Raw genomic sequence first — 239,722 nt, 5'->3', positions numbered from 1 at the left:
TGAAACAGCCTCCTTGACCCCAACCCTTGCTGAAACTGAAGAGTATGCTCCTGCTTCAGTGTCTTGAGAATAAGTGAGCTATAAAAGGTCAGTCCTTCCTTCCTTCCTTCCTTCCTTCCTTCCTTCCTTCCTTCCTTCCTTCCTTCCTTCCTTCCTTCCTTCCTTCCTTCCTTCCTTCCTTTTTTCTCCCCTGTTCCTTCCTCCCTCCCTTCCACCCTTCTTCCCTTCCTCCCTTCCTTCCTGTAATGCTTTGTTCTATTCCAGCAGAAGCTGTAGGAAACTCTAGCTGGTTTCAGTATAAATTTGACGTAAAAAGTTTGCAGACTCAGTCTCTTAAGAGAGTGGAACAAGGTATGGAGAGTTGAGAAGTTTGAGGATAGACTGCTCAGAAGTAATGTTTTGGGTCAGATTGCTACAGGATCTGATCTCGATTATATTTTTTAAGGTTCAGAGTTGGTTTGCTAAAATGCATTTTAAGTTGACTGAAGTTGCTTTGAATTCATGCATTTTGCTGATTTGTCTTCATAGATGGACACAGAGAAAAGAGAGGGATTTAGAATGCTAAAATGTTTAAAATTTCCTAAGTGAAATGTATTGATTTCTGATTTTGGATCTTTATTTCCATGTTGAAACAATCTGAGTCAAAATAATTAATTCAACCCCCCTTCATTATTTTCAAGTTATCGTTTCAGGGAAAATACTGGAGGAAAAAAATCATTTTGAATTGACCACCCATTTTATTCTTAAATCAAAGGTGAGTTATTTGGACAACTGGGCTCATATGTGGCTAGGTCTGAAATATCTGAAAGCTACCATTATGAAGAGAATCAATAGTGTTTTTTTTGTATGCTGCTTGTGAGACACCCATGACACTACATTTATGCTTACGCATAAAATCGTCTGTTGCTGTGGTCAGTGACTTGTTGGTCAGGGCCTCCCTTGCTATCGCCTCATCCCTGAGAGCTGGGTAAAGGAGGACCTAACAAGAGCCAGTGATGGTGGCATGGTGGAGCTTCCAGTCTTCTGCTTCTGTCACTGTAGCCTAGGCATGCAGGCGCATGAAAGAATTAGCCCGTGAGAGACCCTTGTAGCAGCTCTATTTCTACCTCACTTGGTGAAACAAGACATTGCAGATGTCTTGGTGCATCAGCACATCCTAAAAAGGGCAGTGCAGTGTGCTGGCTTCCCCTCCACACCTCGGGTAACAGCAAACAAATCCTATTACTGAGTTCCTGGAGGAAGAAAGGAAAGATGCAAGTGTGTGTGAGAGAAAGAGTAAGCCTTTTAAGTAGAAGGTAATGAAGCTATCAGGTCACTTTCCAGGCAAGTGAAAATTAGTTCATGGTGTAGACAAATACTGAGCACTGCCTGGGGACTTTATCACCATCCATCATTATAATCTCTGTAATTTCTACAGCCTGGGTTTTGGGAAAGATAAGACTAATGGAAACCCAAGGCAAAATACTCCTGAAAATGGCTTTGTACAGCAAACCAGAAAGGCAGCCTCGCACAGTGAGGCTGTTCCCCGAGGATGACAGCTGTTCCCATGACAACGCCAAAAACCTCTCACCAGCGGGCACCAGCAGGAGAACATCTCCCATGGCAAGTACACGAAGCCAGGAGCTCAGTCTTCATCTCTCAAATCATCCTGCTGGACACCGTGGGTTAGGAACTGCCAGTTGTGCATGTGCAGCCCACCTTCCTGGCTCCAGCCTGGCTTCAGATAAAAGGAAGAGCAAACAAATTCCAAGCACCAGTGAGCTGCATTTCTGTAAAAGGAAAATTAACCTCTGCTAATGTTGCTAGAGGCCCCTCTGCTCTCCAGCTGAGGGATTTCAATTTTAACGATGAAAAACCAAGCAAAAAATCACGGACATTTTACAAATTGTTTAAGAAGACCATTGAAAAAGCCACCTGATTTGACTCGTTTGCAGGGAAATCTCTCATTGTCTTGGGGTGGAGATAGAGGGACGCCCTGGGAGAATTCTGCTTTTCTTCACCCTAATCCTGTAGTGTCCAGCTTCTGACTCAACCAGTTTTCTTCTGCATTTGAAGCAGAAGATGGTAAAAAAAACATTTTTCACCATGTCATGTTCAGCGGGCTTGTCGGCTCCCTGAGTGTCGTGATATGTGGGGCCCAGAATCTGCAGTTATCTGAATGTATGAGGATCTGCTTCATTTTTAAGGAAAATGCCCTTGGGCTTTTGGAAAAAAAGATATAAAATGTGCCCAGAAAGTTCAGGAGTCCAAGGTAAAGAGTGCCACCAGCAATAAAAATATTAATTTTATTAAAATATCCTTTTTGCTCTAAAGATAAAGTTGTTTTTTTAATTTTGCTCAGTGGCCAGAGTAGTGGAGCATGTTCTGCTTGAATGGTAGCAGTTAGCAATGCTTTTCCATAAATGAGTCTGTTAGCTTTAGCTTTTCAGAGCCTTTTTCTTTTTGTCCTTCATTTGGAATATTTTGAGTAGTTAAATCACGGACTTCTCTGTTTTACTTATTTATTTTTGTTCTTCTTTTTAATTGTTTTGGAGGAAACTTCCCCAGAGTCCTCTCCAGATACATTAATTACTTGGTGACTGTGTGATACTGCAAGCGGAGGAGGAGAGGTGAGAAAGGAGAGCAGGTTCTGAACCAGCGGAGGTGATTCTGTTCTGTAAATATGCTTGCTGCAGCTTCAAACCACGAAAATGAAGTACTAGCAAGAGGGTGCTTTCTGGGTTGTTTTTGTCATTTTAAACACCGGTTCTCCCATTTCAGGCTGGGTGAAAAACATTCACTTATACAGGCTGTTCTGTAGGTCCCCACCTTTTTAAATCCAGAAGGATTTGGAGGGCCTCCAGCTGCCAGTCTGTGGTACCCGTTTTGTTGTCCTGTGAAGGCCGTACTCAGTCACTGTGGCATTAGTTGGGACCAAGACATGTTCAGGGAGGGATGGGCATGGCCTCATCTTGTAAACGTGTCAGGTGGATATTGAAAAGAGAGAAAGCTGGAACCATGGTGCAATTTGTGCACATCTGGTAGTAAATATCACAGTATTGCTCTTTTTTTGTAAGCTCACACACAGCATCTGACCCCATGCTCTCCCTAAGCCATGACTTCCACACCTCGGCCCATGCTGGAAATGGGGCACGAGGTTTCTCTTTATCCCCCTTCCCTCATCCTCAGGCTGACGAGCTGCCCCTGAACACGGCCCTGTTTCTGTGTGTTGTTTTCTTGCTGTTCCTGGACGTGCTCTGAGCTCGCTCTACGTGAGGCCTGTCCTAGCCCCTCTGTGCCAACAGCCGTGTGCTCCTGAATTGCTGGAAGGATGTAGGGAGGTGCCACTGCTATGGGCTTCAACATTCCTCTGCTTCATACCAGTCCCCAAACTAATGAACCAACTCCTGGGTTATTCCTTGTGCTTGCTTCACCCATTAACCCTTTACAGACAGAGCAGAACCTGTCTGAAAAACAGGAATTGCTCAGCCCCTCCTTCTGGCAGGGAAAGCTGATGCTTCTCCGGCTCCTCTAATCCTCTGCTTTTCTGCTTATTTGTGAGCTGAGGCTGTTCTGTGAGCATTAGAGCTTGTGTCGGAGAGCACAGAGCACATCTGGACGTCCTCCCCTCAGGGTGCACGTGTGTCTGCAGCTGTCATGGGCCCTCCTGAAACAGAGCCTGTTACCCATGTCTGCATTGTGGGTGCTGGGATGAGCGGTCTGGTGGGAGAGCATTTCCAGGAACAATCGCTGATTGTGTTAGAAGGATGCTAGCCGGAGAAACACTGGGTTTCTCTGGGGTGTCAACAGGATGCTGTTATTGTTTGTGATTTTTTTTGCCTCTCTGTTTTAACACTGCCTAGCAGCTGGATGTAATACAGAAACAGATCTCTGAAGTGCTTTAACAAGAAGGGTAGCTTAAGGCTCAGTTGCAATTCAAGGGGATAAATGAGTGAGTAGTTTCACAAATGGTGCTCAGGCACAGTTCTGAGGCCCGTGAGTTACTTCTCCCACTCAGCTCCCCGCTGCGGGCATTGACAGGGCTCATTTGGGCACAGCAGTGTGAAAACTCAGCCTGTAAGCACAGGTGGAAGAGCTGGTCACGTGGAGTTGTAAAAGCCATGGAGCTTGTGTCCTGCCTGCCTTTTCCTGCTCTGTTTATCTGTCTGAGAGTGAATCCTGACAGGTACGTGGCTCTGTGTGCTCTCTGCATGCTGCCCTCCCAAAATTAATAATATCTGCTCAATATAGGAACCAAGTCATGAGGCATTCATTTTCCAAAACCAGAAAAAAAGCCTAAGTATTTCCAAGAAAAGCACCACTGTTTATTATGCTGGGTAGAAGGGAAAGTTTTAGCTACACAGTGTCCTGAGGACTGACAGACAACCCAAAAGGACGTAAGCACATGGACGTGAGCCCACGGAGCACTGCCACCACCCGTGGTGACATACTTGTATGGCAGGGGACAAGTGCAGCACAAAAGCTGCCTCTTCTTACCTTTAACAAGAGAACAAACCTTGTTGTGAGAAAGGGAGAGCTTCCTGGGTACTGGGGGGAATATCAGGGCTTGACGCAGGAATAGGTTCCCCTGGAAATGAAGTTGTAACTGTCTGGGAGGTTGCCAAAATGAGCTGCAGATTTCCATGCTGCTTCAGTGTCGCTTGGACTGCTGGCACAGAATGACCCCTTACAGCCGCACGGCTGCTGCCAGCAAGGGGCTGTGAAATAATCATGCTGCTGGTGTCTATCAGTCACCGTTACTTGTTGTGTTCGGAGGTGCCAGGCTGCTGGGAGGATGCGTGAAACCGCCCCTGTGCCCTGCCAGAGGTGCGGAGCTGCTGGCTAGCCAGAGCAAACCTCCCCAGCAAGCCCCTGCTGTGTGAGGCATGGTTCAAAGAGAAAAAGGCAGAAAACAAATGGCATGGAAAAGAATCTGCAAAATTTCCACCTTCTGCCATGGAAGAGTGGAGTGGGAGCTGCAGGACTCGGTGAACGTAAACATCCCGGCTTCCAAAAACTGGTTAATCTTTTGCCATCAAGCAGAGAACGTCAAAGCAGGGAAGTAAGTGTATATGGTAGCACAGGCAGCTCTCGCAGTGCCCCTGCGTGCGTCACTGCGTCTTTGTTACCTACTTACACTCTTTCCTTATATGATCATTTTCTTTGAAAATACAATGTACTTGGAGAACAAGCAGGAGATCAGCTCTGTGTCCTATAATACAATGCTTGCCCTTGTGTCGCTGCTCCACTCCTCGCTTTAACAATGCTGTAGCTCTTTCCCCATTTTTCATTTTTGAAGGTCTCAGTGCAAATGAGTAGGGCCTCAAAACTGTAAGGAATTTCTAGCTACTCTGAAAAGTAGTCCTCTTGCCCATGTTGGTAAAGCTGACTGTGTATCAAGCTAGCAGCAGCAGGGACAGGAGGTGGATGTGTTTGAAGGTCAGGTTGGGCAGTCTCTAATGACCATCAGTTATTCAATATTTATATTACCCTAAATCCACAGTGTATGGGTAGAACTTGCTGTGTGCTTCTCATCTCACAGGTAGCCTGCAAGGCAGTGGCAGACTTGAAAGATGGATCCAGGAGATATGTCTCCTGGTTGAGATGCTGCACATGGCAGAGGAAAGGCTGCGTGTGAGCCCTGGGGGAGCTCATGTAGGTGAGCTTTTTTTTTTTTTTTTTCTCCTTAAAATGCATTTTCTTCAAATGGTTTGATACTATTCCTCATGAACAACGGTCCTACCTCTGTAAAATCATAACCAGGCCTTCGGTGCAGGTTCACAGGGCAGGTGTGGGTATTTCTCCAGCATGCCAGCTGTGTGGCTCTGTTTGCTTTATGACACAGCAACTGACTGGTGGCAGATGGGAACTTTGGGGCTGAGGATTCAGTCAGCTCCATTAAGTTTGTTGGTTTTTTTTTTTTTTTACATTCAGACCTGTATTATTAATGGTGGATCATGACGTTTCCTGGAAACAGAGATGACAATTAAACATCACAGTACAATAAAATTGATATGGTTGTGGGTGTCAGAGGAAGGGGAGTGTTTACCATAACTGGAGTCAGTCATTGATGGTCCTCACATAAAAACGACAATGATTGACATGTTGTAGTGTACTGCATCTGCCCTCAGCTGGAGTTTGCAAAAAGCAGTGTAGTGCCAGCAGACCTGAATGCCACCTGCATGTCATCTGCATGTTACCTGCATGTCACCTGCCTCCTCAGAAGAGAAGGGAGCACAACGAGGGGAGAAGCAGGGTTCAGGGTTCTTCACCATGGAACAGCCACATGAGCCCTGAGCTCAGCAGGGCACTGTAGTGCCCCAGGAGATTTGGGCACTGTCCTGTTGGGTGGCCGGGCAGGGAGGATACCTGGTGGAACAGGCAGGCAGGGAAGGGCAGGGCAGGAAGTGTCCTGCTAATAGGGACAATGAGAACTGCACTTGAATATGGTGTATTTCCAAATGCATTTCCATCCGGGATTTCCAACAGCCAGAAATGGCTTCCAAAGCAACAATGCAGGTTGGTTGCTACATTTATGTGTTTGGAATGGTTTATTAAACAGCTGTAATTGTGCAAATGCAATGGCAAATATGTTTGCTTTATGGTAGCACATTGCAGTAAAAATGGCTTAGTGAGTGTATTGGAGTCCTTCACTGGGAAATGTGGAAGCCATGCAATTAAGCAAATGCATTTTCCAGGATTATGATCTTTTTTTTTTTTTTCTGTATACTCAGTATGCCTACAATGGATTCATTCACTCCTGTGTACCTTTGCTAAGAAGTGAATAGATGCAGCATAAATACAGCATTCTCCTTCTAGCTCATGGATATGCAAAAGCAGTTCTCCCTGTCTTCAGCCCAGAAAGTAACTTCACTTATAAGCAAAGATGTGTGAGAGGTTTAGGTTTCTTTAAAACCACCCAAATTTTTTAACCCTCTCCACAAATGCACATCCTGGGGCCAAACTGCAGGGCAGTTGCATGGGCTCAGCAGCTTCTGTGGTGCTGGAAGGGAAAACATGGGTGAGACAGACTGCTGCAGAAGAGGCACCTCGTTTGTTTGTCTCTTGGGCTCTTCTCATTTGCTGTCTTCAGGATTTGATGAAAAAGCTTCAGTGTGTTTAGGGGCTCTGAGGGAAGCTTGAGGGGAGATGATTAGGAGAAGCAGTTTTTACCTAAGATAAGGGAGGAAAAATGTCTTGTGTGGAATTGACAAGTAATGTTCAAATTCCTTATTAGCTGCAGAGGTCTCTAGAATGGAGCAGTTTCTTCTTTCATGCTCTGTGTTCTGCTGTGGATTTCCATTTTAGACCAAATCCCACCACTCTCAGAAGAATCCAAATTGCTTGGAGCAAATTGCTTGGGAGTGGATTTTCCAAAGGTGCCTAAAGGCTTTGAGGCAGATCAGGCTAAGCTGAGCATTTTGGTGTGTTCAGTGCTTTGAGCAGCCCAGTGCTGTGCAGACAGGACCCCAGAGAGAGGCACTGCTCTCCCCGGGGGCTGTGGCTGGCCATGGGCTGAATTGCAAAGGTTGTCGCCTCCTGGACATGGAGGCAGCTGCACAGTGGGGTCAGCTCTGTCCACCCTGGATTCACAAGGGGTCTGGAGGGATATAACACGGCTAGATCCACAACAAAGCTGTATGTGCCTAGGATTAGAGAGAAATGTGACTTAGGGAATGGTTTTGTTGATGTGACTTTATTGCCTGTTGATCAGAAGTGAATGAGAAGGGGCTCAGAGGTGATTTAGGATTCCCAAACTGCAATGACATGTGCTTGCACCACTTGAGAACAAAGGGATGGGAATCCAAAACAGTTCTCCAAGCAACTCACGTTCAGTCTCCATCTTGCCCTCTGGCATGAGATGGTAAAGGTTAATAAGCAAATTACTTTTAGACAAGATCCTGGGCCTGTAGATAGCTGCGTTATAATTGACTCTGTTAATCTCTGTGCCTATTTTGCTCCTTTTTTTAATCTTTGAGTCTATTAATTATTGTGGAGCAGTTCTTACTGATAACTCCCCAGCAGTTTTGCACTGTTGTTCTAAAATTATGAAACGATATAGTTGGCAGAATGGGTGCAGACATGCACAGTTAATTGGGTTTTTGCAGGAGGAAATTACACAGTATAATAACGTGCCCGGGGTGCCATGGGAAGTACAATTTCTTATTGCTGTAGTAAATAAGATTGGGAAAATAGGATGTCTGGATCGTAAAGTGCCTTGGGATTTATCCTAAAGGTGCAGAGGGTTTGAAAGCCCCATCGTTGAGCTGCTCCTGTCCCTGTCACCACAAACCCGTTGCTTCCCCACTGCTGCTAGGCCCCTGCTGTTTTTTCTCCAGTTCACCAGCTCAGGCAGTGGTTTCGCTGTGGAGTCCCTGGGCAGCAGTTTTGGTTGGGTGCTCACTGCCTGAAGTCACAGGAATCACAAAAAACAAGTCATGGTCCTAATGAGAAGTGGGCTATGAAAACCCAGGGCTTTGTGGGGCGAAGCTGAGAGTTTGTTTCTCACCTCTTTTTTAGGAAGTGGGACTGGATAGAAGCAGTTGAGGACACATTTCTAAGTGAGAATGGTTGGTGAGAATTAATGTTTTTCATTTCCTGCTAAATGCAATTCTCAAAACCAAGGCTTTGTTGTTTGTTTGTTTCTTTTTGCTTTTTCTTCAACCTGAATACACAAATTTGGGTCAACTTGAAAGGTATTGCACAAACTGGGTAGCTTTGGTTTCTGCAAAGTCTTTATTAAAAGTGTGAACAATTTGAAGACTAAATAGAGATTTAAAGCTTATTTCTAGCAAAAAGCCATTTTCATTGAAAAGAAACTGCCCCTCCCAAATTTTGAGTAGCAAATCTTGATTACCTTTGCTGGAAATAGCAATAATTTGAGAGCTGCCTCAGCACTTGGATGTCTCATGAATGTTCCCAGCTATGGCAGGGCTGGGAGCTGGACCCCAAGTTCAGCTCCTGGCTCCTGCTGCAGCTCTGCTCCTCCCTGCTTCAGCTTTTCAGCCAGGGGGTATATGAAGGGTTACAATCTTTGCCATTTTTGTGAAGGGGTTCCTCAGCAAGGTGCCCTGGATGCAGGCAGCACACTCATTTCACCCTGTGTATACAACGTGCAATCCCTTCCAGCCGTCTCCACTAATCTCATTAAAGCTCTGTTTTTATGAGTTGGAGATTTGTAATTTTATTGTTGTTGTTGTTTCTGCTACCACCGGTGCCTTGCATCAGTGCTCATTCTTATAATTAAAGTGACAGCTCTTGAACTAGGACGTCAAAACAGCACGACTGAGGCAGAGAAATGCTGGGAGCTGGGAGGACCGTCTTTAATCAGACAACAGTGATTCACGTTGAGTGGGGTAAATAGTAAGTCCTGTGGCTGGCTAGCTCACAGTGAAGTTTCCCCAAGGACAGGGGGGTGTTAGAAGTTTTGCACAACTGCCAAGGCCCCACCACTTGGGCTTTTTGATGGAAACTCTTTAATATGTAGTTTCTGTCAGCATGTCAGCTCCATAGCTGGGGAGCTGTGAACCCTAGCAAATCTTTTCAGACTTATTTTCTAGAAGCTGTATGGGAAAAAGAAATGTAAAGGAGGTGATCTTGGTTTGAAGCTCCCAGTGCCAAGCCATGCCAATCAGTTGGAAATTCATTGTTTTTTAGAAGTACCAGCTCCTTGATCCCCAGAGTCTCTGTGTCCCACAGCCAGGTATGCGCATCCAGAGCATCCCAATGAAGTCCAAAAAGCTGACGATGTTTATGGCCGCAGCGACCCTGCCTCTTCCACAAGAACTGTGCTGTCAATTCCCATGCTTGGTGCCTGCTCTCATTCTCTTCCCACTTTCTCTGCTGTGTGCTCCCCTAGCACTAGCCCATAGGCTGTAGATACTATGATATACATATTTATGTGTACCAGGTTTACCCCTGTTCCCTGCCCCAGTCTTGTCCTCCTTTGCAAGTCCCACTGCTCAGTGTGGCTGCTTTCCTACAAGGGTTTCTCTTTCCTCCATGCCTGGATGTGGGGCTGCAACCAGACAGCTGCAGTCCTTAATACTGCATTATATTCCAGCTCCAAAGCAGCTGGTAGCATCCAGCTGAGAAGTATTTGCCTTCACCTTTGTACTCTAGGGGGGGAGAAGTCCTGTCCCCACCACTAGGGAGCTGCTGTAAGATCCTGGGGCAGCTGGGGACAAGTCATGGTGCTGCTAAGACACCACAAGGGCTTGCTGAGCCTTTGGAGACCCTAGGTCTAGGGTCTCCAAAGGGGTTTAGCCTTGGGCCTGACACAGGGAAGACCATAGTCAGTTCTTGCTCTTTGAGGTTCTTATGTCTCTCAAGGTTACTAATGGATTTGCACCTGAAACTCTCCCCCTCCTTTGAATTTCTCTATCTTTCTGCAAAGGCTTTGTGAATGGACATATGGAAAATACACACATCCCTGTGTGTTCAGCTGGGCCTGAGTAACTGATCTTTAACACAGGCCCATGGGAACTGGGAGTATTTTCATTGGACATTTAAGATGCCTTCTGACTCTGCACAGAGCTAGCGCATACAGGCAGCCAGTATTTGGGGAAGCTTTTAAGTTTATCCATCTAGTAATGGCTGCTCTCCAGATTTCTGTTTTTTAGGGTACCAGAACCCTAGATTAATGGTAATATTTTTATATTGCCATAAATAAACTTTTATTCTTGACCAGAGCCCTGTACTTCATTGCATTGGTATGTTAAACGCAGTATTTATTGGCTGCACTATTCAGCCTTACAATAATATCTGATGCTGCTTAAGATTGAGGATATCAGGTTTCAAGAGCTGAAAGGATTCCTATCTGGCAGGAATTGACCTGCCAGTGCTTAGACACCAGAGCACCAACCTGAGCTAAGGGTGCCCACATAATGCTAACGCTGGAGCTGCTGACCTTCATAAGAGAATCGGGGTGTTTAGCCTGGCATTGGGCTGCCACAGCACCTTCTGTGTTCCTTCCAAGACCATGTTCTTCCTCTCTCACTCTCTACATATGAATGAAATCTTTGATTTCAAAAGCCCCCAAATACTCCTGTTTGGTAAATCTGTATGGTTTAAGTGAAAAAGAGGTGTGTGTAGGTGGGCTGCTGCTCTTCCTTACGCTTGTGCTGCCCTCTGAAGGTGACTGGAGCGGAGTTTGGTCCTCAAGTGCAGCAGCTGGAGCAGTGCAGTGGGTGCACGGGAAAGCTTTGGGCAATTTGAGCACTGCTCGGATTGCTGCCAGAAGAGAGGCGAACATACGTGCCACACTTGTGAATTGCTCGAGGAAATTAGTGGGTGGGAGGGGAAAGAGAAGCAGGGAGGTGGAGCGGCCTTTTTCTACTGCACTCATACAGTGGAAGCTGATGACTGGGAGCTATTAAATGCTTATAATTGTCTCATTATGGACAGAAAATGTAATTAAAAGGGACAGCAATCTTTCTCCAAATTCAAAACACTGCAGTCTATCTTTGAAAGCAATTTCAGCCATTAGCACAGGTGGTAATGGCTCAGCAATTGAACCCAATCTAATTTCAGTGTCAAATCGCTAAGGGGAAAAAACGAGTTCTCTTCCTGATGCCACCCAGCACTGCCACCGGGTCTGGAGGGAGGAATGGGAGAAGAGGCAGGGCGCAGAGCCAGGCTGGGAGTGGGGTGGGCAAGACCCCAAGACAAGACAAGCCCCCAGCACGGGGTGGGCACCCACCAACGAGCAGAGCACCTCATCTCTGCCGGGTCTGTTCCCCTGCCCTGGTGCTGCCTGGCCACAAGATGAGGCTGCCACAGCGGGCACACCAAGCAGCACACGCTGCTGTCTGCAGATGGCATCCATTGTACTGTTTTCGCTAGGGATGAGCCACGTGCTCTCCAGCACAATGAGCTAAAATCACTCGGGTCTTTCTTTGTCTTGCTTTTCATAGATGTTAAAGCAACTCCGTGTCCTGGGAGAAAGACTGTTCCCTGAATTGGCCAGCAAAGCTGAGATGCTCGTGGGAGAGGCAGCTGGGTGGGAGCATACGCTCTGTGCTGTTTTAATGCGGTGGTTTCCCTCTCCTGCTAGGAGAAGGCTGGCTTCAGCTTTGTCCGTTCCATGCAGAAACAACATACATTTCTGCCAAACCCCTTTCTGTGGGCAGCCACTGAGACGTGGGGAGCACACCTCTGGAAGCCAGAGGCCACTGCTGCAGTTTACCTTCTGCTCCTCAGTTAGGTAGGGACTGGCATTTCAAGAAATGTCAGAAAAAATGCCCATACAGGCGGAAAGTATTGCTATGGGAACTAGTGGAAGGTACCAGCTGATGGTACCTGGCCAAAACTCCTCTGAAATGTGTCTCCGAGGACTCTCAGATGTCGTGTCATGACTTTGCAACCTGAAAAAAGGATGGGGGTGGTGCTTGAGAAGGCAGTGACTGAAAGGGAGAAAACAACAAGAAAATTAAAATAGCTAATTTTTTTTTTGTTTGTTTCGTCTCCCAAGACATGAAGGAAGATTTTTGCAGCTAATGAATTATTTCTGAAAACACTAGTAATAGCTGCAGGCAACATTAACTTCACGATTCCCAATGAGCAAGCATCATTTATGAACAGATTTAAAATTCTAATGTATTTTCATTTGCAGTAGCTCAACTCCAACATGGCTGGGGTTCTGGATGGAGGCCAGAAGAAGTAGCCACATTGCTGACAATTTGGTAATCTCCTTAGATGCAGCAGTGGCCAGATCCTCTTGAAGCCTGGGGCAACCAATTACCTCAGCAGAGAGGTTCCTGAGCCCTTCGTTAGCACTGGGGACATGGGAAGTTGCTGCAAGCACAATGATGTTTTTGAGCTATGCAAAATAGAATAAAAATAAAAAGAAATCAGTTGTGTCATAGGCTAAACAGCTCTGCTGCTGTTAAAAACCCAGGGTGGAACCCCAGTCCTGCTGAGAGTAGTGGAGGTTTTGCTCATGACTTCAGAGACACGAGGTTCCTGCCTTGTCTTCAATAAAGCCCCACTGCTGATTGTGAATTAAAACCCAGCCAGGACCATGGACTGGAATACATCAGGCCATCGGTGTCTGATTCCCTCGCTGTCCCCAGATGGGGCTGTGTTGGTTTGAAATCTCACCTCACACCTGGAGCTGAGCTGGAGGTGATCAGGGGCATGGGGAAGAGAGAAGGAGCTGCTCCGGCTAGTTCTCCAGGGTTTGGTTGGCATCTCAGTGGCACTGCTCAGTGACTGAGGGATGTGTCATCCAAGAGAAAATGGGAAACAGATGGTAGAGGGAGTTACAGTGGGAGGAAAACCCAATTAGAAGTCCCAGCATGGTTTGTGGTAGGGATATGGATCTTATACCTTGAGTAACAGCCAGGAAAAGAGTGGCACCCAGCTTTTTCACCCATGGCGGAGAAAATTCTTGTTCCAAGCAGAGGTTGATACTGAAGAAAAGAAACATTTGCAGAGCTTTTTGAGGTATTCTTCTCCACAGAGAGAGAATACAGGCAATACAATACAGAAGATGACAGACTTAGGTCCGGAATGCAGGTTCAGGATTCCAACACAGTTTGGTTTTATCCCCCTTTTTTTCCACCCTGGAAGGATGCTTAATATTTGAGACAGCAGCCTGGGAGCTGGAAGTCTGTATTCCCAAACCCTTCTGACACAAACACCCTGTATCTCTGGAGTCCTTTGCTCTAGTTTGGCCACTAGGCCGTTCGTTTTAAGAAGCAGTGAGCATTGGCCTGAGCTGGAGGTGGGCAGCCAGCACCTCTGGGCCTCAGTTTATGTAAAATACCCCATCTGTGACAGTTTTTGCAGTGGCCAGGTGCCAGGCACAAGCTGGGAGGTTGTCACAGTGCGGTTCACAGCCTCCAGTGTGGGTTGTGACCAAGCGAGCCCCACAGGCTGCCCATGGTGGGAAGCCCACAGGGTGCTGCTGGTATAAAGGCAACGCTCCTCCCAGGAGAGGTGGCACAGCAAATGCTCAGCCTCTCAGAGTGCATGGGCTGTGAAGAGGCTAAAGAAAGCACAATTCGTGCTCTCAGCACACACTGGGGGAAGCTGGACTCAAAAACCAGCTGGGACAGTGGCTGTGTAAGGAAAACTGTTGTGAACAGGGGCTCCTGAGGAGGTATGTGTACTGGGAGGAGAAACAAAACCCCAGCCCTAGCCAGTTGTGCATCTCAGTGTTATTTAAACTGCAAAATTCAAACCTGGCATTTCAAAAAATACCCACCCTGTGTCCTCCTGTGCAGTTCTTGCCTTGTCATCGCCTTGCTTACACGTTAGGATGGAGCAGGGCTGCTGCTCCCTGCCTCCAGCCATGCCGAGTGGCCGAGCAGGGGGAGGTACAGCTGCTGGAGGGAAGAGTGTCTGTCTGAGGGTAAATGGTTCTGTCTAAGGATAAATGGTAAAGGGTAAATGTTCTGTGAGCAGGCTGCGAATGAGAGACTGGGTGAGGAAGAGAGAAACTCTGCCAAAAGGGCTAGGGAATAAAGTCAGAAAAATAATTCCCCAAAAGCATGAAATACAGCAGAAGTCTCATACTTTTGTTTATCACTGTGATAATTGCTTTTTTCCCGTGAAACTATATTCCTTCTTGGTATTGCACTCTTAATTATCTTGCTGAATACATTTTGCATTTTTTCTTATCAGATCAATAACTAATGTTAGCAAATAACTCCTCACAATACTCTAATGAAATAGATATGGGTTTCCTTCCTACTGAAGAGGGCTCAGGAACAAAGGGTCAGAGTTAAATATAGGACTGGAGGTCAGGCTTCATCATTATGCTTAGGCCATTAAGTCATCCTAGATGCTCATAACAGCAGCAATAGTGGAAATGCATGTCCACACACAAAGCTTTTTTGCTTTACATAAAGTCCAAGAAATGCTGTTTTGCAAGTTTATTCTGGAACTCTGTGAGAGTACCAATGGCACAGATTACTCATTGATATAGGCATATATTAAGAAAAGTGCGATACAGGATGGGATACTTGCTGTCCTGGAAGTCCTCTTTAGGTGCCCAGTATGTCTGTAAAATCTTCTTACAGCTCTGGGTATGATCCAGTCTAGCTCAGCTTCCATTCATCTACCCTGGCACCAGAATGCTGAAATCATTTAGTGAGGAAACAGGCACTTGCAATATCCTTCTGTCACTTTCTTAATTTTTGTTATATAAATTCTATATATCCTGGAACAGAGGCTCTGAACTGCTGAACTCAGTCTGAAGTCAACCCAGCTAATGAGCTCATTTATGATAATAGGAAATCAACTGTTCCTTTCTGCTGGATTCCCAGGGGAACAGCTGGTGATCTGCTTTTTTTCGTGCTGGTCTTCCTACTCCGTGCTGAAGTGCCTCAAAAATATTTGTTTGCTAGAAAATTTTAGTGGAAACCAATATCGCTGATGTGAAAAACAAGCACATGGAGAAAACCACAGATTCTTCTGGTCAATTAGACCTTTGGAAAATGGTCTAATCTTTTGTATACAATTAGACAGCTCTTAATAGCTATCTTCCAACAAACAGCCTCATGGCTTTTGATGACTAATCATTAAAAAAAAAAAAGAGAGAGAGAGAGTTAGAGCTATGGTCACATTATTTGGCATGAGCTTGTTTTTAGGAGCTTGGGTGTAGCTGCTGAAGCATATCAGTCCAAGTTTTCTTCTTCTTATCTTGCCCAGCTGGTCAACACTGGGTCTTTGGGGATGGTGTATAAGAAAGGCTACACTGGAGAACTTACAGACTAATTTATTCTTGGGAATTAATCATTTTTGCCTTATAGCAAAGGGTTTATATACTTTCTAGTTTATTGTCCTGTGCTGTGATTCACTTCTCCATTTAGTTGCCTTTTTAAGCCCTTCCTAGCTGGGGGACACCCAGACCTGCCAGTGAGTGGGGGCCCACCCAGACCCTCGTTACTGTTGTACAATGCTGGAAATCAGCCACGAAGGTTGGGGAACAGGCCATAGAGTGGCTTGGGTTGGAAGGAACCTTAAAGATCATCTAACTCATCTTCCTAAGCCTTGAGCAGGAGGCGCTCTCTTGGGCCTTGTTTCCTGCATGCCCAAGGCACTGTGCTGTTAGGGAGTCCCCAGGCTACCAGGTGGGGTGGCAAACTCAGTGACCCACTCTTCTCCTTGCCTCAGCTGTGATCACCTTCCTCGATGGCTCAGCTGAATGCCTGGCGTCACCCACATCATGTTGGCTGCACAGGGGCTGGAGCAATGCAAGGCAGCTGTTTCTATGTAGCCACATGAACACTGAGTGTTTCCAAAGGTTTGGAAGGTAAGTGCGCTTTTCTGTAGCATTGTAAGTGTTTTGACAAGCTCTGCCTCACACTCGTGCACTTTGGGGACTTTGTTTTTTTTGGCCTTGTCAGTCTCTCATGAATCAGAAAATAATGTCTCCAATTTATTGTATCATCTGGCTATTAAATATCCCTGTAAAGAGGAATAAAACTAGACCATGAACATCTATGGGAATTCATTTTTGTTAAATAATTTAAACTTTTACACTTTCTCATCTCATCTGAACATCCCCTCACGTTTGCCTCTCTGCCATTCCAGCGAATGCTAGAAGCTACCTCATTACTGAGGAGGTTGTTTTTAGACTAATTATTATCAAGGCATGAAAGCAGCATTTTACACCACATATTTTTTTTCTGTTCAGCACATAGACCAATTCATTTTAGTTTCTATTATTGTTAACTACTTATCTGCCAACACTACAAAATGCCACTGGGTATAGCAAAGTGTAAGCCTACATTTAGATTAGAGATGCAGGTTCTCTGTTCAATTATAAAGGAATTAAATTGCATGATGCTATGTTGTGCAAATTTGCTCTTCTTTTCCACAGCTAAGGTTAATGCTCGGTGCTTGTGTTTCTAACCAGAAACCACAAACTTTCATTGCTGTGACACATTAGTCTCAACTTCTGCTTGGATGGTTGCAGATGATACTCGAGGGCAAAGTTACCGCTAAATGCTCTTGCTTGCTGAATAATAATGATGTTGCATTTCTTAGTAACTCAATTTCTGTATGGAAGGTAGGAAGGAAGGTAAGTAAGCAGAACGAGACAGTATGGAAGAATCTACTCCATATTTTATAAGCAGAGATTTTCCTACAAAAAACCTTGTAAATTATTAAAATAATTACTGACTTTTCTGTAATGACCGAAATACTGAAAACCCGAACCTTTCCTTGTGTTCATCCATGCTGAAATGCCTGAGTGTCCTCCTAGGTTTCAGTGATACAAGGTGGAGGTACATGGGAACAGAAGTTTCCCCAGAGAAGGCAGTGACATCTGCTTAGGGACATGGTTTAGTGGGTGATGGTTGGACCGGATGATCATGGAGCTCTTTTCCAGCCTTAATGAGTCTGTGACTCTGTGATCCCTAGGAGAGAGGTCCATGCTGTTTCAGCTGTATTTTCAGCAGCACAGCTTCCAGCACCGCTGGCCAAGTTAAACTCTGGAAAAACTCCACTGGCTTTATTAAGGAGAGAATTAAAAATAACACACAAAAGAGCCTGTGGCCAAAGCTTCGCATGTACTTACTAGAACTTTCCATAGTATACATTTAGTACTTGTGCCAGTGGTTGATGTAGAGCACCCCACAGCCCATGATACAGGCCTTGGGGACCGCTGGTGTATGCAGCAAGGTGCCACAAGGAGGGTGCCAGCAGCACGGGGTCCCCAGCAGCTGGGCTGTCCTTCTGCACCCCTCTGCCCTCGGTGGAAAGAGCTGGATGAGCCCCACAGGTGTTCGGGAGGCTGCTGGGGCCCTGGGACCCTGACTCGGGGTGTGTGCTCCTTCGCCAGATGGTTTTGTTTGATTAACCTTCAGGTTTATTGGCTGACTCAGTGCAGGAGGATGCAGGCTTGCTCTGGGTGTTTAGAGAAGTAGCCTTCGTTAAACAGATACAATGTTGTCGTTTTTTTTAATAGGATCAGAGGTTGGTGTGTAACATGGAAAGAAACAAAAACCCTGCTTTGTTTAACATATATAAGAAAAATCACAGGAAAATCTGCAGGTGGGGAGAGAGAGTGAGGTTAATGCCAGTGCAGCCAGGGATGAAGTGGGCTGGAGGCGATGGAGGACAGTTGAAATGTGACAAAGCTGCTGCATTTCATTAATCTGTGTAAAGTGGCACACTCTCTGTTGTTGGTAGACCAGTAAATCTGCTGCTGTTAGCCATGGTAACTTCGGGTTGCTGGTGCCTGAAGGCTGAGGGCAGTGCTGAGCAGGCAGCAACTGCTGAACTGCCACAGGTCACCTCGCAGGGAGGGACCCTGCTTTCCTTGTGGTGCTTCTGTCTTGGGGTTTGGTTCGAGCTGCCAGCGCATTGCTGGGGCATGAAATATGTGCAAGTAATGGCTGGGAGTGATGTGGGCTGGGGGTCTAGGCAAAGCAAAGAATAATTTCTGTAGTATACTTTAACTAGGACAAAAATATTTAATATCTGAATGGCATACAATAATGAAGCAGCACGCCTGAGGAGATAGATAGGCATTATTTTAATTTACTTGATAAAGTAATTCACTTCATAGAGAAAACCTCCTTGGACAGGATAATTACAGATACTGGATTATAATTCAGGAGCTTGCATGCTCAGTCTGGCAGGCAAATAACAAAAATCTCATTAGTAGAAAGTGGAAGAGGAAGACATATGTTGTAGGAATTTCTCCACTTTCTAGTTCTTCATTTGTAAACTTCCCTTCAAGTTCAGTGCCTTAATCTTATTAGATGTCATTGTCACTGCTTGTTATGAAACACTCAGGTGATCATTTAGATTTTCTGAAAAAGATCTTACTAAACTGAAAATGAACACAAGTAAATGCAGAAACATGCTCTGAAGAGGCTGTGCGTGTATTTCTGTGAGGTTTGCCCACTTGTGCACTTAACTTTCCAGTCTCCATTTGCAACCACAGTGGCTATATAAAATAAGATGTATAACTGCATTTCTTAGTCGTTTCCATTTGCTTTGTATATGCAGTTACTCTGCGAGGTTGTGCGGCTTGCAGAACCATGCAAAAAAAATGGCCAGTCCATGTAGAAACATGTGCTTGCTTGTTCTTTCTACATTTTTAAATTAAAGCGTTTGAGTTAACTCCGAATGTCTCCATAAATCAGGGGGTTCAGATTAAAGCTTTGAGGACTCTTACATAAACTGAATTCCAGTATTAAAAATAAAAAATAAAAAATTATGTAATCAACTCAAAGAAAATATTCCTGAGCAGTTCAAATTACTTTTGCTCTGATGACTTTCATAATTTAACTAGCCCGCTACTTAATCTAATAGAGAAGAAAACTGCAGTGGCTCTATCAGAAACTCCAAGTTTTTGCCTCAAGCAGCAGCAAAAGCAGCCTGTTTATCTACTTTTCACACCCAAAGCTCTTTGTCTCCAAACCTCGGCTGTTCTCCCATATGTGTCTGGTTCTGCATCTGCACGCTCTCATGCCTGAGATGCCAAGGCAAAGGCGCCGTGGAGGTGATGGGCACCTCGCCGCGGCTGCACGGCACAGGGCAGCATAGGGCTGGCAAATTCCCCTGTCCCCGAGCCTGGCTGCAGCCATGGTAGGTGAGGGTGGATCTCGTCCATGCAGGGTGAGGGCTGAAGCACACAGGTTTGTGCACTGAATCCGTCAGACTTAAAACAGGAGGTGTCTAGCTCGGCACTGCTTTCCTGAATCACAGCTTTATCCGTGAGCAAATAACATATGTCTATACCTGCTGTCAGCTGCAATGAGCTAAAGCAGAAGCTCGGTGCCAGCTGATGGTGGTTATATTTTTGGCCAGCAAATATGACCATGAAACAGAGCAAATAAAGGCTTTGGTTTTATCCATACCTTTTATTTATTTCTGTAGTCTGTAGTAAGGGACCATTGCTTTAAAATCCTCAGACATTTGGACATATTTTACAAGACAGTACAGTTTCTGAATGTCACACATTGATCACAGTTTCATACTACTACATGCATATAAAGACATTGATTTTTTTTTTTTTAATAATTTGTTTACGGAAACAACTGGAGAGGTCAATAAACTTCAACAAAGAATGACTAAATCAAAGTTACAAAAAATGTAAGACTCTAGGTACACTAGTATATGGCTAATGTTGCTGTAATCACCCCAAAATGCCAGGGGATTGGAAAATTGCTTAAATGAGGAGAAAACATCTGCCGATGCATTGCCCCTTGGGTTGATCCAATATAACCCAAAGATGAGATTGTGCAAGATGTGCAGGATCTGCTGGGCTGTAGGCAGAGGCAGGAGGCTCTGCCCATCATTATATACAAGCTGAACTGGGTTCCCCATTGCTTCCCCATTGTGCAGGGTAAAACATAAGTGAAGTGCGAGGCAATGGAGAAAGCTGTCATGTATTCTGCCCTTTCTCAAGCTGGGTCACAGTTGGTTTCAGCTTCCAGATACAAAAGCAATTTGATCCACACGTACTAGGAGAGTCACAGGAAACCTGCATTTTCCAGTTTTCTATTTGTTGCTGAATATCACATTTCTCTTTGAAAGGAACCCCACGGCTTTCTTACCCTTTAGCAACTATGGGCGCTCAGCCCTTTGGAGCTTTCACTGGAAGCACTGGCTGGGGTTTGAGGGCTGGCGGGGCAACGCACGTCAAACAGCCGTCCTGTGCTTTTGGAGAAGGAAGAGCTGAGGCTGCTCCCCAGCGCTGTGAAACGCCGGGCAGCTGTGATGTGCAGCACGCAGACAGCCCGCCTGGCACCTGTCTGCAGGCACAGAGGTGTCCTGGAGCAGCATGCGCAGCGCTGCCTCGGGTGGTGTTTTCTCCCCACTTAAGAGCTGTTTCACTGGCCTGATGAAAAAGCAGACTTTTTCTGCATTAGTCGGGGCTTTTTTTTTTTTTTTTTAATGCTAATCTAGTAGAAAAGCGAGGTTGGTTGGTAGCTGTGGCTGGCCTTTCTGAGTGCAGTATCATGGCTTCAGAGTTCAAAGGAAGATGGAGATGCTGCCTCCCACCCCCCAAACTCACCAGTGGGGAATGTTTCAATGCAAAAACAATTTTGTGTGCCCACCACCAAAGAGCCAGAAAGAAAGGGAAAAAAAAAAGTCCTCTGTCTTGCTCACAAGCCAACAAAATTGGTACAAACAAATCCCGGTGATAGCATGAGCCAAAGTGTGGCTAATGGTACTTGGGAGTAGTGAAAAATAAAAGGATGAAGAGGCAAAATGGGCAGAGATCCTAAATGAAATGCAGTGAGTAGAGGAGAACCGATGGATCCTAAAATGGCCTTAACTGCAGATTGCCAGTAAGACCAGAGGTTGTGACACAGTTGAAGGATGGCCCCTCGGCCAGTATTATCCTCCCAGCATCAGCAAGTCCCTGGACTGAGGGCTGCCAGGGTTGAACTGTGGCTGAGCTTGTGGTGCTGCTGTAGGGAAAGTCATCTGTGAACCTGGGGCACTGCTTGCTTATTCAAGCCCACAAAGAGTGAGCTGACACAGAAGGCTGCTCAGTCAAGGCCGGGATGATGAGGATGGTTATTGTCCTCCTGCATGAAGGATTTCCTCCTTTCCCAGGCTTTCACTGACCTGTCTCTGTTCCCCATTCCCTCACCCCACCATTTTCCTCTTTAGGTGCTGTGGACAGACACCTCCATCCTTGAGGTCCTGCAGATCCTGTGGTTTTCCATTAGCTTTTAAAGATAAGGGTCCAAATTCTTTACTTGGCTAAATTGGGCACAGCTCCATTGACCTCAATGGGCATTTATTTATAGCAGCAAAGAATTTGGCATTTTTTTGCAAATTTGGCTCCCTGGCTTCTCTCAAGGCTCTAGTTTGGGCAGATCTTTGTATTGAGCCCAGGTGGATAATTATTTTTTGAAGGTAGCATCACTACAGTCTTGAAAAGACCCCTTTAAAAATGTTAAAGGTTAATACTTGCTCAGTCCTACTGAATAACAATAGCATTATTTCTGTTTAAAAAGAAAAATGAAGCTTTATTTTCTAAGTCTCTAGACTGAAGACTTCTTGTGCGATGAAACCAGAATCAAGCAAAGCAAAATTCTGAGTAGTATTTACAGATATGAACACTTGTGGCACCCTACCATTGGTGTCAAAGGACACTTATTTGTGGCTCGGGTAACACCAGCAACTAAGGGAATACACATCCTGAATGCAAACGTTCAGTTTCCCTAAGGTTTCCTTTGTCTGGCCAAGACAAAGTTTCAGTGCAAGAGCCTACCTCTGATCAGCATGGGGTGCAAAACATTCTGAAAAATGATCATCTCTTCTTTGATGGGCTGGTTTGTATTTGGGGCATTTCTGTTGTGGTAGGAGGGCTACCTACGGGGGCAAATTTAAGACTAACATGATCAGAAGGTTTCTGTGGTATTGTTGAATATGCTCAGACAAACTTACTGATATGGAAGGTGCCTTTTGAAGAGACTTATGGGATCCTTGCTAATAAATATCATGAGCTATTGCAGTAGTTGTGTTAAAAATAAAGAAAATAAAAAAACAAAAAAATCCCACCCAGTTAATAACCTTGTGTAAATGGCTATTGCTGACACGTAATCACATGCATACCAGTGTCTGCTGCTTACACTGCTCATTTGGGTGGTATCCAGACTTTCTGAAATACGTGTTCCCAAATTAATTCCATTTCAGATTTACTGGCTGGTGTTGTGAGCATGTAAGAAAATCACATAAGGAGATTGCTTTGAGCTAAGAAAAGGAAGTGGGACCAAAATTCCATCTTTGGGAAAAAAACAAACAAACAAACAAAAAAAAACCACCTTGTCACTGACCAGACTGCTGGGCTGAATCAAGCTGCAAATCTGATGTGGAGTTTCAGGAGAGTCTGAATCTTTTTGTCATGCTAGACTTCAACAGGCCATGAGATAGCTTCAGGATGCACGTTTGTCTCATGGATGTTTTATTCAATTTATGTGACAGCTCAGCTATGAAGGAACAAGAGAGATTACTAACAAGGTACACGGGTAGTATTTACCTTAGCCAAATTCAGATCCAGTCCCTTTCTGAATCTTTTGTTTTGTTTTTAATATTATTTTATTCCCCTATACTTTTTTTTATCATTTCCTGATTTTATCTGGGACTGAAAGTAGAAATAGAAGTCTCGACCCTTCTGTTTTAACTCAGGGAAACCTCCCCTGGATGTGAGAGCTTTGGATGGACCTTTGCTAGGTCACTGCCCTTAAAATAAGAGTCCATCTTTTCAGTTTTGATGTTTATCCCAACTCCAAATAATTATTAGGACAGTCAGATTCAAATCCCGTCTCTTTATACTCTCAGCTTAATTGATGTAAATCTGGAAAAACTCCACTGAAGTCCAGACTATGATTAATGCTGGAGCCAGTGGCACTGGCTGGCATTTATGCTGCCATAACCAAGGTCAGAGTGTGGCCCACTTTTTTGTTTCTCAGAAGGAACATCTTAATTTCCATAACCAATCCCTGGTTATTTTTAAGTACCACAAACAGGAAAATACAAAAACACGACAACATCAGACAAACTCAGTGACCTTTCGCAGACACACTTCCAGGAGGGATGTTGCGGGTGTTTTCAGAATGAAGGAAAATAATGACAACAAAAAAGTCAGGGGATCAGCTATGTAAATGAATAACAAGAAAGCATCTAATATATTATTCTGTAATACAAAAAGAAGAAATCTGACTTGATTGCCCTATTATAAATTTGCTAAAAATACAGATATATATTTATATTTATATATATATATAATTTTTTTTATCTGAACAGAAAAATAGACTACTCTGGATTGCATGAAAGTCACATGACTTTTCCATACATCAGATACTTATAAAGCCAACACAATGGCAAACAGAAGGTACAGAGGTAACTAAAACATCTGTACTTTATTCAAGAACTATTTAAAGCCATATTCTCCCCAAGTGGGTGATCCTAAAACAATCTAAGGTAACACCTGTTCAGTTCGATTGCCGTAAGCAGAAGTGACTGGCCAAACACGAGCGCTTTGCTGAAGAAGTTGGAGCTAATTTGGAGTTGCCCCAGAAGCCCACCTCCCCATCTCGCTCCTTACTGAGCTGCACTGAAGGGCGCCAGGGCCACACAGTCTCCATCGCTCTGCTGCTTTACTCAGTAATTCTACTATTTGCTTTAAAATGAGGTGTTAAAAACTATTGGAGATCATGTTACGTGGAGCTTACCAACAGAGAGAGAACTTGGCTTTAGAAACCTTGTCTTTGTAATGAGTTTTAAATACCCTTGTTATTTACTATAAACTGTACCAGTCATAATTCTGTCAAGACATAAATATACAATAGGTACAAATATTAACAATACATTACAATTTTACAGAATTGTTTTCCTTAGAAATGTGTATCTTATTAGCTGCAAGGGAAGAAAAGGCTACAGTTTATCACAGCCATAGTTGCCAAAGAAACCAACCGCCTTGGATTCGTTCCTGCATGCCTTGCACAGACATATATTCCCTGGCATTTGACACACGGCATGTTCAGAAAGGGAATGTGCGTTCCACGGGTTTTCTTTTCCTCGTTTTTCTTCTTTTACCTTTAAAGACTCTCAAACCTTTCAGTAAATGTGGATTTCACAGGAGACTGTTTTGTTTTGTTTCATTTTTCCGTAAGTGTGCTTAGGTGAAGTTTCTAAGAAAAGGCACTGAGAAATCTACTGCATTAAGTGACTGCTGTTTTCCTTTGTTCAAGGCTAAAACTCAAAGTATCTTTGCCTCCTGGTTAAGAAAACTGCACCCATTCCTTCCGCAAATATATATATTCTATATATATATTTATATATATATATTTAAAATGGTGTTGATGGCGTAAGATACAAGCAAGAGCAGACATCACATGTACATAGTCCTTTCAGATACGATGTCTTCTGCAGCAGCAGGTGGAACTGTCAGCTTGCTCGATACACGATACACAGTAAGTTCACAGACCTGAATGCCAAATATCAGTGATTAAACTGCATACTTTAGCTTGATGCAAGAGATATTGCATATTTTCCCCTACTTTTATGTGTTTTGGGAAACATGTACCAAACGAACTATAAAATGAAATTGTCTTCTAGTATCTATAGGATTTGGTGAGCATTATGTTTTCAAAGCACTGCCTTTCCTTTTGTAATGAGTACAGATTTAGTCTACCATAGCTTTATTTTTAGAGTAGATTTCCCAGTGCTTACATTATATATATGTGTATTATGTACACACACACATATATAGATACGTACTTCATATTCAGACTTTATTTCATTAAAATAAATTAAACATCCTTTTTAACTGGGCACAAAATGAGAGCTACATCTTCATACACAAATAAGAAAGAAATGCTCTTCAAGCATATTATATGCTTAATTTTAAGTTATTTGCTTTCTATAAGAAATCTATAGGACTTTGGCTATTCAGACTTAAAAGGTAGATTTTTAATGATACTTTTGAATTTGGCTTTCAAAAGTGACTCAATAAAATGCTACTTTAAAGGTAGGACTAAATAGATGATATAAGATGTGTGTCGTAAGTGATCACACAAGGCAGACAGAGGACCTTTGGTTACAAGGAGAGTTGCACCAGTTGATTATCAGTTAAAAAATGATAGAATTGTCGATCTATACATTTTTGTCAGTGCCATCTATAAACCAAATACATCAATTTGGATGAAAAAGTGTGGTAAGTACTACACTATATGGCTATATTTAAATATGCTCACTTTTGTGATATGTAAAATATGACTTTTCTCCACATGAAAGCATCAGCTTTAAAAATATTTAACTTGGAAATCACTATTACTTACTTTATCAAAAAAAAATTTCCCTGATTTTTTTTTCTTTTTACATTTGTGCTGATGGCAGACATGAATGATCACCGAAACATAGAGATTATGTTAAGACTGTTCTCTTTAAAATTTCTCATTGCCGCTCTATGGCCTTGGGAAGCCATAGAATAAATCAGTATTTAAAGCTTATCTGCTGGAAAGTCACTTTACTTCTTCTTAATGACTCAATCTTAACTAGCATCTCAGCAATATGTCAGTTCCTCTAAGTACACTTGTATTTACTATGGCCAAATCCTTAAGTCCTTCGCCAGGCAAAGAGCTCATTCGGACGAACGGTGGTTTTGGCTGAGTGAAGACAGAGTAAAAGCTGAGGAACCTCAGGAATTGGCCCTGCGTAAATACTCTGGAGAGTACAGTTTGCTCGCACAGATACCTCTAACTGATTTTGAGTATCTTCTGCATAGCTCTCTGCATGACACGAGGTCTCTTCTGCTGCCAGCGGGCAAATTCGTGAGGTGGTGGCTCAGGTCTCACTCGCGCCTTCCCCAGGGCCTGGCCTTGCAGGAGGCAAGGAGGACTTCTGAGCAGGTGCCTTGGGCTGTGTCCCACTGCCAGGGGACCAGCGGGGACCACTGCTTCAGCGTGTGTGCAGGTTTGTGCCAAGGAGAGACCTAACAAAGCTATCATCATAACCCATAACAGTTCCTAAAACAGATATGTGCTTATTGCTTTTGTCCGTACATGCTGCATTCACTATTACGGATTACAGACAGAAGTACTGTACAGCGTGGACGGAGAGACAGTTACATTCAGGACTAACCAACGGCTTTTTCACAGGGGGAAGGAACAAAACGCAGTGGACTCGCGTGGTTACGGTCTTCCTCCAGCGTGCGCCTCCGCTCCTGAGTCCCGTGCCTCTGCACACCCCAAGACCTGTTGCATGCAGGTAGCTACACGCCCCGGCAGGTACTCCGAAATAGGTCAGGAAACGCTTATTGACAGAGTTATTTACAACTGAGTTTTACAGTAGAAACAGATAACAACAAAAAATATTACCATCACAGTTATCACAGGACAGGTTGTGACTTGCTACCAGTGTGTAACAAATCACAGTCACGACAGGAGGCACAAATTAAAATAGTGCTTTGTTAAAGTGCTTGATTGTTACACTCTGCTATCCTACTCCAGCATCGCAACAACAACAACGAAAAGTCAACGTAAAGTGCTTTTCCCCCCCAATATTAAAAACCAAAGACAAATTATTTCCTACACAATTTGACATAACTTTATTGAAACAATAATATTTTAAAAACCTAGGCTGGTGGCTGCTAGTTCTGTTCACTTAAAATGGTCAAATCTCTTTTTTTTTTTTTTTTTTTTTTTTTTTTTCCTCATTTCGCTTAAAAATGAGTGGATGCTATTAAAACATCAGGCCTGATCCTGCTGTCTCTGGCAGCCGCCCTGTCCTGCCACCACGTGCCAGCGTGGCAGGAGCTGCTCCCGCCCGACCTCCTCGCAAGAGAGAGCACGACCAGGCCCGGGACGGGTAGCTAAAGAATCCCTCTTTTTGCATATTTATGTAACGCTTGCATATCTTTCACCACGCCGTGTGGGCGCGAAAAGCTTCAGACCGACTGGTTCCTCTCCTACGCCAAGGGCGAGACTTCAGCCGAGGCCTGAAGTCGGGGCGCGGGCAGGAAGGGGAGGCCCGAGGAGCAGGCCCATGCCTCAGGGCTGGCCGCTGTGCCGGGCTGTCCCCGTGGGACAGGGAGCCGCCACGGTGCAGACGGGGGCACGGAGAGGAGCCGAGCTCCCCTTTCAGCCCCGTGCTCCCCTGCTGCGGGAAGGGGCCTGCGATGCCGCCGGAGATCCCTGCTTCTGCATGGCTCCTTCACACCTTCCCAGCGTGGGCTGTGGGTGCCCCCAGGGCCACGCACTGGCCCAGGGGCAGGTTTCAATTTTAGCAGAGGGTAAGTGCGAGTTTCACTACATCCTAGGGGGTGTTTGGAATTAGATACAAGTGGTGCAACTCACCCTGCTGATGTTTCAAAAGAAAAGGTCAGGTCCTACAGGATATTGTATTGTTAAACACACACAGAGCATTTTAATAATTGGTTTCTCTAGACTGCTATTTGTTTTAAATGGTTTTCACTTGGATTTTCCAATAATGCAAGTGTTCCCTGTTACCTTTAGACATAATATCCATCAGAGAAAGCTGTAGATGGGGAACAGCTGCCCTGAAGCAGAGAGCATTGTGTTTTTGATAGCTTTATACCAACCCCAGCAATTTATTCCAGAGTTCAAATCTGGCTGCCTCGGCATCCTTTATGGAACTAATGCAAATCAGGTGTTAGTATTTCCAAAAGGAGCTCTAGCGTTCAAGGGGAATGGATGGATATTTGGTCACATTGGCTTCACTGGACAACATGAAAGGAGATCAATGTGTGATCATGATCTGCAATCCTTATTTTTGACTGATGTGGGCAATGTCTTTAAAGTTGTTTCAGAGAAGGACATTTTCACAAACCCACACTGGACCTCCCCTCAGACTTTTAGAAACATGTGGCTTGTTTCAGCCAAGTTCATGCCATGCAGAAGCTCTTTTTTTTTTTTTTTTTTTTTTTTTTTTTTGTGTTGACTGTAAAAGACATTCCTTTAAACTTTCAATAAGTTCTCTGGAGCCTGTCTCAGATGCTTTGATCATGTGTGTTAGCATGTCCTCCGCTGCCTGGTAACACATGGACTTCTGGAGAAATGTGATTTTCTAGTCTGACAGTCTCCTGATGGCCCTGGGTTCTTCCAGTGATACCTTCCATAGAGTAAATGCAGTTTTGCCCTATCAGCTTAGGGGAGGTGGGTAAAGCAGCAGCTTCTAAATGGTTCTTCTCTGTTCTATAAACATTGTCCTTTTGCTTTAGATAACCACTGTTTGTAACATTGTACTTGGGACTCACATTTCCGGGAGGACTCGAATCGTAAAGCAGCTGACCTTCATCGTCAGTGTCAGCATCTATGTATTTGTGAATACCAGCATCGTGGAAGTTGAAAGCTATGGCTGTCTGTGTCTCTGGTGACTTTGGGGGTGTTCTCGCACTCGCCGTTGTGTAGATCGAGGTTTCTGGGCTCATGAGAGATCTGTCAGAGAGTAAGGAAGTATCTGTGGCAGCAGCAGCAGCTCCCCTGCCCTTGAGAGTGTCTGGATATATTCTTAGGACATTTGATGCTGGTACCAATGTGCTGGTGTCCTCTTCCATGAAGTTGACTTTCAGGGATCTTAGTTTTAAAGGGTTACTGGCCTTTATGGAGCTTTTGGGACTTTCTATGAAAAAAGCAGAACGGTGGCTGCCTTCAGAGCTTGGGTTTATTTCCACAAATCGGGCACCACTTCCCTCCCCTCTGCTCTGCTCCTGAATCACATTAATGCCACCTTTGCAGGGAAGGGTAGCGAGTGGGCTGTGGGAAAATCTCCCAGAGTCGGGGAACTCGGCAGCACAACTTATGAAGCTGTCGATGCTGGACATGCTCCTCATGTCAATGATCCCATCAGCACGAGTTGTCAGCAAGGGCACCATAGGGCCAGGAAGGGTCTCCATTTCTAGCTCTTCCTTTTGCTTTCCAGGCTGATTAGACTCTTTAGTGTTCAGGTTTGGCTGCGACTGAGTCTTTGCCATTTTGTTATACATGTCCTCTAGCTGTTGGACATTCAGGTGCTGGGGACTTGACGATGACCTGGCTTTTTCTGGAGATCCTTGTTCCTTGGTTTCAAAAGATTTACTAGAGCTAGTTTCAGAGAGCGTTCTCTTGGTCCATTTCCATTTGCTGGGAGATAAATGATTGTCCTGAACCTTATCCTTTTTGGCTATGCTTTCTCCATTCTTTTCAACCACAATGTCCATGAGTTCTATACTTCGGGCAAATGCATCCTTCATGTTCATGGAGACAATACTACCATTCCTTTTTGCTCTTTCAAGAGCTTCTCTGCGCTTAATGGCTTTCTCCTGCCTCTTCTGCTCTTTGTAGAACTCAGAAAAGTTGTTGACAATAATTGGGATAGGAAGAGCAATCACCAGCACTCCAGCAATACAGCACAGTCCTCCTACTATTTTACCTAAAAGTGTTTTGGGGTAGATGTCTCCATAGCCTACTGTTGTCATGGTGATTGTTGCCCACCAGAAAGAAGCTGGGATGCTCTTGAATTTTGTATCGTCCTCATCCTTTTCTGCAAAAAATACTAAACTGGAAAAGATCATAATGCCCATGGCCAAAAACAAGATGAGTAAGCCAAGCTCATTGTAACTCCTCCTCAGTGTAAACCCCAAGGACTGTAAACCTGTTGAGTGCCGGGCGAGCTTTAGAATCCGGAGTATCCTCATAATCCGAAATATTTGGACCACTCGTCGTACATTTTGGAACTGAAGTACACTTTTATTGGATTCTGTGAGGAAGATAGTGACATAATATGGTAAAATAGCTAGCAAATCAATAGCATTCAGTGGGCCTTTGAAAAACTTCCATTTCTTAGGCGAGGATAGGAACCGCAAGAGGTATTCCATTGTAAACCATGCAATGCACACTGCTTCCACATGGGCAAGTTGGGGATTATCTGTTGTCTGCCCAAATTCATCCATGCCTTGTAGTTCAGGAAGTGTGTTAAGGGACAAGGCAATTGTAGATAGTACAATAAACATGATGGAAATGATTGCCAAAATCTGGAAAGGAAAGAGAAGACAGTGAGTTCGGCTCAGAATATATTACACTATCTACTGTCATCATTAACACATGGCTTTATTTCCATTTACACATTTCAAGAGTTATTCTGCTCTTAGTACCTGGAAATCAGATGACCAATGCATCCTGAAGTGATTTTATTTTGGAATCTACTCTTAGTTGTATCAGATGTATAGAGCAGATAAAACAATTACTTCAGCTCCTGTCCGTTCCTCTCAGTGTATTCAAAGAACATGTACCAAGCAGCTAGGATGCCAGGGAGGACTGTGAAGCAGTTCACAGCAGGAGCTTCTGATTAGCTGCTAATTAGGTGCCCAACAAAGCCCATCTGGACAACAAGCTCTAAAATCTCAGCAAGAAGGAGAGCAATTGCAAATGCAAGATTCAATCACAGCAATGTCGACCATTTAATGTATGGCTATATCTATAAAATGGGGTGCCTTTGGCTAATTATAGACAGACGTGTACAATTCTACTACATATAAGCATACAAGTAATACACTCTTTCTGAATGACTCATCTCTAATTTGAAACTTGACAGCTATGAAAGACGTGAAAACTTTCCTAGACTTTCTAAAACATCTTGAACTCTGAGCTATTCTGCATGTGACCAGCTGGCCATCCCAGCTCCTCAACACAGCCAGGAGAAAAAACAAACTGAAACCAAATTGCACAGTAGTGAGACAGTCAAGGCAGGGCAGGTCCAGCCACTTAAGAGCTCAGACACCATTAGAAACCAGGTCTTCCGATCCAGAGTGCAATGAGACAAGAAGGGTCTGCAGTGAGAAATTTAAACACGTAAATCTGATCCTGGGCCACTGACCTTATGCAGAGCTGGAAAGCATAAAGTGCTGGATTAGTGTATTTGCAGTGTTAGATGCTGTAGGCAGGCTGTCCTTCCATACCTGTTTTATATAGAAATTAATTCTATACTTTCCAGCTTCCCTAATTACATTTTCTTTTAAAGTCATTTGAGGGAGGTTTTGGAGCTGACAGACACTTTGATGATTTTTTTTTCCTACTGGTGTATTCTTTCTCGAGCTTGTTAATTGGGTAGGAATATATCTAGTTTCTTAGGTTACTGCCAAAATACAGGAATGATTTCAAAATACACGTATATGTGACTAATGTATTATGTATTCATTGCAGTGTAAGCTGGTCCCTTATGCTTGCTTTTCTTCTGCTTGATTGAAAAGAAGCATAAAATCAATTGCAACATGTGTGCGAGATGACTAAATACACAATATGCAGCAATGGATTATAAAATGTATGATGAGTTCTGCATTGTGAATTGCAAATCTGACATGCTCTGAGTCCATGTCCTTCCTTGCCCATGTAACTAGATTTTAGCTTTCCTCACTGTGATGTTTCTCGGCCAGTCTCACAATACCACAATATTCACTGTTACCACCTGGGGCACTGCAGAAAGAAATTCTCATAGGACTTCTTTTCAGCCAAGCCCAGCACTCGTATCCTAACAGACCTCTGAAGGGACAGTCCCTACAGTGGAACAAGCCTTGCTTCCTGCAAGAGAAGCACAAATATCCAATATGGTTTGGAAACAGCCTGGTCTTCTCTGGAAGAGTCTCAGCTCTGGAAAAGCTGAAAGGCAGAAGTATTCTGCAAAGGTTGGAAGCTTCACTTGAATTCATATAGTAAGCCTAAGCTATGGTTTTAGGAGAGAAGCATGCTCATACACCTTCAAAAAATCCAAATGTAATATAAGAGTTTCAACATTGATATTTTTATTTCCAAAAGTGTTTTAAAATCTACTTGCAGTTTAAAACAACCTTGCAAATCAATGTAATAAAAACATTTACCTTCTAACTCACTAAAAATGTACTATATAACTTTGATTTATACATGACACTGCAGACATAGTAATTTAATCTGAAGAATGAAATCTGACTAGAAACAAACATTACCTCCATTAACAGTCTGGTTTCATTGCTTAAATTGGATTAAATAGAAAAAGTGAATGGTGTAAATGGCCTCCTGTGCAATTCTCTAATACTAGGATTTTTAGAATATCATCACTTTCAGTTACTTAATTCTTACTAGGAGAAATGCTGAGAAGATTCCCTTTCGTTTTTAAATAGATTACTTAAAAGAAAGTTTATTGTTAGCAGTATAAAGAAGCATTCACAGAAGACAATCCACTGATAGGAAACAAACAACCTCAAAATGAAGCTCTACGTTTAAGTGAATTGAGTGTTAGAAAGAGGTCATCAGAAATACAATCTGACTCATGAGCAATCAGAAGAAACAACCATTTAAGCTTATTCATGGATTCTGTATTTATTTGGCTGAAGGGAAAGGTGAAAAATGAGGCAAAACTCACAGAGATATTTTGATATGGGACCTAACCCTGTTGGCTTGCAAAGTGATCAGGAAATGAACCCCTACTGATAGAGAAGCTGTTACTTTTCCCTGTCATCCCCTGCATGAACTAATGGTTTCAAAACCAAGAGAATAAAATGAAAGTAAAGTGTCTCATGCTGAAGTGGTGGCAGAAATTTAGCTGTTAACTATTTCAGCACAGTTGGTTGTTTTAGAAGATCATCTGAAAACTAGAAAATATTCCCCAAAGCAGGGAGTCCGATTTGCTTTCCTAGAAGGCTCTTTCAGTGTTTTTTGCTGTGATTTTGTTTACAACCCAAGATGTCTGAAGGCGTTTGGGATGTTTTCAATAGTGATTTCCAATTTCTTGGTGGTTTTTATCTCTGCCTGCTATACACAGAAGGGCTTATTTGTAGACTTAGATGCACCTAGTGTGTTTTATCTCCTTCAATTTCAGTGTAAATATTAACACTCCATTGTTATTCAGTGGATGTCATCCAGCAGCAGTAATTGGTGTCAAACCTTCTGTTTCCTTTGATATACTTTCCTGCTTTGAAGATCAAGGCAATGCCAGATGAACATAAATTTGAAAACTAGTAGATCTGAGTGTAAGATTTGTTTTTTGGTTTAGCAGATCTAGCCATGAAGCTAAGCAATAAACAGAGAGAAACGTTTATCATTTCTCCTGCAAGTTGCAGCAAGATGTCACCTGTGCACCTGAGGTACAGATTTTCCCCCGTATTGATCTACTGCAATCATACATCTTTAGAAACTTGTCAGGTTAAGAAAAACTTCTAAATGTGGGTTGACTGCCCTCAAGTACTCAAATCACTTTTCAGTTGGAAAGTACCGAGATGATGGAGGTAAAAACATCCCCACAGGGTGTTTAGAGGGTCCTTCTTTAAGGTATGTCTCATCCTGGTAGCATCCACCACCCAAAAAAGCCACTCGAGGAGCAGTTCTTTGCAGCAAACTGCACCCAGCTGCTGTTGTTGCTGGGCACTAGCGGTGCATTCAGTGGCACGGGGCTCTACTCCGATGTATTTACAGTCTTGTGTTTCAGATTACAGAAATCACCGTCTGTCCTTCTAATAGGGTTTCCTATCAGAGCCATACTGATTCTCTGCCTTGGCAGCTTTTGTGTTTTCCACTGGCAGTAATGAGGGATAGGAAGCTGCAGGAACGACTCAGACTACCAAGAGCACCTCCAGAGATGCTGGGTGCAGGGGGCAATCTTTCCATTCGATTCCCAGCCCTTCCTCCTTCCTTTGCTCTTCCAGGCTCACTTGTGACCTGTGTGCTTCTGGTTCAATGGTCCTGAGAGCCGATCCCCTCTGTCCTCAGCAGGGATCCATCAGAGCTACTGACAGGAGCCCTGGCAGGCCATGCCTTACTGGGCAGCTATCCACAGCAGAGCACCACACATGCTCTCTAAACCACCATAAAGCTCATAAAGTTTAAGACCGGTTATCCCCTGCCCAACTTCCAGACCATTTCTTCTAACAGATTGTGTGAAAGTAGCTGGGTAAGTTCTCTTTCTCTGTTTCTGCATTTGCTCTCATGTTTCGCCTGCAGCAACACACCATAAATTGTGAAATTCCCCCTCAGGTGCTTTTCCAGGTGCCTTGCAGAGGGTATTGGATTGGCTCCGAATGACAGCCCTGGCTTAGAGCGCACACCTCAGTATGGATAGGCAGGATTCCAGAAAAAACTTCTCATCCACCAAATCGACTGATTCGCAAAGATTTGTATTGAGTGAATCTGGGTTGCTGGTATGGTTCCTTTGTGGAAGCCAACTAATCCAAGGGCAGGCAGGGCAAGGTTTTGAATGAATATAAAGCATTGCCTCGAAGCGATTAGCATGATTGTACATACAGCCTGGTTATTACACATGCAAATGAGACAAGCAAGCTGATTATGTGAGTAAGTGTAGCCAGTTTGTGTGCAACTGCTGCTTCCTGAGGCAGGATGGATGTGCCAGGCTTGCAAGACACTAACTCCCACCTCCTCCAAAACCCCCCTCAGATTAGGTAGGTAACAACCACCTTGCAGCAGGAGCTATGCTCCTGCGCTGGGCCTGATCCTGCTTGGGGGATGACAGTGGCCCTGCGAGTCATTCTTGGTGTCAGCAAGGTCTTTGCTTGCCCGTGGACAGGAGAGGGCTCCACAAAGGAGCCAGCATGCTCAGGAATCTCCTGCCTCTCTTCAGAGTGTGACAGCAGAATTCTGTGGGCAGCAAAACTGCACATGCTACCTCCCAGACAGCTCAGAGTGGGGTAAGTTTAAGGCAGCATTCAGGGCTGGTAATAAACTTTACTTGATTTTCTGTTCTTTGCACCGCTAAAGACTCTAACTGAGGTCAAGGCATAAGACTGGAAATTTTCAAAGCCATTAAAACTAATAAGAGTAGGCCGTCCAAATCCCATAGATGGCTCTAAAATCCCAGTGTAAGCATCTGAGATCTCTCTGCTGATGGCAACATGCCCTATACTTTTTCTGTCTTCATGCTCAGTAACGAAGCTGATATAGCAAGGAGAAGGGGTGGTGTGTGGGAGAGAGTGGGAGGGTGTTTGAATATAGATTCAATATTCTTGGAAATACGATGAGGAAATTGTTATGTAATCAAGAAGTTCAATAATGGTTTTGTCTAATGCACTTTTTTAGCTCCATCAGGGCCTGCAGAATAAACTTGTCATCAGGACCAGGCTTCATTCATATGCTCCATTTACCGAGGGATTTTTCCTGCAGCCTTCCTATTTCCCTGAGTGAGCAGTATGCTTTGAGTCAGGCTGTCCAGCTCCCTCCTGCCATGCCTGAGCCATCTCATGTCTCCCCAGGCCCCGAGGAACAGAGCACAGTTTATTTTGAGCACTATCCCACGTGCTGTGCGGTGCAGAAACAGATGGAGGGTTCCTTAATCTCCTCCCCGCTTCCCTGCACGCGGGTAATGGCTCCCACTCATGGCAGGTATTTATTGACAGGGACTGGCTTTAGGAAACACCTCCTCACTAGAGAATGCCTATCTATTCATAAACTGAAGCAGTCTGCAGAAAGTGGTCACTTCTGATGCTGCAATTATGACCATTTGACTTGTTTGTTGTTTTTTTCTAGAGGCCGTAGTGAAAGGTAGCACTTCTTGGATCATGACAAGCAGATGAGACCTAACTTGGGGATAAAGAGGCACAGGATGCACACAGAACCTTTAGTCTGCTTTTTTTATGGGGAAGGATGCTAACACGCAGCCAAAGACCTTGAATCTCCACAGCCCCAAACCAAACACCAAGTTCCCCTAATTTCTGTGGAAGGTAAGGCTATGCACAAGAGTTCCCCTGATCAGGCACTTTCCGTGCCACTTCTGCACCTTGCCTCGAGGAACCCCTTGAGACCAGCTTGCACCAGATGATCTGCTCTGTGGAGGGGCAGGACCCTGCACATACCAGCTCACTCACATCCCTGCAGTGCCCCAGGTAGCTGCATCCTCAGGCTGGGAGAGTTCAGACTCCTGTTCTCCTCTGTAAGCATCACTGCATAGCAGGAAATCCATAAAACCAAAACCATGTCTATTTTGCTTTGTAATGCCTGAGATCTCAATTTTGTCATTGCCTGGCAGGGCCCTGATTGAATATTGGTTAATTATTTGATTTTAGTTATAGCTGTAATAATTTTATCTGCTGGGATAGTAAGTCTATTTGGTCTAAAAGGGAGTACAATACTTCTGCTGATCATATGCCAGTGCTTTGTTTAGCTGAAGGCACCCAGAAAGCTGCTGCTGCAATGGCTGCTGACTAAGCTAAAGTGGGCAGAAAAGTAGCCTTCAGGCATGGCTGCCTGTAAATTCCTTGGTGCTGTAAAGAACATGCTCAGTTGTCAGAGAGCTATCAAGCCCCGTTAAATGATAAATGGTGTCAGTCTTCCTTCTGAGCAAAGCCCAGATGCAAATGGTGCACAGGAGAAGAAAATGATAAATGAATTAAAACACTGAAAAGGCAAACTTCAAAGACATACACTGCCTTGAGACATCAGCACAGTGATAGTGCTCAAGAACGGATGAGAGGGGAGCATCTGTCCTATTTCTGCTGCTGGGGAAAGTTAAATAAGAAAACAAACACATGCAAGCTCAGTGTTCCCATTTTTTTCCTGGCCTTGCCTTTTGTCCGGAAAGTCTGCAACTCAGCAAGCAACGCTTGTGCAAGATGCCCAGCCCCAGATAGCATCGGACAGACCCAAACTGTTTGCACATCCAGACCTCCTCCCCAGACACAACCATCCCTGCAGCTTCATGCTCCCCTTTCAGGTACCTCTCCCATCCCTTCTTTCTATCTTGTATTCAGTTGCCATGGGTTTGAATTTGGAATAAATAAATAAATAAATAAATAAATAAATCAGTGCCTTAACTCTGAGCAGCAGTGAACACCTGGGAACTGCTCCTCGAGGTGCTTTTGTGCTTTAACCCTGCACTATTGAAAAAAATGCTCATGAACGACTCCCAGTGTCCCAAGCAGTGTGCTCAGCCTCAGGCACTATTTACAGAGTGTGCTGAGCTTAAATTGTTGGTGTTCACTAGTGTACTTGTGGGAGGTGCTTTTTATTTCATTTTAATGGCTGAATTCAATCAGGAATGTGCCAAGATAGCACAAAATCAACTGAATGTAATTAAGCAAAAACTATTAGCTTGATTGCTAAACTAGTCTTCCTCTCATGAATATGCATGAGCATAATTGATATTAATTCTTTTCAAATCTCTGACACCTACCAGAGTGTGGAATTTTTTTGGAAGACCAAACCACCGCCACTTCCTCACCGAAAGGTGTAATTAGTTGTGCTGCAGGACGATACACCTCGTCACTGATACCACACTGGGTTATCACCTAGTGAGGAAATTGGAACAGTGCTCAAGTGATATTTTAGCTGCAAAAACTTAACAATTTTTCCAGAAATGCATTAGGAGAAGCAGCAAATCTGTTTTTCAGCATCAGCCATGCTAATAACATGAATAAACAGAGTACCCTTCAATGAACAGCAAATCCCTGCAGATAGAAAGCCGGTGGAAATATCCTCTGCAACGGTCAGCAGGTGGTGAGCAGCTGTAATCTGCATCACTTGCTTTGTTTATTCTTTTATTTATTTTTTAACTCATTTTCTTTCCATTTTCTTTCCTCCCCTTTGGTATTAAACTGCCCTTATCTCAACCCATGAGCTCTTGTTCTTTTCAATTTTCTCCCCCATCCCACTTTGGGGAGGGGACAAAGTGAGCAAACGGCCATGCGGTGTTTCACCATCTGCTGGGTTAAACCCAGCTGGGCTCCTCCTGCAGCACATGGGAGACTTCTCCATCAGGTTTCAGAGCCTTTTCCCATTCAGTCTTGGGACAAGGACACAACATTTGGGCTGAGGCATTTCTGCTGCCTTACAAGCTGAGGAAGATGATAGACTTCAGTGAGACAAAGCCTCTTGTACGAGGTCTGCAGCCCTAGCCCAGGCTGCCCAGAGCTGCCCACACGCTTACAGCCTGATGTAAGAGGAGCTTTAGTTGCATCTCCTGCCTCGATGAGTAAGCTTTGTGCTCACACAAGGGATTACAGATGATAAGCATTTATTCCTTGCCAGTAGCCTGCAAATAAGTTGAATACTAGTGCCCTTCTTTTTGCAAGAGGGGCATACGAAGGCCCCAGGTGATAGAAAATATCACTGCAAGGGTTCCTCCAGGCTCGCAGCACCTTCCCCATTCTCAGTCCTTTATTCTCTTGTTTTCCTGATCAGGTTCTCTGCTCTGCCTCATGCCAACCCCCACTTTGTGTTTGCAGAGAATAGGGCTTTGCTGTGGACACACATCCACGTGGGGGTTCATCCCTCCCAAGCCAGGGCTCCCAAGGCTTCCCTTGGGCAGCAGCAGAGCACACAGCCCTTTCAAACACTTCATTCAAGTTGTGTTTGCAGTCTCCAGCACAGATGGTTCTTCCCTTTGCAAGCACTAAACACTGGATTAGATATCACATATTTAATAAATAGCAACAACTGTATACAAATCAAAGCAGCTAAAAACTAATCCTTGGCAATTATTCATTCACATCAATCTAAGATTAAGTAGTAAATAGAGACAGTAGATACAGAATCTGTTTGAATGCAAGAGAAAAGACAAGGCAGCTGCACATCAGCATCTCAGCAAGAGAGTTTGATCTCAGCTCAGTGAGACAGTTTTGATGCATTCAAGTTATAAATATAGGAAATGGATCCGAGGTGCGGAGATGTATATATATATTTAAAATTCTCTTTTGAGCTCAAGAAAAAGCTCGAGCTCTTTGAAGTGTCAGCTGGCAGTCTGGAGGCTCTCATTATTTCTGTGCTCACTGACTTCTGGGAGCACCGGGCATGACACTTACACAACAGTAAGCCTTTCCAAACCAGACGAAATAAACATCTTCCAGTTTGGATAGCCCTAGGCTTCCTGATAGTTTCAAAATCTCTATTCATAGCCTTCCTGTGCTGCTGCATCATGACATACCCCCAGCAGAGGCTGCAGAGGCAGTCCAGCAGCACAGAGCACTGTGTCCTTTTTGGATAAGGAGCACAGCTGTTTTTCATACTGTTCCTTAGGGATTTATTTTTTTTAATGTCTGTTTTATTGATATTTTGCCCTTCACATTAATAAAAGTCACCTGAAACTGTTTGAAAAATGCAAGTGTGCTGCCTCTTAGTGAATGTCTATTGGAGAGGGGTAGGTGGGAAGAAAAGGCAAGGTTTGCTGTAAATGGCAGCAGAATGGTGCCAGGTGGTCCATCGTGTGTTAATCCACTTGCAGAATAGCAAAGACCGACACTGAAGATTAAGGGGAATGATGCACTTCACTGTTTTTTAGCATGTTTTCAGTTGCCTGTTCTTGTTCAGGGTTTCTATATTAATATTGGATGATACCACACTACATACTGGCTGGCAGGAATTAATCTTGTCATGAGTGTACTTCTTTGAGTGGCTGAGCCTTCCTGAGCTCTTAATTTGAGCTGATTTGACTGTCTCATTATCATAGCAGCAGATTTTGGAATAGCAAAGTTGAACCTTACTTGAACTTGTTGGCTACATGAGCAGTTTTCCCTTCTCCTCCCCACCTCCAGCCATGAATAATAATACCAGTATCACTTTTTTTTTTTTTTTTTTAATGCTACTGAGGCCTCCTAGTAACTGTTTGCTAAACAAATGCAAGCTAAGATGGTGTGCTGGGGGAGCGGTGTACTCAGGGGGAGCCTGACTTCTGTTCACCAAAGATAGAACTTGGCATTCCAGGGAAATGCTCGCTTTTGATGTCCTGGGAAACTTGGGCTTTTCTGTCAGGCATGCGGTGCCTTTATCTCACACATCGACTGGACTGTGAGCATGACAGCTCTGGGGTTTGCAAAACACATACCACGTGTGGATGAGGGCCAGGTCACTTTGTGGTGTTTTTTTTTTTTTTTTTTTTTTTTTTTTTCCCTGTTCTGAAATTTGGTTGCAGCTGAGCTGAGCCGTCCCTGCCTCAGCCTGCTGTTTTCATCTCCCTGCTTGCCTCAGCTGTGCCAGCTCCCCGCTCACTGCCGGGCTGCAGCCCTGGGATTGTTTGGATGTTTCCATTAGGACTGCACTTGGCCAGCAGAAAACAAGCTGTCCCTGTACACACATGGCCCGTGACTTGTCTAACCGTGCTGGTTCCTGCAGCAGGGGCATCCGTCCTGCCTCTCTCTGATAACGTTCCTTGGCTAGAGTGCGAGCGGCGCGAGCGGCCGAGAGCTGCTGTGCAGAGCCATGCCTCTGAGGGACACCCTGCGATCCAGTGCAAGGTCAGATGAAAGCCACCCTGTGGGCTCATTTAGCCACTGGATAAAGCTCTGTTTCCGATCAGGCTGCATTATCCCTAACGAGCTCTGGCAGACACTTCAGCACTCTGCTCTTCCAGGGAGACAGAGCGGTAAGACCCACCTTCCCCAGGGCAGCACTTAACTCTTTCCATGTACGCTTGCTGGCCCATGGGGAAGCCCAGATGGTAGCTGGGTCCTGAACAAAGCACCCATGTGGCTCATGCCAAAATGCCAGAGCAACACAACTGACTGCTGAACTAGGGATTTACCCCATGGACAAGTGTGAGCCATGGTCTGGTTGCTGCAAGAGGCATTCCTGGGGTCAGCGAGAGCTCAGCATGTCTGCAGAAATGGGCACCTCCTCTTCTGCTTGGCCTCTTGATGGCTGCAGCACAAAGTGACAACAATCCCCAACAGAGCAAGGTTTGACAGACATCCCAGCTTGCTCCTAAGTGAATTCAGCATGTTTAGAAATGATATGTGAAAGAAGCCCAGCCCAAGGAGACACACAGTGCAAAGTGGGAAAAACAAACCCAATCTACACTGAGAAACATTTACAAAGGGCAAAATACTGAGGAAAAAAACTCCTCAGTATGCCAGGTACATATGTTTACAAGAACAACCAAGGAGATCTAGGAATAACCTTTAAATGGTTGAAATCAGGCACAGAACAGCTGTGAATGAAAGTCCCCAGCAGCTGAGCCTCTCCATGGAGTGAGCTGGCAATTCCCAAGGCAGTCCCGGCCAGCCAGCCTCATCGGGGAAGCTAACATTGCCTTATTGTTTTCCTTTTCCTCTTAGAGAGGAAAAAACATCCCAACAGTAGCTGTACTGGAGCCGTGTGTCCCAATTAACCTGCTGCAGGTAAGGTCAATCTGCTCTCTCCTGCGTCCCCTTCAGAGGGCATGGAGCGTGTCTGTTCCCATGGCCACTGTCCCCTGGGAAGGAGAGGGAGGAAGGAAGGAAGGTGCTGCTCTATTTATGAGATAGTTCTGCTTTGTGGCGCTGCCCTTCCTGCCGCCTGGCTGAACGGCCTTTCTATTCTTTTTTTTTTTTTTACCCTTCTCTCTCATTTCTCTGTCAGTTGATTGCTTGCTGCCAGAGGGTATTATTGGCTTCAAAAGGTTCATTTTCTGTTTCCTGAACTGCTCATCTTCTCCTGGCTCATTGCTGCTGTTGGAGGTGAGATCCAAGTCCCAGAGTCATTAGGCTGTTTGGGTTTGACCTTGAGAGCTTCCTAAGCTCGCCCCATCACACGAAGAACACCTTTGACAAGCCACTTTGATCACTTCAGACACACAAAATATTCTGATGACCAGAGACTACTTGATTATTTCAGTGGTAGGTAGAAATAAGCTGGAAGCACACCACTGCAAGGCAGGTTTCAGAAATGCCAATGTCTGGGGAGCATTTGTGCACAGCACACAGCTCAGCTTGCTGTAGAGCTGGGAGGCTCTGAGACCACCCCGGCGTCCCAGCACATGTGGAAAATGTGATTCAGCACTTACGATCCAGTCCCAGCTTTTGCTATGGGTTAATTCATTGGTTGCAAGGTGCAGCCCTGCAGTTTGCATGGAAACCACAGCCTGTCCTGATACAGGCCTCTGGGGATGGATTTCCACCTGGGCTGCAAATTCCCAAATTCCCAAACTGCAGCATTCAGTGAGCTTCTATTGAAAACACAGAGGAAAAACAAAAAAAAAAACAAATTCTCCATCGGATAGCAACCTTGCTGGCTATGCAGAGCTACATCAGAATGAGGGAGATGACAAGCGGGTACGAAACATTGACAGAGCCTCAAAGAAAAGTAAGAGAAAAGAGAAGGGAATCACCAAGTGGTGACAGGTTACCTCGGCAAGGATGGGTCCATTGCAAGATGGATGGGGAAGAGGAGGGCCCTGCCCCTCACTGCGGGGGGAATAAAGTGGCTGCAGAACTGCTACCACTGCAGCTACGCTTGGCCGAAGATGCGTGGTTTGGGTTTGTCACTGTTATCTCATTTCCTCTAATGCTGTGTACCTCTGTAGAAAGAATAAATAATGCTCTGCTCTGGATGGTCTCATCCTGTGCCACCGCAGATGTGCCAGGCAGTATCCCAGCTGGAGGCTGTTAAAAGGAGCCCCAGACGGGTCGGGTTGGGTGTGTGCTCCCACTGAAGACAGAGGTGTGATATGCACTCTGTGAACAATGGGGTTTCAACATCCCCCTCCCCACAGGCTGCAGATGTCAGCTCAAGAAGGATACTGAAGAACTAAAGCTACGAGAGAGACTGTTCTCCTAGGAAGCCTTTTATTTTCTAACAAAGCAGATTTAAACACTGGATCCTGCCTTTGCCACTGCCCTGCCCCACCACCCTGCCCCACAAGACCAGGGAAAACTTTCTGTTTGAATTCTGTTTTTGGACAAGTTGGATGCCAAACCAGACAGAATTAGGACATCCTGGCTGAAAACCTGCTCCTTAAAGCACAAAGAGCAGCTCAGGCTGTGTTAAAGCTGCACGTAAGATATGATGCTATTGAAAACCAAATAAAAAATCACAAGTACTTGGTAAGCAGCAGCTGCTTGCTTTTACCCCGGGCAGTTTGGGAAGGGAAGGAATGGCTATTTAAAGATGCCTTAATCAAATCCCATCCTGTCTACACCTCTAGATTTTGTTTCAAAATCCACTTAAACCACTCAGCTAACAAAGACCCCAGTTAGCAAAGAGAGAAGAAAATGAGCCAGCAACCCCATGCCTCTGGATTATTTCACTGGTCTGCGGAGGAGCACTGAAATGCTGACAGTTTACCTTTCAAATCCCCCGAATAAAACAACTCTTGAAAATTCCTAAAATACTATCAACAGCACCAGCAGCATGTCAGCAGGGTCGCTTTGTCAAAGTGACAGCAGGGGCTGTGTCCCTGCTCGCTGCCAGCAGTGGCATCTGACGGCCGCGCCGGGAGGGTTTTGCTGGGGGCATGGGGCAGAGCCCCCCCCCGTGCCACTGCACCCCTGTGGGTGGGGGATGGTCAGCCTGGCTCCCACACTGAACATGCCACAGCCTGAGCAAAACTGGGTTAAACACAGGATTTTTCAAAGATTGTTGTATGTGGTGCAGCAGATCTCCACCTCTCAGTTCGGTCTTTCCACCAAAATTGCACGAAAAAATAATTCTGAAAGCTTAACAAGCTTAAAACTGGTGTGGGAGCATGATCCCTCTGAAAGACAGCATGGAAAAAGGGGTCTGGAGGGCCTGTCGTAGGGTTCACCCATCTCTTCCAGCACTTCTCCCTGCAGGTTTGGATGCCCAGAGGAAGACACGTCGGACCCAGTATCCTTCCAAAATTGCCGTTCACAGAAAGTCAATTTGGCAGCCAATTTATTTTTATGTGAAGGTGGTGCAAAAATGTAGAAGAAATGGGGAATTCAGAAGGAACTATACTCAAAGAGAAATGACAAGTATAATTGCTAAAAAAGAATCTTTTGAAGAAAAAAAATAACAATCCCCAGCTCCCTGTGTTTGCAGCACATTATCTGCTGGTTCAAAATCAGGCTCTAGCTGATGTTATTTTGGGGGATTTAAGCCAGACTCTTGCTGTCACCATCTCAACGTTCTTGGCCTTGTTGCTGTTTCTCTGTTTTATTATTCTGAAGAAAATAAGTCTTTTAGGGCGTTCTTTTTTTGGCAGATGAGTGGCTGCATGAGCACCGAGTGGACAGACTCCAGGTGGCACAGTGGCTCAACGCATCGGTTGCTTCCCACTGCTCCAGTCAGGTGCAATGTCATGGGGATTTCCCTCCCGCAGCATGGGGCTTTATGGGCTCTCAGGGTATATCCCCGCATTAAGCACCTGCACTGAGCTCCAGTCCTGTGGCCAAATCCTGCCAGCAGCTTGTGCAGCCTGGATGTGGCCCCAGGGAGAGGGGAGGTGCACAGGAGCAAGTGCCTGGGTGCACGTTCCAGCCAGCCCTCTACCCATCGTGGCTGGCCAGCCTTCATGAGACCTAGATTTCCCCCCAAAACAGACCCTGTGTCCCATCTCAGGGTCACTCCGTGTACATGCACAGGGCTGCTGAGCCTCTCCCTCGCCTCCCACCTGCACAGGGCACTGCAGCTGCTTGTGGGAGCAGAAACTGTGGCTCTGCACGGTGCGAGCACATCCCTGCAGCAGATGGGACTATCCAGAGAACAGGCTGCAAACTGACCTGGCTCCAGCAAGCTGCTTGTGGCATCACCTGTAAGAGCCTGACGGGGAGCCATGCATGTCTCCTCCCTTGCAGTTTCTCTCCTTTAAGCCCTTATTAGCTGCCCACTGCTGCAGCATAGACCAGCGGTGTTCATGCGCCTGCCTCCGAGCATGCCTTAATTGCTCCCTGAAAGCCCCAGGCCCCACAGGTACCCGGATAATTTACAGGCCAGGTTTCCATGTCTATATTAAAAAAAAGTGACCCTAGTTTGAGAAAGCATTTTTTTGGGGGGGAGGCAATCTGTAATTTGAAAAGGTTTAAACATGTTTTTAAGCAACCCTGCAAAATAATGTGCTGCCAGGCAAGAGCTTTGGGTTAAATTATACCTCCACGAAAATCACAGCATGTAAAGCCAGCTGCTGGAAGTTGACAGGGCCTTAATTATGGCAGCCCCGGTGGGTGATCCAGCAGCAGAACAATCAGCTGGAAGACCTCTGCTGGGAGGCCACTGGTTAACCCTGTGTGCCTTGCACACCTCTGCCTTGCAGCCATGCTGCTGGGGCTGGTCGCCGGGCTCCCACCTCATCTTTGAGGGAAACAGCTTCAGAGAAGCCTAAGGTGCCCGTCTGCTTGCTTGGGTAGGCTTCTGTGTTGTTTTTTTTTTTTTTTTTTTCCTTATCCTAGTTCAGGCTGCTCCAAAAAATAAACACAGAAACTGCTCTGCTCAATGTTTCTTGACACAGAGCCACCGCTCTGCTGTTTTGCTTTGCGACAGCAGCCCCGTGAAATGCATGCTCCGTGCGCTGTTCTGTGCTGACATGCCCAGCTTGTGACTTAAAAGTTGACATATTCCCCCTCCCCAGCCGTCTTCCACACCATCTCCTCCGGAGCCAGGACTGTACTGAGGCTCATTGCTAATGGCCCAGGCAAACGATTTAATCACAGTGATGTAAAAGGAGTGAGGAACATGTAGGATGGAAAAAATGCTGGGTAGACAGTAAGACTAATGAGGTAATGTGTAAACCCTAGCGCTTTCTAACAGACAGAACGTGGTAGAGCTGACATGTATATTGAAAGGGACATAAAAATGTAGACAAAACAATAGCCGTGGTTGGCCGCAGCCTGCTTTACGCAGTGGAAATATTTTTTCCTCTGAAGGCAAAAGGGAGAAGCACTGAAGGCTCCTCGAAAGCTCCATTCTTGGTAGTACAGCCACGGCATCGCCATGGGAGATGCAAAATGCTGGTGCACAGGCAGAGCAGCTCCAGGGGCTGTGCCGTGTGCCTGTCTCACAGCCCCTGGTGTAACAAGTGTGCCAGGACTCGGCAGGTTGGTCGGCATCTGTCCTCGTTGAGCAAGGAGACCACATATGTCCCCTTTTGCTGTGGGCTGGGTGAAGAGAAAAGCCAGGAGTTTTGCCTGCTTGCTTTTACTGGAGAAACCCCTTGGAAATTCCTGGGGGTGTCTGCAAAAAAAACCACCAAGCAAAAACTGGAGTCACCTGGTTCAAACTGCCACAGCAACTCCCCCTGCCAGCCTGCCTGAGCCACTGGGCTCTCACGCCTTTTCTCCATTTTCGAGTAGCCACGAAAAATAAAAACAATAATTCCAGATGATTGTTTATGGCAGATACTCAAACTGCAATTATTTGGTCAAATTCTCCTATGGCTGCAGCACAACTTGGGCTTTACATCATCCAGGCAGTAACATCAGCTACAACCAGGCAGCATGCTCTGCCCACACTGCCATGCACCCTGAGCGCAATTACACAGCTCAGTGCTCTGCAGTAGCTTAGCCAGGGCTAAAAACATAAGAATTTAGTTATTAATGTCATTTCACATTGAGATAGCATGTGAAATCAATCTATCATGCTAAATCTACAAACTCCAAACTGTATACATAGGGTATATTAAGGGATTTGGAAAGCTTAAGAATAGCTCCTAAGTGTCTGCATGTGTGTATAAGCACTGCTTGTTCTATCTGTGAGTTACCTGCTGCTCTGCAGAAACAGCACAGATAAGAAAACCACCCCGCATCGGCCCGGCTGGGAGCAGCATTAGTGGGATGATTTGCTTGTCCCTGAGCTCTGTCCTTGTGCTTTGGGGCAATGTGAAAGCCTTGCACAGCATGGTGCTGCTCTGCAGAGCCAGGGAGCCCCAGAAACCCCCCTGTCTCTCCACCCGCTGGCATTTCTCCATGCCCCTGCCCCGAGGCACTGTGTTGAGCCTGGCTGATACCCAGAGGATCAAGGCACCCCCCACATTTCTGCCATCTGCTCTTAGCCTCCTCTTCTAAGAGCTCACTGAAGCACCAATCAACCTGACATTAAAGAAAGATGCTAAGGAGCGGGCTGAATGTTTTGGTGAGCAGAGCCAGTGGGAAGAGGTCTCCTGCTTTCCATGGGTGCTATAGATGCCTTCTGGCCCCTCTCCACCAGTTTGGTGCTGCATCCTGATCTGCTAGGGTGTTTTGGTGTAGGCTTTTCAAGCTGGCAGCTCTTTTAAGAACCACAAGGACAGCCCAAGTGAGAGGTCAGCACTTGGTGCTTTTAAAAACATGTCTTGTATTAAGTGCAGCGTGCCCCTTTGTGCTCTGGGGGCACCTCCTGCAACTTCCCCCAGGAATGCAGCCATCGCCTCCTCCATCCATGGAGCTCCAGCCCCAGGATCAGCAGCAGGTGAGGTGACTAAAAGGAAAGACCATGCCACAGGGCAGCAAGCACAACTAGCACCCTCAGTGGGTTTTGTGAAGCCCGTGCTGTTGCAGAGCGTTCACCTGGGCTGGTACTGGCAGACCGACGTACAGAAGGATGTCTTTCCCCCAAACACTCATAGCATGCGTAACTGTACAGTTTATAAAAAGCATCCTCTGAAAAGATTTTCCTACAAGGTAAAGGCCCATTATGAGGACTTCCTGGCTTATGTGGCTGTATATAGCAGCAGCAATCCTATTATGCTTATCCTAAACCGTCCTCCACCAAACAGTGAAATGAACTTTACAGAACACTAGAAGCTTAATTAAGCCTCCAAGCCTGCTGTGAGAAGCACAATGCCAGTAAAAACTAGCTGGGTCGCAGCAGCCCTGGTGCTCCCGTGGACCACTTGTGTTGAACATCAGTGCAAGCCTTGTGAGCGCCCACGCGCACCGAGAGCTGAGCAGCTGTGTCCGGCTGTACGGGGGATGTCAGGGCGGATCTGAATTTCCCAGCCACTTTGTTTCAGCTGCGTACAGCTAGGTGACAAAATCCATGTTTCTCACCTTTCCCTTTCCACACACGTAAGCCTTGACAGCCTTTGAATTGCTCTCCCAAAAGCCAAACGCCAGTGGAGCTCCTGGGCAGGAGCCAAGGGTTGTGCAGGAGCGCACAGGCTGCGGGGCTGATTGTCCTGCAGTCGCACAAGAGTCTTGCTGTTGCTACTAACAGCATAAATACTGCTGTAACAAACCACAACACAGCTCACAGGGCTCGGTCCTGCAAGCAGCTCACCTCTGAGTGCCACAGCAGTCTGTGCGATGCACGCCCAGCCCCACACAGGATGAGCCCTGACCTGGTTACATTGCAGTATGTTCAGAGCGCACCAAGGGGTGCTGTACCAGCCGGTGCATGGCTTAGCCACTGACCCTCACTGAATGTGGATTTTTGTGACCTTTTCAGGCCTTTTCCCTGCCTTTTCCTAATGGAGGGTGCCTCTGAGGTTTAGCTGTACAAATTAATATCTCCAGATGCTTGCTTTTTGGTGTAACAGACAGAGACAAGTGAAATATTTTGTGTTCTTGCCTCGCCTGCCTGGTAACCCAGATACTATTAGCGAAGCACAACTGGGTCATGCGAATTAATATTAGCATCTGCGTTAGCTGCTTTATTTACATCACTGTAGTTGTCAAAAGCTGTAGGTAGCTTAAAGGGGATATGGTTTATTTATGTTGACACGAGTAGGAAAATAGCTAGATCAACGAGGCTGGCTCCTCAGGACCACGGGGCCGGGCAGAGCCCACAGGAGCACAAGGCCAAGGGGGACAAATGCCCAGGGAATGGTCCGGGCAGTGCAGGGGGAGGGCAGAAGCCCATCCCAGCTCACATGGGCCAGTAGCGCAACCTAATGACATCCGCTGGTATTCTGTATTGTCCCAAACCAAAGTGTTTTAGAAATAACAGGATGGGGGGAGCCTGATGTTCCAGAGACCCGAGCTCCAGGTGAGCCCCATGAGCACCATCTGGGTGCTGCTGTGTGCAAGACATGAACTGCCTGCGTCCTTTGGGCTGAGCAGGGGGGATAGAGGTGGATACTGATTTCTAAAAGGGAACTCTCATGCTTCCTAATCTACTTTCATGTGTTCTGGGTGGAGATTTAAGTTGCACCAAGACATGGACCTGGCAGGTCTGCATCAAAGTTCAAGCTGAAACTTTGCTTGATGGCTTTTCCATGGCTCTGGGTGCTGCTGCACACCAGGGGTAAGGACCCCAGGCCTCCTAGCTCCTGCTGCAGTCCATGGGGAAGGAGGAGGCTGCCCTGCAGCCCCCAGGGCACCCACCAGCACTGGTGCCCTGCCCTGGGAGCTCAGATCCTCTCCCAGAATCTCTCTGCACTTCACCAGAGCTGTGCCAGGGCAGGGGCTGCACTGGAGGCATCAGGTAGAAGAGGTTAGTTTTTAAACCTCTGATCACTGTTTTAATGTAATTAAGGAATTTAGGAACATTGCAGCTCAGTAATTATGGAAGTTTCAGCCATATGAAGCAGTGCCTCTTTCCACAGGTCCCTGTGGCTCTCACAGAGGTCAGTGTCTGGTCCCATTATAGCAGACAGCGATGGGCTGCGGTGTCGGTGCTCAAAGGGATGGCACATGGCGTTTGGGAAGAATAACATCTCTGCATCCAAGATGAGTGCTGAAGAAGCTGTCTGTGATGTGTCCTGGTGCCCACCTAGCTGAGTAATCACTACCAGGGCACATGCAGCAGCACGTAAGCAGCATTCAGCTGGGCAGTCCTGGTAAAGGTGCCAGGGCAGGCTCAAGCGGAGCTTCCTACATCTCTGCAGGAGCTGCAGCCTCACTCTCCAGGTCTCCTCCTGCAGATGTGCCAGGCCTCTGCCTCCACCTTAGAGCCTGCTGCTGTGAGGAGCTGGGGCTGTCAGCTGCTACACCTCCTGGTGGCTTTGTGCCTGAGGCCACTAACACCATGAGCGGGTGCCCTGCCGTGTTCTGTCCCCTTTCCAAAACCTCCTGTGGTCAGGAGCCAACCGTCCTGGAAAAAAAAAAACAACCCTGGACTTTCATTTTATAGGAATTGAGGCAATAAGAATTTCTGAGTAACAGAAATCTCAGCAAGGTGTTATGTAAGTAACTTCTGGTAGGGTGCTTTTTATCAACAGAATTCTTAGAAATTCTTTTTCATATCTGTAGAAATTGTATCACTTTATTTTTTTCCAGTCCGCTCAAAAAACTAAAAGTTTTTCACAGACAGACTTTACTGGGCAACAACCCCGTTAATGCCCAGGGTGCTGAAACTCATTTTAAAACAGCAGAACAAACTTTGAGGGCACCACAAAAGCTTCTCCAAACAGGCAAGGAGGTCAGATTCTGGTGTTGCCAAATGGAGCTGCCTTTGCAGGCAAGGGTCTGTAGGGTGGCGAGAGCTCAGGAGTTCCCATTGCAGTGCCACCCTGCAGTGAACATCGCCTGGACCCCCCCAGTCACCACAACCAGATACTTTATCCTTTCACTGCCTTGATCAGAGAGATCCCCCCCGTTCCAAAGACCCGCACCAGAGAGACGCAGTTGCTTGCTGGCTGAAGAGCCCAGTTATCAGTGAACTGACCAAAGCAGAAATGGCATCCTCCCACACAAGCCAAAGAAAACATTATTATAATCCTCTTACATTCCTGTCTCAGTTGTTACATGGATAAATTCTCAAGCAACTCTATCACAACAAAGGCAACTGCTATTTCTTTAAAGCGACCTAACAAAAGCAGATCTCCAGGAATCAGGCTGTCCTGGAGCCAGAGGTACAGTTCTCTGCTGGATTTGGATACCAACTGTATTGGGTTTCCCTCTGCCTTCAGGAAGCACGAGTAGCTGTCTGGAAGCTTCAGCAACACACAAAAATTGCAGCTATAGTTGTGCTCGTTCAACAAAAGTCAAAATCTGTCCCCAAAAAAGCAAAGCTCTCCCTAGGACTGAGGATGTGGATGCTCCCCAGGCCTGTCAGCAGCCAGCAGTACTGGTGGGAAAAGAAATTGTGGCTGCATGAGAAGCAGAGGGGAAAGCCCCCCTCTACCCAGCTTTGCTGTGTGCTGTCCAGCCTGTGTACTGACCTTATTCCTCTGGCAGCCTGGGCTGGTTTCTGTATAAAGATTCCCCGGCTACAAAATCACACAGCGAGAGGCCACGGCTGTCTCTGAGTGCATTTGTTGTTGATGAGGTGCTGCCAGGCCGTGGCCCACCTAAGGCTGTGCAGAGAAGAGGCAGATGCAGGCAGCTCCCCCCCTGCTGCCTCACCCCGTGCCTCTGTGCTCCAGGAGCAGTGCGGGGACACCTGACCCATCAGTGGGATTGCTCTGAAAGTGACCAGGCCAGAAATATTACAGCAACATTTGTCACAATGTGCTCATTTATCAAAGGAGGAATATTCTGGGAACAAGAGCTGGCTTCTCAAGGTCTGGTTTAAAAACACATACATATTTTTGAATGTCCAGAGCTCTCCCTTTCAACAGTGTTTAATGAAAAGTTCCCCTTTGAGCTCAAAATACCTTCTTTTCCTAGTTTTATTAATTAATTTTAAATAAATCAGGATTTTTATTTTTTTTATTTTTATTTTTTTTTTTTTTTTGAGATAGAGTGGTCTGAAAATACTGAAATAAAATGTCTTGAATACTCAGACTCAAAACATAGGGTCTGTGGGGGAAAATCGCCCAATTTGGGAAAGAATAATTTTCAAATCCTTCTATAAATTATTTCAGACAAGAAAAGCATTTCCTGCACCTCCTCACTCTTAACAGCTATGCCATAAGGATATTGCTCCATTGCCCCCACAGACTCCTCTGCCTTTGGGTGGCTTGGTGCCCTTCCCAACTGGACAAGACCTGATCATGCATGTACCTAGAAATGTAGCTCCTGGGTGACACATGGTGCGTATCGTCTTTTCTTACTGTGTTTGAAAAGCTACGTTTTAAATGATGAAAATTTTAATGCAACATGAAAAAAACATTTTACATTTTCGGGAACTTAAATTTCTATGGGCAGCTTTCAAGAAGACTCAGGAATTACACGGAAATTTCCAAGTTTCACCCCAATTAGCATCTCTCCCAGCAGCCTCTTCAGCCAACCTGTGCCATCGCGCTGTGGGAGCTGCTGGGACCGCGCTGGAGCATTGCACTGCTCCCTGCTGCAGCATTCCCATGAAAGCCTACTGCTTCCAGACTGTGTCTCCTTTTTACTTCACTAATAGCAAAAGGCAAGGCTTTTTTATCCTTAATCAGCTCCTGGCTCCATAGGTGTTCCCCCATCAGTCATTTCCAGCAGTAATTGTAGTGTTAGCCTCTTCTTGCCTCACACTAAATCTAGACAATTCCCTACCAGCCCCATGTCAGCTTTGCTCTTTGATCTCCAAGGGAAGCCTGAAATAATTAAGACATTTGTGCTTTCTTTGCTGGCAGGTTTAATAACTCTCTGACTGCCTCTTTGGATGCCGTCCTGCCAGCTGTCACTCATACTTGGTAGAGGCAAGTCTGTAAATATTGCCTCACCTTGTCTAAAACCCCATGGAGGACTTTTTAGTGGATGATTTGTTGGTGTTGGTTGCAGAGCCCTTTCCAGCAGAGCCCTTTGAGCTGACTCCTTAAGCGACGACTGGAAAAGCAGCTTCTGAGTTCCTGGCTTCATCTTGTCTGGTAGCACTGCCCAGGAAAGGAGAGGGCACTGGTTCTGGAGCTAGTCTGATTTATCTTGCTTGTATACATACCTCAGTGTAAGACACCAGCTATAGAGTTTGTTCCTTGTTGTCTTTCCAGAAATCCCACCCCACGTGGCCCCGATTGTCCTCACAGGACGCTGAATGTATGTGAAGAAGAAAGTCCAGCAGATACCAAATCGCTGTGCTGCATCACCTCCCAAAGGCACCTGCAAATCCCACCCAGCAATTACACAAACCTCCCTCCCAGCGCTAACAACTCCCAGGAGTGCAAAGTAGATGAAATTGGTAGGCTTGGGACTACCAGCAAATGCTGCTCCTTATCTGGGGAAGGAGTTGGAGCTGTTTTGCTGCTCTCTGCATTGCTGTTGGGGAGCCAGGCAGTTGGTTTGGGGGCTGCTCTCCTTGTCCTGAGATCCATGGGAAAGAAAACGCAGGGAGAACAGGAAATGTATGAAGAACTGGTGGAAAAAAGAGTCAGCTCTGGCTGGTTATTTTTGACCGAGAGCTCTGAGCATCTGCTGGCTTTAGTTTTGCTAGCTGTACTTTTTAATTTTGGCAAGGACACACGGAGCCCAGGAGAGGAATGCTCTGAGTATATAATTATAAATCAAAATATAATGCAATAAGTAAAATGAGCACTGAAAAACACCACTCACTAACTGTATATGCCATCTACCTAATAGTTCCAGGCCGTGAGTCACCACTTGAATTAAAGAGGTACAGCGAGTCCGAGGGCCAGCTCCACACAGGTAGTCAGGCTCTACACCTGCCCTTACTCCTACCGCTTGGTGAAGTCAGCTGCTCCTAGATCCTAACCCCCTGGGGCCCTGTGCTCATATGTGGGTGTCATACCTGGCTGCCCCGTCATGCCAAGCTGTGCCTTCCAATTTCCTGTGTTATACAGGCACAGGGTTAAATGCCTGAGAAATGGGGTTATGGGCTTGACTAGGCATCAGCAAAATAAGCAAAAGAAATCCTGGTCTAGGTTAGGGCTAACCAACACTGTAAAAGGCAGCTGGAACTATCAGGAGATGGACACCTACACCATGGCAGTCCTTTCCTACAGAAAAAAAAAAAAAAAAAAAAAAAAAAAAAAAAAAAAAAAAAGAAGGAAGAAAGAGGCTGCAGCACATGTTTGGGACCAGAAGAGCCAGCCCAAGCTCTAATCCCTGCCCCGCCAGGCTGGGGCAAGCCTTGCAGCAAGAGAGATGATGACTGCTGTTGGGCTGCAGTTCTGGGGTGCGGGAGGCTGCAGGAGCAGGGTGGCTCTTCAGAAAAGGTGCCTGCAGCTGCATTTTGGAAATGTCCACTCGGTGCATTAGTGAATGAAATGTGAGGGTGAGAGGAGCAAGAATGCAGATGGGAGCGATTTCTACTGCTTGCCTTAACACCCTGAATGCAAGGTTAAGTTTCCATGAAGATAAAGAGCAGGAAAGTGGTGTAAGGGTTTTTCACATGCACATGAGCACTGATTATCCCTGGTGTAACAAAGCACCCACCTACCTAGCTGTAACTCCCAGGCAAAGCCACAGACCAGGGCTAGACCTTCTCTCTGCAACCTGCACTTGTGCAACAGGAACTGACAAAAAAGAGCACTGCAAAATAATTCAGGACTGCTTCGCTGTGAGCTGTCAGGGTCCTGTAGTAATATCTCATGGTGATTTCATAGCAGCTCCAAGCCAGGCGGTTTCCATACTGCTGGCAAGGCCATGTGTCCTTGCCTTTGGGCTGCTCTCCTCCCCACTGGAATTCAGCCACCTGCGCACTGGGACACTCTGGGATTTTAATCCTGTAAATGAGGGCACCAACCCTGACCTCAAGGCTTCCCTGGGAGTGAGGGACTTGCTGCAGCATCCTTTGGTTTAGTTTCCAGATGCTCAAGTATTCCTGGGAGTTGTTAATGCTTAAGAAATGAGCTGGCTTTGGTCATTATTACTTAAGTGGAGTGGCTGGCAGAAGGTAGGTACCTGAAACCTTAAGCCAAAAGGTGGGAATATCTCATTCCTCTACCTGTGGTCTGTGGCAAATGCACCAATGGCACAGTCTCTTGCTGTTCTGACTGGCAAGAAAGATAAAAGAAAGCCGTTTTGTGACACGTTTTCCTTTACAGACTTCCAGAGAAGCTCTAGGTCTTTTTGAAACATTAGCAACAACTTGAGAAGGCTTCAAGTATTTTCATCCCTGTGATATTTGTTCCTTAAGTGCTTTACATTTCTTATGTTTGGTAAGGGCAATAATAACCATTAAACCTCATAAATCTGGGAGCGAGTCTCCTACCCACCTTGTGTGTAGCTTAAACGAAGCAGATTTGTTTACGGCGTATTAAGGGCACTGGGAGGTTGGAACATTTTTTGCCAGCTGCTCCTTGTGATATTTTGGCAGCTCTTGGGACGTCATTGTCATTCCCAACATATCTCAAGATGGCTCTCAGAAGACCAAGGAAAGGCAGCCAAGCACATCTGCACACTCCTGTGAGGCTCAGAGGGCCTTGCACACCCCTTTGTGTCTGCTAAAGGAAACATGGCTTTGCTGTGCCTTGGGGCATGGAAGGTCTCCAGGTCACAAAGCTCCTCTCCCTGAATGCAAGCTGCAAAGCCAGGGAGAAATAGTACTTTTCTGTTTTTTCTTTTTCTTTTCCTTCTTCTTCTTTAACATTTAATCATCCTAAAGTCTCTTATTGGAAGCTTGTGAATTTCTAGGAAATGGTGTCAACTGAGATGCTGGAAATACAGCTCTTTGCTTCCAGGCTGAGCACGCATGCGGGCTCTGGAAGGTCTCACTGCACACCTGGTTCATGCTGATTGCCCTCTAGTTACTGCATCTGGCAAAATTATACCCTATGCCTGTGATCTTTTTATTTACATACATTTTCTTTTGCAGGAAGTTAACTTCTAACCCTGGTGATTGCTCCTTCATCTGATAGACCTTTCTGCTTTTCCTAAGACCTTCACCACATCCAGGATTTCATTTGGCTGCTCCCTGTCTTGCACATTAAATTCACTTCTGATTTGATTCTGCAAAAATAATGCCAAAATGTTTTAAAAGTTTGATAATGTATTTTCTTTCCCGACTGACAATGCCTCACAGAAATGTGGCACATTCACCTGCAGACTTTGGCAGTACACCGTGTGTTGTGTCCTGTGAAAAGCCTCACCCTGATAAAGCACCAAGGAGTTAGAATTGACCAAGATACCGCTGATGATCATTTGGATGTATTATCTGCTCTTGACGCTTTCACACTTGATTACAGGCAAAAGGGCCCCTGGCAGGGCCACCAGGACAACCTGAGTTATCTCCCACTTCACCCAGGCGGCTGGAAGTGGACAGGACTGAAAGACTTGAGTGTGGCCATAGACTGAGCTTATCTCTCTGGCAATTTGGGCTGATGAAACAATCAGTTCCACCACTTTACAGAACAAGCTCTTAAAGCCCTGTCGTTATTAAAGGTTAAAAAAAGCTGTAGTCTCTCAGGTAGCTTTTACCAAAGCCAAGTAGAGCACAAATTAGTATAAATTGGCACCTCAACACAAGTGTGTAATTTGCATTTAGACTACTAAGAGTCAAATGCAAATCTTACTTTGCCAGACACAATGCTACGAAGCTGACTGGTTCGGTGTGTACCGGAGCACTGCTGAGTCAGGAAGGCAGAAGTGGGATGGGTATGAAATGAGAAAGGGTCCAGAGAGGGGTGCAAGTGGATGACGGCATGCCCGAGGGAGAGAAAGTCACAGCCAGGAGGAAAAATAGCACTTGCTGCTAAATCACAGGAAGGAGAATCAGGCATTCTGGGTCTTTTTCCAAATTATGGCATTTTGGATTTGTTCTGTGACCTTGGGTAAATAATTTATTCTCTTTGTGCACAGTTTCCCCATCTGTAAAATAAGGTTAATAGCTGCTGCTCAAATAGGTTGGCTTTTCTTGGCTTGGGCAAAGGAATGAGTCAGGGCAGACTTTGGCACACAGCAAGCCTGTGACGTGCTAAGAGACCACAGAAGTGAGAAGAGCAGATAGTTATTGCCTCTTTTACCTGAAGTAGCTGCAAGCCCCCGCTGGACCAGAAGGGCTGCAGCCAGGAGCTGCCAGGGGGCTCCAGGTCGCACCGGAGTGCACTTGGACCAGCCTCTGCTGTGGCTTTTGCATTTTTCTTTACTAGAGAAGCAACATAGAATGAAGCAAAGTGGGCTCTGACAGCTTTAGAAGCACCATGAGAGGAATAGCTATTTCTCGCATTGTGCTGCAGCTTCCTCTACCTTCATTTCCACCCTTCATCTTGAAACCCATACTGCTATTTTTGAAAGTGAAGATTAATGCAATATTGTACTTCTCTGATTTTTTTTTTTTTTTTTTTTTTCAGCCAACTATAGGGCACAGTAGATGTATTCTCCTTGGAAACTTGTTAGCTGGCTGCGAGCGATGTGAAAACACACCAAATGCAGCAGCTTGGGTCTGTCCGTACTCTCAGTCCCTTTTCTGCTGAAGCTGCCATACAACACACCTCCCCAGTATGGGCAACACAACTCCTTATAGAACTTTCTTTGTGTTTTAGAGCCTTGCAAAACTGGTGGCTTAAATGGATTTGTAGGTTTAATGAATAACCATCCACACCACAGCCCAGAGCATCTACTCATCTCGGTAACGTGTGAATCACGCAGTGAGATGTGGAATATTCATATCAAATCCAATGACTTGATTAACACCGTGGTTGATGAAGCTGATAGTATGGTTTGATCAAATCACTGAATTTCTGTGAATACTCAACATTTGCACCAACATACCCTAGAAGAGAATTTAATCTAAAAATTATAAGAAACCCTTTTATGACAAGCTATAAATGCTCACATTCTGTGTAACTTTATATTCCCTTCTTGGTTTCTATAATATTGGTAAAGTACAGAGTCTCTTCGAGGTAGGTCCCAGTAGAACATCAACTACAAATTAGTTTTACTACGCACCCAACTATTTCTTAGTGGTTTTAAAATGCAGCGCCCAACTCATTCATACTATATTAGTGCTGGCCTGAATACCTGTGAAACTGCTTATTTTAATTTCAGTGCACAATCAAAAGAAAATTCAAGAGTTGCACAATTCAGGAAAATGCAGCAAGGTGCCAACCTCCAGCGTGTTCCGTTCCACCAGCAGAAGCAGAACCACACGCGAGGCAGCTGGGCTGGCTGGGGGCCAGCGGCAGCAGGGACCTGGCTCCGGTGGCACGGTGCAGCATTGCTCCCTGCTCTGTTTGCTCAGACAATAAAATAACTGCTCTGTTCCCCCGCAGGGCACAGTTTTATGCACTGCTAAGGTGAACAATAAACCAGCCTGGACAGCAGATCGGTTCTCCTGGCCATATAACAATGAACAGCATCTATATATTTTTAGTGAATTGCCTGGATTTCTCTATCTTTTATAAAAAAGAAGTGATGTGCACATATAAGGCAGCTCACATTTTAGGAGTTTCCTATTATAGATGTCATTCCCAATGGTTAATAACTCATCCGAGTATGACTTGAGTAGCCCACATCATCAATATTAAATGTGACATTTACTATCAAGAACAAAGTTTTGGGGCTGCTGCCAGCCCCACTCATAGAGCTGTAAATATTTTGATCATTGAACAGGAAGAAAGAGGAGATGATCAGCCTGTGCTCACGCCTGATCCAGCGGGGAGTAAATGGGTGTTTGCACAGAGCCCCGAGTGGCTCAGCACCTGCAGCCTTGGCAGGAGCATCCCAGCAGTGAGTGGAGCTCCTGTGCCCCCCTGCCCAGGCTGGTACCTGTGCTACGGAGACTGGGCTGCTGCTGAGGCTGCAAAGGGGTGCACAGGGGGAGAGGAAGAAACCCCTCCAGGGTTTTAACAGCACTGCAATTGGGAACACAAATGTTCACGTAAACTGAACACTGCAAAGGCTGGGAACTGAGGAACCCTGCTGCCCTGGGGAAGACCTCCTGGCCCCACAGCCACCACTTTCCAACAGGTCCCACGAATGGGATCAGTAGCACATCACCTTTCCTACTGGAAACCAGCAGGTAGGACATCTGGCAAGTAATTCATGCAATAATTTCACCCTTTTGTAATATTTTGCAGATATAGTTTGCTCATGGCTGTATTCAGCCTGGAGCTCCAGTTGCCCAGGATGCCTAAAAATCAATTAAATCACATGTATCCATTTCTGCCCATAAACATTTTGGTGCCTACATGTTTACTATACATTGCTGTTGCTATAGCTACTTCATGGTTGGATTTGTTTGTTGCAGGGCCATCACTGCTGAATGTTACACACAGGTACAGACCCAAGAAACTGCTGTAGTTTGAAATGCCTTATCACTCTGTCACTATACTTGGCACACAGCTAAGACACCACAGAGCTTACAAGAAGAAAAACCCTTGGGAGGGTCCCCCACGTTAGAGTTTCTTCCTTGCATTTCACCCTTCCCAACTGAAAAGGCAGCAAGGGAGGCTGAGCCTTCGCTCCAGCTGGGAGGTGGGGATGACAGGAGCAGTGCTGCTGAATAATGGACTCTTCAGCTCAATGAATGTACTGAAAAACAGAACTTTGGCTTGACCCAAAATATTTTGCTTTGCCTAAAGAAAAAATTTTGTTTTGTTCTGGATTACTGAAATTAGGCTTTTATTATTGTTGTTGTTGTTGTTGTTGTTACTGTTGTTACTATTGTTACTATTGTTGCTATTATTATTATTTATTTTCTTAACAAGAAAAGTTACCTTAGTACTATTTCCAAAAGAGGGAGGAACCATTTCATTCAGAAAATATCAGAATGAACCACTTCCTTTCGCAACTGTCCAGAGAAAATGTGTAGACACCCCTGAATCACACATCTCATTGCTGCAACATGAACAACTCCCTGTGGCTGCAAGCTGGGCAATGCCCCCAGCTCCTCCTGAACTGGAGTGTTTTGGCAAATACACAATTTGCTAAAAAATGTCACTCAGCTACAGCAGTAAGAGAACATCAAACAAATACCAGTGAATTGTTACTTTGATTTTTTATTTTATTTTTCTAGAGACTATTCTATTAAGGGGAAGGATTTCTGGAAGAGCACCAAGCATGTTTTCATGACTCCGACCCTCTAACCATAAATGACAAGTAAGTATGGAAGGTCTCATTACTGTGGAATGGCACTGTATAATACAGACTGCAAATAGCAAACAGCCTCATTACGCCCATTATCATCTTTTATCATTGTTTAATTGTGTGCATCAATTTTTAATAAAGAAACTTCATGTGCCTATGAATTAGACCATACTGAGAGGGGCCTTTATTGATTGCAGAAACATCACCAGGCTAGCTGGGTCATCTGGATTCAGAAGCTAGGTGGAGCAGAAGAAAGCATCTTCGTTATTCTGGGCTGCATGATGAACAGAAACACTTGTTAAACTTTACTCAGTGTCACTTAACGATATTAGCCCTCCTGGACCAGAGTGATTTTACTGCTCCTCCAAATAATGACAAATGGTGCAGCTGGACAGAGCTGAGCTATTCACTCCAGTGATAATTGCTGCACAATGATATTAAAGAAGCATTCACCAAAAACTTCCCGGTTAATGATGTTTAATTCATTATTAAATGCAGCTCATTACTGTTGGAAAGAAGGCCATTTAGCAGCCATCAGCTTTGCTAATATTGCTGAGTGTCTTGCAGTGGCCAGACAGCAGGGGGAATGGCATGTTTTAAAAATGTATTTTCACTTTGGAGTAAAAATGGAAAAATTTCTGGCGGTGTTTGGAGAAGAAATAATGTCGGCCACCATCAGAACCGCGTTTCCCTGTACAACCAGAGCAGACAGTCGTTTGCTCTGGGAACTAAAATCTCCTTTACTCGAGGTATGAAAGGTGTAATTGCACTGCAGGAAAATCTCCCTGTGGTGGATCTGTGGCCCTCTTGGTGCCCAGCAGCTTCCCTGCACTGCAGGCTCAGGCACTATCACCACGGCCCGGCTGCACGGCCCTCCTCTCTCCAGCCCACGTTTGGCACTGAATTACTGTGTTTCTCTGGGGATTGCTCCCCCAGCTGCTCTCCCCAAAGCAGAAGCCACTCAGGACAAGGCTCAAAGCGCAAAGGGCTGAGCCGTGCGGAGGGCCAGGACACTTACTCGAGGAAGGCCGCCCCCCCCACCCCGGTGCACCTGAGCACTGCAGGGTGCTGACATAACCCAGGCTGAAGGTGAGGCCAGATGGTGCTCCACTTTCAAAGCTCATTAGGGGAAGGTGTTTGGTGACTCATGTCTAATTCCATGCTAATGTTCCTGCAGGTTTGGATCCCAGCCCCTCTCGCCGGCTGGAGATCCAATTCAGCCCCCAATTGTTGTTGCCCTGAGAGTACTTCAGGTAAAGAACAAGGCTGCAAGATAAGCCCTAAGCCTGGAGAATAAAAACAGCCAGGCTGTAAACTCTCCCAGTAATGTGTCCTTGAGACTCCATTATCACAATGGAGCAGCCATCCTGCCACCATAAAATGTCACTGCTCCTTACGGGGAAGAATGAAGGAGGGGCTGGGATGCAAACCCCCTTCTTGGGGTGGCTGCAGGGGCTCTCTGGGGCTGGGTAAATTCAATGATTTTTGTGAAAAATGGATGTGCTGATGCTGCTCCCTCCCTTCTCCCATAACTCATCCTGAAGCAGGTGGAGCGCACCATGCGGTCCGTTGCTGTTGTGCAAAGCAAATAGCAGCTGCCCCACTGATGCAGCTTGGGGCTGTTCGCCATATGTTTGCAGCAGGGCCTTCCTAGATACTGCACAAACACTGCTTAATTAAACAGCAGGTAATTCTCCTGGAAGAACCGAATAGTGCTATTATCATCAACAGGTGCAGACACGGAGCTGGGAGGTAAAGGCTATCCCGTATCTGCTCAGGGCTGTCTGCAAACACGGGTGTGTGTCTGTGGGGATGGTGGGGACAGCTCCTGAGTCCAACACCCCCTCCAGGTCGCAGCCGGCCCCATGTGCTCCTCTTCTCATTTCCCCATTCTGAAATCTGAAGCTTTATCCAAGGACTTTCTCCGTGACAAGCTGAGATAAGTAAGTGATCCAAACGCTCTTATCCTTAGTGGTATAAAAAAAGACCATATAACATTGTCTCTTTGAAATCTTTTCTCCTTTTTTTCCCCTTCTCATTCTCCCAGAAGCCAGATTCTAGAAAGCACTTGAGCAGGGTACAAGCTGTTCCCAGGCATTGTCCAAAACCACTCCAAAGGCCAGAGGACGCAGTGTGGGCAGCCTGCTGCACCCCCTGCTGCTCCCCAGGGATAGTCCCAGCTCCCTCACCCCATGCCTAGGTGCTGAGGTTCACTGCCAGGTGGCAGCTTAGGATGCAGAAATGTGGTTAAAGCTAACAAAACAACCATTAACCCACTGTGCTGTGAGCAGGTTAGGAGATAGATCTGGTAGTTTGCAATACAGTTACCCAAATCAGCCATACAGCAGCACCAGAGACACTGGGAAGGAACTGGGCTGTGGTGGAGAAGACAGGTTTTGCCTCATGTGATGGGCATGCCTGCGTGCTCTGCTGGTTTTGGAGCTCAGCCCTCCTCAGACAACCACATTACCAAGAGTTGGAACCAAGGTGCAAGCTTTCTCCAAGGAGGTATATCAACACTAATTCACATCTTTGGAGCTCAGAAATTGTACAGGGCAATGTCAGGTTATGGAACAGGCCGCTGATCTGTCCTGGTTTAATTAAGATAATGAGAAGTGTAGGATGATGAGCTATGGTTCTAGACAGCAGGAAAAAAAGGAAGAAAAGGATGAAGAGCAATTACATTTGGAACAAAGAAGCGTCTACAGAGTTAGGGGCTGGGGAACAGGCTGTGACAGAGGTGATGTCTGTGGGAGATTTATGGGGACCCAAAATAGACCAGGGCAGGACGGGGCGAATGGATCAGTTTGGTAAAGCAGAGCCTTCTGCATCCAGAATGCAGGTAGCAATGCAGCCTGCCGGGCCTCTCTGAGAGCGTTCGATGTGTGGAGGAAAAACAAGCAGGCAAAGCTCAGCACATTTTCTAGCAGAGACGATCAGAAGCTCAACCGTCCTATGAGCCTGGGGAGGTCCCTGCTGAGGGACTCCTTGCCTTGCTAGCACCACCACACTGCCACCTGCTCATAAACCTTGCCCAGTGTCAATGTATGGTTTCCAGAGGTGAGGCTGCCAGCTGTAAGAAACCCCAGAGTACATGCCACATGTTGAGCAGACCCATGGGTCTCTGACAAACAGCTCAAGAATGTGTTTAAGTCTCACAGATTTCAACAGGACTTGTGTGGACCCAGCCTGAAGCATCTGTTCAAGTGCTTTGCTGAACTGGGTTTATCCACCTCCAGTACCTGGACACAAAATGGAAAATTTCCTCTTTAATGCAAAATGCTGGGAAACACTGGATAAAATCAGTCTTACCATGAGGTGTTATTAACTCTTCTCTCTTTGGACCGAACCAGCAGAGGTCCAGTACCTTCTAGGTTAAACACAGTCAGTCTTTTCCTAAGCCTCATTTCTGTCCCAGCCAGGAGCCCACTGTGATACAATTCTGATGAATACGTCTGCTAGAGAGAGCCCTGAGCATGTTATTGGTATTTCCTTAAAAGCAGTAGTGACAACAACAATAATGATACCACCACACTGGCACCACAAGTGGCATGCCTGCACGTCCCATTTTGTAGCAAACACTGCTTGCTCTTCCTTTGCCTTCCTTTCAAAACTTTGCTTTGAAAAGAGCCCCCCCCCCCCCCCCCCCCCCCCCCCAGACACAGCCTTTCCCTGCAGCATCCCTTTGAGGGCAGCTGAAAGGTAGATTCCAGGAAATTCAGATCACATGCTGCAATGGGAAAGAGAGTAAACTCTGAATGGGTCTCTGTGTGCAGGCTACATAATTCACCAGCACCATAATTAATTCAGATCACTTAGTTTTACAAGAAGTCCTTCAGCAGTGTAATTAAGCTTATCAGTGATCAAATTGGGTCTGACTTCAGCATTAGAAGAGCAGCCAGAGAGAGAATCAGTAACAACAGGAGCAAAGAGGAGGGAGAGTTTAGACTAGAGACAGTTGGTCAATATCTGGGTGACGTGAGACTCATTTTATACCTCCTTAATAAACATGCATTTAATTTCTGTTCCACTGTGTCTAATTCACTTCTCTGATGTTGTATTGTCCCGTATTTCTATGCAGTTTTTATAGGTTGAGTCCCAAGAGCCATAATTTATTGACATTAATTCATAAATCTTTAAAAGGGCAAGAGAGACTGACTTAATCAGAACGAATCATTTCCCCCTTTGTTTGGACTTGTTTAAAATCAGTTGCTTTCTACTTGATGCAATTTAAGTGACTAATTATGACTTGATTTTCTCCCCTCCCTATCCTTTTGATTCATAATCAGCACTTTCAGCTAATGAATTTCCCATTCTCAAAGAGCCATTAAAGACTTGGTCTTTTCCATGAATACTCTTATTTCTGCAAGTACCCTATCGGCTTCAGAGAGCATGAGAGTGATTAATTCACAAATAAGTTATACAATAAATGTTGGTTCTCCTCCTCCCCCTCCCCACCCTTGCAAACAGCCTGTGGGTGAATCTGAAATTTCTCAATTGTTCATTATTCAGAGCTACTCATGAATTTTTGTCAGTAAATAACTTCTGGCCCCAAAATTGACTGGACCAATTCACCTATGTGAACACATTTTTTGTTCTGTTGGTCAGCTTCAGGAGCCACATGGCCTCACTTCAGCTCACAAACTGGTGTTTCAATACCTAACCGCCACAGAAACAATGGAGAACTTTTATTTTCTGACATCCAAAATGACAGCTAATTCTGTATTATCTTTAATTATTTATCTGTGAGCCCACTTTGAAGTATTTTAGGCAAGAGTTACGTAAGAGTGAAGTATTGTTATTCCTTCACGTGCCCTGCTTTTCCCCGGGACAGTGCTCCTCGCCCCCGGGTGTGCAGCGCTGCAGTCGTAGGCAGATCATACAATCATCAGGGTTGGAAAATACCTCTAAGTTCATCTCATCCAACCATGCCCCTACAACCAATATTACCCACTAAGCCGTGTCCCTAAGTGCCAGGTCCAACCTTTCCTTGAACACCCTCAGGGATGGTGACTCCACCACTTCCCTGGGCAACCCATCCCACTGCCTGACTGTTCTTTCTGAGAAGAAACGTCTCCTCATTTCCAGCCTGAACCTCCCCTGGCAAAAATATTTTGACTTCTGCTCACCAGAGCTTGGGGAGGGGATGGGAGTGCACTGCAGGAATGGCCTCAGGCATTGACATGGGAAGAATTAACTTGATTTCAGAGAGCTGTTCTCCCCCAACCCCTTCCTTCCCCACTTCTTGCCATGATGCCCAGGACACTGCACGCCTGTAGTGCTGGGCACACAGAGACTCCCAGAGCCACTCTTCGCATCTTGGGTACTTGAGCCCTGGCAAAGCGAAGATTTTATTAAAGGCAGGCTGTTGTGAGCATCTGCAAGGCCAAGTTAAGTGGAGTGCATGAGCTGTAAAGAGAAGCTTTTTATTTGTTGGGAGATTGGATCATTATCTGACAATGAATTCCAGGCAGCCACTTACTCTCATCTTTCTGTGGAGGGCTTTTCTGCTCTTTGGACTCAATACCATATGTAAATAGAATTGATTTAGCTCCCGAGAAGACACTCCTCCAGTGAAGGAAGATTTGCTAGGACACATGCCACATCTGTTCTCGAGCAAGGGGCCCTTTTCATGCAAAAATCCTTCACATGCAAGGCTTTCCGGTGGCTAATGGAGCCCCATTTAATGTAACAGAGATGACTTCCTCACTTTGTCTCTCTGACCTTGCTGGTTGCCATAGAAAATGGGCAGATCACAGAATCACAGAATCACAGAATTCACAGATGAAACACAGAAAGAATTTAAAGGAGAACTTACTTAGCTAAATTGAAATTTTAGCTATAGAACCTGTTTGTCAGCCTGGGTTTGACACTACGGATGCTGAGTTTTCTTTGCTGGCCTCACTATTAATAATTGAACAGTGGTATTGATAAAGCATACATTACTAATTGATTTAAGTAAACGGTCAGATGAATGAAGGCAGCTTGGCAAATGTCACTTTGGTTAGTTACAGGCTCTGGTCTGCATGGAGATGAGTGTAACTCAGCCTGCATTTAAAGGGATGCTGGCATCTCCTGGGTGTATTTCCACTGCCCTTCTGCTGTCACTTGTCCCTGACAGATGTAGGGCTGCTCTAAGGGCAGTCATGGGGACTTGAACCAGCTCAGCCTAGTAGCAGAGAAGAGAAAAGAGGTCTCAAAGACTTATTAACATGTGTATGGGTCTGGGGGTTTCCCATTCCATTTTATGGCCCCTCTGGCCCTTTCTCCACTTAAAAACATTGAAAAAAAAAAGTACATATCTATTATGCATCAATAACCTTGTTGCCATAACAACAGCAGTATCTGCAAGCACTAGGAGTATTGTGAGCTTTTAGGTAAATGAGAAGTGACACCCTGCTCACAAAACGGATCTCCTGGGTTAAGCAGTTGAAGAAGAGCTCATGTCAGCCGCCAAAGGGCAAGGGGCTGGACAGATGTGTTTTCTTTCTTGGAAAAAAAAATCCTAATCACAATAGATATTTTATCATCATGCCTTTGGAAAGAAACCAGCCTCTGAGGTGTCAGCTCCATGGGAGAGCATGCAAGACATGCGCCAGTGACAGAGCAGAGGCAGCACTGTGCCATCCATCACAGCTCTTCAACTATCTGCAGCCCACTGCAGTGCATGCCGTATGTCTGTCCTGTCCTCATGTCTGCTGCAAAACCAGTCAGTAGTCCAGGGCCTCATTTTCCTAAAAGATTTGGAAAGTTCCCAAGTGCCATTTTTGACTTTCATGAATGAACGGTGAACAATGACTCATCTACCGCAGCGAGAGCCAGCGCGTAAGCATGGACATGGGCACAGACATTCCCTTTCCCAAGGGGTCAGCTGTGGTCCATGCCAGCATGGATCAGTTACACAATGGATCATCCGAGAGGCTGCGTTTGTCATCATCTCCTGGAACAATCAGGAAAAAACAAGATCATCTGAGGCCTGTACACTTCTGCCTTTCATTTGCAGTTAGCTGCCTTTTGCTTTTCAGCATTCCGTGGAAAGGCAGAAAGGGAGTGCTGCAAGAAGTCAGGGGGCTGCTGAGACTTTGTGCTGGGAGAACTGGCCTCTAGTATCCTTGGTTGTTCATCCTTCATCCATTGTGTGTGTGTGTTTGTGTTTGTGTGTGTGTGTACGTGTGTGTTTATCAAACCCTACACCTTCCAAAAGCAAACCAGAACATGAACACTCAGAAATATTGCTCTGTCTGGTGCACAGCACAGCTGTATCCTGAAGCCTGGATGCTGTTTTTGCCTTGGTAATCCTGTTTTTGAAGTCCAAGGAGCAACAATTTGGGATTTAGTTTGACAAGCTCTTCCCAGCAAGTGGAGGTCTTCTTCCAGCTCAGGTAGCAGCCGAATGCACGTACCACTGGGACTGGGTTTCCCTTGCCTTCCATACACAGCCCCTGTCTCCAGACACACACCTAATGAGCTTAATGACCCTGATTACATGTGCTGATCTGCTATTCAGTGCTGGCAGCAATAGCTGCCGTAGTGTTATCAACCAGCACCAGGGAGAAATCTCCCCTTTATACTGCATGTAAGCAAGCAAGGAAGAAAACACACCAGAGGCTCCCCTTCATCTTTGAAGCTTTGTTTCGGGGATTTTTTCTTCAAAACATTTTTTGAATAGGAGCTGCAAGTACTCAGTGCAACCAAGATTAATGGCCTTGGTTTTATCCCAAATATGCATTGCTCAGTCTCAGTTTTGTGCTTCTGGAAAAGGATTTCTGCATTAATGGGAACTCTGCAATGTTCCCTCCCTCCATCGCCACTCTCCATTCCTGTGGCTGTTTCCATGACCATCGTGTCGAGCACTGGCAAACTTGGCCAGTGACTGCTTACAAATTTATTTTTAAAAACCATTTTGCACTGCATGGTCAGTGCTGCCAATGTAAATCTCTGTTGGTGCCAGCTGGGGGACAGAGGCCATGAGGTCATTCCTGTCCTCGGTGTGGGATGAAGAAAAGCCCCAACCCTTCCTTCACTTGCTTCGCTGGCACTGCTGTTCCTGTGAAAGGCTTTGCTGGTGGGGAGTGTACACGTATGCTGAACCCTGAACGTGACCCCTCTCATGTGAACTAATGATTCCCATTTTTCCCTGCAGAGTACTGTAAAAAAAAAATAAAAAAATCCCTCGCTGACCACTTCTGCCCTCCAAGGAGCAACTCCAAAAATGTTCCACTGAGCAGAGACCCTCAGAAAATCCCTCTCTGGGAATTACTGAAGTAACTAGGAGATATTCTCCCCAGGGAAAAAACAGAGGCTTTTTTTGCTGAACCATTTTTAATCCTAACAGAAAAATGCTCCACAACTTGAGTCTCAAAGACAGGGTGTAAATCTTTCTTTCATGCCATCAACTGCTCCATGGCTCTTCTTACTTTTCCAACAGTTTCTTAACAACCCAGCCACTGTAAGTAAGGGAACCCTTGGTTCACACCATCTGGATTCGGAGTTGCTCTCACGGCATGCCTTGAGAGCCATAGCTGGATGTGGCTCCCCCTGCTCAGCCTAAGAGCCCAGCACAGCCACCAGGGGACCAGGGAGATGTGCAAGAAGGAGCCTTGGCAAGGAGCACTTATAGCAGGAGCATGCTGAGGCCTTTGCTGGCCTTTTTGGCCAGTTCTGGAAAGGAAGGGAGATGTGGGTGCAATGTCAGCCTGTAGTTCCCAGCTTGGACATTTGCACTTCATTTTACTGAAAATCGGTGATTGCAGTTACTTTAACTCTGAGACATTTGCGACACACACCTCTGTGCTGAGCAGCATGATCCTTAGTGCTACTGTGAGCAATTGGTTTTACAAGACTTGCTTGGGGAAGACAGAGAGAACAGTATCACCTGACTGCACAAAGCACAGACCAGTATGTCCATGGGGATGTCCTACTCATTCCTTTGCCTTTCTGGAGCATGAACCACTCCTGAACCAATGAAGAAATGTACTTTCCCTTATTTAAGACAGAAATAATTACACCGACTTAAACACGAAATCTCCAGGATGCCTTTTACAACATTAATATCTCCTTGTATAGGAGATATAACCTTATTATAGCCAGAGATAAGTGACCCCACCACAGCGCTGGCCTTGTTCAGGTTTGTCAGCGAGTATAAGAAGATTACCATATACATCTTATTTCTGTTGCGATAAGTGGCTTAGACAATATGACTAAGGGTCACTCCATACAATAGCACTATGTAAGTATATATAATTTTCTGGTGTGCAGTGAAGTGAGCTGAAGGTTTCCAGTACGCCACTTCAGGTCTTTGCCATTAACCAAGCAGCTCCACGCTAACACTAGAGCGTTTCGAGAGGCAGGTTTTTTCATTTCCCACAGGAAATAAGGACATTTTGACATTTACTACCTAATAACATTGCTGAAAATATAATATGTTTCAGATAAATAAAAGCATTTTGAGAATAAAATTTGTTCCAACCATAACCTTAAGAAATGTTGTGTTACCATGGGTGACAGAAAATATGATGCATCTTGGAAAGAAAAGCCATTTGAAAGGTGAATCAAAGTTGTATTACCTCAACTTCATCAAGAACAGTATCTCCCTTCCTGCTTTCTTCTGAAAACACATCCCCACTGACATTCCCCCTCCAGAAGAGGCGAATACCTCCTCTTAGCCCTGGTGCTTGCACAGGGAGCAGACCCCAGCGTGGGCTGCCCTCTAACACAGACCCACATCCCCCAGCAGAGCTAACCAAACTTAACCAGGGTAGTATCCAAGTATTTTAACAAAATGTTTAATATTTTAATCCAGGTATTTTAACAAAACATGAGCTTCTAGAGGCAAAGCACTTTACTGGAAACTACCTGGGCAACTCCGAGACATTACATACCGCTGTGGAGCTGTTAATTTCCTGGCGGGGAGCAGTCAGCATGGCTAAACCCACCTTTCCCTGTGCGATCCCTCTGCAGGGGTCCCAGGGAGCTGCTGTACAGGGTGTGATGTGTGGCAGCCCGAGCACTGGGAGGCAGTGAGAGCAAAGCCACAGCAGCATGGGCTCAGTTTCGACACAGACCCTATACCTGCTTCTTCATGAGATAGAGCAGCCTGAACTGATCCCCACACGGGGAACCACAGGACTTCAGAAAAGCAGTGCAAAGCTTGCCTTTAACATGAACTCAACAGGACTGAGCAGAGGTTTCCAGAGCTCTGTAACTCCTTCACCCAAACCCAAGGAGCAGCCAACAGCCCCTACGTTTCAGCTCCGTCTCTGAAGTGTGTTATCACACCACCAGCTTAGGAGTTTTTCAGAGCTGTGCTTTTATTGTCCAGGAACATTTGTGGTCCGCAGTGAGATGCATTAGCAAACAGGTCAAAACGCCATTTACTGAATCTGCCAATGGAAAGACAGTATGACATTAAAGAATTCAATAGATAATGCATCTCAGGACTCAACTGAAAGTTAAGTGACCCATGCTCTGATTTTGTGAACGCTTGCAAATGTCAAGTTATAGGTTGCAAAAGGAGAACCTGGGGTATTATAAGTGTACCAGCAATTGTCCTAATTGAGGGATTCCCTCAGGTCCCTTAAATGAGGTAGAAGAACCACAGAATTGGTTTTGGTTATAATGAAGGTAAGTACTGTGCACTGCACACCCACCCTGACCCCTGAAAATCCGCTGCTCACCCACATCCAGGCAAGTGCAGGCATAAAGAGCAATGCAGGCACCCAATGAACAGCCTAATTCACAAGCAGGATGATACCTGTTTAACATGCAGCCACTTAAAATGCACCCTAGCTTGTGTAGGACAACACCTATGTGCAAAGCTGCACCTTCAGAAGGGGAGAAGGAGCAAATTCCTCTCCACCTCCCACCTGCTGCAGGCACAAAGGCTGCACTAGGAGCTCTGAGGGACCCAGCAGATCTTGGTTCAGAGGTATGTGGCTGGTGGGAGCCCTGTGGAGATGCCTCCAAGAAGAGCTTCTCTGGACTGCTGAGCACAGAGCCAAGTCTTGCCAACCTGCAGTTTCCACCTTTCTGCACAGGACCCAAAACCTGCTCTGCCTGTGAATCCCTCCTTTACAGGGCAGAGCGTGATGGAGCATCTCAGGGTCCTGTGCTTGTGTTTCTCACATGCCCTGCTCCGAGCAGACAGCAAATGAGCAATGAGACACGCAGTGCTCCATCCCACGGAGAAGAGAGTTGCAATGTAGAAAAAGTGCCATGCAGGGAAAAGTCACACAGGCCTCCTTGGACAAGCTGGCGAGATGCCGGGATGTGTTTTTGCAGGTGTGTCCTGATCATTGGGCGCACCTCTTCAATAACAGCTGCAGATAATGAGAGGAATCAAGCCCAGACGAGACCCCAGCCAAGCAACACCTCTGCAGCGGAACTGGAGCACATGTGGACTGCACAGGTTGCTGGTTCGGAAATACTCGGCCAGCACTTCCAGATGCCATGGCTCTGGCCAGTTCCCACGAGCCTGTAGTTGGCAGGGAGGCTGGGACAGGGTGGTTGGAGCCCCCTGCTCAGCCCCGCTGCCCGACAGGGGCAGGAGGTGCTTCTGAGGAGGGCTGGGGCCTGCCCTGCACCCACCCAGCTGCAGGCCCAGCCCGGCCAAGCCAGTGGCTCTGCAGCTCTTGCCATCCATGGTATAATTACACACATCATGCAGCATTCCATGCAGGTTCCTTTTGAAACCGAGAGCTTAATTGTGACCTACTTTTTAGGCACCAAACTGTGGAAGTTTTCTGAAAGGCCTTTGAAATCTGCTATGCTAAATGGCTCCATGCAGGAGAAGGGAACCCATCTTTTCCATTTTGTTCTGTTCTGCTCGTGCCCTACGTATGACTTTTATTCTCAGCATTGTGTGTCAACATCCCCTTGCATAAACCAATTGCTAGCACAGGGCTGATGAGGCCTAAGGCACCCTGGCATGGAGCTGATATGGGAACCCTCCAGTGCTGCCCCATGAGAGCCCCCATATGCTTGGGTCCATGAGGTGCCCCTTGAGCCTGGCCACATCCACATGGGTCCAGGGGTCTGTGAGGGGTCCAGAAGGGTCCAGGGGTCTGTGCCACAGCTGGGGTGGGAGGACAGAGGCAGCATATGGCCAGTACAGCGCTGGGGCTGTGGGAAGCAGCGATGTGTTTGGATTTGGATTTGCAGGCAGCCTATTCTCACCGGGAAGGGGACCGTGTCATTGAGAGGGAGCAAGAAAGGGGAAAGGAGATCATGTTTTCTTAATGCTCTTATCTGAGGCAAACCCTTAATAAGGATTGGGATGAGCTCAGATAGAAGGAGGACTGCTGCGACACGGTGAGAGGCCAGGGGCAGGCAGGGGGCGCGGGGCTCGCCTTGCAGGGCAGTGCTGGCACGCAGCCCCCTGCCTCCACTCATATGTGCATGCTGCAGGGCAGGCAGTGCTGAGAGTTTCTCTTACAAACTCTGCCTGAAAAGGGAGCAGGAACACAGGACATTTGCAGGGAACCTTGCAGGATACCAGACCCCAGGAGAAGACACTGGGGTGAGGTTTGTTCCTGGCACCATGCACTCAGTTTTTTGCCTCACCCCCACAGCACCAACAGTTAATAACCTCCTTGAGAGCCCAGATTGCCCTTTCAAAGTCTCTCAGGAGGAACTGTGCTGTGCCTGACCCACGGAAGAGAGCTTTAGCAGCAGTGTTAGTGGGGCACAAATGGGAACTGCTCTCCTCGTCCCTCACCCATTAGCGGTTGCTCGCAAAGAAGCATGGAAAGGGGGATTAAAGGATTGAAAACTCACTGGGAATTAGAGCTACAAAAATACTCACAGTGCATGCTGCTTTGGGGGAGCTAGGTGAGAGCGGTCGGCATAGGGCAGCACAGAGCCTGGCAGGGGTCTGCATTCCTGGGTCAGGCTCTGGAGGATTTTGGTCTCCCCCAAAGTCGCCTTCCAGGCTGCTAAAGCCCTAATGCATCGGGAAACATCAGTCATGGCAGAAATTCCTCTCTGAGGGCTTGGAGAGCTCTGCAGTGCCATTATTTCCTTCACTTAAAATGACTGGTAATCAAAAGCCTTGTTTGGAAAGCCCCATTTGTGCCTCGCGCAACCCCAGGCTCTGATGTATGCTAAAATCCCACTTTAATTATGCATGAAATGTACGTCTTTGGCTTTTAGGGACAGAGGAAACAGTTTTGTTTTGGGAATAACTGAGGATTATTTTGGCCTGGAGTCAAGAACACACAGCCCATTTTTTGTTCTTTTCACTTGGTTTTGGGTTACTTTCTAAGTGCAGGCAGCTGTTTGACGAGGGCCCAGTTCATGCAGAAAATAAAAGTTTTTGTGTTCTCGGCAAATTCTCTCAATGCACCATTTTACAACCAGAGCACTCAGTGCAGTGCCTCGTCCCCAGCCCCAGCACTGTTGTCCCTTGGCTCTGGGGTGACTCCAGACGGCACACAACCAGTCCGGAGCTGCGGTCCATCCCTCTATACCTGAAAATCCAGCCATGAATCCTCACATTTGGGGACCTGATTTGTTTTTAAACAGCCACCCGGCACGGCATGGAGCAGCTTGCAGCCCTTGCTTGGATATGGAGAGCCCAGCTCTGCTGGATGTGTCCGTTCTCTCCTTCTCCTTTCCTCTCTCTCCTCCTCCTTCTGGAGGGTAGTGGGACCTGGGTCAGGTGGTAGCAGCGCTGGGGTCTGACCTGCCACCACAGTTCATGGGGACTGAGAGGGCCACCAGCACCACGCATAGGAGCACACGTGTTGAAGCTGGAGGGGGGACAGGGCTCTATGCTACAGGGTTTGCTTCCCTGGGAGGGAGGAAGAAGGAAATCTAAGCACCACAGCGCACTGCTGCAGGAGTCTTGCTCACAGCTTGGCTTTCAACTTCAGGAGCATCCCAAGAGCTGCCTATTTCCAGATCATGCTTCCAAGGAAGAGCAAACAATGCCGAGCTGCCATGATATATTTAACAATGAATCATTCTCTTAAAAAATTATCAGCTGTGAAAGGCTTTCACCACTCTGGGGATAATGCAATGATGTATTTCATGTGAATCAGTGCAGTGCGTATCCATGGCAACCCCAACCCAGCCATTTGCCAACAGTTGGGGTAACCAGCCTGGAAGAGTTGCAGAAAATAAACCTGCATATTATGTTTTTTTTTAGAGGAAAAATTGGGCCTGTTTCGAATGACACGTGGCTTGGTAGGCATATCGTGAGACCTTCAGCAGTGCCAGTGTCTGGGGAGGCAATCCATCCACCCCAGGCAGGGTCCATCCTGCAGAAGCCGCTGGGTACAGAGTCCCACAGGTGCCCGCACAGGCATGCAGTTGGCCGCGATGCTCACAAGCTGGATTTAGAAGCCTGCAGCCCACTCTCAAGATAGGTGTAGGCACCGCGGGGCAGATCTGTGTATGGCTACAGACAGCTGAGCTGGAGAGCGGATCCAAAGCCCACCCTGAGGGTGCTGATGAAGCTGCAGCACAGATCTCACCATGGGTGCAGTCTGTCTGCTTGCCGGTGATTTGGGAGCAGCTGAAATGCTCATGATGTGATCAAAGCTGTTTTCAGTGGGTGCTGCAGAGCCTCCAGTGCTTGGGGAGAGAGCAGGAAGCACATGCCCCACCAAGAGGTCTTGATCCCCAGGACACACTTTTTGACAGGCTTAGAGAATGGCCTGAGGTGCTCCCCAAGGCAATGTCAGCTCTGGGAGGATGGTTTTTGTAAAACCACTGTGCCTGCCTCCCAGAAATGTATGTGGGGTTGTACTGAGCATCCTCACGCCTGCCTTACTTGGGAGCTGAACTCTGAAGACCATAAAGCTGTGCTGAAAGTCTCAGAGGAAAACATACTTTCCAGTTTGCCCTTTGGCTCTAGCACAGGTTTTACTCTCACAGGTTCAGTAATATGAATACTATTGAAAGGAAAAATGTTGAATTGTTTTTTATGATAGCAGGATTTTCATGAAGTTGACTAAAAAAGGCATCCTGTGAAAGAGTGTCACAGCTTGTTTAACCCTCATCAGGTCACTCTGCGTTTTGTGTCAACAAAAGAAAAGGTAGAGAAGGGCAAATTCCCTTAAGGAATGAAATGGCTGTTTTGACACAGATGGCTGGGCAGCAGTGGGCTGAGCTGGAGATGGCTCCCGTGAGCTGAGAGCAGAAATGATCAGCAGTGGGGCGAGCAGCGAGGCTGGAGTGCCTGACCCAGGTGCTGAGCTGCAGCCCACTTTCAGTATGAGGGGGTGCTGGGACTTGAGCTCTGCTGAGCTCTGCTCTGGGTGGACAGCTAACGTGCTTCGTGCCTGCTGTCTGGAGCTTGAAAATCCAGCCTCAGGCAGCATAAAATGTGATTTTCCCCTCAGCATTATGTGGTGAGTGAATCCAGCCCATCTTTATTTTCTCTAAAGCATTATGAAAGACTAAACACTCCAAGAAAATGGCATCCATTCACAGCACGCCAAGGGCCACCGGCAGTGCTAATAAAAATTCTAATTGCAAGAGGATAACTATCAATCTCTCTGACTCATGCTAAGGAAGATGCTGAAATGGCACTCATGTTTTCATCTCTCCAGCACACTGTCACAACAATGGTGTCTTTATGATAACATCTATAAAGCACATGCAGTTCTTAATATGTTTTCTAATTTCACTGAACATATCTTTTATATTTCCCCATAAAAAATAAGGAGAAAGTAAAGGCAAAAGGGATGAAAAGATGAAAAATGGCAAAGAGAAGAAAAGAGAGGGAGAAAATTGGACAGGGGAGAGGTAGGAAGAGAAACAGTTCAGCTTGTGCCAACCTGAGATTTTTCAGTCTTCTAAAAAGTTAAAACTAAATATTTATCATTTTTACAGTGTTTTTTCCTCTGCAGAACTTCAGCATCCTGCATGCTGCTGTGCCCGGCCCCTGTCCTGGAGCCCAGCTCCTCTCCCACCCAGTGGCCCCAGGCCAGTTGGCTGCAAGCAGTGCTCGGGAGGACCGGTCCTTCTGCCACTTGGAGAAATTCCAGGATGCTGGGATATATCCGAAAACACACCCAAACCCAGTTCGGGGAAGTAAATTTAAGGATGCATCCATTATCATATTAATCCTCCTACTAATTTCCAGCCAAAAGCTTTGTGTCTTGGAACAGGCTCGGAGATCATGAGCCAGCGCACGTTGTCAGCAGCAGTGCCCCTGCCTCGGCCAGGAGCAGACAGTACAGCGCTGAGGAACAAATGTGAACAAAATCTAATTTTCTGCTGGATCAACCTTAATTGTAAATCAATGGTTGACTTTTTCATTGTTTTCCAAGGTGCTTCTGCCCTGGCTAGGATTCAAGTTACGTACAAATTCTGGTGCTGAGCCTGGCACAGGTGGCAGAGCCTGCTGGGCCTGCAGGGCTGAATGGACTGTAAGTACTCAAAGCTGGGAAACTCCTTCTGTGGGCAGTCACTACCCACCCTACTGCACCATGATTATGGAGACAGGTACCCCAGAGAGGCTGACTGTAATCTGAAGAATGTAAAATGGCAGAAACCGGTGTTCTGAGATGTACTGGGAGACACAAATCCGTTCATCCCATGACTACCCATGGCACTTAAACCAGGGAATGGCTCCTGGTTGGTTTTCAGCAATGCCTAGACGTGAAGTGTCTGTCTAGAGAGGGGAGAAAACATAATTTTTTTAAGGCTAACCTGGGTGATGCTTCTTCAGTTGCTAACATGTAAAACCTGGGGCCAGACTCTGCCATGTAAGTCTGCAATATTTAACATTACTGTATGACATGAGTAGCTGCACAAGCTCGTGTTTGAAGAAGGCTGGAAATGTATGTGTATATAAATGTCTGGTTTCAGAAGAACAGAAGGTCAATCATGCAGGCCATAAGGGGGTTTCAGAAGAACAGAAGGTCAATCATGCAGGCCATAAGGGGGCTGCAGTGTGCTCTGTCCATGCTCTAGGCCTGAACAATGGCAGAACCAAGATTTCTAGTTTTCCCAGGTCCTCTTACAAATGACACAGTCTGTACGTAATTAAAATGATGTGGCAATGCCAGGTTAGAGCCTAGACATGCTGACCCTCAGCATTCTGCTTTGAGGCAAGACTACTCTGGTCCAATTGGGACCAGTGGGTGACAGAGCAAAGTGACAATGACCTGCAGCCCATGTGCCCAGGTAGGCCCAGGTAAGAACTTCGTGCTTTCACACCAAATGAAGGGGACATCACCTAGAAAACCACGCTGTGACTGGCCAGCTCAGCCCATACATTAACACAGCCCTCACATCAGGCCCATCCATATCTTGGTGTCCAAGAGCAGCAATATGGGACCAAGCTGGCACGCCTGGACCCCCCAGTACTGTGTGTTGGACAAGGAACCTGCAGCATCTAGACCCACTGCAGAGAGGCTCAGAGGCTCCCTCCAAGGTGCTGGGATGCTGTGTGCTTCTCCTCCTCCTTCCAGTAACACTTGGCTATCTCCATCTCTCTGCTCATGCCCAAGTGTTATCGATAAAAGCTCGGCCACTCCCGCAGATAGCTCAAGAAGTCTGGCTTACAAAGAAGCTTCACCCTTTTTGATTTCACTGTAGCTTGTTTTTTTTTTTTTTGTCCATTTTCTCTCTGCACATTTCCTGCAGCCTCAGCTGGACTATGCCTGTCAGCTGGGCTTGGTTATGCTAATGACCAACAGATACACTGAAATCACTCTAATTAGCAACAGGATCTGCAAAGCATTGGCTGTAATTAGCACCCTGCTATCATGCAATGGCAGTCATGTCCAAAAGGACACATTTTCCTTACCCACATCTGCCAAGAAACATTTTACAGACTTTTTGGAAGCAAAATTAAATCTTGCTGAATAAAGCAGGCCAGGAGACGTTGCTCATATGGAGCAACGAAACTTCGCTCTCCCCTCCTACAATGTCAGTCCTTTTCTGCAGAGGTAGGGTCAGACCCCTGGCAATACACATATACATAACAGGAACGTGGACAATGAATCTCTACCACATATGATAGAGTGAACAGAGACTTCTTGGGGAGGGAAAGAGAGATACAGATTTTCTGAAGCCTCAGTCTGCTATAAGGTTGGCTAGTACAGCTGGTATCACCAATAAAAAGAGATCTTACTGACTTTAAGGAGACTCTGCAAAGCACATTGTGATGCAGGATGGGGACCTGTGATGCTATTTTCAGTGCTGTGTTCTTTTTGTATTTGTGCCGTTGGTGAATCTGCAGTGTACAGGCAGGCAAGCCACACAGCGGAGGTTAAAAATATGTTTTCTGAAAACACAGCCCTAATACCGAGTACTGAATGTCATCCTGTTCAGATAAGCAAACTGAATATGCCATTCTGATAACACTGGTTTGAAGAGGCGAGTTTCCCTCTGAAAGTTGCCACCCTGTTCATGCCCCGTGTCTGTGCCCTACCTCTCATCTCTTGCACTTGGCATCACCAAGTGGCATCTGCGGCAGAGAGAAATTGGCCACTGCCCCAGTTCTGCTGATGGCACCGTGTGTCTTCCAGGGGTTAAACGGCTTTATCAATGTCCTATTAATAAAGGAGCCATTTACTCCTGATTGCCTGCTTCCTTTTGGGTATCCTGAAACCTTTATTTCTGCCTTGGCTGAGAGCAGAGCCCCCAGGTCCTCAATGCTCAGCTGCCTGGGTAAGCACCGAGGACCCCCTGGCCTCACATTAGAGCAGGCATCAGGTAATTTAACAAAAGATTAATGATATCAACAATATCCTTTTACTGTGTTGCCTTAGTGGCCTGCATTGATGGCTGCAAAATACAATCATGGCTAAATCCCAACTGCTTTTTTCTTTTTAATCCCTCTGATTTTATTCATTTCTGGGCTGTGTATGCACAGGTTGTGTAACTGATTTCTCCCCCTGACCCACCGGGAATGGCTGAGCAGAGCCCAGGGGTGCTCTGGAGGAAAATGGTCCAGGGGCCTCCACGTGGTCCTCACTGTCACCAAAAGCCAAAACTCTCACGACTTTTCCAATGCCTTCTATAGCCTGAGCCCTGGCAGCTTGAGAATTATCCTTTTCCTCAAAAAACAACTTATGAAAGGAATCATTTTGATAGGTGGCAGGATAACATTGTCCTGTTTTGTAGGAATTTATGTTCTGAAGTGATATGAGTTGAGTTACAAAGTACGGAGAAAACCAGAAAGATATCCACAAACAAATTTACATGGTTGGTATGACAACAGGGATGTATTGTTTAGATAAGGCTGAAAGGCCTTGAGGGGAGAATGAAAGAATATGTACACTCTAAAAAAATGCAAATCTGGAATGGCTTCCCTGAGCTATATAAGAATTTATTAATAATTTTCTTCAGACAGGAGATAAGGTTGGCACTCTGGAGAATTAACCTGAGAATCATCAGTTAGCAATGAGCTGAAACCAAGTGGTAAACACACGTCATGATTACATTACAGCTGCATCTGGGAGGGATATCTAATTATTAATTGCCAATCACATGAACAAGTAAATTACTTTGCCTTCATTAACAACACTCTGTATGTCTGCAGGAAGATGTACAGGCCTTCAGCGCTGCGTGCACTCAGACCCTCCCAATTCCAGCTGCCAGTTTGTACATCCCAGGAACCTCCAGAAGTCCCAGTTTTCACTGGTGGAGCTCCAGAGAACTGCTCTCTCACGGAGAGGCAAAACCTGGGGAAAACTCACTGCAGGCAGAGTCCCACACTGGAAGTGCAAGAGAAACAGGCCACCGTTTGTGCTAATTTTATTGATTTTTGTTTAAAAGCTCCTACAGGGACCTCCATTTACCTCACAGCTGCAGAACTCCATCGGAACTGCTGCCATTTTCCTACATGGCATTTGCTTAATGCCATGAAACTCTTCCCTGCCTGAGACACATGCAGGACTGACTGCAAGGATGGACAGGTGGTGGAGGAGGCTGTGAGAGCAACCTACCTGGCATGGCAGGTGCTGTGCCATCCCAGGCTCCAATAAAACACAGCATGCGCAATTGAATGTCCCCATTTCTTCCCAAATCGCAGCTGGATGGGGCAGTCACGGTGGGATGGCCCTTTGTCCCATGAGTCAGGCTACTTTCCTTTGTAAAACTACTCAATAGCAACAGAGCTGTAAGAAGACAGTAGTTGGGGAAGCTGCTAGCAGAGAACCACAGAGCATGAGGACTGGAAATAACAGCATATCCAAGTTCAGCTTGAACCAAGAGCCAGCCAATGGCAGGATTTAAAATACTTGTCCAGGATCATTCAGTTTTTCTATGCACAGTAAAGGAAAAAACACAGAACATGCTGGTAAGCACTTCCCCCAAAGGGCACACTTGCTCTGATGGGGAAAGAGGAACAGCAACAGGCTGCAAATACCCCACTGATACTTCTGAGTCTGTCATTTCATGCACAACAGAGCTTGCAGTTCTCCAGACTCACTGGGTATGATGTTAGATTTATCTCTATGTTAGCAAAGCTAATCAGAAAAAAATGTTTTGTGGAAACTCTGGTAATCTAGAGCCATCATTTTCGTGTTTTCTCTGGAGTAACGGAAAAGTGAACGTGAGATAACATGCTTTGATAATGTGGAGTTGTTTTGCTTTGATGAGTTACGATCAAACTTTGCTAAAACTGCAGTCATAAGCCACTATAAAATACTGAAGAGCGCTTGTACCTTATACTTTTACAAATTCAAATTTTAAAGGATGCATTTCCATCTGACTCAAAAGCCTAAATGACACAAATTGAAATGATCAAATCAAAGGGAAACATTTTTACCTGAGCAAAATGAAGCACCTTTGATGTTATTGAAATTAAATAAGGAAGTAAAAATGATTTGACGTTTCCCATGAAACACTTCACTAGAACTGACACAGCTCTGTGAAACATTTCTGATATGAGAAAGGTTTGGGGAGGCCCCCGGCATTGCATCCCTCCAGCACCAGCACTCCTGCTTCTTGCTCCCTCCCCAGGGTGCAGGGTCTGCACCCACTTGTTGGAAATGTGTTATGCCAGTGAAAAATGATGCAGGTTTCCCAGCCAGGACTGACCCCAGAGGCCATGTAGTCTCCCAGAGGAGCAGAACATCTCTACTCCTTCTGCTGGTGTGAAAAGTCATTGAAGAGCCTCAGTGCTTCCCAATTTCATGTGAATCCCTTCCCGTGGCACTCTGTCCTGTCCTTCCCTCTACAAAAGTCTCTTAGAAATCCACAGGGACAAAGCAGGCCAAAGTCAGTTCAGTTTCTGCGGGTGTTATCTTAAGAACCCGCAGGCCTCAATAAAAAGTTTATGGATAATTTTATGCAGGAACTTACAGGATTCAATTGAGAATTATACTTCATCTACATCATCTTAGATTCTGGTTTAAGACAGGACATTATCCTTTGTAAAATCATACAAGAGTTTTTATGAGAGACTGTTAAGGAAAGAAACAAGATCTCCATATTCTGATTCATTCAATACCTAGGAAATATTTTAATAAAGAAAACTAGAAAACAATATAGTCCATAGTGAAATACCCTGAACACAATTCAGTGCATGGCTTTCCCAGTACAGGTGGAATAAAAAGAGAAATTAATTATAAAGGTCACTTAGAAAGTGATTTTACTCCAAAACATTTGATATTTCTAGGTCTGCCCTTTAATATTCTAGGGAGAAGAAATCTTAAACCCTGATTTTTGTGTTTTGACTTCAGGGAATGTGTGTTTACCACCTGCTTATGGAGTGGTGTCTGAGCCACCCAATTATTTAAATATCAAAACAGAGACATCATCTGTGACTCAATTAAGCTGTTTCTGTATCTTTACAACCCGAGACATCTTCCTCAAGCTCTGGGGGACTTTCTCTCTCTATCCAGTCAAAAGAGAAACAGCCTAGCCCAACGTAATTTGCTGTGCCCCTTCCAGCCAACTTGCCCACAGGAGAGGAGAGGAAAACTCAATTACTCATTTATCCTTTCAAGAAGCTGAAGGCACCTGGCTGGAGCCAGTACACGGACCAGCCATGGCTGTGCCTGGTGCTAAAGAAACCACCAGTGACCAAAAAGCAGTGATAGCCCACAGCAAGCTGGGCATCCTGGTGGGAGACAACAGGGGCTGAGTGCTAGGGCTCCACTTGGACCAAGCATCCCAAAAGCTGGACCTGAGGCTACCAACAGCACATGGCTCACCCACAGCATCTCACTGCAGGAGGAAATGTCCTCATGTCTGTCTCTGTGCCTTTCCCCTCCCTTCTCCCATGCCCAGGCTTCCCCAACAACCTCCTCCACAGGTTCCCCATCTTTCTTTCCTTTTTCCTTTCCATCCCCCTGGGGCGGGGAGATGCTCCTGGAGGGATCTCTGTCTTTCCTCCCTTTGACCCCAACCCACCACCTCCCTGTTCCCTTCCTGCAGTGCCCAGAGGCTGAGCAATGGAGGGCACCGCTCTCCTCCTCACAGATGACAATATCGCCTATCTTCATCCTCTTCTTGGATGGGGAACAGCATCAAAAATTAATCTCATTCCATACATAGAAGCAGACAGACCCAGAAATGTCACCCAGCTGAGTGTGCAGCCTGGATGAACGTGGCCGGCAGCTTCCAGGTTTCTCAGAGTTCTCATCTCACTGACCTCAAAGCATTTAAATCAGCTAAAACCACGGGGCCTTAACTGCTGGGCACACCACTTACAGAGAACTTGTTTACACAGCAAGGGTCAGAAACAAGGGATGGCAACTCTAGCAGCATGGGAAGTGAAGCAGGGATGCCATGAGAAGGGAAAATTTGGGTGCTTCTTAAACGAGGCTGGTTAGTCTGATGCAGGAAGGGCAGGAGAAGTCGGGTGTCTCGCTGCAGGCAGTTGGAAGAGCCTCCCCTGCCTGAACCAGAGCTGTGTGTTTGTGCTACAGTGGGGTTTTACACACGGGCAGGAATAAACTCTGAAAAGACACAGACCAAAATGAACTCCTGATGTGAGCAGGCAAAGTCTCCAGTGCCAGGTGCTCACGTATCCCAGGCTTTGTGGGGGGCGGATGTAGAGAAGAGGCAGGGAGGAATTTTCCTTTTGTTCCAGCAGTTTCAAAGAGATGTAATGAAACTTTGGACAACACTGAAGCAGCCATGGTATGTTAAAAAACCACCTGCCCTGTTGTTTGTTAAAAAGTTGGTTTTCAGGGTATTGCATGGAGGTAGTAATGATACATCAATATTACAACACTGTTTATTTGATGATAAGTTAGACAATATGATACCAGTAGCTGGTAAGAGGTGCTAACCTGAAGCTACTCAAACACATGACAAAAAAATACTTTAAAATAAAATGGAAGAACTTTATGAAAACAAGCAAAGTTTTTAATAGTAGGATTATGGTTTATCCCAGACATGCAGTTTCTTCATGAAAAGTCTAGGCTGCTGAAGAACTACAGGACAAACCACCCACGCTGAGTTCCTTAAGAACAAGTGAAACTTTTGTACCTCCTTGGCCTCTCCCACATGCCATCAGCCTTCTGAAAAGAACCTGTCCATCACCCCCATGTTAAACTGGACACACCAGGCGTTGAGTTCAAGGAGTAGGAGGAGACAGGCTCTTCTCTGCAGAAGAGTATTGTTCACCTGAGTTCAGTAAAAATATTGAGGGAGAGACAAAAATTTATCAGCAGTCTCCATATAACCCCATCTGATAGACTGTGGTGGAAAGAACTGATCCCTAAGTACCGAATAATTACAGCAGATCTATTCAGCATTCAGATTCAGAGGAACAACCTCCAGCTTAGTGTGCTCATTTCTGTTGTGCTTGGTCAGACTGCTGCCTCACTGCCAACTCCTTGCCAGCAGGTCCCAAATCTCACTGTTTAGCAATAGTTATTTATCCCTTTTACTCCCACAAAAAAAAAAAAAAATGACCCTTTATATTAACTGTCCCTCTCAACTTTTATGATGAGATGCCTCTAACCCTGTGGGATCCCAAGGTCTGACTTCTTTTGCAAGCACCTCAATGGGTTGCAACTCAGTTTTATCTGCATTTACTGCTTTGAAGAGAGCAGGGCATTTTATGTCTGGCAGATCCATTGGAGTTTTTACTTCAAACATTTTGCAGGATAAACTCAGAGCAAAGGGTTGAGTTATACAGCTGGAAACATGCTCACAGAAAAAGATCCCACAAACATAAAACACAGCCGGAGCTAATTGTTTTCTTAGGGCATCATTTTGTGGTCTGAGACAGCCTCAGAAGGAAGTGAAGAGGGCCCCATCCTTCCCCAGGCCCTTTTCCACTCGTTACCCTTATGAGTGAGAGCTGCCCAGGCAGTTATCTCCCCTCACTAAACAGCTCAAGGAAACTCCTCACATTTGTGACTAGTCTTAGGAGCAGACATCCGCGAGACTGCAGATGAAATGCTGCTCAGGCTTGTCAGGTTTGGCATGCTATGGGACCTTCGTGGTATGGTGATTTCTCCCATCAGACTCCTGCCAAGGAGGCTGACTGAATGGCAATGTTTCTGCCTTCTCCTGCCTCAGAGAGCATGACTTGCATTGTGAATATATTCATAGCTCCAGAGTAACATCATACACATATTTTTCAAGCCTTTATTTTTTCATATCTGTACATTTCAATGGTCATCCTGTCTGAGAGCCCGATGGGATCCCTTAGAGGCCACATGTGCTGGACTAACACCACCGACAGATTTAGTACTTTGGGATCCTCAGTCCTTTCCCCCAAATTTACTCATCAAAGTTGGAAGCTCAGGCTGCCACCATGCTCCTAGCTAGACAACAACCAATTCATCACTTTTCATTTCTGACCCCAAAACACTGCAGAAAAAAAAAGGACTAGCAAAATCCCAGACTGACAGAAAAGAGAACTTTATCCTCCTGTAGGATAGTTACAGGGTAATTTGGACATCAGAAGAAAACAGCTTTCACGTCTTGACTCCTAGGGCCTTTGGCACTGTCCCATATTCCTTGTCTGTGGATCAAGCAATAAACCAAACAATAGACCGGTCCCTCCTAACTACATCAAAAACTTTCTGATGTTTGGCAAAAGTTCACAAAGGAGGGAGTGGGGGATGACATATTTTAGATGTCTTTGTCCTGTAGATCTGGCTGATCTGAGTTGGATCACCACAGTCAGTAGATGTTCTCAAAGCTTTTCACAGCCATGTTTGAAAGACAGGCATGCTGGGAGTCTTATGGGAAAAATGCTATTCCAATTTGAAGATTGTTTTGGAGATGTTTACAAGAGCAAGGTAGTGATCCATTGGACAATTTTCTAAAAGCAACATTTGGATGCTGGAAACGACTAAAGGCTTGGCCATTCAAGGTAGCTGAAGGCAACTTGGTATCAGCTTGGGATAAGGTCTGAAGCGATTCGCTTATCATTTCCATGAAACCAAGCAGGACTGACTGTGCTGCAGTTAACAGGAAAAGGGTAGAGCAAAATGGGTGCAACAGTGAGGTCAGAGTCAGACCTTAAACCATTGTTAGATAACAAGCCATGCAGGCTTTGTTAGTTCCTTTAATGACACATGAACTATGGAGGTGTGGGAGTAGAAAATGAATATCTGAAAAAGCCAAGATTCAAATGAAAACATTTCATCCAGATAAAGATTCCTTTCCTTTCTTTGACAAAGCTAAAAAAAGAAGAGGGAAATATCCAGAATAATTAGCCTAAATAATGCCATTAATCCTAAGCAGAAAAATACACTTATACTGCTTGCATCCCTCGAGTAGGATGATAACATTTTATCCTATGCAGTGTAGTGATTTTCCTTGTTTATTTGTTGCACATTGTATGCTCCTCTCCTAACAAGCAGCAGCCAGTTTCAGTGCTTCAGCAGAGCATACCCTAAGCATTCATATTGTATTCATCCGTGTTCCAGATCCAAATGCTCTAAATAATCTAGCACTCAAACTTAGTATTATCATGACTGCCAAAGCCAGCTGCTCTTCATGCTTAGCATCCCTTTTCAAAGGAAACACATGGTTTCTTCCAGCTTTGGGTCTCCCGTCACACACTAGAGAAAGCAGGAACAGCTTGTAGAGGTGTAAGCTTGGGGCTTGTATGAAGGAATTTATTGCTGTCATGTTGTCTGCTTCCATAACTCTCCCAGCCTCTCAATCCAATGTGCTCCAGTTGTGCTGGGGGCTGTACAACATGTAATCCTTGCAGCATCCTCAAAACAAGCCTGTTTTGTTTTCTCTCTTGTTTATTCCATTTATGTGGGTGCTCCTGTGAAGCCGGAGGCATGAATACAACGTGTGATGCTACTCAGACCTTGAAGAATTACTTGATCTTGAAAAGGACATTAAGAGCCCCACCACCTGAAATAGGATGCTTCTTATTACATTGTTAGCTGCTGCATGATCAATTCACCCTTGAGACAGAAGGTGAGACGATGAGATTTACCTCCCTAGAAGAAGGTTTGGGTCTTATCCAAAGATCTCCAGTACAATATATGTTGCTTACAACATCTGAATATTTCATGCACCTTGCAAAGGAGATGTGGAAAAAACATGATGCAGAGAGTGGAAAATACATGGCTTTACAAAGCAAACCCCTTTCCGTGACATTTTTTTCACCTGCTAAGTTTTGCCTTCTTTTCACACATGACCACTATTCACCAAACAACAGGGTCCTGGATAACAGGATTTGAAACTGGGAGCTGGGATCTGAGCTAAGCTCCAGCGCTGCTGCAGGAAAACAGCCTGCAGGCTTGGAAGGAGACAGGGAGAAGGAGGAGGAGAACTTCTGGAAAAGTGCAGGGAAGTCCTGCAGTGCCTCCCCCCTGAGGAAATGCCAGATGGGGCTTTGCAGACCTGTCGAATGGCCCTCAAGCTATTTGTGGGCATTTTGGTTTTTAGCAAAGGGCCTCACTGAACATGTTCTAGGTGACAGGATGCAGTCAGGTGGGTTGGCACCCACAGCAGTGGGTGCTGCCTGCCTCCCTGAGCAGTATCTGCTGGGGTATCTGCTTGTGTCATACAGGCAACACGACCAGCGAGGGCAAGCAGTTGTGACTTGTGAAGAGTGGACCTAATGAAGTGGCTCTGCTGGGGCAGGAATGGGAAATGAGCCTAGTGCTTGAGCAAAGTTCCCCAGAAAATGCCAGGCACTTGTCTGCTCTGTCTGACCACTCAGCATGAGACACTCCTGCTACACCCAGAGCACACGAGGTTTGGGAGGCTTGCAGAGCTCCAAAAGCATTTGCACTGGGTGCTGAGAAATTAAATTCATCAAAAGAGGGAGAGGAACATTCTGGCATCCTTTCAGTCTGCCTGCCTCTCTCTGCTGCAGCGATGCTCTTTTGCAGAGCATAGGATGTCTCTCACACCTGCTGCTTAATGCACTCTCTGCGTGTTCATCATGCAGATTGCCAGTTAGAAGCTTGAAAAGCAAAAATTTTTGATTTATTTGTCTCACTTCAAGGTGCCTGGAGGTAGTTCCCTGGGCGCATGCACAACACTGTTCACATATGACATCTACTGGATATTCAATAGTTTATGGGGCAGGGCAAGGAAATGAAGTTTGTTCTGTAGCACTAGCTCACCTCTTCAAGCAGGCAATGAAACAAGGGGACTCGTTATCGACTATTTCAGCTCACTGCTGTTCAGACTAGAAGAGGTACTACAAGATCATAAACCAGTCACAAGCCTGATGCTACACCCTGAATTGTTCCTAGAAATGAGTGGAAGCTGATGTATAGATGACAGGCAGACAGAGGTGAGGCCTGGGTTTCCCGTTCTGTATACAAAGACACAGCTGGGACACACAGATCTAGCATTAAAACCAAGAGCATCCGCAGTGACCACTGGTAATTGTGCTCATCCCTTCTGACCTCTGTGGAAGGATACTTCTGCTCATTTGATGGCTTTTCAGCTGTGCCAGACATCTTCATCTTGGAACACAATTTAACGCATTAAGTAGGATATAGGGGCTTAACAGAGGTTTTAAGTGAGATTTCCTGAATATCTGTCTGTTTTCCTATTTTTTTTTTATCATGAGCTGGCTAACACTGCAACCCTAATCTCCTCGGCTAATGTATCTCAGAAGCATCTAGAGTGTTATGACAGAGCCTGGAGTCTCTTGGTTCAGGTTTGAGGCAAAAGCAACCACAGCACAGCATCAGCAGCTGAAAAACTTCACTCCCCTGTGACCTTTTGCCATGTCTGTCTATTTGTTGCATCCTTTCATTGATCACTCTTCCCTTGTTTGTTCCTGTGCTGGCACTGCTGTGGCTTTGGACGTACAGCCTCAGAGCTGCAGCCTCCAGCCCCAGCCTCAGGGAGGGAAGCAGCCCTGGCACGGTGCTCCCGCCCACAGAGGCAAGGTTTGGATTCGCTGGAAGTCTGCTCTGCAGTATCTTCCTTGCTCTTATTATCTGCACTAACTACATCGGAGATAAGCCTAAGTCATGCTGCGGTCCCCATGGAAACAAGTGCAAAGAGCTTCGGTTGATTATTAATCAAGGTATCCAAATGCCCTTCCTCCTTCAAAGGTCCTGAGGAAAGGGCTGCCACTGGGGGCCCCTGGAGCAGAGGGACTTGCAGCAAGACGTGCCCAGGAGGGCTCAGCCTGGGGCTGGTGGGGGATTTTGCTTCCTTTTCCTACAGGGGGTGGAAAGGAAGAAACCTGCCTGAGTCTGCAGTGAGTCCCTTTCCTGCTACCCCACAATGTGCTGCGAAGAGACCGCTTAGAGACATGAAGTCACACTTTGTCTCCTTGGTGCTTGGAGGCCAGCAGTGGCATTTCCAGGTCTGGCATTTGGGATGATACAGTGTTTGCAAGCAGGGGTGAATCATTTCCCTGAGGACACCCTCAGACTCGCTGCAGCACATTCAGGAGGAGAAAATGTTCTGCCTTTGGCCTTGACAGTCTTTTAGTGTCTTTGAAGTCCACCTGTCAGACCTGCAGACACACACACACGAGGCTGGTTGTGTCTGCGACCTTAGCTGTCACTGTTGCTCCTGCTAAGTCTCCCTGAGCAAACACAAGCCCCTAGGGAAACCTTGAGCTCCACATTCACCAGTGGGCATGGCCAACAAGTGTGCAGCATTCCCGGGGTGCTGGGAGCCCTGCCGCTTCCCAGCTGACCCCGCTCACCACCTCACCTCTGTGCTACGAGAGGCTCTCCACGATGGGAACTGAAAGTGGTAGGAACCACCACCAGCACAGCTGGAACTGGAAGCTCTTTGCCATTTCTGCCCAATTACATCTTGGTAGAGCACAGCTTCTTCTCTGGGCCTCCTAACACTGAAACCCCTGGTTCCCCGAGGTGGGCACTTGTCCTCCGTTCCATGCTTGTGAGCCAGGGAACCATATGGCCTCTCCAATCTGCCCTTCCTAAAAATGAAAGCAGTACATTTTCCTCCTCCCTCACCCTGTGTATTTTCTCACATAAAGCATGCCCTGAGGGGCGATAAGATAAATTTCTTCTCTGCCACTTTCCTGACTATCTACAGTCGTATTTGCTCATGAGATGCCACAAACCATATATACAGGCTGCCACAGAAATATGCAATTAGAACACGTCTACACCAAACATGGTTAAGAGTCCTGGGAGCTGCAGGATAGGAAAGCTTTTGCACTCAGACCCAGGACAACAACAGAAGAAACCAGACGGCTGGGGTTGTGGCCGAAATGCTGCTTGTTGTCCCCAAAGCTGCACTGTGTGCTCTCTGCTGTGGCAGCAGGAGGGGGCATTGAATCCATTGGAAACTTGGTGGGATCTCATTGTTAGCTCGCAGTCCGTTTCTTCTGTGGCTCTGGGGACAGCCAAAATGTTACAAGATGGCAAAGTCACTGATCACATCCCTCTCCTGGGAGTTTAGCAAGCTTTAAGTGCTTAAAGCAAACAATACAAATAGAGTTGCAATTAAGTACTAGAAGTTTCCTTTTTTGACTTGCATTAAAGAAAGCCTTTTTTCTCCTTTTTTCTTTCCTTCTGCTTTGGAAGATTCAGGATCCTGATGAGGCACTGGATAGAGCTGCACACCCCTGCCCATGACCACAGAGAGGTGCAACCATGGTGGCCCAGGGCCATCAGCTGCTGGGAGGTCACACAAAGAGCAGGACAGGGACTTTAATCCCTAAGACTTCTCTCCAAAGTCTTCCCAGCTGCCAGAATTCCTTCTCTGAGCCATTAGCTGTTCTTTAAGCAGTGACACTGAAAATAAGACTGTGACAGGAGACTCAAAGGGAAAATATCAATTAATGCCAAGGATGTTCCTTCACTTGGATTCAGAAATGCCTGCTCAGAAGACACACACAATTCCTGGATCTATCCTCCAACCAAATGCAAACAAACTCTCTGACCTCCAATGGGTGACTTTATTTAGCATAGTTTCTAGAAGAACTCTGAGCTAGAGGCCTTTTTACAAATAAAGGAAAAGTCCTATCACCATCTCGTGGAAACCTGGGCAGTTTTGTGAGTATGCAAAGACCAGGGTCAGAACAGATCTGTGTGAGTTTTCTATTTCTAGTCAAAAGCTTCACAGAGTAACTCTGTGCCAGCAGCTCCCATAACCTTCCTTGCATGGAAAGGGCAATGACCTCCTGACATGCTGAAAAATGAAAGCATCCAGGGTCCTTCTGACCTCATTCCTTCCTCGTAGAAGAAAAAAGGCTGGGGAGAGGGAACGGAGATGGAAATCACAGTGCCCAAGGGGCTTTCAGGATGCCCTGTCTCAGCAGCACGACCTCTTTGCAAATGACTCCTGACTTCAGCCAGGCTCCAGCTTTTCACTGCAGCTTCAGCACAGTCACAGTGAAATACAGGGGTAAATCCTCAGAGACAGCAGCTGAAATAACTGGAGGTCAGACAGCCAGATCTGTCCTGGTATGTTTTACCCTTTCTGAGTCTTATGAAGTTTTCCACAGAAAGAAAATGCTACATGAGTACCTGTCTTGGCCAGAATTAAGGTGCCCTGGTCCCACCTCACCACACTCTGCAGGCAGCCAAAATTGAACAGATAGGCCAAGAAACATCTAAATACTCAGATTAGTAATTCCTGTTTGGGCTAATAGATATGGGCTGTTAGGTATTTGCATATGCATTGGGAGCCTTAGAGTTTTGTGAAACTGGACTTAATTGAATTTTGTTTTACCCTTAATGAACCAGGAGGCATGTAGCTTCATCATGAGAACAAATCACATGAGAGCTGGCCATTTTCCACTTCGCTGCCCTGGCCCTTGGGCACTAACAACTTTGAAAATTCATGGGAAAACACACATAGAAAATCACTTTGGGCAAAAATCTCCCGCCTTAAAGAACAGACAGCAGTAAATGATGATTTCAGCGTGACCTGAGAATGTTTTCAGCTTTTCTTGCCACAATGATGAATTCACAGATGAACTAATACAGGCAGTGGACAAATGGTTAATGTTCCCCTGCTGATGGTCACAGTTTATTACTATTATTACTATATTATTAACATAAGGATCCAGAGAGTGACAGAAAGAACCTGATTAACGTCTCAAAATCTCTTGGAGGTGAATCTCACTTTTCTGTTCCTTGAGAACTTTCTCTTCTTTAGAGCACTCTAATTGTTATTACTGCCGGTGCCAAGAGTCCTCCATAAAACTACGGGTATCATTAGCTTGCCTTGCCTTAAGGAAACACAAACTGGAACTTTGGGGTTTGGCAGTACCAGTGCTAGTGTCTGAGTTTTACAGATGAATTGATGCACAGGGCAAAGAAGCTTTTGTGTAAAATTACTTAAGTTGTGGTCTAATTTCTTACTCCAACATCTCAGATGGCATCTTCCCTGACTTTCCCCATTCCTTGCACAGTATCTCCTCCTAGATTTACTTACTTGACTTTGAGCAAGGCAAAAGTTTGTAATACAACCAAGGAGCACCAGGAAACCTCTACGTGTTCATGGAGGTAAGCCAACCACCGGGACACACAGGGGCTATTTCCATTGCTGCCAGGAGCCAGAAGAGCACAGGGATCTGCGAGCTGCAGACACCGAAAGCAGTGGTGCTGCCAAGGGGGGCACAGGCACCCTCTGACTTTGCAGCCACAGCGTTGGACGGGACAGACCCGCCAGAGCAAACCAGCAGACACCATGCACATCAAAGCAAAGGCTCTGACACCACAGCCTTAATTTCTCCTGCTCCATTACCTTCCCATTAAACCCAAATCATGTCTGATACATCTGTCTGCTAGAGACGGGCAGCCTGTGTCCCCAAACAGCTGGCCAGCCTCTCTTAAGTGAGCAGGCAGATGGACCATCGGCTTGCACTGCATGACCCATTCAATGACATTCAGTGTATTTGCCATATTGTCTCCAGGACTCCATTTGTTACATTAAGAATAAGGAGGAAACAACATGCAAAACAATAAATAAAACAAAGCTGATTTTTAGTGCTCCAGGGATTTCAGCTCGGTAGGACTGTGTACAACAACTGGCCATAAAACGTTGCATTAAAACCAGATGATATTACAAGAGGGTATGTTACAGGATAAGAGCAGGAGATAAAAAGCCAGCTGTAATTTTAGCAATCTTGTCCATAACATTAAAGCACACAACAGCACTCCTCAGACTCTGGAGGAGCATGATGCATATTTTACAGCCATGTTTTTATTGACTATAATTTATACCCTGAAGTATTATTGCCTATGTATGAAAAGAGCAATTCTGTTTTCCAGCAAGCCACCAGCTAACCAGAAGGCAACCAAGTCCTCCGGAGAGAGGTACACGCAGCAAAATGCTTAAGGCAGAGTGAAGAATTCACTGCTGGACCGACAAAGACTACGACCTCATTTGCCAGGGATCTTTGCTGAACAATGTCAACAAGACATAAATGCTTGAGTGCCTGACAATCTGCTGCTTGAATGTATATTGTCTGAGGGAACAGAAAACTCACTTTCCATGGAAAATAGGATGCATCCTCTGCAAACACCAACTCTTCCTGGCTGCCATGTGTGATGGCAGACCTACACAATTGCACACGCTGCTCTTACTCAGCTAAGAAAACCCCTGGCATGCCAGGAGAGCTACTGCTCTCCTGCTCCCCTTCGTCATCCAGGGTGTGCTTCAGCCCCCCCAGGAGGTCTGTCCCCTGACCTTCCCATGAGCTTTGTGGGGCCAGGTGGAAAGTGATCTCCCCGCATACGTAATGGCCATGGGGTGACAGGTGAGCAGTGTTAGGGGATCCTCGCCGAATGGCTCAATTAAAATGTTCACCTGCAGCATAGCAAGACAAAAGAAATCTGCAGAACCCAAACCAACCACTTTTTCCCCCAAGGCCCGTGGTAAAAATGAATTTCTCTCACATTAATTGTCCAGCCCTAATAAGCCATCTGAGCTTTTACTAATAAAGAAGTGAAAAACTTTCATTTCAAATACTCCTGTTTCACAAAAATGCACCTAATTTATGTGCATTTAATTACTGCAATTGCAGAACAAAACAGTCCTTGCCTGTGCAGGCAGGGTAATTGCATTTGAACATTAGCATAATCTATGCGTTAAGGAGCATCTTAATATTCAGTGGTTAAAAATAGTGTCAGATCTGGAGATGGCATAAATGAATGGCTACAAAGCTGTCACAGTTTACTTTCAGCAGGGATTGGTCTGTAATTTTTCTCCAATCAGCGCCTTTTCGGTTGACAAATGTTAACTGATATGTATCATGTTGCCTTGTGAGGCTGAAAATAGATTTTGCAAATATGTTTCTGGGTGCGGAGGTGGTTCATACAAGTGAAGCCAAAGATGAGGAGAGAAAAGACAGACACATCTTGGTTCCCGGGGCTAGATTTGAGGCTGTCTCATCTGCCTGTGTTCATTAATCAGTCCAGTAAGGAAACCGATCGTATTCGCAGAGTGCACGACTTGTACTCAGAGCAGAGAATGGAGCCTGGCAGTGAGAGGGATACACATTCATACAAGAGGATACAGCAGAAACGTCTCCTAACCTGTCCTACCATGTGACACTGTCAGAGAGAGAAAAGAGCAGGCACTTGCACACAGATTCTTACAGGCACATTGCAGATGAAGTCCATGGGATTTTCCAAATTGCATTGGCCAGTGGTTGAAATCTAGAGGCTAACGGGAAAATAGCTAGAAGAAAGCTTGAAAACAATCCCTTTTGTTTGCACTTACATTCTGCACATATGAAAAAAAAAAAAAAAAAGGAGAAGAGCTCTGCTGAGGTTTCCCACGTGCTCACAAGCGTGACTCAGTCGGACTTCTTGCTGTCTGGGTGGCCACAATCCTTCACTCTTTCTTCTGACTCTGGGCACTGAGTCCTGGAGAAAGTGAGCATGGAGCCGGGGGCGATGTGGCATTTGTATACACATGGAGGAGGATGAGGCTTTGCCTCCCATCCTCTCTGATCCCTGACCAGCAACACCATGGCACAGACTGGCACCTCAGGATCAATGTCCTTGGCCAGAGGGGCTGCAAAGGGTGAGGACGGAGGGCTGAAATGCAGGCCACCAGCACCATCCAATTTACTGTCCAGCAGCAGCCCTAAGTGCCCAGAAATCTGGTATTTAAGGCATATGCATCTCAAACCTACAGTTCTTAAAACTTAATTTTCAAGGTAGTACTAATGTTCACCCAACTCAAATGGAAGCTGCATGTCTGATTGGTTTTTAAGTGGAAGACAGTTTGAGGATATAAATCTCCATTACCACTTAATATTTTTGTCATTCTCAGTCTTTTCAGTTCTTCTAACAGAAAAGAGCCACTTCACTGACTTGCTCGTTCATTGCAGGAAGAACAATATTTGAGATCTCTGAAAACTGTTCAAGAGCAACTTATCTGAAGAGCTGTAACAGCTGGGGAGGAACCATTACTTGTCCAAAACTACAATTTGCTACAACCGTATGATTTTTGGTCTGGCAAAATAGAGTAAAATCATTGCATAATAAATTACTTACAACTGACCTATTTTTATTTAGAGCAAGCAGACAAAAAGTGTCTGCAGATCAGCTGGAGGAGGAGGGGCAAGAAGAAAAGATACAAGTAAAACAATGGCCAGTCTGTGCCTCAGGGGCAGAGGTGGCCTTCATGCTCAGGAGGATGAGGATGGGCACTTGAGGGTGCCTGCAGCACGCCAAGTCCAGATGAACCAGGGACGGGGGGAGATAGTACTTGCATTAAAAATTCAGCTCATGAGACTGGCATGAATACGGCTGTTTCAGGCTTTTCATTCACTTTCTGTTTTTTGTTTTTTTTTTTTGTTTTGTTTTTTTTAACCTTTAGATCCTTTAGATTTTGTATCTTTAGGCTTTTTTTTTTTTTTTTTTTTTTTGCATTCATGAGGACCTGAGACCTTCTTTTTCTTCCTTTAAACAAAGCTGAGACCTCCATATACTCCCAGTTTTGGCAGGGGAGGCTTTGAGAAGAGCACAACCAAGCCACAAGACAACATGCACCGAAGTCCTGTCTGTTTATACAGTCACTATAACGTTTGGTTTGCTGTAGTTTGATAGGTTGTTCCTTAGCTGCAAAGTGCCCACCTTCTTGCTACCAATATGCAGAAAGAAGAGAGCTGAAATACATTCTGGAGTTATCTGCCAGGGATATCCGTGCATGTTTCTAAGTTTTTATCTTAAGCAACCACATACTGTTCTGTCCCTAAAGGACATCTACACAATGAATCACAGTATATGTTCTCAAATAAAGCAGCAATTTTCTCCCTTTCTCCTGTTACTCAGACTAATATAGAATCTAAATGAACATTTGTAAAATATCTTAAAATTGCCCTGTTATTCACCAGCATCCACTGCTGCCTTTTAGCTTGGCTTTCCTCAAGATCAAAGACGATCTTAATCCCATTGAAGTCAAGACAAAATTCCCATTTCAAAGGCTGGCATTACATCCTTTTTGCTTCCTCTGCCAATGTGATAGGAGCCGATACAATACAAGAGGAGGGAAGATACGTTATGCCAAGAACTATCCTGATGGGAAATATGCCTTTTCAAATACAAAAAAGGTTAAAGAAGGTAAAATTTTACCCAAACATCATCCACTGAAAAAAGCTCCTGTTCATTTGATTTCCAACAAAGTCCAGTGCTCCCATTCACTCAGACAGAGTCACCCATGGTATACCAAGTGATAAACTCCCACAACAGTAACACAAAGCAAGCTGACACAAGATGACACAGGTTGTCACAAGAGGGCTACATCAAAAAGCTGGGGAAAGGAAATACCAAGAGACGCTTTGCATATGTCTGGACTGAGGTTTGGAGGCATAGCTGTTTATGTGTCACAGGGGCAAAAACTCTTAATCAGGTTTGTACAGAGTGCATATCCTTCTATTACTGGCAATAATCTACCAGAATTAGATGTGTTCTTCTCCATGGCTTCTTTCTTCTCCTGGGTATTTATAGCCCCTTTCAATGCAGATAATGTGGCTGACAAAGCAGGATTGATTTGATTAGCATGTAAATAAAGCCTCGTTGCTGCTCCTGGCTTGTCTGTCATGGTTATGTTTTGATGGGATTTCTGTCTTTTCTATTTACATCTGCTGCTTGCTTGCTGTGTTTTGGAGCCCATGTGTTCGGAGGGCTCAGGCCTCCAGGAGCTCCAGCTGGAGCCTCCTTGTCCAGCAGCTCCACCAGGGCTGTGGGATACCATCGGAGGGAGATCCACAACCCAATCCCACTGGGCTGTGAGCCACCAAGGGCATGGTGGCACTCAGCACTTCCCCACATCAGCCTTTACCGGTTTGGTGGGGAATGAGCAGGGATCAGCCAAGAAAAGCGTGTATGAAATGGAGAACTCCAGGACATGGCCAAGTCTGGGAACCACCTAGAAGGATGCTAAAGCCCTTGGGGTGTTTTACCCAGGGCCTGTGGACACCTGGACACCACAGAGGCAGGAGGCATGTACAGATGTATCTAACCAGGCTGGCCTCAGGAAGCAAGAAGTGACTGAGAAAATGTCTTACACCAAGATAGGCCTCAGCTTTCAGCCCACAAGACCACAAAATGTATTGTTCTTTGCCTACTAGCCATGAAACTGGTTTGGTACCATCCATGTGCAGCAGCTGGTGTGGGAACAGCCTGGAAAACAGCTGGACCCCAGCTTAGCCGCTCCTGTTCTGGTGTCCCAGCAAAAGGCTGATGAGCACTGTGCTCCAGTGGGTCATGCACAGCTCATGCCAGGGACACATGATGACTTCTGGCCATGCTTTCCCTTGCACTGCCATGCAGGACCCCGCTGTTTTTTTGGGGGGCTGCTCAGCCTCGATTCAGAGCAGAAGTCCCCATCGACGAATGAAAGGCTCCATCCTGAGCACATGGCACTTGCTCCCGACATGGTGGCAGGAGCAGGACTGCATCAAACCCATTCTGCATCTCCCTCCTCATCAGGGAGCAGCAAATATCTCATTGTCTCATCTCATTTTTCAAGCAAAACAGATCTGGACAGCTTATGGGAGAAGGAAAGAAAGAATTCCAGCATGCTCTACTGAAGCCTGGGCCATATAACAGTGTGCAGCTCCAGGAACAGAGCAGGAGTTGCAGATGGAGAGACTCCAGATTGAACGGTTCAAGTAATGGTTAAATTTTTGTTCCACAGAACCAAACAAACACATCCCAGGTCCAAATAAATTCTACCACTCCCCTGTCACTTAACAAGAGGGGGCTGTTTTCAGTCACTCTAGCAAGGAGAGATAAATCTGCAGAATTTTGTGCTAAAGGTAACAGCTACAGGACTGGGTTCTGACAATGAAAGATGTGGTGCAGTAACACGCTAACAGGAGGCATCATCCCAATAAATGAAAGTGGCAGAAATTCACAGTACAAAGTAACAGACTGCAAGCTAAAATTGATCGCCAGATAAATCACTACCATCAAAACAGGACTTAAATAAACATAGAAATCCCATTGCACAGCTAACCAAAGAGCTGCCAGGTGAAGGATGAGAGCACATATGCAGGCACATATATATAAGGTGATGTGCACAAAAGCCTGGATGCCTATATATCCATGTGTGCAAGAGCACAGGTGTGCACACCTGAATTTATGGATTACAGATCTGGTGCTTTTCTCAGGGCACCAACATCCCAAGGATGCACCAGGGATGCTCACACACCTCCAGTAGCACAGAGCCACCAGGCCCTGATGTCACACCATGTCAGCACAAGGGACAAGGTTGCCTTCAGCCAGGAGAAGTCCTGCTTTCCCCAGAGTGCATGCAGCAATCAAAGGAGGATTGCTTTGCCTTCCCCTGAGCAGACCAGAGCAGAGTTTTGTCATGACACAAGGCTGCTCATAGGATGTTCCCTTTGCTTCTCAAGATGAAAACCTATCTCTTTTGCACAAAACAAGCACAGGGAACGCAGACGGCTCGTTTGAGGCCAAAACATCCATTCAGATCTCAGGCGCAGAAGGCTTGGCCCTGACAAAGCGGTGTGCCCCTCTGATCTCCCCAGGCTGCCATCAGACAGGAGCAGTTCTACTGATATTCAGATTTTGATCTTCTGATAGTTCTGGAGCACTGCAAGTATATTTGGTCATTCATGCCAGACAAGGAGAATAATGCTCCCCCGATGGCTGTCCGTTGTCTAGGACAGGCCTGTCTCTGGTGATGGGCCCCTGGAACTAGGCCTGTGGACAGCCATTGGGGGAGGAAGGCTGGCTGGCCATCTGAGAAAAATGAGAAAAAGACATTTTTGAAGTTCACCACAGGCCAGAAATAAAGAAAAGTTTGGCTAGAGCAATGCCACGTGGGTTTGTTTCATTGTGCTGAAGCAGCCAAGGAACCAGCAGGCCACAGCACCGTGCTGCCAGCACCTGCACATCAAGCCTTCCACCTCCCGGACGTGTTTCGTCAGCACATGAACAAGAGAAGCGCGAAAATCTAATTGAATTGATGTCTCACTGCATTAATTCAACAAAGCTGTGCCTTTGGATGGAAGACTGTTCTGAGAACATCTTCGCTGTGTGTTTAAAATGCCTCCCTTGCCACCAGGGAAGAGGCAGAGGGGAAGCCTCTGGCCCCTCTTTGGGTGCCTCCAGTGGCCTGGGCAAAGCAAGTGTGGGGACCATGGTCCCCCCAAAGGTGGGATCATGGCATCCTTGTGGGGAAATCAGTTCAGTCATGGACAGCATGCAGCAAGCATGCTGCTGGCTGAGGGCTGAGGAACCTTGGACCTCTCCTCCATCCCCTGAGCTGCTGTTAGCAGTGGCTGGGCTGCCTGCCATCCCGCTTGCCTTGCTTCGGGGATCTTCTCCTTTATTACTATTATCAATGCTCTTTAGAAGCTTTCATTTTTGTCCACACTCTGGGGCTGAGGAAAGTAATGGCTTTTTTTTTTTTTTTTTTTTTTTTTTTTTATTTTAGAAGCAGAAGCATCCCTAGCAGGGTGCTCCCTGCCCAGGTGCAGGATCAGTGCCATGCCTGTTGCTCCTGACCCAGGTTTAACAACCCTCACACCACAGCAGCTTCCAGCTCTGCTGTATGAGCCCTCAGAAACTCTGGATGCTGATCCATTTTATTATGAGATAAATGCCAATATATCAGATGAATCTCTCCATTCATGGCAGAGGGGTTGGACTGCGGGCTGACAGGGTGCACAGTTAGATCATATTATCCAAAGGAAGCACCATCCAAACGCTGTCTAATTTAATTTTCCCACATTAGGAGCTTATTAGTTATCCCACTCATAGGGCTGTACCATGCACGACACCTTGACACTCAGCAGCATTTCAGGGGAGTATCTACTGCTTGAATTCATGGGAAAAGGGAAAAGATAAAGCTCATGATCATGAATGCAACCTGTGGTTTTGGCAGAGCATTATCACCTGCTGAGCTGCAGGTGATAATGTTCTGAGTATAGGAAATGGTGTGGTAGGGCACAAACCCTACACACGCAGGACCAGGTCCTCTTTGCCCCACTCTGCCACTCTGGGTGGCTCCAGCAGTGCTGTTGCTGCAGAAATAGCACCCAGGACATGGCTGCAGCAGTTTTCTATCGAGCCATGTGGGCAGGAACCAGAATTTCCATCTGCAGGAAATCCCAGTTATTATAGGTTTTTGCAACACAATCCTTCTGCCTTGCAAGAAAAAAAAAAAAAAAAAAAAAAGCCTCAAATCTTGAAATGTGCTATGGAATGGAGAAAAAGTCAACTCACTGAAATGCTGTGCTTTAAAGAGATCAATACACTCGATAGGATTATTAACTCTAATAGAGAAATTATAGCTAAATATAATACATGCATTTAACAAAGTTAAACAAAACAAGACCACGTGTTCATTTGGGTTGTTCCTGTGGGGGATTCAGACAAAATTAACATGGCCCACAAAGCATTTTAATTCGACCATGACTGAAATGTTGTGGTTCTGCTGGGAGCTTTCTGAACAAAACCCAAGTTTTTAGCTTTGTGAAGTGGCTTTGATGATAAAACCGCTTTTCCTGGGACACAGTCCTGCCCTAGCAAAAACCCTGATGAGATGTGAACACCTCCAAGGCCCGGGGCTGTTCCCGGCTGGTGGGGGCATGGCTTTGCTGCCCTGCAGCCTCCTGGGTGCTCGCTGAGCTTGCAGACACTCAGCAAACCACCATCTTTAAGCAAACACTCTCCAATTCCTCTCCAGAATCTTTTCTGCTCTCCTCCCAAGGGACTGGCACCACTAATCACTTCCATGTTTTGAAGCCCTCCTTTAAAAAGCCGAATCCTCCTCCCCTCAGCAGCCATCTGCCAGAGGCACTGCTCTCATAAGGCGCAGGACACAAACCAGGACACCAATTCTTTGGGCAGGCACAGCTCTGTCTCTCTTATATCAGCTATTTATACCCATTACAGAGATCTAAAAAAAAAAAAAATAAAATAAATATATATATATATATATTTATTTTTTTTTCTCAAAAAGTACTTCAGGAAAACAGAGGATCTGCCCTGAATCCTGCAGTTACCCCCAGCAGCTCAGCCCCCCCCCCGGTGTCCCCAGCCCCTTCCCCTGCTCAGCAGGGCTGCCCGTAGGCTGTCCCAGTCCTTGTGTGCCCAGCACCAGGCTCTGCTGTTCCTCTGCAGACTGTGCTATCAGCGCGCCCCAGTGCTGCTTGCCATTTTTGGCAGTCGAGCCCAGAAATATGCACGAGACATAAATAATTCCTTTTTAGAAGCTGGCCAAGGGGATGCAGTGCCGAGCCCTGCCAGCAGCATGCCACGGGCTGGGGTGAGCCTGCGCCTGCTGGAGAGGGGCTGGCATGTGTCCCCTGCTGCAGGACAGCCACAGCATCCTGCTCCCCCCAAAACAGGGGGCTCTATCTCCCTTTTTGTGGGTGATGGGAAGGAGAGGAAAAGAGAGATCTGGTGGCAGCCCTCAGGCCGGACGTGGTTTTAATGCTACTTATTGCAAGGAGTGCAGGGGGAGCACAGCAGAGTGCTGATCCAAGGGCTCTGCAGGCACTGGATTGCAAACATTCCCTGCCCTGAGGGGCTTCCAGCTTGGGTTTTGGGGTAACTGTGTCCTCCTCATCACTGCCAGCCTGTTTTATATGGAGGCTGCTGGAGCCCGGGGCAGCTCTTGGCACTCTGTGGGCAGCATGAGCTGGGGACTCAACCCAGCAGTGTAAAATGCACAATCAGACCCATTCTTTCCTTACAGAGAACCCAAGTGAGGATGTGGCAGGAGTGATCCTGAGCAGAGCTGCATCCTGCAGGGCAGGACAGGAGCCCCCGAGCTGCCTGCTTGTCTCCTGCACTCTGCCCAGGCTGCAGAGGTGCTGCATTGCCCCTTGGCTGATCACTGGGAAATTCCCCCTACAGCAAGCATTCTGTACCTGGATGCTGCCATCCTTTTGGTCCTCGGCTTCCCTGCTGCTGCTGCCAGCCAAGAGCCCACAGATCACAGGCAGCCTTATTGTTAAGACCCACTTACCGGGGAAACAACAATTTCTCAGGCACATTACAACAGGGCTGTCTCACAGCAATATTCAAAAGTGTTGCTGGTCTCCTGAGAGTTTGGGAGCTCCATTCCCCCTTTGTGAGGCTGCTGACTCCACCACCCAAAAAGGAGCCCTGCAGGCCGGACAGAACCTCTGCTGCAGGGCTCAGGATGAGGTTTCAGCCCTGAGGAAGAAGAGCAGAAGCCGTGGTGGAGGCCAAGTTGGGCAGGAGGCCCTCTCCCCACCGTGGGGGTCCTCTGCCCAGCAGGGCTGTGCTCCCCTTGTGGAAACTGCCATTAGTGTTAGAGCTCATCCCGCATCAGAAAGGTCTAAAGAGAAATGTCTGAGCAGGGTCAATAACCTGTGAGCCCGTCTTCTACTGAGAAACACCCTGCCCCCTTGAAACACTCTGGGATTTCATCAGCTGACAAACAACCTGCCCAGCAGAGTCCGCAGCACCGAGACAGCTGCTTTACGCCAGTAGTTACTTCAGCACTCCAGCTGAAATTAGAATAAATAAATAAATAAAAAATTTAAAAGGCTGAAAAATTCTCCCAGTGCCCTGAAAACAAAACACTCCGGAGTTCTGGCACCGGAGGCCGACCCTTGGTAGGAGGGGATTTGCACGGACTCCAGCTGAGCTCTGCTCTTTGACATCAGCGTGAGAACTCGCCTGTGTCTGCAAATGCCACGCTTATGCAATGCTGCTAAATCCATCCCCACGCCGTTACTCACATCGGCCTGTAAACACAACCCACCCCAGCCACCCGGCTTGCTCGTTCAACCAGACAGCACCATGTGCTGACAGGTGCCCAAAAGGTGGCTTTGGTTCTAAAAATGCATCCCATTCTCTGTAAAAGGCCCTGAGAGGGCTTTTCCCACCTCCTGCTTGGCAGCATGCAGTGAAGTGCCAGTTCCCCCTGTCTGCGCTGTGCCTCTCCCTGCCCACCAAGGCCTCACAGAGCTGCACAGAAGAAGAAATCTGAAGTCTAGTCACTGCGGGTGGAAAAATGTTTGCTGGAGGGCCCTGTTTAATAAATAACGAGTGGATAAAAAGGCTCCAGCAATCCCAGTAAATCTGCTTCATGCTCAGTGCTTCCTTTTTTTCATCACAATCTCTGCTCTTGCTGGATGCCGCCGGCACTGACAGACTGCTTTGCTTCCCGTACAAATCGCACGTGATCGTACGCTGCCCATGCAATGGATGGGAAATAACTCAGAGACGCAGGGGGGAGGGATGCTCGGGGCCCCCTTCCACCCCACGCAAACAGGGATTTCCCCAGCCTCGTCTAAGGGAGCGCTGGCCCTGCACAGTGTCCCCGTTGCTGGTCCTTCCTGCTCCCCTGCTGCAGGCAGCTCCCAAGGCTGCAAATGAACAGGGTGCCCGGGTTTTCCTTCTTGTGCTTTTAGAGCATCCCCAGCCGCAGCTTGAAGCTCCAGCAGTGGGAATCAGCTGCCATGGAAACCTTGCAGATGCCCTTTTCAAACAGCGACTGCCTAAAGCACAGCTGAAGAGCATTCCCCCTCCCAAGGAGCACCACGCTGAAAACGCCCCTGCTAGCCCTTACGGGATCCTCTGGGCACCTGCAATGTTAATATAAATGGTTTGGAAAGCTGTCATGGAGCAAATGCACTGCAAATGAAGCTGCGCACAAAAGCCAGAAACTCAAAGGGATTCAGAAATGCACCGCTACAATTCAGCCTCATCCTGTGCTAATGAGATTCTGTCGATGGCATCCGCCGCCACAAAGGGTATTTCCTGGCGCTGTGAGGCTTGCAAGGAAAGAAACAGTTCCGTCTCCGGCAGGTAGAATGCAGCTCAGACCGTCTCCCACCCACGTCTCTTCCATTAGGGTATCGCACCTCCAATAACCCACCAGCAGCCCAGCTGGGTGAGCGGACGGAGACACGAAGCTGTGCTCGGCAGGGCTGAGCGGCAGCGAGGCGGTGGGAGGCAGGAGTCGCAGAGCCTACAGCTCCTGCAGTGCTGCTGCCAGCGTGGGCTTGAAAGAGTGTGTGAGCACCCCGGAACATGAGCGCAACAGAAACCCCACACACTGCCCTGACTCACTGAAAATTTAAGTGGTAATGAGGCAGCTTGAAAGCTACCAGCCTGGGAATGTTATTTAAGAAAAGTCATTTATTTTAACCCAATGCCCGAGGTTTTGGTGCCCAGAAGCTGTTTGGAATCTGGCCTAGAGTTAGGGGCTTGGAGTGGCAGGAGGCTACCGGTGGCACAGCGGCCAGCCTAGACGCCCATCTCCTGCTCTGGACACAAAAATGCTCCCTTGAGGGGTGGTAGGTGACCCAGAAATGCAAACACCCAAACCTTTCCCTGTCGTGGAAGTCTCCTGATGGCATCCCTGCTGCCAGAGCTGAGTTCTTACACCAGCCACGCTGACTCCCAAGTTGAATTTCCCATCCTGCTATTTGTTGTTTTAATAAGTTTCAGAGAGGAACGAAATAAGAATGGCAGATAAGATCTTTGCAAGTTAACTTGAAGAGCCATTAAGGGGAATTTTGACAAACTGATAAGTGACTAAATGTAATTCTTGCAATGAGAGCTATCAGACATTAAAGATTAAGCAACAGCACCAGCCCCTGGGAGAGAAGCCTCCAGAGCTGCAGGACACTTCCAGATGACAGTGTGCCACATCCAGGGAATGCCAGACAGCAAAAACAGGGACAGAGGTGGGGAAGGAGAAGTGGCTACAAGCCCTGTACAGGTCATTCCCTACCCAGCTAAGCTTTAGGCTTCCTCTGCTTGCTATTCAGGCCATTTGACTTGCCTGCTTCTCCGATGAGGGGACGGAGGGTGTCACGAGGCACTAGAAAAGGTTTTGACCAAAACCACTTCAGTGCTGCCTCAGAGCATCACGGAGAGAGCCAAGGTGGCTGGAAGGGAGAGGAGAGGGCTTTGTTCACTCGCTGTGCTTGGCTAATCCATCTTTACTTGCTTCCCATTATCTGGCATTCGAGCAAGATGCCATTTATAGGCTCTAATTGCCAGGCTCCTACTAGTTTTTCTTGCCACAAAGCCCTGGTGCTGCCAGTCAGACGGTGCCTTGTTGTAAGATTGCATCTCTTAATTTTGCTGTACAGAAAGACAGACCTCGTGCAAGACTGGAATTTAACTACCAGAAAAAAAAGAAAAAAAAAAAAAGAAAAGAAAAAAAAAGTGTTAATATCTCTATCAAAGTACGGTTTGACATCCAGAATAACCATGGCTTAGTGCCCCCTGGCATTTCACCACATTACTACATTACAGCCCAAATCTGCAGGTCCTGGACACCAGCTCAGCTGCAAGGAGACATTTCCCACCCTGTACCTGGGAAAAACCATCACTGTCCCTGCCACCTCCAGCAGCTAGCCCTCACCCCAAAGCTCTCAGTGCTTTCCCAGAACAGAGCTGTGCCTGCATTTTCCCAGCTCCACCCCTTTTCCCTGCAGCTTGTCGCACGTGGAGCTGAAGCAGGGACGTGCAGGCAGCAGTGCCCTGGCCAGCTCCAGGTGCTGCCCACAGAGGGAAGATCAGGCTCTGCTGCAAACCCCACTGGCCTCCCCATCACAAAGCCCAACCCAGCAAGCATCCCCTGGTCCACGTCACTTGGGAAAGCCCCCCTGGAAAAGTCAGGAATTCAGGAATTCACCCCCTTTCTAACCTTCAAGTCCTACATCTGTGTTCCGGTCAGTGCAGCTCAGCAGCCTGGGCCTGCTCAAGTGGAGATGGCCTGACCTTGTCCTCGATGCCTCTGTGGCTTGGCAGAAAGAAAAGTGCAACGAATTCCCAGCCTGGAGCTCCTCCAGGCTCCGTTTCAGCCAGCGACTGATCTCTGCCTGCTTTGTTTCTCTTTTGGAGGTGGATTTTCAGCCCCTTCATTCTCGCTGCAGCTCCCGTTGGCCGACCCAGCCTGCAGACTCCCCTCCTGCCCAGCCACCTCGCGGTGCCACCGGCTGGGTGCTCTTTGTTCCTCTGCCCAGCACAAGTTTCACCTCTGCCCAGGGGAGGACATCTTGCAGCCTCTCTGGGAAACTTTGAGATGTTTCTTTAACTCCTTTATTTATTTATTTATTGAGTCTATGGTCTTGGTCTTTTATTAGAATTTGCTCTAATCGCATTTTAATTCCTTTTGCAAAGTCTCTAGGTGCTTTAGATCTGCTTTAATTCCTTTTGCAAGTTCTCCACCTCTTGTTCTAAGCCTTCATTTAAAGTCTTTTGGCCTAAGGTCCTGGGCTGGGTGCACAGCTGAGTTATTTGCTGTCGGACTCAGCAGTGATACCAGTGCAGAGCTTGTCCCTCTGAGGCTGGGTCCTGCTCCCGACATCCCGGCTTGTCCCTGCGTGATCTGCATCAAAGTCTGGGGCACCACTACATAGACCAGTTAATAGGAAAAACTGACAAAAGGACTTAGGCATTTCTCTGATGAAATCCTACTACTTATTTATGCATAATGAGCAGCCCTGGCTCCCTGAAACAGGAGGGAAGTTTACTTTTTGTACAGCTCCAGCATGCACCAGCCAGGATTTAGCCCCCTGCTGCCCATTTGCACTTCTCTGGGACCCCCTGTCCTAGGCCAGGACAGCCCTCCTCCCCTCCTCCCCTCCCTGGCCCTGTTTCTCCAGTCTTTGCTCTCCTTTGCACGCAGAGAGATGGAAATTCATCACAGGGCTGCCAGAAGGTCCTTTCCCCAGACTGCAGCAGAGAAAGAGTGCGGATGTGTACGGGAGAAGAGCGTGTACCAGAGGCAGAAACAGAGGGGTTGGCTCCTACTGACCCTGTGGTTGCTGCTAGCACAGCCGGGGCTGTCATTTGTTCTCTTTGAATTGCGTTGTCCCATTTCTGAAATGAGGGCATGACAAAGCCATCAAGAAAAAATTTGCCCCGGCTCAGATGGAAATCACAGCCTTGGTACGGACACAGCCTGCCTGGCATGGCAGCCCCGGCAGAGCCCTGCACAAGCACACATCACTCCCACTGCTTTGAGAAGCTCCACATTGCTTCTAAACCCAGAATGTCCTCAAAACATCCCTGGCTGCCTTTGCCTACTGCCCTTTTTGAGCTGGAAGGGGTTGCAGAGTGAGCCCAGCCAACCTGCTGCGGGAGTTTAGGAAGATGGGAGGAAGGAGCTTGTTTTTTCTGCTTGTCATCTTTTGGAAGCAAAACCAGTGGGAATAAGAATTGCATTGGCAGACAGAAAGATAAGTTTTCACTCTTGCTAAGACCTTAAAAAACAATTGTTTATTTAAACTAAGCTGAGGTCACAGAGATGTCCAGCTGGAGAGAACAATTTTGTTTTTCTCCCAAATCCTGCATCTGAAATCACTCACAAGATGAAGGAGGACAGTATGTGCACGTGACTCCTCCTGATAGTGGGAGGGCAAAGGAGGACTGGGGAAGATGCTGGAATCTGAAGAAAAGCAGAAATTCTTTGTGAAAGAGCACAGAGCTGGGCAGCATGGAAAAGTCAGCGCTCCCTCCCAACAGGAGCAAATCTGAGACAGCCAGAGGACTTCATAGTCTCTTCTAGTTTCAGAAAAAATATATCAACCTCTATCTTTTGATAAGGGAGGATTGAAACTGCATTTCCTAAGTACCAGAGCATATTGTCCCGGTTCTATTCAGTGACAGGGGGGCTGGGCACTGCCATTGCTGTTACAACTGTGGCTGTAATGTGTCCGGGACGTGGTACGTCCCTCAGAGGTGTTCCTGAGCAGCCAAGGATCAGCGGGCAGCCAAAGACAAACCATTCTTGTGATCCTATGGTTCACCTGAGCCTGGGGAAACCATGGCATCCCTGCGTGCTGTGCCCTCCTCCTGTACCTGTGCAGGGACACAGGGCCTCTGGCAGCGGTGCCATGGGCAGAGCTGGCTGCCTGGGGCACGGGCATGGGGCCAGCATCCAAACGATGGATAGATGGATGGACAGATCCTGTCCTGGTTTGCTCGTGGCACCGAGCACTGGCAGCTCCTTTGCTGGCAGCTCCAAACTGGGTCTTGGATCCCATTTGATGCAAGAGGCTTTTGAAGATCCGTAGAAGTGCCACATCTACAAAGCTGGCATCTCCGTGGCAGGAGGGAGAAAAGTTGGAGGAGTCACCTGGCAGAGAAGTTGAAGCTGTTCTGTTTGAAGACACTTCACCTGAAGTGTCAGAACGAGGAGGTGCCTGGGGACAGCTTTGAAATTCAAATCTTGATCGTAAGCACAACCACAGAGAAGGTTTATAATATAACAGAAAAAAAAAAAAAAAAAAAAAAAAAACTGTCAAAACTCCTGAGATTCATGGCCACTTGAAACCACCTCCCAACTATTCTCTAAATTGCTTCTCTCTGAAGCCAAAAGAAAGCTCGGTCTGCAGAGACTTTGCTGAAGAGCAAAATCACAGTACTTGGGATTTAATTCTGCTTTTGTTTTCTCTGGGATTGTGTGATATTTTTCACCTCGTCCAATACAACAGCAATTGATTGAAGTCAATACCACAGGAAATAGAAAAGCCCGGTTTGTAAGAACACAACATTTTTTCTCAAGCTCCTTCCAACATGCATTCATTGGCCTGTGACCACATACCCAGCTGACCAGGGTTTAGTCACTTCTCTGAGTCTGCCCTGTGGGTAAAATACCTTTTCCATCCTGCTTTTCCATGACACAGAAACAAAATCTCCTGACAGCTGGCATGAAGCAAACAGGCGGCTCAGTGCCCAGATGAGATTCCCACCCCTGGGGACACCCCACCCATGGGCAGCACACTCCTGTGGTGCTCCCGGCCCCATGGCCAAGCCCTGGGGCACCTCCAAAAACACTGCTTTTGTTTTGAGACCTTTTTGCTCTGCTTTTATGAGGGGGTGCTTCCCATAGTGCTGCCTGTGCTGATTTTCATCGGGAAAGACATGAGCAGTCCTCGCAGCGCACTGCTGCTACACCGCGCATGCCAGTCAAAGGCAGAGAAAACGTGAGAGGTTCCCAGCCATGGGAGGGTGAAGGAGAGGGATAATTAAAAGTTTTGGAGCCATCAAGTCTCTCAAAGGTGTTTCATATGTTTTCAGGAGAAAGCAAAATGATTCCAAACTGGAAGTAGTGCTGCATTCTCTTGCCAAAGACCATTTGCAGTTTTGGACCCAGCTTTCACCTACATCTGGTCAAATATCCCTCTACATATCAAGCTGCACTTGCAGCTCCAAGTGGCTCTGTGCAGGCGCTGTAGAAGAGCTTGTACTTACCTGGTAGGTCTAGGGGGTGAAGAGAGCCCGTGTGCCACAGCTGGTCAGCAGGCGTTTGGTACCTGCAGATAGGGGCATTATACATGCACTACACGTGCTATTTTGTTCCTATGTGAAGAACCACCTCGAAGCAAGCTCCAAGCTTAGGAGACGACCAAGACACCCAAATTCGGATGGACAGAATTTCAAGGATGGTTGGGTTACATGAAAGGGAATGTGTAAGCAGTTTCTTCTGCAGTCATGATGCTTCATAGCCTGCAGCACCAGGGCAGCAGAACCTAGAGGAGTGGTGTTTTTTTGTCATGCAAGTGACCAAGAGGAGGTGAATCAATTAAGGGCACCTGTGGCTGCATCAGGATCCTGCCCTGCTTTGGACCATGGCTGCTAGCTCAGCAAAATGATATGAAAAACAAACAAACAAACAAAACTACAACAACAAAACCATCTACAGCTGGCCATTTTGGTGCAAAAACAGGAATTGCAAAATCTTGCTGAAGACAGGGTGAGGTTTGCTTCCCCGCTCTGTCCAGTGCTGTTGGAGACACTGAGACTTGTGTCCTAACTGGGAACCACAACTGCTCCATTTTCCAGTCCTGACCTCTCCCAGCCTTTTGAGCACTCCCAAGAGCCGCACTCCTATCGAGATCACAGGGGGCTTGTGTTTTTCATCCTCATGCAATTAATAAATTATGCGCTACAGATATTTAAGCAGCTTATGTTTATTTTTCCATCAATGGAAAGAGAATGTTTACGTGTTCTTGGAATCCTATTTTCCATTGTCTGAATTTAAAGTTCAAAACAAAATTTGCAGTCATTGGGTGATTTATTTGCCTCGCGATGGGCTCTGCTGAAAATAGCTCAGCCTGCTCTTGTCAGCGAATCTCCCCTTTTGCTGGGCTCCAGTATCCCAGCAAAGCAATGGATGAGAGAGCACCAGAATTAACTGGTAACACCAGCTACCACTGGGTTTGTCAGAAATGCCTCCTGCTTTAATCTTCATTTCTGGATCATGGCTTCCCAACCAATGCATGGTTTCCTCTCCTGATAAACCCACACGGGGCATCACAGAGGGGTTTTCTGTCCTGGGAGTTCAGGAGTTCAGAGCAAAGGGAAAGGCAGGGATGAGAGGCACTAGACTACAACTCCCAGAAATCGTTGCAAAACATTTTCAAAACATTTCAGTGAAGGAAAAAAAAAAAAAGCAAAAAAAAAAAAAAGCAAATACAAATTCCAAATGGCCTGTGGGAAAATCAAAACCAAATGCTGGCAGAAAAGAAAATCATTTTGCTGAAACACAGTTTTCAGTCAGAAAATGGCTTTGCTGGAAATGTTTCCAGCTCTCTCACCATAGCTGAAGGGCGATGTGTTCAGGGCCCTAGTAGAGCACAGGAGCAGCCCATGCACTGATCTGATGCCAGCAAGGCGGAAGGCATGGGCACCGCGGGCATCAGCCCCTGCACTCTCCTGGGACACAAACTGGCAGTGCAGGCGAACTCCTGCACATGGGGTCCTGCTGTCTGTGGGGCCAGAGGTAGGAACAGGCTGTTTGGACAGGCTGACCTCTCTCACCCACCGGTAATACCCAAATGCTTCATTCACCTTGATGTGGGGAGCTGGAGCAAGAAACCCTTGGTTCCTCCCATGCAAGGCATCCCCTCTGCTCCAGGGTGGCTCAGAGTGCTTCTCACCTACATACCATGGCTCCTGTGTCCTGTCATGCTGAGCACGCCAGTGTTGGAGACCTGGCAGTGTGCTGCAGGGATGGCAGTGAACTGCCAGAATGCTGTATAGGTGGCAGCACCAGGGGAGCACCACAGCTAGGCACTGGCCACACGAGGTGTGTCTGCCCACGCTGCCCTCCTGGGGAGAGGATTTACTTTCCGCTGTCCTTTCACTGCTTTAATCCCCTTCTTGATGCAGAGAGGCAGGAGCTGTGAAATGACCAAACTTACACCGTGCCCTGCCAGGGGACAGAGAAGCATGGGTGTGCACAGCCCGGGGCTCCCCAGGCAGCACAGAGCAGCAACCCTGGGTGCACACACAGCTCCCCAGCACCCAACTGGGCTCCCCAGGCCAATTTTCTGGGTAAAGAGCAAAAGGACAGCTGGTACTGACAGTGCAAGCGAGGTCTCTAAGGTTACGGCTTAGGGGATAAAGGATGAAAAGCAAATAAACCAGAGCCCGTCAGCAGGGTAGACAGAGCCAACGCAGGAAGAACAAACTTTGGCTGTGCCATATAAAGGGCTCAGAAGGGAGGTGCTGGGATCAAAATGGTGCTGGGAGGAGAGATCAGTTTGCTCAGGTGCTGGGACCACTGCCCCATGAGCCACAGGCTGCGCTTTCCTCTCATGAGGATGCTCAACAGGTCTTGGGGGGGTTCAGCTCCCACCCTACTATCTCCAAAAACCTGTCTTCATTGATACCAGCTCCTTTTTCCTGTTGGACACCTAATGCTGTGGTGACAGGGCTCCCATCACACCAAGTCGTTGCTGCAGGGGTGGTCAGACCCTACACAGGGAGGGGGATTCAGCTGGCACTGCCCAAGCCATCCTCCCACGAGCACCCCAAGTTCCCAGCTCTCCTCGGTGGCTCATTGCTGGAGCCCGTTGCAGAAGTATAATTAAGGAGCCCTTCCCTTCTGGTGGAAGTCTGCTTGTGTCAACAGAGAGACGGGATTATTTAGCAGACTTCTTCTTTTTCCACTCTGCTAATTTTAGCCCCTTATATAACATTTCTTTTCAATACAACCCAGTTTCCCTAGCCCACTGAAGGAACAGCACTTCTCATTTGTCTTACACCAGCGCCTAAAATACTCCAAAGAGCCCGAGGGCTCCCTGTGTGCTCTCCACCACACAAGGCTGAGCTCTGCCCACCGGGCAGCGGGCACAAGAGGAAATGTCCCATGGGGGGGACAGAAGGGGACAAAGCCAGTTCCCCTGTGTGACCACAGGTCCACGATTTGGCTCCCTCACACATGAAGACCAGCAGATAAAGGCATTGCTGTGCAACACGCCACCCACTGGGGATGGAGACCCCCTCTCCAGCTCCGCACTGATCCCAAAGCTCCTGCCAGGACTGGAGGTGGCTGCTCCATGTGCAGGCTACTCGGCTGTTGGCCTCTGCTGTGAACCGTGAAACCTACTTCCTGGCTTGCCACCAGTCGTCACCTCTGCCACAGCATCACTTGCCTTCCTGCACAAGCATGTTGTATTGTGGTGGCAAAGAGCGTGTCAAAAACACATCAAAATAACTCAAACTGCCAAGACCACGTGAAATTTGCAATTAGTTTTTCAAAGCCATGATTGGGCTTGGAAGGGAAAGGCAGGGGAGGAGGCAGCAGATGCCCAGACCCATCCATCACCCAGCTGATCTCTGCCAAAGGCTGGGTAAAAAGCCTCGGCCGTCCCGGCTGCTCGGCCACCACTGCAGTCAGTAGCTTTGCATGTATCCTGTGGTTTGAGCTCTGTATGTGATTTTTCATGGGAAGTTTGGTTAGCAAGCTCTGCCTGGCTGGGCAGCCTCACAGGGCATGGGAGGAACACAGCCACAACTCAACAGGGCCCTGTTAACCTGTTAAGGAGCGAGCTGCATTCGCTGCCACGAAGGTGAAAAAGCAGGAGCTGCCTGCAACTTACATGTATGTAGATGCCACCAGTATGACAAGTGTAAAAACGGTGTCAGCAGTGGGAGCACGGGAACCTGCAGTGATTCCCTGTGCGAGAGCAGGACCTGGCACGTCCCACATGGGGAGCATCCATCTGTCCCGCATCCATCTGTCCCGCGTCTGACCCTCCCTCCATGCAGGGGAGCTGCTGCGGTCCTTTTCCTTTGAGCTCAGTGCTAAAGCAGTGATTCCTCCATCCTGTCAGGTCTCTGAGCTCAGTATCCTCCAAGGATTTCTAGTGAAACTTTGGATAAATAACGAGCACCTTATTTCGCTTTACAGTAATTAACCTAGGGGATAATGCAGTAATTTGCCAATGCTGTAGGCATTTGTCTTTTCCTCCCAAAGAATTTTTGCTCTTAAAGTTTTACTCTATGCTGATAAAAACAGGTCCTGGTTCCTGCCCCATGCTAACAGCAGGTTTGGGCACCTTGAGAGGCAACATTTTCTGTGCAGCAGGGTGCTGTAGCCCACCCCCCTGCCCAGGAAAGCCAAAACCCCTCTCTCTTTTCCAGAATCATCTATGAAGACCTGGTAAGAACAAGACCACTCATGCTCTCCAGTCATTCGCTACAGCCGCTGCCCTCACCCATTCCCTTCTCTTTGTCCCAAAAGCGATAGGAAAGCCCATGGGCATCTGTGCAGCACCCAGCACAGCGGCTCCTGGCACAGGACAAGACCTCCCAAGCACTGCCGCAGTGTAAATAAATGTGATTCATAAGCTCTAACTTTAAGTTTGGCAACTGATCCTCCGAGCCAAGCTGGTGAGTAAAGCCCTGAAGAGGTGTAAGCAGCCGCAGCCTGCATGGCTGCATTAGTCAGTATGGAGGGAATCATGTCGCTCGCTCCAATGTGTGAATTCAGCGCTGCTGATCTCAGCGTTGGCAGAAAATTATTTTCTTCATAGGCTTGAACCATTTGACTTTCTCATTTAAAACGATACCAAAGAACATTTGTTTTTGGCTGCCCTGGTGCCAGATCCTGAGCTGGCACTGATCAGCACAGATCCAACTGGCACAAGAGGGCTGCAGCAACCCCAGCCCACTGGGAGGCTGCGCCGCAGGTGCACGAGGACAAACTCGGCAGGGCCAAACGTCAGCGTCTCCAACACCTCGTGGGCCAGAATTAGAAGAAGTGATACAGTAAGTGTAGTTTTTGTGTTAGCCTACCCAGTTTTGGTTCAAATCATGGGTAGCGTGTTACATATTGCTGTTAATAGCTGTAACGTAAGCACACGAATGCAGCCATCCCTGAATATTTGGCACCCGGTGGGCAGTGCTGCCCATGGACCCAAGGGAGTGTGGCTGGTTAGGTATGGGCACTGCGATGGCTGGGCTGGCTCAGCCCATGAGGCTGCCCAGTGCTGTGCTCTCAGCCTTCCTCCCCCTGCAGCATAGCCCTACTATCGTGACATCCGCAGTCACGCGAGCTCTGCTAAAGACGAAAAGTTTAGTCTTTGGCATGGTCTGCAGGGCTTCTCCCCTTCTTCCCATCTGGGAAGTGTGGGGCTCGGCCTTGTCCCAGACCCTGCCAACTCTCCCTCCTTTCCCCTGGCTCAGGTAGGGCTTGGGATGCCACAGGTATCTGCAGGGCAGCTTTCCTTGAGACACTCATTCCTAGCCAACATCAGAAACACCCCCGGGTCTCCTCTACTCATACTCCTTACATTCCTTGAGATCCATGTCCTCATTTCCTTCAGGCAAAAGTACCAAAATCTCCCTGGGTCCTTGCTCTTGCAAAACCAAAGCAGACGTACCACTGCAGAGTACCTCTGCCCTTGGCAGAGCAAAGCAGCCTCACGGGGATTTGCTGTTCCCAGAGGAACCGGGACAGGCAATGGCAGGGACCTGTGCTGCTGGCGACGGGTGTCTTGAGGGCAGAGGAGCAAAAAAAAAGGGGGAGAAATTACACCCAGGGCAGAAAGCTCTACTCACAGCATGAAAAAGAAACAACTCTCATCTTGCAGCCTGAATGGTGCAAAGTGCTTCAGTCAGGCTTCTCTCACCTTACAGCAATCCACCCCAACCTTGAACACAATCCACCTGTATTTACATTCCTAAAAGATCCCCAAACCCAATCAGCTCAGCACAAGGTAGCAAAAAGAGTCTCCCCCTTACCCAGGTCCCACAAGAAGAGGGGAGGGAAGCTCTCTGTAAATTTGCATTGCCTACATTTTATACAGCAAGAAGGAAAGAAATATATGTATTTCTCCTTACTATATATATCAATGGGAAAGGAGGGAGGGAGGGGGTTTAGGAGCCTGTAACTGGGGAAAGCACGGCACAGTTTTAGCAATGCTATTTTCAACAGCCCCATGCGGGTGTCACTGAAAGGAGGTGGCACCAGATGGGGTTATGGGAGAGCAGCCAACGTGTGAGCCAGGAGAAACCCCTCGCCAGGGGGAGGTGACCGTGGCCTGGGCTTGGGAATGCCAAGATGAAGGAGACACCAGTGTGGGAGGGTGGTGAGGAGAGCCAAGGGAAAATAAAGGAGAACACGGATAGGGGAGTTGGCAGAGGGGATGCGACACAGCACCAGCCGGAGGCTCAGGCTAACCGTGGCCGATTTCCAATCCTAAAGGGTTCAGACAGGGATCTGAAGGGGATCCCCCTTCAGGGTGGATGTTCTGGAATCGCAGCTGTCAGTACAGACACCTCTGCAGGGAAACCCCTCGGGGCCGTGCCTGCGCAAGGCAGGGCGCAGCGCCGGGGGGGAAGCCGCTGTGCTTCGTGCCTCTGCCGAGTTTCCTATTGTGACAAGTGAATCATAGGGAATGAAGCTAACAGAGATAGTGTCGCAAACTTAACAGAAAAATTATATCCCTCTGGATACGTGTTATATTTGGAGAATAAACTGAAGAACAAATCATTCTGCAGCTTAAGCCATCTCCTATGTTTTCCTGGGCAAAAAAAAAAAAAAAAACACAACAAACCCTACAAGCGTCGTCTTCTCATTTCCAGGTAGCTTGCCTTTCTGAAAGCTGAAAAGAAGACAGCCCTTGTTAACCTTGCTCCCTTAGGAACTTTCAGAAGCACAGTCTGGCTGTGGATTTGTTTTCTCTGCCTCCTCAAAGAGCTCTCTTGGAAGGGGTGCAAGGTCCAGACTGATGTCACAAAGCTGGTGCCATAAATCCCACTCACCTGAGGCTTGTGACCTCAGTGACCAACACACTCCTTGCACTGCTGCAGGTCATGTTCACTTCAGCACCTTTCTAACATTCATCCTGGGGCTGTTGGTCTCTTCTGGCCATTGCACACAGGAAACCAAATGTGCTCTGTGCTGGGGAGCCAGGTTTCAGCTCAGCCTGAAGGGGCAGGAGAACCCCCAGCACCCTCAGATCTGGATGTGCATTGTCACATCCTCCCTTCCCCATTGAAAAGGAGCTCCAAAACCCAGGGCTTTGTGTGCCGGGATGCCACAAATTGCCAGTGGAAAAACAGCTGGCTTACTCACAGGGACTGAAGAAGAATAGGATTGCAGGGGGCAGAGCAGGAAGAGCCCAGTTCTGTGGTGAGTGTTTCTGATTTCCCGGCCGTGTACCTCACCATGTGCATGTGCGCAGTGTGCCAGGCAGCTCTGCGATGCGATGGAGGCGAGCACAACCACAGACCCAAAGTTTCCATACTCTAGGAGCCTTACGGGAGCTGACTTCAAGCCTCACAGCCCCTTAAAGCTCCTTTAGCCTTTCCCTTAATATTTGTGTGGCTCAATAACTGTACTCAGTTCTGCACAAGGGGTGGACAAATAAGCACCAGGTCCAGAGGGAGCAGCATGCAGGGGGCAGCTCTTCCTCCAGGTGCAGCAGGGCACCCATGTGGCTGCCCCCATAACCATACAGGCTGAGACCACAGGAGGCAAAATTTCAGCCCTGGGCATTTAATTTGGGCTCTGTGTACAAGGACATTGGCATAACGAGACGGCAGGTGGGATAAACCTCTGGGCACAGCAGCTGAGCTGCCAAAACAGAGATAAACGCTGCCACATTGTTAATACCAAAATCCTGGAAATCAAGCCAAGAAAGTGGACGTTAGGGAAAGATCAAAGGATAAGTACATCTCAACAACTTGTTTCCTTTTCTTTTCTTTTTTCTTTTTTTTTTTTTTTTAAACTGATCAGATTTGCCAGGGTGGAAATGCATTTCCAAGCCGAGAGAACAGGCTGCCGCTCCAGAGGACTCTGCCCTGCTCCGGAGCAGCATTAGCTGTGTCTAAAAGAAGGAGCCGTGGCATGACTCATACTTTCCAGTCCCCATAATCCTTCTCAGTAGGTTTCAGATTTAAGAGTTTTCCTCTCTCTGACTTCACTTTTGCTATAATTTATGCACCTGCTTTGAAGAAGCCTTTGAAAAATCTGACAGTGGAGGAAAAAAGAGCCTGTTTTATCTGTCTGATGGACAGGCTGCAAGGATAAAAAAAAAAAAAAGAAACAACACCACCACAGCTGAATTGTGTTACCAGGAAAATAACATCTGCATGTATAACTTTCTACCAGGCTGTGAGCAATCAAAAATAAACTACTAGAAACCCTTTGTCAGAACAATGGCAGGGCTTAAGCGAAAGAATAAGCAGTTCAGCAGGCAGAAGTGCGCGGCTGACATAAGACAGAGCAAATGTCATCTTAAAAAACAACAACACGCTAATGAATTATGTACAAATGCAAACCGAGGGCCAGGATCTCGTGCCCGGCTCCTGGGGACAGAGCAGTGGCCGCGCTGTGTCCCCGCACTGCCTGAGCCCCCACAGTCAGGTGTGAAGCTTGGTTATCCTGAAAAGGATTTTTTATGGAGTTTTGGAAAGATCAATAAATAAAATATATGCTTTGACATGCCTATTATTTTAGAAAATGTGGTTTTGTCCCTGGGTCTGCTGCTTTGGAGCTGCATTTTCAGACACAACCACAGACTGTGTCTCGGGACACCCAAAGCCCTGCAGTGCCCCGACTGCAAGCCCTGCCCCATCCCTCCTCAGCCCTGCACCCTGTGGGTTCTGTCCCCAGCTTTCCATGCCTGTTCCACACACTGCCAGCCCCTGTCTGCGTCCCCATCAGTCACCCTCTTTGCCTGCCTGCCTCAGCTGGCATCTGGCACTGGTGCTTTCAGAAGTTAAAATCCCCTTCCTGGGCTCAGATGTCTCCTTCCTGCTCTGTTTACTTTTCTGCACTGCACATTGCTGCAGAAGGGAAAATACAAACAGTTTCCTTGCTGGTTTCCACAAGAGCTGAGCTGCTATAGAGGACAGATTTCTGTGCTCCCATCCCATAATACAGAGCCATGGGGGTGAACAAAGCCGCCTCAGACTCACAGAGCCAAGAGGTGATGCCTGGCTCTTTCTGCAGGACCTCCAGACCTATCACCCAGACCCCACATCACTGTCCTGCATAGCTCCCTGCTCAAAGGTCAGTAAGAAAAGCAAAATCAGAGGAAAAAAAGTGTCAGGCTTTCACCAGGAGCTGCCTGGGTGTATTCCCACCTGGCCTGTGTTTGGTGTCCTGGCTTCAAAGAGAGATTTCAAAGTTTGTGCAATGCTGCCTAGCACACGCCCTCAAATAAAATCCTTCCCTACAACCTTTTCTCCCTCACACCTAGGACACAGCTGTAAATTAGGAAGATTTGCTTGGATTACTTTTTTTTGTTTGTTTGTTTTGTTTTACAGCTCTAAGATCTAAGTCGTGTATTTTTTTAACTTCTCCTAGATTGCTCCCTCCAGAGAGATGGCGACGAGTGCATGGCGTGTGCTGGAAAAACAAACACTTTTACTGCTGTCTTTCGGGAAGCTTTTGATAAACAGCTGCATCTGTTTCTAAGTTGACTTCTTCTAAAGTGGTGATAGTATCTACCTGCCTGATGTGGTGCTTCTTAGGCTGCTAATTAACAACACTGAGTTTTATTGGTGTTTGCGCTTCTGGCTGCGTTTCGGGTGTATGAATGAATGGTGCCCCTGGGGGAAATTTTTATTTCTGCTGGCATGCAAAGCTTAGAAATATGTGAATAATAGAGACAGACCCTCTTAAAACAGCTCAGTTTATCTGATGCATTTCTAGAAAGTCATATTAGCCAGCTGAGAGTATAAAGGATGCAAAATTGCCAGGACGTTGAGCTATCTCAGGATATTCCAAACCCCAGTGATAATATCTCGGTACTCCTGTGATGGATTTATCTGCTGGCAATCCTTCTGCAACCCCCCTTATTCTGCAGTCAATGACTAGCTCTGCTCAGGAAGGCTCAGGAGCCTTTACCATCCATCATCTTGATGACTGCAAACATCTCTTTAATGGTGTGAGCAACAGGCATGATCTGCACCTCTATGAGCATGAAATTTTAAGAATGCTCCTTCCCCTGGAGCTGCCCTGAATGTCAATAGTGGGAAGGAGACGCTGGGGGTGTGAGAACTGGTTTAGAAGGTGGCTGGCCTACATTTAAGATGAGTCTCATAGTAACATCTCCAGCTTACCTGTGAGCTTCACCATTCATTGTGCTGCTAATACAAATGCCTTACTCCATGCAAATCTTTTATCATTGAACAAATTAAAAAGGAGCAAATTTGATCTGCCTGCACTTTTAAACCCTTCCCTCCGCAGTGGGGGAAAGCATTCACCTGGAAATCTCAATTATACCGCAGCTGTCAGCTCTATAATTAGAGCAGTTAGGTCATTCTGAGCATAGTGTGTACTACTCACCTCCAGTGACAAATAACCTGCCACCTGACGCACACCTCGTGCACCTTTCCAGAGGCTTACAAATACACAGACAGTCCGGCTGCCTGCATGCTGCCATAAAATGAACCCCTGCTGCTCTGACAGTCCTGGGGTGGAGAGCTAGTTGTGGGTCCTGCATCGACAGAATTTGCTCTTACCCCTCTTACCACCTCACATGAAACCTCACAAACCACCAGAGAGCTCTGTAAATGGCAGGGAGAATACAAACAGGGCCAAATCACATGCTTTAGCCTAATGCTGGTATATCCTCAACTTCTGAACACCCGCTCTCCCCTCCCCATAAATCCCTTTTGGAGGCACCAGACAATCCCACAGCAACCAGCCTGTCTGACTGACTGGCATTTGGCTGATACAGATGAAGGTGTCAATCAGAAAACCAGGCCCAGTAGCCTAATCTATTTCTTTAAAAAGAAATAATTTGGGCCCTACATATGCTGTGGAACTGCCACACAGCCAAGTTGTTTGGGGATATTGTGCAGGAGGGTCACAGAGCACTGGTGATACACTGTTTGCTACAAAATCCTTTCTTCCAGCCACTGGTGATTAACCCTGATGACAAACACGAGGCAACCTTTGCCATCCACAGTCTCCATGGCTTCAAACACACAAATCAAGGAGTAAACTTGCTTACAAGTAGCCCCCACAAAAGCACCCTGGTGGCGAGTTAGTGCAAAGCTGGTGTATGTTAAACTCCAGTCCTGGCTTCCAGCAACCCAGCGTCTGCACCTAGGCAAGCTCCCAGCTAAGCCTTCCCTGTGCCCGAGCTAATACAACCACTTGCTGTTGAGAAAATAACATAATTGCACACCAAGCACTAAGCCTAATGAAACCGTATTGATTTTGTTGTTAAGGCCTATGTTTCTAGGATTGCTGGGCTAACAAAATGTGTTTTCTGAGTGGTACAGAGACAGAAAAGTGCAAAGAAATCCCATTAACGATATAACAAATAACCCGGCCAAGCAACAGTCCTCATTTCACATTCAAATCCTAGAAGTGATAGGTTTTAATGTGCTTAGTATCTTGCCTTCTGCTTGATGACGGGTAGTTTCATATGGCACTAGGTCACTGGGCATTAATCAGATAAATCCTTCATAATGTAACCCGTACCTACAGCAGAGGGAGGGGGCTCACAATACCAAAACTCTGTAAACGAACGCTGTGACTGAATGCACAGAAAGGGGGAGGACAGTGAAGAGGGAAGAGCTGGTGTGTCAGGAAGAGGAAAAGTGTGGTGCTGTGAGAAGTTTCTTGCTAGAGCTGGATAATGTTGAGTGGGGATTTCCTAGGTGGGGGGATGCCCAGGCTGAAAGCCTGTGCCCAGATCAAATGCTGGGATCATGATCCCCCAGGACAATGAAAAATAAGTTTCTCTTCCATTCCTGTTTTTTTTCTCTTTAATTTATTAATTATTTCTCAAAGTTTTAGAGTGCAGAGTTGTAAAGAAACATGCAGAGCTGTTGCAAGAAGAAGACCTGAGTGTGAACGACAAATAAGACCTACCTGAGCGTGCAGGTAGCAGCTCCAGGGGTGGCAGCTCCTGCATTCACCTCTGGGTGCAAACACCTGGAGGAGGACAACGAAGGACACTGGTGTCCTTCCAAGAAAAGTCCTCAAGAGGAAGAAATAAAATGGAGCTTTAGCCAGCACTGGAGGACAGGAGGCGAATGGAGGCAGCATGATCTATTCTCATCTGGTCCCTTGCTTCTCCAGAGCACAATGGGACCCTGCTGCCTGCCCTGTTCCTAGGAGGCTTTGCTGGTAATAAATCTCATGTCCTCACCCCTCTGTGTCACCACAGCACTCTGGATTGCCCAAATAGAAACCTGGCCATCCCATGGCACTGATCTGCTTCAGAAGAGCACGAACACACCCGCAGCCAGCTTTGGTGGGATGTGAGCAAGTTATGAAAGTACATGCTGAGAGTGGAGCCTACATTTAAATGCCCTGCTGAATGAGACGAGTAAATTAGCAGTAGAGAAATTGCACTGAGAGGTTTGGTGTAGGTATTTGTACCTATGGGGAACAGCTGTCATGTCTAAAACTCCCACAGTGGGGCAGGGAACTGGAGAGTACCTTCCAGTGTAAGCAGGCAGCAGAAGGTCTCTCCAGAGAATTCTTAATCTCAGTGTAGGCAGAAACTATTGCAAACACTGACTGTCCTTGGGATAACCACTGCCCAAAGACTCATTGCCAGCTATGTGGAGGCTTTAAACATGCTGGGGAAGTGCTACTCTCCCAAATTTGGCCATTCACCATCACTTCCATGCAATCTGCAGGGCATTAGCTTTCCAGCACAGCCTCCCCAGGACAGTCTCTTCCCTCAGAGGATGGCAGACTTTCATGCTTGCAGCCTAAAACATAATCGTGCAAGAGTACACTGTCCAGAAGGAAAACAGAGCCCAGGATGCATTTTAATTACTGGTGGCATAAAGCCCAGGCAAGGTTGCTGCTCCATAGTCAAGCCATAAATCTGTCCAAATAGGATTCTGACTACGTCTGCCGTGTTTATATTACAGAGTTTTATGGCCATGTGATTCTTCACCTGGAGAGGAATAGCGTCGCTGTGCAGCCAGTTAATGAGGAAGATTTATTAACTGGTGACGAAGACCTGGCTGCTGCCTGCATGTCTAACTCCATGTGGCCTGGCGGTGTGTGCCCCCAGCACCGGCTCCATGGGGAGGGCTGGGCACTGCCAGCTTGGTTTGGGACACATTTGCCTGTGCTTCAGACCTGGACTAGAAAGCTGCTAGTGTCTCAGCGTGCCTCAGTTTCCCTGTGGGTGTGGAGGGCTGGAGGGAAACCTCGCGGAGTGCTCTGTGATGCCCTCAGGAGGAGCCTGATCAGAGCAGCGGGCTGGTTTCCCCTATTCTGAAGGAGCTGATTTCTGAGAGTAGAGGGGAGAAAGAGCCCAAACTGACAGCAAAATAAAATGCAGATTGTGGAACATCTGTTCCACAGAAACAATCTCTCCAGGCCTCTCAGATGCTGCAGATGACATATGAACCTTAAGTACCAAGGAATTCTAACCGAAGGAGGAAAATGTCCTTATTTTCATGGAAACGTAGCTAGCAGGTGCTCCCAGCCTTCTCGGTGAAATGGGGCTTTTAATTGCACAACTCACTCCCTCTTTGCTATGAGCTTTGCGTTAACCAGATGCTTATGGCTCATTGACTTGAGTGAGGCTGCTCGCATGCTGGCAGCGTGCACGTGCTGAAGCCTTCCACCCGCAGCAGGTTTTCCTCTTGCCTCTAGCCAGACCCAGTGGCAGGCTCTGGCTGGATGTGAGCACTGTGTACACCTCAAGGCAGCGAGGGAGGATCAGCTGTCTGTTTTGATACTCACCTTAATAGAGAAATTTTAAAAAAGGCGGGGGAAGGCATCTCCTGTTCCTCGTTCATGCACCGACATATAGCTCCCCAAATCTCCCTCCTCTACTTGGTCCCAGAGGAAAATTTTTGAAATAATCCATATTCATTAGAGTTTTTAATCCCTCACATGCCAGAATTCAGCAGGCTGCTAATGAAGAAGACAATTATACAGCACTTCAGAAAAAAAAAAAAAAAAAAAAAAAAAAAAAAAAAAAGGCAAATCAGAACAGGTGCAAAGATCTGGAGCTTTGCCATATTCGCTCTCTGTTCTTTGGCACGGTGCATCATTATTTTACTTAAAATGTATTGAAACATCCAAACAGTTTAAGGCATCAGTCTGAAAGGGAAAGAGGTGACATTTAAGATTAATCATTAGCTGTTGACCACCTAAGACACTAAATCAAAAAGAAAACAGCTGGCCAAACTGAGCTTTGTGTTCCTTCTGTGTTCCTTCTGAAGAACGCAAGCTCCAGTGATGGTGCACCAGCAGAGTGGTAAAAAGGCAGATTGTGTTTGCTTTGCCCCTTGAATTACGGCTTCAATGTACATGTACAGAGAAAAAAAAAAAAAAAAAAAAAAAAGTGGTGCCTGAAGGATTTATGACCTGCCAAAGCCAGCATGGGAAAAGCAAAGAAAGATTTTCTGCCTTTTACAGATGTGGGCCAGGGGCACAAGAGAGAAGATGACCTTCATGAGTCTGCGCAGAAATCTGGGGGCAAAGCCATGCTCCCCATGTGCTGATACCAGCCCTGTCACTGCCAACAGACTGCCAGCTCTCAGCTTGGAGCTTTCCTACCCAATTTTGGGGGTGGGAGCACACACCAGAGCAGGACAATGCCACAGGGCTGATTTCAGGAACAGCAAGCTGAATTTGGGCTCTTTGGACACACCAGAAACACTTTGGGAAAGACTGCAGCGAGGAGGTCAATAGTGAAGGATGTTGAATGATGAAGAAATGGTCTGTGAATGATGAAGAAATGGTCTTTTAAAGAAGGGTCCTTTTGGTGCAACGGATCATTCTGCCGGCAGGAAGATGGAGCCCATTACCATAGTTATGGCTCATTCCCCCAAAAATGATACGGAAAAGAAACATCCCAGCAGGTAGGTGATAATGTGGGGAATAAGGGATGAAACGACAGCAGAGATTTAAGTGGAGCTCGACTGTTTAGGGACATGGTGGAAAAATAAAAAAATAAAATAAATTTAGGAGGAGATTCAGTGTTTCATTTCCTTTAGGATATAAATTCACAAATTACCAATAGAAAGAATCTGACCTGCTGACCATGTAGACACGCAGCCACACCACGTGCAATGACACATCTAATTTGCACACTATTATCCTGTTTTTCCACATGCAGATTGAGTAATTGCTTGTATCAACTGCAAGATCCATTTGCATATTCCAGCTGCCTGCTTTGCATGCTAAATCACAGCAAATGCGTGCACAAAATTGAACTGCTCGCGCTGCTCTGCGCACACGTCTGCCTGAGTCTGTTCAAACCAAACCCACGGATTACGTCCGTGTGGAAAGTATCAGCAACAAACTCATGTACTGAAACTGGCACAGGGCACCTGGGGGCTTGGGTTTGAGTTACTTTAGGATTAGTTTATAGCAACAAAACCCATGATGCAACCAGCTTAGGTAGATCAAGCAGGGGCAGCCAAAGGAATTACTTTCTCTGCTTACTCCTTTGGAGGATGCTGCCTCTGCGGAGAGGGACAAGCAGGCAGGGCATCAGATCCCTGCTGCGCCTCACTGCTTGCAGCCCTGCCACAGACTGGGATCCCAGCGAGTGCTGGGGAGGCAAGCAGAGCGGCTGCAGAGCAGGCAAAGGCAGTTGTGTTTGCTTCACTCGGCTTCACTGAGCAGCCTAGCTTGCACCTAGACCAAGCATTGCGGATGCAGGTTGACCCAAACCAATAACGATGTTTCCTTGCCAAAGGGAGAGAAACGTGTCCGGTTTCTCGCTCTTTCCCTCAGCATCCATTGCTGTTTACCATCAGAGACAGGACACTGTGCTCGGACGGATGCTTGGTCATACTGATTTGCACTGACCTGTCAAGAAAAAGGCCAGTCTGGGCAAGTGATTAACAGTGATGGAAACTAAACACCACACCTTTCAAGAGCAGTTTTTGTGTTCTCTGTGAAATGTATTTATGGCTTGTTTTGGGGTAGCATACATGAGCCGTGAGTCAGGGCAGTATTGCACTTAGTGGTATATAAACACACAACAAAAAGATGGAACTTCCTACAAAGAGTTTATGAATTCGCTAAATTACACCTATAACTCCTGGAAGTGGCATTCTCCATGCCCAAGTTTTCTGGACCATGGAGCAAGTTTCCCAGAAGTTAGTGCAAACGAAGAAGTATTTCACAGCCACTTTACAAGAAGCTCTTAAGAGCATCTTTAAAAATAACCACTAAGTCAAGAGGGATTCATTCATGGCCATTCATAGCCAGAAACTTTAACAAGTTTGTTCAGTAGCTTAACAGGCATGCAAAAATAATGGAATTACACCTTCCCTTGTTTTGAGCAGAGACAAAAGAGAGGGCAGGCATCACTCGAGTGAGACCTTTTGCATTTGCCTGGCACGATGAAAGTCTCATATTTCAGCAGGCAGATTTCATATGCTGAAGCTGGCTTTGGCCAGGGCTGCAGGTGTTGAATGAGCTCATTCCCTTGGGTTGCCAGAGCTCTACAGTTACTCTTATAGAATAACATTGTGTGCAAACACAGGCAGAAGGTACTAACGTGTCAATTAGCAAAATGAACTCTGATACCCAATGTGATCTAGAATGCAGAACAGCTCGTGTCTGGTGGAAACATCTCCATACCAGGACAGGAGAAAAGCACCCTATGGTGTCCTGCTGAACCACCCACAGGACTCTGAAGTCAGGAAGGGATCAAAGTACACACAGAAAGGGCCGGGTCTGCTCGTGCCTTGGGAAGCATGAAGGTCTCAGTCCTGAAGTGCTCCCATTGAGATCTGCTTCAGTCAAGGCAGGTCTAGCAGGCCCAGGGCACTGGGAATTAACCACACATGCTACACCTCATCTACTTTAAATTTAGCTTTAAGAAATAAAATAGCAATAAATAGGACCCAATATACCTGGGGCCAGCTTCCAGGCCCACAACAAAATAAACCAGAAGTGCCAGTCATGCCCTTGGGTGTCTCCTGCTGAAGGCACAGCAAGGGGCTGACCCATCTGGGAGCTCTCACGGTGCCAGAGGAGCATCAGCACTACTGGGGAAGAGGGGCCACACCACCTTCATGGGGCACCTCCCAGCACTGACATAACCTGTCCTAATGCACTGCAAACACCGGCAGGTGCTCAATGGCAAAACCCCAGACTGCAGCTGTGTGAGCCTTCCGTTCTTGTAGGAACAGGTAACACATTCAAAAGACCTGGTTGGCTTTTCTCGGCTGAATGCTGCAAAACCTGCTGAGATCAATCAGACTTTTACCTGAGGAGGATTAGAGGCTAAGAATAGCTGCACGTTAACTGAGTTTAATTCTGCTCGCTGGCAACAAGTGCGAGGTATAGCTGTAAAGGCAGGGGACATTTGCTGCCACAATTTTGGCATTTATTTATTTCTAGTCTCCATCCCAGCCTAACAGAACTATTCTTTCTGAGAACAAACTCATTCCTGAGTGACACCAGTCAAGATAATAAGACGCAGATGCTTGTGCAACACTTGGTCCAAGGACTGAGAGGGAAGAACTAAGGTGAGCTTTGCTGTCCACCCTGCCTAGGACTTCCTAAAGCCTTGTGCATGAAGGGACATTTGATGGGCAAGGGCTGCTCTAGGTGGGCACACCACAAAATCCCCTTCCCCAGCCTGAGGGCAGCTTTGCAAAGGCTTGCTGTGAAAGAGGAGAGCAGGGGAGCCATAAGAGAAGAAAGGTCCCCTCACGGTGACACCCCAGTGGGACTGGCCATGCCATGCTGGCAGTGCTGGGTCCCCTGCACCCGCCTGGGGCAGGCATCAGAGGAGACCCCATCGCTGTGAGACCTAGGACAGCCAGTGGGGTCTGCTGAGGGATGGAGAGACTTCCTGGGACACTAAATAAGCTATATGGACTGCACCTTGGGGACTGCCTCCTAACCAACAACAGAGGAAGGCTCTCTTGAAGCAAGGATCACTAAATTCCATCCCTGAGAATATTTCAGAGCAAGCTCCCTGCTGTCAGCTCCTTTGCTTTCAGCCAAGGACATGAGCTCTACTGCCAACCCCTTCCTCCCACCAGCACTGATAATACCACTGTGGTCTAGAAAATTGCCTACCCATGGTCCTTGCTCTGTGCCCAGCACCAGCCAACCCCAAATATAACGGCACCTGTGCATTGACAGGCAGGCGGGTGGCTTCCCTTGCACAAAACAGAGCTGCAGAATTATGATCTCTGCTCCAGATTCCCTTACCTTGCTAGGCCAGGCTTGCTCTTGGCTGTATCTTGGGGATTTTCTTGTTTACGATTTCTTCTGCATTGTTATATTTAAGTGTAGATTGATAATAATAGTTACTGCACCAGGCAGTCTTGAGGATTACTTAATTAATGTTTGTGAAGCACTTTAAGATCCTCAGATGAAAGAAGCTAAGAAATGCAAAGTATAATTATTATGTATTATTAATAAACTTCTGGCACATTGACAAGAGAGGAGACGTTTTTTTTTTTCTTTTCTACACTTTTCTATGCTACAAAAGACAGGTATACCAAAAAAAAAAAAAAAAAAAAAAAAAAAAAAAAAAAAAAACACAAATAAGTAGACAAGGAGCAACAGCTCCATAATTCCACTACCAAGGCTGGATTCTTCTGATGGCAGAGGGGAAAGTGCCTCCAAAAGTGAGCTACACTCCTCCATCCAGACACGTGGAGCTTTGCGAATGGCCAGATATGGAGAAGTACAGAGATGTTACAGCAATTTCAAATGATGGAAGTGCTCAGATGCATCAGTGATGAGGAACAGGAGAGTTTCGTGCATGATCACTACAATTAGTAAAAGCGCAGGATACAAAAGGAATTACGCATGCAGAGCAATGGATGGACATTCGGAAATGAACATTACAGCTGTATGAATAAAATGTTTCAGATCTGAGAAAGGTCCAGATACAAATGAGATTTCCAGAAACCTGAAAAAAAGCCCTGATCTGAGATGGGCTCCTAGGCATTTTCAAGGAATTGTTAAACCACAGCTGCCTCCTGGACGTTCTTGGCTGGGATCCAGCCGCAGCAGAGGAAAAAGCAGTGCAGGGATTAGGGCTGGCTTGGGGCTCCGGTCCTTGATGCATCACAGACCCTGAGGAGCCAGGCAGCCCCTCTGTACTTCTCCATATAACTCAGGATAATTGCGCTGCTCTCCACAGCACAACCAGGAGGACAAACACATTGCAAGGCACTCGGATGCCACGGCAGAGAAAGCTGGTGACCAACAGCTGACAAATTGTTGTAGATAAGGATGCAGTCCTGTTAAAGAGGCTCCTCAGAGAGCCAAGGAGCTGCTCCCGTGCTTTGTGCAACAACACATTTCCAGTCCTGCTTTACACTCGCAACAGCCTGAGAGTAAACCCAGCAGGACACGGAGCACGTGTCCAGCACCTCCTCCGTAAAGCAGCCAAGGATGGTGCTTCCCGCGAGCACCTGGTGCAACAGCAGCATGCAGATGGGTATGAGGGGCTTGGTCGTGCTTATGGTCATTCCTCAGCAATTTGGGGAACAGAGCATTACTAGCAGAGGAAACGTGAGAGCCTGTCTAGAACTGAGTGTGCTGAATACAGCCAGAGCAGGAAAATATTGAGAGGAGAGGACTCAGATATCACTGAAACCAGCCAAAGAAAGCATATACAGCACGTGGAGAAGAATTCATGTGTCACAGAAAATATGCTTACTATAGATAATACTACACGAGATTTTAAGTACTGAGACTGCAATATGTACCTCACTGCTCACATCTTCAATTTGTTCTTTTAACAACATGAGGGTTTTGTTTGTTTGTTTGTTTTTTGTTGTTGTTTTTTGTTTTGTTTTGTTTTTGTTTTGTTTTGTTTTTGTTTTTGTTGTTGTTGTTTTTTAAGAAATACCCACAAGGAATCTTATGTCTATAATAGAGTTTGGTAAGGATAATCATGTCATAGAAACGTTTCATCCATCAGTACCAATCAGAGAGTATTTTTGGCTTTAATGCTGTTTATGTAATGCAAATGAGATTTAAAGCTTCATTTTGTTCAAAAACGAGCAAGAGCAAATGGACTTAAAACTAATCTGAGCTTTTGGCTAGAGACTCTGCATGAATCCTAGTCCAAACAGGTCTGAATAAGTTGAACTCATAACTGAAAATGATGGTGTACCACAGGAAAAATGAATTTTAATATATATATATATTTTTTTTCCATGACTGTTCACCCTACTTTATTGACACAAATTTCTGATTGCATTAGCTGGATGCCCAATGGATGTTGTGTTTCATCAGCATGATATCCAGGCACAGACAAGCACTTTGGTTTGTATCCTTTGCTACTGATTTCTCTTGTCCAAACCCAGGTCTGAGACACCGTCAAGAAGCAGGGTGGTGACCTAAGGCACCTTCCCCGCACCGCACCTCTGGGGAAGAGTCACAAAATGGTCATAGCTGGGATATTATTGCACCAGAATGGCTGCAAGCTTCAGCAGGCAGCAGAAACGCTCACAGAGTTTATGAAATGTCTGGACGAGACTTATGAACGGGGAAAGGGGCAACATTCATAACAGTGCTGGTGAGTCCTCAAGGCCAGGCAGAGGCTGAATGCCAAGGGAAGGGCTGGCTGCCATCGTGTTACTTGGAGGTGGCATGGGACAGGTCACAGGGTAGGGAGGGGGCAGTGGTGCAACCTTGTGCTCCCAGCAAGAAGCAAACCATGGGGCCTCCCCTCTCCAAAAATCCAAATGATGCTGCAGAGGCTGGACCCCTGGGTTTGAAAGACGCGTTCAGGGCATTTTGGGAGTTTCAGTGGGGAAAGAGGCTGCTGCTCCCCTGAAGATCCCTATCCATACAAGAGCTTTCCTGCTGCTGCCTAAACTATGTTGTAGGAAGATCCCAAAGCAACAAAAAGCCCATGCTCTGACCAGCTACTGTCCCTTATGTTCATGTGAATATTGTTAGTGCCAAAGGCAGCACTTGCTTTGTCTGAGGAGATATTATTCCTGTTGAGTAATGCTTGAGTTGCTCACTACATTTTCTGTGTTTGTTGAAGAGAGGAGGTGGTTGTTAGGACCAGTTCTTAACTGCAAACACCTTCCTTCTACAGGGTAATTTTGCTGCAAAGGAATTTCCATACTTATATGTACATACATATAGATATATAATGCATTGGATATTTGGTATGATGATATCATTTCACTGTATAATTATATATATATATTGCCTAATATTGGCACTCTCTTGCTTTTCAGTACATTTTACCAGAATCCCTTTCCCACAGTAAGAACTGCACCAGAAATTGCCCCAGGCCAGACCTCGTGCTTTTAGACCTTATGGACCTTGTGCTTTTAGACCTTATGGAGAAAGCCTTTCCACTTTCCTGTAACCACTCATTCCTCTAACACGACAGAGCTCTCTAGGACCTTCCCGTACAGACAGGAATACCCCTGCTGAAACAAAGAGGTTTGGTTTCTCACCCCAACCACTTCAATAAACTGCTGCAGGGCTGCCAGCCCCCTTTGCACTGTGATGGGATGTTTGTTACAGGGGGAGCAGGCGAGGGCAGCTGGAAGCTCACCTCCAGCACAGGAACACACCAATGACTTGGACAAGCCAGGGTCATTCCCCCCAGCTCTGCCCTGGTCTCCCTCACCGACCTTGGGCAATTATCACCTCTTCACTTTAAGATGGGGATAATACATATACTGCAGGTTTGTCCTGGCCTTAAGTAATCCATCTTTTCAAAGCACTTTGAGAGCTTTGCTTGATGAGTATAGACGTTATAATACTCGTCTGTTCCCATTACATTCCATGGGAGTTTTGCCCTCCACAGAGGCAGGGCTGGGGCTGCCAGTGTTACTGTGGGATCGAGAAAACAAACATGCTTGAGATACTTGAGTGTTAGCATTTTGGTAAGGGGCTATAGCAGGTATAAAGGCACAGTGCTTGCGTAGGGATGCTTGAAAATCTTATAGAGTTGCTGTAAATGAGTAGATTTTTCACATTAAAAAAAATCAGGAGTCTTCATTGACTCCTGCTGGTAAACACGCTTGGCTCATGCCAGATAAAGGAGACAGGAGAGGCCAGGAAGAGCTAGGACAGCAGAGAGAAATAAACCAGTCAGACCCAGGAAGAAGCTTACCTCCAAGGTTTGCCCCTACTGTACCAAGTGGGACAGTGTGTGCAGATACCTCCCCAGAGACTAACCTAGGAGCAAGGTCATCCTAAGGATAAAGGGTGCTAGAGCTAAAGCAGCTCAGGTCCCCAGCCCTAAGCGATGGGGCAGGGATCCCAGGGCTGTTGCCAGCTTGTAGGTGCACAGTCCAGAGCAAGGTGAAGCCGCTCTGCCCTTGAAGCAGCTCAGCACCATCAGGCCAGCAAGCCCCGTGCTACTGTACTGCGAAGCCAACCCAGCCTGTGCAGGGAGCAAAACGGGCAACTCTTGTGGCAACATGATCTCTCTGATCCCTGCCTGCCTCCATTTAGTAGAAGCAGGGACAACATATAGCTTCTTCAGGGAAAGCTAATATTAGTGCCTTGCTCACATTCACTGGCCCCATCGTCTTTTCTGTTGCTGCCAGAGATCTCCATGGAGTAAATCATATTGACTGTGTTTATTATAAGAACTAAGCGATCGGCTGTGAACTTTCTTTGACATAAATATTTTGCCATTAGTAGTGAAAAATAGCAACGCTCATGTTGTAAAAGTAGCATTGGATTATTTCTCTCAGTGGGGGCTTCACGTTGAAAGAAATCAGAAGGAAATTGTGAACTGCAGGATCAAGAGGAACAGACAGAAGGAGGAACCAAGAGCTAAACACGCCATTCCCTCCCACAGGTTGATGGCCAGGACACTTATCCCACTGTATAAAAACAGTTAAATGAAGAGAGCATTTAAAAAAAAAAAAAAAAAAAAAAAAAAACACCAAAAAAACAGATTTTCCGTTCTTGCACCATTTCCTATATTTTTGACTGGTGATGTTGGCACCTTAAATCATATCTGTTCACAGGCTGAGCAACTGAGAGGAGGGGAGAATACTGAGCAGCAAGGGGAATGAATCTCAGACAGATTTTTCAAAGGTACAAATGAGAGCCGGTATTTTAAAAATAAAATCGACTGTACCTCCACGGAATTCATCCCGAGCATGGTAGCTTGTCGCTTCCTTCCTGAGGCAGAAACTCTCATACAGATGTGGATAACTGCCCTCAAGGAAGACCACAAATATGGTCCAGGCTCTCCTAACAAAGTTACAAATAAGCTAAAAATGCAGTGGTATGCCTACACACATGTTTATCTACACCATACAGTTCAAGAAGCATAGTATGTACATCAAGAGGACTACTAAGCTTAACAATTTTAACTTTTTTTTTTTTTTTAATGCTTTAAGAGACTGCATGCCTGCAGGTTTGTATTGTAAGCTGCTGAACCCAAAACATTAATGGCAGCAAATGCCAGGCAGCTGTCTGCCTGGATCCTGGGGGTGCTCAGTGATGCAGTAATAGGCCTGAAGAAAGGATCACCTTTGACAGGCGAGGGTCCCACCTGGAGAGCTCACAATAAGCTTGCTGTTGGCAGATGTACACCAGGAAATAGCAGGAGATGTTGAGCTGGGGATGTGGGAGGCTGAGAAGCTGATGCCATGGTGCCTCCTATGCTAGAGGGATCATTGGCAAGATTCTTCAGAGCCAACAAAGAACCACAGGAAACAGCTACTGACCTGGCAGCATTATAGTTTTTTTGCCCTAAAATGGGGGCTTAGGGAGGCTGTCATGCAGGGGAGTTTTGGGAAGTGGTGGCACAGCCATACATTGCAGAAAGGTCATCAGCGAGACAGAAGCAAAGGACACACTGCAGGGAATGGCTGGAGGAATTAGGACTCCCCAGGCAAGAGGTATTATAAACTCACTGGAAGGACAGGCACCCAGAAAGGAGCTGCAGGATGAAATGAGACTGATACAGAACAACAATTGTTTGTGTATCCACAGGACAGTGCTGTGCTAGAAACCCAGCGATAAGCTATAAACCAAAGTGGCAAATCCCTCAGCCCATGGGAAAGGCTTTGGAATGAGGCTCTGCTTTTGATGTTCTCCAAAGTCAGAAGTTTACTTTGGATGAAGGGACTCTTCTCCTATATGTAGCAGGAAAGCCAAGGCAGTAGTTGCATCAGAAAAAAAAATGAAAGAGACAGCTGCCAGCAAAATGTGGGTAATCTAGCTGTAACAGTCACAGTCAACACCTGCCCTGAAATGGGAGCCTGAGAGACAGAAGACACGGCTGAGATGCAACCCCAACAATTAGGGAGAGGGGTTTCCTCTGCTGAATGCCTTGGAGATGAATGAAAATGGCACGCCATAAGGGAGGGACAGGAATAGAAAGCCCATGTGGGGGAAGAACGCTTTAGATGTAGCAAATGCATCTCCAAGAGGCTTTATCATTCTTATTTTGTCCCTACTATCAATAATAATAAGGAGAGAGCTTACAGAGCAACCTCTTCAATCCCTAAGCAATGCTCCCAGAGATTAGCAGCAGAGAGCAGCGGGCAGCTCGAGAAAAGCTGTTCAACAAATGTAGAGGCATGCATAATAAGATTACTGAATTGGAGTTGCATGTTTTCAAGGATAAATGTGATATTGAACTGGCAAAGGCATTGTTGGACCAGGGCAAAAAGATGAGAAGTAGCCTGCCAGAATGGAGGGACTGCTGCAGCTGAGCTCCCAACAAGACAGGAACAAGCGAGAAGTGGAAGCAGCCCTCCAGAGCAGAGAGGAAGTGCATAGCCTACTTGACATGCAGATATGCAGAGCAGCTTTTTGCAAAGTGGATGATGTCATCCTGTTTTTCTCAGCCTTCAGGACAGCAAGAGAAAAATAGATGAACCCAGCACACGCACAGGAGTCTGTAAGACAAGCAGGCTTTTCCCCTCCTGTCCCCCACTGTGCAACACTAATTGCTCAGATATTGATCAGGAAAACAATTCGTAAGAACTCAAAATAGGAAGGATTTCTTTTCTCCCTAAGATGCAAAAAAGGTGATGCTGGATCTTTCCAGCACTTCTGCAAGTGATCAGAGGATTTCCAATACCATATAAGCTAATTAAGGTGTTGAGTGGCTCTGATTTGTTTTGTGTTTATACTGGAAAGCAGGAAACAACTGCAGCCTGGGATTTTTCAGGATGCTCTGAAGTCTACTTGGATTTACAGCTAGGCTGGCTGCCCCAGGGGACATGAATGCCTCTCCAGGCAGATAGACCCACAGATCCTAACTAGTTTCACTAGTAAAAACAACAGCTATGGGAAGGACTTGTACTCTGGAAATCCAAGGCTGCTAACTGGGTTGCAGCTGGCAGAAACCAGCTGCTCAGGCTTAACCTTGGTGAGGGAAAGGCCAATTCAGATAAACCCCCAAACCAGAGTGCTGGAGAGGCACTAGCCACTGCTGCTCCAACACTTATACCAAGTCCCAAGGAAAAGCTACAGCAGTTTGGCTTCTGGAGAGCTGGTTTCCTTCCCTAAGGGAACTACAAGGGAAAACCACCACACAACAAAATGTAATAACTATTCCAGAAAATATCCATACTTGTCTTCTTCAGAAGTAAATCCAGACAGAAGTGAACACTGAAGTCCTTCATGGTCAAAAATTGATTTTGTGAGTACACCAAAGTACAGGAGAAATGTTATAAAAACAAACAAACTACTGGGAGAGTGACAGAAATTAGCAGGAACACGCAGAGACAGCAATCACAGGAAGAGAAGGAAGCAGCCACATAGATTGCAGTGGGTATTTCACAGGGATATACAGGCAAGTAAAGTCACAGAAAGCAGGAGAAACTGATCCTTTGTCTTGCGAGGTAAGAAAAGGAGAAATGAGTTTAATTAAATTAATGTCTACTCAATATTTTTTCATTTGCTATGGAGTCCCTCCTCATGCTGAGTTTTGTGCATGTGAGTTTCGCCACTGAGTGAAGTGAGCTCAGCAGTGCAACAGAGCCTCAGAGTCAAGCAGCCCGGTGGGTTAGAGGGCTCGTGTGCCTGTGGCACTGCCTGATGCCAGGGAAGGGCACTCCATGTGCAGGGGTGATCAGCCAGAGTACTGCCATGCAGCCCTTCAGGCCCTCTCACGAGGACAGTGCAGCTTTGGTTACAGCCACGAGGGGATGAAGTGTCATAGGGAAGAAGCAAACACCCCTATGCTAGCACAGGCTGGTGACAAGTAACCCTGGGGCTTCAACAGCCATCTAATTCCTCATCTGAGAGATCTGGAGGCTCTCAAGGAGTGGGTAATACAGGATCTAACAGAATGTTCTTTCTGGTCACATACAGGGTGTAACATCAGACATAAATAAGTCAGTGCTTGCCATGAGGTGGTTAGTTTAAAAGCCAGACAGATAAGTCAAAAGGTACAGGCAAATCCCCACCAGATAACAGAGCAACAAAAACAATGGGCTGGGGGATTCTTCTTCCCTTATTTTAAGGCTGTTTTCCACCCTGAGGTACTTCACCTATAATTCCTTTTTAAGCAAACAAGACAATGACTCGCCCTCTCAGGATTTAGTTAATCCCAGTATCACCATGAGAAGTTCTGCAGCAAGCTGTTATGGAGGGATCTGGTTAGGTGTTGTGCAGAAAGTGTTAAAATACAAACAATGCTGACAGCCAGCAAGAAAACCCACCTTGCCAGAGCAGGAGTTAAATAATGGCGCATGGCTTACTAGGACACTGTGCTGGGTTTAGGGAGAACATGCATTTGTAGCCATTTTCTAGATTCCTTACAGAGAACATGAAGGGGGCCTGTACATGTTATATTTAAATGAGAAAAACAAAACAAAACAAACAAACAAACAAAAAAAAAACACCTTTTGCATTGAGTGGTACAATCTGGAGAAAAAAAGTAAGTGAAAGGAAAATAATTTGGGGGAAAATTGATACTAGGTCATCCAGTGACAGTCATTAAACCTCAGAAAGGGAACAAAGCATGCTATTCTATAGGAACAGTTGGAGCACCCAGACCTGGCAAAGCAGGTCAAATCTGGCTCTAGGAAAGATGACAGAAGTTCCTGGAGACCTGTAGTGTCAGCAAAAGTGCTCCACTGAACAGACAGCTTCTGGACAGCTTTTTTCAGCCATCAGGCTCAGATTTAGAGAATGCAGCCTGAAGTGGAGCCTGGGCACAGCTGGTTAGGTCAGATAACAGGTCAGGCTGCCAAGTCCCTATCCCTGTGCCCATCTATCAGAAGATGAAGACTGGGCCCAGCCTATTCAATATGTAGAATTCTCATGAAGGTGATGAAAGCAAAGGGCACACTCTGGCAGGAGAGAAAAGCTATCCACCAGCAGGGAGAATAACAGATAAAGAATAGGCTTACCAACTCTCCTGTCCCTGCCTGGTAAACTAATTGTTCATCACGCCCATTTTTCTTACTACACTTGAAATGAGTTAAAATCAGTGCTTGAGAACTGCTGAAATATTTGAGGTCTGAGAACATACAGCAACCATTTTCATTACAGTAAAGAAGCCATAGAATGGGAGCTTTAAATGGGAAGGATAATAATGCATTACAGTTCACTCTCAATTAATCCAGAGCCTGCAATTCCAAATGCACTTACTCCGAGAATTTTCTCAGAAAATGAAGCTAGAGTGTATTTCATTTATAAATCACAAAAGACACTTATTTGGCAAGGATGACCCCCTACTCATATACAATAAACCATGAACATCAACAGTCTCTAATGGATTTTGAGTCAGTGCCACAGACAGCGAAGCCTGGGGCCTGTGTTTCAGGATTCCAGGACTGTGCCAAAGGAGCCTTATAAATGATTAATGCATTCAGCACAGTGTCATCTGGAGAGAAAAAGACGTTCTGGGGCTCCGTTTGTCATTAAAAAAAGTGATAATCGGTTCAGTAGCAGACCATGCCTCTTCCTTCCCCTGCGAGAATGAGCCATTTAGCTCCACACTTACTAAAATCCCTTCCCAAAACTTCACACATGCTCTCCATTCATGGTGTGCAAAATTTCCAGGAGAGAAGACAGGGAAAGGAAAAGCCTGTTTTCATAAGTAGCCCTCCAAACCCAAGCTTCCTGAGGGATGGAACCAGGGTTTGCAGTTGCAAATGCACATACAAAAGAGATAGGCCTCAGCCACCTCTATAATGTCACTTTCTACTTCTTTGCCAAACTGTGAGGATGCTGGTACATAGAAAATGCAAGTTCTGGTCCCTGCTGCTCAGTCTCTCATGCTTTCCAGTTATCCATCCTACAGTTTTCAACCTCTCCCCCTTTACTTTTGTCCCCATGGTTACTGAATCACTGTGTTCACAGAGATTTTCCTCAGTGAAGAATATGTGACTAACATGAGACAGCTAAATTATCAGAGCCAACTCTGACACTGGTTTCTCCTAACGAGGATCTTATCTTCCAAACGCTTTCAAATAGATCTGTTGCACTGGCACCAACTTCAGAGTTGCAGCACTTCAACTATTGACAGAGACAGAGCTGCAGCAGCTTTGTACAGGGAGATTTAAATAGGCTGGAATCAGGTAAAGGAAGAAATTCAGATGCTAGCTTTAGCAGACCTGCAGCCTAAGAGTATGTGATACACATATCTAGGAGATGCACTTCACAAAATTTTGAAGTCATCCTAAAAAGGAATGCATTATTTCTGAACTGGACCTGGGTCTAGGAGTTTAAGTAGATTTCCTCGTTTAAAAACCATTTTTGTTAAGCAGTAGGATACACACATGTTTTGGGCCCAAAGCAATCTCCATTACACAACGCATCAGGACAGACCACTGAATAACAAACCTACCAACCTCCAGTCCCAGCAATCAGCATATGCTGACCCAGGACTCGGTGGAGCTGCTCCCACACTGACCAGCCTATGTGGCCCTCAGAGAAGCACAAACCAGATACCTTCCAAACTACCCAAAAAGCATATGTTAAGCCTCATTCACATCTGGGAGGTCTTTCTCCCCTTTGATCACAGCATCTATTGAGCCACAATTGCCCAGACACTAAAGCAAGGGCAGGAGGGCAACACCTCTTGTAACCATCACTGCAGACGTGAGCCAATATACACAAGACTTGAGAAGAGGTGGAGATCTTACCTTGGCCGCTACAGAGGAGTTGGGCTTCTCCAGGAGGTCCCAGAGCTTTTTCCTTTTGTCAGCGCAGCAAGTGTTATCAAATTCCTCCCCTTCCCTTTCCCTCAGTGTCTCAGCTTCTCTCTTCAGCTCCTCATTCATCTGTTCCTTCTTCTGGTGGTAGCGGGCCTGGCAGCAGGACTCCAGGTAGATCTCATCCACCCCCCAGTAGTCCAGCTCTTGGCTGAAGGACAAGGCGCACATCTCCTCCATCATGTGCAGCTTGCCAGTACGGTAGAAGTTCAAGATTGAGGTGAATGCCCCGGGATGCCTGTCGAAGAAGTACTCGTTCTCCTCCAGGTTGTAGTCATCGCAGATCTCCATGAGGGAGTCATGCGTGTTGCAGTCTCTGAGCTTACCCAGCCTGGTCCGTGGCAACCTGTCCAAGGTCCGCCAGAGAACCTCGTGGGCCAACCCCCCCACGTTGAGCTTGACCCTGCGGGAGCAGGCCTTGCTCCTGACGATCTCCGTGGGGTCCGGAGGCAAAGAGGTAGTAGAGCGAGATCCATGCTTATTCATCCCCAGAGGCATCTCTGGTCCCCCTCAGGCTGGCTGCTCCAAGGCGTGGCGCGGGGCGAGGGCTGGCGGGGGAGGGAAGGGGAGGGGGGGGCCGGCTTCTCCTCACCTCTCCTTCCCCTCCATGCCCCGGAGCTGTAAGAGAAGCCAACCATGGGGCCCGAGGCCGGCCTTATCCCCGCGGGGCAGCGCCCGGCCCCGTTAATCAGCTCAGGGGGCGCGGCGGGCGCTGTCCGCCCCCGTGGTGCTGAACCGCGCTCCGCGCCCCGGCGGGCGGCCGCGGGCAAGCGCTGTCCGCGCCCGTGGTGCTGAACGCGGCGCCCGCGCCCACGTGGCCGCCGGAGGAGCCGCCGCTGAGCTCCCCCGGGTGGCGGATGGGTGATGCCCCCGCACCCCTAAATCCGTGGATCTGACTCCCCCCCCCACGCCACCCACCACCTTGGGACCCAGGAGCTGTGCGGGAGGGTCGGCTGCACGCGCGGTGCTGGGGGAGAGGAGGTTGGGCACGGCAGTGGTGCGGGTTTTTGTGGGTTTTGCTTCTGGAAGAAAGGCTGGGAATTGGTGGATTAAAGGGCTCTGCACGGTACTGCGAGGGGAAGCTCCCCGAAAGGAGCCGGACCGACAGCCACCGGGGGTACTGCCGCCTTGGCCCCCATCCCGGAGAGAAGCGGCCCTGCCACCACCAGCCCCCGGCCGCCCCTTGCGACCCTCCCGGGGCAACTCCCCTCCGCGTAGGAGCCAGGGAGAAGCTGAAGCTTTTTATAACTCCAGCCTCGCAAATTTTCCCGAGGAAAGCGCCGGGGAAGGGAACGGGGGAGTATTTCCAGCCACTCTACCTCTCCGGGCTACCCAGGGACGCCCACCCCCCCACTCCACGCAGCCCACTGCATAAGAGGGAAACCAACGAAAACGGGAATAAGAACCACCCCCGAGCCTTCCTCGCAAAGCCAGCGGCTTAGAACAGCCCCGAGCACTGTTGCTTACACAAGATGGCACGAAGAGAAACCCCGGCGCAGGAAGGAACGGCTTCTCCCTGCCCAGCCGCGCAGCTCCGGGGGGGCTCTGCCCCTCTCCCCGCCGATCTAGGTGCCCCCCACCCTGGCAGCGAAACGCGGCCGCTGCTCCCCGGCCGGGGGAAGGCTCCCCTCCTCCGGGCCGAGCCCGGCCCGCACCTACCTCCTCCTGCGGGCTCCCAGCGAGGCGGTGCGGGGCTGTGCGGGGCCGAGGGCGGCTACATGGTGCGTCGGGGCGGGCAGCCGGGGCGGCCCCGCTCGCATCCCCCCGCGGACAGCCTCGAGGCGCAGGGATGGCGGCCGCGCTCCCGTCTGTCCGCGAAGCCCAGGGGGAGGGGAAGCGAAAGGAGGTAAATCGGATCCCTCGGCAGGAAGCTTTTCCGAGGCCTTCCCTCGGCTGCGGCTCCTCGCTCCTGCCCGCCGTCAACGCCGAAGCCGCATCTGCCCTCCTTCCCCCGCCCTTCTCCCGGCGAGGACACAAAGGAAAGCTCCGGTGCTTCCTTCTGCTGCCTCGTAAACGGAGATCAACAAGTCGAGGCTGAACCTCCAGCTTTTCCCTGCAATTCTGTCCCGGAGTTGTTTGGAGTGAATTGGAAGTTGGGGGTGGAAGAGAGGAAGGCAGCTCCACCGTGAGCTGGGATGCAGCATTGCAGGGAAGGTTAACGCTTTCCTGGCCTCGCCCCGCCGCCCCAGGCCGATTTGCAGCGGGGGAAGGCGCCCAGAGCAGCCCTAGCACCGAGGGGAGAGCCGCAGCATCCCTCCGTAGCGGGACAGGGTTATCCCCACCGTGCTCCGGCTCCCGGTGGTACCAGCCGTGAAAGCAGGAACAGGGATGGGAGCTAGGAGAAGAAGGATGAGCAGAGTGCTGATGAGCCCAGCAGGGCCCTCAGTGCTTTCTAGGCCCTGCTTGCTGAGCTAGGAGCAGCTGAGCTCAACGAGGCCACGCAGCAATCCGTGTGCTGGGGGTGAGCTGGGTCCTCATCCTCGCCCCAGCAGTCTCTCATCAAAGGCAAGAGCCTGTTCTCAGGATTGTTGCATGCATTTGCAGATAGAGACGGGAGGAATATAAATGGATCTCTGTTTTGATTAGGGATCTACATGTAATAATAATAACAAAAAAAAAAAAGAGCATCTTCTAACCGGAAAACACAGAAAAGGCAACACCGCAACATTCAAAGTCTCTCTCTACCACTTTCCTCCTTCCCTCCTAACAGGAGAAAACGGACCTCACCAGGAGCCTGTGGCTCCATTAATGCTGTTTAATGGGTACATTAGCACCACTTAACGCAGCTCACCTGCTTAGGCTGGGGTAGCAGAGGTGCACAGCTGTGCTCGTTAGCCTTTTCTCCTCTTTACATTCTCCTCTTTACATTGATTGACCGTGGCTCCTGGAGTCCTTAGTGACAATTCCCACTTCAGGGTTTCTAAAACAGGAGCCTGATGTCTGGCTTTGTGTGATTAACTTGGGAAAGGCTTCTCCTTGCTTTCCATGCTTCTCCCTTTACCCAGCTCCCCTTTCCTAGTGTACACAGTATCGATGTTATGCTGCTATCTTTGGCATTTGAATGTCCATGTCATCTTAAGAGATGACCTTCTGAAATCCCAAACAGTATTTTTTTGGCTGGATCCTATTCTCCATACCTCCCACAACAGCATATATCATCTGTATATCTCAGAAGTTTTTACAAGGAGAAGAGGGTCCCTACTTTCCTTCTGCAGATGGGGAAGTAAAGGCATAGAGAAGCACTCAGTGGGGAGGTGGGAGGAAGAGTTGGGAGCAAAGATTGTTGACCAGCTTAATCCCAGCCCAGTGCCCTTCCACTGATGTAGATCCCTCACATCATGCAAGCCTACAACCAGTACTCAGAGCACTTCATTTCTCCTCTCGCTTTCCCACAATTTCACCTCCAGACCCTACTTTACCCTTCTCACAATAGAGATGAAAATTCCTGACCAGGGCTGTGAAGCTAAATCTGTTAATGATTACAAAGAGCCTTGAAATGTCCAGCTGGCAGGCACTGCATGAGAGCAGGTTGTTTGTTAGCACTGGCATCCAGGGTGCATTATCTCCTGTTGTGACAAATGCAGTACGCTCTCCTGTGGAAAGAGAATGGTGGGAGGGAAAATGACAAGTAGCGTAATACAGGGACATGCATCAGATTCAGTACAGTTAAATCACTGGAAAAGAAGCAAATCAGTTTTATTAGCAGGGTGTTTGTATCTTTCTACATTGCTCTTGATACACTGCCCATGTCATGCACATGCTCTGGCAAGAGACCAGAGAACCAGCCATGGGTGGGGGGACATGAAGGGGCAGCATGGAGGCACAGGCTCCTGCGCTGCTGTGCGTTTGCCCTTCCACAAAAGCTGGGGATGAAAAATCGTACTCAAGCCTCAGGTGGAAGCAGCAGGAAGGAGCCCAGCAGCCCCTCCAGCTGGCTGTGCCTGGAGTGATCAAGCAGCCTGGGTGGGAGGAGAGGATGTTCCCCCCGGGATGTCCATTCTGTGCAGCACTTCTTGTTCCACGACTGGCAAGTTTGTCAGCAAGGGGCAGTGCAGGCCTGAGGATGCAGGAATGTGCAGCTTTCTCTCTCTTCCCCAAGGTTATCTAACCCGCTCTTGCTTTGGATATTCCTTTTGATTGATATTTTTTGTACCCTGAGCTTCTGCATACTTAATTTGTCGTTTGTTATTTCCACAGCCTATGGAGCCAGCCAAATGCCCGAATGCAGTCTGTTGCAAACCCACTTCCTTCCCAGCTATTATAGCACTTATTGACAAGGGAATACCTTCAACCTCAAGTACTTAAGAGGAAATGCACAGAGTATGGCTTAAGTGTGTTCTCCTGGGCCCACAGTCAGGAGTATACACCGATATGGATTTCACCTGCCAGCCAGAAAATGTGTGGAAGGCAGGATTTGTTGGGCTGCAGCGTGATAGCGTAGCAGGCTGAGCCTGGATGTGGAGCTATCCCTCTGCTGATCCGCAGTGACTCCTCTGCCTGCATAAGGAAAAGTATCACAGCTTCACAAACACCCACGCCCGTACAACAGTCTGGCATCTTCCGTCCATCCTGCGAAGCAAGAGGGGAGGCTGATTTACATTGTTTTCCTGGTCACAGCAAACAAATGGCTGGGAGGAAGAGAGGATCCTCGCGCACAAACAAGCCCGTGACCATCACAGCAATGGCATTCAGAACAATGGGTTTCCAGCAGAGAGCGGCACGGCAGCTCTGGTGGCCCACGAGTTTTGGCTGGTTCCCAATGCTGAGGGGATGCTGGTTTTCATGTTCTAAAAGGAGCTAGAAGATGTCACAATAACCCATATTGTTCTCACAGCCCTGGGGCCCTGTACTTGTACTTGTGAGCGTAAAGACAGCCACACACAATGAGCTGTCTCAGTTACAGCGTGTTTCCCATTATGTCCCTTTAAGGATTCCCTGAGTTTTCAGGGATTTTCTTTCCAGCCACGTTGGATATAATGGACATTTTCTTTTATAGTCTCAGATCCTTTCCCTTAAAAGGGGAAAAAGAATTATCAGTTTTCTTGGCAGAGGTCTGTAACAAGTGCTGAAAAGCGCAGAAAGAACTGGGATGTGTGGTGCAGAGCTCTTGTACTACCGAGAGCCCAGAAGCATGAAAATATTGGAGTACCAGGGAAAAATGCTGGAAGCAGATAGCAAAACACGGTCCAAAAATGAACTTTAAAGAGCCATGCCCTCCCTGGAACACCCAAGCAGAGCTTGGATGGCCGTGTCAGGAACAGCTGGGCTCCATCACCATTACATTCTCTGCTGCTGAAAGCTCTTTTAGGAGGGTTTTGGCCATAGCTGCAAGCCCACAGTGCTTTGGGGGGAGCAGGCTCTGCTTGCCCTGAGAAGGTTTGGTAGCAGTGGTTCTGTCCCTCAGCCTGTCCCCATGCTCCATTGTTCACCTTGCCCTCTACCACCCCAGCTCACACCATGGCATGAGGAAGCCTTTCCTGAGTTTTTCATTTATATTTGTAAGTCCACAGCAGTAGGGCCAAAAAACAGAGTCTTAGCTCTGTCAGCTCCCTGGGGGCCTCAGAGAAGCACTGAAGGGTCTGGGAGGGCTGAGCTGTGGGGCTGGGAGTCTGTAAAAACTGGAGGTGGAGAGAGGTCTCAGCAGAGACCAGGAACAGAGGGCAAACACTCCTTGGCAGAGGGCAAAGTCTCTGTAGACTCAGATGTAGAAGAGAAAGGAGAGGTGAGAACAGACCTCTCATATCTGGGAAAGCAGTAGCCACATGGGGACCCTGTCCTGCAAGGATGTGATGTTTTCAGCTTGTCCAGACTTCTCAGACACATTTGTGAAGTCTCAGGGGTGCCCAAAGACACCACATGGACCCCAGGTGCCGGGCAGGCTTCCCCTCACCCCGCTGTGAGCAGGGCTCAGGCAGAGCCGTGCTCTTGCCTTTCTGGGGCCAGTTGGGCTCTGGTGGCTCTGGGAACAGGGCAGGAAATACACCCGTACAAACAGGGGGCAGAGAACTTTTCTGATTGAGGTTCCCAAAGCACATTCGGAGCTATCCCCATTGGCTTCAGCTTCCTGTCCCTCCCAGGATGTGCATTTCCTCCCTTGTAGCTCTTAAGCAGCCTCTGTGCTCTCTGATCACGAGCACACAGCGCTGCTCCTCTCCCCAAGGATGGCTCCAGCAGACCCCCCCTCCATGTCAAAGACAATTATTTCAGGGAGAAAAAATTCCCAGGCTTTTCTGCTGGTTGAGGAATAAATGCCCACAGCTGGGCAATTTGTCCCTGTCACCTCTCTGCTAGGGAATTTGCAAAATGATCTGAGAAAGTAATTTTCTCCTAGCTGTCAGCACCACGGACTGAATCCTGGGGCCCTGCAGCAGTGCTCGGTCCTGGGACAGGTGGCACAGGGGCGCTGCTGTCCCCTGCACCCTATGCTGGGGCCGGGGGCAGACCCTTTATTCTCCCTGCTTGTGCTGTGCAGGCAGAGCTGGCACAGGGCTGGCAGCCACCTGTAACAAGTGACCTAACACCCAGCTTTAAGCAGGGAATTCAGTAAGGCAATTTGACCTGCTGTATTATTCAGCAGCTGGGGATTTATTAGGCTCCGGGGGCCTGGAGGTTCCTGCTTGTCATCCCAGCACCTGTCAGGAGGGAGGGCAGCGGAGCCAGGGCCTTTGGCTGGTTCTTGCCATGGTGGTGCAGTGACCACTGGGAGGGGTGACCAAGTACTAGGCACTCAGCACCCAGCTGCTGGGGATTGCATGTGGCCCTGTGGCTGTTTACACCCCTGAGCAGTGCACATTTACAGCCCTGGGGACTGTGCCATGCCAGCCCCATGCTGCCTGCAGGCAGAGCCAGGGCTCCAAGGCAGCAAGGCTGCTGCTGAGTCCAGGCAGCTCTGTGGAACTCCAGTGCTGAGCAGAAGACACGGATGGGGAGGGCTGGGACTAGATAAACATTGCAAACCCAGCAGTGTTTGCCACCAGAGGTCACAGGTAATGCTCCTCACTCCAGCTTGGAGGCAGCCTGGGTGCTCTAAGCAGTTGGAGAAGCAGCCTGCCAGCAGGCAGCAGGGAGCCCTTGCCTGCTCCAGGGGCAGCGGTGCTGGGAAAGAGCAGTAGGGGGAACAGGGAGCTCGGCTCCTGCTGCAAGAGACTGTGCTGGCACGGCTGCTTCAGGAAAGGCTTTTGGCAACAGGACACTCGGCAGCACAGCTAGCTGCCGGGGCTGCTCACGAGCTCCCTGTTCCAGTCCCTGGCAGCACCTTCCCTGTGTGGTCAAAGCAAACACAGCCAGCGCTGTAAGGAAAATCCAGCCAGGTCCCTGGGTGGCTCCCTGCATGCTGGAGGGGCTCTGTGGGGCAGCAGGGGGGCCTCTGGGTCTGTGCTTTCCAACCATCACCCCCCCCCCCAGTGGCAGCAGCTCAGGGTGGGCGAAACATCCACAGCTCTTGCATGCCCTTGTCACTGCCCAGTTTCCATCTAGACACACAGCTCAGCCCCCAGCTACAATCTCCTTTGGGGTCTAGTGCTGGAGTGATGCCATCCCAAAGCATGGCTGGTTTTCCCAGGATAAAGAGAGTAAGAACAGCTCCGCTCTTCAATCAGTGAGCCTGAAAGGACTCTGCAGCCAGCCAGCAGTTTCAGATGGTTCCTGGGAGGCGAATACCACGATATCCCCTTTTATACCGAGGGAAATTGAGACAGAGGAGGATTAAAGCAACCTGACAAAAGCTGTGTGGGGTGGGGGATGAATGAGCAGCCAAATGTACTCTAAATCCTAGGAGAGATCCTTCAGTGATCGTGGCCAAGATGCTTTGCCTCCTCGCTGCCACGTGCAGCTGATGGGGGGGGGGCACACTTCTCGGCAGAGACTCAGGTACCTCGGCAAGAATAAAGCTGATGGTGTTACTCAATATTTTAAGCTTTTTCTTGTTCATCTTTTATTAAGAACTTGCAGCAAATGGGCAAGTTTTGAAAACCCTGCATGATGCCAGCCCTTCTTGGCCATTCCCTGTTCTCATTTCTCCTCTTCCTTCCTGTTGGGCCACCCGACAGCAACAAATGCTGGAGCTGCAAGGAGGTCGGAAAGCCCCATGTCTGTGGCTGCAAAGTAACACAGGGGATGGCCCTCACATCTGATTTCAAGCAAGTATTAATGTTATGGCTTGTGCCAGTGGGACAGGCTACCCTGGGCAGGTCCCCCAGGCAAGGCTGGGCTTCTCGTGCCACCGAGGGCTGGCTCCTTGAGCTCCAGAGAGCTGCCATTTCGGTGACAGCCAGTTGCAGCTGCAGGAGTACCAGGAATTGCCTGTGGGGAGGGTCACTTCCAGCCTTTCTTGGGTTATTTTGCATCTGTAATGCATATTTAATAAAATACATTTTAATTTGCAGGATTACGAAGATCGTTTTAAAGCAGCTTATCTAACACTGTTCTCCTTCCCTGTTTTTCCCTGCAGTGTTTGTGGGTGATACAGAAGGCTGCAATAAACCATTCTCGAAGGCTGGCTTGGATTAAACTTCTTCACATGGGACTGCACCACTCCCCATGAATTGCAATGAGCTCTTCTAAACCTTCCCTTCTGCTGTAGGCATGAGTGCTGCAGGGGAATAACACCCAAAGCTCCCAACCAGACAGAACAAACAGGAGGTAAGCTTACAACATGAAAACTGCGATACCTCACTGAAAGTGCAGCTCTGTTCCCTGAGACTCAGGGGGAGAGGAGGGTGCTGAGCGGAGCCACAATGCTCGATGGAGGGTACTGCAGGTCCACGTTTTGGGACTGGCCACAGGACAGGGAAGTGCCAGCAGTAGAACAAGGCATTATCTGGAGTTGATGGGGAGAAAATGCTGAGGATGGAGCTCTTAGGATCACCTTTCTTGATGCTTGCATGGCCCCTCACTGAGGATGCAGGGAGGTTTCTTCTCCCCCTCGGGGTTTGCAGCCACGGGCCCTTTCTTAAAGGCAATTTCTTGTGATTCTTCTTTTGATGCTTTGTTTACTGTTCAAGTTGTTTTTCAGCTGGAAATAGAGAGTAAAGCAGATTCTTAATGACTTTATTTTTTTTTAAATACCCCAACAAAGAGAATTTGTCCAGAGAGCAGAGACCCCTGCTCAACACCTTCAGCATAAGGAGAATCTCATTCATTGGCTTCAAATTTAGGTACCAGCACTCCCCAGAGCCTTGCAGCAAAACCTTTAATAAAACATCCCTGCTCTGTTGAGAAAGTCATTTTTCAGGGTGATTAAATATCTAAAAAGTAGAGTGGTTTAGAAACGGAGATTTACTGTCATCTCTGATCTCCTAGCAATGGAGTGCTGTGAAAAACATTTTGCTGTCCAATCTCCTCATGATAACGCAGAATTAAGAGTTTTGGTGAATGCTTTGTTTGTTTGTTTGTTTTTTGCAAAAAGCAATCTCAGTGCAGCTTTCCTACAGAACCCATTAGCTTCCTTCTGCGAGGAGGGCAGAGGATCTGGCTGGAAGTCACCACCTGTATTCTCCCCAGGCCTGGAGGGATGTTCAGCAGGACTCATCTGCACCTGTGGAGGACAAATTAACATCACCTGTTTGTAAGGAGATGTCCTGTTTGACCTAGGTCATAGCCGTCACCAGCTGGGGACAGTCACCATGCTTGGGAGCATTTCTGCACCAGGGCCACTCCTGCCCCCATGTCCTTCATCCTCCTCCTCCTCCTCCTCCTGTCAGACTGCAAGCTTCTGGCACTCCCCTTCCTATGACACCTGGCAAACGAGGCTGCCCTCCCTGCCCCTTGCAATTACATCAGGCCACTGCAGCAAGTAAAGTGTTAACAATAACAGACCTGCCTCAAGATTACCATAATGGAGATTTCTATTTCAAAAGAGGTGTCAGCTCCCTGCCTTTGTCTTTTTCTGTACATTAAATATTGAATATCCAGCCAGTATAATGCAAAACTTAAAAGACCTTGAGTTCAAGCCGTTATGCCCCAGTAAATCAGAAATTCCCAGCAAACTCCCAAGCTTCTCACCCACTGTCAGGTTTGAAGAACGAGCAGCCATTGCCCATGGGTGCTTGCTGGATGTTTCTCCAGCCCTCACTCACCTTCTGTATCACCCTGTGTGATGGGGGATGCCAGGAAGGTGGAGATGCTCTCACCAGTTTCCTTGGGCTCCTTTGCCCAGAAATGAGAAGGTGGTTCTCTGTCCAAATCAATAGAAGAGGTTAATTAAATTCCTCTGTACAGCAGCAGACAACAACCTCCTCCCCAGTCACTGTGTGTGTGTGCAATCTTTGCTCACCTTGTCCAGACCTGTCTCTGGTTAAAAGTGCACTGGTTTTTGGGGTTCCACATGTGGCTGCATAGTCCTTCCCTGCCCTGTGCTTTGCTGCTGTGTACCAACAGCCATGGATAGCAGCAGCTCAAGGAGCTGAGCAAGTCCCCAGGGTTCGTGCTGCCTCCAAGAGGAAATGCCCAGGCTGCCAGCAGCTGCTGTCCCACTTAGAGAAGCTAATAGCCCCCAGGAATGCTGCAAACAAGGGATTCAAATAAAGATGCCTCATAAAAAGCACGGTTTTCAAGTACTGTACTCAGTAATAAAAACTAAATTAGCTTAAAACTTGCGTAACAATGGCTTGCAGATAGCTTGGCTCTCCTGCTGCCCCAGCACTGGCTGCTGGCAGCTCCCTCCTGCCTCTGGTCCCCTATAGCCACCAAAACTCCCCTAAAAAGCCATGTGAAGGTACCCCTGGGACTTGTGTCCCACTGCAGCCGTGCTGAGAGCCCAAGTAAGGTTGCACAGAGACAATATGTCCTGACAGTTCCAGACACTGAGCAGGTAACACTGGGGACACTGCTCCTGGGGTCACTTACGAAGCCTGCCACTTGCATCTGTGTGTGCCCAGAGGGAGTGCTGCATTTTTTGGTGTGCTCCAGAGTTCTTGCTGCAGTCAGAATCAGCACTGTGAATAGCAGCCCTTGCTGTCTGTTCTAAAAGCATCAATCTTCCTGGATTTTAATTTAGTAAACCAAGACAGATCAGTTAAATTTTGTAAGAAAACAGCTAAAACAAGTGTTCCTTATGGGAAAAAAACAATTAGGGTAGGAACAAGCACAAACAAGCAGCAACATCTAGGGAACCATCCCAGGAACTTCAATACAGAGTTTTACAAGTCTGTGCAGTGCGGTCTGAGGTGGAGTCTCCCAGCCTTTTCCTTGATCTGGGAAACGTGGTGCTCCAGCATTAATAATGGACAAAAGCACATTTTTCATCCAGCCAACAGGAACTGACTTTGTAGATACAAGCAAATCTGTTGGCCTGCTTTGTGCCATGGTGCTCACAGTTTCCATGTTTAAACGCAGCCCTTCCAGACCCTGAAGGAGCTCCCCAAAAGAGCAAGGTGCCAGCAGGAACGCTGCAGCCCAGAGATGTGCAGGTGCCCTGGGTCAGCACTGCATGGGCTGGGAGCTCTAAGTCTAACAGGATATTTTTTCCAGCAGGTAAATATTGCAGCAATATTCGCACACATAGTGGTGATGCTGAGTCACCCCAGAGCATCTTGTCCTCAGTCCCCCCTTGTGACATTGCCATCAAGGAACATCACCCCTCTGCCTGGGTGAGTGTGCAAACCTACCTGACAGCTACTTTTTCCCCTGAAATGTGTCTCTGTGATGCAGCTCACTTTGGCACACCCAATGTTCAGTTACTAGAAAGGATCCTGGGGCCCCCAGGCACCCAGTGCCATGCAGCACTGAAGCTGCAGGTTCACAGCTTCACAGCAGGTGTACAGCACTGGCATTCTGAGTGCCATTTTCTGCTGCCAGTTCTCCACCCCAACGGACTGATCAGTGCACTTGTTGGGTTTGAAGCTAGCCCTGTAGCAATTGTGAACAACCTTACAGAGAAGCAGAAGATGACCAGCTAATGAAAGGCAAGTCCGTGATGTTTTACTGAGTTTTCAATTCATGTTTAGCCATGATATCCTTTTCTGGCTGTAACGTCCCAAAGACAAATCTTCTGTTGTTAAAACCTAGGATTTGTAACCTCAGGTCTTTCTGCTCCAAATCAGAAGAGGTCAACAGGAGGAAAATAAATCTGAGAACAGAAAACAGCTGGTTTACAAGAGCAGCCTCCTACGGCTGCATTTAACAGGTGCATCTGATGCCTGATGCACCAGAGTTCTTTTGTACTCAGGTTTTGTCACAATTAACACTGCTCAGGTTGGAATTTTCCATGCTGATTATTGGGCTTTAAGTAGGAATCAAAGGCAATCTCAGGAAAATTAGCCATTTTCAGTGACTGAACCAAGAGAAAAGTATCCAATATTAACAGAGACAGGACTGTTATTAAGAGGGGAAAAAAAAAAAAAGAAAAAGAAAAGAAAAAAAGAAACTTGATCCAGATTGCACTTCTTCACAGAGGAACAAAGGAGAAGAACTAGGATTTTATGGGAAAACCTTAAATTCAGCAAACCAGATCAATCAGTCACTTGGTTTTGTGGTCCGAATACCCTTCTAATATAATAAGCTAACAATGAAATTACAACAGTTTAGCTAACAGAATGAAACTATGCTACAGCAAAGTCAGGAACCTGGGAGCTTTCCCACTACATTGCACCAGTAAATAATTCCTGTAGTTTGGGGACTCTGGTTCCTAATCTATGGCGTAAAACCCCACATTTAATTAAGAAGTGTGAATTTCTAAAAGAACCTGTGCAGAACGCCGAGGAATGAACAACCTTAACAGGTAGGTTTGGTGTGTAATCACACACTGGAGACACCAAAGGCACTCGGTGAGTTTTATACACAGTGATTTTGCCCAGCCTAAGGGGGTTCAGCACTGTGGAGGAGGGCAAAGGAGCTTCGGGTGGGTGCACAGGAGTTGCCCCTGGGCTGGGTGCACACAAATTGCAGCAGGATGAGGGCATCGCTCCGCAGGCTCACTGCACACTGCGGGGTGCTCCTGCCTGCCTGTGCCTCTGCAGCACGCACGCTCGCTCCTGCTTCCCACGGCATGCTGCGGTACTGAGCCGCTCCTCTTGCCTAGAGATCTGCTTTCCCTGCACCATTCACACCAAGGAATCTGTTGGGTTTAAATTCCTGATGGCAGCAATGTCCTGGCCCAGCCCTTTGGTCCGGTGCTGGTGCAAGCAGCTCCTGCGTGGCACACAGCACACATTCATTGACCCTTTGCACTCTGCTGGTGCTCAGGGAGATGGGACAGCAGCAGGGTGTCACAGGGAGAAAGATCCCAGAGGTAACAGTCCTCTACACAGCATTTACAAAGGGAAAAAAAAAAAAAAAAAAAAAAGGAAACCAGTAAAAACAACGGGGATGTGTCCCAGCACAGAGCAGGCAGAGCTCTCCCAGCAGCAGAGTGTGACCCAGGGCACATGCAGAGTTGCTGCAGCTCCCAGGCTGGCAGCAGGGAGCAGCTGATGTCCTTTCTATCCCCTGTAATAACTTGGACTTCATGATAACATGAGTGTTCTCAGTTCACCAATCAAGTGGTTAACGAGGCTGTTAACATGGACATTTAGTGCTGGTCTCATTTGGACTAGCTTCAGCTTCCAAGAGCTAGATCTCAGCCCCTCCTTACTGCTCAATACAGTGCCGTCTCCTCCCAGAAACCTCTTCGGGTGTATACTTACAGCCTGTGAAAGACCACAAAGCCCCTAAAACATTTCCCATCAGCACAGCATTGTCAGGAGAGAACCCATTTCATGCTGGGAAAGTCAGGAGCTCTGGTTCACAGCCACAGAAGGAAGTCACAGACCTCAACACCAGGGGCAGCAGTGGCTGGCAGCCCTGGTAAGAGACATCTCTGCCCTGCAGGAACAGCCTGGAAAGCATGAGCATGACCTTCCTGCACGGCGTGCCGGCATGGAGAGCCCAGCTGGGGCCACACAACAACCAGGATGCTCACTTCATCCCTAGCCTTTGCTGCAAAAATGGGGCATCTCCTCCAGGAGCTGCAGGAATTAAGTGATTTCCAGCCTTGCTAGTGGATTCTTTATTCCAGTCCAACCCATCTGAGGATTTTCACGGAGCTCAACCAGTACTTGGAGCCCACCCACAGAGCTGTGAATGGCGCAGGACCCAACCCACTATCAGTGGGTCTCTGCCTCAAACACTGCACGTAGCAGGGCTTATAAAACCATAAAGCCGGCACATTTCTGGCCTTCGGGGCTCCATCAGGTTGCATGCAGAAGGAAGTCAAGCCCATTTGTTGCTGTGTTACAGATGAAAGGACAGCAAGGGTATGGGGAAGAACCACATCTATATTTAAGGACTCCTCCGGTCGCTATGGTGACAGGGATTCCAGCCACCACCAGGATGCTCCGCTTGCCTCCTGCTGTCTCCTCGACAGAGCCCAACTCTGCAGAAGTCACTGGCCTCTTGCCTGGTGCTTGGGCTGAAGGGGAGACAAAAAACACAGCTCATCCTTTCACAGAAAGCTTTTTCCTCCAGAGGTGGAAAGCAATGGAGAACAGCCTGAGTAGGCATGCCTACAGCTGCAGGCACTGAAAGCCAAGCTAAGCAGCAGGAAGGCTCACACTCCCTCAGTTTGTGGGCTGCTTGGAGCCCCCATGGGCTGGGAGTCACCAGCAACACCAACCACACCTGGCATGTCCCCAGAGGAGATGACCACATAGCTCCCAATGTGTTCACTGGCTTGCATGCAGACCAGCAGCAGTGTGCTCCTTGTGCTGCTCACCCAGGCTCACTTTCCTTTGTCTGACTGGTCAAAGCCTGCATTTCATCCACGCCTCTGTCTGTGTACTTACAAGGTCCTCATCTCCATGGTGCCCAAATCTCAAGGGTTGCCAGGACATTGTATTTGCCTTTATTTTTTTTTTTTTTTTCAGCTATCTTGCTGGAATTTATAAACAGCAGAGTTGTATGTAAGACACATGAAGTAAATCTTCCCTCTCCTGTTGCTAAAGGCTCAGCTGTTACCCTGCATCCAATTTTGGGCACTGGTCATCAAGAATGATGGGGCTCAGCTGGCAAGAGCCCAGAGGGCAGCAACAGGAGTGACCAGAGATGTAGAGACAGCCTCTAAGGAGAGATGGAGAGAAGGGGTTCCATTCACTCATGGAAATGGAAAAGAGTAGGAATGAGGATGACAGTTTTCAGTTCCAAAAAAGGCTCCTGTAGAGGACTAAGGGCTTGCTTTCCTTATCTGCTGGGAATCAGACAAAAATAGCAGGACAGGAGAATTAGGATGGCTGTTAGGAGATATTCCTCTTCAGGGAGCCTCTGCTGCCCTCTGGGGCTGCTGCTTCATGCCCCAATGGTGCAGTGCACGCTGCAGCCCGAGCAGTCCCATTCATAGCCCTTGCTTAGCCACAGTGCTCAGCCCGGGACAGCACGGGTGGGAGCAAGGGTCCCAACCACCCCATGGGGAGCCCAGTGCTGCCCGATCATCTGGGAACCATCTCCTCCCCTTTTGTACTGGTGGCGATTCTGAGGGTGACCACTAGAGAGCTGCGTCCTGTGATGTGTGTCAAGGAAAACAGAGCTGCTATTTTTAATCCTAAGGCCTTCAGGTGAAAACTGCAGATTTCAAATGACTCCCAGCATCAGCTGGGTGCTTTTTGTTGTGAAGAAACATTGACAAGGGTCCCCACATTGCTGCAGGCAGGTTAGGAAAAAGTCTGACTTTGTAGTTCAGAAAATGATTTGAATTGCAAATATACCAATAAATAAATAAATAAATAAATAAATAATTGTTAGCTAAAACAGAAAATTAAATAGATTTTTAAAAATAATAATAAATTAATTAAAATTATCACCAAAGGGGGGAAAAATTAAATAAATAAAAAATAAATTTAAAAAACAAACAAAAAAAAACAACAGTGACTTTGTCTGAAATAGCCTTTTTATGTTATTGGCTCACAACCTTTACTGGTTTGGGTAACTTCCTATTCCAATTCCAAATGAGAAGGAAAAGAAACAAGTCAAAGCCCCAAAGTCTGCATCTACCCAACTCTATCCAAAACCTTACTCCTGACTGTGCCCTATCTTGGGGGCTGTGATTTCTTCCAGGAGGTGGCTCAGCACAGAGTAACCCTTGACCCTGCCATAGCACAACTACTAACTTGAACAATCTCCTACACTGTCCAAAAAGTTTCATTTCTGGTAATTCCGATTATAGTAAATAAAGGCTCAGAGGACTGTTACCAGGAACTGAAGGGCACTAAGAGCTGCCCCAGCCCAGAACAGCCAAACCACCTGGCTTCTCCTGGCCACATCCCTGTCTCTGCCTTGCAGCTTCTCCTGCCTATTTCGAGCTGCTCTTCCTGACTCACCTTGAGCTGCTGCCACAGCTGCAGGACGCTTTTGGAGAAAGAGGAGAAGCCAAAACGCTGCAGGGATTACCCTAAAAATAAACACCCCAAAGGAATCAGAGCTAATAAGACAAGTTGGAACCAGCAGAATCCCCACACAGTGCAAATGCCAAAACACAAATCAGCATCAACACTGCTGGCATGACAAATGCCACCGGTCTGGTGCACAAGCAGCAGGGTGGCTGTGGAGTTCATTAATTGCAAATTTGAGGCAGGCTGTTTGAATATTTGGGACCATCTATACCAAGATCCCTGAGCACAAGCAGTACTTGATTTTTAGGAGCTTGGATCAGTAGCACCATGCCCTGTGACCTTTAGGAACTGCTGGTTGTGGTTGCAGTGCCAAGCACTGCTGCAGTCCACAGATCAGCCTCTTCAGAGCAAAAAAAACAATTATTGCAGTGTAAAAGCATGAACATGGGTTGTGGCATGAAGTCCAACAGCAGCACCAGCATCTGATCAGCCAGCTCTGGGTATTTCTGTTCTTGTTAATAAAGAAATGAAATTGTGATGATTAAGTGGAAGCAGAATAGCATTGTTATCAATACGGTGTGCTTGTGCAGCACATTAAACCCAAGTAATTTAAATAGCAGAGCATATCATATAAATAATTCATCCTCTTTTGGTAAGCACAATGCCACCTTAGCTGCCTAAATTTTCAAGGAGGGGGATGCTTTTTTAGTTAAAATATAGGCTTATATAGATGTATGTGGGCCTTTAATTATTCATGCTTCAAGCAAACATTCTTGGTCATGCATTAGAAAGAAAAGGTATCTCTTCTTTCTGTAGATTACACTCAAACCACTGGAGATGTGAAAGAACTGAGCAAGTTTGTCCTGGGATGAGAGTCAGTCCCCACACAGCACAATGTCACCTGGGAAGAAGCATTTGCTGAGGTCAGGCCAAAAAAAGAACAAAGTGATAGTCAACTCGATGCCGAATCAATCTCCTCCAGTGACTGTCCTGAAGCAGATTCTCCCCAGCAGGGAGGTTACTACAGGGTTATTACAAAGGTGGATAACAAATGCAGACAATTCAAAAGAGTTACATGCTCTCTTCCTCCTGACCCTGCAGGCTACAGCCCTCTCCCTCCTCCGCTGATCTCCAAATCAGTGGGAGAAGCCTTCATCACATCATGGTGGATTTTTGGTAGGCCCTTCATGCATAACATAAGGTTATCACCAGGCTTGTATATACTCCATGAGGAAGTAAAAAAACTTCAGCTTTGCAGCTGAAGAAATCAAAGCAGAAAGAGCAAGAGCAACACCCAGGCTGCAGCGTGTACAGGTCTGGGGGCGCTGGGTGTTCTCCTCTCCCTGATGCCTGCTGCACCCAGCCAGGAGCTGGCCCTGGGAAGTCCCCGGGCAGGGCTTGGACCTCCTCCCTGGCAGCTGCTGCCAGCATGGGGCCAGGTCCTGGCCATGAGTGGGGAACCCCGGCATCCCGCATGATGGGGCTGCACTGGTCACAAGCGGGAGGCAGAAGCACTGCCTGTGCAGATGCCTCAGCAGCCTCTCACGGGTTGGTGAGCAAACTCTGCCAGGATGCCAGACTGCAAGGAGATGGCTGCTCTGAGGTGGAGGCCTCTGCTTTGGAAGCCAGTTGGGGTCCCTCCTGCCACACCACTGAGCAGTGCTTTTCTGTTACCACAAAACCAGAAAACATCGGTACATTTAAGCACTGTGTGTCAGGGGAGAGAAAAGGTTAAGCAGTCTTCAGCTCACAAGGTCACGCCATTTGCTGATGGGCGCTGTGGACCATGAAGGTGTTCTTGCCTGGGCTTTGCAGTTTTCACAGCCAGCCTAAGATGCACATATCAGCAAGCATCTCAGTAAACTGTGGGAAGCTGTTGATCTGAAGCAGAGCACTGCCCTGAGAGCTCTGCAGTTTTTGATTCATCTGAAGTGAAGTATCCAGAACCTCACTTTGCAACAAATATTTCCTCAAGAAGAAGGAAAAGTCAATCAATCAAACAAAGAAACAAAGCCAAACAAATGACAAACCAGACTGAGTGTCAGAAGGGCTCTACCACCACTCAGTGCTGCATGTTGTTTGAAGTCTGCCTTCATGCTTCTCCCCAAACAATTTGAAGCTGGCGCAGGCAGCTGCCGAGGGACCTTCCCAGCCTGCCAGAGCAGGACTGTTGGAATCCACTGAGCAAAGAACAAAATCCCAGTTTTTGACCTGACTTTAGCCATGGGAAACAAACATTTCAACAGATTGCTTGAAGTGTTGGGGAAAAGACAATCTTTTGTCATCATAAATTTTCTCTGGTTTATATTAACTAAAAACCTCTCTCAGACAATATCTAGTTTGAAAAAAATTGGCACTGAGGATTCATTCAAAGGAGATTTATACCCACAGACTGCTCTAGTGTGAGTTTCCCCAAACATTAACCTAAGTTTAACAAATAAGAACATGAAAAACCCAAAGAACTGATGCACATCTAACTTGCATAAGAAGGATACTTGAAGGCAGCAGGAATCTGCCAACATAAACCACCGTCAGGCTTTGCAATGCTGCTGTAGGCTTGCAAAAAACATGAACTGCAATGTCTCAGGAGGAGACAGTACTTGAAAGGCTTCCAGCATCAAGTTAAAAATTCACAGCATCCTAATCTGCACCTGGTCTGACAAAGTGGTCTCAGGAGGCGGGCAGGAGCCCTGGCCACCAGCTCTTATGGGGTTCAGGAACACCGCAGGGACATGTAAATTAGGTCTTTGTGACACCTGGGTTTTCCAAGGGACACTTTCTTCCTTGTGAACTTCCCCCAAGGGAAGAGGCTCTTCAGATACACTCAAGGGACTTGCAGAAACACTCACCTCTTTTTCTAAACACCCAGCTGCCCCCAAGTTGTCCCAAGCTGGCCGCCAACCTCATCCTGCACAGCCGGTCTGTCGCACAGAGCCCACACAGCTGCCGAGACGCAGCTCCCCACTCCCTCCCTCCCTCCCTCCCCCAGTTTGTCCAAACAGTGTCAGAGCACCCCAAGACTCCAGCTAGAGAACTTGTCCCTAACCACAAGCCTGACCCTCCCCTGTCCCATCTCCATGCTGTCCCCTCGGGTCCTGTCACTGTCCCCAGAGAGCAGAGCTCAGTGCCTGCCCCTCTGCTCCCCTTGTGAGGGAGCTGCAGGTCACCATGAGGCCTCCCCTCGGCCTGCTCTGCTTGGGGCTGAACAAACCCAGGGCCCTCAGTCGCTCCTCATGCATCTTCCCCTCCAGACCCTTCCCCATCTTCATAACCCTCCTTGGGGCACCCTCCACTAGCTTTATGTCCTTTTTACACCATGGCACCCAACCCTGCACACCATGCTTGAGGTAAGGCTGCACCAGGCTGACACCCTGGGGAGCCCCGCTAGTGATGGGCTGCCAGCCTGATGCAGCCCCGTTTACCACAACCCTCTGAGCCTGACCATCAGCCAATTTTATTAGTTTTTTAAACACAGGTGTATGTTTTTATGCTCTCACTAGCACTCCCAGTTCAGATCTCAGAGGCTTTGCAGTTTTTCCTTGTCTTCCGATAGCAGACCCTGAAGCAGCAAGGGGTATTTCTTGCCTGCTTGCCTGTTCCCAGCACATCTATGGCACAGTGGTACTAGAGAAACACAGTGGGGTCCTGTGGTCTCAAAAGACCTGCCATAAAAACTTCAGGTCTTGTCAAAAGAAACCAAACATGCAAAAACAACTGCCTCTCCAGTGGTTACAGGCTACAGAGAAACACAGTGACACCAGCCTTCCCCTAAGCTGACAGCATCAGAGCTAGGCAAGTTTATCTGGTGTTTCTATAGAGCAATATTTTTCATGAAAAATAGACTGCAGCTAGGGCCAAAACAAGCAGGGGAGGAGGAGGAAAGGGGGACCTGAAAGGTTTCCAAGCTTTGAAAAATGTTTTTTTCCTTAAAAGCAAAACTTCGACTTTGTTTAAAAGAAGAAAAATGTTATGTTGATAAATATTAATAGAGAAAAGGATTAAACAGAAGGGTAAAATAGCATGAACATGAAACATCACATCAGAGTCTGCAAACACATGTTTCTCTACAGCTCAGAACTTTCCCTGGTTTAAGTCATGGGACAAGGAAATCCACAACAGGCTCAGTTTTGCTCAGTGGAGGGGCAGCAAGAGGGAGATCCCTACCGGGCATTTCCATCACAGGCACCCTGCATGTGAAAGCAATTAAGCAGCCGAGAAGCAGTCACTATGATTTCTTCTCAGTAGCAGGCGGCAGCTGCAAGCTTGGGAATAACTCCCCAGAGGTCTCAGAGGAACACCAAGGGGATGTCTGGGAGCATCTTCAAGCGCCTGTAAGGCCAGGCTCTCATGCTAAGGAAGAAAACTCGACAGCTATTTGCCCACCAGGCACTCAGCATCCCTGGGCACCTTGAGACACAAGTAGCTTTCACTGGCATTTTTTAACTTCTCCGAAAATTTGGGAATTTCTCCCTCCCTTTTCTGGAACTGGATATAGCTTTTCCCAGACCAGTGTCCCCTGAGCAATTTGGTATTTTTATTTTTATTTTTATTTTTATTTTATTTTATTTTTTATTTTTATTTTTATGTTCTCCACATCACAGCTTCCAGCCGGGGACAGCCGATGCCTGCCACCAGGGGGGGCTTTCGCACCGCTCTCCGCCGGGGCTGCCCGGGGTTCCCGGGCCCTGGGGACCAGCCTGGGGACCGGGCTGCAGCCTCCGGGCACAAGCAGGAGCCCACCCTGGGGTGAGCAGGGCCCCTCCAAGAAGAAAACCCGGGGCAGCAGATATAGACACCCCAGGAACAGCTGCAGCTGCAGAGCAAAGCAATTGTTTCTGTTGGAAATAAGCAAAGCAGAGAGAGCAGCTTGGCAGGAACTCAGGCAAAAAAGCTGATTTGCATTTAGGGAGCCACCAGCCCCCCCGGGAGCTATGGGGTCCCCCCGGCTGGTGAAAGGCACAGTTACTGACCCCTTCAGCTGCTGTGAGCCCTGTCTCTGGTTAATTTGACCCTCCTCTAAATGAGCTCTAATCACAATGGAAATAAGCCCTGTGTAAACCAGCCTGTGCCACCCCTCAGTCCTGCTGTTAGCTGCAGGGGGCTGTGGCACCTCCAGGCAGCTCAATCGCCCATTAAAAGTTTCCAGCTACAGAAGAAGCTCTAAATTATGAATGAATTTCCTTTGTCAAATGAAGATCTCAGCTCAGGCGAAGGGATTAGGTCTCAGCCATGGGCTGAAGATGCTGTGACTGATAACAAAGACCCCAGCACACACAATCCCATGAGAGATCCCAGGCCATCACCCCACTAACGAGATTAGCTGCTATAATGCAATCAAGGGGAGATGAGACATGGGGCAGGCAGGAGCCTCGGCGCCTGGGGGTGACCCTGGGCAGCAGGAGGGGGGTTCCATTATCCCCCACCATCCCTGGTCCCTAGGCTGTCCTTTGTCCCACGGGTGAACACAAGCTGCAGCTGAGCCGTCGCTTTTGCTTAGGTGCACCGGGGAGGCATTGCCTGTCCCTGACACCTCGGGGGCAGGACCAGCCCCACCTCGCTGGCAAGCAGCCCCACACTTGACACTTCTTGCACGGTGACTCACGGCTTTATGGCAGCGGAGAGCAGCTCCACGCCTGCCTGCCTGCCTGGGAACAGCCGCACAGCCGAGAACGCAGGCGGGCTGACGTGGGCGGTTGTGCAAGAGATTCCTGAGCGTGTGACGCCACCTTCGTGGCTGCCGGGAACTGCCTTCCTCAAGACTGCCTGCTGTCCCCACAGCTCGAGACGGTGCATTAGGAGCTGGTTTCTCACTGTACTTCAAGGCTCTCCTTAGCTCTCACTGGCTGTTCAGTCCTGCCTGCTTGGCCCAGCCACCACCCTGCAAAACAACCTCCCTGCCTCACCCAGCACAGTGCTGTCCGTTGTCCCCACACCGGTGGCACCGCGGTGTCCACAGGGTAAAGAAACGGCCCGAGCCTGCTACGGCTGGGAGGTGTTTGCTTTTCCTTCACCCAGGTAATATGCATGAGTTATTGGTTTTGCCCTTTTTGTGTTTTTCTTATCCAAAAGCAATTAGGCCGGTATGCAAAGCCTTTGTGGTGCTGTAGAGCCTGAGAGCAATGACGTGGACCAGCCACCATGGCCCTGCTTATTGCTTTATAAACAGTATAGCCCGAAACACCAGATAAATGTTATCAAGCCCGGCCTGACTCCTTTAAGCCATGAAGCTGCTGCCGAGAAGGGCAGAGTCCAGGGCCAAAGACTTTCCTCACCCCTCCACCAGTGCCACAAAAGCCCTAGCAACCTGCCCTCACTTCACCACTCCTGTGTGCTTCTCCTCCCACCTCTTGACTACCAAGAGCAGCCCTTAAATAACAGTCAATATCACCATGCGGCTCGCCCGAGGGAAGAACAAACACCTGGGGACACCCTGTCCTTCCCCTGGGAGCACAGCCGGGCAGTGCAGGTGACAAACCACAGGGCTAGGGACCCCATGGTCGGGGCACTGCCTCTGCAGGTTGGGGATGGAGAAACCCTGCAGCAGGGGCAAAATCAGCCAAGCCTGTCCTGCTGGGGCTGATGCTGTCGGCACTAATTAACCCCATTAAGATACAGCTGGGAGTAGCTCATACCCGTCTACCTGGCAAGAGAGGCCACCTCGTTGTCCTTGCCCTGTATTCAGTTACGTGGACACAGTCGCCAGCTGGCTCTGCTGCCTCTGGCAGGAAAAGATGACACTGCACAGGTCTTTGGGGAAAAAATCATCCTTAAGGTTTCCGTGGTATTTATCAGATGTTCCAAAAGAGCCTCATTTCTTGTGTGGGTGCTCTGAAGGGCAGTGACTAGATGCAGAACATGATTACCCCATCACTGATCTTTGGGGATAAGCTCCAGCCCATGCTGGGTCTCTGCAAGGGCTTCACCCAGCTCCAAACCTGCCTAGGCTGGAGAAACACAGCGGAGGAGGGTAGAAAACAGCACCAATTCCTGCCTGGCCATCCCGGCGGCTCTCCTGGAGGTTATCCTTATGGGGCCAGGATTCTGGGCTGCTCGGGGCCAGCAGGGACACAGCCCAGAAGCGCTCCCAGAATGCGTCCGTGACTCAGGATGTGGGACGGGGCTGTCCCAGGCAGGTTGGCTGTGCCAGAAGCAGAGAGGGGACGTGGGAGGAAACACTCTGCTTTAGTTGTGTGGGTTTTTCTAGCTCTCTGCAGCAAAGCGGGAGGACTGTGCAGCACAGAAGGCTGAGCCACTCAGTGGGAGCAGGGGAAGCTCTCCCACATGGCGTGGGCAGCTCCAGGAAAGCCGGGGCTCTGCGGGGGTGGCTGTGCCAGAGCTGTTGTGAGCCAGTCCCTCGCTGTGCTTGGCTCCTCAGACCATACAAAATGAGGTTTTGCTTCCAGCTCTGCTTTCTGCAGTCAGACAGAATCCCATGCCAAGGGCTGGCTGTGCCCCCTGGGGACACCAAGTGCTGCAGTGCCCCACGAGCACCCCACAAGAGATCCCGGTGACACACAGCCAGGTCTGTAGCGCTGCTGCTGGAGCCACAGCACTGCCAGGCACCCGAGCTCCTTCCAAGAGGGCAGCCAGGACTGCCCCCAGGCTTTCCCTACGGATTTGGGTTTTCCTATATAAGGCCAACCCCAGATGCCAAGGCATTTTCTCCAGTGGCTTTCCTGGCTGGTGCCCTCTGGTAGCCCAGCAGGCGCTGGCATGGGCCAACAACAATTCTGGGGGTTAGCAAGGCAGAAACTCCCCTCTTGGTGTGGTCAAGCCGGGTCTGTGCGCACTCCCGGATCCCCCCAGCCCCAGGTGGGCAGCAGGGCAGGAAGCAGCCTGCCACCCTGCAGGCTCCAGCCCAGCGCCATGGGTGGGAGGCAGCTTCCCAGAAGATGGAGAGCTAAATAAAGGCAAGGCCTGGGACAAACCGAGGCTGCCAGCTATTTATTCTAGCGTGCCTGTGCACTGTGGAGCAGGAGGCAGATATTTTAAAGCTGCTGTAAGGAAGCTTGCCTGGCCTGATCAAAAATCTAATTACAAACGTTCTCTGCCAGCTTTCTCCACAGCCAAGTAACTTCCGAAACTCACCTCCCCCCAGGCTGCCGGCCTCTCTGCCAGCACCACACTGGATCAGATGCTTGGAAGACAGGCCTGTAGCACGCACAAAGCAGTACACCCATGGGGTTCCTGCTCCCCCTCCCAGGCAGCAGCTCCAGCCCAACACCCATACTGGGGACTCCATGGAGCAGCTCCTGGCCAGCTGTCAGCACACAGACCTCGCTCCTGGCTGCTGTGGTCCCTGCTCAGTGACCCCCATCCTCCCTCCCTGCTCACCCTTGGGGCTTGTGGATTTCCCCTCCCATACAGAGGTCACTCGAACAGCCCCATCTGCACCCAGAACACCCCCAAGCTCCAAGAGAAAAAGCAACCGCTGCACTCTTTGTTCTTGAATATGTATTTTTTACTGAAAAAATCATTCATAAATTAACAAATACAAAAATGTACAAACACATGGGTAAATAAATGTAATGACACAAAGGATTGCTTTGCTGAGAAGTGTGTGTGTGTTTTAAAACACTAGTCTTCAGTGCAAAAATGTCCCCCTGGCATCTCTTAAAAACATAACAGTAAGCTCAAAAGCCATGGTGATGGAAAGATACGTTGTAGTTTAAAGCCACTTCTGATGGCGAGTGAATAGAAGTGTGTGGCTGCTGCTCAGACAGTACCTCCCTTAGAGAAGCAGAGCTTTACAAATAATGAACCAAAAATAAATACTTTTGCAAATAAAACCCACATGGCTCATTAAAAAAAAAAGAAGTCAGCATTGAATATGACCTGCCCTCCAGCAGGGCTGAGAGACGGTGTTGATGTGGAAGGGGTGAACAAGTGGCCTTGTTGAGTTTCAGCTGCCAGAATATGTACAAGTTCTCCTTAATACGAGAATTTTTACACCATAACAGCACATGCGCTTGACAGTATGTTTTTAACAGTTACATTTACTATACAGTATTTGACATAGCTGATAAGATTAACAGTGCACATTTTAAGATATTCCACATTTTAAAAAGGGAAAAAATTCAACATGATTAGAACAAAGGAACTATGAACAGGGATGCTGCTTGGGGGGAAAATGGACCCTTTTATGCCAACAACAGAGTGCATTTCTGAGCAGAGGTAACATCTTTCTTTGTTCAACACAAGGTGCAATGGGTGTCAGGTACACGTCAAAGGCTGAGGATTCAAACAAAGGTAGTTTAACACCTACTCACACACACATGCATGATTCCTGTGGTAGTGAATGTTTGACTAGTTGAAATACATTCCTTGTTTGCAGCACCATTAAACAAAGACAGACTTCTAGCAAGGGCTCGAGATTAAAGAAAAGAGGGGCAGGGCAACACGGGTTTAGCATCTGAAAAGGGTCCATGTGAATCGGAGATCAAGATTCAGTAGCGAAAGTCTTTATTGCTATATGCGCCATAAAAAGCAAATCCTCACCTCTGCCTGCAAATAACCATGGCGAATTCCCTCGGGAAGCGATTTTAAAGCACATGTAAATTCAAAGACTTTAAACCTAAGTTACAAACTTATCAGCGCTTTTCAAGGGCAGACTCGCTGTCCTCTCATGCCAGCTGATAAGATCTACACGAGAACTCTGTTGTCTAAACTGACATTTTCTGGATACAGGTTAGGAATGCCCTGGGCAGTCACACCCACAACAGATGCGTATATGGGGATCATATGTCCACAGAACCAAGAAAACAATATAAACCATGAACAGGTACGGAAACCAAAGGCAAACAATGCAATAAAAAGAAAGTTAAGTACTTCTGAGGTTAAGCACTCACAAGTGTTGTATAAATACAAATTAAAACACAACCCCCAACATATTTACTTTGAAGTCAGAGAGGTCCAGTAAAAATGACTGTGTACACGCTGTGTAACCCACGGGCTGGCTTTTGGTGAGGAAGAGATTGGAAAGCACAGCCTGGCCTCCCCCTGCCTGCTGCGGAGGAGAGGATGGGAAGAAGGGAAGGGACGACTCAAATCTGGGCGACTGGTTGGGGTGTCAGACCAAGCTCTCAAGTTCCTGGTACTCACGTTTGTCCTTCATTTTTCCCATAGTGCAACTCTTGGGACAGCCTGCCCACTACCTGCACTCCTGCCAGCACTTTCAGGTGGCTAACAGGGACAAGCAAGCGCACCCCTCAGCTCTAACCTCCATCGTTGCAGTGTACTACTGGATTTACACAATAATCCCCAAATCCTCCTCCACAGAACCACCCCAAACCGTACTGCCCCCCTCAACGAGTGAGGGCACAGCCCTGCTCACAGGGGGCAGGCCGGGGGGGGGACTGCAGGGGCAGGATGAGCAGCTTGCCCGTATGGCCCCCCAGGAGCTCCGGGGCAACCTGCTGAGCTGCGCTTACCATCAGCGTGGGAGACAGGGCAACAGGCAATGGATTTTATCCCATATGGCTTTCAGACTGATTTGCACAGTATGTTGCAAACATGATAGAAATGGGAGTTTCTCCATAAATATTCCCACTTCTTCAACCTTCCTGGAAGAAGCCACCTACATGATTCCTGTAAGGAGTGATGACATGGCTGTAGTTCTCATCCGCTACATTTTGAAGTTTAGGGCCCTGTCCAACAAATATTTATGCATATGCATAGCTTAAATCATGCAAGCGGTCTCACTGGTTGAAAAGGGAACAACTTGCACAAGTACAGTGATGCACACGCAAGTGTTTACAGAATTCAGGACTAAGATGAGTGACCTTATGTAAACCTCTAGCTTGGATTCAAACCATAGAAGAAAATAAAAAGGGGCAATTTACACAGCATATTTACACTTACACTTCTTTAAGAAGCGATTCTCTTGTATATACTTCAAGCAGGTCATTTAAAAAACCGCACAAATGTAGAACAACGGTATCAGAAGTCGTCTGATCTCCCACTGGGGCAGTTGCCGAATGAATTGCTTCCGACGTTCACCGCCGGGAAGCCAGAATCCCTCGGCTGAGCTGGTTCCTGGAGGAGAAAGCACGTCCGAGGCAAGTCTGGTGCTGGAGATTGCTGGAGGAATGTGGAGACGAGAGCAGCAGTTCAAACTGTCGTCCTGAAACCCAGAAAGCAAGTGGCGGGGAAAGAAAATGACTGCTGAGCTCGCTGCACGAGTACTGGGTCGGATTGGAACAGCTAGAACAATTTGTGCGTGCACTTTCAGCCTTATTCTCCAAAATACTGTGATCCTTCATTAGACAAAGTATTTCGTCCTCGATAACCCTTGGAAAAGAAAGTCTGGCGTGGTGCTTTCTTGGTGAAGGGCAGGGCAAAGTTATTTTTTCCTCTTAATATTCGGTCACCAGAGCCAGCTCCGGTGTCAGGTTAACAGTGATGTTCTTATACAAGGCGTCATACGTGACGTTAGGAAAGTAGTTCAAGTTATTGAGGCCATCCAGGGCTTGCCTTTCTTTCGACTTCCTCAGCAAGGCGTACCTGTTCGGGGAGAACCAGAGGCCCATGGAGGCACTGTTATATCACACGGAGCCTTGCAGAGCCCATACTCTTAAAACAGCCAACCCCATCAGCAAAACTGAATTTCTGAGTCTTCAGTAAAGAGGACTGTCACCTTTTGTACGTTCCTGGCAGGTGAGTAGCCCCAGTGTCACAAAATGACAGAAAATTCTACCACCTGATACAGATTTAGATGCTACCTGCACTCCCTGGGCACCAAGCAGGCGCTGAGCTCTCAGACAAGCAGTGGCTCTTGCCCAAAGCCTTCCCGGGCTCAGGGAGGGCTCCTGCCTGGCACCTGCCAGCCAAAATATGCCGTAGAAAAGCAGCTGATAGGTGATGTGGTCCTCTCCATTTTTAGGAAACAGGACACCACACAAGAGCAGAACTAATGGTTTTAGTGCAAGTGATGGAGGAGGAAGAAGTAAACCTAGAAGAACTGTGTTTTGGGGAAGAAAACTGCAGCTAGTGCACAAGAGCAGCCTCAAGCAAATTTAAGGGCAGTGTGATGAAATTGAAGGCCGAAGGTGGGAGGGGGCGGCAGGGGGACGAGAAGAAAAAAACAGAAGCATCATGGCAGGACTGGACACTGACTCCCTGCCCTGCAGTACCCAGCACCAGCACCTGGCAGCACCCAGCACCATTGCACAGGGCAAGGAGAAGCCGAGGCTGGGACCCGAGTGCAGGAAAAGCAGCAGGAAGTGGACGTGCCAGGAGGAAAAGGAAGGCTGCGGGTCAGACCAAAGGCAGAAGAGTCCATGCTGACTTCAAAGGGGTTGCAACATCAGAACAGTGGCAGAAAACAGCATCTTGATAAATACTTTCCCTGGGAAAACTGTCAGGTTCCCTGCTTGGGTGGGAAAAGCCGCAGCAGAGAGGAGAGTCAGAAGGGGGGCTCTTGTAGGAGGTAAAATGGAGCGAAACCGCATGGCTGTCAGCCTGGCTCCTGGGCAGGGGCTGCCCCTGACCCCACAGCTCGTGCCCAGATCAAACCAGGGCTCCCTGCTGGAGCCAGGGGGAGGTCAAGGAAGCTCCAGGAACAAGTGCTCCATCCCACTGCACTCAGTCCTTACACGCTTCAAGGACTTGACTAAATATGGCTTTTTAAAGCCAAAATTGACTTCCTTGATTCCTCTTTTTAAGAGTGAAATGAGAGAAGCATCTCTCGCTTGCTGCATTCTGTCTGACACAGAAATGAAAACTAGGGCTAATGATTATATATAACCTCAAATGGAAACCCCCCAGAACGAATCCTCTGTAGATGACTGACAATCAGCATGCAAGTTCATTTCTCCTCTGAATCTGCAGCGAGTTCAAATAGTACTTTGCAGAACAAAGCCCCCTTGCTGTCCCCTCCTTCTGCCAGCAGCAGCCAGCAGCCCCTTTCCAGAACAGAGCTTGCACCGTGCAGCAGCTTGTGCCCTACAAGTCTTAATTCCTGCCGTTGATTGCAAAAAGGTATTTCTCTGGTTTCCTGTTGCATAGTTTGCAGAAGACTCAAATTCCACCCATGTCCCCCAGCAGCAGCAGCAGCCCTTCCTTGAGCCATTGTCTCTCAGGAACAACTCTGGCTCATGGATGTCTGAGAGCCCCATCTTTTGGGTGGCACCCCAGGAGCTGCAAGCACACTGTGAGGAGCTCTCGCCTTAGGCATTGAACATCCTGGAGCCCCAGCAGTGCTCTGCCTCCCTCTTCTCCCCACAGTTTGTTTCCTCTGCAACTTGTGGCTGTTATTGCCTTCTAGCAGTTGCAGGGAACCTTGTATGTGACACAGACTGTGAAGGCCTCTGGGACCTTTAAAGATAAAAAATAAAATAATAATAAAAAAACATCACTTGCCTTCCTAGGAACTGCACTTCTCCCCGATGATGGTGGGGAATTGATTTGTATTTCCCCGTGTCTCCTTCCGGCCGAGTCACCGAATAGCCTGCGTACTGCACTCTGCGTTGGGAAGGGGAGAAAAATCAGAAGTAAAATCAACAGCTGCCCTTGTCATGCTGCCAGCGCACACAGTTAGGGCATTTGTGGCCCCTAACATAACTTTGCCTTTCTTCTGAGCAGATAAGCTATGCAAACTCCCCACCTCAGCCTAAGCTGCACCATGCTCAGCACCTCTGGTACCTGAGGTTCAGCTGAGGATCTGTTTGCCACCATCACCCACCCTCCCAGACCATGCCACCTCCAGCCAGGCTGGCTCTGCCCAGCCCAGGTGACCATGGCACAGCAAGGGACAAAACATCTGTGCGGGGCTGAAGCTGCTGCCAGCACTCAGGACCATGGCACTGTGCTCAGAAATTCCTTGAGTTCCTGGGATTTCTGTGCTCCCCGGAGCTGGCAGCAGCACCACGCCACAGGGAGCCCTGCCCGTCGCAGGGACGCGCGCTGAGCCTGTACCTGTTCCAGAGGTCGTCATCTTCACCACCCCAGCCCCAGAAAGCATTGGGAAAACCATTGATCTTCTGGAACTGCTCCACAGTCAGGCCACTCACCCCGCCGAAGAACTCATTGTAGGGGAGCCTGAGGGGAAGAAAAGGGTCAGTGTGGGGACCGCAGCACCAACTGTGGCTTTCCTGCTTGCAGCGGGGGACACTGATCTGTGAGGATGCTCTCCTCCAATCCTCTTTCTGTTTTACTTTGGGCTTCTGCCTTTCAGAAGAAAATCTAACACTTGCTTCTTATTTATTACTGTAATGAAGAGGAAGAGCAGTGCTTACAGATACATGTACTTGTCCAGCTTGGCTGCAAAGTGTCTCGGCATCTGGCCGCACCCGTAATAGTTGCGGTCATTTTCTGGTATGTGGTCCACATCGTGGAAGATCAGACAGTCCCAGTCCAGGTCCTTCATTGCTTCCCGAAAGCCAACGTTGAAGAGCATGGCACGGTTAAAGGGTTGGTTACCAGCCTAGGAGAGAGAGCACCTTCAAGGGAAGCCCCACACAAGTTCACGCTGTGTGTGCACTCTCGGCCCTATTCAGGGAACTGCAGAGCAGTCAGCTCCAGATTCACCGCTCAAAGGGAAATGATGTGTTGGAACAGACAGGCCAGTGAGATTAACTCAAACCTGAATACCAAGACTGCAGTAGCAAAAATAAAGCTGCAAAAAGTATCATTAGCCAGATACTTGAAAAAAAAGCAAAACAATTTTGATCAATCTCTACTGGCTGCTGCCCAGAAGAGCAAGGGTGCCTAAATATGGAGGCATGTTTACAGGGCGGATGAAACCAGATAGCTTAAGTGACAGGTTAGCATACACATCAAATTACAGTCTTGTGTCCTACACTGATGGAAGTCTTCCAGGCACTGCACAGACAAGAAGCACACACATCCACCCCATCAGGCCCAGGGGATGCTCCCTGAAGCTACTACAAATACACACAGCTGTAACGCAGCATTATTTCAACTGCAAATACCTGCTTCAAAGCCGCAGTTTGGTTTGTTAAAAATCTCTTTCAACATGTGTTGTTTGTTTGTTGTTTTAAATAAAAGTCTACTGGATTTTTTTTTAGATTAAAAAAGTCATTTTTGGGCATGCCTCCCAGCTGTGCTGCTTTTCAGCAGGATGGGACAATTTGAACATTGCAACATTAACCCCAGGCCTTCAAAAGTTGCAGGGATGTGATCTGTCAGGCAAACCCCTCGGGACACAACGCACTGCTGTCCTGGCAGGCTGCGATGCCAGCCCCCAGCACCGCCCGCCTGGCACAACACCGCAACCACTTACTTGTTCCACGACATAAAACGCAAACTGTAAACGTTGACGCTGCAGCATTGGAATAAGGTGCCTGAAAAGGACTGGAAGATGCTCATAACGATTGCGGAATGGGATCAGGATCGCCACCTGGGGATGAAAGGGGACAGCTCTGCACCACAAAAGCAGCTCCTGCAGCATACAGACCCCGACCCGGGGAGGAGGCTGCTGGCACGGTGTCAGTGCTGCTCTCCCTGTATAAATGGTATAAATCTGGGCACGGGTCCCCAGTGGTGCCACTTCGCCTCCTGAGCAAATCCCTCTCCAAACAGGGTTGGGGGTGAGCTGAATGTCCCCTTAGCAGCCCTTGTAGAAGCCCAGAGCTGACTCGCGTGTCACTAACAGCCCTCAGCTTCAGCATTTCTCCCGGTGCTGCAATCCCACGTTGCGGGGATCCTCACAGCACTGCCCTGCAGCACACCAGAGAGGTTATCCCAGTGTTCCCAGTAACATTCCCCCAGGCACTCCAGGCCTCCTGCTCACCTTCCAGCGAGGCAGGCAGTCGCTCGGCTTCCAGTGGCCTCCCAGCTTGATGGAAGGGTCTTTTGAGAAGAACTGGTGGATGTCCTCCATCGTGATCTCGCTCATATTTACATCGATGGGGCCCTCTGGGGAGGCAGCAGGAGCAGCAGGTCAGGAGCCATGCTCCTGGGGTGGCTTGCTGCCTGCTCACCCAGCCCTCTGCTCCCGGCACCAAATGCAGGTGGCTTCTTCTGTCCCCAGACACCAAAAGAGACAACTAGGGAATGCTGCCGGTGTGCCTTGTTGCTCCTCGGCCCCACTCAGCCATCATGGCTGTGGCTGGACGCAGCTCTCCATCAGAGACCCACCACCACTGGGGCACACAGTCCCTCCAGGGTCCAGCACCCCCTTCCCCACAGAGGTTTCAGGCAGAAACACCTCCCCGATGAGTCATCTTCCCCTTTTCAGATGGATTTATCCCAGAAAGCCCCGTTTCCCGTGGAAGCAATGCCTAGGCAGCAGCATTTCACCCAGCTGCAGCAGGGGTCCTGCCTGCGCCCCACACCCTCCTGTCCCCCCATGGCTCATGCCCAGCTCGGGGCAAGGGAGCAACCCCACTGCCACTGCCCCTGGAAGAGGGCTGGTCCGGCCTCTCCATGGGCTGGCTGCACACAATTCCCCTTTTGTTTATGTTTGCCATGGACAAACTTGAGGAGGGAGACGGGCCTCCGACGTAGCAGGAATTAATTCAGGCAATTGGGTAAACAACGGCTTCCCAGGAGGGCACAGCTCAGAACAGTGCTTCCATTCATCAACGGCCTCGGTGCTCCACAGGAGAGGTGGGACACGGGTGAAATGGGGTGCTGCCACGTGCTGTGCCACTGCCACCCAGGCCAGGCAGGATGTGGTGAGGGGCACACGGAGCCATCAGGAAGGCAGGGGCGGCTGTGCACCCACTGGTACTCACTCATAGAAGGGAGCCTCTCGGGACAGGTGTGGTTGGGGAAGTAGGTGAAGTCTTCGGGAAGAAAAGTTGTGGCTTGCAGAAAGGTTTCGTTGTGATTCAGGTCAAGAGGATAATCTGGGGAGGGGGAAAAAAAAAAAAAGGAAGAGTCTACAGCTGAGCTGCATGCAGCCACTGTGAGCAAACTCTAAAAGCCACCCACACCTGGGAGCATCCCCAGCACCTCAGGGATGCCTCCACCCAGCACAAGTCCCCAGCTTGCATCTGTGACCCAGCTGGGGGCTCATCCCCACCTTCAGGTGGGCAGCTGCAGGACAGCAGGGGCAGCCCAGATACCTTGCATGTGGCCACACCAGAGAAAGCTTCAGCCTTCTGATCAGAGCGTCACCCTCAGGTATCACAGACAGATCAAAGCAAAGGAGCACGTGGCAGGAGAGGCCACTGAACACCTCGTCCCTGAAATCTGCAGACCAAGGGGACCACAGAGTCACAATCAGCCTGCCTTGGCTTGCACAGAGGAGCCTCCGTGCCCCAGCAGGTTGCAGCATCTTTCTCCAGCACCCTGGTTCCTCTGCTTCCTTCCACTTTCTGGGTAAAAGCCCCTGGTGTGCTGCACCTCCAGCCACTTTACGGAAGTCTTTGTGCAGCTAAGAACTTCTGCTTTCTGCAGTTGCCCACAGCCACCACAGCTCCGGCCAATTGCAACCTACATTTTAGGTAGCAGAAAGTTTCCTTTCTTAGCAATGCCCCAGCTGCTATGGGAAGATGCTGCCTCTCCACTTTCTCAGAGCATCAAGCACGCAGTGGAGGGTTTGTCTCTTGGTCACAGGGCACCACCAGCACCCACCTCAAACTACCTCGTCCCACAGAGGTGCTGGAAAGCAATCATTTAGCACTGTGGCCACCCAGCCACCTATCAGGTCCTCATCCACCAGGACAGAAAGGGCTCGTCCCTTCCAGCCCCCTCCCCATGCGAGAGCATCACTGCCAAAGCCAACTGCACCGCCTTGTGATCGGCACAGCTCTCAGCACGCTAAAGCCTAGTGCTCCTGGTGTCCCACCAGCACAGTACAAACCAGTCCTTTGGAGGCAACAGCTCCGTGGGTCTTTCTTCCCCAGAGGTGTCCAAGCAGCTCAGCAGGGCCTTGGACACGAGGGCTGCAGGTGACAGAGCAGCAAAGAGCAGATTTACAGGAGCAGAGCCCACCATCATGCCGTGAGCACCACTTGTCTGCTCCCATGGGCACCCAGAGCATCCCAGGCAGGCTTTTGAAGGACTTGCAGACAGAACCCAGGGGCTTGTCAGCTTTGATAGTATCTATTTTGGAGGCTTGATACTGCTCTAAATTTTAATAGCCAGATTCCCATTAAGCTGCAATCACCAGAACACGCTCTCGATGCTGGGTTTGTCTGACAACCCAGAGCAAAGTGAAGCTGGTCTATTTTGCATGACGTGCTGCCATTTCAGGCTGCTGAAGCGCAGACCGGAGGCCTCCTAGCTCACTGAATAGGAAACCCATTTTTGCATCTATTATCAAATGCTTAAAAAGTAACTTCCTCATTTGAATAACAGAAGAAAAATACAGCAGAGACAAAGCATGAACACAGAAGGTGAGGCAGAAGCACACCGTGCTCACAGCACACCATCCCATGTGGTGTCACCTTGCCATTCAGGACTGGATGTCACTTTGCTAAGCAATCTGCCTAGAAATTAAAGCCACAGGTGCTGGAGGACACACACACGAGCCTGCTTTGTCACAAAAGAGCTGCTGCCTTCTGGGGCCCAGGTGAGAGGCAGGTGAGGTTATAGCTTGGAAAGCATCAGCAGGCTCCTGCCTGCCAGGTGCTGGGGCAGGGACAGCCTGTGAGGAGCCACGGGGTCTTCTCATGCCATCGGGCACGTGGTGGTCCTGCTGGCTGCTGTCCCATGCTGCCTGCACACGTGGCTTTGCTCTCCCAGCTTCCACACAGCCAGCAGTGGCGTGGGGAGGATGCACGTCACCAGGCTGGATCCACAGCATGCCCATGGAGATCCCAGTGAGGGCCCTGCAGACACTGAGGATGAAGCTGCTGATCCCAGCGTTAATGCCATCCTGGTGGCCGCAGTGCCGTGCCCGGGGAAGGTCACACAAGGCTGGCATGCGGTCTGCACTGCTGCAGGCTGCCGGAGCAGGGAGGTTATCCTGCTGGGTCTGTGCAGAGCCGAGGGCTGTGCAGGGCTGGTTATTCCCACAGCAGCATTTCGCTGCCCACCGCACGCTGGAGGAGTTCACGGCAGGTTTCGGAGGGCTTAGATCCCCGCAGGCTGCCAGCTGGGAGGCTTGCATCACCACCAGGCACAGCCGCGAAGCATTCAGCCCTCCTCCTCTCGAGTTGGTAGCGTGAGCTCCTTCCTCACCGTGCATCTGCTTCAGCTGATGTCTCCAGCCTTAAAATAGCCCAGGCTGGCAGCCCGGCTGACCTCAGTGCACAGGTCCCTGGTGAGATCCAAACCCCCTGTGCAGAGCACAGTGGCGGCAGCACACACTCAGCGCACAGGAATCGATGCTCCTGGGGGCCGGCAGGGCAGTGGCATCATCATGCATTTAAATTATGAAGCAATCTTGCCCTTTTTAACTCTCTCAGCCCTGGTGATGAACCCAGCCCAGTGCTGGAGCTGGCACCAATGTGCCCGCAGATGACAGGGGAACGCCAGAGCCATGCTCAGTGTCCCACCTGCTCACCCAGCCCCAGCGGGGTGCCCCACGCCAAGCTGTACACAGACACCCACATTTATGTTTTTACTGTGCTACATTTACACAAACACTTGTAAACTTTTTATCAGCTTGATGGTACGGATGGTAAAACAGCCTTGAAGTCCGAGCCTGCCTCTCGGATCCCTGCAACCCGCCCAGAGCTCAGAATATGATTTGTGGCAGATGTCCAGCCAAGTCATTTCAGTTCAGCCCTGAATGGGAAGAATGAAGCTGGTACGCACAGGCTCCTCCACATGCACGATGCCATGTCTCTGGGAGCATGCGTGAGCCTGAGAAGCCTTTTTTTTTTTTTTTTTTTTAGTATGAAACCTGGTCCTTGTACTGAATTTAAAAGTGTTTATCCTCAGATTGGTAGATGCTAACAAGCTGACTTTCCTGGAAAGCAAAGAGTTTTCCAGCTCAACGTCCAGTTATTTCAGACCTATCAGGATTTCTACCCCTTATTTAAGTGAGGGGTATCTGAATTAAAAAACACGTTCATGTAGAAGAAACCAATGAATCAAAATCCCCACCCTGAATTTACCACCATAAATTATTTCCAATATAAATTATTTATGACCCGAGAGCAGCTCAGGTCAACTTGATTTCCACCAGAAATGAAGACTTCAATAATTGTCATTTTGATTAAGGAAATACCTGAGTCATTCACACTGCTGTTCCTCTTGGCATAGGCACTGCGGACCACCTGCTCGTACACCTGAGCTCCTATTGTTCTCATGTTCTCACGAATCATGATGCCTCGGGCTTGCATCATGAAGAGGTAGGTGTTCACTGCAAGGAGGAAAAAAAAAAAAAAAAGAAGAAAAGATTTCCGTGAGCAGCAGCTTCTGGAGGAAAGAGGAAAAATTAGTCTTTTGGAAGCATTCCCAGCGCCCTGCTGTGCTGCAGCTCCCTGCTGCCAGGAGCTTCCCTGCGTCACCCAACGGGAGCTGGGAAGGCGTGCGCTCGGAGCGTGGGGGGAAGGCACCTTCGCAACCCTGGCTGATGAGCAAGGGGAGCTCAGAGCTGCTCCTGACAGCACAGACTGTCACTTGGTTTGAGAGGTTAAACACCTTGTGCCGTGTAAGTACAGACATTTAGTTAGGAAGTAGCCTTAGAACAGGAAACTGAGCAGCATGACCGGACACAAACTCATCCCTAGACCACAGCAGAAGGGCTGGGCAGGTACTTGGGCACAGGGCACATTACCCACGGCACCGAAACGCACGCTCGTGCTGTCCCTAAGCAACACCCTCCTCATCATCACCCTCCTGCACCCTGGGCAGTGTGTGCACCAGGTCCCCTGCCAGCCCCTCTACAGAACACCTTGATTTGAAACCAGGGAGGAGAAAAAACAGAGGGCTGACCACACTAACACCAGGAACTGATAGTGCCAGGAAGCCTGAGCCCCGCTGCAGCCCCGATTAGATAGGGACCCGTATCAGGGCACAAGGCTGCTCCGCCAGCACTGCCCACTTGGTACACACAGCCATAGCCACTCCTCTGCTTTCCCCTTCTGACCACAGCACTCACAGCAGCCTCCAGAGCAGCTGCTGCCTGCTATTTCCTAATTATAACTCTATTATTTTTTCTCCATGCAGGTAAGTAAATATTTGGAAGGGCATCTAAGCTCCGGAGCCAGCAGCCGTGCTGCCTGCATCCCGCTCACTGCCTGCAGCACCATGGGGTGGCTGCAGCAGGGACTTAGCGGCTGAACTGCTGCAAAAGCAACATTGAATGCTCATTTCCAGTCCCTCCCCTGCCAGGGATGGATGTCGCAAGAGCAATGTGAATGCCAAGGCACCCAAAAGGAGAAATTGGCTCCGGATTTTGTCAGGACACCTTCCCCAGGCCCAGCCTCTGCCCAGACTGGGTTATACCAGCACAGCAGCGAGCAAGAGCTGCCTCGGCCAAAGATGCACCTAAATCCTGCAAGACAGAGCTCCTAAGGACACGTTTGCAGCACCTTGCCCTCACAGACAGTCACCATCCACACAAAGACACAGCAAAGTCTCAGGAGGCTCTACCAGGAGGCAGCACGGACCAGCACGAGGCAGAAGCTGTGTGCCCAGAGCACAGCGGAGCAAGGAGAGGTAGGGCATGGCCCCACCTCGCCCATCATAAAGCAACCAGGATTAACGTCTGCCCACTGCCCTTTCCAACCGCCCAAAAGGCGGATCATGGGACAGGGCACAGCTCTTCTCTTTGCACAGAGCAGCCAGAGGGGAGCCAGAACTGCTGGAGATGTTTACCAGAACCGGGCTGCGATAAGGGCAAACAGGGGCCCCAGCAGGCTCCCTCTTCTAGCTCGCCTGGGCTTTGAGTCAGCAGCGAGGCACGACTTGCTGATACTGAACAAGTAATTTAGCTTTCTACCTCATTATGCCTTCTACTCGCTGGGTAAAGCAGAATCAGGTTTGGTGAAGCATGAAAGAATGAAAGAGACACAAATCAGCATCCAATCCCTGCTTAATTTCAGGAACAGGGAGGTCTGTCCAGCACTCAATGCGACATTTGTTTGCCTGCTCTCTAAGAGGGCAGATGAAGCACAGCCTCGCAAGAGGCGCATGACATGACTTGCTCATTTCCACTTTGATGAAATTGCAGTGGGAATCCTTAACAGACTGTCACAGCCGTTACCATCCCCAGGGGAGCTCGAGCAAAAACAAGAGCAGCTTTGTTTTAGGCAGCACTGCCTTTTCCCACATTAACCCCTTAACTCGAAGGGTCACAGGGGTACCTGGCTGCGGCAGTGCCATGCCACCAGTGCCCCAAGCACAGAGCCCTGTGTCCGTGCTGCCACAGCCAAAGCTGTGCTCCCCTGCCGTGACCCAGCACCATCACACATCCCTAGTATCCCAGGAAATTAGATTTAAAACGCATTATTTAAAACATTTCACTCCCTATATCTGCTCAGTGCAGCTGCCAGGGCTGTGCCTGAGCCGATATGGGCTGTGCCAGACCCCAGCTCACTCTTCAGTTTCCTGGGTTTCTGATGAGCAGAGGGGCCAGCCTGTAATTGCATTAAGCACAACCCAGCTGCCCCCAGAGGTCAGGGCCACGGCGGTGGCGTGGCAGTGACACGGGGCCCTGGGTCGGAGCAGCACCGTGCACGTGCGGCTCACACTGGCTGAGCTGGGGTTCAGCCAGAAAGCAATTCTCTGTGTTGCGAGATAGGGCTCATCTAATCACGTAGGATGGTCTAGAAAATTTCATTAGCCTTCTGCCTTTCCTCTGTCTGACCACACGGCATTTGAGAGCACATCCGTGGAGCGATAACAGCCCGGCCACGGCAGCCAAGCGGCAGCACAAGGACAGGAGAGGGATTTTAGCCTCTGTCAGCAGGGGGAGATGCCTCTTTTCAGAGGAATTTCCAGCAGACCCTCATTATCCACATGGAAAATGAGCAAAATTTAAAAATCTGTCCGCCCAAATGACCACGGTCAGATTATTCCCTTTGGTTTAAGGGACAAGTTGGCCCTGCTTGGATTTAAGCACATGGGAGCCGTGTTATGGTTCTGTAAGCACAGTGCCAAGCCTCCGGCTGCCCAGCAGCAGCAGTGGGGCTCCCGTAGCACCCTGAGCTGTGCACCCTTAGATCCACACCCCAGCACCCGCACGAGCAAGGCGGGGGGAGAACCAGCACTCAAAGCCCAGGCACGGGCAGCAGCTTGAGTTGGGGAGGTGAAGTCCAATTACATAAATGAGCACTGAAAGCTTCCTGTAATCATTTCTCAGCTAGTATTTTCAGATCACTTCTAATTAAGAAACAGCTGACTCTCTCATGGAAGATTAATTTCACAGACATGATATGTACGAGAAGAGGCAGCAGAGTGATTTCCACTTTGGGAGAGCTCTGAGCACGACTCATGCCGGCTGCCCACACCAGAGGGGCTCAGACCCCCCGCATCCTGCTCATGACCCCAGCAGGATGCAGAAGGATGATCCCCAGCACAGGGACAGCAGGGTGTCCCTGAAGGAGAGGCCAGGTGGGTGACAGCAGCCCTGCCCTGCCAGCATTATCAGCACCCCGCACAGCAGCCAGGCTTTCCGGAGGAAGGACCGCGTCTTCCTCTGCGCGGAGATTTAGGGCTTTCTGTCCCGTTCAGGGCTTTCCCAGGCCATCTGTCTGGATGTAGAAGCACTGAGGGGATGCTCAGGGCTTCACCATGGCCTTTTCCTCCGGACACAACAAAGTGATGCTGGGGCACAGTGTGCGGCCTGCCCCAGCCCCTGCCCCGCCCCGGGAGCAGGAGTTGGAATAACAAACCAATAAATCCTAAACCAACGTGCAGCTTCATCAGGCACTTGGAGGGAGCGTGAAACACTGAACTTGTGGGATTTTTGCACGCTGGAGATGTGTGGGGCAGCACCAGTGAGAGCGATGCTGGCCCTCACTGCACAGCACCTCTGCACCAAGCCTCTTGCGGGGCTCTTCCAGCAGATCTCCAGCACCAATTCAGCATTAGCAGCACAAAGGGTTTTACTCACCCTCACCCAACACTAACCCTCCAAGAAAAATATAGACAGTTAGGACAGCCTGAATGTGTAAGCAAGGTGATGAGGGAGCGTAGCAGCACAGCGTCCCACTGCTGGTACACCAAGGAGACCTCTGGCTCCATTAGTCTCACGCGTTCAGCGGTACCGTATTCCCCTGCTGCACCGAGTGCCAGAACAATTAAATAAGAGGTTACAATTAGGTTTAGAGAATTTAATACTAATGCCAACACTGTTACTTAGCCCTTTGCCTATAAATAGCACAGGAAGGAATAATTTGATACATTAAGTGGCCTAAGAATTAGCAGTGCTGCAGCACTGAGTTGGTAATTACCAAGCTCCCGCTCCCAAACTCAGCCTGCACGTGCACCCGGCAAGGGGGGAGGATCAGAGACTGCAGTGATGTTCAAGCCCTGACTATTGGGAATCTGCACCTGAAAATGGGAAGGAAAAAAAAAAGCCGTGAAGGTTTCAGCAGGGGGTGGGTGGAAATCTGGTTACCTGAATAGTTCCTGAGTTCTTTATCGTGACTGGAGAGCACCGCTATCAGCGCCCATCTCAGCAGTCCCACCGCTGTCTGGAGGTTGTGCAACTTCCTCCGAGCACCACTGCACTGACTGCAGGACAGGCAGAGCAGGAGGAGCGCCCCAACCATGTGCAACAATTTGGAAGTCCAGGGGAAGCCCGAGCACCCCCAGCCCTGCAGCACCCACCTGGGTGAGCTCCATGTCCACCACTGAGCACCCAGCGCCTGGCTGGGCGCAGTGACGCACACAGGCCAGCACATAGAGCACGACAAGTGCTTGCCCAAGTTAAATATTACCCTTCCTAGTGAGACTGGGGCTCTCCTACTTTAATTGCAGCTCAGGAGATGCAATTGCACAGGACTGCATCTCCTGTTTGGTCACCATCCCTGCCCCTTCACAGCCAGGCTGCCCTCCCCGCCAGGGTGAGCACAGCCGCTGCCAAGGAGCAGGAGAGCGAGGGCTGCCAGCAGATTTCTGGGCACGCAAAGCACAAAAGCACCGTGCTCGGCCTGCTCTCGTGGGCACTGCGCAGTTAAGCGCACAATAAAAGGCCCTTCAGCAAGCAGAATTAAATGGTTGCTGCCCTCTTCAGCTGGCAGCACTCGCACACCGCTGCTGACCCCGGACAGCAAACACAGACAGCTTGGCGTTTGTGCCTTGCCCCTTGGGAGACAAAGCGGTGGCAATTCCTGTGTCCCAGGCACCAGCTCTAAGCAGCAGGAATCCCGCTGCTCATGTAGGATCAGTATGAGGAAACAGAGGAAGAGCTTCAGTGAGAAAACCAGAAGAAACCAAGCAAACCTGGGTGAGCCAGGGGAGGCAGAGCAGCAAGATGCAGCCCGGCGCTGCCTGAGGCAGGAGGCACACAGCCGCCTGCCACCAGCCCTCTCCTCCTTCGCTTCCTGGCCACGGGAATCCATGCAGCTGCAGGAGGGAGGAAATCCCTGGTCAGGACATCACACATATTGAGCAAGAAACCTTAGAACAGGCAGGAAGAAGGCTGTCTGTGGTACTTCTTCCCAGGAAATGCATTAAATTGAGAGTTTTAATCTATGCTGTTCTTCAGCCACCTAGCACATAGCCAGGTCACAAAGGCAGGCTAGGCTGGGTTTGGATTTAAGATTTCTGTATAACCACGCACCACTTACACAGGTAAATTTTGAAATCACTCATTTGTTAATCTGCCAAATTAGGAGATTACCTACACCCACTGGGGATTATCCAGAGTGTCAAGATAAAAACAATTAAACAGAGCCACAGACTTAGCAACTCGGTCCACGCGGTATAATCGCCACTGAAGTTCTAGCATCTCGACTTCTGTGAACTAGAGGAGAATCTGACAGCTGTTTAGGATGTTCCAGAGGAACAGACCAAGACCTGATTTTCCAACTGTGTTTCACAAGCTCAGCACAGCTGAACAAAAAGGCTCATCACATGCCCTGCCTCACACTTGCTGCAAGGGGTTGTTCCAAGTACGGGGCCAAAACTTTGCTTCTGGTCACTGGCTTGCCTCTTCAGCCAGGTTGGACTACGTGAGTTACCACGCATGAAATCAAACTGCCTCCCAGCTGTCACACATAAACACAAGTACAAGATGTGTTTATGTGTGACACATTATGTGTTTATGTGTTTATGCACCCAGCACTGCATTCATCCTACCTCCAGTTCTTCAAGACCCAGGGCACGCTTCACACTGACATTTATGGCTGAAGAATGGTCCAGCTCTTATTTAAGGCTTTTTTGCTTCCAAAAAAAAGCCTTGTGCAGGGGGAGCTTTGCTCCCTGCCTCGCTCACCCACGATGTCCACACCCCATGGGACCCATTCCTTGCTGCCCGCACACACGGAGTGTCCTGCTGCAGGTGCAGAGTGGGGCCAGGCGCTCATCCTGTACCACGCCATACCCTGCTCTGCTGCTGCTTTCCTCAGCACAGCAACATCCTGCCCAGAGAAGCCCCAGGCTCATTTCTGACATGACCATGGACGTTCTGGCTCCACACTGGGGCTGAAAAAGCCCAGACCCCACAGCAGCACAAACTGCAGTGCTGCACTCGGTGCCTGCTAGTGCAAACAGGGTTGTACAACTGCTCCAGCCTGGGAAGTACAAGAGGGACCTTGCAGTAAGCATGATTCTCACTGTGCAGACTGCAGCTAATGAGATCCACTTGCAGCAATATCCCAAGAGCATCCCCTTTGTGGCTTCTTCACTACCCAAGGCCAGATAAAAGGAGAACAGCAGTTTCAGCATATGAGGAAGGAGCACTCAGCCACACCCCCACACCATACATCAGCCCGGTGTGCCTGTCAGTCCTCCCAACTCCTAAAAAAATCCCTAGACTGAAACTCTGGAACCACATGGGCTTATTGCCATCCGAGATCTAAGAAGGCAACAGCTCAGAGCTCCCGGCCAAGAAGGCTCCTTCCACAGTTCAACACCATCAAGAGCTGCAGCAGCTTGTCCTCCGCAGTGACATTTCCGAGTTGTTCTTGTCTGCGACAATTAAAGACCACAGCACTAACAAAGCGAGTACAGCTGCTGCACTTCTGTGGGACAAAAAAAGCTGTCAGAGAGAGGATGCAACCTTGAGGTTCCAGCATCCAGTCCACTACCCCCGTGGTTTTGTAAGAACACCAATGGCCTAAGACACTTATTAGCTTATCGTGAACGATGTAGCCTTGGAATACCTGACATGTTTGAAATTGTTTTCTTCCACCTGGCAAGCAAAATGCTAACACAGCTGCTGTAAATAAATTAACCAATTCCATTACCAGAGAATGACCTCACTGCAGATCATTCATCCTGCTCTTGATTAACTTATTTAACACCTGATGTCACATCACAACCTGTGGTGCCTTCCTGGGAGTCAGCAGCAAAGTAGGTAGCAGGGCAAAGAGAGCTGGTTTGGGGTGTCCCGAGCAGGAGGGAACGAAGGACAACCTCCGTGCCCTTGCCCCGTGATAAGACGCCTGCCGGACGTGCCAGGGTAAGGAGACTGCTCATGGGCTGCCCCTGGATCTTGCCCAAAGCACCGTGCTGGCTGCTGCCTCCCCTCCTGGGAGTAGACAGAGCACGCCAGCAGCAATGCTGCCCGGCCACGCTGGCAGCGTCCTGAGGAACCCCCAGACCTTATCGCAGTAAGGGTGGGAATAGAGCGCCCTGGCTTCAGAATCCAGCTCAGTACCACCCTTCACCATAGACACTGGGCTCCCCGGGTTGTGAGTAATGCTCTGTAATTAAGTTACGCATTAATCCCAGATAAGCAGCAGCGAGGCTGTGCAATGAGTAAGCTCGGCGAGGGATAAGAGGGCCCGGTTCAGGACCTAGCAAGGAGGCAATGGGAACATCACCCACCTGCAAAATCCCAGCCTGCAGGTGCCTGGCTCCCAACCTACCAGGGTTGCTGTTTTATACCAACAGGAAACAAATCCAGCCCAGGGCGCAGGCTGCACGTCAGCTCCGGGCAGCCCGGCGATGCTGCCCTGCCCCATGGCCACTCCTCATTGCCTGGTGGCTGCTAAATTAGCAGGGACTATCCTCAATTGGCAGGGACTAGCAGGTTACAGCTCCGCACATCACCCCTGCCCCACAGCCCTGGGGAAATACAAGCAGCTGAAGGTGCACACTTGGGGTAGCACAAACTCCCTCTTGCCCCACAGACACTTCTTTAAGATGTTGTACATGGCAGCAGGCATTTCTGCGAGTGACTTGTCTGTTTACCCAGGGATCTGAACGCTCGTTAGCTGATATGAGAAACAGAGCAGCAACAACAACAAAAAAATTAGTTCCAGACTGACTGCGCCCAAAACGCAAGCTTGGCAAACAAGTCGGGAGTCAGATGCTTCCCTGGAAAAGATAAACACACCAGGGAGGGCAGACGGTGCTCGGAGGGGCGAGCAGCCCTCCCGCGCAGGCACAGCCCCTGTGGCTGGCTGCACACCCTGCTGCATCATCCTATTGCACAAGCAGCTCTGGATACGGAAAAGGCACTTGGCAGACGAGCAGGGAAATTAATTTATAACAGGTGGGCACATCCCCACGTTCAATGCCCGGAGCAGATTATAACCAAGGCAGCTGCAAGAAGCTTCTCTGGGCAGCGGGCACGAGGGCTGGCAGCACCGGTGTGGGCTCCGTGCTCTGCCCCCAGGGCACGGGGGTCACCCCTCGGGGGGGCTGGGACCTCCTTCAAAGCCAAACCCTGTGAGCTGTCGGGGTGCTGAGCAGAGACAGGGAGAGATCCTGCAGCCCCTGGGGACTTGGGGTCAGAAATGGCAGCATGCGGTGTGTGGCCCTGCTCACATCCCACTCACACTCCTCCTCGGCACTGCCAGCAGCGGTGTGTGCTGCGGTCAAAGGCTTCAGCTCGCAGCACAGCACAGGAAGGTAACCTGGGGGATCCTGCCCACAGTGCTGCAGTACCCCTCCCTCCTGGCCAAGGCAGCAGCCCTTCCCTCCATGGCAGATAACAAGATTTTAGATTACATTGATTTATCCACTCAACTTATCCGATTTGCCCAGGTCAGGTTCGCTCCTCCAACGTATTACAGCTAAACACAATCATCCTCTCATCCCTTCCTCCACAGACAAGCCCTTGCCAGCACTTCGCAAACACAGCCCTACAAATGCCACGTTTCCCCTTCATCATCATCCTCCTCCTCCTGCAATTTGCTTGTTGTTTTTTTTTTCAACCTGCTCCCAAGCCAGGTGGGGACGCAGTGCCCCCACTGCCCACTGAAGGCCACGAGCACCCAGGGAGCCCCAATGCCTCCAGGAGCCCTCTATGCCCTCAGCAGCACCCTGGGGACATGAGGACACCCAGTGCCACAGCTCCCAGTGTGGGGCAGGAGGTAGCAGCTGGGGGTTTGGTGTCAGCACCACTTGAGGAGGACGTGCCTCACTATCAGCTTGCTCTAGCCCAACAGTGAACAAGCCCATTACTGCATCAACTCACATTTTGGCTTTTTTAACCAGGTGACAGCAGAGCAGCTGAAGCACAGCGCAGGGCAGCCTCCCCCGCACATCGTGCGCTCCCTCTGCAGCCCTGCTGAGCTCGGTGCTGTGAAGGAGCCACCCTGGGGTTGCCCAACGGGGCCAGGTGTCAGCAGATACCCCATGCTGGAGGTTAAAAACCATTTGACACAACACAAGAAACTGGAAAGCAGGTGCTGACAGGCTGACTTGATAGCCACAAGCCTGCTGAGCGCTTGAAACACAAAAGGGTGCCTGACCTGCACTTGTCCAGAGTAACAGACACAAGTTAGGGCAGGAGGATATGCAACAGGCTGCAGGAAAAGCGGGGAGTGCAGGCACCTGCTTCCACGTTGTAATTGCGCAGGTTGGTTCACCTCAAAGCAGAATGGAGCATTATCTCCTTCCTCCAGCCCAGCTATTGGTTTACCTCCACACTGGCCCTTTTTCCACCTCGCAGGCTGTGCCGACAGCCACACGCACAGAGCTGGGGAGCGGGGCACCCACAGCTGCTCCCTTCTGCACAGCAGCAGTGAGGGGAAAAGAGGTTACCAGAATAGCTTTTTTTAAAAAAAAAATAAATAAGATGGAAGGTGGTCTAAATAGCTGGTGCATCCTAAATAACTTGTTCAACTAAGCTGGGACAGCTCTCACCATGGTGAAGGGAGTGCTTGCAGCACACCGATGGCACACACAGGCACGGGGAAGCACTGACGTGCCTCTGGTGACAACAGCAGAGAGTTAACCCTGCAGAAAGGGACACGTGCACCCTCCCCTGCTGCTTCAGAAAGACCCTGGCAAGTGCAAGAGCTCTCAGCCAAGGATGAAAATCACTTTAAACATGCCTCTATACCTGTTTATAGCAATCTTTCTGCCCTCCTAAGTGTGCACAGGGATAAACGCTGCACGACAGGATGGGTGCTAGCCTCACGTCCAACACGGCACCTCCGCGGGGCAGCAGGACAGGGGGAGACAGCTCTGGTGGCGAGCACAGACCCTTGTGGGCTCCAACGCTCTCAGCCAGTGGTGTCTGCAGCTGATAGCACGTGGGTTTGGTGAGGCTTCCTGTGAAAGCCCTGGAGAATCTCATCTGCTGCAGATGTGGAAAGCTCACAAATATCAGCTGCTGGTGTAGAAGGTAGAAGCCTGACTGCTAGCAGCCAGGGAGTCTTCCATACCTGCAGGCACACAACTTTGTGTATGGGGAAACAGTTTCAGTGAGAGAAGGAAGACTTTGAGGGAGAAAGTTCTCCAGGATGCTGAATTACAGCATCACCGACGTGCCCCGGCAGCCCCATCACTGTGAACTCTTCCTGTCTGGTCTCGTGTTTGACCAGCACAGCTCTTGATGCGTGCCTGCAGGGCCACCAAGAGCCCCTCTGCCCGACCCAAAACCGAGTGATGTTCTTGCTCAAGAGCTGGGCTCCAGAGTGGCACATTCAAGGGCTTTGATCCATTTCAAATAAGGCAATGAGCTTAGCCCTTGATTAAATACGTAGCATAATCCACCTAAATCTTGTTAGCCGAGAAGCCAGTGGCTTGTCTCTCCAGTGGCGGGCAGCATTTCGCTCCACTGCTGGGCGAGCACAGAGCACAGGAGCGGCAGAGGCACGGCACCCGTCCCTGCTGCTCCAGCACCTCCGCATGGATTCGAGGCTCAGAAATTCACAGGCTCCTTTTGCAAAGCTTCCCCCTGTAATGGAGTCTGTACCAGCCCTGCTGGGAGCACCTCCCAGCTCACTAGGAGCACCTCACAGCCAGCAAAGTCCTGAAACCCCAGCACTGCCTGTCAGGAGAAGTCATCGACCCTGACCACAGCCACCGCAGGGCAAAAATGTCATGCTAGGATGTGGGTTAGGGGAGCTCTGCTCCCACGAATACAGCACATTTATTTGAGCCTTCAGAAGACCAACACTGTGAGAAGAGGTACTGCTGCTGTTTCTCTCCGTGATCCCACACAGGGACGTGGGACACATGAGGCATGCAGCGGGGAAGAGGCTGCACCGGGGCCAAACCCTGCAAATCCCCACTGCCAGCTGCATGAGTGGCTCCTGAGCCCCCTGCAGCAGCCAGCAGGCTCCAGTGGCCACCGTCAGGCTGCTGGTTAATTCACCCCTGCTAGAGCATCGTGGGGCTGCTGTCATCTCTGTTACCTTAAAAAGCCCAGGCACGGGTCTTGGGGGAGTGCGAGGAGGAGAAGAAAATAGGTTTCAGAATTTGTGAAGAAGGGGGGAAAAAACACAAAAAAAGAAAACCGGTTTTAGGCACAATCCCAAAGCATGTTCTCAAGCAAGCTGGAAAAAAAACAAAACTTCCCAGGATTTCTAAAACAGAAAATGCAGCAAATCTAGGAGATATTTCCTTTAATCAAATACTACAAAGGAAGGCTCAGCAGAAAAAATCTGCTCCCAGCTGCACAGGGCTCGCCAGTTACCAGCTGGTGCAACAGAAATCATCCTTTTGGCATCTGTATCCTCAACCAAAGTCAGGAAAAGGAAAGGGCTGCCCGCAGAGTAACCGTGCATGATAAATGACAGCAGTTGAGCATTGCAGGGGCATTTCACTGCTTCAGAGGCTGCTGCTATAACAATCTTCTCTGACTCAGCAGCTGAAAGGGACACTGGGAAGGAAGCACCATAAAAAAAAAAAGTCATGCATTATTAATATGGATGTTGGCAGCAAGACATGAGTTGGAAAAACACTGAGGGGAAAAAATATGACTGCAGAATAAGAGACAGAGCTGCGTGTGTCGGAGCACTTCACACTAACCTAAAAGTGGGCTGAGGTCAGGCCAGTGGCTGCTGCTACCTACACGTGCTGCTGGGGCAGGAGGCCACCCCCCGCTCATCCCCCCAGCTCTATCACAATGTGCATTTATGGAGAGGAACCTGATGGGAATGATCTGCCCCCAAGATTAGTTGCTGCAGTCCCAGCTGGAGTACAGCAAACAGGGCAAGTCTTGGGCATGGCCCACACTAGCCGACGCTTTGGTTTAGGGTTTTCCTGCCCTGGCATGCAGCCATTTAGCCATCGTATCTCCCTGTGGGCTGTGCATCAATCAGCTGCCCACCAGCACCCCATGTTGCATTGCACAGCTCATGCCCGGCGCTGCCCCAGTGCCACCAAGGGCACGGAGCGCAGGGGTGGTACTGAAATGCTCCCCTGCTCCCACTGGGTAGGCAAGGAAAAGCCATCAGTGGGAGCTCGCCTACCTGCTGCACTGCAGTCTTTCATTTCCTGTTTTATTCTGCACGCTTCATGGATTTATTTATTTCATTATTATTTTTTTTTTTAAAGAGGCCAGAGGTACCTTGCCAACATTTAGCATCCGTGCAGCTGTCTTCATCACTTCCCATCCAAAATCCTCGTGTAAAAGCCTCAACTGCTGGGAGGAGGCACTGTACAGTAGCAGTGTGTGCTCTCCCAACTCAGATGTCCCAGCACAGCCCTCTGCGAGCCACCTGCCCTATTTGCAGCCAACCCACCCACTCCTTACCAGGAGGGCTCAAGCCCAGGCCCTCGTGCAGCTGCAGTACTGTTTACGCGCCTTGGAAAACCGGAGCGCCGCATCAGGTGTGGCACAGCATTGACTTCTTACAAAACACCCACAGTCACTACAAAACACATCCAGACTCCCCAGCCCGCCTGCTGCAGCTCACTCATTCACTATAGGTTTACACAAAACCAGAAAGCCCTAGAAAATTCCTTCTGTGAGCGAACACAGGGCAGTGTTTCTCTCCCTGCCGCGCCACGCACCGTGCCTGCGCCCACAAGGCTGCTTGCTGGCCAGGCCGCAGCTACATGTGCTGTCCTTGCGCTGCCCCTGGGACCAGGCCAGGCAGCAGATTAGGATGGCTGGAGGGAGACATTCTCCTGCCGGGCACTTACATCACCCTCCAGATTTTTGGTCTACCTTTCCTTTCAAAATAATAGCGGCTCTGAAGCGATACTAAGAGCCCTGGCATTTTCAGAAGTGCTAAGATTTAACAACCGTGATTTAACATTCTCCATAAAACACATCTGCAAACAGAGCTCAAAGAATTTTTTATTATTTTTTTTTAAGAACAGGTGCGAAAAAGCCTTAAAATATATGCTAAGCACACTAATGCACTGATGCTCGCCATGCTGCCAGAGAAAAACAGAACAACCCAAAGGCAAACAAGGAGGAAAAGCTAGCATGGAAATAAACTTCACTAAAATAACCCAGCAAAGGTTTTGTCAAAGTAAACATGTTTTATGGTAACAGTGCTGCTTTAAAAACAAAGCTGGTGAGGGGAAGATTTCCTCACTCTACAGAATTTTCCTTCTGGACTCCTGGCACTGCCATAGCAGGGGCTCTGCGGACCTGCTCCCCCCAGCCTTAGGTCGTGGCATCCACCCCTGCGAGGCTGCCCAGAAATTTCACTGTAATTAATCACGTAAAGACTCCACACATTAAAATGAGCCAAGACCGAGAGCATTCAACCAGGGGCAAGTGGGACACTCGCAGCTCCCCGCGCTCCTCGGCTCCAGTCCCTGCAGCTGTCCCCGGGGGTTCGCCACCCCCTGACGGAGCAGAGGCTGCCTGAATTAATGCAGTTAATGATCCCAGCCAGGGAGGACGCAAACCATCACAAACCATGGGCTCAGAGAACAAAGCAGCAGGGCCGCAACCCTCATTGCCACCAGCAGCCCCCTGAGGAGGCCAGCGGCCTGCTGAAGGCATGGCCATCCACGGTTTCCCGAGTCTTAAAAGATCAGGTATCCTGGAGACCTGGGCTGGCAACACTGATGTTTTTGCTGTAAGGTTTGGTCTGTTGCCAATCGCTGAAGTTTTGATGCAATTAATTTGCAGGAATGAACCTGGAAGGCTTTGTGGCTTTCACGAGTCATGCTCACAGAGACAGGTCGCTGAAACGTGAACTACTCGCATGCTCCCTGCGCTTGCAACACCGAGTGAGCCACCAACAAAATAACCCAAACCAGAAGTGCCTGACAGACGACATGGCCCACTGTCATGAGTGCTTAACAGCAAAGAAAAGCCGGTAATTCACCTGCCCCCTGAGAAACCCTGCAATTCCCAGCCTTGACCTGTGAGCCCTGAGCTGTGGTGCTGAGGTTGCAGCAGCTTCCTGGTCACACGTGCGGTTCAGAAAGCTCTGTCCTGGACATGACAGAGGCAGGGGCTATTTCCCTACACTGCTGCCAGCTTCCTTCACACTGAAGGCAGGAAACACAGAGTTCAAGCCCTGGTATCAAGCAGCATTTATCACTCCCCTCAGTCATTGTTGAGTATGATGCCTGCAAAAAGCTCAGAGAAACACCCCAAGAAATGCCTCGTTACTTCTTGGGCTGTACAATGCTGCTGCACAGACCTTTTAGGGTTGGGAAAGGAGGTAAACGAAGGCAGCACTGCCAGTAAGTTTGCGGTAAGCCACCACAAGGCAGAAGGAAGGCCTAGCAGGTGACAGACGGAACTGCCACAGCACAAACCTCACCGCCTGCAAAGCTGCGCCCTGTCCTCACCTGAGCGGAGCCCATTCCCACAGCTGCCACCACACCAAGCCCCAACCTCCGGCACCCACAGGGCCCTGCCTCCTGGCTGGAGCTGTGGGAAAAACCCAAGAGTGAAGAGAAACAAAACCTCTCCTGCCTCTTTCTCCACCGGCCATCGGGCCTGACCACAACTCCTTCTGCTGACATCCCCATGAAAAATGCATAGCGGGCAAAACAAGCAGCTCTCCATCCCTATGTCACCTCTTGGCGTCACCGCCACAGATGTCTCAGCCCCAGGCAGTGCTGTCCCTACAGAGCCACCTGCCCAGCACTGGGAACCCACCTGCTGTCACTTCTCCCTGCCGAGGGCAACTCCACGGTTTGGAGAAGAAGGTGGTATCAAAATATTTCACCATGTCCACACCTGGAGCTACCCCGTATTGCAGCTTGGCAGGAGGATGCACTGAACAGCCGATTTGGATCGGTCACACATGGCAGCGTGGTATTTCTATGAGGGATCAAAGCGGTAGGTTAGACGCACAAAAACGCCATGCCTTTGGTCTCCATAGCATTGCCCGGCTGGCCACTGAAACGCGGCGTGAAGGAATGGTGTTTCAAAGCATTTTGACCGATCATAAATCAAGCCCTTGCATCACAGATTTAATCCAGGCCTAATGCTGCTGACTTGTGCACTCTACAACAGGTCTGAAGCAATTTCTGATAAGTTTTGAGGAAGTAAAGCTTGAGTGAATTACAGCTCTCTCACACAGGTAATGATCTTTCACCCAATAATTTAAATTCTCTCTGTTATTTTCCCACATCAGATTCAGACAAGAAAGACTCCTGTACAGACCTAAAAAATATAGAAAAAAAATAGGCTCCAACATCTAGAGAAATAAAAAACAAAAACAGAAGCAGGCACCTGAGCACCAGGGGAGGCCTTGAACCTTCCTCCTTCCAGGAACCTGGTAACAACCCACAGAGAGGACCAAGGGCACAGTTTGACAAGTTTCTGCTGGTGAAGCGAGAGTTATCAAGGTGCAACTGAAGCACGCAGCACAAGCAACTTGTAAAAGTATTACTACTTCCAGCTGCAAGATGGAATTTCCCTGGTTTCCTGGTCCCTGTTACAAAAACGTGAAGCCAACAAGAAAAGACACCTCCAGGAAAGCCACATGAACCCCCACGATGTGCAAAGGCGTGACGGCCAGGGATTCTTACAACAGCCCCTTGAAGCACCTGCAGCCCTCTTGTTCAATTCAAGAGGCAATCAACCAGCAGCAGTTTCTGGAGGTGCAATGCCTGCGAGGCAGCTCGCTCAGCCCATGGCCTCCAGGTCCTGCCTGGGCACGGGGCAGTTTTCTGGGCAGGCTGATCCCTGTGGCACCTCTGGGGGTGGCTGCGGGCCCCCAGCACCTCTGGGTGATAAAAGCCTCAATGTGAGCAAGGAGACTGAACAGGCTTTCAGTTCTGTCTCATAAAAACAACAAACCAAGTGGCCTGTTGGACTCCAAGCCCCGTAGAGCATGGTCACAGCTCAGCAGACCCCCACATCAGATGGACCAGAGACAGCAGCACCAGGAGCCTGCTCCAGCCCTCACGAGCACAGCTCAGCACCTGCTTGTGCAGAGCTCAGGGGCAATGGGACACAGGCACAGGTGTACCAGCAGCTCCTCAGCCGCTGCATCTTTAATGGCCCCGCCAGGCTCTCGCCACGCAGCTCGGCGCGGAGCAGAACAATCAGCCGCCTCACGGAGCGCACAATGGCAGCGATGAGACAGACCCACATAATAACTCCATCCGCACCAGGAACAAAAGCCAGCAGATGCTGGGGAACAGCGTGGAGTAAAAGGGAACCCTGCTGCATCCACACGAGCGGCTCAGCGCCTGATGATCTGCTCTCCGAAGTGGATTTACAAGCCCAGGCCTGAGGACATGGGTTGTTATGGTGCAGTTCGGAGGAGGTCACGCATTTCAGTTGAGTGCCGCAAAGGAAGAGATGCTGGCTGATTGTCAGATTGCTCTGTAAGAACTTGAGGCTGCAAGAAGATGTCAGTTTTGTAGGTGAAATGTTGTTTAAGAACATAAGCAGGGGGTTACCCCAAGGACAACACAAACAGAAGTACCAAAGGCCCTGGGCTCATGGAAGGTGCCAGGCATGGCTGCTGCCCACGCAGGCTGAACTCTCCCACCTGCATCCTTGCTGGCACTAAACATGAAATTCTTCCTCACGTTTCCATCACGAGCAGCACAGTCCGAGCAGATGGAGGGCAGGCCACTGTCACCTGGCCTGGAGCACAGGACAGCACTGTGTGGGGCTTGATGAGGGGAGGTGACCCTGAGCAGTCCCCAGCACCTGGGCCAGGCTCTGCTCTCCCTGCGGGCACCAGGAGCCATTTTCTTGCCTTCCCAACCCATCAAGGGAGCTGTAAAGTGCGCCACGCCAATATGCTGAGACAGCACCCAGAAGTGCAACTGTCCCAGTTTCCTCCTGGCAGTGGGATACAACTGCTCGAACACAACAAGCCTCAGCAGCTCCAAAGCATTTTCCCTCAAATTGGCACCCGCTCCCCACCCAGGGCCTGCACCAGGCACTGGGGACAGGGCACAGGGGTGCCCCACACAGCACGTGTGGCCACTGGTCCTCAGGGTGGCCCCCAGCCACCTTGGGCAGGTTGCCTTCACCAGCCAAACGGACACGGGTCACCCTCTGCAGGCCAAGGTTTGCTGTAGCAGTGCATTTTCATCACTGTTAGACATCAAACAGATTAAAGCCTTTTAACGCTGGTTCAAAGTCACACACACAGCTTCCTAAACTTCAGGTCCAGTTCATTTGGATTTTTTTCTTTGAATTGAGACATGACCAAGGAATAGGATTAATCACTCCTCCACTTGTGTTTTAGTCAAGAGCCACAAGTTGCTCTTCAGTCTCTTCGCCAGCAAGCCCTGCAAAAGGATGGTTTTGGGGCTGAGGCCTCACACCGTGTCGAGCACTTCCCGTTTGCACACCGTTTGCTCAGTTTAGTGAGGGCTGCAGCATTGCTCACATCCTACCAGGAAAACTCGCTTTTCTTCCAACTTTCTCCTTACCTCTTTGCCCTAAATACAAACCGCTTCCAAGTGCCAGGATGATGAGCCCAGCCGCCATGGGAATACTGGGCTGGGTTTTCACGATGGAACATTTTTGGCTGAAAGTGGTGGAAAAGGAAAAAAAAAAAAACAGGAACCAGATCTTCTGTCACCTGATGGGGAGATGAGTCAGAACATCACTAACATCCACAGGCATGTGGGGACAGGGACCATCTTCACGTCTTTGCTTCCTCTTCCAGCACCTCAGAGAGGAGAGCAGGGGCTGGGACGTGGATGTGCTACCTGCAGTCCATGTGGGTAAAAGGCCTGGGCAATAAGCTGCTTTTACACGGGGATTTGCATTTTGCAGCACCTCTGGTTCCTGCGTGACTGTTGGCCACCCACAGCAGTGCAAAGCAAATGAGACAACGTAGCACAACTCTAGAGGAAGAGCAAAACTATCCCTGCAAGAGAAGTTTCCCGCTGATGCCATACAGCAACTCCCCCTTTGAAACCCGGCCACAGCCCCTGCAGCAGGCCAGGAGCACACCACAGAGCTGCTCCTCGTCCCGGCCCAAAGCTGTGCCCCCACCCAAAGCCGTGCCCCCACTAGCAGCCACGCTCTGCCGGGGGCCCAGCATCTGAGCAGTGCCATTTCCCCAGAAGGAAACCAGTCGTTTATTTCCAAAGCAGCTCACCCCTGCACCGCAGCTCTCTGAAGGGACATTCCCCACACCTGCCCTGCACAGGGCCATGAGATGCATCTGACAAAGCCGCTGCCAGCAGAGCTGGTACAAAACTGTCCTCAAACGGATGCTGGGGAGCTCTTGGCTACCCCAAGGCGAACATGCAGGACAGCGGCCAGGGACTCAGCAGTCAGCCCATGGGGACAGTAAAGCCCTGGGCCACCCCGCCAGGTAGGGCACGGGCACCCAGAACCTCACACGGGCTGTCCGCAGGACTCGTGCCCCCATGTGCAGGGCTTTGGGCACCAGCAGCACTCTGCTTTGCCCCGTACAAGGCTCCCAAAGCCCAGAGGCAGCAATGGGATGGGATCTGTAAACAAAAACCTGCAGAAGTCACTTCAAGGAGCACGCTTGGGTCTCCCTGGGATGTCTGAGCTTGGGACAGCACGAGCGATACCAATGACATTTCAAGGAGAAACTATCACTGGCGAGATTTTCAGTTTTATTGAAAAACCACAACCACAATCCTTTCCAAAGAATGGGTACTATAGCTAGATTGAAGGCCAAGCTGCCTGTGAGCCTTGGCTTCTTACAGAAACACGACACACAGCACGAAGACAACAGTTGCTTTGCAAGCCACAAGCCTTCCTGCCGCTCTGGGAGATGGGCACCCAGTCCCACGAGCACCGGGTGCCCTAGGTGCTGGCCATTCGGGCACACGGCCACCCTTGAAGCACGCCGTAAGGACAACCACCACCAAGCACGCCCCCCTTCTAAAACACGCACTTCTCATCTTTCTACTTTACCAACAAACAAAAAAAAAAAAAAAAAAGAGAGAGAGAAAAAAAGGAGTAGGATTTCCGCCAGGGAGAGTTCAGACCACAAACACTCAGCCAACACTCCACTTCTTCGAAAACAAACTCGGTGCTTCGCGGGCCCGCGGGGAGGTACGGCTCGGTTATAGCACGGCACGGCTCGGTATGGCTCGGTACGGCTCAGCTCCCACAGGCGGCCCCACGACCAACAGCAAAACCCCACTCCCATGCACACCCCCAGGGGGCCACCCCCCTGATCCCCCCCACCCCAAACCCGCGCTTTTTTTTTTTTTTTTTTTTTTTACCCCCCCCCCCCCTTTTTTCCCCCACTTCCCCCGCCGCACCTCCAGCACCCCGCGCAGCGGCCGGGCAGCACCGCGCCCTCCCGCACCCCTCTCCGTCCCCCCGGCGATGCTGCGGCCGCCCCCCCCCGCCCCATTACTCAGCGTTTCCCCTCGGAGCGGCGCCGCGGCCCGCCGCTTACCGATGCCCGGCGCCACATAGACGAAGTAGAGGAAGGAGGAGGAGAGCGAGAAGAGGAAGAGCGCGGCCAGCAGCGAGCGCCGGGGCAGCAGCCGCCAGGCGCCGCGGGGGCCGCGGGGCCACCGCATGGCCGACGTTGCCGCAGCCCTGCCGCACCGCCACCGCTACCGGCACCGGCAGCGCCACCGGCACCGCCACCGGCACCGCCCCGGGCCCGCTCGCATGCGCCGAGGCCCGGCGGGAGCGTGCAACCGGGGCCGCTCCGAGCCGCCGCCGCCGCCGCCGCCGCCGCGTGAATGAGCCGGGGCGGGGCGGGCCGGCCCCGGCTGCTCGCTCCCGCCCCCGCCGGGCAGAGCCGGGCTCCTCCCGCGGCCACGGGGGGCGTGGGGAAGGGATGGGAGGGGGTGGGTGGAGAGGCGGGGGTGTGGGGTTAGGGGGTGGCGGGGGACGCGGTGATGGCCCCGGGATGCGCGGTGATGGCACCCGGATATCGAAAGTGGCCTTGGAGCAGCCGGTGATGGCCCCAGGACACCCGGGTATGGTCGTGGAGCGCTCGGTGGTGGCCCCAAGGGACCCAGGCATGATCCTGTGGCACCCGGTGCTGGGCCCAGGGCAGCCAGGCATGGTGCAATTGGTGGTGGCCCTAGGACACCTGGTGATGGCACTGAGACACCCAGGTATGGTCCTGGGGCACCCGATGATGGTCCTGACACACCAGAGGTGGCCTTGGGACACTCAGTGATGGCCTTAGGACACTTGGGTATGGTCCTGGGATACCCGATGATGGCCCCAGGACACCAGAGGTGGCCTTAGTACATCTGGTGATGGTCCTGGGGCACCCGATGATGGCCCAAGGACACCCTGGTATGGGCCTGGGGCATCCATTGATGTCCCCAGGGCACCAGAGGTGGTCTTGGAACACCCAGCGGTGGCTCCAGGACACCCAGGTATAGTCTTGGGACACTACATGGTGGCCCCAGGACACCCCATGGTGGCCCCAGGACACCCAGGCATGGTACTGGGATGCTCAGTGGTGGCTTCAGGACACCAGAGGTGGCCTTGGAACACCTGGGCATGGTCCCAGGCCATCCACCACTGGCCTAGGACACCCAGAACTGGCCCTACAATACCCAGCAATGAAACCCAAGGCATCCAGCAGCGGGCAAGCAAGGGCTGAACCCCTCAGCCCGCCACACACAGGGCTGTGTTTGCCACCACCCCAGGTGCCACGCACGCACCACTGCAGGATGCAGAGCATCCAGAGCCTGCAGGCCGGGCAGGTGATGGGCACAGATGGGCAGAAGAGAGGGGGCAAAGTTGGCATGGTCAGCACAGCCATCAGCACCCGCAGCAAGCGGCAGCGCAGCTGGTTCGGGAGTAATTAAGTAGTTTTGCACATGTTTGTGGGCAGTTCCTCCGCTGTGTGTGGGAGGAGTTGGAAGGAGACATGGAGATGCCTGAAAATGAAAAAACAGGGAAGAAGAGCTTCCATCCCCATCGGGGGAGGGGGGCAGCAGAAGGATCTGCCAGGGCCCAGCACAGCCCACATTGCAGCTTGGGCCGCGCTGCGTTTCTTGCTTCTTTGTGCTTGCAGGAGCTGTGCAGCTCACACTGGGGCTGGGGCACCAGAGACAGAGGTAATTTCTCATTTTACCAGCCGGTAAAGCCAAAAAAGCCAAGGCCGGGCTGCAGGGGAAGACAGCAGGGTGTGGGCCAGGCTGCCTACATCCAGGGCAGGCTCCTCGAGAATGATGGGCTGGGGGTGGGAGATGGGGCCAGCCGCCGCTGCCAGGGCATGCCCGCTGTGTCCCCAACTGCCTCCACAGCCTGGTTGTTAGCCTCTCCCTGGCAGGAAGCGAGGCATTGCTTAATCCAAACTTCTGACTTTGCAGCCTGACTGTGACTTCAAGGCAGGAGCAGGCCCCCAAGCCAGGTTGGGGATGGATGCTGGAATAAAGGGCACTGCAGGTGAGGCTGTGTATCACGGTAACCCAGGGAAGGATCAGCCTCCCTCCCGGCCTCTGTGCAGCAAAGGCAAATAAAGAGAATGGTTCCCATGTGAGACCAGTGTGAGAGAAATACCTTTGTGTTGGATACATGGATTCGCTGAGGAGGGATGAGATAAAAAAGAACATAAAGTCAAACTGAGTGGGGATTAGCAGAAAAGTGGAAATCTCTCTTTAAAAGGTAGGGTGTTCTTGTTCATAATGCAACAAGGCCCAGAAGGATCTCGAGGACAGAGGATCCTCCAGAGAAGGGAGCCTGAGGAGGTAAGCAGGGATGTCCCTAGAGAGGCTGCGTGAGCTGTGATAACTTCAGGAGCAGGGAAATTTGCACTCGTTGTGTTCCACTGCACCGCCACCTTCATCGAGGGAAATTAAACCCCGAGCCCGGACAATTTGTAGCAGCCCAAAATATTGTAGCAGAACCGTGTGGTGCTGGCTGGGTCTTCTGTTAGCACAGCTCCTATCCAACTCCTAACAGCACGCCTTGGGCAAGGAAACCCAAAAAGATTCCTTGGCTGGCTTTTGATTTGTCTGATGCAGACGTGGTCAAAGGTGAGACATCACCACAACCGATAATCTCACCTTCAGAGCGTATTTAATTAGCAATGACACCGCTGGAGGAACCACCCAGAAACTGGCTCCCAGGCCCAGCTGCCTCAACAGGGACTGGCACAGAGGGGCAAGGGCAGCAGAGCCCCCATGCCCTTCTCGGGCTCTCCCCTCTCCCAGCCTTCCAGGGCCCAGCTCGCCCCAGCCCACCCACCCCACTTTCCCCCTTCTTTGCCTGCTGTCTCATCCCCTCTGGTTAAGCCCCCCCAGCTAAATGCCAGCTCCATGGCTCCAACCAGCCTACACCATTCCCCCCGCCCTATCCCCATGCCAACAAGACCAAATGGAAGGGGGGGGGGGGGGGGGTTTAACCTTCTGGATTGTCCAGATTTCTTCTGGATTTGCCCTGGCAGGCAGGGGCTGTCTGCTGGTGCATGGCCACCAACAGGAAAAGAGGGACAGGTCCTGCCAGCACCCAGACCTGTGCTAAGGTCTAGGGGCACCCTGGGTGCACATCTCCATGCAAAGGCCTTTGCACCCCCTGAGGGGGGCTCTCCTTCCACGGCTTGGGGAAGCAAGCACAGGGCTCAGAGGGAGGGCAGGAACTTGGGTGCACCAGGCGCCGTCTGGAAACGTTGGGGCCACGTTTGCACAGCAGCACCAGCGCATTGCACAAGTGCTGTGTGTGGGAGACCGACCTGGAAGCTCTCTGCCTGCTCATGATAAATTCTGGCGTGACCGGGCTGGGCGTCTGGCGGGCTAGATCCTGCACACAGACACGGGGGCACCAAGGTGGCTGTGAGAGGCAGCAGCAGGGGCCGCCCCGTGCAGTGCTGTGAGCAAACCCTGCTGAGGAATCACCACAAGGCCTCAGCCCCGCAGTGCCACCCGGTCCTGAGGGCCACTGGTGACCAGGCAGGTGGCCTCTGCCTCATTTTGGGGTTAGAAATGCTCAACAAAGGGCTGCTCTGCCCTGACAGCACATCCATTCTTGTCAGCTGCCAAATTCTGGTGGAGAGAATAACTGATCTGAGCAATAATCTTCGCTCTGCCTCTTCTGCACAGGACAGATAGCAGCAAGGGTGTCGCAGCTCTCCTCGTGTTTAGCAGGCTTTGTCACCATCGCTGTAGCTGCTGACACCTTCAGCCCAAATGGCAGAGACTTTCCAGAACAAAAACTCAATCCTGTGGTTAGAAAAATGTCTCCATTTATAACGCGCAGCTGCTCGGCAATGCTCAGTCTGCCTGGGATTTTCCCTGGAGTTTCTGCAGCCAGTCAGTCTGTGAGCAGAGGGGGAACCTGAGCTGTGCCACTTGGGCTGACCAAGCTGCTGGGTGCACTGTATGCTGACCAGCTCTCAGATCTGCACACCCTGGGTGACAGAAGTGTCTTCCCTCTACTTTTACTAAAAGCCCAGTTGCAACACCCGGCTTGCTGCAGCTCCACTTAAAGCCAACACAGGGTCATCGCTGGCTGTAAGCAGGCACAAGACCAAGAGGATGCAGGAATGCACACCCACAGACACCATGTGTGCAATAAATATTCATCCAGAATCTTTTGCTGTTTGCCAGATCATTGACATAATTATTGATGCAGCAGCTTTTCCAAAAGACACAACAGGGTGTGTACTTAATTTGGTAATGAGAACACACCTAAGTGGCCCTGGCTCTTTAGGCTAGGCATCAGACCACTGCCACCCACGTGTGTTGCTATTTTATCTAGCATAGGTGTGTTGGCAGTAACAGAAAGGAAACCAAAGGTAGATATTTGTTTATTAAAATGGGAGAACACCGAACACTGCAAGGTGCTCCTGGCAAGCAGGAGTGCTGTAGACCAGCTCCTGGATTATGCCACCCACTGAACTTTCTAACAAGGCTATTAGAGCTCTGATCTTACTAGCACTCGTGCACATGCTTAACCATAGGGATGTCTCATTCTACCAAAGTCAACAGATGTGTCATACCTCCCAAAAGGAGGTACCACCAACAGGAATGGCTTTGCAGAGCTCCATGTTCACTTGGAAGGTCACTGTCATCAGGATAAGAGGCTAAAATATTCAGCTTGTCATTGCACTTTTCAGAGGTGCAACTGATTTTGTTACCCTCGAGTCAGCTCATCTCTGAATGCTGGTGATCTCTCCCTGTCAATGTGGATTTACCCAAAGACACATAAAGTGCCTTTGAAATCTAAATACTTTGGCTGGGGAATACACCAGGTTGTACTTTCCAAAATTTCCCAAGGAAGGAAACTTTAGCGGACAACAGTAAAAGTATTGCATAATTTAGCATGAGCGCAACTTATCCAGATTTTGAAATATCACTTGGCAAAGTGCATGGCAAAAAAGCTATGACAATAGTTGAGCTAAAATACCTTGAAACAGCCCAAACTGTTTGCAGGTCAGCAAATAAACAGGACATATCAGTGCACCGTGGGGCTAGGACTGGGATGCCAGGAAATTCTCCATGGGAGATGTTTTTTTTGGGGGGTACTGTGGAAGAGCCCTGCTCTCTCCCTGGTCCAGGAGGTCTGCAAAGCCAGACACAAGGGCAGCGCAGGTACAGGTGAGATCCAGCCTCTAGCTCCTGGGAGGTGACATGGACAGAAAGGGAACAAACATTTGGACTGTTCAGACACATTGCTGTGTCTCAAAACAAACGGTGTAGGCAAGACAGTGGGATGAAATTCTGCCTTTACTGAAGCCAGCAGTGGAAAAGACTCCAGGATTTTCATCGTGCAGAAATGTGGCTGCCTCCAGAAACCTGGGGACAAGGACAACCAGGAACAAAAGAGTATTTCAGAGGAAATTGCTTTCTATTAACTCATAATTACATAACGCAAAATTAACTCACGAAGGCCAACTGCTTAATTGGATTCCCAAGCCGGGAAGACATTTGCATGGTGAATGAGAACCTTCCCCAGCTCCACTGAATCGGGTGTTTTAATACAGAACATAAATTCCTCTGCTGTGTGGCACAACTTACCCCTCACCTTCAACAGCCAAACCAAGGAGGTTTTGAGCACTCAACCACTGACCAGCACCAAGCACTAACCAGGTACCCCTACAGAAACCGCTCAGTTCTGGAAGCCTCCATTTACTCTTTTCCACACAGCCACATTCTAATTAATTTTGTGAGTATATTCAGATATTTTGCTGGAGTAAAATATCAACACTTTCTGCAATCTTAGCCTTCCTCTCAGCTTGGATTTTGGTTAATTGGAGTAAGTATTTAATTAGGAAGGCAAATAGCTGAACCTCTTGAACAGCCAGGCATCACCTCTGTAGTCACCACCCTTTGATGTACAAGGAAAGTGCTTACAGGAGTTTCTTGAACATGTGCAGACTTTCATTTCTCTTAACACCTTAGCAAGGTTTGGCTCTGCTTTGGGCTTTGCAGCACGGTGAGGGAGCTGCCCAAAAGGAATTCCTGCTCCCCTTGGCCTGATGACAGCCAGGGCAGAGAGTGGGACTGGGCAGCAGCCGGGCCCCAGCAGCACCATGACCTCTGCAGATGAACGGCCCCTCTCAGCAAGGGGCCATGGGCAGCTTGTGCTGAGCCACAGGTTGGGTTTTGCTGTCCCGTTTTGGTTGTATTTCTCGTCACTCTCGGGATGGGCCCCGCTCTCTGCTTAATCTGAGTAAACGCAGTAAAACTCTGCTATTGAAGTGCGAAACATTTACGTTGGGTCTGTTTTATTAGGTGTTTCTCCAGCATCTTCCCACATGCAGAGGCACAGCCATGGGCATGCACACCCCGTGCAGCGCTGTGCACGCATTCTTGCAGGCTGCTGGCTCCTGCAGCAGACCCTGAGCAGCGCTCGTGCCCACCCTGCCACATGTGTGCTGGGATCAGCTGCCTGCAGTTGGCCCTGGCGCCATTTGTGTTGTGTGCTTTTATTTTTCCCAAAAGGAGAGTTTGCACCTTTACTACATTCATTTTATTCTGAGGAAACTGTAATGATTTACTTTCGTGATTGTTTTTTCCTGTTTGCAGTGGGACTCCTTCTGTCGTTCTATAAATATCCCATCCTCAAGTTGTTGCAGGAGTGAGCATGACTGAGAGCAGGGAAGGTGAAGCCAAGCTAAGGAGGCCTTTACCAGTGCTAAAAACAGCTGCTGCTGTGGCTGCTGCAAATGATTTATACCTCATCTGGAGAACAACAGTTCAGAGCCTGGAATTGTTGCCTCCAATGATTTATTTGGCTGTGCTTGGGTTTGGCGACGTGCTGTATAATGTTTTTTGCATGGAAGTGTCACTCCGAGGAAGGTTTAATTGCTTTTACCGTGGATGGTGATGAGAACGCCTTGGAAAAGCTATTTGCATACATTTTCTAGAATGCCAAATATGTAACTTCCTCTGAGCTCAGGCAGTCTGAGACTGCTTCACTGCATTAGTCAGCTGTGCTGAATGCCTCTGAAAAATTAACAACCAGAAATTCCCCGGCATGGAGCAGAAAGTAAAACTCAGGGACAGCTGGCTCAAGCACAGGGTTATCTGTAGCAGATAAAGCAGCAGGGCTCTGGATATGAAGTTGCAAGCCACGGGCACCGGCAGCCCCAGCCCCAGCACTGCTCACAGCCTCGCAGAAGCCCAGCATGAAGAAAGGGTCCCCAGCTGCTGGCACGGCTGGCTGCATACAGGAAAGGAAAGGAGAGATTTCAGCAATATGGTGCTAGTGGCAAAAAGCTGACCTGCTGCCAAAGGCAGGGCCCACCTGCTCCTTGCAGCACTGCCGCTCACACGCCGCCGGCTCGGTGCTGCTCCTGGAGCACACTCACAGGGTTATCACTGCAGCGCCCTTCGTGCAAGGCCATGCACAAATCCCTTTTCCTGCTTCCTCCACAGGCTTCAAGGGCAGAGTATCTCTTGAGTGGCCTTGGATATTTCCCCAGCATCAGCCACAGCTATCTGCTCTAAACAGCTCCTTACTCCAGCACGTTACTCACTGTACAGGGAAGTTCATTTCTGTGATTATTTAATGCTTTGAAGCCTCAGATGTTGACATCAGCAGGACCCTGCCTATACACGTGTATTGATTTAATGTCGCTCAGTGCAAGGGGATCCTAAAGCACCTATAGGTGACTTATTTTGGAGCCGCAGCCATCCCTCTATGTGAGTTTACTCTGCATTTCCCCAGAGACCTGTGCTTTTTCTGCCTGTCTGCTTTACTTGGGAGAAGAGAAGGGTTATTTGCGGCAGGCACACAGCACCCACTGCCCTGCACAGCAAGCATCGGGAGGAGAAAGCACAATGGTTTTCTGCCCGTTACGCAGTGAACATGCTGCAGGACCAAGGCCTTCTGGAAGCATCAGATTTGTTGTGGAGGTGCTGAGCAGCTGCATATGTGCATGTGATGGATCAGCACCTTTCAAGCGCAGGGGATTTGCTGAGCGTGTACAAACCATCTGCCCAGGAAAAACACAGAGAAGGACACCAGTCCTGGTCCCCACAGTGTGTGGCAGTGGTCCTGCCTGTCCATGGGGAAGGACAACAGTCATGTCAGGCAGAGCATTTCCTGCTGGAGATCATGTTTCTGGCGTGAGTGGGGCTGTTTGTGCCAACCCCCCGACCCTTCTGCCTCTTGGGATACTGCATCATGGCACTGACTGTGCTGCCTGCACACTAGGGGTCAAGGCAGCGCTCAGGGGTGCTTTTTGTGTCACACAAAGCAAGGGGCTCAGTCCCTGAGCCTGCTCTGACACCTCCTCCCAGTAGCTCAGCAGCTCAGCCCCAGTGTGCAGGGCACAGCAGGGAGAGGCTGAGTGTCACCAGCTTCCCTGGAGCCAGCAGAAACTGTAGTAAAGCAGAACACAGTCATCCAAAGTGGAATCCAAACAAGATGCCAGGGCTCGTATTTGCTAGTTATGAACAACCAGGATGAGTACATGACATAACTGTAGCCAGAAATACTCTCCAGTTAGAAATCAGGCTGAATTTTGTAATAGCAAGCGTGGAAGTGACAAATTCTTTCTCTCTTGATGTCACCCAGCTAAAGCAGTAGAGTTTTCTGGAGGTTACGTGTCAGCCACACGCCCACCCAATGCACAGGCTCTGGGTTCAATGCCAGGTTTTACAGGCAGCTCTCCGTGGCCTGTGACACACAAGTGGCCAGCTTCGATGACCTCAGGGGCTCTGCTGGCCCGGCTGCTCTTTGTCCCCAAACAGCCACCACCTCATGATTCAATGGGGAGAGATGCACTCTGCAAGCACCGCAGCCTGTTTCAGTCAGGTTCGCAGTTTCTGATCTTGTGCAACCCCCAGCAGCTGAGCACAGCTAAGAGGCAGGCTGGCCAGGAGCGGTGCCTGCTTACAGCAACAAACCCGGCCTTGCTCTGCCACAGGCACATTTCCCTCTGATAAACTTAGAAAATTTACCGTAGTGTGCTGTTCGTTGCACACAACCTGGATTTAAACTGTTTAGTTTAGAAGGGTGTTTTAAACAAGCAGCTTTTTGTTTACATTCTCACCAGCCCTGCAGATTTCTGGGTTTAGGACAGCTCTGAAAACTCTACACCAGCAGCCTTTGAGATCAGAGGGAAGGGACACTGTAACCACTTCCTAAACCTGGGACTCTGCAGCCACTTTCCTGGCAGTGTCCCTGAGATTAACTGGAGCCACTACAAGCTAAAGGGCTGACCCTGAGGCTTCCCTCATCTCTCAGGGCAGGGCAGCCGCTGGTCTCAACCCAGAGCTGGGAGGAACTGGGCCCCCAGCCCGATGAACAGCTGAAGCACCGCTTGGTTTTTGTGTTCCTTGGTGCGTTCAGCTTGCTGGACATGACAGTGAAAAGGAGGGGCTAGGTCTGCTGGGAGAGTCATCACAGGGTGCAAGGAGGCTGCCAGAGCTGATTTCTTCTTGGAAAGAGGAAGATCCAAGGAGCATGGCCTTGCCAAGTAAAGAAACAGTCCCCTTGCTCTTGGCTCTTGCTCTCCTAACCAGCCTCTCCTCCCTGAGCGTTGTCAGCTGGAGCACTTTGTTCTTGGGCTGGGTCTGGCTGGCACGGTGTGAGTTTTCTTCATGCTGTGTCCTAGGTTTGTGCCTAAAACAGAGCTGATAACACGGTTTAGCTGCTGCTTAGCAGTGCCTGCACAGCAACGAGCCGCTCCTTTTCCCACTCTGTCCCCGTGAGCAGGCTGGCGGGGGGCAGAGCCAGGACAGAGGACCCCAGCTGGCCCAGGGGACAGTCCGTGCCCCAGGACCTCGTGCTGGGCTGTGAAAGGGGAAGAGGAATGCCTGGGGAATGCAGGAGGAAGGGGGGCACTCAGGATTATGGCATTTGTCTTCCCAAATAACCGCTGTGCATGTTGGGCCCTGCTTCCCCGTGGATGGCTGAGCACCTGGTGGGAAGTGAACAAATTCTTTATTTTGCTTCGCTTGTGCATGAGATTTTGCTTCCCTCATCGATCTGTATTCATCTCAACCCACAAGCTGCTTCTCACTTTTGCCCTTCTGATTCTCCCCCCTCCCACTGGAGGGGAGTGAGCAAGCAGCTGGGGGGCCAGCAGGGGTCAACCCACCACAGCTGGGGGTTTATATGCTGCTCTTTTGTTACCTATCCCCTCCGTCCTATGGGATAGTTACTGTTCCTGTAGTGCCACATCATTATTATTGTTGCTACTTCACTTTTCCTCTCTCAGCTCCCTGCCTCTCCCCTTATGGTGCTGCTGACCACAGGAGCAGCGCTGCTTCATCGAGGTGGCGGCTGCAGGAGAGGATGCCCCTCTGCAGAGTGGGGCCTGCGTGCTGTGTGTCAAAAGTGATTTGTGGAGAAGGTGTGAACAGGAGCTGTGTTTTATCAACAGGGCAATTGCCGTCTTGATGACAGGTTACAGAGATAACAGAAGCAGCAGAGTTCTTCCATGGAGACGCTTCAGAGGAATGCCTACAAAACCACCAGCAGCTGCCTCCGAGGGAGAGGAGCTACAAGAGAAAGTGTGGTCTGGCAGTCAGAGCAGGAGTCAGCACATTTAAATTAGTGTTTGTCTCTCTGCTGTGTGCTTTGCTGGGTGCTGAACTGGATACCTACTTCATCTCAGCTGTGAAACTTCTCTCCCCCAGCAGAGGTGCCATGGGGAGGGTAATGGGGTGTACCCCAAATCCATGTCCTACAGACCCCAAAGGTCTGCTGACCTGCACTGGGCAAAGGCCCCCTCCTTCCTGGCAGGAGCAGGAGCCGGAGCAGGCTGGGGAATGGGGCTGGATTCTCACCAGAGAGCCTGCAGGGGTCCCAGCTGGTGGGGCCTTCTTCAAGGGCTGGCAGGTTTTGGAGGCAGCTCAAGAGCACGAGAGCATGAGGCGACAGGTCCTAGGAGTGCCCAGCAGCTCCAGGCTACATCTGTGAGCAAGCAATGCAGTTGTTTGTACAGTTGTTCTCCCTTCCCATTGACACTTGTTGCAGACATGCCACAACAGATGCTTCCCACCAGCACAACGGATACTTGGACTCATCTGGGGCTGGTACCCGTAACTGTAATCCAGCTAACAAAACACTCTGCCTGTCACAGGGCTGTCACAAAGATTTGTTAATTTCCGTTGACAGGAGGCCTGTCGGGTTACTCTGTAATCAGTAAGGAGGAAGAACTTTTAACTTAGGTGCCAGGAAGAATGCAACCCACAGGATAGCTACACGCTGCCCTCAACAACAGAGAAGTATTTAGGAGTAAGAGCTACCCCCTGGAGGGGCAGGCAGAGGCAGACTGCTGCAGGAGGGAGAAGAGCAGGGCCAGGCCAGGCTTCCCACAGCTGGCATTCGGGTTTCACCTCACGGGTGTTGAATGGCTCCTGTATGGGAACAGCTGCTGCCTGGCATCAGGGTGACACCACCTGCAGTGTCTCCCAGCACACGATGGGTTTCCAACAGCAGCCGGGTCTGGAGCAGAGAGCAGGGGGTGGCTCTGTGCAGGGCTGGGCGTGAAGCTGCAGGTACTGAAAGCTTCCACGATTTGTGTGCTGAGCAGTGCTGGAGAGGCTGCCTGGGAGCAGGACTGCATGGGCTCACCCTGCTCTTTGTCTCTCAGGATGTCTGCTGAAGGCCTCTCTTGGCTTTTTTTTTTCAGGGAAATTGGTGGTGGTAGTCTTTTAAATTCTAATTCTAGCCTGACCATATGTGCAAAGCAGTGCTAAATTCTAGGAGGGATCCACATGCACCAACTTCATAGAAACACCCCAGAAATCCCTCCTGTGGCAAAGTGCAGGAGGCTTGAACTCACAAAGCTTATATGAAATCAAGCAGTGAACAGTCCTCTGTGGAAGAAACAAGAATGCCTTGAGGAAGACATTCAGGAAAAAATGGAAGAGGACAGTATTTTGTCACCACTACCTTCCGTTGCCTCATTTTCTGAGCACACAGAAGCACTTGGAGGCCTCTGCTGGGAAGAAGAGAGGTGGCCTGCAGGCCTCGCTGGCCCGACACAGTGTGGCTGTGTCCCTGGCCTGGCAGATGATGGCTGTGGGATAGCATCACACAGGGCTCCAGCCCATGCGGCCAGAAAGTTTGGATAATGAAGTGATGTCAGTGAGAGCTGACTGTGCCAGCAGCCAAACAGAAATGTGTCCTGGGAGCCTAGGGGGAATAGGTGGGAGCAGAAGCGATCCCCAGTCCTTGGCTGAAGTTGCAGGTCTCCAGATGAAATGCTCTTCAGAGGGCAGGTCCCTCTTGGTCAGCACAAGATTTGCTTCCCAGCTCACCCACATGCTCGCTGTGTTTTTCAGGGGTGTTTCTCCAGCCTCTCCGAGCCTCAGTTTAGCCATCTGTAAAACAGGAACTGCCTCCTGCCAAAGCCTGTCACTAAGCATCACCTGTCTGTGTTGTGAGAGTCACGTCCTGAGACCGACAGCCCATCTAGCTGCTGCTAGGGCGGCCCGCTGAGTCACAGCACACGAGCACAGCACCAGCTCTGAAATGCATGGAGTGCCTGAGAGCCCAACATGGAAATATTCACTGCTTAAGAACAAAACTGGGTGAGGACAGGCCCTCTGTGTCCTGTCTCTGAGCAGAGAGGTTGGTGGTGCCTGCAGGGTACAAGCCAGAGTGAGCAAGCAGCCGGTGCTGCAGTCAGAGTAGGGAAGCGAGGCTGGGGGCAGGTGGGATGCATTTCCCTGGAGGGCAAACAGGGCTGGAGAAGTTCGCTGTCACCTCTTGATAAGGTGGTCCCCACCCCATCTCCGTGTCCAAGCGAGGGAAGAGTTCAGCCTCCCTGGCCCACTTGACTAGCATTGCCAGCAGCTGGTAGGACAGGATCTCCTTAGGAATATTCCTCCCCAAAGTCCTTTGGGGCCCTCTTTCCAAGGACTGATCCCATTTGTTCATATTTCAGGCTGATCCCAACCTCTGGCCACCAGCTCTGACAACGCTTCTGCCTGGGTGCTGACTACCAGCAGGACACACAATGTACTTCCCTCTGTCACTGCTTCCTCCTGGATAAACTCGGGATTTATCACATCAAAAACAGAAAACGCATGAAATGAAAAGCAAACAAAGCACTGGGCTCAAGTATTCAGTAGTTTCAAACAACAAATACCAAAGCAATAGGAAAGACATCACCTGCTGCAAACTCCTGGCTAGAATTTGCCTATGTGTATAGTTACTCATATTTAGATGTGTGTGTATACAACTGTATTCACACATGCATACACCTACTGTGTATGCCTAGAGAACAAAAGAGTATGACACCATGTATGCTAAGACACATCAAGAATACACAAAAAATCTATATAGTGAAGGGTTTAAAAAAAAATCTGAATTTCACCAGTCAGCTTAAAAGAATCTTTCCTATCTGCCCAAAAGCAGTAAAACAAACACATATGGCTGACTCTGCTCCTACCTGCTTAGTGGCATGCTTAACCTTCACCTGTATATTAAATAGATATCCTTGGTTTGATAACAGAAGTTATCATGCCTTTTAAAGCACTATCTTTTCTTACTTTCTTAGCCTCATAATGGAGTGCAGGAAAACAGAGAGAAGGAAGAGGGGGGAGAAGATCTTTTAGCACAGGGGTTGTGTTCAGACCACATCTCCCCAGCGCTCGCATCTGCTGGCATCAGCCTGACAATACCTTCAGGAGCTGCGATGGGACTGATCCTGGGGGATGATGATGAAGCCCCCAAAAGCAGGTCTTTTGTAAGCAGTGAGTGCCCTGCTGGCACTTTGGTACTGTGGCCATAGGCATTTCCTCACATGTAAGCTACAGACACTGACAATTTAAGGCTTCTGCCTGTTTTGGTGTTGGCATTGCTGATTTTGCCTGACATCCCTGAAATCCCAGGCTCCTCTCAGTGTTTGGCATATAACATGTTCCACACCACAATCAGAACCTGGCTTCAGCTGAACTTGGAGCCAAATCCCTCTCCACTCCCTGGGAAGTATTTTATTTTTACTCTAAAGCCAAGCTATAAAGGCAATGGCTCATACAGGTATTTGTGGAGTAGTTCTGCAGTAAACCTGGGTAAAGTGCTGCTACCTCCCCTCCAACACCTGGCAGTCCCTCGCTGTGCAGCCTCAGTGCAGCAGGAGGAAGCTCAGCACTCTCTGGTTCACGGAAAGGGGATGAATCAAAGGTGACTGACCTGCCTGCGAGCACGCTGTTTGCCAATAATCTAAAAGGCAAACCCAGATCTCTCCAAGGACAAAGACTACCTCAACTGCAAAAGCAACTCCCTAATGTAAATATGTCATATCGCCATTCTTTATTGCTGACAGCCTTCGTGTACCACAGCACAAGAGAGAACAAAGTCCTGTGCCCGTGAATAGAGTCCTGTGCTTGTAAATTAGAGCCTTCCCTACGTTCCCAGCATGAGGTTACAGCTGGTCACTTCCTCATCTGTGTCTGCCCTCAGTGTTCCACATAGCTATCTATTTAGGCTACTCTGTATAATTTAAGAATTAAAACTAAACACTGTGTTACCTACAGCCACACCATATTAGACGAGCTTAAACAACTGTGAAATTCCTGGGATCTATCAAAAGAAGCATTCAGCGCATGCATTAATCAACAGATGCTCCATAGCCGTGCATCCGAGCACCACAAGCGAGGAGCAGGCTGAAAGGCCTCCTGCCCAAATGATTGCTTTCTGTTGTGACCACGCTGTCAGCCCGTGGAAAGCTATCTGCACAGCAATGCCAGAGCAGCTTTGGTTCAGCAGTTATCTCTGTCACAGAGATTCTCACTGACCCCTTTTCAGAAGCCACAACAGGACAAGCAAGCGGTGGTATTTCCTGCAGATGAGTCAGCAAGAAGACACGAAAATCACCATCCCCGAATACAGAACAATTTATATATTATAATTCGATATCACCTCTGGTTATTTCACCCATAGTGTGCTGCTGTGAGCAATGACACTTGCTTTTCATGGAAATGGAAGAGTTGTCAGAAGCTGAGTGATGGTGCCTCTGGGTACCTTGCTCCCACACAGTCCCAAGCAGTCCTTGATGCCCTCAGCCACCCTGATGCTCCCTTCTGCAGGGGTTCCTGAGTTCTTTGTCTTCCTTTCATCTTTTTCCTCTTTTTTCCCCCACTTCAGATCCTGGCTTTTGTGAGGCTCAGCCCCATGTGTGTGTTTCTGTAGGCTCCCAGGCCTCTATTGCTCTGACTCCTTCCTTCCACGTCCCTTCCTGAATCCTTCACATGGCCCCCAGCACTCATCTGTGGTCCACCTTTAGCATAGGCCAGCAGGCAAAGTGAAGAGGTCAGTGCACATCTTGAAGAGTTACGTCTGCAGTCATCCCTTTCCTACATCAATCTCTCAGGATTCAAAGCACACGACAACTACAAGGCCAGTAAAACAAAACAAGTGCGGAGTTTCCTGACTATGCTGGTTGAGAGATTTAAGGAACAAAAACAACCAAAAAAAAAAAAAAAAAAAAAGGCTAAGACCAAAACCAAAACAACTCAAAACAAAGGGAAGAAAAAAAAAAAAAAAAAAAAAAAAAAAAAAAAAAAAAAGAAGAAAGCAAAACAGAGCTATAATTTCTGGCCTTCATTCTTAGGCCAGATGACCTACTCTTCATGCCAAGCAAAACTCAAGTGAATGACTAGTAAAGATAGTTTTAAGTTTTTCTCTGTTCTGCTCCAGCCTTGTACAGAGTTGGATATCACTCTGGTGACAACTGCAGGAGGCCATTTCAACAGGTAAAGATTACACGGGACTCAAGCCATGCCCTCTTTTGCACTGCTGTGATGACCCCACTTCTTCCACCATTCTCTGTTTTGCTGACAAGGACTGGAAGAAGAGGACAGGAAATAAAGGGAAATAAAGACAATTCACCTTTTAGCAAATAGCTACTGTCAGCCACCTAGAGTGACTTGCACTGATGAAACAATCCATTCTGGTGTTTCGACACAGCACTTTTGGAGCACTTCACTAATACTGGCAAATTTTGAATTTTAACTCTTGTGGAAAAAAAGGAAGACAACATTCACCAGGAAATTTCCTGTGTTTCATCAGCTTAAGTGTAATTCATTCTGGATCAAGCTTCATTATTTGTGGATGAAACATTTATCATAATGTCCACTGTCCACTCCAAAGCATTGTAAAAACTGAGATCAAAAAGAGGAAGCATCCCAGCTCCTGATGTGCTTATGGCCCACAGACCTCCAGGTTCGAAATGGAGTGGGACGTGCACATCACCTCTGGAAATCAATCAGCTTGCACCAACTTGCAAAGTGGCATCCTCCTTTTTCACTGGCATCAGTGGGCTTTACGTGCTCCACACCACACATCCCTACAGTAAAGCCAGGCACACCAGACTGTCCCAAATGCACTCAATGGGGAGAATGAATTAAAGCCAGTGGTGTTTAGCAAATGGCATATTGTAGGTAATTAGCCAGTGTAAGGGGAAAAAGAAAAAGAAAAAAAAAAAGTTTTGGTTGTAACTCTGGTAAGAAGGTTACCACAAAACTACATTACTCTCATGCTCATACTTCTTTGAAAGGCATTCACTTTCACATACGCAGATCACATGAGTATCAGCCTGTCTGTGAAACGAAACTACAATTCCATTTTGATTGAAGTGTGTGGCAGAAGTTCTAAAAGGCCTTCAAAATGACCCAAGGTTTACAAACCAGCGTGTCTATTTGTACAAACCCCACACTTTCCTTGAGAATGTCAAACCAAAAACGCATAGAAATGCACACGATGCTACCATGCTATTTGCTTGCACAGTGCCTGTCACCCCAGCATCCCCAACATTCACTGAGTAGATACATGTTCACAACTGGCTCTGTGAGCCGGGCAGTGTTCATAGGCCTAGCTACCTAGGCATGCAGGTAGGAAAGGATGCACCGGTGTCCTGCTTTCAGCTGGGATAGAGTTGTTTTTTCTCCTAGTGGCTGGCATGGTGCAGTGTTTGGGATTTAGGATGAGAATAACGCTGATAACACACCAGTGTTTCAGCGGTTGCAGAGCAGCGCTTTTGTTAAGCCAAGGACCTTCCAGCTTCTCACATGGCCCTGCTGGAGCTGGGAGGGGACAGACCCGGGACCCCAGCCCCAGGGGATGTCCCACATCATGCTGGGCATAACACCAGGGGGCTGCTGCTGCTTGGGGACACTGGCTGGCAGGTGGTGAGCAGCTGTAATCTGCATCACTTGCTGTTTTATAGTTCTTTTCCTTTTCCTGTTCTGTCCCACTAAACTGCCTTTATCTCGACCCACGAGCTTTATCTGTTTCCTGATCCTCTCCCCATCCCTCCGGGGCGGCTGTGTCGTGCTGCGCTGCCCACCAGGACAGCTCCCGGGGACGCCTACCTCAGGGCCACCGTCCGCAGGGGAGAGCAGTTCAAACTTAGGCCGGGCAAGGCTGACAACCACCTACTTAACAGGTTTTACTAAATACATTTTAATTCGCCACCATGTGATGCTTTAATTCAGCACACGACATTGAAATTCATGACCACATGACACTTTAATGCGCGATATTTCAATCCACGACCACACCATGACATGTTCTTCACATTACATGTTGTTCACATGGTGTTTTAATTCACCTGCTGTTTTCAAGCATTTTGCCGCCAGCCCGGCGCTGTGGCTGCTGCCTGGGGGCGGCTGTGAGTGAGGGGAGGACGAGGCAAGGGGGCAAAATGGCGGCGGGGGGCTATGGCGTGTGTGTGTGTGGGGGGGGGGGGGGGGGGTCACGATGACGTCACGCCACGGCTCCGGGCAGTGACGTCACCGCGTTGCTACGCGACGGGCCCACAGCTCTCGCGCGACAACGCCCCCTCCCTCCCTGCTCCGCTCTGCGCATGCGGGCCCTCCCGCCCCACAGCCTCCCTCTCGTTCCCCACCATAGAGTTGCCGGAGGCGCCGGCTAGAGCGGCCGCACCGCTCCCGGAAGTGGCGCGGTTTGAGCCGGCGGGCGGCAAGATGGCGGAGTGAGTGCGGCGGGGGGCGGCCCGCCGGGGGGCGGGGACCATTCCCCTCAGAGGAAGCTTCCCTGCGCCCGGCTCGGGCCCCCGGGGCAGCACGGGCGGCTCCCGGGCCTCGGGGCTGGGCTCTGCGTGGGGGGGGGCGCGGGATGGTGTGAGGAGCTGCGGGGAGCAGGCCGGGGGAAGGCCGGGCCCTCGGGTGAGCCCGAGTGGTCCCTGGGTGGGCCCTCAATGGTCCTGAGTGGTCCCCAAGCGGCCCCCGCTGGCCGTGGGCCCCGGCCGCTGTCAGGCTGGGTGCCGCTGCGTCAGGCTCTTCCTGCCTCCCCCAGCTGCGTTGCAGGGTGTTTGGTGCCAGCAGCGCACGAAGACACTGGGCAATAAAAATCTCAGTGTATACGAAATTCCACCATTTGTCCGGGATCAGAGAGCGCTTCTGGAAGCAGCCTGCATGTGTTGGTTGTGGCACAACTCGGTGTGACGTGGGGTTTGTGCGTGCTGTTTCTTGGCTAATTCTTTGTCATGCTGCTCCCGGCTGGTGTAATCACATGTTGTGTCATCCTGACAGGTTTGCAAATGTCACCCATGAAGCCATCAATGTCACCCTCCGCACCACGCTGGCTGCTACCACCAAGCTGGTGGTACCTACACCTGCTAAACCTATCCTTCCAGTGCAGACTGGAGTCCAAGCACAGCAAGAGGAGCAATCTAGTGGCATGACAATTTTTTTTAGTCTTCTTGTATTAGGTGAATGATGAACTGGAAGTCTCTTAATCGCTCTTAAGCATACTCTGCATGTGAGGATGTGGGCTGACTTTCAGAATCTTTTTCTCTGTGAAACAAAGTATTGTATAGGCACAAGGACTGAGAAGAGTTGGGTGTATATACACATATAATTAATCACCTGGCCTCCCCCAGACCCATTGAAAGAGAGGCCCATTGCAGACCTTTTCACGTTGATCTCAAAGTGCAGACAACATGTTTAATTGGCTTCATGGTCCTAATCAAGCACATGGCATATGTGCATGTATGAGAAAGATGCTGTCAGAACGCCTTGTGGTGCTTGGATCTCTCTTTGAGGAGAGCATACTGGATGGATTTCAGTTTTGATTGGTTCTAGCCCTTCCAGACATCGCTCGAGATACTTTGTTATATAGGGCGATGCCAGATAGTTGGGTTTACCTGCACGGGTACTACAGTACAGTATCTATTTGTCTGGCTCTGTCAGGTTTCTAACATTCTTACCAGTGCAAGAGCTACTTGCAGATTGCCATAGTTATGCTAACATTGTTACACATACAGAGGGATTTTGAATGGCAGATGCCCACCCAATTCTCTAGTCTAGGCTGTCATCTTTCCTTTAGTAGAATATAGCTGTCTCCTGCCATCTGCTTAGAGCAATGCTGTAGTCAAAACTGTAACAATAACAAAATTTTCACAGAGGATTGCTTGTCTGTTTTCTTTTGTGTGTGTGCGTGCTTGGTTTCTCCAAAACAAGCTTTGCTGAAAGAACCTTTTTTCTGCCAGACAGGTCAGCTAGTCTTCCAAGTGGTCACTCTTGCCTGTAGCAAATGAAGGAAATAATAGTGAAATGTGGAGTTGAAAGCAGTGCAGAAACTTCTGCAAATCATATGGATTAAAAAATAAATACATTATTTCTACAGTATCAGTTTGTCTTCAAAGAGGGCTGATGTTTTCCCAGTGGTCAATGGTCTAGTAGAATTTGAACAGAAATGAAAGACCAAAGCAAAATGCAGTAGTTCAGAAAACTTGTAAGATTAAAGTCAAAATTTCTAAGTATGCATGTCTCGTGGATTTTAAAAGGTCAGAAGAACGTTAAGAACAGAGCTATCATTTATTGACTGTGTTTCAGCCTGCTCATGCCAGTACGATAGCTTAATGCATCTTGAAAGCATCACCCTCAGGACAGAGGAGTCCCATGAACAAAGTAGAACTAGTATAAAAGCTTATTGTTCATAGCTACTGCCACTCATAGTAATCTCGTTTAAGAGCATAGTAAGGACAAACATGAATGTGCTGACAACACTCAAATCTGGATGTTATGCACTGTTATGGCCTTTAAGATGTTCTAAACTGGGATCAGAAGTAGATCTGTTCTGAGCTGCCTGTGTCAAATTCAAGCCCCAGATTTAAAGTCCCTGAAGCAGTATGAGGTAGTTTCCAATCCCAGATTTCCCATGGCTTGTTCATCTGTTCAAACACCACTTCATTTTCAATAGCCCACTGAGCCAAAAAGTCATACCTGTCTGTTCTGCTGCATCCGTGGGATCCAGGAATTCCCTTCTGTCACAGGTGCGCCTACGGTGCACTTCCTTAGGGGGACACTTGAATATTCTTACAACATGTCCAGAATCATGCTTCTTCCAGCCTTTTGCCTGCTTTATTCCTGCTATGTGCAAGTGCCTGGGGGAGATGGCATGCTGCAAATACAAACTGAGCAGTCCTACACAAGGAATAGGTGACAAGCAGCTAAGGAATCTACCGGGCTGCCACAGTATTTCTGGTGGTGGGAGGCGCTTCTTAGGCCATGATTGCTTTTTATTTTATTGTCAAAGTGAAGTAAAAAGAGTAGAAAGAAGCTAGCACTTAGACCTGCTAAATGGAAAGCATATTTGTGCTTGCATTGGAGTTCACTGGAAATCTGGATGGTACAGATACCTTTATGGATCTGTCCCAGGCAGTAGCAGTATGGAGTGCTTTTAACACAGTAATCCTAAATGTCTTTGTTGGACGCATATTATTTGTGCTTGACGGACAGGAAATTGGTCAAAACTCAGTAGTACTGATGGACAAGTGTGCAAAAACTGCTTGGGGTACGTGATGAGGTTATTGCTCCAGTAGTTTGGCAGCTGGCAGTCAAATGTCTGAGTTGTTAGCTCCTGAACTGCTGCAGTTCTTAGTACAGTATTTAAAGTAAGCAGTTTCAGTCTGCGTCAAAGTATTGTGCTGTAAACACTGGTGTTTGAAAACTGATGGGTCAATATTGTGAAGATTGGTGGAGTAGAAGTGGAGTAAATGTAGGGAAATGAGTCCTGCCAGTCTTCCTGCACGGAGCTGTCCCTGCTTGTCACTCAGAACCCGCAGTTATGGCCACAAACAATTTGCATGCCAGTAAGTGAGCAAATATGGTGTATTTCTTGAGGCCTTGCTCAGTCTGTAAGCCCATCCTTCCATCCGTTCATACGCACATAAATAAAATGTCACACTTATTGTATACGAGCAGGGCGTATGAGATTACAAGGGCGAGAATGCAGGCATCAGAGTGATTCCAATTCCCTAGCACAGGAGAGGAGGACAAAAAAGAGTGGTAGTTGTATTTATGAGCTTTGTACTTTGTGATGCTGTACAGTGAATGCAGATCATGATGGAGGCCCCAGTAGTTCATGGGTGGTGTGAGCCAGCAAGTCACGCCAGAGCTCAGAGTTCCTGGTGGAACATGTTGCACCTTTCAGACTGTAAATTAAAAGCAGTGTTCTGAACCAGCTGCAGCGTGGCTGTTGTGTTGTTGTTAACTAGGAGGAGCAGTTAAACTGAATCACCAAGAGCTGTTCACAGAAGCGAGGTCATTGCAGTTGCCACTGGGTTTGTAAACTGCACAGTTTGAAACAGTCTCTGCTGCATTTGGCAAGCCACAGTTTGATTCCACCTATGAAATGCTGTTGACTCTGCTTGAGCTTCAGTTGCTTTCTGTCAAAATGTGAGCAGTAATTGTTTATATCCTAGGCCATTGCTGAAAGATTTTGTAGTGAATAGAGCAAAATGCATGTATTGCGGAGATGCAAGACAGATGTTTCTTTATCTGACTCTTAGTTGAGCTAGATTAAAATGGGAGAAGAATTTCAGTTCAACATGCAGAGTGTCCAAATAAAAATTGGTAGGAATTTAATGATCTAGGTTTATGTGAGTCAAGATAATTAAGCAGTTATCCATCCTGCAGCCTCACAGCACCACTAAACATGAGCAATAGACTCTTCTGAGGTTCCCAAAACAAGAAGGAAGCAGCCATGAGACCGCTACTGGAACTAGGGGGTGGAGGGGTTGTGCTATCTTCGCTTTTGAAGATTTCCAAGCTCAACTGGATAAGGCCATGGACAACTTCTTTGACTTTGAAGTTATCCCTGTTTTGAGTAGTAGGAGGTTGGACTAGATGACACAGAGATCCCTTCCAGTGTAAATTTTTTTTGTTCTGTGATTATACATTTACATAAAGCCCATTTCCTCAAAGAGAGTCAGGTACAAAAGAGTATAGCTCTGAAATTTTAATTGAGGCTATGTGTATATGTGCTTACATGTTTTACTTCAAAAATGTGGAAATGTTAAAAAAAAAAAAGATATTAAAACTGCATGTTCTGTATGACTGCCATTTTTCACAGCTACTGTTCAGAGAAAATTTTCTTGTAAGCTGAATCAGCCTCTAAGAGTAGCAATATTTGTATTTTTAGAAGATATTTTTAAGTGCTAAAACTTGCCTCAGTTATTTTCTGTCATTTGTAGATTAATTTAAGTATTTCATTGAGAATTAGGAACCTAGAATTTGGTTATTTTCATCAGTGGTATTCTACTAAATCATTAGGAAAAGATTTCCTGCATGCATTTTAGAAATGCTACTTAAAAGCATATGTTATTCCCTGCTAACACTTCTAAATTTTCTACTTTTTTTTTTTTCTTTCACAGCTATCTGCATCATATTGGTGCATTTACTGATAAAATACCGACTGCATTTTTTACCAGAGAGTGTAGCTGTTGTTTCTTTAGGTGAGTAACCATGCCTTTTTTATATCAGATTTGTGTTAATTCAGAGACTCAGTAGTCTGTGCTTGAAATTCTGTGCCTTTGTGTGTTAGCCATCACTAGAAAGATGTGGAAAAGTGGATGCAGTGAAGAAAAACAACTAATTCAAATAACTAAATTGATGAAAAAAATCAAGAAATAGGCATAGGTACAGAGAGTGGATCAGCAAAACGACACATGGGCCCTACAGGGGTGTCATTACCTAGGTGTTTTGGCAACAAACCTCCATTCTGGGCTCTGCAAGGTGGGATAAAGCATTGACAAAGCACTCCAAATCATTCCCTGGTGGCCATACTCTGGCCTTGCCTTTCAAATGGTACATGTGTTTGTTTCAGTATCTGTAGGATTATGTCTATATATGTGATTTAGTCCAGGTGTGGATATAATTGTATCTTCAACACTTGCCCACGACTTTCAGATACTTAGTTATCACTGTGCTAGATACTTAACTTTCCCTGTAGTACCATGACAAGAGCTATTCCTGTGACCTGAGATAAAAGAACGCCACTCTTCATGATAATCACGTCCTTGCGTAATTTGAACCAAATCTGGAGTATTCCTAAACCTGCAGTTTTACATTATGATAGTTTCACTTAGTTGTGTGCTGTTGCTTCTGATTTATACATGTGTAAATGAGAAGGAGATCAGGCCAAATACATTCATTATTTTCTGTACATAATGTCTAGCAATGTTTAAAGAACCTGGTTTAACTAACCCCAGGAAACAGTTTTCCACCTGTCTCTGAAACATGTTTACCAGTATCAATGTGATATTTTTGCTTCTATTAGGAGTGACACTTTCACTGACAGCCCTTCTAAAAATACAGTACAAAGAGAAAGATGCTTAACAGTAATCCTGACACAGTGTGGAGGAATGTAATACTTGCTGGATGGGTAGATTTTTATCTTTCTCCTGGGCTATGCTGTAATTTCTGGTACCTTCTTCTGTCGTACCTCTTCACTGCATTTTCACACCATTTCGCAATGGGAGGAAATAAGCTTTCTAGCACTTGTGTAGTACCTTGCACTTTCTCGAAAACAGGAATCTTCTGGCATCTTTTTGGTGCTAGATTGAGAAAATCTTAGAGCTGTTACTTAGAAGAAAAACACATTTTTCCCAAGGTGTAACACACTGAATTTTTAGTTCTCTCTATTTGATGCATGCCACATCACATTACCAGCATAGGAGAAGGTGCTGAAATTCAAAGAAAGATTGTCTTACAAGGTCATATTTAAATTTTGACATTTTTGTGCAGCTGAAAAACAGATAGATCTCTAAGAAATCTGTCATGGTGATGGTGTGGATTTCCTGGGTATTGCATGCACACCTCATCTTTATAGTAGCAGCACCCAAGCACCCATCAGACTTCTTGTGTGGTTAGGCTTCTATCTACATGGAGAGATCAGAGCTGCTCTAGATCATCCTGACTTCTTCATCCTCATGGAAACTGTGCTTTGATTCCCTATTAACACATTTCTCTTTCCTCTCCTTCTTACACATTGCCAGTGACAGGTGAGATGTTTTGTTTGGTATATCTTCCAGTGTCTTGAAAGGTTTCAGAAGGACTTTACTGTCTCTTCAGTATCCTTTGGTTTTGTACAGAAAGGTGAAAAGTGTTAATTTGGTTTCTAATCAAGTTAGTTACCATTGTTATTAAATAGCTAATTAAACTGAAGCATATTCCCCCATTTAAAGTGCAGCACTATATTGCTTGCTCTTGCAGGCTTAGTTTTGGATTTTCTTTGATATCATTGCCATTATTCTGCCCCAAGCCAACTACTGGGCACTGTTGAAGTGTTAGGGAAGTTTGTGTCACTGCTCCTGCTGAGGGTTGCAGGGAGCAGCAGAGGCACAGACATTCTTCTCTTTCTGTTTCCTGTTCTTGGCATCTGAGCAGCAGGGCAGGGAGTTTAGCTGTGCTGTTACGTTCTGTGCTCCCGTCACTGTCAACAAAAGCCTGTTCATGAAACTGCTGAGTTTTCTTGCTATGGTTCATGAAACTGCTGAGTTTTCTTGCTATGGCTGTCACTGTTACTCAAGATCAGTAAGGAACATCAGTGCATCATTTGAGTTTTCACACAGAAGCCGCATAAGAAACTCGCACAGTTCAGTTTTCAGTGTGCAAACCATTGCGTAGCTGTAGGCTGCCTCCCAAAGCAGACTGGATGATACCAGCAAATGCAATCCCACTAAGTCAGGAGAATGTTATACCCAATAGCAACCAGGCTAACATATGTCCGGTGTCACTTAAGCCTTATTTATTTAGTTTATTGACTCAGTCGTATTTAAACTACTGTGAGCTCTGCTGACAGGCCATGGCATCTGTATAATCACTGGAATTGGCAGCTAATTGCTGGGCAGTGAACCTCTGTTACTGGTAATGATCTACACAGCTGCAAGAGCACAGTTGGAGTTTCAAGTATCCAGTTTTGCTAGCAGTGCCAGAAGTGAGGTGTGTCCTATTTTAACTTGTAAATTAAACAAATGTTCTTGGGCAGTTATTGAGGACTAATAAATGTGGCAGCTGAGCAGATAAGTAAGGTTTTCACAACTGTTTTTCCTGCCATTGTCTAAGCTGCTCAGAAGATTGTGTTTTACCAATTCTAGTGCATATTACTCTCCCAGTGAACAGGGCAGGAGCAGGTTCTCTAAGGGTAGATTTTGATCTTCATCCTTAAAAGGTACTGGATTTTGTTGGTAAAAATAATTGCCAGAATTTTTTTTCTCTCAGATTTGTTCCTGAAGTTGTTTGTACTAAGAAACTTGTTGTAATGTTATCTAAGGAATGAGGTTAACTCTTACAGACTTAACTCTCCAATTAGCCTCTTGACAAAAACACTGAACTGATCTTGCTGATGTAATCGATGGAACTGTCTGAAAGAAGACTGCTTTCGTTTACCTAGTGATAACGGAGGAGTAGTTTGTAAAGATACATGGGGCAGGTTGTACAAACCATCATCAAAGTTTCATTCTGCTGCTCTTAAGCCATTGTGGTGATGCATTATTTTGTGCAGCCCTCTTCCATGACTTTACATAGTGTAATCTTAGTTTAGCAGTACAGGTGTGCACAACAGGCAGCTAGAACTAGCCTGTACTATAGGAAGATGTAAGTTGTGTAGTTCCATCTCATCCTTTTTCCTTAACCTCTGCTGTTGCCTTACACTTACATTGCCGGTCATTTAACTTTTAGATATCATGAAAGGATCTTCTCTTTTTGTGACACTGTTGTTAGGATCAGTTTATGATTAGCTCTTCTTCCAAAAGAGATTGGGACTGGCCATATACTTGGGTGTCTTGAGCTCACAGGATACGGATGCCTAGCCCAGAGCCTGCAGATTGGTTTTGCCTTCTCCCAGTGGTCCCATTTCTCACAGTTGTGCTGGAGCCCTTTCACTTCTGCAGAAGTAATTTAAGGGATTCTCATTTCCATTAAATCCCTTCAAAACACAGTTTTATGCAACGTTTATCAATGCAAATTCATAAAATACTGAAAATTTCCTGGAAAGTGCACTTCTTGGAATCTGTACCCTCAGATGTATAGGCTCTGGTTGTTGGCTTGTTTGTTTTTTTTTTCCCTACATAAACTTGTTAAATGATACAAGTGTTGTCTGTGCCAGCTGAAGAAAGTGTTGCTACCCTGCAAAAATCAGAAATGTTACAGTCCTTGACTTCTGACATCATTTCCATCCCAGAATAGAAGGCCTGACTGCTAGTACTGAAATCTGTGTTTATCTGGCATGTGAGTGCCTGCATCTGTATTCTGGCCTCCTTCAAAGGACACCAGACCTTTAATGTTCCTTCATGAACGTTTTGCTCTTCCTTTCCATATAAAGCATTTAATGGAACAAGTATTTCTATTTTCTGGAACCAATGCCTTCACACATTTATGTATGAAAGAAGGCTTAAGCCTCATGGATTTCTGTGTATGACACATCCATCAGCAGTAATCCATGTGATGCTATTTGTAAGGCTCTTTTGATAGCTATGGTATGAGGGAATGAAAAACACATGGGTTACAGGAAAGCACACTTAACAAGCACACTTAACACTTCTTAGCCACTTCTTACCTTTTATTCAGTGTATTTCACTTCTATATCCCAGTGTTTGATTATTAAGCCTTCATTCTGTAAATAATAAAAAGATATATACAGAAGAATATATATACATATATAAATGTATGCATCTGGAATCTGACCAAAGACAAATTCCTCGTAACTCCTTGAATGCAAGTAATGACAGGCTAAGAATTATCTTAGCCTCCAAACAAAATCGTGTTAATTTGGAGTCTTCTGACTTATCTGTTCGAAAATATGTGGGAGGAAAGCACAATAATCTGTAACCAATGAGTTTGCAGCACCCTTGATAAAGTTCTTTTATACCTAAATTAGTATTTCTACATGACTTAAAATACATGTAATCCATTTGGGAAATAGTTCTGATAATATCTCCACCCTGATCAGAATTTGTTGTCTACTCCATTGCCAGTAAGTGCTATGATTTCATTGAGACAAAATTCATCCCTGTGGAGATGTCTTTGATTTCACTTAAGCTGTGTTAATGCTGCAAATAGCACTGAAATGACATGGCTGTTTTGTGCAATTGCACAGCTATCTAACTAATAACTTCCTGATTTTTTAGGAAGACAGGACAAATTTAATTTGAATGCATTCTAGATGAAAAGCCTTTCTGAGCAGTTAAACTGCTTACCTTGAGGAACAGCAAGCAGAGTACTGTCAATACATGTACTCACTATTTAGATATCCTAAGCAACAACCTTTTGTGTATGGAAGCTGTGTAATTATGTGACATATCAGAAACTATCTTATATCAGACCCCAACATTTTTTGTGATTTAGGAATGAAAGACCTGCTGCTTTATGTTTTGCCTTGTTTATACTTTTAAAACTTCGTTGACTGAGAATCTGTAATAGTTAATGGAAACAGTGGTGTGTTTTGTGAATTTTTAAGAATATTATCTCTTTGTCTCCTAGGTATCCTTATGGGAGCTTTTATAAAAATTATAGAGGCTCAAAAGCTGGCCAACTGGAAGGTATATTTGAAGCAATTAATTGTTAATTACAGAACGATCTCTAAATGTTTGAAATAAGACTTAGTAATATGGGTTTCTTTAGAGGTAATTTCCAAAAATTTAGTATTTTATACTCTATGCCAAGTATTTCATTTTTTTTAAATAATAATGCAACCAAATATTTGGAGTCATGATCCTGCTATTCATTTTCTTCACAATATTTTTCCTCCAAAAGGGGTTCCTATGCATCTTGCAGTGTGGGACCAGTTACAGTTAAAAGTAAAGCAATTCAATTATTTGTCTTACATAGTTATTGGCTAGATTTAGTCCTTTTCTTCTTTTAGGAGTTAATTCTATAGGTGTTTTCTTAAAAAAAAAAAAAAAGTGTGTTGATACACTGTAAAGTTACATGTTTTACCTGTGGATGTTAATGTAGGTTTCACAGAGGAAGAAAGGAGCACTTCTCCAGAATAGCTGTGCTAAAAATTACCTTATTTACTTAATTTATTTGCATATACTTAAACCTGTAACATATTATGAGATTCAGAACAAACACTTCACAGAGCAATCCATTCAGCATGGCACATTTCTTGGTACTCCAGAGCTTCTTAGGGAAAGACTGCCAACACCAGTGTGCTTGAAGCAGCAGGATTTCTCACACTGAGACAATGGAAATGTGATGTGAGCTTTACTTCCAGCAGAAAATGTAAGCAAAGCTGCTGTGCAGAAGGATGTCCTTGTCCTGGAACTCCGTGATTTACTTTATACAAGGAAGTAAATGTTAACAGAGATGATAACCAAACACGTGTGACTAGAGAGGTTGTGGGAATCTCCATCCACAGCAATACTCAACACATGGCTGGATAAAGCCTGAGGCAAACTAAGTTGCTCTGAGTTGGCCTTGCTTGAAGTAGGGGGTTGGATCAGAGACCTCCAGAGGTCCCTTCCAACCTGAATCAATGTGTGATGCGATGAGCTCTTACGTGTTTCTGTGTGGAGCTACAGAGACTTTGCCAGGGATGGAGAATCCTGGCAGAAGTGTCTCCAAGAGGTGAATTCTACAGTGAAGCAAGGGTTTTGCCTCCTGCAGTTTATCCACATAATCAAAGCAATGAACTCTTCGTTATTCCTGCAATAATAATTAATGCAGTATTTAAATTGTGATTTTGTTTAATAGGATCCAACAGTTTATTCAAATTAGATCAGTGAATTGAATTGCCAGTTTTAAACAGGGTTTATATTACTAAAGTAAAAATCTTGATCTGAGTAGTGGATTTTAATCCTAGCTTGAAGCTTAGTATTTCTTGGCAGTTATTTTCTTAAAGAAAGACTTTCTTTCTCCTCAGTTGAAACACATTAAAATGTTATAGATTTTCAATCAGATGTAGCTTTTTAAATGAAATGTGATAGTTTTGATACATTTTTTCATTATTATTTTTTAATAATTTCCTTTGGGAAGATTCAGTGTTATTTCAGTAATCATGATATCCTTCAAACTATGCTTCATTTTTGTTTTGCAGGAAGAAGAAATGTTTCGCCCAAATATGTTTTTTCTGCTTTTGCTTCCACCTATTATATTTGAATCTGGATATTCATTGCATAAGGTTAGCCAATGCCAGACACACATTTTTAAATGTTGAGGTTTTGTTTGAAATAGATTCTGCTTTCAGTTATTGTAGTGAAATCTAGAATAATTGCACTAAATTCCATCATATTCATCATCAGGCAACTGAGAATGCAAAAATAATAAGCTCCTTCAACCCAGAATGCAGGGAATGTAGCTTGTTATTGTTAACTGAATGTTGGCAAGGTAGTAGGTGCAGCACAGACGTCATTTTCCTTGGTTGAAGAGGTTTCTTACCTCATTGGAGCTGTACAAGGGCTGATGTGAAGGAGGCAAAATGGGAAGGAGTAGGAACAGAAGTGGGAAAGGTGGGGTCGCTCCTTATGTAAAGAAGTGGAAGGGCAAAAAAGATTGCAAGGGTTTTCACTGTTTGCTTGAGAGGCTGTGTTTCCATGGACATTTCTCACAGTGCTAGTTCTGGCAGAAGCAGTTCTCATCCACCCTGTGTGCTGCCTTTCTGTTTAAACTGTACTGCGGAAGAGGGAGAGAGCAATGGGAGATAGAAGTACCGTGAGTGGTGCCATTGCTGAAGACTTTTCTATTCAAAATTACAATCTAAGACATGGACTAGCAGCTGGGCTGTTTACAAGTCTTTTTCACATGCCCTTTCTACAACAGATGGATTCATTTACAGTTCCATCAGGTTGGTCCAAGTGATTCTGAAAATTCAATTGCTCATCTGAGGATTCGATTTTTGTTATAGTTCCAAACTGACATCCCATCCTGGATATCACAGGGTTTTGCAGTTGTCCTCAAGAGAGCAAGCTCCTCAGGCAGATGGTGTGGATATATGTCCTGGAATACCTGGAATAAAACTATTGAAGCCTTATTATCTCTCAAACACAGCTGTGAATCAGAATTTAATTTAGATGCAAACCTGAAATATGACTTTTCCCTCTGTCCATTTTCACTGATTTACTTAATGTGTTACTGTGTTCCAGGGCAATTTTTTTCAGAACATAGGCTCCATCACACTATTTTCTGTATTTGGCACAGCGATATCTGCTTTCATTGTAGGTGGAGGAATTTATTTCCTGGGCCAGGTAAGAATAACTACTTTGAAGCACTTACATTTATGCTGCTTGCTCTTTGAAAGCCCGTTTTTCAAGAACAGACAAACATAGTGAAACTGAATTCCTGGGTCACAAGGTCCAGTTCTCTGCTATCATGCTTTCTCAGAGGCAATGTAATATAATCCCTTACATACTTCATGTTAAAAGCAATTAAGACTTGAGCTGAGTTTTGTTTTCTTTTGCTTACTTGATCTTCCCACTGGAAGGTTGTTCCAAAACCTGCCTTCTAGAAGAGCCATCTTCTTATTTCCAGTGTTAAATTTACTTGTTCTTCAGTTGACAGCTTTCTTTCACTTCTCTGCTTTGGTGTTTCCTCTTAGGTTAGTTAACCCAATACATAGATGTAGATGGTTATGTCTTTTCTGAGACTTTGTTCTGTTAGGCTAAATGGTTGATGCTTTTTGTCTTTGCCTCTCACATTTCTGTTCCTTTGACTGCCTTGGTTACTTTGCTTACTTGTATCAGTTCCAGTTTTGTCTGGTCTTTCCTGATGGTTTGGGGTGGCCAGAATTGTAACAGGGTAATGTTAGGTTGGGTAACATTATTATTGTTTTTTTTTTATTATTATTATTACTTCTTATATTATTATGGTCTGTTTTTTTTTTTGTTTGTTTGTTTGTTTTTCCCGATAATGAGCTTAAGGTTTAATTGATGCTTTAATTGTAAAAATAGCAGCAAAATACAATTGATTGTGATTCTTTTCTGTTTTGCCTATTTCAGGCTGATGTAATTTATAAACTCAACATGACAGACAGGTAAGCTCTTGGGGAAATGGAGTAGTACGTGAAATGGAGTACTTGTCAAGATAACACTGTATCTGGAAAAGGCACTGTAGTTGGCAAGCTTTTCTGGTTACTCTTTGGATTGCTTAGATTCAATATTGTGTATTACACCAAGAAATTGATCTAATGCTTCTAAATCCTATTACGATGCTCTTATTTCCAAATAGTATCTTGTGCTCAGTGATTTTTCCAGCCAGGAAATGCACTGTTGTGTTTTTTTTTTTAAACAACCTTTAAAGTTAAAATATGTAAACTTTGATTGGTTGACATGATTAATATGTATGAAAAAGGCATAGCTTTTTCATCCAAACAGTGTCTTAAAAGATGTAACGAGCTTTTCAGTATCAGTAATGTAGATTTTTCAAGAACTTGGCAAAGAATCTAATCAGATTCTTAGGAGGACACAAGCCCAGAGTTAATTTCTGCATTATTTTTATATTTTGTTTGCTAGTTCATTGTATGGCAAAATATAGCGGTTTTCTGTTAAAATCCATAACTAAGTCAAGTGGCAAGCAGGAAAAGTAACAAGTAAAACATGCATGAACAGCAAAAATCTTCTTTATTTGTCCCAGTGTTTGACTTTATGCAGCTGAGCAGTCCCATTGCCTCTATATTGTCTATTCTTGGATTCCAAAGTAATGAACTTTTAGCTGTTCTTTTTAGATGTTGCCTTTTAGTACTCCTAAACAGGTAACGCTATGCATATATGATACATGGTTTTGGCAGTATCTGTAAAATTGTTTGTTTTTTCTTACTTAGTTGGAGTGAGACATTAGTACTGTTGTTGCGAGCTGGGAGCTACATATTTCTCAAACTTCTCTTCCAGTTAGACAACAACTTTTCTCTTTGAAAAACAAAACCATCCCTTTTGTCACATCAAGTTTTTATTAATGGGAAGAGAGCTTAGCTCTATAAACACTGTAGGAAATAACATCACTGTCACTAGTTTTTAATGTAAGTTGATTAGGTACATATTTTTCTTTCATCTCGTTTTCTTATCTGGTTTATTTTTTTTTTGTTTTATGTTCTCCCAGTTTTGCATTTGGCTCTTTAATATCTGCGGTTGACCCTGTGGCTACTATTGCCATTTTCAATGCCCTCAATGTGGATCCTGTACTTAACATGTTGGTTTTTGGAGAAAGCATTCTCAATGATGCAGTCTCTATCGTCTTGACCAAGTAAGTGCATTTGAACAATACGTGTAAGGAAACAGCAGCCACAGTTTTTTCTGTTGATTGGTTATTCAGATATACAGGAATTCTTCAATCTGCTTTTGGAACAAATCATGTATTTCTGGTACAATGCTGAATTTTGCACTATTAAAAGCAATTCAGAGCATAAACTGTATAGGCAGGAGACATTAAATGGTTGTCTTTTTGCAGCTCCCTCAGTGCCTCATCAAATTGACCCCAGGTTGTTATGTAAATCTGCAAGTTTATCATCTGTCTTTCCATCTTCAGGTTCTGGCAACAGAAGACCAACATGCATCCTTTCAAGCTTGCACAAAAATATTTATCTTGCCAATTTTGCAACTGTATCTCCTGTATTGTTGGCTTATACCCAGAATCACATTTCAGTCTGTGGGGGATGCATTAACATCTATGCAATAGGAACTTATTTTGGGGCTATCACAAAGAACAAGAGCATCCAATATCTTTATCATTTATCCATGATAGTTCAGTGTGGCTAAAAGAGTAAAAAATAGAGCTATATAGCCATATTTTCATATTATTGCTAAAATCAATAGATATCACTGTGCACGTATACGAGTAGTAGATCAGCTAAGAAGGTAGAGAAGTTAGAGTAATTTTCCTGTAATCTAATAGCTTTTTTAATACAGTCATGGTCCCTTTGTGGAAGACCGTGAAGACTAAGAGTAGTCAAATAGAAAATTAGTTAGAATCCATACCTTTTTGCATGGAATTCTATGAAAGATATTCCTGAAATTCAAAGAGATTTATTCTGTTTCCTCTTAAGAACGTCTTTGTTTTTCTCTAGTGACCTTCTTGTCTCTCATTCACACCTAAATATTTGATGAGACGTGTCCTTGTTCATTTGTTTTTCTCTGAGGATCATGTGATCTGACCTTTCTCTTTCATGCCCAGAGTTTTTACCACAGCAAAATGCGTTTTCCTTTCAAAGTTTGAAAATTGTTTTGTAATACTGGGCATTATGATAGCCTATTTACACCATTCTGAGAAGCTTCAGAAGACCAATGCTGGATTTCCAGATTTTTGGCAGAATTAGGTTTCCCTTTGGGGATTACACTAAGACTTGATTTAACATCTTTTGACATTCCTCTTGTTATATATATCAAAGTAAAAGCCTTTTAAAAGTACTAGCAGCAAAGAAATACAAGTCTTTTTTTGTTGTTGTTCTCAAAAGCTGTCTGTCTCTTTTGGATCCAGGCTTAGAATTTATAACTCTTTCTTTTTTATTATTATTTTTTATTTATCTAGCACTGCAGAAGGTTTGACAAGAGAAAATATGTCAGATGTAAGTGGATGGCAAACCTTTCTACAGGCACTGGGATACTTTCTTAAGATGTTCTTCGGCTCTGCAGCACTTGGCACGCTTACTGGCCTTATTTCTGCATTAATATCCTTTTTAAATTTTGGTGATACACAGATGGAAATCGGTGAACTTCAGCTCTCTAATAGTATTTTCTCTCCCATATTTTCCAGCATTCCTTAGGAGATGTTTCTTAACAGAGATCATTTTGTTGGCTGAGGATTTTCTCATGCTTATTTTCTTTTTGTATTAGTATGCATGGGTGTATATTAAAAAGCTGCATCAAATTTTTATGAACATACATGTAATTAATGTCTGAAATGCTGTATAGTAGCTTATATTATGTGCACTGGAGTGTTATAAAATATGGTAATTGTTTTGCAAATTCAAAATACATTAATTCAATTTCAATACTGACCTGTTTTTACAAATACATGGCTCATTTTCTACATATATAAAAGTTAATTTAAAAGAAAAAAAGCTCCTTTTGAGTCAGACCACCTCATCTGCCCCTGTGTATTCATCCAGCTGAATACAGATACTATTCTATTTGTTTTTACGTGGAGTTATATTTTGCCTTTTCCATTTGCATGCATTGGTTGCTAAACAACCCAGAAGCTTCTCTGCTGAGATAAGGAAAGATGTTTGTTTAAGTCAGGTGCCTTTGCTGAGAGCTTGCTTTAATGTTAACATCGAATTCACCGTAGGTAGCTTTTTTGTTCTAGGCTCATGCAACAGTTATTCATGTCATCTGGGACATACTGTTAAGTATTTTGTTTGTAAATAACAGGAACAGATTGATTAAATACTGACATGTTTCCTCTTTTGGTTCATTAGTCTGATTCCACGAACTTTTAAATTATTCCATACATCACAATAAAAGAGGGAGACAGATGTTTAACGTTTCTTTGACTGATACCTAAATGATAGCAAGAGAAAAGCTGCTTAGTTGCCCTATTACAGTTATTTGTGCCTCAGAGTTAGATTTCCCCCAAACATGCAAAATTTCAGCGTAGCAATGGAATTTTCTTAATATTTGCCAGCAGATAAGTATGACTGAAGGTTGTTGCTGGTTCCTGACTCAGGAGGAATGTGAACTTCCATGTTATGGGCCTTTTATCCTCTGAATTTTACCAGAGATGGTAAGTTAAGAGTTGAGAGAAGGACATGATTCAAGGAATAAGTGAACATGTCTCCTCAGTGTTAATATTACTGCAGATCTGTCACATCCATTTTAAAATAACTAGAAGTCTAGTGACTGACCAGAAAAGTTTATTTGCATGCTTATCATGGCAAATAACTAAACAAAATCTGAGGCAAAATCTACTTCTTGTATTTAGCAGCTGTGCTGCAGAACCACACGAGATGCAAAGCTGAATTTGCAGCCCTTGACAAATGCCCACACTTTTGACTTTCAAATGTCAAGTAAGTTTTAAGTATCTTAAATATTTAAGACAAAAATACATTATTTTTGTTAAAATAGAACTGAGGACTGTTTTATTTTTACTTTGCTGTTTCATAACTCTCCCCTGTTTTTAGGAAAGCCTTTACTATTTAACAATTTTCTGTGGCTTATTTACAATAGTTTTGGAGAAGAAATTTCAAAGACTGTGTGTGTAGGGAGATGGCCTTTGTAGACAGATAAAAACAATTTAGCATTTTGTTGTCATTATTGTGTAGGTACATCAGTAGCAGAACTTTTCTGTCTCTAAGTCTGTCCATTCTGACCGGGTTCTACCAGTGGTAGGTTCTTTAAAAAACACTCCTTGTAAGAAATTATTAATCTTTCTACACCTGAGTCATGGGACAATTTGTAGACTTTATTAGCTATCCAGTAAGCATGTAGTGAGTAAGATTAATCATAATCATTGTTTTGTAATGGAATGGTAACAATTTAAATTTTTCTTTGGATTTTTTTACCTTACCTTTTCCATAACCTTTTTGTGTGTACGTGTTAAAGCATATTGATTTAAGGAAGACACCCTCCCTAGAGTTTGGGATGATGATTATCTTTGCTTACCTTCCTTACGGACTTGCAGAGGGTATCTCACTCTCAGGTGAGTAGCAAAATGAGTATGTGCAAGTTTCTCTGATAAATTTGAGTAGTGTTTTTTTGTGTGTCTAAGAAGGCCCCTGTTTTTCTTTTACATGTTTTCTCATTTAACCTGTGCTCTTACTTTTGACCTTGCCTTACTTTACGGGAACACTTATTCTCTACTAAATGTTGTAAATGTATAGAAAAGATAATCACGGTTTTCATAAGCACTAGCTAGCCATTGCAAATAGTGTTCGCTCAGTTACCTCTGCCTAACACAGAGGTCGGATTTGAGCTGCATACTGTGTGGAGAGCTTAGCTGTGTTAGCTAACTCAGATAATGGCTGTCCTCCTACCCAGTAGCTGTTGTTTTTTGCACATCCTTCAGTGAAGTTAGCTGAGACCAATGAATATTTTATGTATCTCTGGACACCAGGTAGCAGTTCTGCTGAGGGCCAGGAGAAGAGGCTTGGAGATGAACTTTTTCGTTCTGTGGAATCAAGTACAAAGACAGGGGTCCAGTTCTGCTGGATACCTGGATACCCAACATCCCTGACCTCTGCTGATTTAAGTGTTTTTTGAAGGCAATCAGCTTCCTGTCTCATTTCTCAAAGGAAAGGGATGCAACAGTTAGTTTAATTCATACAGCTAGGGAATCTGCTTGTTTCTTTTCTTTGGTATTGTTTTATTTTTAATTTCATAAAGTTCTTGGTGTATATGTTAAGAATGTGAGGTAGATTATGTCAGTTGCTCTTCCACCAATGCTGTAACTCCATCATAGAAAGCTACCACATTGCAATTGATTTCTTCTGGGTCATGTCAATTTTGGTCAGTTTTGTCACAAGGAGTACAGTAGTTGTTCTTGAAGTGTGCTACTAAATTTTTCCAGTCCTAGCCATCATCTCAAATGACATCTTTCTCTGGTGTAAGTCTTTGCAGCAGCTGTGGAAATTCTAAAACTTCCTTTAAGATATCTAACTTCCTATGAACAGCAAACAACTGACAGCTTCTGTGATATGTCTTGAGCAGTTAGAGAAATAGGTTGAGATTCAGATTCTTCTTTCCATAAATAACCAAGAGCTGTTAAGCAAGGTAGATGGCAAAATCCCAAAGATGCAAGAATACAGTGAAATCTGAGACATCTGTTCTGGCCTATGGTATCAGCTGCTGTACCTCCATCCAAGCTGTGCATGTCATTAGGGCAATTGAACTCTACTATGGTAAATTAAGTGGCTATCGTTAATTTCCGAAACCACCTTTAGTAGCTGGTGTAGTGACCTGTATGCTGGAGACAAGGCACATTCTGCACAGTAGCATTCCTTACAGGCCCTACATATCGGGCTCTATCATCCCACAGAAGTTATTTTTGCCCTGAATTCTGAAGTCTCAGTAGCTTTTCTCATTCTCAGATTGATAGCAAGTTGTGGGTAGGCAGTCCTTTTTAATTTTTATCATTTGGTACACCTTACAGGAGTGGATTCACACCCATGCATGCCCTGTTGTTCTCATTCTGCTTCTGGTGGAGTGATTGATTGGCTGATGAGCATGTAGGAAAGAAGGACACACTTTTCTGGGAGAGCTAAATCAGTTCTCTTGCCCCACTACTCTCAAATTGTTTTTATTACTTCTTGATCTCATCTGTCCATGGGTTAAGGAGAGTGAAAGGCAGGAAAAGCAGTCAAGAATCAGTTTATTATTTCCCTTATATGGGAAAACATGCCAGAACAGGGATTTATTCTAGCTTGCATCTGACCTATATTGGACCTCCTAGCATTTAATATGACCAGTGTAATGAAAACAGCATGAATAGCGGTGGCAATGGAAACCCCAGTCATTGCTTCGTAAGCTTTTGCATTAATATGGGGTGTAAATGCAAATAGCATGCAAACTATTCTTCTGTTGACTGCTGCATTTCCTTTATAGGTATCATGGCAATCCTCTTCTCTGGCATCGTCATGTCCCATTATACGCACCATAACCTCTCCCCGGTTACACAGATACTAATGCAGCAGACACTGAGAACTGTTGCTTTCATGTGTGGTAGGTGCTACCTTTGATATATGACTAATACAGTTTAAAAATTAATTTTCATGAAATGGTGATTCCAATGGGAGTAGGAGAGATGTGAATTTTCCTCTAGCTATTCATATGTCAGTGGTACATACCTTTAAGAGAAGACTTCCTAATAGTGCAGGCTGGGAGGCAGTCAAAAGTCACCTTTCCTGCCATCCTGGATAAAACATACAGTAAATCTTCTCCTTCTCCCATCCTGCAGGCTCCTGCTAAGATTTGCAGCAAGATTGATAACCAAGTAGAGATCTCTGACTCGTCTGGTCTACTTTTAGTCATAGTAGATGGATTCTTAGCAGTATTTTTCTGTAAATTATTTTGGATATAAAAAGCTGCTTGCAAAAACGATAGCTTTCCAGATTGAGAAGCTGGTTTTGGAAGCGGTCATACAGGCAGCGCAATGTCCTGTAGCCTTTCTGTTGGTTTATCAATGGAAAACTTCTGAAGAAATGACTTGATTCAGTATTACAAATATATCCCCCTGTTCTTTAAGGGATCGCATGAACATGCTCCATACTGTTTGCAGAAAAATGCATTTGGAACATGGTCAGGGAGTGACATTGCTGCAGATTTAACCACAGGAGCACCAGTAGCTCATCAGGTTTTGTCTTAACCTGTTACAAATGCTAAAAACCGTGCATTCATTCAAGTCACCAAAGGAGTTAATTTAAGCTACTGTGTAACTTCCTACACATTTATAACAAGTTTTGGCTATGCAAATGTAAGTAGCCAGTACCCAAAGTATGAGCAGTAATGCATCATGCTGCAGTAACTCAGTTATTGCTACTGTCTGTTTAAAACTTTCCTGTTTGTAACAGCCTCTATGATAAGAAAGCTACCTTGCTAGGGCATCTACCAGAACAGTAGACTTAGGAAACAGCCTTACTGTGAGATTCTGTAATGCTAAGAAATTTGTACTTCGGAAATGAAATGTTTGGATGGAAATAGTCATTGTGCATTGGTGGTATTATTTCAGATTTCCAAACATCACTTCTAGAGGTTACTAGAATATACAATGGTTGGTAGATCATATAATGCAGTATTACGGTGAAAATTGTGAACTCCTGCAGTTTATAAGAACTGAAAGTATTTATAAATTGGACACTTTATATTGCATGTTGAGCACTATTATATGAGACTGTGCCTGACATCCCAGTTTTATAGAGAATCCGATTTAAAGCTCCAGAAGTTGATAGTGGTTACTCCTATAAGCTTGTGTTCTACAGCTTGTCCTATATTCTTTAAGTAAAAAAAAACCTCCTCAGTCTTTAGAACAAAGAAAAATTTTTTATAACAGGGTTTTGCTAGCTCATAATAATTATGAATTTACGGCTGAAAAAAGCCTGCTACACACAGACTAAAGTGCAGTCTGCCAACAGTGAGTATCTGTCTTTTTTGCATAATGGCATTCATGCTTATTTTGAGCATTCAAAGGCCAGGAAATAAATATAAATTCTATGTACCATATGTAATAACTTGTAATAGGAATAGAGAAGGTTTTATAGAATTCTTTATTTCAAACGTGATTTTTCTTTTTCAGAAACGTGTGTTTTTGCATTTCTTGGCCTGTCAATTTTTAGTTTTCCTCACAAGTTTGAAACATCCTTTGTCATCTGGTGCATAGTAAGTATGTACTTTTTTCAAACTTGTTTAGGTACTTTTTAATGGTATTTGTGGGGAAAAACAAACTCTTACAATATTTTAGACCATTTGTTGGGTTTTATAGGTTTTTATAAAAATATCTTTATATTTTTAAATATCTTTATATTTTTATATATTGCACAAAGTTAATTCTCACTAATAGCATGAAATTATTAGTTTTGTTGCCAGCACTGTGGTGTATGTACACAGTTCCAGTTTACCATTATTTTGGAACCCCAGCGTATCGGATTTTTAATAAGAAGGAAAAGGACCCTACTTGTTTTGAACCCTGCTAGATTTATTAAAATAAATCTCAAAAGATTTTGAGATTATTATAAATGCCAGTTTATGCCAGAATTCATTTCCCTGGAAAACAATCTTGAGTTATGTACCTTTAGCTTCATACAAAAAATTTGTGTGAGTGGGCAGTTTGCAGAAACAACCATGCAAACTAATATAAACTTGGCTATATTTTGTCACTCCAGGACTACAGCTTTTGTGTCTTTCTGTCATAGATATTTGCAGCTTGTTTATACTAAACCAATTTAGTCCACACATCACATCTTCACTCTGAGCTTGCCATCTTCAGAGGTAGCCCTTACTCAAAACCTCTCTTAACGTCTATTCACTCTCACTTCATTCTTAATTCTTTTTCTTTCTTTCTGTATTTCAGTGTAGGTTTTTTTTTTTTTTGTATTAGTACTTTGGATTATGTTTCACGTGGGATTTCCCTACATCTTTTGCTGTTACAATTAATTGAAACGTGAAAAGTACATTCTCTTGACAGAGTGAAAAGAGGAAAATAGGAATCCATTTCCCATCACATGCTTCGATGTATATTAGTACATTTTAGTCCATGGCTAAAAGGGAGAACTGTTCTCTACAGGTTATGGATTATGGTATCAGCATGGGGAACTGCTCTTGCTGCATTGCACGTACATACCTAACTTATCTAATATATATCTAAGGTGTGAAACTTCCTTCTCTGTAGCATTGCCCTCACAGCCATAATGCACATTGAATAATTTCAGAGTGATTCATAAAAGTAAACAGCACAGCCCTTTCAAGGATCCTACTGACTAATTCTAGGATATTTACCTTTGTAAGGTCTGTTTGTGGTGGAGCTTTCAAAGCAATGCTCTTGTGAAAAATGGCTTTTCTGAGCTAGAGTCTTCATTGTATTCATTGATTGTCTGTCACTAAAGCAATGGTACTTTTTTTTTTCCCCTCACAATGTTGCCTGGATGTTTGGTGTATTTTATAAGCACACCCAGGCAAGTGTTGAGGAACTGAATTACATGCCATTTGTTCGGCTCCTGGCCTTTTTCTCTGAGGAACTGGTCCATGGGGAGACAATAGAAATATCTTAGCCTCTTAGCTGCTGTGCCAAGGGAGTGATTAAGGGAGCTGAACTGAGGAAAACTTTTACCCAAAGTAATTCTTGGTCTCTCTGGAATGCCTCCTGGGTTTCATTCATTTATTATAAGTAAAGTGGTGTCTGGTCTCTGTCAGTGACAAGTCTGGTTTAATTTCAGTTAAGCAGAAAAACATTTAAAATGTTAAATTCCACATTGACTGATGCTGAGAGATATTTTTATGCTGGTTTAGCAACATGGCCTGTTTATGAGACTTGTGGGTGATAAGGGTTTATTCACCTTAGCTAGTACAAGCCAAATGCAATGCAATTTGGGCCTGGGTGACTGTAACACATCAGTCAGTCTTTTGCTTTGATTTTTGTTTTTCAGGTACTTGTTCTATTTGGTAGAGCAGTGAATATTTTTCCACTTTCCTACCTACTCAACTTTTTCCGTGATCATAAAATCACCCCCAAAATGATGTTTATCATGTGGTTTAGTGGTAAGTGAAAGCTCAAAGTATGGAGGACTGGAAAAAAATGTTTAATCTCTTTCACTTTGTGAGCTACTCTGAGAGGAACTCGTTTTCCATCTGTGGAAGACCTAACAATGTTTGCACCATTCTCAAACCGAAGTGCGATAGGTATGTTCTTCCCCCTTTGTACTAGGCGACTGGGCAGTATAGATTCCAACTAAAACTTTTCTGCAAAGAATCTGCTTTCCTAAAAATCTAGCTGCTTTAGTCTGAAAAACAATACCTGAAGGCCTTTTACTCATTTTAGGATGGTAACCAAATGATAGACAAATGGGTGCAGATTGTAAAAATCTTTCAAGGGTGGAGGATTCTTGAGTTATCAGGGTGCTAAGGACTAACAATGGTGCTGATTCACTCTTCATTGATTTACTCTTCTCTCTGAAGGTCTACGTGGTGCAATTCCCTATGCCCTCAGCCTCCATTTGGGCTTGGAACCAATTGAGAAGCGACAGCTCATTGGGACAACAACAATCATCATTGTGCTGTTCACAATTTTGCTGCTGGGAGGGGGAACCATGCCCCTCATCAGACTGATTGATATTGAGGACTCCAAAGCACGCAGGAGGAACAAGAAGGACATTAACCTTAGCAAGACAGAGAAGATGGTTTGTTGTTGTTGCCTTATTCAGAGGATTTTTTTTTAATTTTCAAAGAAAAAAATAGTATTTTACTATTTACTAAAAAGTAAAATGGAAGTATGGCATGAAAAAGCCAAGCAGTATCATTTTAAAATATCCCAAATACAGTGCTTGGTTACTGTTTACACAAATAACTGGACAAAGAGCTGAAAGTAATTTATCTCAACTCAATCTAATTATAAATTGATCCATACAAATTAAAGTAACCTTAAAGCATAAGACAGATGAGACAGGATAGATTGAGTCATATACAGACAGAAAGTAGCTAGTGCATTATGAGTCATAAATTAATCATAAAAGGCAGATGGAAATTACTTTGAAAAAGTCAAAGCAAAGGCCATGAGAATGTGCTAACAACAGCACCTCTGCGACTGGGTTTTATTTTAAAGTCGTTTCTTGCTAAACAGAAGTACTGAAGAAAACTAACAGCCAGGCTGAAAACTCATCTGCTAAAGACAGGAATATATAAAGTATTCTGGGAGCATTTTCCTGTTTTGTCCTAAACCATCAAATGGATACATGCAGGGTATTATTCTGTGGAGTCTGAAGAACAGCTTCTCTTGGCAAAAGGCTTTAAGAAAGTTTGCAGCCTTCAGAATTAGTTTATCCTGTCTGTGGAAGTAGATGTCTATAAGAAGAGTGCAGGGATATGGCATGTTCTGAAACAGGGCTTATTTTCAGTAAGATATTGACATTAAAGTGTTGCTTGCTATATAAACTTATCATGCAGCTCACAAGAGGAATGCTCACATGCTAGAAATCTGTCCCTAGTACTAGTACAAAATTATTTGATATTTGAAGCCTTTTACCTTTCAGCATGAAAAGGGAAGCCAAGTGACTCTGGGAGTCAACAACTGGACAGATTCATACAGCCATAAGTCCTGGGAGGCTGAGGGGATAATTTCCATTTTGTTCCAGCATGGGAATTGGTTTTGAGAAGAAATAGAGCAGAGTAGGGAGGGGTAAGGCAAGCTGGAGGAAATAACTGCGATATTTCTCAAGTTATTGCAATTTGTGATATTTCTAGGGAAATACCATAGAATCTGAACATTTATCAGAGCTTACAGAGGAGGAATATGAAGCCCAGTACATAAAACGCCAGGACCTCAAAGGGTTTATGTGGCTTGATGCTAAGTATTTGAATCCTTTCTTCACCAGACGACTCACACAAGAAGTAAGTCTTTTTTGTTTTCTTAAAGAAAAGAAACTCCATGGTAGAGTTGGTTGTCATTTCACACTGTACCATTCAAGACTCCAGTGCAGCCATGCAACTTGTACACTAGGAAAAGAGAGCCATGTAGTATCTTCCTTGTGCATATGCAGAACAGCTGTAATGAAAAGCTGCACTGTAAAATTGCTGGTTGGATTAAGTGAGCATCTCTGAGGGCTACCACAATTAAAGTTAAAAAGCTGAATGGATTTATTGAACTTGCCTTTAAGCTTGCAGATTACCATGAAAAGTATCAGGAATTACTACTGATTCTAGGAAAAGCTACTGCTACCTGTGCAGAGCTTTTGAAGTGCTATCACACACAGTTGCTGCCCTTTACTGTAACTGGTCCTATGAATTCTTGAGCTGTGATTTTTCTGCAGAGTGCAGCTTTTCTCTTGGAACTATGCATAAGGATTGCAGCCTTCATTTTAATTTTTTTTTTAAAGACTCCTTCACTGGGAGATGAAGACTGTGGATCTGTAAATGCAAAGTGGCACCTGACCTGAACAACTAACTTAACACTGAGCTGCTCTGAGAGGTGTAAATACTGTGCCACTTTCACTCCAGGCATTAGAAACCTGAGATTTCTTTGCCATGTAATTCACGTTTTTTTCTTTTTCTCCTCCAATTTGCCATAGAATTAAGCATTTTTGCTGTGTAATTAAACATTTTCTGTACAGTGTGCCCATTCCATCTTTCTAGCCTGCTCAAACATACAATTTTTCTTATTTTTTACCTTTATTTTCGAAAGAACACTTTCAGCACTTCCTTGCAGAAGCCAGAGGGTTTTTTGTATGTTTTTAGCAAAACCATAAATGAATCAAGGAACTAGGGCAAGCATCTGATTTGTTGTTGGTAGCCAAAAACGCAGGCAGGCAGCCATCCAGATGGCAACCAAAGGCTAGAAAAATAATTATGTGAATCACCAAAGCAAGCCACAAGCTTTCCCCTGTCCCTGGGAACATGTAGAGGGGAGTAAGATTCAAAGAAAGGCTATCTAGACGACTCTATGACTGTTAAAATTCACAAAGCAGGACTGTCTAGAAAAACAGGTCAAAAATCTCACAAAAATATCACCCCTGGATATAATTACTAATTGATAGAACACTTGATGTGTTCTGGTAGGAAACAGAACTGCTTTGTACACTTTGAGACCACAAACAGATTATTTCCTGAGGAATGTGCTAAACTAGGCTTTCTCTTTTGCTCTCTCAGACACACAAGTAGTCTTGTAGCTCAATAACAAGTGTTCTGGATTTCTTGTGCCTTAGGACTTGCATCATGGGCGCATACAGATGAAAACCCTCACAAACAAATGGTATGAAGAAGTACGACAAGGACCCTCAGGATCTGAAGATGATGAGCAAGAGCTGCTATAGCAGACCAGGGAAGGAGTGCAATGAGCTTATCATCTGACCTTCAAGGAGTAGATTTAAGTATCAAGAGTCTGACTGCAAAAAAGCTGGAAAATTAAGAATGAACTTTCCGATTTGGGGCATATCTTGTTCTGCGCTCTTAGATATTACCAGGAGGTAACTGAATCCCTTAAGTGTCAGACACTGGACTGAATAAGGAACTTTTCACATTCTATAGCATAGCAGATTCCACAGAGCCTCTTATAAAGCAGAAATATCTGCTATGAAATAATGACATTACTATGTCATGTTTAATGCGAGGTCTTCTTCCTATTATGAAATCTGCTGTTTGTGTGTGAAGTACAAAGCCACTGTATGACTCTGCAAAATAGGATGAGTTGCACTTTTTTGAATATATAGATGTATACACACACATTCACATGGAGAATCTTGACAGTTTATACTGTGAATTTGTTTCAGCACTAGTAAGGGAAGTTGGCTGGAATAAGTCTATAACTTACAAGATTTGCACATTATGAAACCAGAGAAGATGAGTACCTTGACAAAAAGCAGATGCTGCACACTTCAGGAAGCATCTATTAAAACTGGTATTTTTGTCATTTAAAAATTTATTGGTTTCAATTCTATGTTTTTTGTTTGTTTCAACTATGCTGAAGTGTCTAATCCATTATAGTACTGATCATGGCATGACTTGCAGGGAATGGGGGATTATACAATAATACAGAACTGCATTTGAAATTGTAGTTTTAATATTTTTTTCTTTAGTTAAAGCCAGTTGCAATTTGTAGTTGGTTGTTGCTCTGTGCTAGCACAGTGGCTTCAAGTCTTAGAAGGCAGCAGCTTTTGTTTTACCAAATTCATGAAATTCCCCTAACACTCCAGAATTCACCAGTGAAATTTCTGAATTCTGGTTGAAGCAGAAGCAGCATTTTCCACATCATTAGTTTGTGGAACTAAATGTGTACATGGGGAAGGAGAGTTTATAAAAATAAAATCCAGT

The 239,722-nt window shown here is 47.4% G+C and overlaps 3 protein-coding genes and 2 long non-coding RNA genes across 10 annotated transcripts; 2 read left to right on the top strand and 3 right to left on the bottom strand.

The window, feature by feature from the left end:
* Positions 1–27,878: 27,878 nt before the first annotated feature.
* KCNB1 (potassium voltage-gated channel subfamily B member 1) lies at positions 27,879–140,599 on the bottom strand. Its single transcript, XM_068700542.1, has 3 exons — positions 139,531–140,599; positions 137,803–138,489; positions 27,879–30,436 (listed from the first exon to the last, which is right to left on the bottom strand). The coding sequence occupies exons 2-3, from the start codon at positions 138,367–138,369 to the stop codon at positions 28,415–28,417; spliced, it is 2,589 nt and encodes an 862-aa protein (XP_068556643.1). The 5' UTR covers positions 138,370–138,489; positions 139,531–140,599; the 3' UTR covers positions 27,879–28,414.
* Positions 140,600–145,559: 4,960 nt separating this feature from the next.
* Positions 145,560–153,651, bottom strand: LOC137865461 (uncharacterized). Of its 4 annotated transcripts, none has more exons than XR_011101907.1 (6): positions 149,478–153,651; positions 148,717–148,851; positions 148,145–148,372; positions 147,948–148,045; positions 146,985–147,406; positions 145,560–146,884 (listed from the first exon to the last, which is right to left on the bottom strand). It is a non-coding gene; the product is annotated as an uncharacterized lncRNA (long non-coding RNA). The 4 variants fall into 4 exon arrangements; XR_011101908.1 differs by having other exon boundaries at positions 145,560–147,406; positions 149,478–152,257; positions 152,467–153,651; XR_011101906.1 differs by having other exon boundaries at positions 145,560–147,406; positions 149,478–152,257; positions 152,631–153,650.
* Positions 153,652–158,799: 5,148 nt separating this feature from the next.
* LOC137865319 (uncharacterized) lies at positions 158,800–162,710 on the top strand. Its single transcript, XR_011101863.1, has 2 exons — positions 158,800–160,184; positions 162,224–162,710. It is a non-coding gene; the product is annotated as an uncharacterized lncRNA (long non-coding RNA).
* Positions 162,609–194,425, bottom strand: B4GALT5 (beta-1,4-galactosyltransferase 5). Of its 2 annotated transcripts, XM_068700298.1 has the most exons (9): positions 194,117–194,424; positions 174,256–174,390; positions 170,867–170,980; positions 169,921–170,045; positions 169,411–169,527; positions 168,404–168,591; positions 168,084–168,206; positions 167,529–167,630; positions 162,609–165,671 (listed from the first exon to the last, which is right to left on the bottom strand). In XM_068700298.1, the coding sequence occupies exons 1-9, from the start codon at positions 194,241–194,243 to the stop codon at positions 165,524–165,526; spliced, it is 1,179 nt and encodes a 392-aa protein (XP_068556399.1). In that variant the 5' UTR covers positions 194,244–194,424; the 3' UTR covers positions 162,609–165,523. The 2 variants fall into 2 exon arrangements, with proteins under 2 accessions (XP_068556399.1, XP_068556400.1); XM_068700299.1 differs by lacking the exon at positions 169,411–169,527 and having other exon boundaries at positions 194,117–194,425.
* A 17,464-nt stretch (positions 194,426–211,889) lies between these two features.
* SLC9A8 (solute carrier family 9 member A8) lies at positions 211,890–239,465 on the top strand. Of its 2 annotated transcripts, XM_068700343.1 has the most exons (16): positions 211,890–212,038; positions 212,598–212,776; positions 216,725–216,805; positions 221,832–221,890; positions 223,390–223,473; positions 224,435–224,536; positions 225,287–225,321; positions 226,383–226,526; positions 227,808–227,946; positions 229,811–229,916; positions 231,818–231,934; positions 233,505–233,587; positions 235,351–235,462; positions 235,880–236,100; positions 237,161–237,307; positions 238,618–239,465. In XM_068700343.1, exons 1-16 carry the CDS (start codon positions 212,031–212,033, stop codon positions 238,723–238,725), a joined length of 1,725 nt encoding a protein of 574 aa, XP_068556444.1. In that variant the 5' UTR covers positions 211,890–212,030; the 3' UTR covers positions 238,726–239,465. The 2 variants fall into 2 exon arrangements, with proteins under 2 accessions (XP_068556444.1, XP_068556445.1); XM_068700344.1 differs by lacking the exon at positions 212,598–212,776 and having other exon boundaries at positions 211,921–212,038.
* The last annotated feature ends 257 nt before the right edge of the window (positions 239,466–239,722 follow it).

Source organism: Anas acuta, chromosome 16, assembly GCF_963932015.1.
Source record: "Anas acuta chromosome 16, bAnaAcu1.1, whole genome shotgun sequence".
NCBI classification, from domain to species: domain Eukaryota; kingdom Metazoa; phylum Chordata; class Aves; order Anseriformes; family Anatidae; genus Anas; species Anas acuta.
This window is presented reverse-complemented; position numbering and strand designations above follow the sequence as displayed.

Bases quoted from the DNA above. Each gene is read 5' to 3' on its own strand.
- KCNB1 (XM_068700542.1), bottom strand. From the start codon at position 138,369: ATGCCTCTGGGGATGAATAAGCATGGATCTCGCTCTACTACCTCTTTG. The intron at 30,437-137,802 runs GTAAGATCTCCA...TTTCCTTTCCAG, and splicing joins ACTCCTCTGTAGCGGCCAAG to ATTTTGGCAATCATTTCCAT.
- B4GALT5 (XM_068700298.1), bottom strand. From the start codon at position 194,243: ATGCGGTGGCCCCGCGGCCCCCGCGGCGCCTGGCGGCTGCTGCCCCGG. The intron at 168,207-168,403 runs GTAAGCACTGCT...TCTTCCCCTCAG, and splicing joins CTGGACAAGTACATGTATCT to GCTCCCCTACAATGAGTTCT. The intron at 165,672-167,528 runs GCAAGTGATGTT...CTCCCCGAACAG, and splicing joins GAAGTGCAGTTCCTAGGAAG to GTACGCCTTGCTGAGGAAGT.
- SLC9A8 (XM_068700343.1), top strand. The intron at 224,537-225,286 runs GTAAGAATAACT...TGCCTATTTCAG, and splicing joins GAATTTATTTCCTGGGCCAG to GCTGATGTAATTTATAAACT. The intron at 229,917-231,817 runs GTGAGTAGCAAA...TTTCCTTTATAG, and splicing joins AGAGGGTATCTCACTCTCAG to GTATCATGGCAATCCTCTTC.